We start from the raw sequence: 278,162 nt of genomic DNA on the forward strand, positions 1-278,162 counted from the left end.
GATATTAATTTGTTTAAACATTATTTTTATTGAGTGGTATAAAATATTAAAGTTGACTAATGGTTTCAGGGATAAATAGACAAATTAATAGAAAAATGATATTAGAGGATAAAGTACAAAATGGCTATGCCTTAAAGGGATTTATTGTAATTAACCCTTAGGGGTATCAATAGTTTTTTGACATTTTTGTATGCAATATTAGAGTTGACTAATGATTCAGGGGGTAAAGTGAAAAAAATAATATTAATAATGTTACGAAGTAAAGTGCAAAACTAGTTAAACTTTAACGGGAGTTTTTATGATTAACCCTTATGCTTAGGCACAAATAAATTTACACTACTGTCTTATGAGAACATTGGTACGCTTCAAATGGTCTAGGAAACCATAAACAAGACATGCATATTAATAAGCACAAAATTTAAGCGTCATATACTTAGGAATAGGTGACAATTAGCTTATAGAAGCAAATACACCCCTTGTTTCTTTTTGGATTCATTTCATTTATCTTCCCTAAAGTTTGATCAAAATGCAAATAGAACCTTGAGGGTTGACCATATAACAGTCACCCCCTTGTCATTAACACTGCGTAAGCGTATGAAACAGAATCAATAAAATAACATAACTACCAATATATGAAATTCTAAACTAGCATTGCAAATGAGAGTCAAGTGGAATATTCCTAAGTACTGAAATTCAAAAAAGAAGCAATCAATTGGTATCATCCAAATATTTTAGGGGAGATTAGCAAAACTTATACAAGAATAAGAAAACAAAATAAGGAAACAAAATCAACAACTACAAGCCAAAGAATTAAATCTACAAGATGGCTCTAGAATAACCAATCAATAATTTTTGAAGAAAATTTTCCAAAATAACAAAAGACAACATGTCTTGCCAGAAAAATGGAAAGAAAATTTCCACTAAACCACCATTAATGTTTCCCAAACAGGGCCTAAGACATAAATTGTTGAACATGTTATCTAATGAAGGAATAAGATGAAGAAGGCCGATTTGGGCTTGCGGGTAATATAAGGCTTTTGAAATCGAAATAAAAGGACCTTACTGTAATATGGTCAAACCTTGAGATTTAATATGTAATTTGGTCAAGCCTTAAGGAAGGTAAATGCAATTAAACCCCCCCCCCCCCCCTCTTTTTTTTTTTTTTTCTGTTTTAGCTAAGTAGATTTAGTTGAACTGGACAATCAGCGGCAAGGAGTTTGCTGTGGGAGTAGAACTATACCTCCTAGCTTGAGAGTTTAGGCAAGTTATGTGGAAATATGAAAGGGCACAAAATATATCAAATAATATTTCACTTGTATCATAAACACATTTCCCAACTCACCTTTTTATATTCCCAATTATCTTTTATCTCATATACATCACATCACAAAAAGTGCTGCAGTAATTATTCCAAATAATATTTCAATTTAATTTTGTTTGGATAGAGTTGTATTATTTGAAATATTATTTGGAATAATTACTGTAACACTTTTTGTGATGTGATGTATGTGAGATAAAAAGGTAATTAGAAATATAAAAAGGTGAGTTGGGAAATGTGTTTATGATGCAAGCGAAATATTATTTGACATATTTGTGCTATCCAAACACTCAGACTCTATCCAAACAAACCCATGGTAGTTTGTCTCTTTTTATTGAAGAGTTCGACAAAGGAATATGGTGTGTTTTGGATTATTTGTGTGGACATCTTTCTCTTCAACATTAATGTATAGGTCAAATTGGCATTTTGATTTTTTTTTTATTTTTATAAATGAGATGTTTTGAACCCAAAACCTCTTGCTTACAAGTTGCAACCTCTCTCTCTTACCATTCAATCCAATCCTCCTTACATTTTGGAAGTTTAATACTTCCTCCGTCCTACTTTAATAGTCCGGTTTTCCTTTTCGTTTGTCCTAAACTATAGCCCACATTCCAATTGAAAAATGTAGTTATTTTTTAATTTATCTAAATTACCCTTATTCAATGTAGGTTGTTATTAGTATAAACTATCTTATTCAATATGGATTTTTAACCTACTCCATTTAATACATTTAGATTTTTCAAAACATATTGATATATGAAAAGCCAACTTTGTTATTCTTTCAAGCTTATATCAGTAGGGAAACAAACGATGTCATCATTGTCTACAAAGCTTGAGTGAAAATTTGAAAAACTATCCATTCTTTCTTTCTTTCTTGACCATCAATTCAAGTTCCCATAAAACCATCAATTCAAGTTTTCATGAATAATTAATATAAAGTTGTACTCTATTTAATGTAAGCGTATTTTAGAATTATAGTAATTTAAATTTGTTTTTCCAACAAAGTTAACTATTTTTTTTTAAAATCGTGTGAAAAAAAACTAGGACTATCAAAATTGGACGGAGGGAGTAACCTTTAATTTGATAACTTTTTTATCTTTGTCCACAATTAGATAAAACATATTGCAACATTTTCAATTCTCTAATCTCTTTGTCTCCGCTCAAAATTCCCAATTTGAAGAAAAGATCCACACTTTTTTTTTAACTATCTATAAACATCTCCCTGCATAATAGATAGGCCAACCTGCGGATGAACAATGCAAAAGCACGAAGAGTGGCATAGGCCATGAAGGTTGATGCTGGAAAAGTTATATAAAGTTTCAATATTAAATACTACTCCCTCCCTTTTTTTTATAATTGACGTTTAAGAAATTTGCTCTAGTGTACTTTTATCTGTCGTTTTATTATCCCCATACAGTATTAATTATTTTTTCATAATTTTACCCTTTTATCTCTCTTTTCCAATACAGGGTTCTTAATTACTACTCCTAGTTTGGTGGGAGTTAGTTTGCATTACTTTTGGCCTAGTAAAACAACACCATTTAGTACTCTAGTGAGAGAAAACATGGGTGAATTGGACAATTAATGAGGGTACAAAAGGAAAGTAGTGTACAGATTTAAGCAATGAAATTTTTTTTTTTAATTGGTGTACAAAATCTTAAACGTCAGTTATAAAAAAAAGGAAAGGAGTACTACATTGTATGGAAATGCATGTGATGGTTACTTGCAGGGTCCCTCCTTTTTTAGTACTCCCCAAATAAAAAGCTCCCATTATTTATTTATTTATTTTACAGTTCAACTACAAGTGCTAGTTACAGTTCAACTACAAGTGCTAGTTTCAAAATGCACAGATTTAGGTTCAAGCTAGAGGATGGACCGAGGCAGGAGGGCAAGAGATGGGAGGAGGCATGTTAGATGGTGCACGTGCCGTGTTGGAATTTGGGAACGCACTTATTCCCTCCCTCTAATTATTACTAATATACGCCTGACTTCCATGTGCTTTGGATCCGATGCCCAAAGTTTTATAAGCACAAGAGAAAGGAAGCGGGGAAAGGAAGAGAGAATAATAATATGTTGGTAATGGAGGTAGTAGTTAATTCATTCATTGTACGGGCAGTTTATAGTCGTAACTCGCAAGGAAGGTTGGTATTTTTTTTTTTTATCGGTAACGATACATTTGTATAAATTATTCTATCATAATCTAGGGACGGACAGTTTATAGTCGTAACTCGTAAGGAAGGTTGGTAATTTTTTTTTTTATCGGCAACGATAAATTTATATAACCTATTCTATCATAATTTAGGGGGAGGGGGAGTCTAAGGAGACTGTAGAATGGGCTAGTGGATATATAAATTCAACTAGATCAAGAGAATGTTATGACATGATTCTTAAATTTTTTTCGCTGCAGGTGGGATTCGAACCCTCACCTACAGTTCAAGGAATGTAGGTGAGGGCAGTGGCCAGTGGTTGTAAGGAATGTTGGTCCGCTTTTGACAGTTTTTTTTTTTTTTTTTGGTGTCCTGCACTAAGCCCTCTGTTTTGCTCTTTTCACGAAACCGATTGTGACGGAAAGGTAAGAAGAATTACAGTACTGCTATGCTCTGTGGATTGACTTCTGTGTTTTTTTTTTTGGGTTTTACCAACACAGCAGTTCTATTCAACTCAACAGATAAATGGTTGAGACTTGGGATCCGAGAGCATTTTTATTCTCTAACCCGACCCTACCTAGCTAAACGGTCAATTCACTACAAACAAGAATGCTATGGTGTTCAAATTAGAAACAAAGTGCAAGAATTAGTCTGTTTTGGAATTGCAAAGGTTATACGAGGATTGAAGTTTTGGAAATTTGGAGATGTCGTTTTTCTTAATTTTTTTAGCATAAAAAGAGATGATTTCTCCCATTGACTAAATTTAATGTATGTAATTGCTAACATAAGTGCAGATCTTTTTTGAAATCGATGAAATAATTCTTGTTATTTAAATTAATGAAATGATTATTGCTGTTTTTTAAAAAGGTAATTAATTAGTTAAGCAGCAATATCTACTTCAAAGTTAAGCAATAGCTATTCGGTTGAGGAGAAGCCGTGGGTCTTATTTTTCTCCTTTTGTTTTTCTTTTCTATTTTCAGCTTTTCTATTTTTTATTTTGATTGAGGAGAAGCTTTTTGGCTTTTCGTTTTCTAAGACGCTGTTTGATAATTTAATTTTATACGTAAATTTAATGGATTCATATATTAACATATTTAGACAAGTAATACTGAATTTTCTAAACAAAATCTACTCAAAAAAATAAGTGATAAGTTATTCACTTATCACTTAATATGATGTACATTCAAATGTATTAAATTTAGTACTTAGCAATTCACTAACTTAAATGAATTTAGATTTCAAATATCAGGCTTTAGATTTTAGTTTTTGAAGTTCATATCAAACGCATCCTAAATTTAATTATCCAATCGAGATAATGGTTCTTTCAGGCAATTTGATCCACGGTCCTTGCGATCATGGGTTTAGCTAGGCTGAGCACTGCTCGTCTGACACATTCGAGTTGTTGCTGGGCCGCGTGTATCAAAAAAGTGTCAAGGCTGACTCTAGACCCAATGCTTAGGCCTAGCATTTAAAGCTTCCCGTACACTAGCCATGTCTTAGCTGAGCCCGTTTTTAAACTACTCAAGCTGAATGATTTCTCTGTAGGTTAATACGTGGTAAATAAGTTAAAAGAGTATACGTGCTTTTGTATATAACGCACAAGCATAAGCAAAGGGTTTGATGTTAAAAAATCTATCATTATTTGCTATTTCCATTTTATCCTCGCATGATGGAGTAATACGTCTTTCTATATATAATGCACGAGTAGTGGATTTGGTGTTTAAAAAAATTTTGTCATTATTTGTTATTCTAATTTTATCCTTGCATAGTGAAATAGTAATATATAACTATCTTATGTTCCGTGCTCTAATATTTACACAAGTGTTGCTTTTATACTTATTTGCTACTCTTTTTTTTTTTTTTTCGGAGACGACAACTGTTGTATAACCTAATCAATTCTACACTAAGGGGGTGGGGGCGGACCTAAGGAGGCCCAGGGATAATCCGAAAGGGACTGAACCACCACCGGACCAAACGGGTGCACAATACACCAGCCTGAATTTTTTGAAACAAACCACTTAAATGTGGCATTTTGAACCCTTGCCTCCCACCCCACCAAGCTAGGTGGTGGGCTGGTGGTTTTATACTTATTTGCTACTCATGCTCCATACTTCGACGTTTACGTGATTGCTGGTATAATATTTAAATATCATTACCCACCTTTACACAGCTACTGTTACAGTACTATTTTTATCCATATCACTATATTCATTCCAAGTCTCTCTACCAATTTTAATAAAGAAATAGAAAATTCCATTACCATATAATTAATTTCTTTGCTATAACTAATTTGTTATTTTATATTTTTGCATTTTTATTTTTTCCTAAAATATGCGTACAGATCGAGTGTGCCTTACCTACTAGTTCTTTTTTTTTTTTTTTGTTGGTGCTTTTGTGCATCTTAACTTTGAGTGTCACAATTGTAAGTGTTTATTGTTTTCGTTAGAAAGAGAATGCCAAAAGTCGTCTAGTCCTTATTATTTAAGTACTTTTTTTTATAGGACTATTTAAGTATTTCAAGTCTTTTAGTTACAATGATGTGTATTATATATAGGAGACGGATGGGTTGGATGATCAGAAGAGAAAGTGTAAATGAAAGATATCGAGTTGGAATCCTCCAATTTACATTTAAAAAAACTAAAAAAAAAAATGTATCATACATAAGTCATGTACTTATACACGCCTGAACTTTTGGAGAAATAGCCTATTATAATTCATTTATTTTCTCATTCCATGAATTTTCTTGCTAATTAATAAAAAAAGAGAATGGAATACACCATAGGTCTTAATTATAAGTCAAGTTTTTATACTATTTTTCTTTCTTTCTTTTTTTTTTTTTTTTTTGAGAAACACTCAATGGTCAAGCGTATATTGGTGTTTTTTTTTTTTTTTGCTTTCCTTCATCTTGGATTAAAGGAGCGTCAATTGACCGCATTCCTCCTGCCAAGGATGGCAAGTCATCAGATAAGACTAAACACGCGACGGGAATGACGAAACGACACCATCAGAGTCAAAATTCTGAAATTTATCATCGGATAAAACTAAATACGCGACGGTAATGACGATTACGACGCTGTGAGAGTCAAAATTCTGAAATTTATTTTTTATTTTTTACTTTTTTGGGCACCGCGGGCCCGGGGTTCCCAGTGCGTGGAAGGCAGGATAAAGGATTTGCTTAAAAGGAGCACGTGGTGGATATGGTCTGAGCTGGCAAATGGCCATCCGCCCCACACGGCCAATCCAATCCTCCGCCACCACCAACCACCAACTCAGAGAAGGAGAAGAGGCCCTTAGGCGCCGCGTCCTGGCCTGCCAACAAATCCACCCAACACTCTATTGTTCTCTCTCATCAACTTAATCATCTTATTTTGTTGATTTTCTGCTGGTTCGGATTTCGACTGGGACTTAGGGTTTGGGAAGCTCCGAAAGAAATGTTAAGCAAGCAGGGGGAAGAAGGAGGAGCAGGGGGAAGGTTTTACTGGGTAAAAGGTGAACAAGAGTCCGGCTGTGTTAAAAAGAGCAGAGGAATTGTGGTTGTGTTTGCGTGGTGGGGCTCAATTCAGGAAACCCAATTGAAGGATTTCACTGATCTCTACTCCTCGCTGGGTTGGAATTCTCTCGTTTGCCTCGCCCATTTTCTTAATCCGTAAGCTCAACCTTTTTTTCAACTCTCTTTCAACTTTACCATTTAGTTTTGAATTACTAGTTACTGCTACCGTACTATATATATCTATAGGAAAAAGTTACTACTGCAGTTTCAATATTACCACTATATCATCATTACTTTATGGGTCATCTCTATTAATTGTATTTTCTTCTCTCTCTGGTTTACAGATTCACCCCTGAGAGGGCCACATCGCTAGCATTTTGTATTGTTAGTCAGCTTGTTGAGGTCAGCTTCTCGTCCCTTCTTTTAACTTAGTTCATCTTTGTTCCTCCACTTGGATTGTATGCCATCAACTGGGTTATTTGTGGTTTGTTTAATGTGTGAAACATGTGTGTACTGAATGATTAGATGAGATTCATGCTGTTATTTAATCATTTAAAATAAGGTTTCATGTTATCTAAATTCAATAGTTTGTATGAATTTGGTGGAGCACTCTTTTTTTTAGGTGAAACTTGATGCTTTCCATAAGTATTTGCTCAACCCGTTATTTTCTTCTTGTTGTTGTTACTAACTCAATATATGGTGCTATTATGGAAACTGATAATTTAAGTTTGTTTTGAATGCAAGATAGTGTGAACTTGTTTCATTTCTGCATACTTTGTTCACCGGGAGAATATATTTCTGCTCAAATGTAGGAGCTAAGGTCAAAGCCATGTCCTATAGTCCTTGCTTCTCTTTCTGGTGGTTCACAAGCTTGCTTGTATAAGGTCTTTCAGGTATACATACTGAGGTTAACTTTGCTGTATAATGCGGTCCTGGTGCTAAGATTTTCTCCTCTACTTTTGCCACTTCTGTATAACTTATTTAAACATAACGCAGATTATTGATGGAGGATGTGAAGTCCAGCTCAATTTGGTATAGTTCTTATCTGTATCTGCTTTATACTGTACATCATGGATTTTGTGTATCTTGAAAGGTCAGCGTCTGTTCGGCTTACTGAGTAATTGCTTATAATCTGAAGAATGACAGTAGATTGGTTAGAAGTTGCATCTCGGGTCAAATCTACGACTCTGGTCCTGTTGATGTTACCAGTGACTTAGGTGCAAGATTTTCTGTACACCCCACTGTCCTGAAGATGCCTGGTTCTGCTAAGCTTGTGTCCTTAGTTGCAAAAGGTGTCACTTCTGGACTGGATGCTCTATTCATCACAAAATTTGGATCCCAGCAGACAGATTACTGGCAGAGTCTTTATTCCTCAGTTGTATGTTTCTTGTTTAACTTTGATGTCTGCAAGTTGTGAATTCATGGGTTTTTACTTACTTGACATTGTTAATGGGTTATTGTTCACAGAGCTTGGGTGCCCCTTTTCTCGTTCTATGCTCAGACTGTGATGATCTTGCTCCATACCCCATTATATGCAACTTCTCTCAGCGTTTACGAGATGCTGGAGGTGCTGTAGAAATCGTGAAGTGGAAAAATTCCCCTCATGTTGGTTGGTCTTAAACTATCTACTGAGATGTAATTTTTTAGTTTCAGACTAGAGCACTTAATATGTTTATTTCCATTGTTTTGCACTAGCTTCCTGCCTTCATCAAGCTTGTTACTATAAAAAGTATAGATTTTATGTGCTGTATGCTGTCTTGCAGTTACACATGTTTGACATTTTTGCTTATCATTGACATGCACTGTGTTTGCTGGCAAATATTACCTTGTAGAGTTTCTTTACCTGCTCCTAGTTCCAGTTAACCTCTAGATTTGAGCGCTTTTAATGGTAGTATATTTAAACTGTGCTGACCTTGTTAATCTCATTACAGGTCATTACAGTAGCTATCCAATTCAGTACAGAGCTGCTGTAGCAGAGTTGCTTGAGAGATCAAATTCAATATTCTTTCATAAAATCCAGAGACTTGGAGAGCAAATTGGCACCGACTTGGGCGGTATGCCTGGTGAAATATCTGATTTGATATGTGATCTCCAAAATGCAGCTGTTAATTCAAATCAAAGCCTTAGAAGAGTTGCAGTTGGACCGGAAGACCACTTCTTCTTACCAAGTTCAATGGAACATGACAATTTTAGAGACTCGCGCTCTTCTCAAGAGGATAGGAAGGAAAAATTACCATCTGATACAAACCCTAGGATGGATGCACATGGTGTTCTTGGCCAAATCCTCTTTGATGCGTGTGTCCCGAAAAACATTGAAGGTTGGGATATCAAATTTTCTGGTTCTTTGAACGGCCAGCCATTTGCTTCTGCTTCTAGGCGTTCACCCTTGAAGGCTATCAAATTTATAGGTCGTTCGAGATTGTGACCAGGTCTGATATGAGTTGACATATTTGAGGTAAATTTTCTAATTATGTTTAGTAAACTGCATTCTTTAGATAAGAATGGCATGTCTCTGAGAAATAAAGTTGCATAAGAGGTGATTTTGCCAAGGATTGAGCAACAAATCCGTTTGTCGGGTACTTTGTAGCGTGAGGGGTATATTATATATGCCTGTGATACTGTCAACTATATATTGGTGATTAAAAATGACAAATCTTTGAGTAGCTGCTGAAAGCATATGGCTCTGAGCGAAGGAAGGGTAGAAGGGGGTGTCCTTTCATCTTTCTGTGACACGCTTAAAAAGCCATTGTAACCTGTATTGCTATGGCATGTTCAATAGGAGTTCGAAGCTATGGGTGCCTGCAGAGCACGTGATGGAAGACAACGAGCCTACTTTTGTAAATAGTGTTAATATATGAGGTTTTTTTTTGGAAGGAGTGTTAATATGTGAGTTGAAAGACGGAATTACTTAACTGTTACAAGCGTATTAACCCTGGTTTTTTGTTTAATATGTTATTAGCATGTTATTAAGTCCTGCTTTTCCTTTTTTATTCCTTCTTGTCCAACATGCAACACAAGAAAGAAAGTCCCTTTTCACATTGTTCGACTTTGTGGTCCATGTTTTCTTCATTTGGAAATTGTGTTCGATTTCATAGTCAATATCTTTTGCAGAACTATTGTCAAGGAAAATAATGTGCTTGGAAAAAATGTAAATACTCATCTGTAGTAATAATCATTTCCTTGTATTTTCCGTTGGACAAAAAAAAAAAAAAACAGATGACCTTTGGTCATTAATTCACTCACTCAATAGAATGCAATACAACCTTGACATTTAGATTAGGAATATCCCTTGATCTTCTACGAAATTGTAGCCGTGGGCCATCAATTTAAACATTACCTTGTTGTATCTCTCTTCTTTTCGTGTGTAAAAATATATAGTTTGAAATAATAGTTTTTTCTTTTTTCATTTTAAACAGCTATTCCATTTGAATAATAAGAACCATACGAAGGACCAGGTTGTTTGGATTCCATTTTTTGGAGAGTTTTTTTATTTTTTTTTCCTTTAAAATTATTGTAGCATTTTTTAGAATGTGACGTATGTGGGGTAAAGAAGTGACCGAGAACTGTGTAAGAAAGATATTCATGAAAAATGAAAAAATTGTCCCTTAAAACTAGCAATTCAAACAAAAAACTTCTAATGCAATTGTGGGGCATAGAACATAACTTTGTGGGGAAATTCCAAAATTACCGTGGCTTATTATTTTGAGAAAAAGCGATTTACAGCTACAATTCTTATTGAAAATTGAATTTTGACAAGTAGATTGTCAATCATTAGATTTTCTTTTTCTTTTCTGAAAAATCTTAATAATTAGTTGGATAGGCCTCGAACGCCTAATGAGATCATTATTCAAGTGATCATTAACTCGATATGGATCATTTACTAAAACTTACATGACTAAATTATTCATCGCTTAATTCGTGGACCATCGTAAGCTATTTTCAATAATAGATATATGGTAGCTTCGGTTTGCCTAATAATAAGTTAGTAAGAAATATTTCTAAACTCATCTGTTGACTATAAAGTAGACTTTTTTTACCAAGCGCCCAATGTATTTAATTTACACCATATGAATGTAGAGACACACACTTATTGCACCCGTGTAGTTAGACACTTTCCCAATTTAATATTACTCTTATAAAAAAAACTAATTTTTAAAGCCCATCATAATGATGTCTTGTTAGAAATTTTATTTTGGTTCAGACTAGTGAATAAGATTTGTGTCGCTTACTAAATATATATTTAGTACAATCCAAATAATTTCTCGCAGTCCTTATTTGGTCCATTAGGCAGTATTATATTGGTCAAAAATCAATTATTTGGCTTTCCAAGTAATTAGTCGTGATTGATATATATATATTTTTTAAAAAATCGTTTAAAACGTCTCTCACATTTCATTAAAATGAAAATTTTCATCTTTATTTTTAAATATTTACATTACATCTCCTACAAATTAAAGTTTACAAACTTTGGTCTCAACATAATTTTTAAACAACTTTTTAGCCTGGAACTATCACGTAACCCACATGCAATAATTTTTATATATAGAAATATCAGATCCCAGTTATTTCGTGGCAAAAATGAATATGAATTTGGTCAGATCTCAATTTTTTTGAAGGGAAAAATGAATATGATTCAGATCAAATCTAACTTTTTAGGGACAAAAATGAATATGAATCTAGTTATTTATTTAATTGCAAATGGGATCTAGTCTTTTTATCCCTCAAAAAACTAGTCATGTATGATTTCAAGATAAAAAGTGATCGAAAACCTAAATTGATATCAAATTTTATCAACTTAATTTTGTAAAAAATGTAAAAAAATGTAAAGTTACTATTTTAAAATTGAAAGGATGAAAAAAAATTCATTTGACAAAATATAAGAGATGTTTTGAACGATTTTTCCAAATTTTTACACGTAACCAATAAATAAATAAACAAACTCTTGATCTGCCCAAAAACAAACTCAAGGCAAAAGGCAAAAGAACTGAACGCATTAATTGGAGAAATAAAAGGTTCAGAAGAACGTTTGGATGGTGAGAATCTTTCATGTCCTAAAATTTGCGAGATGTCCACATCCAGACCTTATAATTTCTTCATGAAGTGGTTTGCCCCAAATAAGTAGTGCACCAGCTCTTGTACTTTTACAGCAAACGCAACGCTTTGTTGGTTACGTGATTTTTTTTTTGCACGGACTTGTCTTGGCACTCCGCCAGAGACCGCGTCCTTGTTGCTTGGTTTTCGTCTGGGATAATCTCAAAAAGTTCCCCTCAGATTTTTGACAGTATTACTGAGCTCCTCTGAATTTTCAAAAATTTACTTACCTCCCTCCCTTGACTCCAACCTTTTTTTTTTTTGTAAACAAACCGGCCCATGTTAGGAGAAGTAATATATAAATAAATGATTTCAAAAAGAGAGAAGAGAACTTCATATCAAAAATGCAATTTTATGGTCTTAGTTATTAACTTATTATAAAACTGCATACAAATAAAATTTTATGATACGAAGACCAAAAAAAAAAATAAAATGTAGGAGTGTATCACAAATGGTTTTGAAAACATTTTTTAGTAGTGTACCAAATTGCAGATTTATTCTATTTCATTGGGTTCATTTTTCATCTGTGTCACATATATGCTACAAAATACCTCAAATTTATTATTTCTAATTCTATGGAAAAAAATAATGATTTGAAGGAAAAATAATTTCCAAAAAATTTCACTCTTTCAACTACACAATCTTTTTAAAGAAATAATGAAAATTCTCAAGAACTCCGGATTGGAAGTCATAACATTACAAGGAGAACATAAAGTTCATTGCATATTTAAATGCACAATAAACACAAAAGTGTGCCTAAAATGGCTCCAAATTTGTGATGATAATATTTTTAATAGTGATTCTAAACTTATTTGTTTTATTTCTAATTGTAAAAATAAATGCCATTTCTTTTTTAGTCAAAGCACTTTAATAATAATAATAATAATAATGAGGGAAGGTAGCTAATGTTGGATCCTACTTGGTCGAAAAGGAAAGTAAGTGATATTTATGAAAGTGTTGGGTGAGCTCAATAATATGTACAGTAGATATATGAAATTACCACTTTCCTTTTCTGTTCTCACCCCCTTGCTCTCCAGACTCCACGGTTATCAACATAAGTAGATAACATGGCAACTCCATTCAGCCAGAATTTTCGTCGTCCTCTCACGTGCCCGGCATGTGGATTGGAATCATCATGTTGTTCGCGCATCACGCGTTAGTTTTCCCATCTGGCATCGCCTGCCAGTGTCCCATGTGCCCGTGCTTCCGTCTTTCTGATCTTCTGCTGCATTTGCTCTCTTCCCGCTGCATTCTCTCTCCCACTACATTCTCTTTCTTTCTTTTTTTGGTTTTTTTTGGGATAATGTTGCTCTATCACTTATCCGCATCCTCTGGAACCTGGTACAAAATTTTGTTGACCTCCTCCTTTGTTGTAATAGGCTTTCTTCTTCATCTCTTTTTTGGGATAATGTTGCTCTATCACTTATCCGCATCCTCTGGAACCTGGTACAAAATTTTGTTGACCTCCTCCTTTGTTGTAATAGGCTTTCTTCTTCATCTCCGGTGAGGTCAGATCTTCTCTTCAGGTTGCCTCTTTTTTTTTTTTTTTTTGCTAAAGTTCGTATTTCTTTTTGTCCCTTGTCCACTGACGTGCAGTTTTCTGCTTTTTTTCTCATCCACGGGCTTGTTACCGCCCAAGGACGTGCCATCTTCAGTGTTGGTTGCAGATCTTGTGCTTTCTTCTTTCTCTCCAGTGAGGTCGGGTCTTCTCTTCAGGTTGCTCTGTATTCATGTTTTTCTCCTCCTCTGTAAAAACTTGTTTGATGCTAATGGTTCTTGTGTTTTGTTGTGCAAGCATTTTTTTCATTGCTTTTAGGAGACTGGTTTGTGATTTCTTTGGTAGCTGGGATTTGGACTCTGGAAGCCGTTTGTTTGGCTGCCCCTCTTTACTTGTCTTTCCCTCTCCTCCCCATCATCAAATTCCAGCCACATCTTCTAATGTAGCTCTCTACTACTTACAGACGGAATCCGCAGTAGAAGTTTCTGAACTGAAAAAGGAAAGCTAATCTCAGGGAGATAGATAGAAGAGAAGGTACGACGGCGTCCAAGATGCAGAGTATCGCGGTTCTTCAGACCGAGAATAACCTTGCAACCGGAGGTATATTTTCTTCAACTTTCTTCCTTCTCTCAATATCTCAATCTCTCTCTTTCGCGCTCTTTTTTCTTTTGTTTCAATTAATCTGAATTTCTATCTACATTTCAACGGAGTAGTAGTATATCGTCCTTAATTGGTGCACAACATTAGGAAATCTTGTTCTCTTTCGTTGTTTCCCCTCTTTAATAATCGAACCACTTCAAGAAAAAAACCGACCTTGGGAATTATTTTGCCCTAATACCCATTGTGGGTTTCGTAAATTTTGGTAATTTATTATATTTAGCTAAGAGAATTGGAGGTTTTGGTATAATTTGTGTAAAATTCCACGATTTTTCGGCTAGCAGTTTGGGCTTTAGAATTGTTGGCTTTGTCTGAATTTTTATCTCTTCTATATTTAATGGATATCTGAGGATCATTTAGTATCTGAAACTAATAAATCTACCAACGCTTACAGTCATGAGTGTAGAGTTAACTAAATATGTTAACCTCTTTATGAATAACTTTTTAAGGACTTTTATGCTAATTCTTCGCATTCAAAAAGGAGATAAATGGAAGAAACATTATTTTCTGATATTAGAGACACCTGCGGGAAAGAAGATGATAGCAAGTTACTGACCCCAGGTAGTATGAGATGAGATTGTATTGTAATTGAGCAGGGTTCACTTATCATAATAGATTGAATTTTGTAGTTTTGAACTGATACATTGTTCTTTTGATTGACTGAATGGCAATTTGGGAGCCATGCAGTTTGTTTTTCTTGTTTTTATTTTCTTATAATCCAAACCTGAAAAGGATTTGTTTTTTTCTCTTCCGAGTGATTGTTTGGTTTTCCAAAGATTTAAATTTTCCAGAGATTGATTGTTTGGTTTTCCGAAGGTCAATCTCTTTAACCCAAGAAAATAATAATATTAAACTGAAAAACAACAAAAATGTTGTCTTGGGAAACTATTGTTTATTTACATGGCTTGGAAGTTGAAATTGCCAGAAACAAGAAGCTCACTTTCTCTGATGGTCATATTTCTTCATCAGGTTGACCATTGCCAAAAAGAAGAGCTTAGCCACAAGACATCTCATAGCAATATCACGTCTTATTGTTGAAAATTTTGATTTTATGGTAGTGTTTGTAGGTTGAGTTATGACCCATGATTTATGCTCAGGCCCTTAAAATGGAGATATATAGTTAAGAAAAGTATAAAGGATTGGGGTGGCTTCAACATTTACCTTCAACTAATTTTCCTTGTGTTTTTCCTTTTTGAATTCAGCTTTGTGGAAATTGTGGCTCCTGTTTTCTCGCGGGATGCTTGGCGATGTGTTTGGCATATGATTCAGGTTCCCTTCTCTAACTTTGTCATTTGTATACGTATGTTTTAAGCCTTGTTGTACCTCCAACTATTTTTGCTTTTAGCTGCTCTCATTAGCCTTGGTTCTTTCCAGCTTAGAGCTCACGCTGATTTTTTACTTTCAATAACATTTCTAGAATGATTTGGTGCATGGTTGGGGATTGGATTTTGCGCTAAGGAGATGTGTGGAGGTCAGTGGTTTTATTTGTTTCTTATCACTGTATTATTTGAAAGATTTAGAAAAGAAGGCTTGTCTACCTGCTTTTCATATTCCTGTTGGAAGGAGAGATCTGCGGGACAGTGGCATGTAAAACAGATAAAATTGGAAAACATGTATGTATTTCAAATGGATGTCTGCGTATTATCAGTTTCATTGTAAGTGTATTTTGCCTGTGTAGCCTGCACATGAGAAAATTGATGTGGTTGACTCTCAGTGGATAGTTCATCAAGTTATTCCTTCTCTGGGAAGTCAGGTCAGTTAACTACTTTATTACAACCATCGGGACTTGCTTTTCCTTTTCCTAGAGGTGATTAAAATAATGAAGTTTAGTTGTTTGCAAATGTTGTTCTGTTCAACTTTAATTTCCATTTTTGAGCAAATGGTTCTTCATTGATAATATACGCAACTTTTTAGCAGCAACCCCCTTATTTACATTTTTTTCTTCCACGTCAATTATCCTACTTGTCCCTTGATCTGGTTTCCCCTCATTTAGATTTGTTTTGTTGATAATGATGCTAACAGCTTCAGCTTCGTTGATTCCAGGGTCAATCTGAAAATGGAAAAGCTCCTTGGCAAGGGGTATGTAAGCTGTTACTTGTTCGGTTTCCATTTCAACCTTTCTGTATATTTTTTTATTGAGGCCTTTTCTTTGTCCTTCGTTTTTTTTGCAAAAGTCAACTCTGAAAGCTTCTTCATCCAATTTTATGGTAATCTGAGTTATTCTATATCACCTACATTCTAACAATCATGTTTAAATTAGGATTCATAGGTCTTATATCTGCACTCTGTTTGAATTGCATGATTTTGCATTGAACTGAATTTCATTAGATTTGTCCAAACATCAAGTAACTAGCTTGAATTCTTTTCTATCTAATTTGGTAGGTAAGAGAGAGGTGCAGAAGTGAGTGGGTGCAGTTTCAAGATCGCCTAGCCAATGCAGATAAGAAATATATTGAACAGTTTGGGAGGACTTTGAATTAGCTAATTTCTGGTTATTACCTGTAACTTTCTTCATTTTCTTTTGTCCTTTTTCCATCTTTGTATCATTGTACGGAAGGGTGTTTTGGAGCCCAATTCTCTCACTCGATGTCTTTAAATTTTTTTTTTTTTTAGCTTCTAGCGGGCGGTAGCTGAACTTCCTGTAGTAGTGAAAACTAACGATCTGAAACTGGAAGAGAGTGATCCTTTTTTGTGTATAAATAGATTAGACTTTGCTTCATTTGACTCCCATATTGCCAATATTCATTTCCTTTTCTTTCTTTTTTCTTTTCCTTTTGTTTTTTTCGCCCTTTTTTCCCTTTTCTATTTTCTTGAGGCGGGGAGGTGTGGGTGGGAATCCGTTGGTTGCCTCATACTGAACTCACCCGCTTACAGTTGTTATTTGGAGAACCATCCCCTGTTACCACTTTATTGAGCTTATTACCATCAGCAGTGGGATTATATGAGTTGGAGTACTTACCTACTTTCTGTTTAATATTTCACTATTAAGTTGCGAATTTGGAGACGGAATTTCTGTTATATGCCAAATTTCTAATATTCTGGGTATCTCTTTTGCAGGAACGAGGTATTTGAACAACAGAAAGTTTTGTATCCTTTTAAGTTTTCTTGCATTTGGGTATTGATACTACTCACCTTTATTGCTCTGACTCCTACTTCTTTGCACAAGTTCCCTTTGACCTGCAATGCTTCTTTACTTTTTTTTTCTCTTAACTTCTTGTAGCTCTGATTGGAAAAGAAATATAGAGACATTGGAGAAAAATAGTGTAACCAGTCTGAGGACATTGATCAATCTTGGTTCTGAAGTGTACATGCAAGCTGATGTTTATGTCTCTTCATACCATATCAATGTCATTTTACTTGGTTGTACATAGGATTAGTATACATTTGAAGTGTTTATCAAGATATGAAAGAATTCATTTCTCTTTTGTTTGAGGTGTGTGTGATTTATTATAACTCTATATGTTTGTGTCTGCCTATGCACTGAAAAAAAAAGAAAGTATATGGTACCTTAGTTGTTCCAAGTATGTCTTCAGCTATGGTGAACAAAGTGTTGTAGGTTCTTTGGGCTACGAGCTTGGGTTTTGGTAGTCTCAGTACCAGATGGAATCATGTCAGATTGATATAGGGTGCAAGAGAAGTGTTCTTTACTTGATGTGATGGTGCTTACTGTAAACAAATATGAGAGATAATTGCAGAAACAAGGCAAAAACAATCAATTATGGGGACAGTTCAAAACTTTAACAGCTTACGAATAAGCGATCGAACCTGAATTTATCTTTCCTGATTTCCAATTTTCAACTCTAGATATTCCCCAGGCAATCATGACCTTCAAGCTTCTCATCATAACTATGCGTCTTTAGGAAACATCTGTTTTTTTGAACTTGATAAGTGGAGCCGATCCATGTATTCTTAAGGTAGCTATGTCAATGATTGAGTTGGAATGGAACAAACAAAAGAGAATGATTTATAATGTCAATGTATCTATGAATGATTTATAAGCCTATGTGCTTGATTTATCAACTCTAGATATATTGAGTGATTGAGTTGGATCTATTACAATTATCTATTGATTGAATACCTTGAGCTTTTTGCCAAAATCTGTCTCAAAACTGATTTTGATTTGTAGCTATGGTACATTTGATACTTGAGGTTGTGATGGTTATGTTGATGTGTGGGATGGAAACAATAAAAAAAGGTTGTATCAGTTATTTTTCCTTAACTGAATTTGAAATGTCTTCCGCTCCATGACGACATTTGTCAGTTTTTTATCATACTTGTTATATTTGTCAAAACAAGGGTTCTTTTTTTTTTTTTGTTTTTTGCCTCTGAATTTGAGATTATGATTTCTTTGTTATACTAACTTATTCTATTGTTCGTGGAAATTTATTACTTTAGCTCATTTTTCTGAAAGTGATCAATTGGAATGCTAAAGCAAGATGAATTGTATTAGAGATTTCTTTTTTGTTTCAGACTTTGACAAATGCTGTTTTATATCCTGTAAATGATGTTCTTCTGTGTTTGGTTCTTTCTGCGAGATGTTACTTTTGCTTCGGTGCGTTGTGTATAAAGGCATCTTCATAAGTTACTTGTGTGAGTGCTGTTTTGAATGATTACACTTATTCTTCTTGAATGATTTTGAATGCTTTTGACTGAATAAATAGTGTGTGCAGACTAGGAATTCATTGGTTATTTTGAATGATTTTGAATGCTTCTGATTTTTTGCTGCAGAATGCTGAACTGACTGCTCATGTGGCTAAGCAGTAAAGAGGAAGGAATCTGCTGTCCTATGTTAGGCATTGTCGTTTGATTATGAGTGCAGTTTCATTGGATGTTTTTTAGTTAATGTGTATTATGTAGTTATAGTTGTTAGAGGACTCAAGCACAGAAATTCTGTAATAGCTAGGTTGTTGCCATTTCAGTTTGTTGCCATTCTGTAATAGCTAGGTATGTATTGATCATATAATTTCTGAAGCATTCTTGATGGGAGAAAAAGACTTTGGGGTAAAGAATCAAGAAATCATATAGAGAACAAAGTTGAAATTAATGTAAGACGAGACCATACAGCTTTCCTAAGATTGATTCTTTATTTGGTTCATTATTTCTGAAATAAGTTCAATTCTTTGACCACCTTTTTTTTGCACATTACTTTTTCATTTTTTTGTGTTCATCCTAGATTAGATTAATAGTTTAAATATACTTTCCACAGTAATTAATTTATAATCAGTTCCACAATTTAGGTCTTGATTTTCTTTTTATGGCGTTTGTATAATAACCTATAAAAATGTTGGGTATATCATAATTGTTAATGTGTCTAAAACAAAATGACTTCTTATATACAAAACAATTAATGTCATTCTTATATACAAAACAAGTAATGTCATTCTTATATACAAAACAAGTAATGTCATTTTTAGTGTGAAGTGTCTTGTTGAATTTCACTTTGTGTATTTCAAGCTTCTCTGGCCTCCAAAGACGAAAATTCGCTGAGAAGACGAGAGCAACAACCATGATGAAAGGATTGTTTTACTACCATTACTTCCTTACAAGGACAAAGGACAATTCATGAGGTCCTAGAATCCGGTATTTATTACTACCATTATATATTTTTTTTTTGCTTAGACGGTATTTATTATGGTTGATATGGTTTCTTTTGTTACTTTATAAACAGATCATGAAATCTCAGAATCAGTTCTCCATCGTATTGTCTCATCTATGAATCCATTCCTAAAACATGACTGGACTACATTCAATTGCTTCTATCAATTTTATCTATCAAAGTACAAGTACAAGCTGGTATAGTTTTGCATTCTCTAACCTTATTAACTCTCTTTCTTTTGTACATATGTGTATTTACTTATCACAATTTTTTTTCATACATTTATAGAATCTGCCAGAATTTGCGAATCTAAGGCTAAATGAAGATAGTACGACGACTATAACTCTTACAAATAGTCATAAATATTATCATGTTGGTATGACCGGCAGATGTTTTGATCAAAACTGGAACCGTTTTGTTATTAATCATGATCTAAAAAATGGCCAGATATTGCTTTTTGTTCCACAATCCAAGACTCCCTTTGCTGTGCTGGTGTTTGACCGCAAAGGAATAGAGAAGTTGTTTCTATGGCAGTTTGCATTTTCCATTTGATGGCACATCTGATTTACGCTGATTCTGCTTCAACGCAATGCACGGCATTTGTTGTATTTATGTTCTTAATGGAAAAAAGTTCTGGTTAGAAAAATGCTTCCAAAGCACTGCAAATTTAATGTTTAGCAAGTTCCTACTGTTGTAAACAACAATTGAAGCTTTCATAATGGATGTTCCAACGGCATTACTTATTAAACTTTGATGTTTAGCAATAAAGTTGATCCTACCTTTGGTTACAAAAAACAAATGGCTGGTATATATTAAATTTAGAAAAATGCTCCATTAAATTTGCATTAACAAAACTTCAGAGTTTGGAAGTTCCTATTAAAAATTTAGAAATTTAAATTTGCATTTCAGACTTTGGAAGTTTAGCAAAGTTTAGCAAATTTAGAAATTCAGGCTTTGGAAGTTCCAAAGCACTTCCATTAAATTTAGAAATTTAGCAACTTCCATGAAAGTTCGTAGCGAAGAAATATCAACAAACCTTCAGACTCATGGTATATATATACTAAAAAATGTACATTTCTAAATAAAATGTTATTTTTCTTACTTCAGAAATGGAATGGGCATTTTACATTACTATCGCGCGAAGCGCGTTATTGCCTCCTAGTATATAATAAGAACCAAGGAGATCTTTTCGCGGGCAACTTTTCAGCAATCAGATCCAATTTTTCCCTTCAATTAAATCAACTATCCACAAACAACAAAATCAAGAAAACTTGGGATCTTTTTTCGTGCATGCAGAAGAACGTTAGTTTCATCAATCGCCATGTGAATCTCTTCGCCCCTTTTGTTTATCAGTGTTTGACATATATAGTAACGTACGTATTTGTATGCGTGTCCTTTGGTGAAGACTGCGGTAGTTTTTTTTTTTTCCCCCTCTTTTGATTGGATTTTCTGAAATGAACAGATGATGAAAAGGAAGAAAAGATTTGAGACCATGAGAAAGTTGTTGGAGATTGATGAAATGCCATGGGGCATCCGATTCAAGCCAAAGCAACAAGAAGTAAGATATCTTTTTTTTTTTTTTCTTTTTCTTTTCGTATAGAATTTTCTTTTGTTATGCCTTCTTTCAAGAGAGCCTAAAATCATCTAAAACCCCCCACTATCAAAATCTTATGGTACTTTTTTTGTGAGCTCTGGAAGATTTCTACCTCAAAAATTTGCTTTTGCTGCATCTAAAGTCTAAAGACTCTAAGCCCCGTTCTTTGCAATTTTGGGTATAAAACTTTGATATCTAAGTTCCTCATACTTTACAAAGGTGGCAAGATGGGCTTGCAAATGAAATTAGGAATTAAGTTTCATTGTATCTAAGTACATCCTAATATGTCCCCCGTTATTCCTTAGACAAGTACAATGGGATATTTTATTGTGGACTTATTTACTGAATTTAATGATTTTTCTGAAAGGAAATTTGCTTGGAGGAACAAAGATATGAAGAAGAGCAACAGGCGCCTTCTCCTAGCTCAAAATTCTCCGAGCACAAACTGTTTCATCCAACCCTCAGGGTCTGATCTCTCACTTCTCCCTTACATAATTATTCGCATCACTGTTGCAGTCTAACGGGATCGTGGGTGCTTGAATTGTTTTCTTCCACAAAGTGCAAGAGTTTCTTCCACAAAGTGCATCACTGGCTTAGAGTGCTTGAGTGTTCAAGTTTACTCGAGTTTGCTGTCATGCATGATTTTTTTTTTTCTTATAATCTGAAAAGAAATATGCCATTTTTTTTATGTACTTATGCTGCAGAAATTTTTTTTTTTCCCTCCTCATCTTTCAGTGCAGTTCTTCATTCTCTTTTCTCAATTAATCTCATTTAATATTTGAAACAGGTGGGTGCAAAGAAGCCCAGTCAATCACGAAGGTCGGTTTTGAATGGCTTATAGTTGTTTCACAGTTTCCTCTCAGTTTTTTTTTTTTTTTTAAGCGTTACTTTAAGCATCCAAGTTTTGGAGATTCACCAAGATTTGTTTCTTTTTTTGTTTTTAAAGCTGTAAACGAAGAATGGTAGGGATGCATGATCTTTGTGGTCAAATTAAGGTTACATCATCAGTTATGCAGCGAGCTGAAGCAGTCCAAGAAACTCTTGATGCCAAGTTTCCTAGTTTTGTCAAGCCAATGATCCGATCTAATGTTAAAAAAGGTTTCTGGCTGGTAAATTTCATACCCGTTCAAATAAAATTTTATGCATCAGACAGACAACGTTTGGCAAGCTTGGGGAATTTTTATGGTAAATTGTTCCCTTTTACAGTCTCTTCCAAGGCTATTCTGCAAGCTTCATTTGCCTGATCATGACACAACAATTGTTTTGGAGGATGAGAATCGTAAAGAGTACATCACGAAATATCTTGCTCAAAGAAGGGGCCTTAGTGCTGGATGGATGGGCTTTTCAATTGCACACAAGTTAGTTGAGGGAGATGTTCTGGTATTTCATATGGTTAATGCCAACAAACTAAAGGTAGTCATTTCATTTATTGTTAGACATAGGTTGTCTATGGACATCTTAACTTGTTCTCATTGAGGTGAATTCCTGTTTGAGAGCTTAGCAATTTTTTTTCTCTAGATGAGGCCTTCTAGTTGCAAGCTGCAATTTCTCAAATCAAGTATAAAAATACGCATGTAAATACAGAGAAATTTTGCACTGTGTTTTCACTGGTTAGACCAAAACCGGCAAAAAACATTTGCATGCTGTTTGTGTTAATAGTTGGATTCTGCTGTGATTATATGACTGAAAACTCAGACATGCATAATAATCATGTAACATTTCTGTTTTGTCCTGCCACCTTTTCTGGACCTCTAAACAATTATTGGATGCTCTTGACTAGTGAATTACTGGAGGCAATCATTTTTTTTCCCCTTCGCTTTTTAAGGTATACGTAATAAGATCCAGTCGTTTGGCCGAAGTTGATGCAGCTCTTTGTCTTTTGCAATTAGAGGGCCCTGCAACGGGAAACGAATCTGGTCAGCTGGTTTTTTCCCCTGTATAGCTCTTCAAAGAAGTAAAAGTTCTAGAATGCATGCCGCCTTCATCATTCTTTTGATCTCAATGTCTGGTAAACAGGACATAGAGGCGATGATTGCGGAGATCCCCAACCTACTGGAGAAAAGAGTAAAAGTTGTTCACAACCAGAGTGCGAGAACATTTCTGACAAGGATATGCTAGATAACAATTTGGGGCTGGTGATGGGTCGTCCTGAGAGCATTGACGAGCACCTTCAGCTAGCTCTGGAAGGAAGAAGAGGCTCCTTTTCTGGTCTTCACTATCGAGATTGAATTCAAAATCCAAGCGGTGCATTTACATTGAAAATAGATCATAAAGTAAGTCAGCAAATACCAGTTGAAGGTAGTCAATTATAATTTCAACCCATATTTAGCTGACTGTTCCTCGCCCAATAGACAGCATGCATCATGATTTCTCGAGTCTATCCCTCTTGAGTCCAGATAAAAAGATATTTTAAGGGACGAGGAATGAGAGGAGCTGCATCTCACTATTGCTCCCTTTTGCTTCTGTTTGCCTTACCTGATCGGACACTTCGGAAACTGTACCAAGCCTCCCATAATTACTGACTCAGACTTTCCAAGCATTTACCAACCTTATGAGGTGTGGATTTGGTGCAGGTTTGATCGCTGAAACTTACATCATTGCCACAATGCTGTTAAAGCTACCGAGCACAACGCCCATCCAAGGGATTTTGCAATATGGAGCAAACGCATGACGTTGTATGAGCAGATGGGGTACCATCTTGGTCACGTACTTTGCTGGACCAGCTTGGATGCCTTGTTCTTGAATCCAAAGTACCTTTTTACTGTTAGAGACATAGAAGAATAGCAATCATGCAAAATCAAGGTAGAGATGCTAACCTAGTTGAACTAAACATGTTAGAGCTGAAGGAGGCAATGGAGAGGTTGTATGCTGAAATTGAGGTTCCCAAGACAAATAAATAATAGCTCAAGGATTTCTAAGGAGCTGCCGCTGCACAGGATGGTGTGATGATGACTGATAGGCAGCTTATAAGCTTTTGCTACTATAACTTTTTTTTTGTAAAATATATATTATTTTACTATTCTAGATACAAAGTAACTCAATACAATCTTTAGCCTGGCAGGGCAAGGATTTTAATACACTTAGGAAAATGGAGTGGACTGTAGACATAAGAAGAAGATAGTATAAGATATTTTTGGGGTGTTTTTGAAAAATTGTACTCAGAAAATTTCTACTGTAAATGGGTCCATATGTATTAAGTATTTCTGGCATGTTTTAAAAATTAAAATTTTATTGAGATATTTTTAAAAATTTGTTAATTTTTCACCATCATTTCAATATTAAGAAAATATTGATATATTTAAGCATAAAAGAGAATTGTTAATAAGAACAAACGAGGACAAAATGAAAGTGAGATATTTTTTATGAGTATTAGTTTCCATTTTTTGTGACAAGAAATTATTGCCATGTTAATAGAAAAAAAAAAAAGCACCACTTTACAGTGTGTTAACCTTATCCAATCTTTGAAAAGTTTATCGAATATATACGTGCAAGGATGTATGTATGCGTATTCACACTACTGTAAGGAGAGGATGAGGAAATCCATAGAATGAAGATAATAATGGTTTTCAGTCTTTTATGTCTTGTGTGAGTTTAGGATAACTAACCTATGAACTTATCCTCTTTCTCATTGTTGTCCTTTTTGTGAGATTGTTTCATGGTTTATTCCATCTGACCCATACGCCTAGTTTGGATATGAAAAATTAAAGAACAAAAAGAAAGGAAAGGATGAGATTCTCTTCATATTTGAAAAAGAAAGGAAGAAAAGCTTCCAAACTTTTTAAAGTGCCCCTATTTTTTTTTTTTTTTTATCGTTACTTTATCTATATCTTATTCTATCCTAATCTATTCAGGGGAGGTCCAATCGGACCTACGGGGTGATAGGAATTGAACCACCACCGGATTAGACGGTTACACACCGTACATTGTGCACCCATATGGATTTTTTTTTAGAAGAGTCACTTATTGTGGCAATTAGTGTGAGACAATGTTTGAAATTTTAACTTTTCACCTTGACTCAGGGCTGGTGGTTTTAAAAGTGCCCCTATTGATTTGCACTTTTTATGAGTTTTTATCTAATAGGATTTAAATAAGATAAAAAGTAATTAAAAATATATTAAAAATAATTTTCAAAAACTCATGAAATTAGTAATACAAGCAAATATTATTTTACTTACATCAAAAAATATTTTTAATTATATTATTTTATTCTCATACACATCACATCATAAAATAACTCGTATGTTTATCCACAGAGCAAATGATGGATAAATTATTGGTATCCGACGTGTACAAATGTCGTTCCATTTAATTTTTAAGCTCCTAGACATTCGAAAATTCTCATCTTATTTCTCTTGTTTTCTTTTATGACAACTCAAAATCTCCATCTTATTTTTTTTTCTCTCCAAAACATCCAAACCAAGCCTACAATGCTCTTTATTTGCTGGTAGTATTTTGCGAGTAAAAATTGAAACCGCCCGAGTTGATTGTCCCATACCGCAGCGAAATCACAAAATACAAAACCAATGCAATACAAGTGCGGAAGTGCTAGTACTTAGCAGAGTACACTGGATAACATTTTCCTTTTGAAGGAAGGGATTGGACAACCATAAACACGAATGAAAATGGAAACCGGAAACCCGCGTACTTTGTCTTGGAAAAAGGAAAGAAATCATAGAATTATGCTTCATAGTACTCTTGTAAATGCCTTTATTCTGCAAAGAAATTTGAAATTTGGCTCCATTTCGGTGTTCCCTTCTCCGAGATGTAGTCTGACAAGTCTTGTCAAATCGCACTTCATGCTGGCAACCCACTCAAACAAAAAAAGAAAAATCTTGTATTAGCAGGTATTTATTTGAACCAACGGTAAAAATCTCCCCCCATCCCAAAATCCTTCCCCACCAAACGATTGATTCATCTCTTTCTTTCTGTAAGAGAAAGAGTTTGATCAAAGGAAATACGGTAGAAGTACGAAAAATGGCCATCTCTCAGTTTTCTCCTTCTAAGAGAAGCCAATACGATCCGTCCACCAAGGTTCTATCTGTTTTTACCATCTGTTATTCGAATACTGAATCATGGTTTTGGTCAACTGAAGGCTCTAAGTCTGTTATCTTGTTCATTTTGACAGCTGAAACAGAGGAAGGCCTCGGAGTTCAAGAAGAAGCTGGTGAAGAAAAACCCTTGTGGCACTCAACATGACAAAATCAACAAAGTACGAGATGAGAACCCAATATGATGAATGATGAGTGTCTGTAGTGTTTATTCATTAGTTTATTCTTTACTTTTATTGCATTTCTTTGTGGTCAGCTTTTTCAGATCCATGTCAATTGGTGGACTCTGGGGGCTTCATCTCGTTGCTCTGCGTCTCTTAGAAAGAAATAAGTACTGTTTAACAAATTGACTCGTGTGCAGGGGGAAACTCACAACATCGAGAAGCCGTTAATAAGGTCAGCGGAGGATGTTTGATCATGTCGGCGCATGCATATTATTTATTAGTACTGTCATTATCATTTCTATGATTGAACGATAAATTACTTGCTATTAGAAGTGATGAAGGTTTGTTTGAAATATTTCTGAAAAATGCTTGCTGTAAATATATTTTCCAGCTATAAAAAGATCGGGGACAAAACCGCTGATCATTCGGCTTATGGAAAACCCAAATCCTCTGCCCTTCACAGAGCACACGAGGTTCAAGCTAAGCTGCCATCTAATTTTCCTTCTTGTGTGAAGCACATGCTCCGATCTCATGTTACCGGTGGATTTTGGTTGGTAAAGCTCTAAAAGCCCCTATTCTAATCGCCCTTTTGAGGTGTGAATAATGTCCTTAATATATTCTGTCATTCAATTTCAGAGTTTGCCTAAGCAATTCTGCGATATCCATTTGCCCAAGAAAAATGATATCGTTGTTTTGGTGGACGAAAATGGAGAAGAATACAAAACAAAATACCTGGTGGAGAAGAACGGATTGAGTGGTGGATGGAGAGGTTTCTCTATTGCACACAACTTGCTTGAGGGGGATGTCCTAGTTTTCCAATTGATTAAACCTTGTGTACTTAAGGTAACTCTATGAGCTTGATTCAGAAAGTATGGCTTCAGTGGATTTGATTATTAAAACAAAGGTAGTTAATCACAAGCCTGTTTGGACTTGATTTGTGAATTTATTGTTGCAATTGCTCTCCTACACCAAACAAACAAGCATGCTACGCCCCTTCTAATACGCTGTCAAAGCGTACAGAATTCTGTCCAGCTATCTCAACCACCCAGTGTAAAGTCATGCACATTTTGGGTTTATTCCACCAACATGCCAAGGTGCATGTTTTAACTTTTAAGCGTACAAGTGTATTGATTGCTCTTATCTCTGAGAATTCGAGTTTTCAGATGATGTGGTTAATAGGAAAACATGCATGTTGGCGAGTACTCTAAAACTGCGTGTAAATTCATGAACATATCAACTACAAACAATGGTGGTGCCTACCACTATTTTAGAAGGGAAGTACTCGTATTTCCAGTCGAACAAACAATTCATTTAGATGTTTTTAACTACATTACAGCATTTGCCAGTAAATCTTACCTGAATCACCAGCATCAACAAAGAAATGGGAGGTCATTTGTGATCTTGCAGGCAGTTTTTAGCATATCATTTGACATTTCCACTACAGACATCTTTGGATTTTATTCATCAATTTCTGGTACTGAATTTTTTGTTTCTTTGAATAGGTTTACATTGTTAGAGCAAATGGCTTGACAGAACTCGATGGAGCCATCTGCCTTCTGAATTTGGATTTTCAAGATAAATCAATTGATAATGGTATTGTTGTATTGGCCCAACCCTCGTTGTTTTCTCAAAAATGTTGGCTGCTATTCTCTTTTCACTTGTACAATCAACAAATTACTACTGACTCATGTTTTATTTTTGTCATTGATAACTTAAGCGAACCTTAAAGAAGAAAATGAAGATGTGAAGAACTGTAAGACAGCAGAGCTAGACTACTCGGGACCTCTCGCTAATGTTCTTGAGAGAGGCATAGTTGCAGTAAGTTCAGGCCACATGCCGGAATCAGCCCGATCAGCTAACGATAACAACGAATTAAGTCTGGAGGTTTTGGATGGCGTTAGATTTTCAGAATCGGATATGCAGTTCAAAGATGTGAAGGATTTCAATGGTTTCAGCATTCTTGTGGATGGCCTAGTCATAGACTCAGAGATACCTCTGCACCTACGAGCCAAGTATTATCAGCTCTGCTGCAGTCAAAATTCATTCCTTCATGATCATCTCATCAAGGGGCTGAACTGCAAGCTGGCTGCTGGAATAATTTCTGAAACAGTTAACATTGCAGATGCAATTAGAGCAGCCAAGCTGAAGACTTCTTGCGAGTACCTCCAAACATGGGACAAAACTCTCAAGGCTTTCGAGGATATGGGCATGGCGGTTGAATTTTTGCGTGCACGAATAAAGGCACTTATTTCTCTTCCAACCGAACAAGAAGAGAGCATGAAATCAAAGACAGCTGAGAGAGCTCAATTACAAGAGGAGATGAGAAATCTTGAAACCAAGCTTTTGAACGTGAAAGAGGTAATCAGGACTCTTGATGCTGATATAAAGGCTCTCGAGGTCCAAGAGGAAAATCTCGAGGAAATATTCAAGGAAAAAGTAACTGCACCTTGGTAATGCTCCTTATGTCTGTGGTCAATCATTCATTACTCCCTGCCGGTGATATTTTGAAGGCAATTGAATCACCTACCTGCTGGTGATATTTTGAAGGCAATATGTATTACCTCTTTGTTTCATCCTGGAGATGTCTATAAATGGTTAAAAAATTGTGGTAGTGCAAATCGCCACTTCTCTCTTCCAGTTTGTGGTGCATCTTACCGCGTATTAGACATTTATTCAGGACTCCAACTTAAGTTGCTCGTCTTATCCAAAGTTTAAACTTTAATGTTAGCCATTTTATCTGCAAGTCTTGCCTGCTTGGTTTTTCGGGATTCTGCAAGGTGTTAGTTAACCTCTGAACTTAACAGGCTACAAACATGCTGTAGTCTGAGGTCCGTGGACACAAGTACTAAAGGGAGATTCTCCGTGACGGTGAAAGTGTGAGCGTTGTGAAGCAAATGATAAGGCAAAGCTGGCTTTTGACGCAAGATTAACGAGTGGACGGCTGGGATTCTCCTGTTTTCCCTCCCTTTGTATTCAGTTTTGGCGCGCGCACACACGGTACAGGGGACTTGACGTCCACCGGATACCGCCAGCACTATTTACTTGGGCTGCTTTCTTTTTTTTTTCAAAAATAATAATAATTGTATAATCTATTCTATTTTAAATTACAGAACTGCAAGTGTACAAATCTTAATAGACTGAATGGATGTTGAAACACTATCTTTGAATTTTTTTTATGGTAAATAGGAGTTGAATCCTCCACCTACAGCTCAAGCCGGGCCAAGCTCAGTGGTTTGATTACTTGGACCTACTGCTCAGAAATGATAAAATGGGCACACCCCATTTGTGATGTTTATACCGTACTTCCTAGGACATTATGCAATCCAGTTGTGCTCTGCATATCCAGAGTTGTTAATTTATACGTTTGATCCGCTTGTATGGTGCTGATGTCGGCCGAATATATTTTTTAATTATTTTTTTTTATATATATCAAATTGCTATGATAATTTATTTATAAAAAATTCAAAAAAATGTAATCCAAATAAAGGTGTTGATTTCGTATTTGTAATTTATAATTGTTTTAATTTACTGTCTCCCAAAAAAAAAAAAAGGCAGAACTGCTTGTGCAGTTTAGGTTTTTCTCGCCAACGAACATATCCTTTTTTCTATACGTAAATGGCCATATCTTTTTTTTTTTTTTTTCTGTATATAAAGCAAGAAGCAGGCGTTCGGTGTCAAAACTTTTTTTTGTCATTTTCTCTATTATCCCATTTTGACTACTAGTATCTTATAAATAAGCATTTGTATTGCACAACAGCAAACAAACTGTAAACTATAGATAATTATTGAATTTTAATAACTTTCTAATAACTTATGCTATATTATCTTCTGATAAATTTTCTTTTTTATTTTATTTTAATTGACTTCTGCTTATATATACATATATATAATATTTCTCTCTTAATTTACACATTCCCAGTGTGTGCTTATTCCGCTAGTTAAATTAAATTGCAAAAGTGAATGCTCTAAGATTACACATTGGATGCATGACACATAATTCAAATTTAAATTTAAAATTCAAAATTTATAAATATTTCATGCATTTGATCGTGATAATATACGCATTGTGAGTATAACCCAATACAGTGCCTCTTGCCTTTAAAAACTAACATTCCTAAGTCACTTGAATTAAGTATGCATCATTCATACATTCCTGTACTTCCTTATGCAGAGCACATGATTTGATTTGAGAAATTGGATTAACCTGAAAATACTTTTGCAGTCCAGAGGCATGAACCATATTGCTCGTATTGAAAATAGATAAATTCGAAATGCGCGTAAATTTACTCGAAAGCCACTTGATTGACTACATTAAAATAAATAAATATATACATGTTTATAAACAAAAGTAATGCTAGTATAAAAAAGCTGGCTCCGGCCTGGAAACCACCTAAAGCAAAACCATGCACAAAAAGTAAAATCAGCAGTAAATATTTGACAAGTGACGACGTTAATACAGCAGAGCGAAGCGCAGGGTCTTGTGTCTGACTCCTTAGTTGCACCTGTCCTTGTCTACTCCTCTGGGTTGCTTCTCCAAACGGACCAAACCCCAACCCCCTGCTTTCTCTCTCACTCTCTCTCCAGCATTTTTACTTTTATTTTTATTTGGTCCGTTCTCAAATCTCCGTACGTCCCTGCTGCTAGATTTTTTGGAGTAGAAGGATACTGAAGCATTAAGATTTAGTGCAATGGAGGCTGAGAAATTGATTGGCGAACAACAAAATCAGAAAGAGCATAGGACCCAAAACTGTATTGAAAATGAGCAAACATCTGTTAAACGAAGGGTAAGTTTGACGAAGTTCTCAGTTTTATCTTGATTAGTGGGACTCCATACCAAGTTCTTCTTTCACATTTCTTTCATTTTTGCTTTTTTTTTTTTTTCAATGTGCTCCTATTTGACTTGTTTTTGAAAAAGATTTTGGTTTCTTCTTCTTGTTGCATTATTTTTTCCCGGTTGAGCAACAGAAGAGGAAGAAGAAGGACGAGATGCCCATGGAAAAGAAGAAAAAGGTGATTGCAGGAAACCCAAAAGCTCCTAAATCGAAATCGAAGAAAGTACGAAAGCTTATTTCAGTTTCACCCTTCCTTTTTAGTTTATTCGGTCGCTATAGCTCATGGATCTGTGCCATCTCTTTCTACCATGTCTTTAAGATTGCCTCGATGTTTCTTCTTTCACTTTTGTTTGCTGTGGATGCATGTTTTAACGAGTTGGATTTCAGGGTTTTCCCCTTTACTATTAGCTAGTTTGTTATTGGGAGATTTTAAGAGAATTTCAAAAATTCAAACCCTAGTCTTGTTTCCACATGATGCTGTGCTCGTTTGCTTATGAATAATGTAATTGTCGTGCTAATTATGCTTCTTCAATGTGGATTTTTACTTTATGTTGTTGTCTTTTACTGTCTTCATTCTTCTTGGTTCAGTTAGATCTAATCTCAATATATTGGGTCACCCCCAGCAAATTTGGGTACAACTGTCTACTTGATTAACTTTTTTAGTGGTGAAATATATTTATATACGAAAAGCTGCATGATCCATCAAAGACCAAGTGGAAGGAAACTTCCCTGTTACAAGCATTGATAAACTAATATGGTGCACATTATTTGTTTCAAGAAAAAGAAAGGAGAACACTTACAATTTGTAAAACGATTGATCTGCTCATGGGGAATCAAAATGTGTCTTGGGATTCATTTGGCAAAAATCTAGAGAAGACTATGAGGAGTTTGGGATGGTGAGCAATGGGAAGACTTAGTTTAAGGGAACGCAGGCTCACTTACATATTGCAGGCTTTCTTGTTCTTTTGCAGTCGCCATTTTGATATGTTTATTAACAGTTACTAACACTTGGTGAGTTTTATTATATGCCAACTGTTGCTTAAATTTGTAACATAAGCTATGTACGTACCACAGTTATATGTTTTACTTAAGCTATGTATGCACTGTGGTTTTATGTTTTTGCCTGCAAGTATGCTAGTAGATTGAGGTCTTAGGATGAAGAGAATCCCCCTTCTCCCCTCCTTGTTTCTTAAATCCCACCGCTTTCTGCTGGAAAAAGAACTAAAAAAAAGGTATTATGCAAGTGATTGACTTATTTCAACTTTGGGACATCTAGAACACACAATGCTGGGAGCCAGCTGTTCCTTTCAAATCAATTAGTGGGGTATCCATGCTAGTAGCAAGCTTTATGTTGCATCTTCTTGGGCCTCTACATTGTGTATTTTGTCTTTTATTGGTCTATCGCATACATACTTGATCAGATGGATCTTTCATATTACTTGTACTAAATGTTTGTGCCTATGTGCTTTCAATCATGATTTTGTTGCCTTCTGATGAAGAGATTCTAAGAAGATCATTGTGTCCAAGCTCTTGCTCTCATTTTGAACTCTGCCAAGAGGATTGCATTTGTCATATAGCCTCAGTGACGGGAAAGGCTCACTTATTTCATTCTGTGCAATTGTGAAACGTCCCTTACTCTGTAGCTTTCTACCATATTCTCTCGTTATCCTCTTGATATTGGAACAAGAGAAAAAGGAAAAAGAAATAGTTGATAAAATCTGCATTTTAGTTGTGATCAACGGAGCAAGTGTTGCCTGCCATTACCTAATACTTTAATGGCCTTATTTATATTGGTGAACATGCTCTTCTTGTAATAAATTGATAATTTAGCAAGTTCACCAGTATGTATGTGATGCTTGAAGTCATACAAGTTGATTGCTGTATTATCTTTATTTACCAACTTATGATGTGGTACTTTGCATTTTGATCAGGTTGACTCAGATACTGGAAAGAACTCACGATGGTTGGCATCTGTACTGTGATGGCTTTTGATATGTTCCCTTTTATCTTTGAATTTGTTGTCTTTTTCCCTTTTTAAACCTTGGAATGCAAATCTTGTGAAGAATCTTAGATTGTGTTCTAAGAGTATGAATTGTTTGTAGCATTAAACGAAAGCGAACTGGGATGAACGAAATATATGATGATGTTGAATCTAAGTTTACCGTTATGGAGCGAGCAGCAAAAGTTCTGGCAAGTATGGAGGATGGAGCCCCTTACTTTTTAAAGTGTATGCTCCCTTCAAATGTCACTTACAGCTTTTGGTTGGTAAGGCTCCAAGTTTGCCCTGTATTAAGATTCAAGAGATTGATTAGTTAAAAGTGAACCTTTTCTATTTCTTGCTTCGTTGTTTTTTCTTTTTGTCCTTTTTTCATTTCTATATTTATCTTTCACAGATTATTCCTAGGAAATTCGGCAGCTTACATCTGCCGAGTCAGGATTCCACTGTTATTTTGGTCGATGAATGGGGAAAAGAATATAAGACAACATATCTTATTGATAGGAATGGACTAAGTGCTGGTTGGAGGGGGTTCTCCATGTCTCACAGATTACTGAAGGGAGACATTCTGATCTTCCGTTTGATTGGACATTGCAAGTTGAAGGTAACTGTTTGAAACTTGCTGATTCTTATTGCAATTGGGGATGAGCAGCAATGCTTGCACTTCTAACTTTGTGATGATTCACAGCTGACAACCTACGGAAATCACTTTAAGGAAAGTCATCAACAGTTGGTGTGAGAAAATATGTGTTGCTGCTTTTTAGTTGTTGCTAAGATAAGGGACATTAAATTATAGCAGAGATGTTAGCGTGATGCATCAAAGATTGTGGACTTTAATCTGTTAGATCTGATAGAAATTCAGAATTCAGATTTGACTTGCCTTTAGGAATACTGGACTAGATCTGTATGGCGAAGGTTTCAAATATCCAGATAGGAGAGAACATAGCTTATGCAATTAAATAAGCTTTTAAAACCAGAATACCTCATTAAAACAAAGAGCACAAGTATACTCTTCCATTTCTGGAAACTCAAGCCCTACTTTGGCACTAAGTTAATAATGAAGTTTAGGATATTTATGTTAGTGGTTTACTTTTTCACAGGACTAATTAGGTAAACTGTCTTTTGCCTTTTGAACTGCTTGGTGGTTGTATTTCTAACCGAGCTATCTATTAACGAGATTCAAACCTTTTGATTGTTTGTCTTTGTGCCTATAGGTGCACATAGTAAGAGTACATGGTTTGGATGTAGTAAATGCAGCTGCTTGCCTCATGAACTTGGATGCTTTTGGAACAATGGATTCTGGTACATCTTTGCCCTTGCATTACCCGCCTGGTTTGATCAATAAATGTTCCAGCTATGGGCTCATTAACCTTTTGTTTCATCAATTTTTGAACTGGATAAGATCCTGTGAAGCAGGATTATAGGAAGCGGAAAAGAACAAAGAAGTATGCAGACTGTTCTGTGTTTGATGCCCCTAGAATACCAGACAAAGTTCAAGAAAAGGGCAAGATGGTGCTGAAATCTGACCTTGTGCCTGTGGAAGATCAATCTGAAAACACCAGTGATGGTTTTGGGTCTGAAGTACTAGAAGGTATGAGATTTCAAATCTTGTTGCTTGACAATTATGATCTATAGAATGTTGTTCATTCCTGTTAGAATTTGATCTCTTAGGTTCTGGAATGACTGACCACCTTTTATCCGGTGACCACCATCACACTGAAGCATCATTTTTGCATGAGCATCCCTGTGAAGGTGTCGTGTGTCGGTAATCTGCAGAAGTAGTGTTGCTTACATGGAAAAAGATGGAACTTCTGAGTTCAGCATGTTGCAACTTATTTTGAACATATTCGCTTGGTACAAAAGTTATTAATCTGAGAGGAAATATAGAAGAATTTAGATACAAGTGGGAATACCTGGTCAAAGCAATGATAAGCTTTTGTTTGAATCATAAACAACTCCACATATGCATTTATGACCGTTCATAGTTACCTCCTGTGACAAAGAAGAAGAAACCTGGAAGAAAGCCTCAAGCAGTTGGAAAGTGCTATATTGAGGGAACGTGGCTTCATTGATGCTGATTCTGACCCTCCAAGGATCTGCTGACAGAGCATGAGCTTTTGTTACATGGACTTGTGCTCTGTGCGTTATGTACGCATGTAGATGTCTATATTCCCTACATTTCATAGGTGATGTACTAAAAGAAATTGATGTACTAAAAGAAATAGTTATGTCGACCCATAGCTGTAAACAGGTACACCACATCTCTTGTGATTAAAAAAAAGTTAATATTTTTGAGGATTTGAAGTACTTGATTTGTATATGATGCAGTAAATGTACACAATTAACACATGTAAACCTGATTGAAAATTGGAGAATTTTTGTTCTATGAGCAAAGGTTCAACCACATGTATCATACTTTTCCTCAATGGTTTTGTCAGTTAGCAAAATTGACCTCTTTGCTGTTCTTTTCAACAAACCTATTATGCTTCTTGCGTGCACTGTATGTGCCCGTGGCTTGGTGCATTAGCTCGCTAGGAGAATCCTGAGTGGCTCGGATTGGCCCGTGAAGTGGAAGTTCAATCCAATTGACTGGCTAAGTCGGGTCAATTTTCATCTTAGATTTTGTTGTACTGCCTTTTCTTTTTCTTTTTTTTTTGGGTAAGCTCAAAAGAGACTCTGAAGCGTGCATGGAAAGAAAGGGAAAAGATTAAGATTCAATGACTCAAATTAGGAATTTTAACGATCACATAACTAAAATTAGCTGAATTGGATCTTTTCAAGCTGGATCCTTTTCGACTACCAGAATCCGGCATTACTGATGGATTGGGAAAAATACTCCGTTAGACTTGACCATCCAGATCACATGCTTTAAGGGAATCGTACAATTGGCATCATTATTCGTACTTTTTAGAAAAGTGTAAACATTTAAGGTATGTTAATGTACTTAAGTATTTGCCTTTAAATTGAACTGATTTGAGCTCGATTTTGAAATTAGTTGAGCTATAAATCTCGTTCGGCTGGCTGGATTTGTTGCTTTAGAATCGACTTCAGCGTTTGGACAGATCAAGTCGGACTTCAATTCTGAAACAAATTTACGAATGTGGGTGCAATCAAAAACTGGTTCATGCATTTATCATTCATGGATGCCTTAGCGGTGGCACTCCGCCCTCCGCCCCCTTCCGGGGTCCGAAAACTGCTCGCTTGGTAGCATAAGAGTAAGGGTGCATTTGATAAAATTGAACTTTGAAACTGAAATATGAAATCTGAATATATTAAGTTATTGAATTGTTAAGTACTAAATTTGATACATTTTGAATATATATCACATTAAGTGATAAGTGAATAGTTTATCATTTATTTTTTTGAATGCTATTTTATTAATTCAGATGCCCAATTTTTCGTTATTAAACGTGTTTAAACATATTAAAATCTGAATCTATTAAGTTTAAGTGTCAAAATTAGGTTATAAATAAGGTCTAAACAAAAATTTTTAGATCCTACGTGCCTCGTAGATAGGCGATCTGGGCAAAGCTTGCTGTGCTTGTGTTATTTATTTGTTTTGGTTAATGTACTTATTTGCCTTTTCATTGCTCCAAAAAGCAAGTCCTATAACACGCACGCACGCACACACGCACATGCACACGCCCACACCCACACCCACACCCACACACACACACAGACATATATATATATATTTTAAGTGAGAGATCTTAAATTCAAAATCTCATACTTATAAAGGTCTTTATATTAAGATATGAAAAGGTCTTTATTTTTAGGGATAATTTCAAAAACTTCCCCTTAAATTTTTGATAGTTTCATTTAACACACTCGAATTTTAAAAAATCTCTTTTGCCTCCCTTACTTTAGATCTTTTGTATTATTTACAACCCATTTTAAAATATAATATTAAAAAATTCATTTTTGGAGAGTAAATATAATTTCATTCCAAATTTTCCCTATTGTTGTCTTACTTTTTATTACCAAAATGGTGAGTATATTAATAATAAATGAAAAAACAAAAACAAAAAGTATGAATGTTTATTCTAACGAGGCAAAATATAGTGTGTTTTTAAATATCAAAAGTTAATATTTGAAATTTTTTCAAGTTACAAAGATAATATTATCTTTACTGTAAAGTGTTTTGAATTAATTTAAAAAGTTTTATAAATCTTTTACATATTTTTGAGTTTTCTAATTTTTTTTTCAAATTGATGGCTTGAAAAGTAAAAAGATACAACATGCTAAAAACTATATATAAACTTGTTTGTATTGTTTTTAAGCTCACGAAAAGAGGTATTCTTATGGTTGTAAATTATTACAAGTTATTTTTAAGAAGTACTGTAAGTCATTCATAATTTTAAGTAATTTAACATTTCTTGTTTGAACTAATGATACAAAAACTGTTAAAAATATTTCAATCTTGTTATCAACTTTTAAATTTTCATTAAAAACTATATTGATCAATTAACAAAAATTAAGAGATAATTTTAGGGTGTTATGATAATTGAACAAGAAAAGGGCAAATTTGGAATGAAACTATAATCTCCCTCTCTCATAATGAATTTTTTCAATATTATATTGTGAAAGGTGTTTCAAATGTTACAAAAAGTTTAAAGTAGGAGAGCCAAGCGAGATTTTTCAAACTTTGAAAGTGCCAAGTGAAATTATTACAAATTTTAGGGGAGGCTTCTAAAATTACCCCTTATTTTTATTAGTATACGTTTTGCAATTCAAATAGTGGAAAAAGCAATAAGGCGTTCCCCAAGGGAGGGGGGAAAAACCCACAAAATCGCATTTATGTCCAACTCCAGCATGAACTAAGATACCTGGACCTCTAAAACGAGTTAGACGACCACTCGTTGAGAATGTCTGAATGCACAAGGATACAAGGCCACCACCTTTTTATGCAAACCTCCTACGCATTGCAAAAGCGGTCCATTCTCTTCCGGTTCTGTGAACAAGGCATGTATTGCCATTCTTCTGTCCCCGTCCCTGTCTCTGAATCTGGGATACCCATAACCATAAGCTTAAAGCAATCATCGATTTGGCCCGCAGAACAGACTCAAATGCTATATCTTCTTTGCAAACTCAATTAGTATCTCGTAACATAATAATGCCAAGCACGCCGTAAAATTGCATCGCGTACTGCAAATTGACGAGGTTGTACAGGCTCTTTCCAGGAAGGTGTACCTACACCCAAAAAAATTTGTCCCAAATTGGTTGCTCTGTGTCCCCGCAAGCAAGAAATCATGTCCCTTGACAATTTTGCAGGGCTACCTGCAGGTCTCGGGACGTGCTGTAGAATGCCCAACTAATTCACGAAGCTTCCCAAATATGCCACTCAACGCGCATGCGTAATTTTCCATTTCTACAGCCATGTGTTGCACTTGCACGCAAATAATAATAATGACAACAGACTGTTAATGACTGCTATTTTGATATGAAGCAAATAACTTGTAACTATTTCTATGAACTAGGCCTGTCAATGGGCTGGGCTCGACCGAATTCATTATTCTGAACTCGGACCCGGCATAATATATCGGATCCGGATTCGACCCGTTACCCGGCGGGTCTTCTACACTATGTTCCAAATCCGGATCCAACGGGTCTCGGTTCCGGGTCGGGTCCACCTGAAAAAAAATCTTTCAAAACTTTCAATTTCTAACAAAAATGAGAAAAAAATATATTTGTAAAATAATTTCTAACTAATACAAAAAAAAAAACCAAATAAGAAAAGAAATCAAACTGATCTTATTCAAATATATCACCCTAATCAAATTATATTGATAAATATGTAAATTTTAAATTATTAATCCATTTATATCCGGATCCGGGTCGGAATACTATATTTCGTATCCGACTATTTTTTTATTTGGTAAAACTGATCCCGATCCAGATAGCGGAATTAAATCCCTATCCGTACCTAGAATTAAATCCCTACCCCAAGCATGATGAACGTTGTACTTGTAAGACTTCAGAAGTAATGTTAATTTGCAAGTAAAACCATTTCTGCAAATTGTATGTTCGTGTTATTGTGTGGTTCAAAATTTCTCTTCGACTTTGCATCTACTGCATTTAAAGGAAGGCATTGGATGGCATAACATAAGCAATTCATGCATACTCATATGTACTTAAGTTTTATTGAGCACGATATGCTGCAGTTATCCAGATGATTTGGGACATTAAACTATGTGCCATATTGATAGTTCGTGCATCCCTGTTTCATATTATACTGTTAATAACTTGGATCCGATCTATATTTTTAATTTATCAAACAATAGCTTATTAAGAGGGAATTCTACTTATTCTGCTGCAGGTAATTGGCGATAGGCACAAGAGAAGCAGAGAGTAAGTGAATTTACTGAAATGACTTCATATCAGGGAAAAAAAAACAGTGGAAACCAACTAGAAATTGCTTGATTTCATTTATTGATGAGTCGAACTTGTGATGATCCTTGATTTAATTGGTTTTACATAAACTAAATAGACAATTGTTGGTTTGATTATTGATGAATAGAGATTGCCATGGTCCTTTATTTCATTAATTTTCTTAGTAGAATAAAGTCCAAGTCATGGATGGTAATCAAACATTTCAGAGTTCCATCTTCTTCTGTTCTGAGTCGAGCAGAAGAGGTTCGAGCTAACCTAGATCCTTGGTCCCCAGCTTTCTCAAGTTGATGCAACGTTCCCATGTTACACAAGGGTTTTGGTTGGTAAGTCCCTGTCTAAGTAGGTTGAAAGAGCTAACAGGATACCAGCTTTTATGTTTGACTTTATATATCCAAGTGCAGGGGCTTCCAGTAGATTTTTGCAGAAAGCATATGCCAAAGCATGATAAATTAGTCATTTTGGAAGATGAGAATGGCAAAGAATATGAAGCAAGGTTCCTTGCAGCTAAAGTTGGACTTAGTGGGGGCTGGAAACCTTTTTCCATTGCGCAAAAATTGGTCGAGGGCGATGTTGTCGTTTACCATTTGGTGGGGGATTGTAGATTCAAGGTAACCATTTTAAGTAGGTAAATCTATGGTCACATTTTCTTCAATGCTTGGAACCTTTTATCCTGATTTATCATGTAGTAGTTTAACTACCTTTTGAACTTCAAAAGGAACCAAATATTATCTTAGAAAGCAATCCAGCGTTTATTGCATAGAAGTTTTCTGGTGCAAGTCATACAGCTCTATCATGGAGCAGAAGGACAACCTGTTGATGCTTTAGAAACAAATTTCCTGGATCTCTTCAACTTGCTGTTTTCATAGATTCCATGCATTAGCAATACACCAACTACTAGGCCTGAAGTTCCAGTAGAGGTCTCTCATATACAAGCTTATTATGTTGTAAATTCAGGCAAAAAAAAATCTAGTTAAGACAAAAGGATTCCAGGCACATTTTTGTTGGGAGATGGACTGATAAACAGCAGTTGGGTATCTTAGTTCCAAGTTTGATGTTCGTTAAAATAGATCTCCAGGAGAGAAGTATACTAGAGCTCAAGCGACTATTAAGGTCTTTTCATGAATGACACCATATTTTATGAGATGGTCTGTAAACTGGAACCGCATTATCCTTGTACTTGCAGGGTTTTGAAAGATTGTGATCAGGATACGCTGGATATGCGTGCAATTTGTGAGTTGGGCCTGCTTTATAAACTAAACTACTGATCAGTTACCCCTATAATATACCGTTGGGCTTGTGTTGTTAAAAGAAGTAGGAATACTTGAGATTTCACATGCTGCACAGATAACTACATTCAGTGGAATGAGCTTGCTTTAACATTCCCGTGAGTTGAGAACTACTAGATTGGGGACCAAAATGTGTGTGTGTGAGTGTGAGAGAGAGAGAGAGAGAGAGAGAGAGAGGGGATGAGGAGGCAGAAGAAGGAGAAAGCATTTTAGATGTCTAAATATAATGATCTGCTAAACAAGTTGAAATAATCCAGCAAAATTGCGTGACTGTATATTCAGAATGAGAAAATTGCAACTAATTGTTATCGTCCTGTTTGGACAACTCTACTGTTCTTTTGCTACAAATGTGGTAAGAAACAAAAATAAGGTGAAGAAAGATGTTTTATTCAGTTAAAAAGTCCAACATTGTGAGACACAGAATTGAGAAGTTAATCATGACCCTATGGCATTATATGGCAAAATTAATCTGGTGCTTACAAGTTCCAATTCAAATTTCTTACTTCCCCAAAATGTTGGACTGAATTTCATTGGTTCCTGTTTCTAGTTCTATTGGATTTTCTGTTCAAATTAGAACTTTATATTTATTGTGCAGGTTTACATTGTGAGAGCAACTAGTTTGGGTGAAGTGGATGGAGCTCTTGGCCTCTTAAACTTAGAAAATCATCCCAGTGGAAGACACTCTGGTTAGTTATACCTTTTATTTTGCTTGCTTTCAGTCCTTGTGTTTTATATTTTGCATGCATCTGTCGTTACTCTCTGTACTTTATCCCTTGATAAAGGTGGAGGAGGAGAAGGGACCAAAGGGACTGATATGAAAGGAGACGGTGCTATCATCTTGAATGATGCGGAGGGTTCTGGAAAATCAATATCATTTGTTAATTTTCAAAGCTTCAACATAATTGCCAACAACCTCATTTTGGACTCTGAGCTCCCCAAATACGTTCGGTTGAAGTATTATGACCTCTGTTGTGCTCAAAAATCATATCTGCATGTTGGTCTCCTTAAGAGCATTAGCTGCGCACTGGCCTCTGGAATTATATCAGAGACGGTTAAAATTGCAGATGCAATCAAATCTTGCAAGATTTTGACTCCTCAGGAAGATTTTGCTCTCTGGGACAAGACATTAGAAGGCTTTGAGCTACTAGGCATGGAAGTTGGATTTTTACGTGCTCGGCTTAACAAACTTGTAAAGCTTGCAATGCGGTCAAGAAAGATTCAGGAATCAAAGAGGTACAAACAAGCCAGGATTGAGCATTATTTTGTAACAGAAGAGGTCGAGACTCTTGAAAAGAAGCTTAAAGAGAAGCATCAGGTAAGAATGAGGCTTAATATTTAGATGAAGGCTCTAAACATGCACATGCACAGGCATGAGTTGAGGTTCCAAGAAGAAGCTCATGTTCCTTGGTGAGCAACAACTTGGTTAATTAACATATTAGAAGATTTTTAGTGGATATTTCTGCGTCCACAAATTTATAACTTTGAGGAGAAATCATACACATGCACATGTGAAAGACACGTTTCTTTATACCGTCTCTTTGGTAAATCAGCACACATAGTATGCTTTATACATTGCATTCCTTTTTTGGGGTTTTACAGTTTTAATCGCATTGCAACTTAAATAAATGAGTATTTATTCTCTAGTTTGCATTCTGGTAATCTTTAGGAATAAGGTAAAAGTTTTACACTTTAGAGAATGTACTTGTATTTCCCTCAGGGTCATTTCTTCGTGCGACTTAGTTGGTAATGCGCTTATGCCTTAGAATAGTAGCAGACTCAATGCTTCTGATCAATTTCTGGTCTCCTTAAATTTTCTGCTGATTAATAATCTTGTAGCATTTGTATCGGAAGCCAGTATGCTACCTTAAATTGCACTTCTGATATTCGCAGTGTAGTATAACACAAGGACTGTGCATGTCAATCATGATTTAGGAGTTAGTAGCTAAAGGGCATGATTGGCACACCTCCTACCTAACAAAATTGAAGACAAGTAACTAATATTCCCAAAGGGTATTGAAGTTAGAATTTGGTATCTACTGAGTCACTCAAACCAATTAAGGTGAGGAGAAAAGATAAGGTGAGGGGGGGGGGGGGGGGGGGGGTGCTAATTGTCCAAGATAAACAATTGCCAGTAAAGCTAGTCTTTTTCTCCTGGCTGAAATCTATATCATCTACGAAGTAACTACCTGTTCATAGGTCTTGTATTCTAGAAAAGGAAAAAAAATTAGATTCCTGGAAAAAAAAAAATCTCTTACATGTCCAACTGTTGAAAAGCATCTTAAAAGTGCATTCAAGCAAGCAAATTGTAGGTAACAAGGTGAGCATTATTAATTTTAACTAATACATAACAGATCACCTAAATAATTGACAATAAACCACACAGACATAATCACTGAGTAAGTCTTAACCAGTTGATCATAAATGACTGAAACCTGAGCCACCCAAAAACTAATTGGGTTGTAAGGAACTGGAATATATGCATGATTGGGTGGGTAAATCTTGGGTTGGATCCACAAATACGGAGCCTGTGCAGAATAAGAACTTACCATATTTCTTTTGGGGGCAGCTGGGCTAGTGTGAATCATCTGCCTTTCCTGGCTTCTTGATCATGTCTTAATCCCGAGAACATACCTTCCCCCTTGTAGGCTTGTACAACTCTTCATCTTCCTCTCCCCCATATTTTATGCTACCACTATCAATCTCTTTCTAATAATGGCGGTGCCAAGCAGGGCATTAGCATATGAGGAATGGCGGTTTGAAATGTTTGAGCAAAACAAGAAGAAACTTTCTCCCCTCTCTCACTCTTTGGTCAATCATCAATTCCTACTCCTACTATAACCTATCCTAGGGGAATGCCCAATTGGATCAAGGGGAGTTGGAGGGAGAGGAACCCACCTCTAGACCGAAGGGGTGCACTGCTACACACCCGTTGGATTTTACTAGATGCAGAGATTTGAATGACTGACCTGCAACCAAGCTTGCAACTTATGCTTTGTTCATTCTCTCTTTTATTAGTATATACCGTCTACTTAATTCTTTCTCTGTCTACACCCTTTTATTCTCTGTCATCTTATTAATGGACTCATTTTTATCATATTTTGGTGGCTGAAAAAAGCTCAGGTTACTTCAGCAGGTTTTCCCTGCTGCTGTGAGAAGGTCCAGTCGAGTCACAGATAAGCCTCCCCCTAGTTACAAGGAAGCAAGTTTTCTCATCATTGATTCAACCACCAATTTGACACCAGCCATTTGACATGAAGAAGGTCACATTTCAGAAGTCTGCACGAGGTCCTCTTTTTTTCCTTTTCCCATTTTGGCGTTGTACAAGACCTGTGATGTCAGTTGTATCTATTGTTTGAGGGTCCAGCATCCTCTTCTGTCTCCACCCTCTGTCTGTCTATTTTTAACATTCTGCTTCACCTATTCGCGGATTTGCCCAATTATGATGACAATGTGAAGTTTAATATATATACTTTGGCAGGCAAAAAGAGGGCTCTTGGAACCGTACTGATGCTCCGATTCAGAGGCTACTTTTTGGCGCACAAAATGAAACTTTTTTTTTTTTGCATATTTTGTACATAAACCCTGAATCTGAATGTAACAAAAATAGTTCAACCGTTATGCTTTCGGAAGAGAAGTATATATACGTTGAGCCCTCTAAATGGTGCTTTTCTTGTGAACCTTGATGCTGCTGCACTTTGTAGCCTCTCTTTTATAATTCCTGAAGATGTCGTTTACTTGAAACGTCATTCACTTGTGTGCATGAAATGCTCGAGAACGCATCATCTCTCCCTCACTGTATATATATATATATATATTCTTCATCATTGAGAAAAACAAAGAAACGCTTCTTTGTACAACCCAACCAGATACATGTGATACAATATCAATAGGACGGAAGAGAGGACGGAGTATAAAAATGATTAACAAAGGAACGTGGTGCTTGTTTAACAGATAACTGTGGGCAAGAGTCAATCACACTTAGTTTATATTATTATAGGGGCACTTACTAGTTGAATCGCATCCAATTATTTAATTTTTTTTCACAAAGGTCTACAAGACTTGCTCCCTCTGGATGCTTGCCCTCATAATTTTGACACTTGTTCGCAGTATTTCGGGTCGACGCAAACCACCACCTGCAAGTTTTTTCAGATTTGAAACTTCTCATATATATATATATATATATAAGACTAAGAGAAATTGGTTGATGAGAGTCGTACCTTGCCAGTACTTTTGCCAGAATGGAGATACTCCACAGCATCAGCAACTGATTGAAGGCCTAGGAATCTTTTTGGGTCTATAGCAACCTGTCATGAAAATGAAGAAAGGAATCATTTAAAACACAGTGCATAAAGATCCTTGGAACTAAGATCGTTCCTCCTATGTAAACTCAGGTAAAATACCGGTTGGTTATTGACTTCAGGTCTAGGAAGTTTGAAGACGTTTCACTCCAGAAAAAGGGCAGAGCAACACACGTATTTTATGTTTCAGTAATGGGTCAGATGAAAGTAACTTACCTTGAGCTTTCCCACAGAGAAGAGATGGAACAGCCTGTCGAGATGCTCTTGCCAAAAATGAGCATATTGTACCAAGAAAAATCCAGCCTGAAAACATCATATGAGCAAATCGAAGCACAACAAAACCGGGCTCTTAAGCTCCATTCAGAAACCGAATACAGTAAATTCAAAAAATTTACAAAAAAAAAAAGGTCGAAAAATTGATGGCATGAAAAAATTAACAAAAAGCATCACATGTATCAAACAATTACTAGCTTACTTACCACAGTTTGACTTTTTGCTAGAAGCTTTTCGCATAACCCAGTGTAATTTAATGGCTTCCATCCATCTTCCCCTTGATACTGGAATCACAAGTCATCAGTTAATGTTAGGAGTGCGCCTGCGTTGAGGGAGAGAATGGTAGAACCCCTAAGGAGCAGAAACGTTAAAGCAAGTCCCATTATAGGTCCAAACCTGGGAGATCATTCCAATCACTACAAGTTTTCCGTAGATTGCCAATGCATTCAAGCATAGATCGAACATTTGACCACCAACAGACTCGTATACAATGTCAACACCCTTAGGGAATTCATTCTTCAAGACCTGCATAAAGCATTCCAACAGTAAGCACTAAAAACTGCTAAACTGGAGAATACTAGTTTTTCATCCAGTGAATCAGTTCTGAAGAATTTAGATTAGAAAGAATGTAGTTGATATGGAACGCAGAATTAAAAAACTCCCTGTTTTTCATAACTTGCACGGATGTAACTGCTCCTGAACACCTTTACTATGGTATTAAGGTACTTTAGGAAAGCCCAACTAGGACAGAACAGGATTAAAATACTTCATAAATTGATTTCCAATCTGAGAAAACATACTGTTTTTATATCTTCTTTTTTGTAGTCGATGACTCGATCAACTCCCAATTCCCTCAAAAGTGTAGCCTTTTCTTTACCTCCACAAGTTGCAACAACAGTATTTCCAGCTAATTTTGCAAGCTGCATTAATAAGTGTTCAGTATTAATTACCTAACTTCAGACTTGGAAAAGACAGTTAAGAAGAAGATAAAAGTTGATGCTAACATGTATTGATACAAGTTAAGAAGGCATTTTATCACAGAAAAAAATAAACATAGTAAAAACATTAAAGTATCATGTGATCCTTGATAGGCTCCACACCAGTCGACCAACAAAACTATACTTCAAATTGTTTTGTTAAATAATAGTTTGGGGTCCAAATGTACTGCCCATGAAAAGTCAACCTAAAAGAAATAGAAACTATCTAGTTTGACAGTGCACCTGAACTGCAAACTGCCCAGTCCCTCCAGCAGCAGCAGTCACGAGAACTACTTTTCCCGAGTCCATTTGTGCAGCCTTCACATCCAAGGAAAAACAGTGGAGAAGCTAGTTTAGCCATTAACTAAACACCTGTCTAGTGTTTTTCATGTGGTCTAAAATAAATAAAGAATTACAGAAGATCAGAAGCTAGATTGTGGGATACTGAGTGATAAAATCTTGCAAGGGCGGTGTGTTATAGGATATTGAGGGAAATAAATAATTGAAAACGATTGCCACAGAAACCTTTTCCAAAGCAATCGAGGCTGTCAGTCCTGATGTAAGCATGGCAACAACTTCAGGATCTGGTCTTGGAACAGGAAGAATGTGCTTCGAATGTACCTATATTGTTGATGTGAAAATTCATAAAGGTCATAACCATGATCTAAAGCAGAGATCATTTCAGCCATAGAAGAATAGTATGACCTATATATTAAAGTAGTTACCATCGTATATTCAGCATAGCTTCCGAAAGTCATAATAGCAGCAGGAGTTCCAACTTTCAGATTTTTCACAGAGTCACCAACTGCAGCAACTATCCCAACAGCCTTCAACGTAATGATATTAAATTTTAGACGTGAGCCCATCCACGAGAACAATCTATACCAAATGGGTAGACTGATCCTCCCATAGCAAAGTCTTTAAATAGAATCATAAATCAAGAAGCTTTGAAACTTCTCATCTGTTGTCAAAGATGCACATATAGACAATGGAAAACTTATGCACTCTTTTAACTTCAACGGCAACGAGGACAGTGAAAGGTGGTCCTAATCTTTGACCAATACAAACAATTTAAGCTCCAATAGTTCATAATTAACTACTGCATCCTGAGAGGATGCAACAAAGTAACACATGCACGTCTTGCATATATATATATAGAGTATGTAGAAATACGTGTGTGTGTGTGTAGAGAGCGAGAGAGGAATGAAACTAATATAAAAATTCTAAAACCCTGAAAACTGCAATTCTGCATAAAGTCAGAATCCAGCATATAATGGATTTAAAACAAAAAGTAAATTAAATGCAGCCAAGGTTCTAAATTGTAGAGTAATAAAGCCATCAAAGTCACGGACAGCAAAAATCAGATCATTGCTCATCTCATCAAAACTACTAAATGGTTGATCAATCTGATTTTTCATTGAGATTAAACAAACTTCAATTATAAACTTATAGAATTGCTAGTACACCTCAAATCCAGCATCAAATGGGAGACGAGAGGCAATGTCCTTCTTGCTGCCGCTGAAATAACTACCTGAACTAAAATTCACCTGTAACAAAACGTATTGTTAAAGAAAATATGTCAAGCCAGGAGGAGTTCAGATATATATATGATCCCACATGTACTAACACACTGATTTATAGGAACACCTTACAGGGAACAACAGTAAGTAGCACTGCAGATTTACAAGCAAACTTCCATCGAAAAAGTTCTTTCAAATTATGTAGAAGGCTTATACCACTTTGTTCAATTGCCAATTCTTCATCAATACTTGTTTAAGCAAGAAAGGCATTGTGAGAGGATGCATTAAGAAAGTGGTCGTCAATTCCATGAATGGATCGATGATAAAGAGATAGAACCACATTTACAGGTCCTGGTATCTAAAGGCAGAAGCAATACAAAGGCAACAGTAAATTCCCATATCAGCCTATAACTTATCCAACAAGCTTACAGACTTATTGACACAGAATATGGTACGCGAACAGCGTAACAATAAGTTCCAAATAGAAGAGAAGAAAACTTCCTAATACATATTTCATTATTCAGGAAGAACATCCAATTATACGATACATACTTTGCATTTTAACTGAAACTGGACAATTTCAAAATGAAACTACAGAGAAAGGAACTTACATCACTAGCATTAACGCCAGCATAAATGACTTTTAAAAGCACATGGTCCGATTTGATTGGTAAAGACAGCGAGGTCCGCACTATACTTGTTGCAGTACGAAATTTGTGACTGAGTGTGTGAACCACTCTAGAAACCAAGGACCAGAAGGAAAATTGTCAAAAGAAAGTCAAACGAGCAAACACTGTTGAGAGAAATGTAAATATGCTTACATACATTCATGATAAGAACACCATGGAATGAAGAATAGTAAAAATATAAAACTATAAAAGTTTCATAGAGAAATGACAGAAATATCAACCAAATCCACTCAAATCTACAGCTTAACAAGAGCAATGAAAAAATCAGATCTAGCAATGACTAGCATACCACAAAAGATGAGCTTTTACCACCCATAACTACCAAGTGGTAATAACGCACTGCATTATCCAAGCCAAGAAGAAACCGGTGCCTGACTTTTTTATTACAACATATTAGTGTCTGAATAAGAGGTAAAAGGTTTAACAGTCATCAATCAGCGAATTCTCAGATCTTAAGGAATTTGCAGAACTATCATTTTTTCCATAAAGAGATGTAACTGAGTAGCCGAGCAAGAGAGGAGTAAATGCTTAGGCATAACTCAAAAGTCCCATATCAGACTGCAATAGCTAAATGGATGATGATACCCACTTAGTTAATTGTTTGATGATCAAAGATAGAAACAGGATAAATTAACTTTTATTCCTACGCCCAATAGCATCTGATGTTCTCATTCCTGTAATTAATGCCAAGAGAGCTCAACCCTTTGTACTCACATATAAATTTGTTTTCATAATATCAACACCGTCCAGCCTGAGAAAAACAAAAAAGTACGCTGATACAGATTGACAGAATTTGAGCACTGAGACTTACATCTTCTCAAAATTTTGTGGAACTTGAACATTTGATAGTACCACAGATGAAGATGATCTTCTTGATTTTGAAGAAGACACAAGGAACTTTGCTTCCTCTTGAGGAGATGGCCAGTACTCCATTCCTCTCCGATTAGTGATCCATAAACATGCCCCAGATTTACTCTCATCATTAATAAGCTCAAAAACACCTGCCGAATTCATAATTTTGGTTTGAAGAACATTGTTTATCATAGCAGAAGAACGAATTATGAACCCTATCCACCATACTGCTTAACAGGATTAGCAGAACTCGGAATTTGTACTGAAGGAAGTAATTCCTACTTCCATTGCTTGGGAATAAAACTGAATCTTTTTTTTTTTCAAAACTAAAAAAGTTAATCCTAGCTCTTCATTTAACTTTTGAAAATGATAAGGAAAAAGAAAAAACTTGATTCCAGGCTGCAGCAAATAATCGAGAGTTTCATTGTTTAAAGGATAACAGACTATAAAAATAACTAGATGAAATGCACAGGTCAGCTTTTTGAGTGAATATGTCTATAATTGCTGCAGCAGGGATAATTAATCACTTGATCTAAGACCCTACTATTGCCACACATTGAGATACATGTCTATGTCTGTATACTTGAAGATAAACTATCACACCCGATTGCAACCAATCAAATTCACCTTGTAATGAAATTCAATCACCATATCGTTGAGACAGTCTTACCATATACAGACATATAATTTACATGTTAACACCAAAGCGGATAATCGTATATAATCAACTACATACCTTTGACTACCATTTGCATTGGCACATAGCCTCCCACTAGATCAATAAATTTAGGATCCACCTTGGCAGCCAAGTCAGTTAGCACAAACTGTCAGCAAGGCAAGATTAACATCAGAGATAACAGAAATAATTAAATGATTCAATGTTTTATCCGGCCATAGTGTTCCAAATAGGATGCAGCAGTAACCACTTTAAAATGCTTATCAGCTTTGCACTATTCAGCAGATCATTATCTCTTGTTCCTAATAAAGAAGCCAACTGTAATAAGTAGATTGAAATAATTTTTTGGCACATATAATGATAATTAGGAACAGCGGTTGGTTATTTATATTCCAGAGATTAGCAAAATATTAGGCAAAAATTAAGTATCAGAACACAATTGGCTCCAACCATTGAGGAATATAGTTGGCAAATGTTAATGGTTTTAACACCTGGCCATAAGCATAACCCATTGGTTTCCCTTGTTCTGTGGTAACTACCATTGCAATAAAGGAAGAAAATGCTAAACTGGGTCCAAGTCTCATATGGAACAGCTCTTTCTACTAAAGGAGTACTAACTCAATTCATCAATTCAAACCTGACGTCCTTTTGAAATTTGCAAAATATTTAAGGTGAAAAATAGAAATGTAGTTAGTTGTACAATTTAAAACAAAAGTCAAAAACATGTTGGAATGAAGAAACTTGTTGAATATTAGTGCTGAGCTTGTGGAGTCCACTAAGCTTGTTTGTGTCCTTTTCTTAAGAAAACTTTTCATTGAATGAGAGTGGATATTTCAGGACAAATCAAGAAGGGACAAGCTACATTCAAATGTTCAATTTTGTAGAAAGGAAGTACAGTGATATCATAACCAGGCCAAAGACAACTTGAATCCAATAGGAGTTACCTCAGGGCAAAGCACATTAACACGGATTCCTTCACGCTTATATGGAGCCAGTGATCTACTAAATAGAACCACACCACCTACAAAATTATCTCAGTCAGACAAAAATAATGGTTGGGAGACTCTAAAATCTTCCTATCCAAGCAAGTGTACAAATCAAACATCCATAACAATTACATAGACGAAAAAAGTGTACAGATGCTTCAGAATATATCATTTTGGAAGCAGAACAACAATGTAGAAACCACATACCTTTTGAGGCAGAGTAGATAGGGTCATGGTACGCTGGATAAAGCCCTGAAGCAGAGCCTATATTTATGATGACACCCGGCTTTCGTGCAGCTCGCATAATTTTAATCTAAGAATCACATGTAAATCATCATACCACTATCACCAAATTGAATTTCCTCATTTGAAGAAAGTGCAGGATTCAGGAATAAGAAAAGGTAGAAAATTCTAGCAGATGGTCAATAACAACACACAGCTGATAAGTATGGAGGGAAACAAGAAACAAAGCTATATTAAACTCCTCCACATTTACGGCAAAATTTAGACAAAACACTGATACTCTCAGGTCACTGCTTGCATAAGATTATGAATGCCACTACATCTCTATCATTGAAGAATAAGAAATATATTGAATAAGAAGCTAGCCTTACTTCTTGTTAAATTTTGAGTGCTTACAGGCGTAACTGTGTTATTATCCTCTTCGAGACTTAGCCTTTGGATAAGATTGGGGAGGGTCACTTGGAGTATAAGATCTCTCCTCCATTTCCCTTGGCGGACCCCTTACTAAACACTACAACCGTATGCAAGCACACAAAATGTACATTCAGAAAGGAGAACAAGATGCATTGTTCTTTTTTGATCTCTCCTATATACCCTTTGTGAAAAAACTAGAGTTCCCAAGTAGTTCCTTTCAGTATAAAATATTGTGCTATTGGCTACATAGAAGGTTCCATGGGGAAAAAAAAGAAGAAGTGAAATTCACAAAATTCTAAAATTCAATCAATTGACTAGCAGTGGATAGTAATGCATCCAAACCTACCGCAAAGTGGGTGCAGTCAATGACAGCAGCAAGGTTGACGTTAATAGTCAGCTTCCAAGATTTGGAACCATCAGTTTGGTCCTTATTGAACGGCACAGGATTAGCTATACCGGCACTATTTATGCAGACATCCAATCCTCCATAAGTTGTCACATGCTTCTCAAATGCAGCAGCCAAATCCCCTTATAAACATTGGCAACCATATTTAGATCAGAAAATCCTATTTTCATGAAAGATAAATATCGACGCATACTATGCTCCCTCCCTTCCACCCCACCCCACCCCAGACAAAAGTAAATGAATAAACACTTATCTGCAGCAAAAACCGAACCAAAAAGGTGAAACCAAATTCTTTACCTCTTCCATTTATTTGTAGTCTTACGGGTAATATTTGCCATTTGCCGGGGAAACTCTCATTTTCATAATTAAGGTCTTATGCTGCTAACTATTCAAAAAGAAGAACTTTTATTTTGCTTCCCAATTTAATTCTAAAGTCTGAGCTACAAACAAAGTTAGAGGTACAATTTAACACACACTTGTACTCACCGGAATTAGTGACGTCGCATTTGATAAACGTGGCTAATGGAAAATCCAAATTGGCGTGAAACTTGGCAGACTCTTTTTCAGCCAGGGATGCAACCTCTTTTCCCTTGTCTTCGGAAAAGTCAATGATCGTGACGAACATTCCTTTCTGAGCCAGTGCCAAGCTCAGAGCTTTACCTATTTGATTGGGCCAAAAAGTTATACCAGTTATCATCGCGGTTCAAGAATTAACCAAAAAGGGACTCAAAATATTCATAGAGAGAGACTCACCAATTCCAGAGGCGCCGCCAGTGATGATGGCAGAAAGTCGCGGCTTGAGCTCCATGTTTGCTTTGTTTCTCCCAAGGACTGATTGATGGTTGGGCGGTGGCGGAGAGATAAATGAAGCGGGGGAAATGGCCAATACCCGATGACTATTGACTAGTATAACGATGGAATAAATATAATATACTACACCAAACCGAAGTTTCAAAAATGTTATCAACGTGTTTCTTGATTCTGTTTATCAAACGTTTTCGATAAGAGCAACCAAAAGCAAATCAAACATAAGATAAGGCAGTGGATCGTATTGTTGTCTATGTCTGAACACGAAACACACAAACCGGCCGACCTTTTTTGGTTCTTGTTTTTGTTTTGTGCTTTTCCCCCCTTCTCCTTCTCCGGCGAAGACACTCCTACTAATTTGGAGGCAAATAATGGCCATCCAAACACACTAACTAGTAGCGGTGTTTCGACAAAAGATTATTTGAAATAATTACTATAACATATGTAATGTATATAAGATAAAATATGTAAGGTAAAATGGTGACTACAAAAATTAAAAGGCACATTAAAAATTATATTTATGATACAAATAAATAATTTAAAACTAAATAATGGCTATCCAAATAATTTATTAGTTTCTTCTTTTCGTTTGCTGTCTGCGTTTTATGTATTTTTCTTATTTCTGTTGTAAATTTGTCATATTGCTAGTGTGTTCTTTATTGTTCTTGGCCCCTCACAGATCGTAGCATAATGCAAACCACGTACTAGTCCATACTAGGGTGCTATCGAGCCGAATCGAGCTCGAGCTCGATCAAAATTTGTGCTACTCGAGTTCGAGATTGAGCTCGATCGAGTAAAAAAATTTGGACTCGAGCTCGACTTGATAAAATAAAACTAAACTGGAGTTTGACTCGTTTGAGCTCAAGTAAATATCAAGCCCGAGCTATTCGAGCTCGAGTTCGAATTTTGAAATAAATCTATAATTTTTTTAAAAAATATATAATATATAATATAATATAATATAAATATATAATATAAATAAAATATGAAAACTCGATTAAACTTGACGAGCACTCGAGTATTTATTTCTTGAGCTCGAACTCGACTCGTTAAATTTAACGAGTAGTTCAAGCTCGAACTCGAGCTTGATTTTACCGAACTCGAGTCAAGCTTTTGATCGAGCTGCTCGAGAGGAGCTCGCAACCAGCTACTCCCGAGCAGCTTGACTTGCTAGCACCCCTAGTCCATACTAGTAATAATAATAATAGGCTTTAATAATATGTTAGTCATTTTGTTAATTTGGTATCTGCAACTCTTTGATCTAACAAGACAAGAAGACAGGAAGGCCAAGGTGAAATTCAGAAGCACGAGGAACAACGCAACAACGGGTTTTCTTGTTTCCTTAACATTTTCCTTAACAACGGGTTTTCTGACTTTTGAGTTTTTGTTCTGCTTTCGTATACCCTTTTGCTAATCGCCGGTTGCTGTCCCATCATCCACAGCTAAGCTACTAAATTCCAGCTTCACCATCACCACTCAAGCAAAGCAAGATCAACCCAGTGGCAATTTAACGGGCGACTCCTGTCTGAACTGAAGCAAGTTGCTTCAGCAATCAATTATGAGATTCCGCCCAATCACGCGATCCAATTACTACTAGATACAAGTATTATGCAAATATATATTAGGGATAATTTCAGAAACCTCCCTAAGGTTTCTAATAATTTCACTGAGCTCCCTTGAAATTTAAAAAATTACATATACCTCCCTTGTCATTTAAAATGACAATACTATCCTTAAATATTTTAATAAAATTCTTTTGTTTGGTATGCTTAGATTTAGAATGATTTTAAAATTATTTTTTCATTATTTTTCCTTCTTATTCCTTTTTTTTAAAAATTTTTTGCCACTAAAATTGTAAAATTACCATTATTATTTCTAGTTTCTATTGTGACCAAATATCGAACTAATGATTTTTTTTATGAGTTAACTTTATACGTAACCCGATATTTTTTGCTAATCTTTATTTTCTATATTTTTGGTATTAAAATTAATAATAAATCAAAAAGAAATTGCCCAAAATCACAACTAAATTATGATAATCTCACTACTTAAAAAATTCATAAACTTTGAATCAATTATTTCAATATTTTATTTTCTATCTTATAAATCTAAATTTATAATAAAATACCATAAAAAATATCCTATTATAGTGAAAAAATTATTATTATAGTTGTTTATCAAATACTATGTATGGACATGAAAATTAAGTACCTTTTCTTCATAATTACGGCCCCTGTTTGGCACTTGAGTTTTTTGCCAAATTTGTCTGCTACAAGTTTTTTAAAAACTTTTTAACTACAGTAAACTCAAATAACTTCTTAAAGTTTTTAAAGTATACAATTCAAAATATTCAACAATTTACACACTCAAAATTTTTTTAAAAAACTTCTACAGTAAGTTACAGTAATTTTTTAGACAAACATCCAAAAAACTCACTTACTAAACAGGGCCTACATTAGATAATCTTATAATTCTATAGGAAAATAAATTAAAACTCATTACACAAAGGTATTTTTGGGTATTCATTTAAAATTTTGACCAAATCAATATTATTTTAAGGTTTTGTTACTAAAACTATCAAATCAGCGAGGCATATATAATTTTTTAAACTTTAGGGGAGCTCGGTGAAATTATCAAAAACCTTAGGGGATGTTTCTGAAATTATCCCTATATATTAATATATTGCCCGCCAGACCAAACCTTAATAAAAAGCATAGAACCGTTTTTCTGAGATTTCAAGAAAACAGTACATGTTATTCTTTAGGTGGTGATTATAGATGTTAATTTTTTTTATCATTAAGAAAATGTGTAATCAGAATATATAAGACAATTGAAAACACACCACAGAAACCGATTATTTACAATCAAGCTAAAATAATTAATTTAGAACAAACCCGATATATCATTAATACGTAATAATAATCGCTTGAGCCCGATCGAACGCCTAACTAGTCTCCCATGGTACAAATCCTCAGGCTAAGAGTACAACATATAATAGCTTAGCCGCCAAGCTATATTAAATTACTCCTATTTAATCGTTTAAAACTAAAGAAACACATAAATCCCAGCAGAAGGATTCCAATATTGAGTACTGGTGCTTAATCCAATGCAATTCCATTCCCCAGCAGGACACACAAACACAGAAAGCATACGAAATCACTTGTACCCAAACACGACTCTTCCTCCTCCGACCCCAGCCCAAACAAATTTATCACATCCTTCTTCATTACTGATTTTTAACCTCCCCAGTCTCTCCCTCCTTACTTTTTCTTCTTCTTCTTCTTGTGTTTTTTTTTTTTTGCCCCTTGAGATTTTGTACCTCTAATGGATGGAGGTGGGTGATGAGCCTCCATCAGAATTTATGTAAAATAAGAAATTTTTTTTCCCTTGCTGTAAATACCTCCTGCTAGTCAATTAAGCGGGAAAAATAAAAAGAAAAACTAAAAATTCAAGCAAAATTGAGCCTAATTTTTTAGAATTAAGAGGGGAAGAAGATGTTTTCGTGGAACATCGCCAAGTCGGCGGAGGCGATGTTCTCGCGGTGGGCGATAAAGAGATTATGCAAGTTTTTGTTGAAGAAGAAGTTGGGGAAAATCATACTTGGTGACGTTGATCTTAAGCAGCTCGATGTTCAGCTCTCCGCCGGCACTGTTAAGCTCACTGATCTTGCTCTTAACGTTGATTATCTCAATCACAAGGTACCTAAGCAGTTATATGTTCATTATTTCTGCCTGCTGTGGCTTTTCTAGTCACTCTTGTAAAAATTCCAGCTTTTTTTTTCAATTATCCTTTTTAGCTATATGGATGGCTATTCTATTTGTTTTAAAAGTTAAAGCTTGTTGATTTTGTGGATAAAATGGGTACGGCTTATTTAATTGCTTGCGTACTGGTAGAATTTTGGCTACGGATATTAGTTTTTGAATGTTGAAAAGTTTCACTAAGCAGTAGGATATAAAACCGGAGTTATAACTATCATATTTTGCTCTACCGGGGTTTAGTTGAGTGCCAACAAACTGAATAACAATAAAGCAGCAGTAGAGACGAGGTAAAAAAGAAAGTTGCAGTTGAGAGTGGAAGTGACTATGCGGTGATTATCCTTCAAAATGGTGACGTGACATCTCCTACCCCACCCCCCCCCTCTCCCCCAAAAAAAACTGAAAACCAAAGGGAAAGAAAAAGGGAAATGCTTTTTGTTATAGATGTTACCAATTTTAATCGCTCCATGATTGGCTGTAAAGCAATCTTTTCCTGTTTAAGTTTTCCACTTATACAACTTTTGAGTTGATGGCATTGAATTGCTTGTACTTTCCATAGTTTAATCTGTTCCCTTCTCCAACTCATGACTTTCTTGTTCATAACGAAAAAAAATCAGACTAGAAAGGGAATTAAAAGAATATTTTGATCATCATGTGCTTCTTGTTCTTTCAGTTTGGTGCTGCTGCAGCAGTTATGGTGAAAGAAGGTTCAATCGGTTCTCTGTTATTAACATTACCTTGGAGCGGCGATGGCTGTCGAATTGAGGTTGATGAACTTGAGCTCATCATTGCTCCTGGTGGAGCAAGTGTTTTGCATGATGGTTCGGAAACTCGCAATTTTGGTCAAAACAACAATCATCCTGCCAATCATGACTCGAGAAAGCTGGAGAATGATTCAGGATCAAGTGGTGGTGTTACGCTTACCTCAGTATATGTTCACGAAGGAGTTAAAACCGTTGCCAAGATGGTAAAATGGTTGCTTAGTAGCTTTCATGTGAAAATAAAAAGATTGATTGTGGCATTTGATCCCTGTATAGTGGAGGAAACGAATAAAAGATTTAGTAGAAATTTGGTACTTCGAATTTCTGAAGCAGAATGTGGAACATGTATATCTGAAGATCCAGATCCTCATTTGATGGAAGAAGCCAAAGATAATTTTCTTGGTTTAAGTCGACTGACCAATTTCTTTAAATTTCAAGGAGCAGTTCTTGAATTGCTACAAATAGATGATGTGGAACACCAGAGTACATGTGCATGTGCTTCAGGAATCAATTTTGGAGAATGGTTTTCAGACCGCTGCCAATCAACTGCTATGACTCCAATTATTACTGGACAAAATGGTGGTTTTTCTGGGCACCTAAAATTGAGTATACCTTGGAAGAATGGTTCCTTAGACATACGCAAGGTGGATGTAGATGCTTACATTGAACCTCTGGAATTAAGATTTCAGCCAAGTACTATTGCATGGTTTATATGTTTGTGGGACATGTTTAAAGACATGGGTTCGACAAGTGGGAGTGAGATGCTTTGCAAAGCAACAGATACTGTTTATGATAATGCTGCATTAAATTATACGTCTTCAATGCCAGATGTTCGTTCACTTAATGCAGATAAGGTGCTAGAAGAAAATGATAATTCTTTGGCTAACTGCAGCTCTTTGCTTGAGGAAGAATGCCAACTGGAAGCCCTATTATCAGAATCTCATCTTATATCAGATTGGGTAGGTAGAAGCCAGAAAGACGAACCTGATTTTGGGGAGAGGTCGGTATCATGTTGGTTCTGTTTTGCTCATCTTAAATGTGCTCAAGATGTATACTTTCAGCTCTTGCATCAAACATGCCTAAGTTTAGTTGTGTTAGAATTATTTTCTACAGGCTAATGCTAAACAAACCCGGAAAATCTACTTGTGGAACCGACTAAGTGAATGCAGAATTGTTGTACAGGATATGTAGAAATTTAAACAAAAAGATGATCAAAATTTAACTGAACTCTATGTCTCCAACAAAAGGTGCCTAATCAGTTAGCTGAATTATCAATCCATTTTGGATATGATGCATTAGATCTGATGCTCATATTCTCAGACATTCTTTTTCGAGCAAACTATTAGAGCTTTCATTATTCAGAAAAGAATCAGCTTGAAACAGATGTTTGGACCTCAGTCCTCAGAAATGGTTGTTTGCCTGTTCCATTTTGGTTCTCCATTCCCCTTGCTATGCTTTATGAGTTATGTGATTTGTTGTTTGCAGTGTGTACCAGTTTTTTGAATGTTTTGATGAGTTGAGAAGTTCACAATCAGCTTTGGGCCAAAGTGGGATGTGGAACTGGACCTGTTCTGTTTTCAGTGCTATAACTGCCGTATCCAATCTTGCTTCCGGATCTTTGCCTAGTGCACCTGGTATGTGATTGACTCTGCGCGCATGGTATGTGTAAGAAATGCCATAATAGAATAATGGCCCACCACAGATCTGAGCACAACTTTGTAGTTGTAGGCTTATGCATTTCACAGTTGTACTACTCATCTGCCCCTTTTCTATACAAATTGGGTTGATTTTCTCACACAACAAATACTTATGTTCCTTATGCCATATCATTGAGGTGTGCAACATCTGGTTGCCCTATAGCAATTTTTTCGTAATATTTTTTAGCGGCATGCTTGCATGCTTGTCATTTTCTTCTTCTTTTCATTATTTGGTGGGGTTTTCTCTCCACAAGGGAGTTGGGGTAGGGATTTATTTGAAATGACTGTGGTGTGGTATAGTTAATTTTTGTGATATTTTTTGTTACCAATTAGCATGGGTGGAACGGGGAACTATGGAATATGGCATATTTGTTCCAATTTGTAAAATGTTGTGAATTTTGCAATAGTTCTGCTGGTACTACCAATTAGTTTTGTTGCTATCAAGATATGCTTGCAAGAGAGACGTTGTTTATCAGTTATTGATAGTCTTTTATGCCCTTGTGCAGTACAGCAGCATGTCGAAACTAATCTCAAGGTGACTGTTGCAAGAATATCTATCCTTTTTTCCTTCTTTGACAAAAAGCCTGAATATTCCTGTTACGAGAGGGAAAATCAAGCCAAGGCTGCTCAGTATGTTCATTATCTGGATATGAAGTTCCTAGACCTGCTACTTGTCTTGCAGGTAATTTTACAGTCGCCAACCCGCAACCAGAAGGAAAAATTTTCTTGTTGAGCTTTAGTTTTTACAAACATTTTATGTCTTCCTTTCATTACTTTATATTAACTGTCGGAATTTGATAAGCTCAACAGGTATGTCCTGAAGAGATGAATTTTGAGGCAACAGTCCAGCATATAGAACTGGATGATCATTTTTCTTCTGAGAATGACAAAATAGACCCTAAGTTGCAAAATGAAAGTGTAACAGCGAGCAGTCTGACTGATTTAATTCAAGCAATGCAAGATGCTGTTCAAGATGCTCTAATTCCCTTTAGCTCATCAGGTGAATATGCTGGAATGGTTAGTAGGAGAGGTTTTGATGTGGATGTTCAACCTAGTATGGTTGCATCGAATGCTTGTAGCTGTATTACCAGTTGTGAGTGCATTGACATGGATAATGTTGTGAAGGTGGCTTTATTTAAAACTTCGGGCATCAGCCGGTGCCAAGTCACTGTCAGTACTGGTACATCTGCTAATTTTGTTTTGGGGCCAGTCTCTTTTACATTAAGTTTGCCACCATGTGTTTTATGGGCAAACTTTGGTCTGGTTGATAAGGTGTCAGATCTTCTAAAAGAAGTTGGAGCTTGTAAAATGAGTCATGGAAGGAATAATTTTGCATCTAAGACGATTTTTAGTGAGAAAGAATTATATTCTCAGGAGAATGAAGAAAAGAATTCCCATGGTCGTGTCTCGTCTATTCCATCAGATGAAAGTCTAAGGGGTAATATATGCCTTTCAAATGCAAGGATAATACTCATGGCAGGTTACTATTCCTTCAATCAGTTTCTAGCTCTTGATTTCTCTTATCCCCAAAAGTTTGGGGACAAAAATCCCAAGGCCTCTGAGCCTGCATCTGGCACTAGTTTGAGTAAAGGAGGCTTGCTAGAGAATTCTAAATCCTTGCAATTGAGTTGGAAGGATCTTGCTGTCTACCTGATTACCTCTGATCCTGGTGAGAATGGTGGAATTGAGTTATCCAATGTGTTGAAGTGGAAGTTGTCTGCTCACATGATTATGTCCATTGCCAATGAAACTAGCCAATTATCCGCCATTAGTATGTTCTGGCAGGATGGTACTACTGGTCCATGGATAACTAGGAGAGCTAAGCTTCTGGCTACTTCAGGGAACTTGAAAAACAGACAGAGATTTACGGGAAAAGATTATGAGTTTGCTTCTGTAACTACTGCCAAGGACATGGAAGAATCTGACAATCGTGCTAAACAGGAGATGGTTTTGAGCTCTGGATTTTTCATACACGTGCTGCTGTCTCCTGTTATGGTCAATCTTGGTAAGGCTCACTACGATAGCCTAATATGCCTGCTGCATCAGCTGGTTAATTGTTTGTCATGTATGGCCTCTGATACACTGAAGGAAGAATCTAGTATATCTCAGACATCTATCTTGGTTGATTGTGATTCAGTTGGAATTGCTGTCTGTATGGAAGAAAAAGTAGATACTAAAAGTTCAACCCAGAGTGAGCTTCCTGGTTCTTGGCATGGTTTTAGACTCAAAATTCAGAAATTTGAGTTGCTTTCTGTTTCAAATATTGGTCGAGTGAGGGGTGCTAAATTTGTTTGGATGTCGCACGGGGAAGGCAGTTTGTCTGGTTTTGTTACTGGAGTTCCTCATGAAGAGCTGCTTCTCATCTCATGCAGCAACTCAACCATGGGCCGTGGTGATGGAGAAGGTTCAAATGTTTTAACCCCAAGGTTTGCTGGGTCTGATATTGTACACTTGTGGAATCCAGATGAGCTTCATAGCTATATGTCCATTGCCGTGAGATGCGGTACTATTGTTGCAATTGGTGGTCGTGTGGATTGGTGGGAAGCAATATCTTCCTTTTTCAGTGTGCCCTGTCGAGAAATTGAACAAACGGGTGAAAATAGTCTGCAGGAGGGGGGTTCTGAGAGCAGTGCACCTTTTCAAACATCCTTTATTCTTAATCTGGTAGATATTGGTGTGAATTATGAACCAAACATGTATCCGTGTGCCAGCACGGATGGTTTAGATGTTGAATCTTCTTCTGGCATGGTCAGCAAAGCTGCTGATGATCAGTATATTGCTTGTTTATTAGCAGCATCTTCTTTCACACTTTCTAGTAATAGCATATCTGATTCCTCTGTTGGTGTATATAATATTAGGCTGCAAGATCTGGGTCTGCTTCTTTGTCCTGTATCTGGACCTAAAACTTCTGGCAGTAATTACAGCGTAGAGCATCTCAGCAGGGCTGGCTATGTTAAAGTTGCTCATGTGGCACATGTTAAAGCTCTTTTGAAAACTTATTCTAAAGGGTACCCCAGGTGGGAAGTAGAATCATCAGATCTACGTATTGTTGTAGGTACCTGTTCTGACACTGCATGTGGTTTGATTCGTCTGGGAGCCCAACTCCAGCAGCTGTTCGCACCTAACTTGGAGGATACACTTGTGCACTTGCAGACTAGGTGGAATGATGTTCAAGGGACAACTGAGGATGCTCAGATTGGGACACACCTTGGTGATGCTGCTCTATCAGATATTGAGGGGCAAAATTTAGGGGCAAATAGTAGCTCATGTAGAAGCAATCTGATGGATGAAATTTGTGAAGATGCATTTCAGCTGGTTGGAAATGCTGATGGCCAGAGAGATTATGATGATAGAGAGTTTAATATGTCAATCAATGATAATGTTCTTGGTGAACCAAGTGAACTGAGTGCCAGCAATGGTGAACATTTTGCTGGTTGTTTCTCCTTTTCTGAATCAAATCCAGTTGTTGGACTGGAAAATAATGGGGCATCATTTCAAGATGAAAATGTTCCAGAGTTTATAGAAGAATATTTCTTGTCAGATCTACGCCCTCTGTCAGGAGTTTCCTTTACTTCCCAGTTACCAAACGAACTTCACTGTAAAGCTGGTATTACAGGCAGCGGGGAACTGCCATACAGAAACAATGGTTGGTATGGGAACACTTCTTTAAGAATTGTAGAAAACCATGTTTCAGAGGTCAATGATCAAGCTAATCCCGGGCAACTAGAGAATAGTGAGTCTTCCAGTGGTTGCACTGAACTTGATGATCATGGCAGAATAAAGGGGTGCATACTTCTCAAGAACATGAATATAGTTTGGAGATTATATGCTGGTTCTGACTGGAGTAATTTTCAGAAAAGTCAGGAGCATTCTACTTCTGGACGGGATGCAACAGTTTGTTTAGAGATCTCACTGTCAAGGATGCAGATCCAGTATGATATTTTCCCTGATGGTGGATTACATGCATCTCTGCTGTCTCTTGCCATTCAGTATTTCCGCGTGAATGATAACAGCAAAAATGCACCATGGAAACTGGTCAGTCTTCGATGTGATTTAACTTTTACCTGGTTCAAGTTTGCCGTTTTATCATGCGGCCCAGTGTCTGACTCCTTATTTTATTCTTTTGAAGGTGCTTGGATATTATCAATCAAAAGATCATCCTAGAAAATCTTCTTCAAAAGCTCTTAAGATGGATTTAGAGTCTGTCAGACCAGACCCTTCAACTCCTTTGGAGGAATATCGGTATGCATTTTGTTTCTCTGAAGTTTTTTGCTTCACTGTTTCGTAAAAAGGCATTATTACTCACTTGTTTCAGCTGAATTTAGGATCTGGCAGACCCTTGTTTGCTTTTGGGGGGACATTAATATGCATTTCTTTCTATAATTATTTTTCTTCATCTTTCTAATATGAAGGAAATAGTAGTTAGTTCATTTGTTTTTTCTCAGTAACATAATTACGTGCTCTTTTCATGTTGTGCTTCTGTATGTTCCTGATGGAGTTGCAGTATAGTAACTCATATATCACACCACTTTTATATCTATGCTTATGGCAAACATATATTGAGGAAATTAGATAATCATTTACGCCATCCACATATGTGCTAGAAACTGCTTGAAGGTTTTGTGTTTTTCTTTAGGATTAATCTTTCCTACACTGACAGTGTATACACTATCAGCGTTGGATGATTGACAACTATGCATAATTTGAATTTGAAATTCAACTTTTGCACACATGTCATGAATCTAACGATGATAGTGTATACACCGTCAGTGTAGGAAAGATTTACTCTTTTCTTTAACGTAATCTTTCTGTGGTGCTATTTTTTTCTTTAATCTAATATATGACCATTAATCCAGCTCTGTGCTTTTCCATCTTTTTTAGGATAACTAGGGACTAGGGTGAAAATTCTAAAGTTTGTATTTGCCTCTCCCTTTTGCTCATGCAGCGTACAGTCTTTGAATATAAGCAACCCCACAGCGAAAACTTGAGTTGTGAGGGTCTCCTCACCTCAAAATTTAAAGTATTGAATATGTCGCTGGGAAAAAGGACAGGAATTGTTGAGGATATGAGAGTGGATTGATCTTAGACTGTTTCCTAATAAATGCATGTTTCTCTTATAGGTTGCGTGTTGCTTTTCTTCCAATGCGTTTGCATCTTCATCAAAGTCAGCTCGATTTTCTCATCAACTTCTTTGGTGGGCAAAGAACATCTATTAACTCATCCAAGAATGGCACTCATGATATTCTTGAAGCAGGAAAGGGATCACACAAGGCTGCAAGTCTCAGTGGACATACAATTGTTCAGGAGGCATTGCTTCCCTTTTTTCAGGTGAGTATTTTGAAATTGCTCTATTCTCAGGATATAATAAATTGTTTCATTCTGGTTAATGATTAGCATGTTAGATCTTAAATGCAAATTATAAACATTCAAATGCTCACGGGGTAAGCAGGAAGTCTGGAAAACACTAAACTTTGCTGTAATTATATGTCCTTCAGCTATTTGGTTTTTATAGGAAAGAACTGAAACTCTCCATATCATGGATTTGTATTTGGTAACATCTGTAAACGTTTGTGATTTTTCAGAATTGGATTTGTTCATTTTTCAGGCATTCACTGAATTTTTTCCTTCTCTTGCAGAAATTTGACATTTGGCCTGTCCTTATACGAGTTGATTATGTTCCTTCTCACTTTGATTTAGCTGCACTAAGGAGTGGGAAGTACGTGGAACTGGTGAACCTATTAACTTGGAAGGTAAAGTTTTCATCTTTCTTGCTTTTACCTTTCCTTGCTGTGATTACTGAATTAAATGGCGCACCTAAGTAAAAATAGCAATTGAATAACAGCCAGCATTTCATGTTAGTGTGTGTTTAGATCTCAGGTTTTCTGATGGAAAAAGTTTGAATTTGTAGTGTCCTTCACCTGCCTGTGGAGAAAACTCTTGATGCATAACTAGCTACATCATTTACTTGTTGAAACTAGAGTCCATTATTCGAATTCCTTATTCCAACACATCTTACTGACGGTTGGACACACTGACATGCAAATTTTTCTTTACACATCATACTGACTTCACATCATTCAAATTCCTTGTTTCAACAAATCTTACTCATGATCGGACACATTGATATGCAAATTTTGCTTTTCCACTGGCCTTTTAAGAGAGGACCATCTAGGCATGTAAATACTTGATCTTTTGTCAGAATAGTTTAGGTTCCAATTGTAATTTTAATACCTCAAATTGAAAAGTTGTCATTTTTATGGTAAAGTGCTTCAAAGGGTCAACTTCCTAACAACAAAGTAGAATAATGTAGATTATATGAGTAGTGGGATATGTTGTCGTGGTAGTACCATTTTTCACTAATTCTTTCCCTTATCTGCTGGGATTGCTAATACGGATTACCATATGGACGATCAGAGTTAAGCTTTAGCTTTTGGTGTTTTACATGTTCTATTTGGTGGAATGCAATTGGATTCTTTGGTACATTTGGTACTTATATCCTCAACTTTTCACTTTGCACCAGCATTCAGAGTTATGGTGCATCTGTCAAGCAAAGATTTCATAAACCATTGGTGTATTTATTAGATGCATTTGTAACCGCCATTCAAGTTGTCTTCTCCCAGTGTCTGTGTTCTACATTTTTTCCTTCTCTTAATTGCTCTTTTAGGCTGATTACAGCATTCGTATGCCCTTTTTGGTATTCTTTGAATGAGGATAATTTATATAGCCCATGGTCAATGTAATTCTCTTGTTCAACAATTTACTATTTCTCCATCTTTGGTTATTACCTGGTAGGAACACTTAACTTGCGAGAATCTTAGTTCTCTTTTGGAACCATTTTGGCTTGAAAACTGAGTGTTCAACTTTCAAATGATTTCTAATGCCAGGGGGTGGAGCTACAACTTAAGCATGTTCATTCAGTTGGAGTCTATGGCTGGAGCTCTGTGGGTGAAATGGTACTTGGGGAGTGGTTAGAAGACATCTCTCAAAACCAGGTTACTGCCATAGCTTCAAAGTGAACAAGCTTGTATACAACTTGTGGCCTCATTGTGCTTCCATGATAATGATTATATTTTTGTAGGTTCATAAATTGTTGAAAGGCCTACCTCCTATTCGATCACTGGTTGCCGTTGGTTCTGGTGCTACAAAGCTGGTGACTTTGCCCGTAAATGGCTACAGGAAGGATAGGAGATTGCTCAAGGGTGTTCAGAGGGGTAAATAGTTACCTGGAAACAGATCTTATATATTTGAATCTTCCCTTTTAAATGGAGTAATATATGCATTGGATTGAGTTACCTTGACTCAACTTCCCCCTGGCCTATGCAAAATACTATCTGCATTTTGAGCTTACTTGGTTATGCATCGGTCAGGAATCATTTCTGTTATGCATGGGTCTAATATAGCTACCCTGGAAAATTAGATTCTGGTATTGTTAAGGCTAGTTTTTAGGAATTTCTCTCCGCTATCTGACTACTGCACTTGTGACATTTTCTGCATTGCCTTTTCTGCTATTTACTAGATGATGGAAATAAACAGTAAGCTTTGTGTTTGTACCAGGTACAATAGCATTTCTTCGGAGTATTTCACTTGAAGCAATTGGTCTAGGAGTACATTTAGCAGCAGGAGCTCATGACATCCTCCTCCAGGCAGAATACATACTTACAACCATTCCACCCTCTGTATCATGTCCTTTGCAAAGCAGAGCGAATACTTCTGTTAGGTCAAATCAACCAGAGGATGCCCGGCAAGGAATCAAACAGGTGAATCTAGGAACCATTTTGAACTGTACTAAGGCATCCTATTTGTTTGTTTGAGATATGATTTTGGGGTGAAAGATGTATCCATTTTTATAAACACTAGTAAGCACGTGGATATATTTTTTTCAAAATATAAAACTTTTAATGTATTAAATTTTGTACAAAACTTTGATTATTGGCATAATATAAACTAAGAAACTAGATAATGAACAAAATTAAGCAATTGGTAATTGTACAAATGTTTATTGTGTACAAATTAATTAAAAGTTTATTGTGCATTTTACAGTTATAAAAACTCTGAAGATGGAAGATTATCATATTTAAACTAAGTTGTTGGTATAATATTGACTAAGAAACCATATAATAAACAAAATTAAGCAATTGCTAGTTGTAGAAAACGTTTTTAATATATAAAGCAATTAAAAGTTTATTGAACTCTAAAGATGAAAGATTATCATATCTAAACTAAGTTGTTGCATATCTTACTTGGATTGTGACAGTAAGAGGAGGAAATATTCTATGTTCTGTCAAACCTGTGTATACAACAAAACCTGGAAATATTCTATGTTCTGTCAAACCTGTGTATACAACAAAACCTGAGCAAAATACATACTAAAACGTCATGATTTGGATACAACAAGTTTTTATCAATTTTAGTAGTTGTAAACCTTTTCTGTTATATTTTTTATAATTATTGATAATTTTTTTGAAGTTTTCTTAGTCAATTTGTCATAATATAGTGAATTTAATCATCAATTTAACCTTTTGTTTTCTCATTAAGTGTTTATAACCTTTTGTCTTCTCATTAATTGTGATTTTCTTCTGAACCAATATGTGTATAAAATATAGTTAGCTTTAGGCCCCGTTTGGCGAGTTTTTGGGTGTTTATTTAAAACTTTACTGTAGCTTACTGTAAAAGTTGTAGAAAAATTTTTTGGAGTATGTAAATTTTTGGATATTTTGAAGTATATAATTTAAAAATTTTGAGAAGTTTTTTGATATTACTATAGTTAAAGTTGTTAAAAAACTTGTAGCAGACAAACTTGGTAAAAAACTTGCTTGCCAAACAAGGCCTTAATTATCACGTATAAGAATATAATAATTGGAGATAATTTTAACACACAATAATTGGAGATGAAAATGATTGGTGAATATAATTGTAAGTGGGCAGTTTTTAATTTTAATTACCAACATTTTTGAGATGTAATCTATTGAAACTTTTCATTTTTCTTATTAGTTTCATGATTGAAATGCAATAAAAGTCATGAGGTTAATTTAGGCATAACAAAAACTAAGATCAAATTATGCTTACACTCCTATTGCTGAAACTCATCATACTTTTTATATAGTAATGATAATGATGATAGGAAATGATAGCTCCCGTTGCAAATGTGAGTTATAACGTGCTCTCTATCATTAGAGGCAAGTTTATTATCCACTTAAAGTTGACCATGCTGCAAGGCTGTTTCTGTTTGATATAACTGAAATTGGTATAAGCATGAAAGTAACTTTTCCCGTGACTGTAAGACCACTTGAAAGACTGTATGTTCAGGCTCTCTTATAGTGAGCCCCCCCCCCCCCCCCCTCAAAAAAAAAAACTACCCAACCCATCGCTCCCTCCTCTTTGTTTTATCCCTTATTTACTCATTCTTTTCCTGATTAATCCACGGTTTGGGTACTTCAAAGGCTAAAGATATAAAGCGGATGTTTATACTTAGAGTTGTATACTCTGTTGCAATTAATTAACCTAATTGTGATGTGCATTGCAGTTGACATTTAGTGAATTTAAAATTTATTTTGCCTCTTGAAGCAATATGTGATAATAACTCTCCTAAATAAATCTATCTTGGATTCTGATGTTTGTAATTTTTTAGGCTTATCATAGTATCAGTGATGGCCTTGGTAAATCTGCTTCTGCTTTAGTACGAACTCCATTGAAAAAATATCAACGGGGAGATGGTGTGGGTTCTGCTTTGGCAGCTGTTGTTCAAGCTACTCCTGTGGCAGCGGTAGCTCCAGCTTCTGCTGCTGCACGAGCTATGCATTATGCTCTTCTTGGTGTGAGGAACAGGTAATCCCTACCTGATCCCAGCTGTAAAACGCATAATCTGTTTGTCGTCCAGAATTAGTAATGAGCTGTACCTTTAAGTTTTAGAACTAATGTCGTTTTCATATGTTCTCCTGCAGCCTTGATCCAGAGCACAAGAAAGAGTCGTTGGATAAATACTTGGGTTCATCTCAGCAAAGGGAATTCATGTAATAGGTATACACTGTATATAAGACAAACACATGATCTGTTAGTGATTGATACATTCACACTGTTTGAGGTGTCCTATTCTTGAAGTAAATTTCATGCTATGCGTCTAACGTCAATGAGTGATAGACGTGAACCAAATAGACCATACAGCAGAAGACGAGAAATATTGCTAAAATGTGCTTTGGAGAAAACATCACATGTGATTAGGATATCAGACATAACAAAGATGTCATTGTACATTATTCCTTTGAAGAAATGTTTACAGAGAAAGGAATGATGTATAAGTTTGCACAAGTCTGTTAATAGTTGCGTATGATGTTTACAGACAAAATAATAAAAATGTATGGCATACGCTTGGGACCTCTTTCTGGGAATGTACTTGGGACCTTAATATGCTTAATCTCACTATTCATACTGTCTGTTTTCATTTTACTCTCTATTCTTTGCTCTGTTATCGTATCTGTTGACTCATGGAACTGATTTCCTTTTTACCATATGCAGGTGTACAGATAGTGAAACTGCAGAAATTCTTTACTGTCAGAAGACAGAACCTGTAAATAAATGTAAATACCAGGTGATTTGAAGTAGTTTTGCCAACAAGCCAAGCCTTGCAATTGAGGTCATTGGTAATTGATGTTTGTTGTACCATAGTCCTTTTTGTATTTGGTTAAACTTACCTAGTGTTTCACAGGACATAGTTTTCCTTGTAAATAGCTCATCAGTTTTTTGAAGCAATTTATTGGATTTTCATTTTCTCTTATCCATTTTGTCAGTGTAATTGAATTTTATGAAGATATAACCAGGTGGATGATTTAATGATCAAGGGTGCACACGTGAGCCTGAAGTTCACGAGATGATCACCCCTGCCGCACAATCCCTTGCGGAATTACAAAATGTCATTAACTGGATTATGTGAGGATTAGCCGCAGGGAGATTCGGCTTTGTTTCCCTCTCTTGGCAAGTGATTTGGTGCTTGTGAACTTCTATTGGCAAGGTCGACTTGCCATTGCAGGTTATATTTTTAGTTCTTATGACCAGTTCATAGCTGGCACCTTAAACTGGGACATCACTTAACTGGCATCGGATGCGCTAATATAAGAGGGAGGGAGGTACTCCCAAAGCTATTGGCAAGGTCTTCGTTGGGGAATTGGAACTCTACCGCCTTGTGTGTCTGGAATGGATTAACATTTCATTTCTGTAGCAAACCTTGGTCCATGCTGCTCTGTCACTTGGGACGCATGCAAGTTGCGGAGTCCTTTTCTAGCCTTTCACAATTGAAATGGCAGCATCTTCTGAACTGGCAAGGAATTTTTCTTGTCAACTCTTCTCGTCCGTTTGGTAAGGAATTTTTGTCCCGCTCCATTAAGCTGCATATGAAAGCATTGACAACAAAATGCTGCAAAATCTTCCTCAGGTTCCGAAGTCGTCTTGAGCAGTATCTGGTAATAATTGTAAATCCTCGCCGCTGGATTTCGAAATTTCCGATTTTTGGCTGGCATGTCACAAAATTTGAAAATCCTGCTCGTTGAAATGGCAGGGTGAACTTTGGACGCCATTACAAATTCTCGCCTGAAAGATTTCTAATATTCTGTGTCACTAACCTCCGAGGCATTTTAATTATTTTGTTGTATTGTCGATTGCTTAAAAGAAAAATCTTCCAGTTCTTACCTGTCCTCAGCCTGCCTATTCTGTGATTGCTGTTTCAATTTTGGTTCTTTCTTTAGCCTTCACGATTGAATCCAACCTTACATCGGTGTGCTCTCAAGGCTCTTTTGGAACCAATTTCACACTTAAAAACTCTGGACATTTCGCTCTCTCTCTTTACTATAGCCTTCGTGTATAGAATTTCTATCCACCAGAGTTTCTGATTTCCTAACCATTTTAAAAATCTGGCTGAAAAGAAGAGGAGGATGGGGGTGGGCAGTGTTAGTGTCATTCAAAGATGATAGATAGTATTAGTACATAACTAACCGACCTGGATTATGAATTTACTCACTGTTGAAATGTGGGTTGGGAGGTTTCTGGTCAGTCTGGCGCTTTTGCATGCATGGCATTAAAGCGAAAAGAATAAAAATCACGTCCTATTGGTACAACTACAAGCAATAACAAACGTGATCTGATCTTTATAGCAAAGAAATAAGCCCAGCAGAAGAGCATTGTCGAATCAGAGGCATGAACAATCTACATGAAATGAAACTGAAAAACCCTGACAGCAAAGATATTTGTACAATACGTGAAGAATGGAAGAGCGGATCTATGCACGCTGCACATGTAGTAATTCATACGGGAAAAGTTGACAGACAGAAACAAAAATTCTTGACCATCCCAGTTCTCTTCTCCACACGGGTCAGCGACAGAGAGGAAACTTTAGCAAGCTCTGCGAATAATTCCTTTGCCACCTTCCTTTAAAGTATTCCATCCAAGATCTGCCAGTAAGCACCTGTGACCAGAAAATCAATTCAGAATTATTTTGAAGAGACTTATCATTTTCTGGGTCTGGGTCTCAAGTAGCGCATCTAGTTTTCACCCTTGAGGTTAGCAGCAAACATATTCTCGTGGAATGCCAAAGTTGTGGAGGTCGTCTCATCAATTCTTTCAAGGACTTGATCAGAAACAGTCCTATCAGCAGATTTCCTACGTAGATGATGGATGCTAGATCTCTTGAGGCCTAAACGCTCTTTCCATCGGCTCATACCCTTGTGTAGTCGCGGTGACGACACATCCATGTCGTCATCCTCCACAAGGAGTTCATCTCTGAGAGTGGTCTTGGTGGGTACAATTTTGCCCTTGAAGAAGACCTCATCCGCAGAAATCATGTTGTAACCAGACACCGAAAACTCGAAATCTGAGGAAACTGGTGCTTCTCTATAGCTGTGATCGTGCTTGGTGGGTTGTTGGGTGTCGGCAAAGTCATTAGAGAAGGAGATTCTTGGGCCCATTGCAGCGTGGAGACCTTGTTGGTCATTGTTGAACATGTTTAAGCATGCCATGGACACTGAAACTAAGTGATCACTTTCGAGGTTTCTTCTCACTACTTACCATGTAACTTGCAACAACCCCGCTATTTATACAGGGGGTTTCTTGCTTCCTCATTTTATGTAGATTGGATTTTAGTTTTCCTCATTAGTCTAAGTTCCTATTATTGCCTTTTGGTTAAAAAAATTGCATGAAAGTTGTGCAGAATCCATATCCATTGAAGTAACTTAGCTACTCCCATGACAATTATATCACGAAGAGGACAAGATGACCGCAATTACTGCAAAAAAAGTTTATAATTATGGAGTAGTTTAAGTTACTCCAGCAAGTGCGTGGGGTGGTGGAACCGTGGAAGGGGTTGGCATCTAGACTTTCTAGTTGTATTAGTAGCTACATTTTCATTTCTAGTTTTTTCTATATTTGGTGAGCCAATTTAATGACTTGATTGCATCTGCATGCATGAGAACCCACTTTCAGCAATGGATTATGCCACATCTAAAATCATGGGCTAGCTCAAGAGATGACTCCTCCTTTTCTTGTTGTTCATCTTTGAAGAAGATGGAATAGCATTGTCAACTAGTCGTTTCTAGAAATACGATAAGTCGATTGGTCGAACTAAAAATCGACTATTAGTGAGTATCATTGAATCCTCTTTGTTCACCCTTCACATCATCTTTTTTTTTTTTTGGGCTTTTCATCCTTTATGCTGGGTTGGATTAGTAAATATTTATCAGGACGGAGAGTCAACAATGGCTGCTGTTTGCTTAAAGTAACAGATATATACTTTGTTGTACTATGCAATAGTTGCCTCGTCCTCAACTGGAATCAGATTTTTCTCCTTCAATTTAATAACTACGTAGGCCCTTCGCCGGCCGGATACTTCAGTCTCTCTCTCTTATAGCTTGCTTGTTTTGTTCAGCTCTGAAATGGATCCAGTTCTAGCCAATCAAATTACGGCCTAGACTTGCAGATTACTCCAATTTAGTCCTGCTCGCTAAAGCGGTCAAACAAAGTCGGTAATGCAGAACATGGGAAGCAAAAGGGATAAATTCTTTTTGCATATTCTAAGGCCTGACACTTTGCTATTTGACTTGTGCGTTCTTTTTGAAGTGATGATTCATTGAACAGCTGTCCTAATTGTTTCCAGTGTAGAATACGCCTTGAATTTCAGACGCATTGCAATATCTTGTTGAAGCAGCTATAGTTTCTCAGCTCCTACTGAAGAGCATTGGGCTCACTTGATTAGGGGGAAAAATATTAAGCTCGCACTTCATGCACATAATGGGAATAAGCTCTAACTCCAGTCCTACTCCCACTCCTTTCTGCTGTCACATTATTTCACTTCTTTGAGATCTGATCACTGCTTAAAGTTTAAACCCAAGTGCCTTCATATTTAAGTTGGAATCTGGTGACTTCAATCTTAGGAGGTTACTGTTTTCCTTTTAGCTTTTGAAGTATTCTTGGAGGTTACTCAGGGGCCACCTGGAGACGTCCTAACTCGAGATCAGTTGCCTGATTATCATCACAATCAGCGAGATTGATTCGAACATCAGTCTAGTTTTCCTGCCTTAATGATGAAAAATTAAGATCAAACGTGAGCGTAGTAATATGCTAGTAACTCCATGCCATTGAGTAAACTGCAAAATTCGTTTTTGAGCCCTTATAGTATTAAGTAAGTTTTATGAGATAAGCCACTCATTCTAGATGGTGGTCTTTTTTCTTGGACTTGCCTGCATGGTTCAAAGTCACGGTTACGGCTGGAACCGTTCCACATCGATCTCAGCATATCAATCACGGTCTTGATGAGACGCAAATTTTGAAGCATTTAATATTCTAAAAATTATGAATAATATTAAAAAATATGCTAAATAAAAATAATAGAAAAAATTAGTAAAAGAAAATCTGTAAAATATAAATTTGTAATTTGATTCGAGATGACTCGTTCCGACTCGACTGAGACTATTTATATCCGAGACTTCTCGGCCGAGTTCTCAGTGACACGGTCGATTTATCGGCGATCCATATGTCTCAGTCATCTAATTCCGGTATCGAAACGGAGAGATCTATTCCTGTGATGACTCAATCGAGTCGTCTCGGTTTCAGCCGAGCCTCGGTTTCAGCCGAGCCTTTGAACCATGCTTATCTGGCAATGGTGACATACGCACTATTCCCCAGTACATGTGCGTTTGAACCACTTCGAAGTCTTTCAACCGACAAATCCAAAAACCAAGACTAGTTTAGGCTTTGGAGTCAGGCTTTTTACTAATAACCATTACATGGTGAAAGAGATTCCAGTTCACATGTTATCCATTGCTCAGTAGGAACTTACAGAAGATCATCCAATAACTATGCAACAGATTGCCGATTCCCGTTGCCAAAGCTATTAATACTTTTAAAAAGGTCCCAAAAAACAACTGGATAAACCTCATGAAGAAGTGGAGGAACGCTTGGCCCGTGGGTAACCTGTCTCTTCTGGTCTCCCTTATGGTGAACAGACTTTGTTTCTTGCCTATTATAATAAATAAAAGAAAAATACCTCCATTTTCTCCTATACCTCGAGTATGTTGGTTTTTCAGGCCCATTTTGCAGCGTCAGATCGAGAGACAGATCCAACATTTTCTTAATTTGGTGCTTTGCATGTTGCCCCTATTCTGAGAAGTACAAACAAACCAATCGATCTGAAGTTAAAAAACCGATAATCTTCCCAACATTCTGCGTAGTTAGAGATTAAGAATGACTCTCTCCGTAGTCAAAACTGAAGAATTGATACAAGATGATGGGCCAACCCATTTGACAATCACGAAATCAGTCCTATCCTCAATTACAGGCAAAGGATGGGGCACTCTAGCTCTTAACCTAAGTTAGCTCTTTCATGAGTGAAAATAAAACTTGGTAGTTTTCGTAACAGCATAAAGATTCTCTTTCTAACAACAGGTGACCAATGAACGATCGATCCAGTCAAGTAAGACAGTGGGTCAAAAGAAGAGGGGGCTCAAAAATGACACGTGCTCTTCACCATAGAGATGCTAGTGAAGAGTAAATGCAAAGTCATAATCCAAAACCATGGCAAATACGAGATGCTCTCAGTTTTTGCTTATTCTTGGAACCTGGAGCAAGATCATAATCCAAAAGGAAGATTTCTGAATTCAGTCAAGTCTAATTACTGCTTGACTTGACAATCTTGTTCTACATTCTCTAAGTTACTTCTGCAAAACTGAGTGAATCATGGTTGGAGCATTATGCAATGCACAACAACTTGCTTATTCTTCTGCTGGAGAAATAAATAAATAAACCAGAGAGTAGCATATATATATATATATATATATATATATATATATATATATATTAAGAACCCACGCTGAGAGAGAGAGCATCTTCATAGGATTTTAAATGCAGCCAATTAGATGTGACAACTGCTATTTTACCCAAGTAGAAATTGTAAAACGATGTGCAGGATCTTATGAACAGATGGCCAAGTCACACATCAGAACTTCACATACGGGAATGATAACTACAAATTAATATGGAAACTATGCTGGAAGCCCTAACTGCTGCTACTCTCTAGTAGGCTAGTATCAACATGCATCAGAGAGATACAAAGGATCATCATTTATTCTACCAACTTAGCAAACATGTGGAGTCAGAGAAATTGCTCAAGGAATTCTATCAAAAAATTGAATTAACATAATTGACGGCATTCATATTAGAAAAAAGAGATCCAGTTGTTTCTGCTTCTTACTCTTAATAAACAAATAAGCAAGTGCTACATGCTATTTCAAATGTTTCTGAAAACACATTCATTCTCCACACATAGAACAATGCGATATCTGCAAAATAAAACTGTCTACGTTAATGGGATTGCACTGGTTAAACTTGAACAGATTTTTTCCTCTTTAAATGACATGATCAGTTGATCACAAATACAACTTCACAAGTTCTGCTCATCTTGAACCATGCCAGTCTCGCTTGATTACAGCAAAGATGAAAAGAAGGGGGGGAAAAGAACAAAAATGAAACAAAAATCATTCATGTGGCTGATCTGCATCAAGAAAAAACTGAGGAAGTTTCTGCATTAAAGTCTTTAACTAAAGGAGATGTTGAAACATAAATGGCAGCAACAGTTGGATGCTAATCAGTGCAACTGTTAATGAGTATATGAACCAGTCAAAGAAAAGTTCTAATCAGAATCTTATGAAATGATAGTGATGAGAATTTGCATTGTTCAGTAGATGACTGGGAAATTTTTCAGGAATTAATAAAAACGGAAACTGCCAAAGAGAACATACCAAGAAGCTAAAGTTTAGTCAAAATCATTGTCAATTTTATCATCAGTAAATATTCTCTTTTGAGGTAATTGATTTTGAGGGCTGATTTTGTGCTCCAATGCTACAACTGTCACGCCTTCAGAAGGTCTTACTACTTTTGCCGGGGGCTTCTGCAGACGCTTGAAAGGATTAGATAATCTGCTCCTGTACTGAACCACATTGGTAGAAAGTAAAGGAAATGGTGCTTGATTTTGAGATGACAAGGTTGATTTGTGAAAAAAAAATTCTTTTGAGTTCAGCAGGTTCTTGGGGCGTCCTTCTTCTGTGTTTGACCTTACTGCTGATTCAAGTGGAACAAGTTTCCCGCCTACTTGGTTAGTGAAAACAAATGAAACCTGCAAAAGCAAACCACACAAATTTATGGGCTTCTATCTCATGTGCTACATACAGGGAAAGAAATAACAGGACCTCCAATGACAAATTGATATCATTCGTGTTTCATGATCAGGGTAAAATTTCCATTTTTTCCACTTGGGTTAATAGTCACACAAGGCATTTGTACCTGTACAGATTCAAAAAGCAGACTTAATAGGATTTTGAAATATAAAGCATTAGACGTCTTCATTCAAAGAAAGCAGAAATTGAACCGGGAACTAGAAGAATATTGCTTTCTCATAGAGTTAGAAAGCCTTCTTATATCTGTTTAAGTGAAAAATACCCCCTTTTGTAACATTAGGGCCTGAGATGCTGAGATGCATAGGTTAATAGTTTTATTTATTATTTTATCAAGCCATATTAGATGACCAATGTATATGCCTAACCCTTATAGATGAGAAAAACAAAGGTATAGTACATGAAGACCAATAGTTAAATAGAACATAATCTATAATAGGGTAAACAATGCGAAAAAGGAGCAAAAGGCAAGAGAAAGTTATTAGTTAACCGAGTCTTCTTGTTTTTCACCAATCTGCAAAACTAGGACATGCTTTTTCAATATCTACATAGAAGTTACCGTAAGAAAGAGGAAAAGCCATGAATTAGGAAATTAGCACTCTTCACTGACCTCATCCCCTGCTGAAGACTGAAGAATAGTATCAGGTATTGACTGTGGAAATAGATGGTGACCCCAATTAGCTAAATCTTCTTCTTTGGGCGTCCCCACCTTGAAAAAGGTTTCAAATTTTTGAGTCCTCAAAATATATCATGTTAATACAGATTCTCATTGAAGAATTTTCCAACCTGTTTCTCCGAGCTTTTTAATCTATGTAAGCACCCAGAAACTCTAGCAAATCCCCCTATATCTTCTTCCTCAGATTGAGATGATGGACTTCCATAGCTTGTTTCAAGTTTGGCATCCACTTGCATCACATAGTTTTGGCAACGATTGCAGCTCATCTTCTCATGAATTTCAGATCTGCATTGGTATTACAACTGGGAAAAATAAACCGCAATGAAACTTAAGATCAAATGTCCAAATAAAACAAAACCACCACATTTAAGAAGCAAGGAAGAATTTATTAGGTGATACATAGCTCATCTCACTATTGTCAATTAAGTCGAATAGATCACGCACTTAGACAACTAAATCTGATAAGGTACAATTTTCCTACTTCAGAAAATGGTTAAGAGTGTACTTTTTGGTTTCAAGAATTAATAAAGCAGTATCTGATAGGTGGAGCTTCTAAAACAAGCACATCATGAACAGATAATCTGACACTAATGGGCAAGGAATTTTCCATGCTTTATAACTTTCCTTTTCTGTTTTTCTCAGGACCATTGGCAAAGAATAAATGAACTGCTGTTGACTTTTCAGGAAACAAGCCTCATCCAAACCACAATTATCTGTCCATCTTTTTATCCAATGATGTACATGATTTCTCCGTAAAACATTCATGTGAAAGTTTCGTGATAAGTACACACCTCACATTCTCATGAAAAGTGAACAGGTCTCTTAGATCTTCAGTAGAAAGAAGGTTCCCCTGCAATTACAGATTTTTCATGAGAAACTGGGACTAAGATGAACAGAGAGAGCAGCTAAATGAGAATCTGAACCTCAGACTCCGATTGCTCCTGCTGAATAACTTTCTGAAGCCCTTCCTTTGACATCTGACGCTGGTATACCTGTAGAAATATTAAGGATAGCTTTCAACCCTGCTTTAAAAACCAATTCATATTCAATAAGCAACCGAGGAAAGAGGTAAATACTTTTTCTTCAATGGTTCCTGTACTCAAAAACCTATAGATGTAAACTCTCTTCTTTTGTCCATCCCTCCAGACTCTTGCTGCAGCCTGAAAATGGCTTGAAAATGGAAAACTTAATGACCATGCTACAGATTCCTGAATATAGTCAACTTCCGATTATTTTATTTGCATGCAGTCTGGCATATAAATCAATGCTGGTGCAGCTGAAGAAGTTTACTTGTTTGTCATTGGCAGGGTTCCAATCAGGATCAAACAACACAAGTCGATTTCCACCTATCAAATTTAGGCCACAACCCCCAGCCTTGCTACTCAAGAGAAATGCAAACTCATCCTACATTTAAAAATAAGAATAAAAACAAATTTATCTGTAATAAAGGTAGTCTTCTAGAGCATAAACCAGAAGTCCAGGGATAAAACAGTTACCTTAGATGGATCATTAAAACGATTAACCAATTTTTGTCTTTTACTGATAGATGTAGTTCCATCAAGCCTTAAGAAGGGATATCTTCGTTCACGACACAATTGCGCAAAAAGGTCCAATGTCTGATAAACCAGAGACAATTATCACAAGAGGAAGAAAAACTGCAGTGTGCTACGGGATAAGTGCCTAGTAATTTCTTGAAATGGGTTCAGTTACAATTAGAACCAAATATTCATCATCAACCAAGACTGTATAGCAACCTGCAAGCTCTAATCTACTTACAATAACTAATTGAAGTGATACATGAACATAAGGTTTTGATAAAAGGTGATACCCATATATACGTGAACAAAGAGAAGAAACAGGTGATACCACCAAACATATGTTCATCTACACTTAAAAGGGAATAATGAGACATTAACTGATTACCATGTAGATTATTGTGACAGGTTCTCAAGGATTTGTTATTAATAGCAAATCTAAATCTAGTTTCAAAACCAAGCTATGCAGACGAGGACGCCATTCAAATTTGGGATATTTAATGATGCGACCAACAAATAGAAGAATTAAACCTTGTGGTTCTTTTGACTGATTAAATCAACTGTCTGCTCTTTGTTAAGTTCTTTCCCTGTTTACTTATCTACCACTTAGATTTTAATTAGAAAGAGTTGAAGACAGCATGCATAACAATACCTACCACAAATAGAAGTCCTGTAGTTCATAAAGAACCCAATGAAAAGGAGTCTGATATACTCATTTATATCCTGCTGGTATGACCAAATGGTAATTATAAGAACTTGACAATCTACTGCAGTACAAGTTCAGGCATGATATGCAATCAATTACAGCAAAAAAATAGTAAGTAATCACAGTTCCCTCAGCAACAAAAAATGTAAGCCAAGACCTGATGACACGAGATTAAATTGAAAGCTAAGTAGAACAACAACCAATGACACAGAATAATTGAGTGAACCAAGTGATATCATGTGAGATATCAACCACAAGATCTTAATCAACAGAACAAGTAAATACTTTATCCACCAACTTCATAAGCCAGTTATCCCAACATTTGATACCTGTGTGTAGTTTGAGACTAGAACAATTCGGTCGTTAGTTCTCTGATGGAGATGAGCCAGTAAACGAGCAAGCACATGCATTTTTCCTGACAGTTCAATCCATGTGCCATCACCACCAGTCCATGATCCAGATCTAACAATAAGGCAGAAGATGCCTTTAGGACTCAGATCAACATGAAAGTATTCAAGTGAACAAAACAAATAAATACACTTACCTTCCTGAAAACATCTCTGGAGGGAAAAAGCGCAAGCAGTCCTCAAATCCAGATGTTCCCGGACTCCCACTTCTTATTGTATCGTATATCAACTAAATAGAGAAATAGTCATTTTAGCCAAACATAAAGATTACATAATGGAGTTATCATTTGACAAAACTAATATGTAAAAAGAGAAACTATGTATATCAAGAGCACCACGTGTACTTTACAGTTGATGCTTTTTGGTCAAACAGGATAATTTGGACAAACATCCTAAAATATAAGATATAAACTTTTCTTTTATGATAAAATGTTATACCTTTGGATGATTACAGAGCTTCTTAAGAGCTGTTATGTAAGCTAAGATTTTTGATTGTTTCGTATCTTCAGTAATTGCTCGTTTGACCTGCACTTTACAGTTACAGAAAGAGAATGGATTTGTGTTACAATGAAGAAAAGAACTCATTATGTGCATGTCAACTTGTATCAAAAAGAAACGTGAACTTGTACATTTTTTGAATGTATGAAGTGATTATAGAGCTCTGATTGGAGAGATGTCAACTTGCAACAAACAACTTCAATTATCTGCAAAAGCAATTAGTAGGACCAATAAGAAAGAATCAAATCAGAAATAACAAAAAGTATATAAGAATCTCTTTCAACTTTATTATTAGTACAGTCATACCAGCAGGATATAGCTTTATTATAACTTTAACTTTATCATACCCTTTGACTATACTACTTATCCTGAAAAACAATTTGCACTATACTTATAAGTTTATTATAAAGGGTCTTTAGGGTTATAGCTTTATCAGAAAATAGGAAGTAGAACAGGGACTAGTTATGGGGTTTATGAAGTTAACTTTCAATTGTTATAATTTCTCTGGTAAAGAACGGCCACTATCAGCTTTCTGGTTTCACTGCTATAGAAAATTGACTCATGGTTTGTAGTTAGTTTACTATTCTCATTGGAATTCCTAGATAGCATGATCAATACCAAAGGCAAACTTAACAAGATTAGCCATACCTTTGGCGGCAGATGATTCGACAACAATGCATTAGTCCTCCTCAATATAAACTGGAACAAGAAAACACTATTGTGTCAGAGAATACCGAGGTCAATTTGCTTCTTCTATGTTTTCAGGAAAGTATTCAAAGATATAATCAGTATTTAATGGCACAAACATGTATTGTCTTCCTTTTGAAGGAAGTCCTGTTGGGAGATCTGTATCTGAAGAACCAATTAAAAAAGGCCAGATTTACGATATTTGCATCAGCAACGAAATTTTACCTGGTTTACTCTGGCACTCAACTCAGCAGACCGCTCAGAACCTAGCTTCTTCTCTTCTTCGGTAGCCGTGGGTTCTCTACCACAAATGATTGGCATCTTCAAATAGACATGGTACAACAAATTGAAATACATGCTTGAGACAGCACAGAAACAATTTTAATACAACTATGAATATCATGTATCCATGTACAGGATCTCTATGATTTCTTCATTTTTGTCACAAGCAAAAGCACAGTCAGTGCATCAGTCAATTTGTTTACACTGTTAGCAACCATATGAGGCTAATCTAGTACATAAGCTCCAAATAGTTGGAACTCAGCAAGGAACCTTTTTACTCAGAGTTGGCCAGGACAGGTCAATTTCCATAAGTTTCTAGCAATCAGCTCACCTCATAGTAACGACGAAAATATGCAGCATCACCCAAGACTCCTGGATTAGTAAAATTGACCATGGCATAGAACTCCTCCAAATCATTCTGATGGTTAAATAGCATCAACAAAGGGAAGAATAAATTTGATTTAAATGAAGAAAAAATTTAAAATATATATATAGGTAAATATCTGAAGGTCAATTTGTGCTGACTTGCATTGGAGTCCCAGACAATAGAATGCGCCGCCTGCATGATAAAGCTGCCAATGCCTGAAGCGGAAATTCAGATCTGTAACTAAGAGTTATTCATCATAACAGCTCCCTCAGAAATGCATGAACACAAATAGGAGGACATATTCACTATGACTCACTCTATTAGTCAGTGTTTGGTCATTTTTCAGCCTGTGGGCTTCATCACATATGAGGAGGTCACAGGATTCACTCTGACTAAACTTTGAAGAATGCATCCGAAAGGTCTCGTACGAAACAATTAATACCTGCGAGAACACCATATATACATAAAACATAATCCGATTTCAGATAACTCAGATTGTTTTAGAAATTCTACCTGTAAAGTGCTTTGCAGACTGACAAAACTGTCAATGCCAGAGACAACGTCATCACGAGTGCTTTCACATAGGGCAACAAGCTTAACTCTCTCGCCGACCCACTTCTTAATTTCAGCCTCCCAATTACTCACAAGACTGGTCGGTGTCACAATAATTGCCTTCTTTACCATTGGTTTCCCATCAAACCCCTGACGAAGGAGAGTATACAGCAGCGTGATTGACTGCAATGTTTTCCCCAAACTGCAGGAAAACAGCTAGGTGAGATAGCCATCTTTAAAGGGTTTGTGGAAAGTGCTAAATATATTAGCGGAAATTTTTAAATAGGCATGCATTAGTATTTACCCCATATCATCTGCCAAAATGCATCCATTGATGTTAGCAGAACTTAATGATCCTGAAACACATTCGAACATGAATTGGACCCCTTCCCTGCATTATGGAATTAAGCAAGTTCCCAAAATGATTTCAGAATTTCAAACCTTCCCATACGTATACATGTTACTGTGATTTGGGTTTTTGCTGTATAAGAATCTTGAAACAGAGATGCTCTAGAATAACAGTGGTATTCACCAGTAACCCTACCACAATTACATACACCTGAACGTTTTTATCATTTCCAGTACCTTTGATGGGGCCGAAGGAACTTTACAAGCAAGGGATCCACTATAATTGTTGTCGAGTTACAGTCCACCTCCTCAGGCTGCCATAACACCAAAGGTTCAAGTCCGGGTGGTAATTCCACACTCTCTTCCACCACATCTGTCTCAGCAGTCTCAGAGACGTTTAGCCTATTTGTAATACCAAGCAAAGCCGGTCTCGAGGAACCCCAGGGCACAAACCTTTTCCGAGCCCACAGGCGTCGTGCTAGCTGTTCATTGTTATCACAGTAGCCATTTGAGCAAGGAGGTTTAAATGGCTTCCTAACACTAGCTGCTGCATCCGTCACAGAATAAACTCGTGGAAGTAATGACTGCCTTTTCACTACTAGATTTCCCCTGGTAATTACACATTTCGAGCTAAGTCGAGGTGTACATTCAACTGCTGTATGTAACAATATATACATAGCAACTACTGAACAAAGGAATCCTAACCCTAATTATTAATTTATGTAATATAGTATAGAACTAAAATAATCAAGTGTTCCTACCAGGAAAAAAAAAGGTAATTAAGTCCCAACACGTGAATCAGAATAGTGAAGTGGATGAGAAATTTAATCGAACGACTAACCTGACAAGAGCGTCGACGTTTTGCAACTTTCTGTCTTGGTTTGCCGGAGCTGGATAAATGTTGGATGTTTCGGCGTCGATATCGTGACCATCGTTGTCGCTAGTGGATGATTTGTAGTCTGGATCGTCTTCGGATTCACAGGTGAAGTCGTCGCCGGTATCGCTGGAGTCTGGATCGGTCAGCGCATCGTCTTCGTCTTCCATTTCTTATCTGTGGCTTCTCTCGGACGCTGTCGTACTCGGTCCGTCCTAGTTGCTCTGCTTCTTTTAAACCTGCTACAACTTATTTTGGCGCTAAAAATGGATCATGGGGAGGCGGCTACAGAACATATGTATATTATAAGTTTTTTTTTTTTTTTTTTTTGGGCCCAAAAGAATGTTTAGAAGTATGAATCACACTTGGATAAATCCGATTTTCAAAAACTCAATAGTTCAGATTGTGTCACATCATTATCCAGTTTATCCAAGTTTTGGTTTCAAAGTTTTATACTAAAACAAATTTTAAAAAGATGTTTTATTATAATTAATTAATTACACGTTAAAATCATCGTATCCATTAGTATATATATTTTCCCTTTTTTTTTTTTGTCTACGAGAGGGATGTTACTTAGTATTTCAAAGCCATATGAGTACTAGCTTGTTACTACAAGGATGGAGCACTATTACGGTTTCTCATGGTAAAAGAGCGAACTTCTCTCATAACTACTCCTATTTCTTTCTTTTTGATACTAGACTCTGTCAATCAATTACGTGAATTAATTATGGAGTAGTATCTAATGAATTTACTAAGAGTAGTACATGATTTGATGAGAAAGCTATAACAAAAGACCTTCATGATTGAAATTTGTTTACACAACTACTCAACGCTAATTAATCAACATATTTTACTCGCCATAATGCTCCAACTTCATGCACGATATTTCAAAGTACATGACATTTTTTCGCAGTTGGTATTATTATGTCACGCAATTGTCTAAATTGCCAGAGACAGCATATATCTTTTCCCCACCCAAATTTGAGCAGAAGCAGGATTAGAACAACCACAGGAACTAGCTGGAGTCGAACCTTTTATTGCGGTCCTGCGACCAAACTTGTGTTTGTTCTGAATAATGGTGAAGGAGGAGAAACATTGAGAAAACGAGTTTCAGATAAAACATAGATACATATGTTTGGATTGCACATACACTGACTGGGGAATTTCCAGACAGGAAGATGTACAGACAATACATCCAGGCAGCTCCCTGTTCGTCTAGTAACTAGTAAGTTTGAGGGTGCGAGTCATCATGGTCATGAATTCATCCATGTCAATCACACCGTCCCCATTGGCATCAACAGCTCGGACCATTCTTCTACAATCCTTCATGCTGCACCTCTCTCCAAGTTTCTGCAACAACTCGAAAACTTCCTCCACAGTTATCTTTCCATCGCCATCCATGTCGAATGTCCGAAAAGCGTTCTGTAAGTCCGCCGTCTTTAACCCGCCTTCTTTCTTCTGCACTTCCACGAACTCTTTGAAATCAATGAATCCATCACCATCCAAATCTGCCACCTCGAATATCTTTTTCACTTCTACTGTAATCGGATTTCCCTTTCCCAGGGCTTTCAATATGGCCTTGTACTCCTCAGGTGAAATCTTCCCATCTTTGTTTGCGTCATATTTGTCGAAAACCTGCTTCGTCTCCTCTAAGCTTTGCTGATAAGCGGGTAACTTACTAGAATTTTGCCCATCTTTGGAAAACAGACGAGATGGCTTCCGTAAAAAATTTCTTTTCGAGAGGCCATACTGGAAATCCAGAAAACTAACTTTTGGCATATTTCAGCTGCTGTTAGGAGCGACCACAACACCGGGCTTCTCAAATTCCAAGCACTATGAGGTCTCGAGTCTTCACATCAAATATTATAACGAAACAGTTATACGAATTTGATATCACCAAGCAAAAAGGCATATATACCTTATGCACCTTAAGTACGGAGGAGATAAGGCAGAATAACTTTATTCCTCACCAACTTGCCCATGACGGCCGGATTCTCAAGTAAATGGACATGAAGAGAGGAATACAGATGGTAATTTTATGTTAATAGGGAAAGAATAAATTCTTGATTTCTTCTGACGCTGGAAAAAAGAATCCCAAAAAGAGCACTTTTCTGGACAAGGCATCCTTATCTATGGGCCATCGAATCTCTCATTTGAATATCTACACAACGCCAAATGACTATCAAAAGCTTGGAATACATAAAACTTTCTAAGAATCCTGAAGTAATGAGGAATTGAACTCCTTCAAATAATGAGCAATGTAATATGGGTCTAGACTATATTGATGCGCCGTGTCAGAGGGCTCCATTGTCCAAGTCCTCCATCACATCAATGTCCTTGCGTGCAGTTATCTTTCGTACATATCCTGCAGTTATCAAGGAGTTAGGCTTGTGTTTGAGGACCAAAACATAAAAGATCACCCGCCTACAACTGATAGCCTAAACTCAGTAGGTTTGTTAGGGATAGAATTAGCTAAAGTAGGCTACTCCACAACCAGAAAGAGTTGTTTGACATTCTGTTTCTAGACGACAACATTTCAAGCATCCACCAAAAAAAACTTAACAAGAATGCACATTTACTTGGACTTGAAAGGTTACAATTGGCTCTGAAGCACATCACTAACTTCCTGCTTCGACATGTTTAATGTAATAAGCTCATTAAGAATACGTTGAGAGACTATATTCTCAAGCAACTTCTCGTAAGACAGCAGAAGTTTTTGGTTAATTAAAACAGTCAAAGAGATTGGGGCAAATTAAAATCAAAAGCACGAATTTGGAGATATATGCAGCTTCAAGCTGGTTGAAATAGAGGATTCCCCCAAATTAACCTTGCAATTGAAAATCCTAGTTTAAAGTTCAAAGGATAATGCATATCATTGATATCATGGATACAAATAAAGGAGGTTTGAGTTCACAACTGAACCAGAAAGAAGCATATATAGAACAAATAATTATTGGACTGATGCTATGCCACAAAAAATGGAAGACTAAATAAACAATAACCTATCTCCTCGCTGGATAATAAATTTAGAACAACCAATTGATAAAGACTGATTTTGGACCAAACACTAAATGCAATATATCTATGAAAAAAGTTAAGTAAGAGGGGACTAAATAAACTGATGCTGACAATAGAGCAAAAAGAAGATGTTGAGCAACAGCAGGATGATCTGGAGACTGTGTAAAACTGTAAAACACAAAAACAAACACACCTACACAGAGATGTGAAAGGAGGAAGAGGACGGGTTGCATAATCTTTAAAAGAGGTGAGGCAAGGTTGATCCACGATCTGTTTTGAGGCTTTACCAAGGGTCCAACAGGGACTAAAAAGTGAAGTCCAAAGGCTTGGAAGGTAACAAGTCAACAAAATGTTTGATTAAAACAGATGGACAAACGCATAGGTTGTCTGAAGTTGGAAATATAGCATGTCCTGATCCTAAGCACTTCGTGCAATGGAGGTAAAGTGGTAAAGGCACACACTTTACTAAAAGCAATTAATTCCACACAGTTGAAAAGTTTAAATTCTTGCCCTCTGAGCTTCAGATTTGAAATGAAATGGGAGAAATAATAAAAAGAATGAGATTGCTAAAGCATGCTATCCATGTTGCAATCATGGCATAAGTGCAAAACCACTAGCATTGTGAAATGAAAGGATATCTCATTCAGTAAATGTTCTAGAAGCAAAAGAAACGTAAATGAATTTGCAGCATAAGATGGAGAAGGCCAATAAAATCCCTTGCGTAAATGACAAGATATTGTATTGGCACGTTTTTCCGGGGTCATGCAAAACTCCATTTGCATTTTATCAAATAATAATAGCAATAAAGAAACCATCTAAGTACATACAAGACAGGATACTTTCTGACAATGAAAAAATGATATACAGTGCTAGAGCAATACCAATTCCAATGCAGGGTATGCATTTGCAAAGAGTCTCCTTCCCTCTCTTGTTATAGTAGCTAACATATCCAGTTCCGTGGCAATTTCGACACTTTCCAGTCCATTCATAAACAACTTCTTTACAATCCTACAACTCCATTGCATCAAAGTTGGAAACAAATCAAAAGAACATTTAGGAATAACCGTACGGTTATCTAACAGAATTTCTTACGCGTACATAACATGAAGATAAAACTCTAAGAGAAAATTCAGCACATTAGGATAGTTTTTGCACAAGATATTATGACCCACACAGTTATACTCGAAGATTTCGGACACCAAATTCAGAACATTGCTGAATGGTTGATAATATGCTAACCTTAGCAACAAAGGTTCCACCACCAACTAATAAGCCCAGAAAAGTGCCTCAATTGATGTAAAACGCCAAAAATGAAAATCATTTAAATGAGTCATCCCAAAGTCAAAACACAAGCCACAAAGACTTACCTTTTGTAAGATTCACTAGAAAACCAAAATAGAATTAAAACAAAGACAAAAACCTGAACTTCGGGGTCGCATCGGAGTCGGCGGTCAATTTCTTCCGGCGTAACGGGAGTGCTGTCAGGATAGGTCATTGGAAGAGGAAGAGCATCGTCATCATCAGCTAAGTAACTATCTCGGTTGCCCGACCAACGCTTCTCCTTGGCATTCACCTTGGGGCTCTTGTTGCTGTTAGCTGCACTTCCCACTCCGCCAACGGCGCCGCCGCCGGTGTTGCCATTGGAGCTGCGTCCAAAGCCAGGGACGGCTGCGTCTGCTGCAGCAAGGACATTCAACCACCAAGGCGGAAACGAAGGGCCAGGAGCGGGGTGGTCGGCGATGGCCCGAAACCGGAAATTGGTGGTGGAAGACGGTGGATAAGAAAGTGTAGGGGGGGCCGAAATGCAATTTAAGGGTGGCTTTGCAACGGTGAAGAATGAACTGCGATTTGATGTTGGCAACATTCGAAAAATATGAGCCCAGAGAAACAAAAAGAAAAGATTATCACATAATTATAGTATCCTTTGTGCGTTGGCAGATGAGGAGAGAGCTATGGAGATTTTGAGAGAGAGTGATGGAGAGCTGTGCCAGTCCAACAACAGTCGATTGGTTGGCCGGTGTCTATTTATTACGCACGCTTGGTAACCCCTGATGATGCCAAGTTCATGGGCAGATTTCGAATTAGGCGCTTTTTTCTTCTTTTTTTTTTTTTTGTATTCTTTGTGGGAAAGAAGCAAATAGTCAAGTCAGTTACTCAAGTAGCAGTGCAGCGTATTTTCTACATCTATTCGTCTGTTGGATAAGAGCTACGCTTCTATTAGCGGCAGCAGCAATTTTTGAAGATGAAGGAGATGACCTAAAATTAATATATTCCCGTGCAGTGTAAACTTCCTATATTTTGATTTTAATGAGATACACGTTTAACATTTTATTGGCAGCCCACCCAACGCAAATGCCTGTGCTGTTGGTGGTCAAGTCTCCACGAAGACTATCTTCTTTTCTTTTTTTTTTGTCAAAAGACTATCTTGGTGGTGTGATTGTTATACTTTTTCGTGTTTGATGTATATATAATCACACGAGTAGCTGTGCTCGTGTATTAAATTGGTGTGCATGAACAAAATTGATTGATATCATAAGGCTATGTGAGTGTACACTATATCTATCTATCTATCTATCTATTACTAGTATATTAATATTAAAACTATGATAGGTATGGTATTGTAAATTGCAAAGTGCTTTTTTATCATCGTTTTTGTTGTACCCATGTTATCCTCATTTTTCAATTAGGGTTATTACATTTTAATTATTGTAGTAATTAAAAATATGAAACATTCCACATGATTAATCAATAATAATGGTAATTAAAATAAAAACTCCCTATTAAAACTATTTAGTGACCCTTATGCTCTATCCTCAATTCTTATGTGCACCAAAATTTCTTATTCGAAAGAGTGTGATCAATTGCATTATCCACAATTTTAAGATTACAAAAAAATATTAGTATAAAAAAAATAGAAGCTCTTAGAACAAAAAGAAAAAAAAAATATATATATATATAAGAACAAAAAAGCCCATATTCATTTGGATAAGTATCACAAGACAGATGTATAATTATGCGCTTTTTATCAAAATCAAGAAATACTAAAAGAAAAGCAAAAATAAAAGAATCCAACTATTTCTATCAATTGAATGTCAATTGACAACGAAATAGCTAATCTTACATAATTAAACAGTTTAAATCATTTATATTCTTTACTAACCTCAATAACACTATCAAAAAATGTAAATAATCCAAATTCAATAATGCACCTCACATTATTCAATTCAAATTCACAAAAAAAAAAATTCAATTGGAAAGATATAAAGTAGAATAATTAAATGTTCATGTGAAGTTGGATATGAGCACGGTTCACATATTTTATTCTTAAATAATTTATTCATTCTAATTGTACAGTTGCATTTCGTTTGTCTCAACAAGGAAAAAATAACATTCAAAGTTGATACAATTTTTTTCATTTGTTAAAATTTGTTTATTTCATCAGAAACTTAACCATGGGTTTTATTTTTATTTTTTAAAAAAAAAAAAAAAAGAAAGCACAAGCATATCGAGACTCTAGCCAATAAAGGAGCTTTCCAAGAGGTAAAGAAAGGGGTGAGTGTGGTCTAAATAATTAGAATTATAACATCTAACAAGCCAATTTATTTACTCTAATACTCCTCTAGAAATTGATTTTACAGTTGAAGCCTTTACTTTGCTATTAATTATGAATTCTATTTACTAGGCTCACATTTGACATGAATTTCCTGTTTAACAACATCTTTTACTCAATATTAAAAAAACAATATTATGATTTAATGGTAAAAATATTGTGAGTATACAACAACTTTGATGAAATATAATTGTATTAAGAATTGTTTATCAAAGTTGAATCCATAATTTATCAAAAAGTTCAAAATAAATTCAAAAAAAAAAGGAAAGCTCAAAATAAATTAAAAATCAATAGATCAAAGAGTTGGTATTTAGATAGTTTTTGTAATAACAATTGATTAAATAAACTAAAAATGTAAAATATTCTATTATTAGGTAAATAATCAAATTTCACAAAAAAAAAACTTTATATCAAAGAGATGTTATATTTAGGTTAACATAATCCCATGCAAAGTACGGGAACTATCACTAGTAATTAAAAAATACAACAATTGTGCAATTGTACGAAATTTCTAACTGTATTCGCCCCATATCTGTACTACATATTCTATTGTTCTATAGTCTAGATGCAGCTATAACTATTAGAGAGGATAGGGTATGTTACTTGGTGTACAATCACATTTATAGATTACATTATTGTATTCATGAAAAGAAATTGATATACATGAATAAAATAAAAATATCTCACATATATGATATATCCGGTACCACAGTGTAATGCTAGTAGTGTGCATCATAAATTTTGACGCGTATAAAAACCGGATACGACCCAATCGTCCCTACCCTTAGTCCCTATTGGAGATACCATAGAGGTTCGAGATATCACAAGTTACGAGCAAAATCGTAACAGGAAAAGTTTCACATAGGAACGCCAAGAACTGGATATATACTCTTGTTCCTTTGTCTTTCCACAGAAAGTTTTTTGCGTTCTTGCCTAATTAATAAGAGATTAATCACGAGTTGCCGATAAATAGTTGACAATTTCATCATGCAGGAAAGGATGAATGCTTCTACTACGATTCAAACTGTTCGGTGAAACTTCTTTTGGGATTAAGCTTTTTTTTTTTTATCATAGCTAATTCACAACCTCAGACAACCATATAAAAGCTCAGGAAAAGTCGCATAAGCTGAAACTGAATGGAAGAGCAATATCCTTTTTCAAAAAAAAAAAATAGAAGAGCTATCGATATCATATGGATTAATTAGCTATATTTGGATTCTTTTTGGTCTAGATATGTTAATAGTACGTGCTACTTGCTTCCCTGCCCAAGCCACTCTCAATCCCTTGGCAAAAGATGCATTTGCCTGGCGAGCCACTCTCCTTTCTTGCTAGGCCATTCTGATGCGCATGTCGTTGCTCATTCACACCACCAAAATTACACAATGACGATGTACAAGGAGAAAGCAAAAGCCTATCCGAGTTTAATCTCTTCAATCTTTTAATTACGGTATCACAACCTCATGTAAATATTTACTAATTACGGAAAGCAAAAGCCTTCTACGAGAGTACTTGAAAAAAAACAATGCAAATCAACCTCTTTCCCGCAGGCAGTATTAGATCCCCATGCTGTCCTATAATTCTGCATATTTGCAGGATCCAGCACTCTTTATAAATTCTTCTGGCATCTTCTTCATCGTATGCACCCATCATCTCCATCTTCTGATCTTTGTGTATCGTCTCATTCATGGTCCATAAGTTCTCTAAGCTATGTCAGTTGAAAATTTGGTATCTTTGACAAATGAATTCCACGAGTTCAGAACCTAAGGCAGAAAAATCAGAGAATATATATATATTATATAGTAGGGAACTATGGGTCAGTGCAGATGATCCCAATGGTGTTTCTGATCAAAACATTAAAGTATAAGATATCCTTTTGCATTGGAATGATCAATATGTTCAGTAACTTGAAATATTCAATTAATATACTGAAATGCTTCAAGAGAAGCAATTGGAAGTCTACATCACTCACTTCAGCAATATGTCGCGCCTGTTTTTCAGTGATGCAGGGATGTCGCCAGTGAACTTGTTGTTCTGGAGGAATCTATTTATTAAAAGGAATCATTGAACAGATAATCAAAATTTTAGCAAAATTCATAAGCTTAGTTTCCTTGATGCTAGTACAGGATACATACACTTCTCTCAGCTTTGGGAGATGTCCAAGTGATTCAGGGATAGGACCCTCAAATTGGTTGTTTTCCAAGTGCCTTTTCTTGCCAGGAAGAGAAATAAAATAAGTCGAGTTATTCCTGTAACTAATTAACTGGTCATTCAAAAATCTGAACTCAAAAAAAAAAAAAAAGGTACAGGAGCTTACAAAGTTTCCAGGGCCATCAATGGGCTCAAATCAGGTATTGAACCTGTGAGTGAGTTACCCCCAAGCCAACTGCAGATGAGCAGTCGTATGATTGAAAGGTCACAAGTAGATGAAGAGACTGTGTGTTGCATCAAACAAAAATCGAGAAAAATACAAGAAGCCGAGAGCGTGATAGAGTGGAAGATTGACAGCACTTACAGATGATGAAGAGCAGATAAATTGGATAAACTCTTTGGTAGTGTTCCGGTTAATACTCCAAGACCAGTCAGGTTTCTTCATTCATACAAAGAATGTGCAGCAAAAGAATTAACATGGGTTAATATAAAAAGTTGGAGCTTTTGCTCGGCCTAATATTGGATGTACTTACAACGAGACAATGTGAGTAGTTAGTCTGTGCCTGCAGGTGACTCCTGTCCAAGCATTTCCTCTAGGCACGCAAGGATCACCTTCCCAGTCCAGGGGTAGGTGTTGAATGCTTCTTGCGATGTCATCCATTACAATCACTGATACAATACCAAGAATCTGACAGTAAGTTTTGGAAAAAAGTAAAAGTATCAAGAGTATTATTGGTAGGAATTATTCTACTAGTATTAACTAAATGAAAAAAAAAAGTTTTTAAATCACCATCTCTAGCTGCAGTCTTTTCTTCAAGAGCTAAAAGCTGAAAAGCCTCGGCAGCATTGATCAGAGGCCCGACAGGAATGTCACTCCTGGGAGTCAGGGTAATTGTAGTTGTCCCGTTCAGGGGCCAAAATGTGCTGAATACCATTGCACCACTAGTGGTGACATTCAGTTGGCGATAGAAAGTTTCGCCATTGATTTGAATATCAAAAACTCCCCAGCTATATGGACTAGGGGCCCTAGAGTCTTGAAGGTATAGTGCAATGTAATAGCGGCTGGCAGGAACTGAATATGGTGGCCACATGACTTGGAGACTCTTTCCTCTGTCGGTTGTGATTGCCGTTTGAAATATCTTCGCCGGTGGATTGTTGAAAAATACTGAAGGAGTCACGTTGGAGTGACTTGATACAACAGGATTATTGTCGATAAATGGATACCAGTACCGCCCAAATTTATCATCTGGAAAACTAGTTCGAAATGTTCAATATTCATAATCAGAAGTGTAGAAAACATTCAATATCAGATATCAAGGTGGAAGAAAAGAAAAGAACTCATATGAGCATAGAATGATAGCGCAAAGGACATTTGGTCAACACAACCTTCTCACCCTTTGCATTTTCAATTGGCTCACGATATCTTCTATTTTTGTCATCAAAAAATGCAGTTTGTGCTATGTTACAGCTGAAGTTTCATTCATTTATAGACCTGAAAAACTTGTGTGTACCATTTCGAAGGCAGAAATATCCACATATATACCAACATCATATATCAAAAAACGAAACTTAGCTGCAAGAAACCAATCGACTTATGCCAAAGCTTCTTAATTACTTACCCAATTGTTTCCCCATGAGCTGCAAAGCTATGTCGAGCAACAGTCATCAGTGCATACTTATCGAAATTAGTACCATCATACATCAAATCATTCAAAGAGTGGACTTGAAGAGCTGAGATAAACGGACTTGACACTGTGTGATCGTTCCATGCAAGACAGACACTCAATTTTTCATCACGAGCCATGACAATGATCTCATAGAACGAAGCAAGCCCGTTTAGATAATCCTGCGTGGTATTCACAGTGCTCCATTTAGTGCCCTCAATGATCAGATCAAAGACTGGTGGATTAGTCCCTCCATCAAAATTTCCATAATAGAATATTGATTTCACCAGATACTTTCCTCCTTTTAACGCTTGAAACTTGTAACATTTCTTCTTGGTTGTCTTGTCTGGAATATACCTTAATGTAGATAATATAGGCAATACATCGGTTTGATTTATGGTTGCTGTTTTTGTGCCTTGAGGTGATATGAAGGCATCGTCCGCGAGGTATTTAAGCTCCCAACTATCCACATCTTCATTTGACCCACAGTTTACAAAGTAATCTGCATTAGAAAATAGAGGTCGATTAACTGCATAATTCACAAGCAAACTTTGTCTTATCTACAATGTCAAAACCTTTAAGCTGCAAAATTAAAGGGTAACCGAAAAAAAATTAAAAACGGAGACCCAATAATAGGGAAAGAATTATGAATGGGGACAATGTCCTCCTTTACCTTTAACCTGAGGTTTGGGTTGTGCGTGTCTTCCAGCCACTGATCTAATGATGGCATTTCCCTGGACTAAGAGAGGGACGCTAACAAGCCAAAGGAGGAAGACGGAGATGGACATTGTGGAGCACTGGTGGATCGGATTGGAATCTCCGGGAACAGAACTCCCAGAGAATGAATTCCAAAGTCGGAAGGAAATGCTGGAAAGGGTCCGAAAATGGACATGGAGTATCAATGGCTCTGCATGAAAATAGACGGATCGGCTTTCTGTAATAGTAGTATTTGTTTCTTATGATTTTAATATACCACTTACGTAGTGATTATAATATTATAAACTATAAAATATCTTATATATTAAATTTTATTTGTGAAATTTTTTAACAAATTTAATATTTACATTTTTTCTTTTTTCTTTTTTATTCAATATTTCATCTTCTTTAATTAATTGTTCTAAAATCCATTATTTTAAAAGCAAAAAAAAAGGTTCACAAATTGTATCCATAAATTCATATAAAATCTTCAGAGAATTTTTAACAAATGAGAATGCATTCAGTCTCTTTCAATTTAAAATAAAAGTTTTAAGAACAATTAATTAAAGAATTATTAAAAATTAACATTAAAAAAATAAAGATTTGACCAAATGTGCAATAATTTTACAAAAGTACCAAATATTTTGAATGGTATATACAATATCGGTACTTCTAATTACTTATTTTGTTTTTTTCTTTTTTTCAAGACAAACAAATTATGATAATATCACTAGAATTGTTTGATTTTTAATTAGATATATGAACAATTTTTTATTTTTCTTTTGGAGTTAAATGACTTGAATACACATTAAGCAAAATTTAAGTGTTTGCTAACTTTGGAGTTGATCCGGTAGTTAGAAGAGGGCTCTTAGAGTTCTCTCTCATATCAAATTCAGAATTCAAATCCTATGTCTAATGGTCTTTTGTACGAAGGATAGGAAGGTAAAAATAAACAAATAAATAATAATTGTTCACATAAACATTGGTTACATGCTTTACCATTATTAATTTTCATGTTACGTAAGTTGACTTCGTCAATTGCTTGATGAAATTCATCAATATGAAATTAAATTCACCGTCTTTTGAAAAATGAAGAATATATATTCTTTGAAATGAACTCTTTGTATTATTTTGTGTGTTATTTCTGATAATAATGGAGTACTCATGATACTTTTCACGACGAGATTGCTCGACACTTGGACCCCAAGGAGTGAGTAACATATCCTTAAATTACAATAGGGATGGTACCCTCCTTATTATTTCTTAGCATATTTCCAACGTACAAGTGAATGTGATTTCCAAATTGATTCCTAAAGTAACTAATATCAAATATGAATTCCATTGGAGCATTACCTAATTTCTCAAATTCATGCAGAAAGTTATGCACAAAAGTTGAAAATAGGAGTATCAAATTAGCCAAGCCCTGCCCCTCGGGGTCAGCTCAGCCGGTGAATCCTCGGGGGTATTCCTCGTAGGGCACGGTTCGAGTCTGACTTCACATATCGCCTGAGCGCTCTTGGGGGCGGGGTACTCCAGGTCCAGAGAAATTAGTCTGACAAAGCTGGAATACTCCCTGAGTTGACAAAAAATAAATAAAATTAGCCGAGCCCTACCTCAATTCAACTCAATAAGCCAATTAAACTGGTCGAGAGAACATTTCATGTTAGTCAACGCTATGACTCAACCCAATAGCATGTCGAGAGAACTTTTTAACTGAACCAAGGTGATAAAATAAAACCATTTAGGGCAGAAACCATTTGGGAATTTGACAAACTAATAATTAAAGAAAGAAGTTCCATCCATATCCAACAAGCGCCTGTAGCTCAGTGGATAGAGCGTCTGTTTCCTAAGCAGAAAGTCGTAGGTTCGACCCCTACCTGGCGCGCGTCTGTTTACTTTTCGTCTTAACCCTTTTTGTTGTCTTCCTTCCAAGCCAAAGGCTAAACTCTAAAGCCCTAAGAGTCCTTTCTGCCAAATCCCAGAAAACTTAAACCTAACCTTTTCTCCTTTAAGAAACCAACAATTCTGCTCTTTATTTTAGCCAACGATGAAGGTGTTCGAGGTTAATGGATCCACCCTCTGTCTTGCCCTCTTCGTCGACGTCACCAACTCCAAGTAATTACTATTTCTCTGCTTCTCCCTTTTAGGGAATGAATTGAATTTATTTCTGGGAGATTTCCTGAGTCTCTCCTTTTACTTTTTCCTTTTGTTTGGGAAGAAAAAAATACTACTAAAAGTTGTTTCTTTTCAACAATTAAAAGTGAATAGAACTAGCCTTTGGATATGAAAGTTATGGCAATTTCAAATTCTGTGCAGCTATCATTGTTGAAGGCCAACTAGGTTAGAAGCTAATTTACCACACAAAATTCGTTATCTATAATAGGTTTATGATCATAGTGTGAAGAGTCAAATGCATGTATACTGTGAAAATTCGAGGACGTTTATTTAAGAGAGAGAGAGAGAGACTTGGACTGAATCTAGATGAAGAAGTATTATGTTTACATTTTCCGGGTAATTGGCAATGCCGTGTAAAAGTTTAATTGGAAAACAAATTGCTTCTGAACGAAGTAAAATGATTTTATAAAATGCACTATCGACCCTAAAGTGGTTCTACATCTCCCTGGTAAAGGTCTTATTGATCTTTCTGTTTTCCTGGAATTGCTTTTTATCAATTGTGCTGCTCTAGTTATTTCTTTGGTGCGTGTGCATTGTATTTTACGGTGTACCACGAGCTAAATTTTGTTAAGGGAGTTCCGCTGTCTAGAAACTGGAACGCTTATAAAAGGTTTCATTGTGCAATTATGGGCTATAGCTGCCATGGGGTGAGACGAGGAAGTTAAAGGTGCATTATCTGATTGTCAAAGTATTCCACATGTTGCGGGAAAGAAAAAGATTAGCCTTATTCAGATGAAGAGCAATGTCAGTTATTTCTAGAATATGGTCCTCAAGTCCTGTTATGTTTCCTTGTTATGTTTCCCATTTATCAGTTATTTCACTGTTGTCGATATTGCTATTTCTAGAATATTGTCCTCATGTCCTGGTTGTGTATTTGACGAATCTAGTTACTTAGATACTTAACGCATGGTGAAATTTACTGAGGAGGTATTTGATTTGAATATTCACATTGGCAGTGGAATCCCAGGCTAGCAGCTATCCTGCCCTGTGCTAGTGTGCGTTTGTGTGTGCGGGTGTGTGTACTTCTAACTTGTGCAGTCCTGGTTATCTTCTTTCATCAACAGCCAAATAAACTTCTAAATATTACTTTCCATCATGAAAAATTCAAAATAACATATAGTCATTGAGGATATAAGTGCATTAACATGCTTTATTTGTTTTACAGGGAACTCCTGGATTCAATGCAAGGTGGAACTTTGGAACCAGAAGTAGCATTGCTGAATGCATTACTTGTCAGCATCTGCTACCTACCTTATTAATTAGTCCCTTCCTATTTTCTTCTCTATTTTGAAGTGGTAATAATTTTTTCTTATTCGACTATGAAACAGATCCCAGATGTTTTCCCTGTTCTGGCTGCTGCACACAAGACGCTTGTAGCTAAATCAAGGCAGTCATTAACAACACGGACCCTGCATTCTGAGCTTGTCTATAATTATTCAGGTTCTAAGCATGTAAGAAGGTTTTTAGTTTAACCGATCCTTCCCTGTATTTTGTTCCTTCTTTTCTGGTTGACGACATTCTACTCTGACCAGATCTCAGAATCCTTAAAGAGATGTGGCATCTCTGAAAGTTCAACCTACATCCTTGTGGCTCGGTTCAGTGCTTCTGCTGATGAGGTAAGTGGTGTGTGTTATGAGCGATTGGAAAAGGCTGCATTGCATGACCTTTTGGTATGTTTTTACTCTTCGGGGGGTGGTGCTCGTAAAATAAACGTGAACTCTCATGTTGTCTACCAGATGACAGCCATAGAGAAACTGATAGAAGGAAGAGAGATCGATTTAGATGATTTGGAAGGAAAAGCAAATCAATCCCAAATACAGAAGGTTTTTGCTTTTTCTTTATTTTCTAATTGATTTACCAGTTGAATGGCTTGTTGAAGCATTTTATATCATCTGACTTTGTACTACATCTTTGGCTTGATATGCCTTGCTCAGCACTACAAAATATCAAGCTTGGAGTTGGAGATATCTTCGCTTGCAGATGCCATAACTTGCAGGATCGCTGCCCGAGACGCATTGTGAAGCAGGAATTTGCTGCCAACTTCAAAGGACTTCTCCTCTTTACTTTTTCGCTCCTTGTCGCCACACTTCAGAGGACTTCTGACTTTCCTTAACCATCACTCGTACAACTTTTTACAATATTAAGACCCAATTTCTGATTCAGTTCCTGATTGGTGTAACTTGGCCTGTGTAGCGAATTCTCGGACGAGTTTGTCGCTGAAGATCCAAAACCGCCCCATATCATGTCTACTTATGCTGCTTTGTTTGGTTGTGAAAACGGGGTACTATAAAGTGTAAATGGCGATACATTGGCTTTTGATTGCGATGTCTAGTCTCTACTCGATATTTTTGACTGCTACCTGCTCAACATTTGATCTCAAGAAAGTGAGAGGGGGGAGGGGGGGGCCAGGTGGAGAGATTGAATATTCAAAAGCTGTAGGAAAGATGAATCACCGCTGAAGACCAATATCAATAACCTGGTGTTTAAAATTTTCATTCCACTTCCATAACTAGTGCCTTAAAGACTTGCACCGAAGACAAGCATTGCTTAAAAATAAAAAATAAACAGGTAATTAACCTGGCTTCAAAGCACTACAATGGCAACATAGCCAAAAAGTTTCACCTGCCACTAATATTCACAAGAGGAAAAAAAAAGGAAAAACCTCTACACGAGGAAGAAAAAAAACGGTGACTTCAAATAAAAATAACGCACTAAAAAAATCAGAGTGTTACAAGAATAAACAGAAATTGAGCTAGCAGATCTTCATTTACACAGGACTCTCCAAATCCATGAGGTCACCGCTTGCCAGACATGCTGAAGGAAGTAACCTTCATTGGAGTTGCCACGACAAGTGGAGCCTCTGGAGAGTTGCTAACAGCAAATTTGTCATGCATAAATCGGCTTTCGACAATGGATTCATCCTTCAGTACTATCTTGTAGCAGTAACAGCTCTTAAGCCCTTGCTGATTCTGGTAGCAGTGATGTGCACTATTCTTCACCTGCTGGAAATTCCATATGACACTGAATTTTCCAACTGTAGCAACCAAATGGCGTTCCTGCTTGCCACTTTCAGTAACCTGATAGGAAAATAATCAACATAAGGTTATCCATAATTATATCCATAAAAATATTTCAATATATTAATGCCCCCAACAGATTCAAATAAATGTAAAACCTAATTAACAATCAACTAAACTTGTATCTTTATGTCCAAGTCCTACTATCAAATAATGTGCTTCAACTAATCATGCTTGTATTAATACACAACTGGGTAAGTCTACAACGCTGATCACATTCCAAGCAGGAAGTGCAAAAGCTACAAAAAGGAACAATTTAAGCATGTATTGCAAAAGATGTTCAAGACCAAAAATTCTAATTAAAGTTAATAATGACAAATGATATCTCCAACAAAATCTGTTATTAGAGTGACAACAGGACAAGAAAAGGGAAACAGGAGCTGGAAATCTGCATAATGTGCAGATGAGTCTTGATAATCACATCACAATTCATGAGTAGCCTATTAGAAAAGAAACAGCTTGCACGGAAGAAAAGCCTACATTTACAGCTGTAAAGAAACAATGAGAGACTGAATGCCAAAGTAACACACAAAGCCCAGGTTGACAAACAAGCTCTTCACCCCCAGATTACATCACAAGGATTATTTCAGCAGCCAATTAGAAAACAAGCAAGCTGCAAGTCACTAATTTCAGCTCTCAATCAATCACAGCACTTTAGTCCAGAAAAACTTATGATAGTGTTCGTTTCAATGAAATCACATGCCTAAAAATATCATCATCTTCCTCAATTGAGCTTGAACATCAAGAATTATGCTATTCTCCAACAAAATAAAGGAAAAGAAGAAGTTCAAAAATCCACTATGACAGCTATAAGAGACAAGGCCGCCTTAGAAAAAAGTGATGTACCTCCAATTCTAACCATTATTCTGATCTCCGTCCACAACAGCTCAACCATTTTCTGTTAAGAAACTAGTTTATATTTCCTCAAGTATTTTCCACCTCAATGTTAAGACAGAGAACATTCCAGTGAACATTCAGCAAGCTATCTACCAACAAGCTATATTTACAAAAGCTAGCTGACCAATACACCAGGTATATAAAAGCTTGAGTAAGAAGTCATGAGGTGGCGGCATTCAAACAAACCCAAAAACATAGGCCATAGAAGATCATTAGGTTGTGGTAAGCCTGTCTAGGCAAGACTTCCCCTCGTAGCAAGCTAGATTTGGAGTGGCTACAGTTTCTGCCATCTCAATACCTAATATAACTAAATTCAGATTTCTGCATCCACCAATTAAATACTTGAGATAACTGAATTTACATTTTTGCATAAAGAAAACATGATGATTCAATATTCTCATGCTATCTTCTGTATAAAAAAGAGGTACAAAAGCTGATTAAACTCCTTCATACAACAGAAGATTCATTTGTCCAACACCAGCGAAGTAAAGAAGCAATTCATATCAATCAGTTAAACCTACAAAAGTACATAAGTAGCAAAACTGGACCACCATATCAACAAAGTAAGTCAACAAATAAAATGACCTAAGCAACATTAACAAAACATGAAGAACAGCCAAGTAGCATACCCATGAGAAATGGCCACCATGAAACTTATTATCTGCTCCAGCCATATGCGAATCCACAGGAGTCAGCTTCAATAATCTTGGCGCAGGGATTTTATTTCCAGCTCGACCACTAAAAGCTGTTTTGGTCTTGCCATCCTTATCCGTAAACAAAGTGCATATCAAAATCAAATAGGTATCAGTTGTGCCCAATATCCACTTTCCATCATAAGTAACATCAACATGGGTTATAGGTGAACCAAGCCCAGGAAAGGCAGTCTTCGCCTGCCTCATTGATGTTCTAGAATATAAACGAATCTTCCCATCAAGTGAACCAACTACAATTGAACCATCACCAGCAGTTGCAAAGCACTGAAAGTTTGTCCCTCTAGAAAACTGATGCCCCTGAGACCAATTCAAGACGGGTGAATCAGCACTGGCTATGTTCTGAACCATCCCCCTCCTATCACGCATATCCCATTGACACAACCTATTATCGTCCAATCCCAAGAATGTTGACTCAGAAGGATCCAACTGTGAGCCTTTTGTATCATTAGTAATGTCCCTCATGGTAATATCAGCACCATCCTTTGCAAACTTCCACTCTGTAACAATTTTTCCAGTCTCAATATCCAATTGATGAAGCCCGGTCGAACGAGGCTTCCCATCCTTCAAGGGACTCATGAGCAACATATTTGTCTCACCTCTCATTAAAAGTGATTTTTTAGGAGTTGAATGCCCCATACTCGAACTCCCCCTCTTTCCACCGTTATCAAACTTGACATAAACACCTTTACCATGAATCCCATGGCTAAAATTCTTAACCACCTGAACACCCGAATCACCCACCAGAAAACTATTATCAAGAGCCCCCAAGGACAAGCTCTGTATCCCACCATCGGAAGCAGCCTCCTCAAATTCCTCCAGCAAGTCCTGACTCTCCCTAACCACTGCAGGGCTGTCCTTTGGACTCTTCCAGACGCCCTCATCAGCAGCCTCCCACATTGCATCGTCCGATTCTTCTGGCTTAACCCACCCAATGAACTCCTTTCCATACACCTTCAGTTTATTGTCTTCCGTCGCCCTCAATCCATACACATTTTCAAACAGGCAGTCCTGAAACTTAGTGACAAAAGCTCTATACTCCTCATCAGCCAAAAATTTCAAAGCCCAAACCCCATGATCCACAAAATCAACCCTCCTCTGCTCGCCGAAAAACTTCAATTGCATATCGGTAGAAACCCTAGCCCTCACTTTCTTCCCCACCTTCAAAACCCAAAACCCCTCACCCTCAGATTCCTCCTCCCAATCCTCCTCATGGTCACCACCACTCTTGTCAATTTTCGATGTCTTAATAAACTTATAGAAAGTAAGCTTATCAGAGACTACCCATTTGGCTTTGGGCGTGTTTCCTCCGATGTGGAGGTAAAGCTTTACGGCGTTTTCAGAAACCGGGGAAGGGGCTGAAGCTGGATACCTGAGTTTCAGGGACTTAAGCCTCGAATCAACTTCGTCTAGTGTTATTGATCCGCTGCGGGACGATGAGGTCTTAGTCGGAGTTCGATCCCCTGCAGCAGCGTCTTCGTATTGGTCTTCGCTTTCTTCTTCCCCCTTATCATCGTCGTCGTACTCCGACTCGGAGTCGGAGAGTTCGAGACCTTCTCTACTCTGCGAAGCGCCCATTGCTAAAATGTAAAAACTCGAACGAAATGAAGAGAAATTTTACAGCAGAGCGTTCTTCCTAAGAATTGATGCGGAGAAAGCGAGAGGAATATGAATTGTTATGTTACGTCAAATGAACAATTTGGAAGGAAGCAAATGAGATCCGGCAATTCGAAATTTGAAATTGGGGATGGGAAGATCGGGGCCCAGGCGTGGGCTGATGGGGTTTATGCTTTATATATGGGCAGCCGGCGCCGGGAAATGGGTTAATTATGGGCGGTTACCAGGTGGCGTAGATCCAAGTACAGTGGGATGCGCTGTGGGGGCCGCGTGGATGAAGCGTCTCAAGGAACTTTTTCTTCAACTGCTTGCTTGTGAATTAAGCAGACTAGCACTCTTTTGACCCAATAGAAGCAGGCAGCAGGCTAGCGCCCAGTCTGGGTTGGCCTAAAGCTGTTACGAGACGCAAAAGAATGGGCCTAACTTGGGCCATGAAAAGTTCCCAATTTTGGACTCCATGTTTTCTTTCTTCTGGCCGTAGCCTCTACCCTGTCTAGCTATAATTATTTTAGAATTCATTTTGTATATAATTATTTTAGAAGTCTCCATATCATAGGTACTTAAAATTTAAAAGAGTTTGTGATGAATGTTTCATACTGACGGAAAAATTTGTGTGTCAATGCAATATGACTTGATATCTTTTCGTTAAAATATCATGCGTTCTTTCACAAACAAAATATTTTTCAAGACTGGAAAAATAGAACTATAAAAATTCAGGCCAGTTTGAATGTGACCTGGGACAAATATAGGAAAAATTCATAATTTGCTGGAACATGGGTCAGATTGGGCTTATTCGGGCTAGTTCAGCCCAACACTGTTCTCAGAAATACCAGGATTTGTTTAAGTTCCCCTGTTGCATACTTATTAGTAGAACATTTCAAATTTTTGAATTCCTAAACCTGCGAGAGGACATTAACACCCTTCCAAACATTTCAAACGGAATGAAGTATGCTGTAAATTGCGCTACAAGTGATGGGTCTTAATTTAATAATAATAATATACTATTAAATTGCTAAATAGGCTTGAATAGCCTTCGAGCCTAACTAAATTGGATTTGAACTCGACTCGTTAATCCTATCGATTAGCTCGATTTCAACTCAAACCTGTCAATCATAACTCACAAGCAGTTCGATTCGATTACACTCCTAATACTTGTAACGAGGATTTGAGAGCGAAATCAAGAATCTCATGGTCACCTGGACAAAAAGCTTATTAATTAATGGTTGTGACTTGTGAGTTTTAAAGTTGATTTTAATAAATACTCTACGAAGTTGAAAAAAAATAAAAGAATTTTGTGTAACAGGTGTGTCAGACTTAGAGTACTCGTTAGTATGTTTAAATTATACCTAATTTACTATGCGAGTTATTCTAGACCATACATTCACATTGATTGCACCTTGCATTTCGACACTTTTCAAAATTATTTTTATTTTTATCGAAAAAAATTAGGAACACCTAAGGGTCCCCAAAAAGGGCAAAAAAAAAAAAAAAAGAAGAATTATAGCATACATAATGGGTAGAAAAGAAACATATGGAGTAATAATTAGAGATATCCCTTTTTGTTTTTGGCATCTCTTACAGGACGTTCTATCAACGAATCATGGGCCGTACTGCGCGTTTCCTGATAAGTAGCGATGCGGGTATCAGGTGATTCTTTCTTAAAAGAGAACCCCCCTCCCAAAAAAAGAAAAAAAAAAAGAGACAAATCATTAACTTATAATCGCACGTGATTAATCGAGGGAAAGTAAACACTTGAAAAGACAGCCGGTCCTTCCGCCACACAACAAACGTGAGTAAGCACGAACTAATATTGAGCCATAAAAGCATTTTTACCAATGCCGCTTTTGGTGTTCGTCTATAATATGGAGCCATAAATCTTGTGCGCGTCAAATGTCAAGTGTTGCTGGAAATTTTCATTAAAAAAAGAAATTGGTTTTAAGTTAAACTCCGCATTTTACATTAAATCAGCATGGCACAATGAGTAATGGTGGTGCAAAGAGAACTGACCAGACTTGTCACAATACGTTTCCATGCTACGCATTTTTACTCTTTGATTAAACACGTTTGTCACAATAACTTATCTGATTTTGCACTGTTGATCAATTTATTAAGCTAGTTTTACGTGAAAGTGAGGCTAAAAGTCAACACTAGGCTTGTTTTGATGCAAGTCAAACGGATCATCTTTGAATGCAATAGAAGAGAGGGAAATAAACTGTGTACTAAAAGAAATAAATTAGTTTGATGTGTAATAAATTAGCAGCAAGGTACAAAAGTGTGAGAGAATTTAGCAGGAATGAATCAAACAATTCAATAATAGCATTAAATTTCATGAAGAAGGTTGAGAGGATTGATTGTTTTCTTCTTTAAAGGGAGTGAAACAGGGTTCAGATGATGTGAAGAAAGATAGTACTAGCAGTAATTAGCAAAGGTACGGCTTGACCAATCATCATTTGATTGCATTTATTAGACGGTTTGTTGTTTTCTTTTGGAAAAATGGCTTAAAAAATGATGCGTTTGGATTGCCATTTTTCAAAGAAAAATTGGTACGTTTTCCGTCAACATATTTTTCAATCACCTTTTTTATCTCACATATATCAAATCACTACAGTAATTTTTTTACAAAAAAATCCAAAGAAATGCAATCCAAACACAGGGCAATAATAGTCGCCTTTAAATACATACATACCATCATACTATATGCGAAAATTTTAAAATTTAAATTTAATTTTTATAAGTCATTTGACCTTCAAGTATATATACTAGTATTACTGTCCATTCGTGTAAGACATATTCATATTAAAATAATAATTAAAAAAAAAAGACCAGAAGAAATTTTATTTTAAAAGGGGAGATCAGAACACTGAACAGGAGGAGACAGCTGTATTAGTAGCGCTACTTAAGTAATCATGGACCGCGTTAGGACTTCCATTGAAGGATGTCAACGGTACCGAGTAAGAAGAGTCAGTCAGAATTGGCCCAACATCCAGTCCTTTCACGGGCCCCCATATGTTATTCTTAATCACGTTGTACTACAGCTGCTGGCTGCTGCCTGCCAGGGAGGCCCCCCTCATTTCCCTCTATGCACTTTTCTTCTTCAGGTGTTTTTCCCAATAAGAAAAAGTGAATGACGACAACATCCAATTCCCCTCGTGCCCCATTTCCTCCAAGTTTCTTACTCTTTTCAGCACATGCTAAATGTGACTCATGCTTCCCAGTTCTTTCCAGCCACATGCCATATTCTCTATTTAACTAATTTTTATTTTGATTGATCCAGTTTAGTACCATGAGACGGTACTTTTATTTTCTATTAACCCACACTAATAATCAAGGAACCTGTCTCCAGTGCTGTCCTAACTATCAAAATCACAAACCTCACCTGACTCAGTCTCCCCTGCGGCCCTGCCCAACTGTTCTACAAAAAAAATTTTTATTTTGACAATAACTCGATAGTAGTAAAACTTTTATTCAATTGGATCAATTGAAACAAATAATTATTCACCATTTTAAACAATTTCGATTTCTGGAATGAACCTTGCGTCGGGCGCAAAGTACAGGGCAGAGATCTAGGAACATTCTCTCATTGTAAGTCCGTTATAGTCAGGGACATAAAAAGGGCCGACATCAAGAAACTGTTAAGGTAACCAATCCATGGCTAGGAATGGACAAAAACTGAACGAAGTTACAAAAAAGAAGTTCTAACTTTTGCTGTAATTGAAGAATGCACAACAGATTATGGTTTATGAAACATAAAATGGCAAAAAAAAAAAAAAAGAAGTAACTACTGTACTTCTTCTTCAATTTTTTTTTTTTTTTTTTGGGGTGTCCCTCTCCGTCCAACAGAAACCCAAAAGTAGTAAAAATTATATGGGCATCCGCAAGAGTGATTGATCGATCAAAGGCCGCGACTTCATCTTATTTGAAAATTTGAAAGTTTGTGTTTAAGCGCTATGAACGTTTCCACTCCCAGATGATGAAGAATGGCCCTGGAAATCCATCATCATCATCCATTGTTGAATCTCTTCTTCTCCGATCGCTTCCCAGAATTCCATAGCGTTGCTGGTCCCAAGCTCCATCCCGGAAGTATCAACAATCTCATTTTTAGCTTTAATTTCTGGCTGCAATTGCTTGTGAGGCAGATGATGATGATGTTGATCGCGTTCTGGAACCTGTTGGGATGAGCCCGAACTCTGGTGGCCGTCCAACGTATAATCGGAGAATGGGAAATTCAGCTTTGCTCTGGGACCCCTGAACTCAATGGCCGCGCGGTCATAAGCCCGGGCAGCATCCTCGGCAGTCTCAAAAGTTCCAAGCCAAACCCGAGCTGCCTTGCGAGGATCCCTTATCTCTGCAGCCCATTTCCCCCACGGCCTCTGTCTCACTCCTCTGTAGTTCTTCTTCTTTCTCTTGACCCCATTTTTCTTGTTATTATCCTCGACTGGGGCGACTGAGGGCGAGAAGTAGTTGCATCCCAAGCAGCCTTCGTATCCGCACAACTGACAAGTCTGGACTGCAGCAGCAGGCACGACTAGATTATTTGCATTGAAAAAAGCAGAGGAGGAGGAGGAGGAGGCTGTGGCGCATTCGAATAATGATGGCGGAAAGAGTCTTAAGTCGTGGAGTGTATTTGCGTCTGCATAAGGGGTGGCGGTAGTCGTGGTGGTGGTGGTGGTGGCAGTGGAGGCGCCAGCAATGACATTCTTCAGAGCGGCCACCATGACGGAGACTTCTTGCTCGCTGGTGATCATACGCGGAGGAGGAGGAGGAGGCAGTGGCGGCGGGAGGATGGAGGTGGCATGGGAGCTGGTCAAAGGGATTCCCTCTTGTTTGAGCCTCTTGTTTGACCTCTGCATGCTGAAGAAATAGCAGTAACAACTAAGTAATAATCAGTAGGGAGCAGCAAGCAGCAGTTTTCTTGAAACTGGGAACTTGGGGGTGGGGCGTCTGTTATTCGTCCTGAGATAATTGCTTTGTGATTGTTGGGTAAGATTTGAGACAAGAAGGAAAGAGGTCAAAGTGGTCGGGGGGGTTATATACGGAGAGAGTGCCAGCTCATACGCCGTTCACACACGGGGTTATTTGAGGAGCTTGTTTTGATGGGCTGGCACGTGGGGCAATTTTGAGATGGTCTTAGGATATCCTGGTGATGTTTGGGATGATGGGGGCGACATGCGTTGCGACGCTGGGCTGGGATCTACTGAAACTTCATTCTTGGATGGTGAGCTGGCAGGACCACGTCAACATTCGAGAAAGGTGAATGTACACTTCAAACCTTGAAAGCTACTGACGTGTCAGCTGCATCTTATATTAGTATCGTCTACTCACGGAACTGCCACTGCTACGGACGTTTTGGTACCCATCGGGAAGTCCGTATCATAGTTGTCCTTTTTTTTCCCCCTTTTTTTTTTTTCGGTTCCAGTTATCCTCAGTTCGAGTACCTCAATATTTTTGGAGTTAATTATACTCAAACCCCTGAGGTTCGACCATCTTGTGAGTTAAACCTACATGATTGACAATATTATGAAAAGCTCCTCCATCATGATAAACTTATAATTGACACCTCATACCGTTGCCGTACTAATGCTGACAGTTAATTTTCTAGTAATGGCAACTGTTATGTTTTATGAAAGTCCCATATCACCCGCCGTCATGCCCAAGTTCTCATTCTTTCCTTTCCATTCAAAATCAATAAATCACTTACGACTATCGTTAAAATTTTCATTTTCGTTTAAAGACAAAAATTTAAACTCATATTCCATCAATACTTTCTATTTGTTGGGCTAAGAAATGCTTACTCGTAAGAGTATGATTGTAATACGACCAAACCTCACAGTTGGTTCTATATTTTAGTTAAACTCAATGGATGTAATTATAATTAACTCATATTTCTAAGATAAGGTTAATTAAAAAATAATTAATTCATATTTCTCGTATTTTTAACAATACATAGTCATGCACTACTCTTGAATACTGAAAAATTACCCAGCCTTAATTCTAAATTTTTTGTAAAATCCTAAACCCAGGTCAAAAGATAAGTTTAATAAATTCAGTTGGAAAAAGAATATAATTTCATTCTAAAATTATTTTCTTTTTGTGGCCCATTAATTGCCATAGCAAATCAATTTGATAAGGCTTTTCTTCTCCAGTATTTCTTTTAACTTTACCTTATCTAAATGGTGCAAGAGCTACCATAATAACTAAAAGGAAGAAAATAAAGAAGGCATTAGCCTTTCCTTTAACTTTTAGAAATTTTGGCTAATTTTGTTTTTAATAAAAAAATTAATAATTGTTAATTAGGCTAAGAGATCCTTTAGTAGTTTTATGTACATTGGTCCAAACAATAAATGTTAAAATTTTAAAATTATAAATAATTCCCAAAACTCGTAAAAATTACCTGAAAAAACTTTACGATGGAGAAAATCACTTTTTGTCAATTAAGTGTTTTAAGTCATAATTTTGAGGCTAAAAGTTGGAAAATTAAAAATTTCATAAAAAAATTATTAAGCATCTTAAACTTACCTAAAACACTATGTAATAAAGATTTTTCTTTTGTTTTGTATTTTGAATGCACCTCAAATAATTTTTTTAACATATAGTGATTGTACCTTTAATACACTTACTACTAATGATTTTGGCACATCAAATTTACATCTTTAGGTACTTTATTTCGCCCTTTGTTAACAATCTTTTATTAATAAATTTGTCAAATTGTACAAAAATTAAGATAACATAAGGTAATTTTGAAATGAAATTATCTTCTTTCTCCTAAAATGAGTTTTTTTAATATTATATTTTGAAGATTCTGACAATGTTATAAAAAGTCAAAATTAAGAGAGATTTGTGATATTTTTGAAAGTTTAAGCATGAGAAGTAAAACTATGAGAAACTTAAGGGGTGGTTTTAGAAATTATCCCAAAATGAAAACCATGTCAGCGTGTTCTTAGCTTTTGGTCTGGACGGTTAAGGACCGTGACATAATCGCTGACGAAGGCAACTTACATGATGTAAGAATATTGGGGACATTGACACTGTCCGCTCGAGTATTGACCTTTTCTGGTGACAGAAGTTTCCTGCGCTTCTAGATTCGTTAACGCGAAACAAGAAGATTAGCATCTAAGTCATTTACATTGAACTGCATTAAGTAAAAATTTTTTTTTTTTGGGATAAAAATTAACCCTTGGTTGGAAAGCCATTTTTACCAAAAAAATTTTACCTTTTTTGTAAACACATTTGTTTTTCAATCACCTTCTTACTTTAAATATATCAAATTTGTATATATATATATATATATATATATATATATATATATATATTTAACAAAAATTTCAAAAAATTGCAATTCAAAACAAAGCCTAAATTCTTTAGAGATACAAAGTAATGCTTGTCAATTTTCCTCTATAACGTGGATTTAGTTATTTGGTTGCTTGCCTTATGATTATAGCGATGCGAATATCACCTTTTCTGAGGTAGAACTACTAAAATAACAAAATTAATTGGGAAAAAAAAAACTGAAAAGTCCTTTTTACACTACTATGTCACTATCTGTTTATTGTATTTGAGACATTCATTGTTCTCATCAATAAATGATCACAGGAATGCTGACTCGAAATGTATATCTTGAAATCCGGAATCCCATTCTTGTTCTTTAACATCTTTTTTGTTTCTTTTTTCTTTGTTGAGGGTTTCAATGTTGGTTAGTATTAGTAGTAAGCAAGTAGGACACTTGGATGCGATTCTGAAAGGAATACCAAATACTAACACTGTATTTCAAACCAAACGAACAATGACCTTACCAAACCCATTGAGGAAAAAGAAATCAATAAAGAAGCCTTATTAGCCATGAACCTCAGCAATCACAGAGTATTTATGGTGGTCGGTGGAATGGTTTAGAAATCGGATAATTTGAAATTGAATATGTGGACATAAATTTTAACAAGTGATAAAAGTATTATGTTTTCGCATGTCGTTGTCTTTGTGTCAACATTAATTAATTTAATATCTATATTTATTGTATTAAGATCTATGAATCTCTGGATAGACATTCTACCATAAATTATAATTTTTGACTTAGCAGCTAAAAATGAATAAAAGGCACGCCAGATACGTTCCAAAATCCAAGACACTGATGATCCAAAGTTTGGGCAAACGGGCATGACAATTGCGAGGTTTGAGTGCCAAAAACTACAAATAGTAGTATAGTCACATGTGCCAACGATGGCTACTGTTGAAGTTACAAGAGCTAGAGTCCCGAGTTTTAATATATATATATATATATATATATTTTTTTTTTTCCGTTTTTCAAATTCCATCCATCTCATGCAATAAAAAAAAAATCCAACTAATTATCAGTGAAAAGTTATGTTGAATCTGTTCATAGCTTCCAAGATGAAGAATTACATTGGCGCATAATCATGGCATATGAATCTAGAAACCCAAAATAATCTCTACCAGACAGATAATGGTAATGGTGCTAACGGGACGTCAAAATTTTGAACCCCATCAAGCTGTTGAAATGTGCAAAAGGCGTTGGAACTTGGGGATTCCGGTGAAGTGAAAGAAGAAAATTTATTTCTAAAGCTCAATTATCGGTGCCGTCAATGGCGTACTTAACGTGGTAAAAATTCCATTGATAACATTAAAAATTTACGAGAGCTAATGAGTTGGTTCATAAGGGAAAGGAAAATGCACAAGAGCCTTCAAACTTAGCACAAAACACTAACGATAGGCGAGGAGGAGGTAAACCGTTGCTCAGTCATTTTCAACACTAACTGTGGAAAGAAAAAGTACAACTGGGGAAGATCCTGCTATCTATGCTTTTATACACCAAAAATGCGGTTCTGAATCTAAACCGCGCGGCACTACATCTTTCTTTGCTGTTCTTCTTTAATCACAAGAAAGAGTACACTTGAGTCCCTGCAAGCTGGAGAACCAACAGTCAGTGGATTTAGAGCAAGGAAACAGATGATTCTACCAACCAGATGCAGCCCTATGCTCATATGGCAGTCTGCTCAAAACGGATTCTTCATACAGCAAATTTGAGCAAATTCTTCCAGTTAGTCATCATCCTCTGAGTCTGCGTTGAGATGGATATATGTTAGCAACTCCTTGATGTATTATACATTCTAGTGGGAAAGTCACAAGGCATGTGTGGATTTTCAAAAGATTGATAACCAAAAACTTCTGAAACGTTATAGGTCAGTATTAGTAGTAAATTGATATTGTATTAAATCAGTAATTTTAACATTATTAATGCATGATGAGGGTAGAAAATAGAAATTCAAAATGTACACGAAAGAGTCACAACCAACACCTGGTGTGAAAGGAAAAAAGACTACAGCAATTGTTCCAGGTAACACAATATATCAAATTGAAGCAGGTCATCACTTTATGGAGATGCAAAAGATAATCCAAATGAAATTAATAAGGCATCTTAATCACTGTGGATAAATTATCCTATACTGTAATCACAAAGGAAAAGTCAACGCCTAGGAACGGAAAAATTAAGACAGGCACTTCCCATAATTTGGAAAGTGTGGGAACTTCAATATAACCATGTAACTCCCAAGTATAAGATTATTATGTGGAAAAAAAATTCAGTCATACTTCAAATCGAAATCCAACTTCAACTCTTCTGATGTATGTTTCTCATGCTGATCTTAATTATTCCATATGCTACCAGATTTTTACCTAAAATGCCCATTGATCCACCAAGGCCTGAGAAAAGGATGCTAAAAAAACTGAGCAGCATCAAAAGACTCTCGCAAAGTGTAGGTCACTAAAATGGTAAAGGTCGAAAAGCTAACTTTCCCTTTTTTCCTAATGTCGAAGGAAAAAGAAAAGAAAAAGGTATTAATACTTCATCCCCTAGTTTAGATTGTATTTTCTTTACTATCTTCTTAAATGATTAACCAAAAAAAAAATTCTCCTGATAACTTGCATGTAAACGATCATAAACAAGTAAAAAACAGAAACACAACAAGGTGAGAGCACAAGAGTTCAGTTCCAGAAAAACATTTTCTTCCTGTCAAATAAAACATATTTGGCAATTTCAACAATACTTACCAGAACGTATATCTTCTCCAACTTTTCCCCTGTTTTTTAGCTGTCTCATGATCATTGCACATATGAGAAACCACCAGTAAATGTGGAAAACAAGCAGCGTCAATAGCATTGTGTTGAACACATAGTACAAGGAGGCATCATAAGTGTCTGATAAATTGAGGCACAAAAGTATGTAATAGCTGGGGGAATGACAATGACAAATTATTAGCAGAAAACAATCAGATTATGAGAATGAAAACTAAAACAAAATACCTGTTTGAGAAGCAAACCTTGAAGATCTTATGACCCAAAATGGAAAGTATATAAGCCTCAGCACGAGCCATGAGAGAGCAAATAACCCAAAGCATACACTAGCTCCAAATTCCTTCTCAGAATATTTAAAAACTTTAGCAGCTTCCATGAAGACATCGCTTGCATCATGCAAAGCAAGAATAATAGAGCCAATTCGGAAAAACCTACATGGATCAAAAGTTAAATATTTCAAATTAACATATCCATGACTTAACATGATATCTATAACCACCAACTGAAGTGAAAATAATGCAAATATGATCCTTTTTTTTACTTTGAAGTGATTAATAAAGTTCTGCAGCCTTTTCGAGTAAAGAGGATATGCTCTCTGTTGTCATGTTCAAAGGACATACTCCAAAGTGTCAGATGAAAAAAACATTGCTAGAGGCACAAATGTACCTTGTAATATATGAATAGCTAATCAAGATAACAGTGACAACATGATGGGACATCATCACTGCAAAATCTTTCCTGCGTGTTTCCCAAGTAAGTAGAGCAGAAATGCTGTAGATGTAGAAGCCACATTGACACATGTAGATGAGCTTTATAGAGGGCCTGCAATGTGAGACACAATCGAGTGATTTGAGATAGCAAGATTTCGAACAAGTAAGAACCCAGGCTAAGAGCAAACAACAAGAAATTTCTTAAATCACAGAATTACTATTCCTCAGATAGAAATGAAGCATAAACCAGAGACTGTTCCCAACAAACTAGTGTTAGAAAATATTTAAGTATAAAATAAAATTATCCCAAAAAATTTAATGCCACTTCCAAGAATCAGGTTTCTGTTTCAAAGTTGCAGTGATCTGTGGTAGTCTCCCAGGACATTGGCAAGGTCTTGTTGGTAACCTCCCACAAGACGAGAAAAAGAAAAACCCAAACTACAACAGTAAAGCTATTCCATGAGATAAGAACAAAATATACTTGGAAATTGTGCTAGAAAACATATGTAGCCATTTGAATTTTAAACGTACCAAGTATGTTAGGATCTTCTATTAAACTTAACTTTAGAATAGCAGTTAGACCTTTCCAGCTGGTTTAATTTGAAGTAACTACATTAGAAATTGCAGCCAAGAACAAGAAGCTTCATTAAAGGAGATTAAAGTAAAACCAAAAACGTTTCTTAGTATTAGAAGGTCAATTTTAACAACATCTATTCCACACTACTTCACAGACAAGTTAGCAACATATTAAATGACAAGCATGGACCCACCTGAAATAAAAGATACGCTCTCTGTTCCATTGTTAATGTCCTGTTTCTATTTTTTTGATATCCCAAAATATTAGTTGCTTTCCAATTTTGCCATTTGAAAAACTTTTCAAATCTCAATACACATTTACCAAGCAGATATTTAGAATTTAAAGGTTACATATGTAAATTGATGCAATGTCACCCAGTCTAGACACAACAATTACATGTCTCCATAAAAAGTTGGGTTCCACCAAAAAATGACTCTAATTATGGGTCTGAGAGAATATATTATACTAACAAAACATTTAATACATTTCAGTTAAAGTAAATTTACCTTTTGGACCTCATGTAAAGAGCTATAGAAAATTGTTACACCAGAAGTATGCATGCCCAACAATGAGTTAAAATTTCAGTGAGACCCTACAATATTTGTATTTATTGATCCAACAGATATAAAGCACAGCATCATTTATTTCCCCAAAAAATAGAGGAGATTTTTATCAAAAAATATACGAAAATAGAAGGTAAAAGATCTGAGGTAGTTGAGCATAATTTAATCAGACCAACCATGCAAGAAGAAGCAAACTTTGCTTGTGAATTAACTCTCCTGTTAACTGCTATAGCATTGAGCATAATATGTCACTTCAATTACTCTAAAAATCCAAAATCAGCCCCGCATGTTTAGTGCTTGAACAATATCAATCAATGACTTACTTGAGGTGTTGGTTTGGCCACCCTCTGAAGTACTCCTGTATATCTGTGAACCACGGCTCACCATAGATGACCAATAGGACAGACAATTCAACAGTGGCATAATATGTTAGCTTCCACAAAGACTCAGAACATTTTGCAATCTTCATCCTTCTAGCCTTGTTAATTTTCAGTGGAATAGATCCATTGCTCAATAACCATGTTGCTACCCTCTGTAGACAGAAAATTAAGAAAATGATGTATCTGGATATGCTCAATAGGTTCACAAGTTCAACCACTAGCCAAAGAAAGATAAAAGTGATTATTCTGTTGATATTGCAATGCATTCTTTATACTATTGGAACTGTTCTTGGGAGGAAAACTCTGACATCTAATTATTCAGGATGTTCTAACATGTCAAACTAGCAAGCCAAAAGAAAGGGGAAAAACACTCTAAAACAAACAAACTCCGTGTCTGCTTGAGGGATTTATAGAAGGCTTTCATTTCTTCTATGAGACATTAAAGTGCTTATGAATGGCTCTCACTAGGCTGAGCGTAAAGACTGCAGAGAACTCTGGTCAACCCGTATAATGCTCAATCTCACCAGGAATAAAATACACTGGTACCATCTAAAATTAGCTGCTTCAGAAGGAAGGGAAACTCTCAAACAAGGCTAAAAATATATGCGGTGGACAAAGATAGCATCATCTTTTTATATTTTGTGAATGTAATGATCATGTATTTTTCTAGTTCCTAGCAAACTAAAAACATTTTAAAACCTGGGCCAAGCAACAATAAGAAATCATTCACCTGCACAGTCATCTCCTCTCCCACTTCCTGCAATCCGTAAAAGAGGACTTAAAATGGCCAATGAAAGGAACTACAGTGCCGAATGTTCCAGCAGCAATAAATGAGATGATAAAAAGTAAAAGAAGATTCAGGTTCAACGTGTCAATGATATAACTGCTGCTGCAGCCAAGGTGGAAAAAGTTTTCTTTTGTTTGTTATATGGAACTTACTTTAGAAAACTGTAATTCCATCAGAAGAGGTAAGTTTAGTTGGACTGCTTGCTGCACTAAAATTCATAATTTGCAGCACCTACGCAATCTTTGGAAGCAACTTGACTCCAATCTTACAGCTCTTGATAGACTTAAATGTGAAAAGACAATTTCACGGTAAATGGAAAAAGTGATACCCAATTTTCCCCCAAAGGTAGAAAGCAATACTTTTTCATCTCTACCTGTACCATTATTAAACATTGATTACTTAGAGACTCCCATTTCAGTATCTTCCAAACAAGCCAAACAATGCATCAAGCTAATCAGGACTTTCTCTTAAGAGGTCACTTAATCTACCAGCCAACTACAGTAGGATACGTCTAGAGCATAAAGTTCGTGAACCATACAATAAGGCAGTGCAAAAGGGAATCAATCAAATTGACAAACAAGAGATATGCAAATTTCCACAATATGCCAAGTCTTCAATAAAGGTGCTACTTTCACCCAGACAAACAAAGTGCTCCATCTTGCAGGCAGATGTATGCACAAAATAAGAATTTCAAACTTCTCCAACATATATAGATTAATTTGACCTTTCTCAGTTTGAATTAGTTTGGGTTCCTTTGTTTATACCCTCTACTTTATCAGTATCTCCATGTGCTTGGTTTCTTATTTACAAAACTCTAATGCATCCGGACAACCAGATTACATTAGATTGAAAAATCATACTGTCTTTTGCTGTAAATTTTGCAAAATGCTAATTAATCAGAATTGGACAAAGCTACTCTTGGGCAGATTCTTGATTATAGCTTCATAGCCCTGTAATCGCTTCTTATTGGTTCCCTGCCCCCCACCAAAATAAATGAATCCATAGACTAATTGGCTACTGAAAAATCTAAATTTTAGATGCAAAATCAAACGATAAAATCAAAGGACTGATTTTGTCACAATCCAAATCTATAATCAGGTGAAGCAATCAAACGCAAACACCCCCAAGATATACATTACGATAATGCATGTTTCCAATGTCCATGACCAAATGTATTTGCACTGTTCGAAAACTGATAGTTAAGAACAATAGGCCGAAATTCAACAACTCTTACACTACCAACTGTTGTCAATCCGTCCATCCTAATTAACTTACTGCTTCGCATCAAGCGCATCGGAAATTTCAATCAAATTATCATAAAGAAAGGAATAATTTTGCTATCCGCAGAGCGCTCGTCTTGGTTTCCTGGAAAAGGATGGAGTCGATAAGGTGCAAACGTTTAATATGGTTGAACTTTAACACTTCGAGTATCAATAGAAACAAATGGGGAAAAGTATACCCCCAATTCTACCGTTTCAAGATCCAATATAAAACATTAGTGCAGAATTCAGGCTGAAGAAGTCCAATTCCAGTCAAGATGCAAGAACATCAAAAAAAATCTTCAAACAATAAACACAAATGAATCAAATGAGACAAAAACCAATCATTGACAAATTCGCAAATTAAGATAGCGCGAGCATATTTACATACAGAACAACAAGAACGGGAAGCTTACCTGAAGGAGGTGCTTATCAAACAAAAACCTGGCGACGGCAAAACCGACTGCGAAATATACCGCCAACAGAAAATGCCAGGCGCTGGGGACGACATCGGCTTTCCACATCGAATCCAGAGCAGCAGATTGGATCATCTTCAACTTCACGTCCACTCCACCCCTAGTTAATCCTCATACGTACTTTAGAAAAAAGAAATCCCTAATTATACCCGAACTTGCAATCTTTTTATAGACAAATCTACCATCGCTGCAGAGGCTGTTGGAGTGGTGTGGGCGGTGAGTTGTATTAATTGTGTATTGAAGCAATGGAAAGTAAGGGAAGGACGCAGGGAGGAGGGAAAAAGGAGGCGGTTAAAGGTTAACAGGTTTTAAGGCTGGAAGGAATGGTAATGAGCAAAGATGTGAAGGAAGGAAGGAAAGGGAAGGGGGAGGGAGATCTTGCGAGTTGCGAGGAGAGAGGCGACTGGGTGCATGCGGATGCGGGTACACTACACTACATAACTGCTAATGAGTGGGCCCTCACCCCTCTCAGTACTTTACAACTTTCTTAAATATATATTATTAGCACGGCTAATTGATCAGAATATTGGTGTATAAAAAAAAAGTCAGACACTTGTGGGTCTGACAGGTTCGACGTATAAATCTATGGTGTCAGCCCGGCACCTGACACCAAAAATTTTTTTTTTTTTTTTTAGTTGACACATGGCCCGGCACCTGACAAAAACTGCAAAAGCTGGCTGCCGGGCACTCTCTGCCCGGCAGCCAGTGAAATTGTTTAAAAAAAAAAAATTCGGCCAGGCTGAAATTTTACACCTGAGTAGCTCCCGTGAATTTTAGCCAGTGTTTTGCTTCAGATTTGCCCCTTTTGGCAGGCTTGTGGACAAAACTAGCTGGGGCTTGCAGCTGCCCGTGAAGCAAAAAAGCTGAATCAGGCTAATAACTGGACAATACCGACTATGCTCCACTAGACTTTAGCAGGTCGTGAAACAATAATGTGTGAAACAACAATTGTGTGCTACCGGTGGTTCTTTTTTTTTTAATGGAAACTTTGTAATCTAGCCGTCCAAACGGACGGCTAGATTTGACCTAATGCTCTATATATGCATTAGACGAAACTTCCTCATCGTCCGCACCTCTCACTTTCTCAATTTACCTCTCACTTTCTCAGTTTATATTTCTAACTTTTCTCTCAGTCGGAGTCTCTCTCTCTTTCTCAGTGTCTCACACTTTCACACGAGCACTTCACTTTACATTTTGCAGAGACACTTTCACACGAGCACCTGACTTTACATTTTGCAGAGTTGGGCGTAGGCAAAGAACTGTCCTGTGGTCCAAAGCGTGAGTGTTTGTTGGCTTAGTCCTCCTTATTTAACAAATGATTATTACCTTGTTTGGCAGTAGAATTGGCTTGTGGTCCTGTTGGTGTTTCTAATAATTACTTTATTCTTATGCAGAATTGGCATCAAGCGCTTGGTGCCGTGTTTTTGTTAATCGCCGTGCTGATTAATTGCGGTGCTTCTGTTAAGGTGGCCGGACTCATTATTCACGGTGCTTCCGAGGCAATCGGTTTTTTGGATTCAAAAAAGGTTAGTGATTTGTATTATATAAAAGTTGTTATAATTTGTCACTTTATGTTAGTGAATTGTTGATAAATATTTTATGTTATTGTTATAATATGTTATTAATTAAATATTTAATTTATTGTTGAAGCAATTGTAAACAGATAATGTAATTTACGTATGTTTGCTAATATTAGTTAGTGAAGCACGGTACACGCTTAGTTGAATTAGTTTAGTGATTGAATTAGTTTAAGTAGATTAATTAGTTGTTTAAATTTGTTTAATAAATGTATTTAAAGTGATTGATTAAATGAATGTAAATCTATAATAAATGCAGTACATAAAATTGGAATCATTAGCATAGTTTAATATCGAAATTAGTATTATTGGTTCAATGCAATTCACTTTATTATGCAAGTTAGTTGATAATTAGTCCACGGTATTTAGTATGTGATTAGTTTAATTAGTTTTGTGATTTAATTAGATTAATTAGTTGCTTTTTAATTAGTTGAATGAATTAAATTTAATAGGTTCGATTAAATGAATTTAGATGTATTTGTCGAGGCATGTATTGAGTTTTGCTTATGATAGCTATTTAGTGGGGATAATTTAAGTATTTGAAATAATTGCTACATTTAATACATTAAATGCATAAATATAATGTAATTAGGTTAGCTTTATTTCAAAATTAGGGGTATTAGTTTAATGCAATTCACTTTGTTCCGCAAGTTAGTTGATAATTAGCTTGTGCTATTTAGTATCTGATTAGATTAAGTAGTTTTGTGGTTTAATTAGTTAAATTAGGAACTCTCACTCTTTTGTAATTAATTAATTTTAAGAGGTCGATTAAATGAACTTAGATTTATTTGTCAAGGCATGTATTGAGTTTTGATTATGATAGCTATTTAGTGGGGATAATTTAAGTATTTGAAATAATTGCTACATTTAATACATTAAATGCATAAACATAATGTAATTAGCATAAAATCATTTTAAAATAGGGTTTTTAATATTAGTAAGATATTTGATTAGAATGGTTATTTAATTGACCCAATATGAAATGTAGGTGCATGATAGACTTAGCATAAGGTAAAATTTTTATAACTAAATGTAGTAATTAAGGTGGTTAATTAGGTTTACTTTGTTATTTATTAAATGATACGTTTATTTGTTATAAATGGTTGAATTATTTAATTATAATGCATTTTTTGTTGTTATTTGTTATATTACTGGTTATTATTTGTTACAATTGTGGACTCATAATTATTTATTTATTTGTTATAAATTATACATATTTGATTCGATCAATTAATTGATTATTCAAATAAGCTTAGCAATGCGATTTTACAATGTTATCAACACTCGTCCGTAATAGGTATAACATGTCAAGTGATAATTGCCTGGTGATACAATTATATTGGGGAGGAAAAATTATATACAAAAAGGGGTCAATTTCATATGATCCTCCTATACCGAAAGATGCGTTGTTCCTGACAGAGGTGGTGGGTTATGATGAATTGGTAGACAGAATATACACTAGTATGGGTTTAGATCGGAACAGCTATAAGATTAGTTTGATATATCGGAGTTGTCTCCAAAATGGCAAGTTTGGTGCAATGCCTTTGGTAAATGACAATGGAGTTGCTGGTCTGTACTACTTACAATCTGGTAGTAGACTTGCAACCGAAATATATGTGGAGGTCGAGAAGCTATTGGGTTTAGAAGAACATGGTACCGATGGTTTACAAATTATAAGTGGTAATCTTGAGCGAGGCGGTAGCAGTTCCGAACATATATCTTTATTCCAGCCAGTCGGCCATTTTGAGAGTCAAATGACCCAACTAGCTGGAGCAGATGTCGAACAAAGGCATAGAGGGCGAAGAAGGGGTACTGGTCGGCGGACGAATAATGATCCTCCATGTACAGGTGCTCGACCGATAATTCACACCTCAACCATTCATTCTCGAGGTGCGGATATTGAATCGGCACCAATGTTTGATGCACAGCCATCTACTGACGATCAGTTTGTAGATGTTGACATGGACTCCGAACCGGAGCCCAATCTTAGTGGTTCCGATGATGAGAACCACGAACATGGTACTGACAGTCAAGCAGGGCATCTAGAGGGCACATCTATGGCCCATGATGACATGGATCATGGTGCTCCTTGGATAAATAGTGAGGGTCCACAACTGCGTTATGAAGCTGGTGTTGACGCTGCATTGAATTTTGACCCCCTTGATGCTGGGACGAGTGGAGAAGTTAAGAATGTGGAACGAACACACCAGAGATTTAGAATTGGGCCTCCTTTTTGAATCAAAGGAGCATGTCCAACGAGCTGTGAAGTTGTGGTCCATCAAGGAGAACAGGGAGTTCAGAGTTCGTGAGAGCACGCCAACGACTTGGTATGTCCGTTGTCGGGCTCGTAACTCCGTCCCCCCTTGTAATTGGCAGCTTCGTGCAACCTTACGGAGCTCGCACAACATGTGGATGATTGTCACACTTGCTGACGCACATACTTGCGTCCGTGTTTGCTATAGTAACGATCACCGTGGATTGAGTAGTGACATAATTGCCGAGCACATTATTCCCCATATTATGAATGGTCCGGTGTACAAAATCAAGGAAATTCAGGCATCGGTGAAACAAGAGTTTCATTGCGATGTGTCATATAAGAAGGCTTGGTACGCTAGACGCCGTGCCATTGATATATTATATGGGGACTGGCCGACATCCATATCGCAACTGCCGACATATATTGAGGAGTTACAACAGTCGAATCCAGGGACGGTAGTTGTGTGGGATCATCATCCATTAAGTACCCCCTCTGCAATAATTTTTGATTATATATTTTGGGCATTTGCTCCAGCCATCCAAGCTTTCCGCTATCTAAAACCGGTGATATGCGTGGATGGTACCTTTTTAAAAGGGCCTTATCGGGGAAAACTTCTTGTCGCCATAGGGTTTGATGCTAACAATTCAATGTTTCCCTTGGCATATGCCCTAGTTGATGAGGAGAATAATCGGAGTTGGTCTTGGTTCATGAGACTGTTACGCATTCACGTGTGTGGTGATGTGCAAAATATATGTATTATTTCTGATCGTCACCACGGCATTATAAACGCAATGCGTACACTCGAAGAGTGGCAGGAGCCATTAGGGGTGCACCGATTCTGTTTGATTCATATTCGGAGCAATTTCACACAAAAATTCAAGAATGAGAGGTAAATTGTCTCCGAACCCTTAAATATTTTTTCACCGCACCCTAACATATTAAACATATATTAAACTTATTCTGACGATATTTTATGCTGCCTGGTAGACTTAAAAAGCCTGATGTACGCTGCTGGTGTGGCAAATCAGCCGCGCAAGTATGAGGACATCATGAATGTGATTTACTCCATGAATACGGAGGCGTACACATGGCTAACGGGTGGATCAGTTCGACCCGAGCAATGGGCTCTGTGCAAAGATGGGGGATATCGTTGGGGGCACATATCCACAAATATGGCGAATGTTTCAACAATTTATTGAGGGACGCTCGATTGCTTCCAATTACTGCATGTATACGGTTCACATTCAACCAAACAGTTGACCTGTTTGTCAAAAATCACAAGGTGGCATGGAATCAAGTATACGCGCTCCCAAAAAAATGTTGGGTCAATATGTAAAAAATGAAAAAAAAGGGAGGGCACATGCAGTTCAAGTGTTCGATCACCAGAGAGGCATTTACTGTATCACAACTGCTAGGAGGCAAGAGACACACAACTGCACTTGTGGAGCGTTGGAGGCAAGAGACACACACTTTTCACCTTCCAGTTATGGGAGAGGCGACTGTGACTCTGCAGGATGTGGAGGTTTTGTGGGGTTTAAGCGTTGATGGTCTACCCGTCACATTAGTACAGACGAAACGTAGTCCATTAGACCGCAAACAATTGGTTAACGACCTTTTGGGATATTGGCCAGAAGATAACATGCTCAACCACGGTCGTCTGAAGTTATCATCCATATCCCGACGGTTGAGTACGCCACTGCCTGCAGATGCTTCTGATGAGATGGTTCGCCAGTATGCCCGGATGAACATCCTAATTCTATTGGGTGGATTGCTATTTGCAGATTCGTGTCAGAACGTCGTCAGTTTAAGTTGGCTAGACTATGTTCGTGATTTGGATGCCATGAGCCAGTATAGCTGGGGATCTGCGACGTTGGCGTGTTTATACCGACGATTGTGCCACGCATCACGTGTTTCTGCAATCACATCTGGAGGTCCGTACTTGTTAGTACAGCTTTGGGCGTGGGAGCGGATTCCCGTGATTCGTCCTGATGTACTCCCATATTCTGGGATTGGGGATTTTCCTAGAGGTGGTAGATGGGCCGCTGAACGAACAGGGGTTGACCCTTATAGCCGATCCACTACATCTTATCGGGAGCAGCTAGCCTTATTGCGGTTGGATCAGGTATAACGTCCTACATATCAATAAATTATATTTTATAGTCCCTCGTTTTTAATTTTGGATCGTATCTAAATTATGGTTATGGTAGCAGTTTATTTGGATGCCGTATAGCGATGGCGTACTGGCTAGTCTACCTGATTATTGCAGAAGAGGGGAGCGCATATGGCGGGCAAGAGTCCCTCTAATTTTCTGGCACATCGTCGAAATACATTGTCCAGATCGTGTCATGCGCCAATTTGGGATGAGGCAGGAAATTCCGGAAGAAGTTGACACTAATCGAGGTTTACACCAATTGGAGATTTCCGGTTATCCTGGAAGAAATTGGGCTCATTTTCATCGGAATTGGATAGGATACTGGAATGCGCGTGGAGAAGCACAAGTACCTGGTGTGCCTACAACCACGTTCAGGCCTTTCAATAATTATCTGGAGTGGTATCACAATCACACCGTTCTGTACATTACGCCGCCTATCCAGCAGCAGGCACAAGTTGGACAAATGTTGCATGGAGTTTCGGGCCAGTTTGAGTATTCAGTAAATTACTACTATTTCCCAAATTTAATTTATTTACTTTTGGACAATGGATGATAATGTTTTCTCCTATTTTGTATATGTCAGATGAATACTATGCAGCGCATTGGTCGGCAACGCACATTGATGCACTTGAACTTGATGACCCTGAAAGTCGATTTCATCCACGTCTTGCAACAATTGTTGATGGAGCATATGGATCAATGCAATATCTCCAGCGCTTTGATCGCATGGTTGGTGGTGATTATGATTCTTTCAATCATAATCCTCATGTGACACCAGAAATTCCTATCCAACCTCGCGTGCGACGTGTCCCTACACAAGGTGGACCATCATCTAGTAGAAGTCGACGCCATAGGCATGGGTTGCAGGACGAAGTCATTGAGGAGACAGGCATTCAAATGACCGAGGGGGGCACTCAGTCGCATTACAACCCGACTAGTAATCAATTCACCACATCTGTGCCTTTGTCGATGACAGACATCCACGGTGTGTCACCTGGACAGAATATATCGGCCTTTACCCCTCAGGTGACATCGTTCCCGCACTCACAGCATATTGCTCTAGATGCCACGCCTTTGCCACAGTTTCCACCTTTTGGTGTATATTCCAGGCCCTCTCCATATTTGCCTGTATTTGGGGGACATTTTCCATCCTCGTCAAACGAGCCTCCATTTGGATACGTTGCCACTGCAGCGGACTCATCTTCTACTGCTAAGCTACATCCAATATTCAATTTTCTGAACGAAACGGGTGGTGTCCCTTCCATTTCAGACCTTCCCGATTATTACACCCTTGGACAGACTACGACCGTACCTGCGTCGATCCAGCCGATATCTACTACTACATACGGTCAGACGGGGGATTTTGCCACGTATCGTTCTCAACACGATGGTGATAGCAGTACGACAGTTGAGTCGGATGAGGAGGATGACGTAGGACCCTATGCTCTTTGTGATCGTTGCAGACGAAAGCCTAAAAGATTTTGTTGTCCGTCTACAACACCAGGTGATAAAGGCAAGGGCAAAAGGCGTACCAACCGTTGATATGATCATTTCAATTGCATGTTTTACAATTTCAAATATTTGAATATGAGGATTTAGCGTTAATTTAATCTTTTATTATTATAATGCTTATCGCTATTTTTAAATTCACGATTGTACAATGTCATGTTATTCATTTTTTCTTCTTATGTTGATTTTTTATTGCATAATCTCAAATAATTATAAAATCTTTATTTCAAGTGAAACTTAATAGACAACTACTTGAAATGTCCAAAAAAATAACTGCTTACATATTATTCAATCGACTTAACGCTATATAGTTACTTATATTATAATAGAATATTTAATTAACTATTTAAATTTACCAAATATAAGTATTGAACATTAGATAATGAATAAATTTTTAAGAGGACTTTTATTGTAATTTTCAAATATATACTATTTTTCATATATACATAATCAGCTTTTTTCCAGTGCCCAATATACTTCTCTGTGCGTCTCCACATTTGCATTGCTCCTGCTTATTGTGCGCAGAAAAGTGAACTTTCCACCATACAAATGTAACCTATGTTTAATTTTTCTCTCCGCTTTAATTCCGTGGATGTTTTTAGGGTTTTAGGGTTTAGGTTTTAGAAATGCATTCTTCTTTAGGGTTTAGGGTTCCTTCTTTAAGGTTACATTATTTTGTACTTCTACGCTGTGTATAGTCTAGGGTTTAGGGTTCAGGGTTTAGGGTTTACGGTTTACGGTTTAGGCTTTTAGGGTTTAGGGTTATAGGGTTTAGGTTTCAGAAATGCATTCTTCTTTAGGGTTTGGGGTTTGGGGTTTAGGTTTCAGAAAATATTTATTTGTTAAAATTTATCATTTGTTTGTCATTTGTTTTATCATTTAATTTGTTTTAACAAATGATGAAACGTGCATCATATATAAAAGAAAATTTAGTGAAATAGAAAATTTTAGTTTGCATATGTAGTAACTTTAGTTGTAAATAGTATTAGGTATTATAATCGGTTATAATCAGGTATTATGATTAAAATAACAAATAAAGGTGATTACCAATATAAAGAACTCACATTAATTTTTAAAAAACTTCTTGCCATTTCTTCTTGTCTTTTTTGCATATTAAATCAAATATTTGAATCATACAATTTGTTTATCTTACATTTTTTTTTCATCTTACATTTATGTTTATCTTACAGTGATTTTTTATTGCATAATTTCAAATAATTATAAAATCTTTATTTCAATTAAAACTTAATAGACAACTACTTCAAATGCCAAAAAAAATAATTGCTTACATATTATTCAATCGACTTAACGATATATAGTTACTTATAATATAATAGAATATTTAATTAATTATTTTAATTTACCAAATATAAGTATTGAACATTAAATAATGAATAAATTTTTAAACGGCCTTTTATTATAATTTTAATATACATAATATTTTTCATCCATGCATAATTTGATTTTTTGAGTGTCCAATATACTTCTTTATGCATCTCCACATCTGCTTTGCTTCTGCTTATTGTGCGCAGGAAAGTGAACTTTCCACCATAGAAATGTAACCAATGTTTAATTTTTACCTCTACTTTAATTCCGTGGATTGAAGAATATTGTCAGAAATGCATTCTTCTGCCGCATTTTTTTTTTTAAAACAAGCCGGCAGCCAGCTTTTCACACAGGTAGAAGCCAAACGCATGGCTAATCTAACCACTTCTTCTTCATAAAGCGCTATAGCTTTGAAGGTCGTTTCATAGCTTGCCAAATGTCCTAGTGCTCTAACAGCTACCCTTTGCTCTAACCTGGGTCATCTTTCCTCTAAGAAGCTCCAATAATGGTGGTATAATTCCCCAGCATCAACAGCTTTGACAGCATACTTGGCATTGTTTATCGTGTAGGAACCAATAATATGGCTAATCTACTCGGCATTCATCTTATAAACAGTATGTGGCCGAATTTTTTTTTTTTTTAACAATTTAACTGGCTGCCGGGCAGAGAGTGCCCGGCAGCCAACTTTTTCAGACTTTGTCAGGTGCCGGGCCATGTGTCTTTAAAAAAAAAAAAAAATTTTTTTGGTGTCAGGTGCCAGGCTGACACAGCCCGGCACCCATATATTTATACCGGACCCCTGTCAGATCCACAAGTGTCTGACTTTTCTTTTTAATACCTATATTCTAATCAATTAGCCCATTAGCACTCTCTCATTTTTATTAATAATCACATTGTCACTATTATTTTAATTATACAATAATTTTCATTTATTGAACTATATAATAAAATAAATGATCGAAGTGTAAATCAAGTGCAAAATATATTTCCTTTACTAAAATAGATCAAATATAGAAAAATATATTAGCATTTTATTTTGGTCTCTGCCACACAATAAATGTATCATTAGAGCTTGACTGTTTTACCAAAAAAAAAAAAAAACTCTATTGTTTAAAATAAATCGTGCTAATGTTTACATTTGTTATGTTAATACTTAATTAGTACATTGATTCAGTCGTCGCATAGATTATTGTACATGCGAACATCATTGTTTTCCATCTGGTTGATCCAACAAATAAAATTGAAACAAAGCTTTTTAGTGAATCCAGTTAGTTTTTTTGGGAGCGTATTTAGTTGGCATTCATAACACATTTAAATTTGGGAAAAACACAAAAATTTAACATAGGACTGGTTTAATAAATATGTTGAAGTCAAACATATCATTAATGGACGTTCAAATGAATATGTGTATAACTACATCATAAAGATTAATTAAATGTTCCTTGATAAGTCAAGTCCACTAAATTTAGAGTGATATGGACACTTCGGTTGATAAAAAAAAATTAGGATTTGAGCCTTTAGTATGAGTAGCATGTTTGGCCCGCCCCTAAAAAAAGGGTACGCGTAGATTAAATTAGATGACAAAATAGAAAGGATTTGGACAGTAGTATAACCACATCCGCTTTCCTCCAAATCAACATAAAAACATGTACGTGTACGTGCACCCTGCCCCCCATTCTTTGCTGTTTCGAAACCACTAAAGAGTCGTGAATTCAATGATTTTGTCTACTGACATTTGTCAGCTTCTCATCTTTGATTAAGAGAAATGCCCATGGAGACATACACCTAAGTTAACCATTGGGCCTTGGTCCGTTTACTCCGTCGGAGGTCCAAAACCTGTCTAGTGCTTCATAATATGCTTCCTTGTTCTTCAAAAATTTAGAAAGTACAATAATGTACTTGTTTAGATTGAGAATATAATGTAAGAAGATAAGTGTCGTTCATGTTCATCTTCTAAGAGGACATAGGGTACAAACTTTTTCTTCAATTTTATCGTAGGATTAAGTTGGACGGTAAAATAGAAGAAATTAAAAGTAAGAGGTCTTGAATTCAAAATCTTTCACTTTTAAATTTTTTTTTTTTAAAAAATTCAATTTCCTCATCTGTAAAGCTCATGCGATACTAGCGTTTCTGTTGTAATTCTTTCTGTCGTAATTCCAAGCAGTTAAGCAAGTGTTCTTGTTTCAGAATTGTACTGACCTTTTTGCTTGTGTTTCATCTTGCTCGGCCATTTGTCTTTGTTGACAATGATAAGGAGGTTTGATGTCTAAACAAAAACATTATCCCTTGAAAATATGATTGGGTTGATCAGCAGTTAGGTTCTCTGAAGATTGGGCTCGAAAGCTTTTTGAGACGAGGATTGTACCGCACATAATGGACTTTCCATCTAAGGCTTTGTGATAATAACTCCACTTCACATGGCTAGGCCCATTGGTGCAATACGCCCACACACACTCATATACTGTTACCTGTATATGAGGTTTGCTTGTGTATTGCTTGTGTTACCTGCAGAAACAGACAGAAAAGTGTATTGCTTGTGAGGTTTCGGGTCCAATTCTGTTACCTGTACGTTCATATACTGCAATTTTCACTTCTAGTGCTCAATTTAAACTGCGCTCAAATAAGTTCCTTGACATGCCTTCAAGCACATAACTTGCCATTTCATCATTTCCATTGTTGTCGTACCAGTCTTCTATTAGAGTATTTTGAATTGGTTTTTACTACTTAGCAAAAGGCTTTTACCAAAATAATGAGAATGAGAGAAAAATATATTTTTTTTTGGGTTTCTAAATCTAAAAATGATTGTGGATACATTATAGCTAGAATAATCTCTTTTACCCTATTGAAGTGCTTCAAACCTTATTTGTAGGATTGTTGCTCTTGCTGTCTTAATGCCTGTTTGCTTCCCTAGGTTGGTGACATAGATTATTGTTGTTAGGCAGAAAATAAGATGAGATCGAGTTCTTCCCAGTTCCATCATATACACACAAACTACGAAAGAGAAGGGCAGAAAACATGGCGATTGCTGAGCTTGTGAGCAACTATAGTCAGGCGTTCAGATCATCAAGGGTTTATAGCACGTCATGTTTTTGACGCGCATCCCCTGAAGTTTGGAGGTGTGATGGAGAACTTGTACGAATGACCTTGGCATATTATCTCGGTCTTCAATGTATTACTCTTGCAAAGAAAGTAGTGACTTTGACAGCTACGGAAAAGCAAATGTTTTGGCAATGGAAGGAAATAATGACGCTAACGGATTAAAAGTTGGTTGAGAAGAGATGTCTGTCATAGAAGTCAGAAGAAAAAGTTAAATTGATCAGGATGGTTCATGCCAAACTAACCAGCAGGTGAAGTGTGGGATTTCTGACTTTGATTGTTCATGAAATTATACACCAATAGGGGCTGGAGTATTTCCTTTAATCACTTCCACTACGAACCACGCCTTGTTATCATCGCAGATGTTAGTTTTCACCATAAATTGGGCATGAAATTCGACTTCACAGTTGACATATCTGTGCTATGCATTGTCGCATCAGTTATTTATTATTGCGCATTACCGACCTTAAATGATGCTACAATTATTTGAAACTGGTTGTTGTGGGCCTATTTATTGCCCTTGGGAGATTTTTATTTTTCCAAAATCTGTATTGCAGAATTGCTTTAGAGCAATGAATCTTGATGAATTCACTTCACAGGTAGAGCGAGGGGTATATTGGTAGAAGTATATAGTTCATCGATTCAGCTGGTATGGATTTCTTTTTGATGGTGGAAACTGGAAACCTTTTTAAACGGAGAATCTATATATGTTTTATAATTTTCAATAGTTAATCTTTGCTAAAAAGGGCTGGTGTTGCTTTTGCTGTTCAGAAGAACAATTGGTGTAATGATGATCAATCCATTTTAAATGGAGAATCTAAGTCAAAATTTTAACCTTGCAAAAGAAGCTGATCTTGGTAGCCTAAAGAATGTGTCTGTTCTAGCTGTCAGATAACTAATTCCAGAACTCCTATCTTAAAAATCCGGCTGCCAAAGTCTTATTCTCTTTGAGGTCTAGTTTCATGAAGTAATATATGTTTGTTTCAGCAATTAAAGTTTGCAAGATTAAAAAAATCTCAGAAAAAGTTGTATATTTAGTTGAGTTTATATGTTCTGGAAGCTATTTATTTCATATTATTTGTAGTTTGCCCGCCATTGTTGACAAACTTCGTGTACTTTCCTGGTGGGATTTTCCTTCCGAACCCCACCTCCTCTTTCCCTGTCCTTTCTATTCTTTTGCGTTTTGGAGCCTGCCATTTATATATTAGGTGGAGGCTGACCAATAATTGAGTTGGGAGGAAGGACGAGATTTTCTCCATGCATGAGACATAACATTGGTGCCACCGGCCAAACTATATTAGCTTCAGAATAGAAAATTGGGATTATATTTATAGAATGGCATATGTGCCTGCTCTCCATTTGAATGCCCTGCAGTTGAGGGCAGTCTCTTCCTTTCGTAGCCAGTAAGGTGAACATGTGGATCATCTTTGCGCCGCTGATGCAAGAAACCAAGCCGTCTTCTTCTTGGCTCCAACAGTTTAGCTGCAGCATTCATTGAGAATTTGATTTCTTGGTCCCTGGTCAGTGGTTTGTTTGAAGACTTGCCGCGTTTACCTTCTTCTGCTACATTGGCGGCACTGCTTTTAACATTTATTCATTTTGGTTGGAGTATGGTGACTTGAACCCAACATATTGATATTATGCCAAGAAGATAATGAGACCGCATCTTTGAGATTAATTGAATAGGGAGAATGTTCCCCTTTGGTACTCTTTCACTTTTGGGTTTTACATTTGTGCAAACATAATGATACTGCAACTTGTTTAGCAGAATTCCGGACAAAAGAAGCCAATACCAACCTGGCCTCCTAGGTAAAAAATTTCAGGGTGGTTATTTGCTGGAAAAGTTGAGCCATATTTTCAGGCCATCCTTTTTCTTTTCTTCGCTAAATAATTTGTGAAGAAACTCCATCTGTAAATGCAATCCTACTGATTGGTCGTCGGCTCTTTGTAGAATTTAGCAGGGAGTCCATTCAGAGGAACTGGAAATGGACTATACTGTACTTTGCCGCCCTTGGATCCCACTAGTTCCCATCTGCGAAGGACAATGATAAAATTAAAATTAAGAGCTAAATCCCAAAATATAACATTAAAAAGATTAACAAAAGGGTGCAGCATTAATTAATATATACTACTATTTCATATTGATTGATAGCATAGATGAGCATATTTTTGTTACTGGATGACGTGGCGACCTTGGTGAAGCAAATTGGAGAACCACGAAAAGATGAGTCTAGAGCCTAGACTCGCAAAATGAAAAAAAAAAAAAAAACCCATTACTTTTTTCAAGTTTGTAAATTCAAATACCTTAGAAATTAGTACCATAAATATTATTAAAAAAAAAAAAGAAATTCATTCCACAATTTAAATGAAAACAAAAATTGATCCGTATATATATATTTTTAAAGTGTACGAGGTCGCCATCGTACCTATGCTTGGTCACCAGATGGTGGATCAAAATCAACATCTCCAGTTTGGCGAGGTCATTTCCCGGACAGGCGTGGGCTCCACTGCCAAATGGCATGAAGGTGTTGGGCTTGGGGGCCACCTGAATCAAAGGCCACCGCAAACACAATAAACAAAGTACTGTAGAAGAACAATAATAATAATCTCGAAAAACGAGAACCATCAGTAAAATTTGGTACTCATTAGAAAGAAGAAACAAAAGTAGTGTGATATCTCCAAAATCGGATACCTCAAATCTTGCAGGATCAAAACTTTTGGGGTCCACGAAATGGTCGGGATTGTGATGAATATTTCTGAACAGCGGCATCACCTTCCACCCTTTTGGTATAAGAAATCCTGTTTCAATATGAATCATGCACGAGTTAAGATTTACTATACGTACATCCATATACATGAAAAATTGAAAATACTAGCACTATAATATGATCATTGAGACGAGGAAATAAATCGAGAAGTTTGTATATAACTATATCTATAAATGTATATCACATGGTAAAAAGGTGTGAGTTTGGAACCTCACCATCATATTCTACGTCAGTCACAGCTTCCCTGAAGGTGAATGATATGATGCTAGCCATCCTTAAGCTTTCTAATATTACCTGCCATTCCAATTAGGAGGGTGAATTTTGCTTATCAGAGGATCAGTTCATTAATCTTTCTCTCGAATTGTCACCATGGAGGATAAAGTAATGGGGAGTAGTAATTACCTTGTGTGTCAGCGGCATATTTCTCGTTTGAGCCCATGTCAAGGGTTGCTTTCCTTCTTGATTTAAGGTCCAGACAGCCCTTTGCTCTATCTGCAGCAAGATTTTGGACGAAAAATGAGACCACTGGTATAAAAATAATTGGTCCGCGGCTTTACTGTTTTATTTTACTAGCTAGAGTACTTCTTTTCTTGCCTAGCTAGAAGAGAGGATCAAAATGGTCAGGTATTAATTCACCTTGACAGCTTCTAAAAGTTTCTGGTTATCGTGGAGGTACTTGAGAATCCAGGTTAGGACACTAGCGGTTGTGTCTTGAGCAGCAAACAGCACTCCTATGATGTTGTCAGCGATTTGATCCTCTGTCAAAGTTTGCCCTCTCTCATCTTTGAAGTTGAGCAGGTAACCCAACAGATCTTTATCCAATAGCTTTTTCTGCTTCCTCTCACTGATTATTTCCCTTATGATCTGATTCAACCTTTTCCTTGCCTTGCCATAATTCACCGTGAAAAAGACAAGACGAGTCAGCAAGAAAGCTCCTTTCCAATTAAGGCAGCAACCTGATCTCGAAGAGCTTATCACCACTTACCAATAGAGATTTATGATACGCTGTTCCTGGCAAGTTTGTGGGAAAAGAATTGTACCCTTTATCTACAATGGAATAGTTCTCCTTTAGTGCGTTCTTATACTTGATTTCTAGGTGACCGAAGATAGCAAGGATGCCGACCTCAAAAGATAACTGCGCAAGTTAGATCCACGAAATCGTCATGTCATGTGCGAGGAAAATAATGAAACATATGACAAATTGGAGGTCCCGGAAACCATAAGGTTTGAAGGACCCATCAAGAAAAAACAAATTTCTAAGAGACCCCGTATGAAAATAGTCAAATACTCTAGCTATACTACAATGAACAAGACAACAAAGTCGTCAGGGCACTCTCCAAAAATACCTTCTTCATCTCATGGAATGTGTTGGTGATCAGACCGGACTCCCAAGTTTGCATGCAAGAAATGATTATAGCTTCAATATCAGGAACCAGCTTTCGAAGGGCCTCTGGAGATAACGAGTTATGAACCAGCTTCTTCAAGTGAGTGTGGTAGTTTCCTTCGTGGAAAAACAATGCCCAGGGGCCGATCATCGTCTCTTTACTCCTGGGATAGGTTGGTTTGAACAAGTGAGAATGAGTAACCAACACGAACCGAGAGGCTTCAGGGCTAGCCAACATGATACAAGGGCAGCCAAGTATCTTGGTCTTGAACATATCTCCATATCTGTGCGTAAGAACAAGAAAATCATCAGCTCGTGATCTCTGCAGTTTCTGGCAGCGGGACATAAATTTAAAGGAGGATGTGAAAATCAACTAGTGTTAATAGCTAGCTGAGTCATGCAAACCGTTTTTGCTTCTGAGCAAAGAAAACATTCGGATCTTGGGAGTACAATTGAAGAGTCTCTCCTATGTAAGGCCATCCCATAGAGCCAGGAGGCAACTTTGCTCTTCCTTTGTTTGTTCTCTCCTTGTTCTTCGATAGGCAATAATAAAGAGCAGTAGAGAAAAGGATGAGGATGTATATAAGCGTAGAAACAATATTATCCATACGAGTTCTTTCTCCCTTTGCTCTCCCTTCTGTTCCTCTCCCGTTCTCCAAGCTGCAGTATTCTATGACCAAGCTTTGTTAATTGTGTTTTTCTATCGGAGCTTCAGGGGGTGGATAATGGATGTACTGAGCAACGAAGGTAGTTGCCAAATGATGGCTTAGTCAATGAGAAGGATAGCGAAGGTTTATGGTTTATATAGAAATTGAGGGGCGAGGAGCAGGGGGAAAAGGACGGAGATGGATCTGAATTTAAATAAAGGGGCTTTGCCAAATTTGGGTGAAAAGTCCTCCTAGCTGTTAATATGGCACTGTTGCATTCACAAATAACCCAATGATAAAGAAAGTTTTGGACCACTTTTAAGTTTTACCCTGAGATAAACATGAGCTAACTCCGGAGTTCGGATAGAAAATTTGAGGATGAAAAGCGATCGAGAAAGGAAAGCATAAGCTTTTTTTTTTTTTTTTTGACCTCCTTCTCTAGCTCAACGGATTTTACATTTTTACTTCAGATTCCTTGCAACTATGGTATGTTATTGGAATTTACATATAGAACCATGTAAATAGTATCATTTTAACAGAAATTACACGGTATTATCCTTCATCGAAATTTTGCTAAATACTCTCTTCCAGCAATTAAATGATAAGCAAATTTAGCTCACGAGTAACCGAAAAGTCTAGCACTGGCAGGAGCGGTATTGCCATTGTGGGGGATGACTTCTACTTGCTGTACCATTTACGCCAACGAAAATGTTGTAACCTAGAGCGTGTTTGAATTGAGTAATATTTAAAATAATTATCATAACACTTTTTATATTTGATATATATGAAATAAAATGTGATTGAAAATATACAAATATATGTTAAAAAAACGTGTTTATGATACAAGCAAAATAATATTTTGACAAAAAAAAAATTTGTATCAAAACGCACCAATGTTTGGATGAAAGACTATTTGAAAAGTTTTTTGAAATAACATTCTAGCATTTTTTAATTAAAAAACGTGACATAAAAACTTAAGTAGACAACAAGTTAAAGATGCAAGCAAAAAAATTTATAGATGCTAAGACGTATTATCAATTGAATGTCTCTCTTCAAATCAGAATTAACTTTCCCATTCCCAAAGGGATATGACTAAGGTCATTTGGATTGTGAGTTTTTGAAAATTTTGTAAGAAAAATACACTGTAATGATATTATATATGTGAGATAAAAAATAAATTAAAAAATGTGCAGAGAGAATTTTTTTTATGAAAACTCGCAACCCAAACAAGGTCGTTTATATTTTTCCTCTCATTTATATATCTTATTTGATTGATGATACCAACCGTGGTGAATAAGCTAATAATGTATACTCTTTTATAAGTTGTAACAGCATTAAATTGTTGATGCGAAAAATTACTTGATTTGTGAAGCAAATTTGAAGTCGTTTGACAGTAATTTGGGTACGCTGATGGCAGAAGTGATCCAAAGATGAGTATAATTTTAAACCAGAGCCAACACATTTACAAGTTTAAGTGTTTGAATGCTCAATCCTAACATTAATTTGTTGCTAAAACTAACGTTGATGAATACATAGGGTTTACGCCAAATTGTAGAATACGGAGAGGAGTAAAATGTGAGGTTCCAGCTGATGGGTATTTTGTCTTTTGGCCCCACATTCTCAATGCTTCAGAGTCGGACGACTGGATTTGGTTGATACTTATATGATATGGGGAAATTAAAAAGTTGCGTCTTCGATAAGTTGATTTGAAGTTTCAATGAAACGGTTTAGACCCAAACTGCCTCAATTTCACCATGTCTGTCCCAAGTAATAAAGGTCTGATTTTCACCAATTAAGCATATTTTGCTCAAAACAAATGCTTGACAAGCTGTGACCAAAAGAAGTTAGGGGCTAACATCACGAAAAAATAGGTCTTACTAAAGGCTTATTGTGAACTTATTTAGTTAGAAAAATAGTTAACATGACTATAGTTAAACAATGAATCGAGCTTCCTAGCAAATGAATAACCAGTCGAGCTTTAAGCAAAATCGTAGATTAGCTGTAATACTTGTTTGAAATGTGATAAATGTAAAATAAAAATGATAATTAAATACAAAGTGAAATATTTTTGCAAAAAAAAAAAAAAAACAATACAATCGAGGTCTAAAAATACTGTCAGTGAGAGTTTTAGTGATAATAGAAGAAATTGTAAATAGAAGGTTTTGAATTTAAAACCTCTTACTAGAAAAAATACTTACAGTCAGTTAAACTGATTGTTATTAGGTTTAAATTAATTATGAAGATAGATTGAGAATGGCACGCGTACTTCAAACTATATCAATAAAACCATGATATGGGTAAGCTGAATTAATGTTAAGCCTCTAAAAATAAGTGGTCTGGAGTTTCAATCTCAATCCTACCAACAATATTGTTTGGATAGAGTATTATTTAAAATATTATTTGAAATAATTACTGTAACACTTTTTGTGATGTGATGTATGTGAGGTGGTTGGAAATATAAAAAGATAGATTGAAAAATGTATTTATGATGCAATCGAAATATTATTTGGGATAATTTGCTACCCAATTATAATTGATAGTTTATATCTCGTGAAATTTAGATTCTTGCATTTTCTACCTCTGTCTTGTTAACAAAAATAAAGGGATAATATCAGATACCTCCCCAAATGGTTTCTTATAATATCATACAGTACCTCTTAGGTTTTTAAAATCTTACCTACTTTCTTTGGATTGACATTTCTTATAACATTTTAACCCCTTTTGGGGGAAATGCAAGAAAGTTAAATTTTTTGTTTCAATACTACCCTTATATTATCCTACTTATGAAGCTTACAACAACAATAAAAAATAAAATAAGGTTAAAAAAAAGATGAAAATGTGAGAGGTTATAAATGCAATAATGAGTAATTTTGTACATATACAACAACTATTGCTTAATATAATGCACAATATTTAACAAAAAAAAGCGATATTCCTAGATATATATTTGGTCATTAGATCAATTTTTATTTTTTAAAATTTTGACTTACTTATAAAGTTTTTTTCTATAAGTAGAATTTATATTACGAATCCTATGCATATAGAGATTATTTTAGTTTTTAGCACAACTCAAACTATATCATGTATTTTGACATATTTTCAAAAAAAAATTTATTGACTTCCTTATAACTATCCACGAAATTTTTAAAGGTGTTAATTACTCACCAAATCCTCCTAAGTAGCTAACTTTGACTAGATTTAATTTATCTGAGTCATTTGCGATCCTCCCACAATTTTGATATAGATAAATATGGACTATTATTAGATAACAATTTGCAATCTACATATTTTTGTTTAAAATTTTATTTTATTTGGCTTTTTGGCTAAATAGTTATTAAGGACAAGGGTAATATTGTCAATTTATGACCTTTGATATGAATATTTAGTCTTGTCAAGTTGACAGAGAAGATATGTGAGATTTTAAAAATCTCAAGAGAACTGAGTGATATTATGAAAAACCTTAGATGATGTTATTGAAATGATCTCAAAAATAAAACTACAGCAAAAGGTGAACAAGAGGAAACGTGTTTACTGTATTTTAAAAATAAAATAAAATTTTTGTTCTACCCGATGAGAATGATTCAATTTTACTAATGAAATATGGAGTTAGCATGACATATATAATTGAATAGTGAGTTTCTAATTTAATCTTGTACTATTATTTTGGAGGGAAAAAATATCAAGTTTGATAAAATACTAGATGAAACTTGATAATATTGTGAATATTTAATATCTTTCCCACCGGGTCAGGTAATGGTGATTGGCAATGGCGATGCAATATCATCAAATATGCCTCCCTCATCTCTCGAATCGATCATAAAACTCGTCTTTTAGCAAATGAGGAAGCGATCCTCCGGTTATTCTGGATTCCCGTAAAAATTATCAAGTCGAAGCGGGCAATTAACCAGAAATTTTCTTGCGCCTATTGAATTATAGCAATATCTTTCCGCAAAACCTTTTGCACTTTCATTCTAAGAACCGGTGGACGTATAAATATATACACTGACAGCATATATGTTATCACTTTAAAATTAAAATTATGTGTTATAAATCTATCAGTATTAATGTACACTACAAAATTAATCCAATTTTCAAAAGGCTCTATGTTTTGAATAAGCTCCTTAATTGCACGTGGTATTACACACGCATATTAATACTCCCTCCGTCCCATTTTGTTAGTCTTGTTTTCCTTTTTTGTCTGTACCAAATTGTAGTCCACTTTCCCATTAAGAAATGTAGTAATCTTTCAAATTGTCTAAAATACCCTTATTAAATATCTTGTTATTAATACATTGTTATTAAATACTAACCCACTATATTGAATACATTGAGCTTTTCCAATACATAGATAAATGAAAAGTCTATCTTTGTTATTTATTGGCACTATTGGCGGTAATTGAAACAATCAGGGTGCACTATTGGCGGTAACTGATATTTATTGGCACCATTAGCTGTAACTGATATTAATTGACACTCTTCGTGATTAGCATAAGGGTATTTTAGGAAATTATTAATCTAAATTTATGTTTCCAACCAAATTAATTACACATTCTTAATCTGTGTGAAAAAAAAATCAAGACTAACAAAACTGGACGGAGGGAGTAACTATTACTGTCTCTCGCATTTATATATTTTTCTTAAAATTTAATAATTGAACTACATTATTGGGCAAGACAACAGTCTAGAGTGTCGCAACGCCTTTAATGACGTATCAGAAAGACGGCGCTATAGCGTGGTCATTCATGTGGGAGTGATGGGGACCAGATTGCATCGGCGGTGTAGGAGTAGAGCCCGTAGGATCTCATACGTTCTAGATCAGATGGCGATTACGTGACGTCCTAACTCGTAACTCCCCAGGGACACGAACCTTCGGGAGAATGGGACCGGAGCGGAGAAGCTCTAATAAGCGAGGAGTGGTAATGCGAAGTCCGCTTCAGGTATCAGGTGGTAGGTAGTCGCAATCAGAGAAAGCTGAACACGACACGTGTTGAAATCTCTGTGTTTGATTGCCGCCTCACCAGAATGCACTGGTACTATCGATCCTGTGCGGGCGGGTCTTGACTAGTACATTTATAAATTTTAGGGCAAATTATCCATTTGGCCCTTGAACTTTTAGTTTAAGTAAAATTAAGCCCTCTAACTATTTATAGTCAACTTTTAGCCCTTAAACTTGTAAAATTGGAAACCCGTGGCCCTTTTACCTGGTTTATCCGGTTTTGCAACCGGAAAGAAGGGCATTTTTGTCCGCATCTTTTAAACAAAAATGAACAACTCCATCTTCTTTCCTTTCCCTAACCCAACCAAATAGGCACAGATTTCTAGAGTTCTTAAGCTTCTGCAAATTGGGGAGAACTGAGTCCGACTCTAAGCAAAATTTTTAAAACTGCCCACTCTATTCTCTCCTGGTTTCCTCATATACTCCTTTCCCCCACTAAAAATCGCATCAATTAACCACTCTTCCTTTCCCCTTTCGTCTTGATTTCTCGATCTTCTCCACGAAATCCAACAAAAATTATGTCCAAGATTGTGAAGAAAACCCCAACAAAGTCCATAAAAAATTCGCGCCACCATCACCACAGCCACCAACACCGAAAAAATCCCCCGTAAAGAATGCCTCCGCCGCTGCTTTAGTGGTGCTTGCGTCGATTAACAAGTCCATTTACACTTGCCACCACCGCCTCATCAAGATTTTTTCCAAATTAGCGCGCATTTCAACTCCAATTAAGAAGAAGAGCCCAAGAAAATAGGGGTATCAGTTACTTCAAAAGGGTTCTGAAGATCCCAAAAGTAGCATCAGAAGAGCTCTGTTTGATGACGAAAAAAGTTCTGCACTTCCACCACTGGTTTCGCCAGAGAAAAACACTGTCTTTCTTGATTTGGACAAGACTCTAGTGCATTCCCAGCCGGGCCCTGCTCTAGAAAAGTATGATTTCATAGTTAGGCTGGTGATAGATGGAGAAAGAGTGAATTTCTTCGTGTTAAAGAGGCCATTTATGGAAGAATTTTTGGAGTTCCTGAGTAATAAATTTGAGATTGTGGTGTTCACAGCTGGAATTGAGGAGTATGCTTCCTCCTTGAATTTAGCAGATTTGGTGGCGGAGGAGGAGGAGGAGGAGTCCTTGCTGTCATTGTGGGAGAGTTGTTGGGGGGCAGCGGCAGCTTTATTAGAAGAGGAAGAAGAAGAAAAGGGAGAGTAATTAATCAAACCCCAGACCTGCAAGAAATCAAAAACCCCCGCGAATGGAGCCGACGTCTCCAACGATGGTCTTGCGGACTTCAGAAAAAGTGATTTTTTTTGTTGGGGGAGGGGGGGAAGGAGGGGTTGTCCCTGAATCTTTGAATGATGGCATTACTGTAGTATTTGTAAGTCTTGGGGTTCTTGGAGGCTGATCTTCCGTCGATGGCAGGTTGGGTTAGGGAAAGGGAAGAAGATAGAGCTGTTCACTTTTTGCTTAGAATATACGGACAAAAATGCCCTCCTTTAAAGCATATTGCCATTCGTGTGATTTAATTTTTCAGTTGCAAAACCGGATAAACCAGGTAAAAGGGCCACGGGTTTCCAATTTTACAAGTTTAAGGGCTAAAAGTTGACTATAAATAGTTAGAGGGCTTAATTTTACTTAAACTAAAAGTTCAAGGGTCAAATGGATAATTTGCCCTAAATTTTAAGGCACAGGCGTGATGGCACAGGAGTCTTCTGTTTTGGCAAGTCGTCGGCTCCTCGTTTCACTATTCTTGCCCTGTTCGAAGGGCGCCAAAACATCCCTCTGCCTGCATTTGTCTAAATCTTTTTGCTACTTCAAGTAGTTTTTTTCTTTTTCTTTTTCTTTTCTGGTCGGCTTTCTCTTTTCTCTTTCTTTCTTCCACTTTTGGGTCGATGTCGGTGTTTCAGGTAAATAAAGAGAGATTTTCTGATTGTGTTTTTTTACGCAAATGACAGAATATCATAACAAGTACAGGATTAAATTATCAAATCAGGATGACGCTGGATTGTGTTAAATGTAGTATCTGTGGAAGATCACACAATTATTTGTTTAGGCATAAAATGCATTACTTACAATCAATCTACGATATATATAATTTAATAACATTATAATTGGGCTTGTTCTCAGTTGTTCTAGATTTTGCAAAATTGATTATCAAAAGTGATTATAGAATATAATCAGAATCAGCAAATTCTAGTTTGTTTGGATACAGTAGTATTATTTGAAATAATTACTGTATCACTTTTTGATCACTTTTTGTGATATGATATATGTGAGATCAAAAAGTGATTTGGAATATAAAAAGGTGGATTGGAAAATATGTTTATGATGCAAACAAAATATTATTTGACATAATTTGCTATCCAAACACTTATTCTGTTTTTTGAATGATTATACGAATGCTAACTTTTTTGGCTGTTAAAAATCTGTAATCTGAATATAAGAGCAAATGAGAACATCTCAATTACTAATTATTCATAACCAAAATCTATATTTAGTTAAAATAATCAACCGAGAACAAGCTTAGAGAGAATAATCAAAATCAATAAAAGTTACTCTTTGGTTGATTATGAATTTTAGTTTTTCTAGTTATTAAAAAGCTATAATCTGAACAACAAAAGTAAAAGAGATGTGGGGTTGCACCTTACAAGCTGACTTGCTAATAAATGAATTCACCACTGCCGTTGGCTTTTTCATGGGATGTTTGTGGGGTTGCAGGCCATCAGATGCAGTGCCTTAGAAACCGCTAACGTACGAAGGCAAATAAAATCTTTCGCCCATGATTAGAAGCGGTATCGCATCTAAAACTCAGTTTTACGGTGGTATTTGTGAATGACTGTTCCTACATGAGATAAGAATTACATGTTTCAGTTTTAATGCAATTGAGAAAGTGTAACGAAAAAAAAAAGAACCAAAATCAACCTGGCGCCTCTAGGAAATATTTTGTAGATTCTTTTCTTTATAACTCAACAACTGAAACTGAAGGGGTAGTTGAATGACAGTGCATTGTACTTATGGCCGTAGAGTTTTGTCAGTCCATCACCGTGCACTGGATCTCAACTCAAGGATGTTCAGCTTTAAAGGTTGCTGATTTTTGCTGGTGCCCCTCCCAAAAATTCGCAAGCTTTAGGTTTTCTTTTCTATTCACATATGATTGGATTTTTGACACAAAGATTTGCAGGAAAGTACCACATGTTGTAAATTTAACAATGTTCAAGACGATAGGACATTAACATTCACTGAAGAATAACATTTCTGGGTCGTATTGCTTTTCTGAAATTATTGTCATTGTTACTAGGTGATATTATTGGCTCTCTCTCCCACTACGTGAACTAAAAAGTCTAATAACACCCAACACTAGTATCAAAGTTCGATGTACAACGCCGTCTTCCAATAAGTTATTAGGTGACATTGGTTCTCTCTCGCACTCCATGAACTAGAGAGTTCAACAACACCCAACACTACTATAAACGTTTGGTTACAACTAGCGCTGCAAACGAGCCGAGTCGAGTCGAGTTTTGAGCTAATCGAGCCGAGTCTCGACTAAATTTTACTAAACTCGAGCTCGACGAGCCGGCAATTTTCAAGCTCGAGCTCGACTCGAATCAAGTCGAGCCGAGCTCGAGCTCGAAAAAAATAAAAAATAATTATTTTATTTTTTAAAAAATAAATAAAATAATTTTTTTTCTTAATAAATAATAAAATATTAAGGATATATACGTAATTTTACTATGAAAATAAAAAATAAAAAAATATATATATAATATACGTAATTTTATTATTAAATAAAAAATATATATATATATATATATATACTCAAGCTCGTGAGCCGGCTCGCGAGCTAACGAGCTTAATATTCTGAGCTCGAGTTTGGCTCGAGCTCGACTCGAGCCGTTCGCGAGCGGCTCGATTCGTTTGCAGCCCTAGTTACAACACCTTCTTCCAATAAATACTCGGATGGAAAATTGATGATTTTATCCAACCTAGGACTTGATGTGTGAGTTGGAGGGAGGGGGGATTGTTGAATTTATTTCCCATCAATTCCAGGTAGTAACAATGTGCTACTTATTAATAAGTACGAGGGAAAGTCTGTTTGGAAAGTCATTTTCCGTCAAAAAATTGCTACGTTTTCCGTGAATACATTTCTCTATCACTTTTTTACCTCACATACATCAAATCGCTACAGTAATTTTTTTACAAAAAATCCAGAAAAATGCAATCCAAACACAACTATAATAGTTCTTTGAGCCATTTTTTTACAGTGAGAAAACTTAATAGCACCCAATAGTTGTCCAAAATTTTACTAACATCAAGTTGTCTAAAAAATCTTACTAACATCACGAACCGACTGATGGTGGTGATACATTTTTTTGCACTTCTACTTTACAAGTTAACAAGAGGTTCTTTTGTTTATCCCACTCAGAATTCTTCTAACGATTTCTTCTTTCTTGTTTCAAAGTTGGTATCACTAATGTGTAGAGGTGATATATGACAGCATTTTCATCACAAATTTGAACTAATTTTAAATTTTGATATAATAAATCAATGTAATAATACTCCAAATATGAAAGATAGAACTCGAGTTGAAGCCTGCATTGGAGATTGAAACCATGAAAGCTCGACTTGGAATGTCCATCCATATGGAGCCAAGCTTGAAGAAAACTAGAAGTCTATAATATGTATGCTCAGCTCAGGCAACAAACTTAGCCAACATTCTTTTTTCTATCAGGTTACAATTTTCGGCAAACATCCTCCATTTATATTTATTTCTTTCCCTCGTATAAGTTTCATAGACCATAATGTTACGCATGTCAACAGTAAGATCCCAATTTAAACCTCCCTTAAGGTATGAATTTGGCATCTTCATTTTGGGTACACATTTCGCAATTCTCTTGCAAGTCTCACTTGGAATAATACCACATGTTTTTTCTCCATTAGTCAGAGGAAAAAAAAAAAAGAAAAAAGATGTCGGATCTCCATCAGCATCTTCTATTCTTTATACAATCATGCATGGACAAGAAAGTTTTCCGATGAGCACATACAACTTGTAACCATGTGGCTACTTCAGTCCCAACGATCGAGGGTCTTACTCATGTCATTCAACCCCAGTGTCTTGTAAGACATAGGAGATGGAAAAGAAACAGGAAAAATGTAAAAGGTCCAGATAAGGTCAACCAACTTATCACTAACTTTATAAGCATCAAATTGATATAGTCCAACTGGGCTCTTGTGATGGGAACACCTGCATAACGAGTCCTTCTGGTGGAAAATTCTCAACTATCTCGCGGTGACGAGGCATATCCAAAATCTGTTGTCATTATTGTCTCGCTTGAACTGCTTTGTTGCTTGATGGATATGACCACTAAAAGAAAACAAAAATGTACACGTAACTTGCTTCCCAATATTCTGCAATGCAACTTTTCAAAGAAAAACTGAAAAAGTTTAGTCCATCATAGAGAAGATGATGCCCACTTTGTAGTTCTTGGCACTATAGCCACTGTCAATTCTAGGCGACTGTGTTCTTCACGTTGCTGCGTTGCACCAATCTTCCACGGTTTTCCGAATCTTGTTTTCGTTTTCTCTTGCTTGCAGTTATATGTACTTTTCATGTTTATTTATTTATAAAAAATCATATAATTTCATTCATGAGATCAGCAGTAATGATAGAAAATACATTATCAGACATGTTAGAAAAACAACAACAAAATTTCTATGACTTACATACACACCAGATTTGAGAAATATTAATTACATAATGAATCTCCAATCTATTTCAGATGATATCAATCTCTTTGAACCCAATAGAGAAACATCTGTGCATGTCTTCTCTTACTTGATTTACCGTTTAACTGTTTCAAATCCATACATCAAGTTGAGATCTCAGAAATTTCAAATTTAGTAAACAACTTTGAAAGATTGAAACTTGACAAAGAAAAAAAAAACGTAAACTACAAGTAAATTCTCGCTAAAAATCCTAAAAGAGAAGATTCTCTCACTTTAAAAAAATGACCCTTAAAAAACTCTAGGAGTAAGAAGTCTCTTATTAAGAAACCCTAAATACCGGAAACTCTCATTAGAAAAACTTTAGCAGATTCTCTCACTAGAAAGTCCTAGAAAAGTATACGAGAAATCTTAGGAGAGAAGGATTTGGTGCTTTAGAATATTGAATGGCTAGAAAGTCATGAATTCTGCTTTTGTAGGAGCAACACTCTTCATGTTCTTAAGGTGTCGGGATTTTATCGTCCGTTTCGAAATTCAGTTTCGGGGTTTTATCTGTTATCCTTATCCAAAATGAGCAATTGAATGTCAATTTGTTGGTAGGAAGCTACGTGTGCACATTTTTTACGGTTTAAAAAAAAAAAAAAAGGGAAAATCCTATTCTGAGCCACAATTTATAAAATAGAAATAAATTAAATGATATATAGTTCAACTCTCCTTGATTTTTAGACATCTCATATTTGCATCTATCTATCGCATAGGCATATCATCTTTTAAAATCATTTTTCCTAAGTAGACTCTAAAAGCAAGCGTGACACAAAGTTAAAAACTAGTGATGCAACATGAATAATGATATTTCTATATATACCACATCACATCTATTTAGTTGCCACCAAAATTCTTTTTTAACACAAAATGTACCAAGTAAATTGAACAAGTGTTCGTGGGCAAAGTCGCAGCAATGATGATCCGGAATGTTTTCCCACGAAACAAAAAAAGGGAGTGTTGCTCCGAGTTCCAGATACCCAGAATTGTACTCGTAACCCTATCGGCCTATATTAGCCAAACAAAAGTGGAGTGAGTATAAAATAAAATAAACTTTGAGACTCCTTGGGATTCCCGAAAATACGGCAGACAGTTTGGGGCTCTGACTCCCTCCAATCATGCTGTACACCCTGCAGCTTTTTTTGAGGCTTTGGCAATCATTGAGATGGACAACGTTTGTGAAGCAAAAAATGTCCATTACGTAGACAAATTCATCGGGACATCCATTCTAGAAATGATTTAGACAAAAAAGAATCCAGTTGGAAACGTACAAACACTAAACTCTTTTGTCTAGCAAGAAGCCGACGACGTTAGAAATCATGCAAATCAATTTTGATTGCACTGAACCACTCAGCTTAGATTCCTCTGCGGATTAAGATTCTTCTTTTTGGATAGTAGATTAGAGGTTCGAACTCTATCACTGCAGTGAAAAAAATTCATTCAAAATAGGTGTCAAAACACCCCTTCGATCTAATAAGTTCTTATACCTATTAGTCCCTTGTGTACAGTGTTTTTAGCCTCTTCTCTCCCTGGATTAGGATTAGATTATTAAGTTATAAAAATGTTATCAGTACCGTAAAAAAAAAGAACTTTAATTGCGCGCTGCACCAACGTAAAGTAGCCAGCAATTTGGATTAAAGAATTCTAATTTGGCTTCGTAACGTCTCATTTCCTATTCATGTCAATGAATTACAGCAGCCCCCTTTTTTTAAAAAAAATAAAAATAAAAATAAGCTGCTTCTGCTCAAGAAGTGTAAACATGGAGTATCGTAACCAAAAATAGTATGTGCAAGTATATCATGTGGTGTACGTGTACTGTATTTGTCCATAAATGGATTTGCAATTTAAGGACAAGTCCACAGTGAAATTCAAATACAGGCTTAAACATTTAAGAATTGGTATATAGTAGTAATTCTTTTCAACCTTTGAATGTGATACATATATATATATATATAGACACACACACACATAACCTTTATTCACATTTGCAAAAAAATTCCTTTTACCACACACCAGATGTGTGTATCTATTTGTTGGTATTAACAAAAAAAAAAGTCACAATTATATTATCCACGTGAGAAAATTTCAACTAAAATTTTGAGCTCTTTTTTTTTTCCCCCTTTTAAGGAGGGGAAGAGTTGAATTTAAGAAGCTGGTAATGAAACTAGAAATCGGAATCCAGGGCCTCTGAGTGTTAGTAACTTAACCTCAACTGCAAGAGCTGGAAATGCATAATGTATCCATTTCCGGGAAGAAAAAGGCTGCGAGTCTCTAAATTTTGGTAGCCCTTTTGGGGCTGAAAAGGAAAAGTTTGTCGGCCGTCGACGAATTGTACGCACAACCGTTTATCGAACTGCACAACGGTTCATGAGCAGTTCAGCAATTAATGTCATTTTATGTATGTACTCCTCGTACGGACTCCTACCATCCTAACAGCTAGCAGTTACTCTAAACCAGCTTCATATTGTAGTTTCATTTAATATAACCCCTTAGACCCCCTGGTGGGTACACATATTTCTGGTAGATTCAGGATCATATTCTGTTTAAATGAAGCTTCAACATTTTCATTAAATCTGGCCTCTTCTTGTACATAAATTATAAAGTGAGGTACTCCAGCTTCCATTGTAAGAGCAACCCTGCTTTGCGACAATAAATAGTCGACATGTTCTATCAAACTAATGAAAAAGACTACAAATAGTAGTGTCTCGGCTACTACTCCGCTTGTTTCTCCAACTAAGAATGAACATGACATATATCATCATCAGTCAAATACACTGAATTGCTATATTAAAATGTGGAGACTAAGCAGCAGCCCAATACGAAATAGCTGCTGGAGATCTTAATATCTTAAACATACTTGCCTCTATATTTTGGCTTTGATTCCTTGCTGAATTTTGTGCCCCCTGCAGCATTAAGCTGCATGTCAAGCGGACTAAAGACGGCTGAATGAAGATTGCCATCTTCCAACCACTTGAGATGGTTTTCCCTGAACTCCAAATGTTTGATTCTAGCTGCCTCTGCAATGTCATCTGTATATGGCGCAATCTTCACCATGGTTAACAACACGCGACTGTACCTGAAGCTTAGGATCTGCTCACAGCTTGCAACCATTTTCAAACATGGGTGCTCAGGAAAACTGGTATCAATTGTGTCTTCCTCTCTCAGTACAGGATAGAAGTACACAAGCCTTCCACCCATTACAAGCATCCTAGCAGCAAGGTCAAGCAAGTCGTGTACACACTCCACTAAGCTGTAAGGAGCAGTGGAAGGTATGTGGTCATTCCTTTTGTCATCAGGAACTGTATACGGGCCCACTACCCCTTTCAAAAGCTTTCTGCCACCAGATTTACGGCCCCCAGCACGAACTCCATAAGGAGGATCACATATTATACAATCAAACACCTAAAAGAAGCACAACGAAATTCATAAACCATGCAGGCAAAGAACATGCCCAAACACAATCACGGGCATACAAGTCTAACGAATGAAAAATGCTGTGCATAAACGTACAGGCAGGAGCTTCTTTGTTTTTTTCTTTTTTAATGCCAAACTCCAAGGCGACCAGCTACTAGGTTCTATTACTAGGACCACCCTACTACACAGGGAAACCCTATTCCATTTAGCTCAGACATAGGATATAATACAATTCCATTGTCCCTGCCAAATAAAGCTATCTTACTTCTTGTATTCATAAATCTTGACTAAAAGCAAGAGAATGCATTCACAAGTTAATACAACTCCTCTGCTTCAAAATAGCAGTGGATGGCAGATATTTTAACTCTACATCTGAGACTTTACCACCAAGAGAAAAATGTTTTGTTCATTGTCTGCTATCCAGGTAATGATGGAAGAGAATTTAGTCTTCTCTATAATGCTGGAGGGATAGAAGGACATGAGAAGTTTAGCCATGACAAAGACTACCAGCCTTAGCATGTTCTTAGGACTTGTGGGTCAAGAGGAAAACAAAAGATTTTAAGGATAAAATGTCACATGAAAGTCCTTGCTTAATCTATTCCAGGAGTAAGCAGTTCATCCCACACAGTTATTGATATGCTGGTGGACTACAGTGGTACATTTTAAGCTAATCCTTGTACCAGATTTGTTTCAAGCTTTTTTTAACTGGAGAAGGGGGAAAAACTGTCATTTATTGTCCTTGACCAGGATTACTTACCTCCTTTAGTCCAGGACGCCAAGGCGGGAGGTTGTTGTCTGCCCTCAACAGAGAAATTGGCATGGGCAATCCATACTGCCACGAAAGCCATATAGATGAGCACTACTTTGTAAGTATTCACAAAAAAAATGTTGAAGTATAAAGTTTCACTGCATAAAACAAGATAAAAATAATAATCATAATAATAGAAAGTCAATTTCCGTATCTTAACCTGTTTGAAATTGGTCCAGACATTACAATCAGGACCACGACCATCACGAACTACGCGAATATCGATATCTGCACCCTGAGAAATTCACATTAATGGCACGCAAAAGCAAAAGAAATCTTAATGTTTTCAACCAAATGTAAGGTATCCAACCAGAAATGTTATGTGAAACAAAGCCTAGTAACAGAAGTTTTAGTGCACATAAAATCACACACCATTGTCATTGCTCCAAAATGAGCTGCAGCAATCAGGATGCTTCCAGTACCAACAAAAGGATCATAGACAAGTTTCCCAGTTTTGGCCTGTGCTTGATTGGCCATCAGGAAAGCCATCTCTGCATCCATGGCTGTGGGACCAAGGTAAGTGCGGCTTTTTAATTGGTAAGTTGGCAGAAGCTTCCTATCTGCAGCCCCAATCTCTCGACCAAAAAAAATTCTTCTGCAGACAATGGGAGGAAGCCCATTGTTAGATCCGTAATTATCAGTTTCCATGAGCCAGAACTTGTGATCAGGGTGGCTTAGATTGACCTGGCCCTGTAAGAACCAAGGTCACTTAGCATCTGCTAACAACAGGAACTATCACCAAAAAAAAAAAAAGAGGAACAAAGTTGGCAACTTCTATGAACAATGATCCTTTCACCACATTAAGAGGGACTATGCAAAGATCTGTACGTATGTCCAAAGATGACAGTTACCTTTACAGGTCTCACAATTACCACCATAGCTTAATGCAGAAAAAGAAACACAAAAGTAATGCTAGACCAAGAAAATTTTATGTACTTGCTGGTACCCACTATCATACCCTTCTTTCCCAAAACATTAGAGAAACAAGATAGGAAAGTTATCAGTACATCGAGATTCTTAAAGGCAAAACAGAGCAATTTATCCAAGATTGGTGTATCAACGAAACAGAAGAGAAAGTAAGACCATGGAGCAGATGAAACACCTGAAACTCAATTTCAGACACAAGACTGCATGAGACTTTTCCTTTTAACCTGAAACTGCAATAGTCAAAAAGTAGCACCCAGCACCACTTTGCAAGATATTAGAACACCTACCCACTTTTAAATACTAAAATTTACTTTGCAATTCCAATCAATCAGGAATACACTTTGTGAAACCAAAATTCCTAAAATAACTTTGACATCATACTCATGATGGGGGGAAATGCATTATGTTGTGCCCCTAATAATGAGACAATCAGAAAGGGATACACAGATACAGCTTCACAACTGTTTGGCATATGGGGAGGCAACCTTGCGGACTTATCAATGTTGGAGATTTTATAATGTCTGAGTTCCTTTCACATTGTTCTTACAAGTTACGATTTTCAGACAAGGAAGGCAAAAAGGAAAAAGGAATTTTAAGAAAACAAAAAAGATATCATAAATAGCTATAATCTTATCTTCCAACAGGAAGCATGCAGAAGTAAGGCTAGTTCAGAGAACCAAAAAAAATTCGTAGCATAGTCTACCATCTATCAAAATAATCCAAATTAAAAGCCATGCAAGGTATCATCTGACATGAACAACAGATAATCTAAGCAACAGAAAAAGGAGAGGATCAGATCTTTATACAAATAGAAAAAGGAGATAACCAAACCTTAAATGGAATGTAAGAGAGCTGTTGAATACGATCATTCTGCTCTTGAAAGCTAACAACTTTCCCAAAACTGTCCACAGTAATCTTGAATGTGCTTCCAGATGTAAGGTATGGCAACTTCTGCTCATCTGGACAACTTTTTATAGCCTCTTCCAGCTCCTCAAAGCTACTTCCTTCACCCCAGAGCTCATAAATCCCTTTTACAAGAATGCCTAAACATCCAAGACTTCAATTCGTCATATACTCATTCACGCTTCAAGGTGACTATTGACAATAAGGAAATAATTGTGTTGAATCAGAGGAAAATCTAAATTGAGCTCCAACCAAAAGGAAAAATGGATATTTATGGAAAATTCTGATCTGAGTAAATGTCTAGTTAAACAATCCCAAGATATAACATGATTTTCAACTTCCTTAACAATCACGGTTAACTCCTTCAAATGGAGTAAATATTCTCTGCTTTTACGCAAGAAATGAGAAGCATGCAAGGATACGGATATTAAATTGCATATATGACAAGAATGATGAGGCGCATATAACAATCCAGAACAAAGATTATCAACGAATTAGCTGTAGGGGCTGTTGTCAACTAGCATATTAACATTTGTCTGGACACCGTGCTTCTCTACAACCTAAATGAAGATCTATAAAAACTCGGCAGTACCCATAACCAATTGAAAAGAAAAATTTTAGTCTAATTTTCTTTAGCTATAAAACTTACTCTTCTTCTTAAAAGCAAGCTAACAAAAACATACCCTCCACTGCAAACAACATATTATGAGGAGAATATATTCAAGCGCAACAGCTATTACAGCCACTTCAGTTTAAGCAGCAAGATTCAGTATTCTTTTCCCCTTCTACTACGAGAAGGCCCCAAAGAAAAAACACAATAAATTATCAAAATAACAAAAATAATTGGAGGTAAATATAGTAAATAATAAACAAAAGAATGTATTAGACAAACAAAAGGAGATCCCTTGTTGCTTACTTCTATTGGCTATATTGCAGGCGATTTGTTCAGATGGAAGATTAACAAAATGGAAGGGAGAATCAGGGTGGTGGTCCTCTGGAAGCCTCCACTCAAGCGACTTCGATTGTGGGTCGGTTTCTTTATCAAAGGCCCCAAAGAGGTCTGCTAGAGATTCCACCTCCGGCCTTCTGTAGTCCAGCAACCTGTGGTAAAATACGCATAGATACCACATTATTTTGTGCTTCCTTTTCTTTTGCTAACTTTTATTTTTCGCAGAGATAGTAGGACAGAGTGGTGGTCGCCCAAGTTGTTAACAGCGGACGGCGGCTGCCGGATGGCGGCGGAGGAGCTGTACTACTCCTCCAGAAGTGAGGTGTTCCGATACCAAAATCCAAAACCCAAAACGCCAAAGCCCTGCCACCGCGCAAGGATGTTCCGCTAATAAGTTTAGTCACACGTTCTTTTCTAAGTTAAATTAAAAATATGTGGGGGACTCCAATTTTTGGCATCAAAATATAACTGGTTTTTATTAATCGAAAGTGTTGCGACGTTAAAAATTCAAATTAAGTTATACTACATAAATATTTTTTATTGAATTTGACCTTCAAAATGTCAATTCAGTTGGAATTAAGAATTTATATTGAATGCAGCAACGTTCAAGAAATCTCATTCAAGTTAAAATTAAGAACTTGTACGGACTGTGAATCTCAAAAAATTAAATTCAGTTAAATTTGAAATTTTGTTTTGAATGCAAATTCAAAAAATTAAATTAAATCAAACATAAAAACTTTTTACTGGATGTGGTGTTCAAAATAACTACGTTGGTTAAGTTAAGATTTTGTAATCAGTGTGGTGTCCAAGAAATTATATTCAGTTAATAAAAAATTTTGTCGTAAACATGACTTTTAACGGATCAAATTAAGTTAAATTCAAAATTTTGTATTGAATTCAAGTTTAAAAGATCAGGTTAAACCTAAAAATTTTTGTCGAATGTGACCTTCACAATATCAAATTTATTTAACATCAAGAATTTCGTAGTAAGTGTGACTTTCAACAAATCAAATTCAATTAAATTCAAAGTTTTGTACTAAATCTCTTTTGCTTTTTTGCAGGTGTTTGCATCCATATGCTTATTATTGTACACACGCATTCAAAAATCTGTACGTATATATATATATATATATATATGCAAGTGTATGTCTCTTGACCTTTTCTAAACTGAAGTTTAGAAATTCGGCTTTTATAAACCTAATCCCAGAAGAAACCTCAAAAGCCGGCAACTCTTGAGGTCGTCCCAGGGACTTATAAACCAAACCCAAACCCCCCCCCCCCAGAACCGATGTATGCAAGTGTATGTAGTAGTATGCAATTTAAATATTTGACTGATTACATATAGTAGTAACTCTTTAAGTTAATTGGATATTAAGTACCATTCATTCCAACAGTTGACTATATTTTGAATCGAAATAATTGTCAATCAATTATGTTTTGATAATACTTTGATGAATTGGCCTCCATCCTGTTTAAAAACTGGCAAAACCTTCGTGCAAAATATCCTTTTTGAAGTTGTGTGATTTTGTCCTCCCAATCGACGGTTAATAAGGCAGAAGATAAGCAACAACTGGCTATTTCTTTCATATCACATACATATATATATATGTCCTAATATGCAGTGGTACATCAAAGTCACGAAAGTCTTTCAAATACATATGCTGATATGCAACTAGGCAAGTAAATCTTAAGCTATTGATTTCTTCTTGATCCTTTTTTTCTCCCCACTCTCTCCCTTCCCACTTTACGTCTGGGGATACGTCTGGGGAATAAAAATTTGCAGCACAGATGCAGAGTCAAACATGCCTTTTTCCCCTCTTTCCAAGTTAATTTGTGAATTGTGCGGAACAATCTTAACAGTTGAGCAGAATTCTCGAATTGCCATCTACACGAATATGACCTCAAATTTAGCACAAGGATTGCTTTCTATGTGATTTCTAAACTCACTGTCCCCCTTAAATGTAAAGGTATACAATGCCTGTCTCTGTGTCATGCCAAGAGGATATATTCTGTGAACTTTTAGCCCATCATCTCCTCTTATCTTTTCTGGTCTTTCTTGTTTCCAAACTGGCACATGTTTCGCAGACTTGAACTTTGACAGCACCGCGGACTGCAATGCCTTCAAGGTTAAATTGGATGACCTGCCCAAAAAGGTCCAAGAATGAGAATGCAGGAAGGGTTGGATCGGTGTCAAACTACAAAATAAACATATGCATTCGGGGTAAAGTAAGAAAGAAAATCCAAATTCATCGACTTGTTCATCTAAGACGACAAACACATTCCTGATCCACCCACAAAGTCAGGTACAGTGGACTGACAATCTTCAGTCTCTATGACGAAAACTCAATAGGTCAAAAAGAATACCTTAGAAAAATCGACACCATCTCAAACCTCCCTCTTTCGCGAACATATACATGATAGACAGTTTCTAAGCCTCTGGTGCATTTGCATGGCCGTTTTTGAAACTCTACTTTTTTCTCCTCTCTCTCCTGAACTTTTGTTGCCAAGAAAATGCATAGACGACAAGAAGAATGAACTGCAGCCATATCAACAAGGGCCTTGAAAGAATCTGATGGGCCCTCAAGCTTCCACCTACAAAGTAGACTCAAATTTTCCTCAAACTGCAGAGTGGGTAGAAAATTAAATTTCCACATGTAATACAAGCAGCAAAAGAGTAAATTTTGATATCAATCGACAATGACATGAGCAGAAAAAAGTAATAGAGGAAACTGACTGCGAGCCCATTAGAGAAGTTGTACCATAATCTTTAACTAGAACAGGCAACATAACACTAACCAAGATGATGTATACGAAAGTCTACTAAAAGACTGGCCTATATACAAATGATACTCACCTTAATGATTCATTATATGCACCAGGATTTTCAGCAAGATATGTCATATTCTTGGCAACCGAATCAACATCATTTAGCTCCTTAATGTGTAACACAGAACTAGGAGAAGGGGCAAAATCTTGGATATTTGGTGCACCCACAACGACAGGAACAGTTCCTACAAGTTCATGTTAAAGCTCCTTCATTAGCAAAACAATGAGATATGAACCCATTCCCAACATATAGGCTCTTTTCACACATCCACAGCAATTACTTGGACTACATTGTTCTTTAAAAGCTATAACAAATGAGACACAAGACATTACTTCAGATTTCCATCTGAAATCATCCGAGAAATAACATTTCTCAATGCCACAAAAGTATAAGAAAACCTAGTTAATTTCCATCAGAAAGTGCTATCTCGAAGCTTCAAAAAGGAAGAATTTTGAAGGAAGGAATCGAAAAACAACATATTTCATACCGGCCACAAGAGATTGGAAGAACTTCTCAGTAACATAATCCTCCTCATTTGAATTCTCAAAAGCCAAGCTGAACTTGTAACGCATCAGCGTTTTTACCTTGTCCACTGCACAAAATTATAACTGAAGTTTAAACAATAAGATGTGCCAGCCAGCAGCATATTTCCACAAAAACACTACCTTATCAAATACGTAACAATTTAGCATCAACATTTATACAATCTATTCAAATGAAAGCATTAACATCCACTACAAAGATTTTCTGCAAACTTCTTAGATGCAAAATAGTAACCAGATATCAATTGAAAGCAATGGCTCGTTCTTCTCCTGTAATTCTAAAGTGCAGAAATAACTCCAACAAGGAAATTTTAATAGCTTAAATAATTAGAAGGCCATTAATTCCACAGTATCTAAGAACCAGACTTCAGCTTAAAGACAATAAGAAGACAAAAACATTAACAGTGCAATATGCTCACCATTTCCACCACGATTTCGATGACAACTTCCATAAGAATCAATTTTGATGTTAGCCCTCTCAAGTGCTTCAAGAGCTTGAAGTCGGAAGTTTCGAGCACCACAATTAGAAATAAAAGCTGCTGCCAAAGCACTCTCAGTTTTTGGTTGCAAAGGTGCCATTATATCATACTCAGCCCAAGAGAAATACCCAACCGGAACATCTGAAGAGAGACTTGTTGTCATAACAATATCATATCCCCTCCTGATGCATGATGACAAAACCACATATTATCAGTCCGTTAATAATTGAAAACTAGAAAAGTTCACAAGAAATGGAGGGAATTTATATCATAATCAATACAAACTAAAGTTGTATACCAGGATAAGCCACACGTCAGTAAGGTACAACTTTTCCAAGTATATATCATTAGTTCCATTATTTGTTTCTTTCACAGATTTCTACCGCAAATACAAGAAAGAGACTTAGAATAGTAGCAGTATTTCCATATTATGATGCATGGCAGCTCTAGGCTAATAGCACAATAGCATTTCCAATGTCTTCTCAAATAGTTTGTGCCGTGCATTTACCTCAGTTGCCATATTCCAGAATGGCAAAAATAAAAAAAATGAAGGGGGGGGGGGGGCCGGCAGAGGGGACGGTGAAATAATTAGCAGCTACAAACTGTCAATTCCACCAAGCTCCCAATCCAAAATAGAAAGATTAGAGTTAACAAGATATTTCATGACACATTAAAAAACTACAGATGGGGAAAGAATATACCCTTGCATTCCATCTTTCTCATGCAATCAAGCAACAAGAATGTGCCATTCTTTTACAAAAGACCACTTTTAATGATCCTACCAGCAAGAACAAGCATGTGTTTATATTCTCATCAAGTATCAAGACAGTCACATTCTTAGTTGCTCTATGATGTTGGGTGACAAGTCCTTTGACAAATTACAACTAAAAAGGTATATTTAATTAACAATTGGCTCCAGCCTTCAGCATCTTATTCTACAAGTATGATAATCAAGAAAGTCAAATTGTTCTTGCATTTTCCCATAGCAAAAGCCTGCTATGCATTGAGTTCATCAGGACCATAAATACAAAACTGAGAGAGAGAGAGAGAGCAACAACATCAAGTGAGAGACACCTAGTAGTTTTATGTGCCAATCTAAATATGCAAAGCAACTTGTTCAAATTAAACAATGGATACAGCTTACAGCAAAAATACTTTAGTGCGAAAACTGTTTCAACTCGAGGCAACGTTTAACAAGAATTAGGTTTTCAACAACATGAAAGAGACAAGGTCAATGAAATGTGAACATGCTATAGTCAGTTCTTACCCACCGTCGTGCCATAGCAACATTGTTCTCTGCATAATATTGAGCTGACTCCATTGATCGAAGCACGCTCGCGGCACCATCTTGTTGAGGTAAACCAAATGCAGCATCAGGCTTTCTATTGCTATCAAATCCAAATTTACATCCCACAGAACAGGACTTCCACTCCTAAATTGAAGCAAGTAACATTAATAAATACATGACCCACATAATAAATTATTACCCAACAAGCAAAACCAAAAGGAAAGATATTTTAATTGTATTAGGATGCTAGAATCCACATAACCCAATACAAATTTCAGAATTTATGTTCCATCAAGTAAAGAAAATTGTCATTTCTTCAAATTATTAATAAGCTTTAAAAACAGGATAGCGATTAAAGGCACGTGTGATGGTGCAAAACACAACATCACCCACCTTTACATTAATACGGTTTGTTTACATTTTTCTAAAATCAATTTGGACATTATCATTATAGGACACCTACCAGGAAAACTACTCAGTGCTCTAAATAAAATCAACAACTAACGAATTATTGAAATTAATCTACTGTAACTTTAATTTAGCAAAAATTATGGTATAGCACATCTGTTAAACCTACTTCACAATTACTCTTCTTTAAATTTCTCATCATAGAATAGGTTGTGTCACTACACTATCCGACCCTACCCTACCCTATAAACAAACAAAAATTTGGACTTTACACAAAGATTATCCACCAGTTCATCAATACTATTAAGCAGCAGCCTTACAATTCTGAACATAAAGTAGAAAATTCCAAATTAACTACTAGTATCAAATAACAAAAATTTAATGAAAGAAAGGGAAAAAATGGAAAACCTGTTCAGCACCAGTTACAAAGATGGGATCTTTCTGAAAATCCCTAGAGTAAGCCACCGAGTCCTCTTTCTCCAACCACTCCTCACAGGTATTTTCCACTTCGGAGCCGCTCTTCCGATCAAAATCGTGGCCGGTCACACTGGTCAACCCGGCGTCTGCCTCATCTTCACCGTCGCCCATATGAATATGCGTTGTGGTGGTGGTGGATGAGGTAGACAACCAAGACGACGACGTCGTATACTGGTAAAAGGAGTCAGCCCAGGAGTTGACTAAGTCAACGTTCTTGTCCACGTCCAGTCGGCCCAGAAAGGCGATCTCTGCAATCACCACTAAACTCACAATCAGAGGCATCAGATTCCACCATTTCTTCTTGGAGGTATTACTGTTACTGGTGGTGGAGGAGTAGGATGACCCGCTTGACTCTTCGAATCTGGGATGCCTCTGATTCGGAATTGTGGAACCCATTCAGATAATGGTAGAATTTTTCAGAATTTTGAAATTGGGGAAAAGCATGCACCGTCTTAGGATGAAAGGGTCCTTTGTGACGAATAAGAATCCGCCGCCTTCATCCTCAGGGGATTTCAACACATTCGAGTACGAGGGACATTAATAAGTACAACATTTTCTCGCTTTGGTTCTGGTTTTTGTAGGAATGGGTTGACCAAATGGAACCTTTGGTGTAGAGTCTAAAAAATGCTACTACTAGGACCAATGTTCCGGTTGGGATCCTCTGTGCCACTACTAGATGCTAAATTCAATATCAATCCCACTTATCACGTAATGATAGAAGAAATTTAAATAAAGAATACATAACAAATTAAATAAACAGGATACTTGACATAAATATAGAAGTGGCACTAAGGATCCCGTGTGCTAATGATCTATATCTATATCTATTGCAGAGTGGATTTTTAGGAGACGGCCTCTCAATGGCTTCCAAACTTCTCATTCTTTTTTTTAGATTTTTTGTATTTATTTTAATACATAAAAAGTAGTGGGTTATAACCAATCCTATTACCAGTTAAATTTAAAATTTAAAACTTTCCCACTATCTACTTCATAAACCGTTTATAGTTTGTTATTTATACTTTAAATCTTTTTTACTCCTTAATTAAAGACAAATGCTCATTTGTATACTATTTTAATACAATTTTACATTTTTATAATTAAGAAATATTTATCACTAAACTAATCCTATAACCACTCCTATAAATGAGCTTTGCAAATTACAATCACGTTTCAAAAAAATCACAAATGTGCAACTAAATGTAAAGTGGATGGGATAAAGTGCAACTAAATGTAAAGTTAAGGGGTTTACTATATTTAACCCAAAAAAAAATCGCAAGAACGGAACAATTGTTTTTTTCCCCTTTTAGGATGGCCGGACATCCATGTGCAGTGACCAAAAAATGTTTCCCTTCTTAATGAACGTAAGATGGCCAATTTATTTATTTTTAAAAAATGAATAGGGTTGTTTCATATCCCAAAAAAAAAAGAAACAAACCCAGGTTCCTCCATTGTTATGATTCTTTTCACCATTATTCTAAGAAATTTGCTAAATTGAGTTCCTTAGGGCAAATAATGAGATGTGTAACCAGTCCGTTTTTTTTATTTGTGTGACCAGCCTATTATTGACAAAAGTTTAAATTTTTAAAAAGTATACAAAAATTAGGGGAGATAATATTAAGAGTTTATAGTAAATTTATCACACTTCTGGTGTGATTTTCGCCTGTCAATACCACGAAAAAATAGAATAAATCATTATCAATTATTACACGCTAAATAGAATTCGAAAACATACAACATGATCAAGAAACAACAGAACCAGTTACGACTAGATTTTGACCTCAAAAAAAATTAGAACTAGATGCCATTGGCACGTTGCTGTAATTTGCAATGCCAATTAAGACTATTTAGCGCTTTTTTTTTTTTTTGCAAGAAATTCGGACACTATAAAACTTATTTAGGCAAACTTTACCTCAGCGAGGATTTGAGTATACTATCAAGTTATTGAGTATACTACAAATCATATGATCATGCTCACATTTCCCCCACGTTTCCACTCCAATTAAGAGTTCTCCAATTTAAGAAATGTTTATCTTTTAACTAATCCTATAACTGCTTCTAAAAATCCTATAATAATACTCACGTTTTTCCTACATTTCTCCCACTTTTTCACTCCAATTAAGAGTCCTTCAATTTAAGAATTTCACTCCAATTAAAAGTTCTCCAAAACATAGCATCCTCATTCAACTTTCTTGCGTGCTCACTCCAATTAAGAGAACTTTCTTGCATTTTTCCCAAAAATTTATTATCTCCTTCAACTTTTTTATGGTATCCATCTTAGCTCTTAACATAATTTCACTATGGAACATGCTTGCCTACAAGCATTTCAACGACAGCTAAATTTCAAACTCGCAATATTGCAAAAGGAGGAAACATTTGTTTAGAAAACGAAACGTACACCGCAACGATTCTATACAGCAGTTCGAAAAGTTTCAACAATTTTGCTTTGACGAAAGAGAAATCTCACATCAAATTCGAAGGACAAAATCCCAACTACACCAATTAAAATGTCGTTCGCATCAAATTAGAAATCCCGATACTGTTTATTCTTTAAACATTTGCATTTTCATTGTTTTATTAAATATTATTTCCAATAATGTAATATTTTCGATTGATTATTGTTGTTATTGTCTTTCGTCTTTAAATAGAAGTGAAATGTTAGGTAATAGGTCATCGTTTTAGACGCATTTTCTCATGATTCAATAACAACTTATTACGCAACAGTAAGTATAAAATTTTATTTTATGATCAAAATAATAGATGTCCATCACTATTTTTATGTCATCTTTTTCCCTATGGCATAAGTGTTGGTATTTGATTTTTTATGGAATCAAGTTCCCTCCAGATAAAAAAATTATGGAATTGGATATGAGAAATTTCTTACGATAAAAAATTTAAATCTTCAAATTGTTGGCGACTTAGTTTGGATTCTTGGAATTCGATAACTATGTATAGTATTTGATATTATCATAATGACAGATTCCGTACCTTTAGGCCAAAAGAGTTAATGTTTCTTATCACAAAAAGATTGTCATTATCTGATTCTTTGTCACTCTGGTCTAAATTATAATGACGTGGTCGACATTGTTGTTAGGTAATTAATTTCATGTACTTTTAATTTTAACATATTTTCTGTATTGTATATAATATTTTATTTGTCAAACAGGTACAATGTTAACATATAAATCAGAGATTCCAGTGGTAACATGCATATTAATCTACAAGACAGACATGCACGATTCGTATTTAGTTGTGATGCTTATTATCTCAGAGAATTACAAAGAAAGGTAGAATTTCTTGATATATATTTATGTTTTATAATGCTATTTATAGACTATGTAAAAAAAATACACTAATTTTGAATTTCATACGTACTTAATTCTCAGAAAAATGGTGATAGGTTGTTCAACCAACGAATCAATTCATGCAAAAATCGTGTATTTTCATTTATAGTACGCACTCCACAAAATTCAACAGAATTAATTAAATCACCAATTTTGATTTTCGTACTAAAAGTTGAATGGTGTGAAAAGTGTTCGCACTTTCATGCAAGATTATCAAATCAAATACATAATATTTGTAAGTATTTCATTTTAACAACATTCAATTACATTCATTTTTATTCATATATCATTCATTTTCTAATATAAATTTATATTATTTTTTCAGAATCTATCTTTCGAAAAAAGGCAGTTCTTGAATGATATACACATTGTATCATATTTCAAACTATTGTTAGACAGATATTACATTTTAATTGTGTTGGTACAATTTTTTAACCTTTTTTTATTCTCCATTTTATTTTCATTTTTTTCAATAATGTCAGCAGCGTGCGTAGCACGGGTATTCACACTAGTTTTCAGAGTAAAAGTACTAGATAACTATTAAGTGCGCCAAAATTAACTTACACTCGACATGATAATAGATGACTTGCACAGCTCATTAATTTTCTTTCAATTAAGTACGAGTATTATTTAATATTCTGTGTTCGGTGTTTGTGGTTAAATAATTGACTGTAACTGTATTTTGGAAGTTTTTTAAAATTTAAAATTTTATTATAACAATCTATCTCTATATACATTTGAGAAGGAATTTTTAGTAACAAGCCTCCACGCATTTTTCCACTACCAATTTCATTTTTCTAGCATTTCACATTTAATTTAATTTAATTTATAAAATATATTTCTTTCAACTTCCACATCTACTTTTCACATTTGAAATTATTGGTTATTTTTTAAAATCATTTCATTTCAAATTATTGGTTAATGTGCATGTTATCCTATTTAAACTTCAACCCATCACGTTTCCGATTACCTTGCGTTATTTATGATTTTATAACAATTAAAACTTCTATAAGACCATAAGAAGAGATAACAAATATAACATCCTTTCATGCTTTTTTATTAATTTAAATAAGTATGATTATTTACACTCCATTTTTGTTATTCACATTTCAATAATCATTTTGGTCATATAATTTTAATTAATTAGACTATATAATAAAACAAATGGTGGAATTGCAAATAATAAAAAAAATGGGGTGCAAATAACATTTTCTTAAGTAAGAAGTGACTTCCATGCTTTTCTAATTTAAAAAAGTAGTGACTCCACTTATATAGAATTTTGGTTTGAAGTTTATTAGTGGAAGGTAAATAAAAAGAAAACGTTGCCAAACTTAGTAAAAGTAAAAAAGTAAATGACAATATTTTATTTTTTAACTTAGTAATACTAAGTAAAAAGGCAAAATTAAATAGAAAACAAAAACGAAATAATGTCGTGGATTTAAAAAATCAAGAATGGTACTATTCATGAAATCCAAATTATGAATTCACTAAATAAAAAACAAAGTACTACTAGCCTTTTAACGTGGACTTTTTTTTTTGAAATATTCATTTTTGATAAAAAATAATCATAATAACAACACCAATTTTACCAAAAAATTTTTAAAAAAATAACATTATAGTTTAAGAGAAAGATATAGAACATTCAACTCTAAAATACTACTTAATTTGTATATATTTGGCCCAAATTTGACATTAGATTTGAATAAGAGTGCAAAACCCAAACACTAAGGATAACTTTTGGTATCATTAATTATTTTATGTATTCTTATTGCTGTTTTCATATGTAAATATGTATTTGCTATGTTAAATATATATATATATATTGATTGTAGTACTTGAGGATATTATAGATATTATTAGTTTTTCATTTCCATTTTTAGATACTAATAATTGCAACCATTGTAATCATTTTTCAATTTTATATTTTTCATTATGATAAGTAAAGTTAAATATATTAGGTCACAGGATATGAATTTAAAGGTTAGGTATAGAGGGGGAGGGAGGGAAGAAAATGGTGAGGAGTTGAAAAGTAGTAGGAAAGATTGAAGAAAAAATATGAGTTACAAGAATAGACGGAGAAGGAAGAGAAGAAGAAAAGGGATTGTAGGAAAGAAAGTTGTACGAGGCATCACTTTTTTGACCCATCACAAAAAATTAAGTCATAAGGTATTAGATTTAACACCAAGGTTAGATAATAGTTGATATCTCAAAGGGTTATTGTTACGCATTCTAACAATAAAAAATCATAAATTAACAAAATAGATCTCTAAATTTTTTCAATTTATCTGTATGGCAATTCATCATACATATGGCAAAAAAAATTTTCAGTTGCTATGACAATGTAAGAAATTTCCAAATGTATTAAGAATTTCCTCAAGGTAAACAATGAACAATATATAGAGAAGAAGTAGCAAATTTTGAACTATTGAAAAATAATGAAGTATTCGTCTAATGTGAATTTTAATTAAGCTCTTAAGAGTAATTATTGACATTATAATGGGATTTGCCTTTCAAGATGAAAGAAGATTAGAGCGAAAGCTTAAGGGTAATTAGTTTTATGAATGGCAACGGGGTCAAGTTGGGGCGGGGCGGGGTGCCCCGCCCTACTCCCCCCTCTCCTGTGGAATTAATAAAAATTTGTCATATAATTTTATTATAGTTAAATTTTAGCAAATAATCAAGTACTAAAATATCAGGGGGAGAGATGGGTTGGGTGGTACGGGGAGAGGGAGTGTAAGCAAGAGGTCTCGAGTTCGAGTCTCTTGCTTACACAAAAAAAAAAAAAGTACTAAAATATCAATATATCATCAAATTATTATCTATTGTGATTTCACAATTGAAATTCATAAAAATAATAAAACAAAAATTATTTGAATACAATCCAACATGATCCAACAAAAACAGCTAAAGTAGTCAATTATTAATTGCTTGTGTTTGGATTGTAAATTATTTGAAATATTTTTACTGTAGCACTTTTTATGATGTGATGTATGTGAGATAAAAAGGTGTATTAAAAATTATAATGGTGATGTAAACAAATAAATTTGGACAAATAATCTCCTGTCCAAACACAAAAGTTTTCACTTTTAACACAAAGACAATTACTAAGTCATTATTATATTTTTTTTTGAAAAAAAAAGTGTTGTTGTGCTCAGTGTAATTAGAAATTTAGTATAAATTTATTAGTAAATTTAGTATAACTAATCAATAATTCCTATTAGTAGACATATATAATTATTAGTATAATTAATAATATTAATATCCATTATATAACACATATAACTAAAAATATCATTATTATAAGTTCATAACTAATTAAATTAAATATTATATATATATATATATTTTGAAACTGCATTAGTTTGGAAGTAATTTTTAAGAGAAAGATTATTGTGACAATAAACTCCGATTTCCCCTCGAAGCATCTTAAGCATAAGACCCGTGGTTATATCTCCAGAAACGATTCAAGAACTTCTCACCTAATATATATATATATATATATACACACACACACACACACATTTGCTCAAGTTGGTGATCCACAAACTTTCACAAAACTTCCACCCTGAGATAGAGAGATGCATCAACATTTTATCTACAACCTCATAGCTACACCGTCGTGCAAGGAGGTTACATGGATCTAAAATCTACTTTTGATGATCAACAAACCTGTCGAAAAATTTCAAAACCTTCTTCCTAGTCCGTAAAACATTACCGTCATATAAAGTATTCAATGAAATAGCATCCTTTACTCCAAATGGGGTGTAAACTAAATGCTTGTCATCTTTCTTGTTGGTGGTCATAACTCAAACATCAAGCCATGCCTCAGATTTCACGTCAAATTGAGAAGGGACCAGTTCTCAAAATCTTTTGATGAATCTTCATTAATCGCTTGTCCTCCCAACGTCTTATTATTGATGATTGACTTTCCTAATGCAAATAATTTCCCAGATGGCACAATCTGAAACATGTGGCAGAAATAACGTTAAGATATCTATGACACCAGTCATATATTAAATGAAAGCAGCTAAGGAACTAAATTCAGGTATTACTTGATCTTCACTTGAAGTATCATCTGCAACTGTTTTCAACCTTTTTGCCAGAGAAATAGTGTGCGGATCATGTTCACAGTCTTCATCAGCAAAATTCTGGCCCGAACCTTCTGCAGAATCTATCGTTGAATAATTGACATTAAAAAAAAAAAAATTAGGATAAGACCATCAAAGTGATGCTCAACATTATCTATAGAACCATGGCACCTAAAGTTTCACTAATATCTAGTGTACTTCAGCGGCTAAACAAACAACATATTGTAACTACAAAAATGCTAATTATTCCCTGAGCTCAAATTATTGGTCTCAGCTGCTACATTAACAACACAAGAAAATGCATGCTGAACAAATGCAACCAGCCTGTTAATCCATCATTTCAGAGAATACATGGTACTTGCCTCAAGTTCTTTTGTTCAACAGAGATGGGTTGGGTGTACAATGGGAGGAGGGAGGTATATATTTCAGCACAATGTTAAGCTTAAGATGTAACCATGATACTTGACCAAATAAGTTGCTAACTTGAAGAACCATTAAACCAAGAGTGTATTCATGACAGAGGAAAAGAACAAATTACTAGTATTAACTCCTAAATGGAATTTTAACAATGACCTAAACAAGAAACTGGGTCAACATGTACACCTAAACCTATGTTAATGGTAAACTTTGGAAAGGCCCGTCTCACTATCCTCCATGTTCATAAGCCACGGAACAACCACATTGAAGTGGTACTAGAGGTATCAAAAATTGAAAACTCCTTGTTATCTACATCTTTTCCTACCTTGATTTGGAACACCCAGTACCAGGTGGTTCTGGAATGACATGAACAACAACGAAAAAGAGGAATGTCAATCAAGTAAAATGCAATAAATAACCTATAAACATCCCTAAATAATAACCATCATATCTGTCAAGGAACCACAAGTGCCAAAACTGCAAAGAACGTGAAGCAGAAGAAGATGCATAGATGCTTCGATCAGCAAAGTCAAAGAAAAATTTTGAAACTTGTGCATTGTCGTGGCTACAGTATACAAATTTTGACAAGTATATGGAAAATCAACTATCACAATGGCAAATAAAAGCACATATTCAAGCAAACTGACCAGCTAGTAAAGGTAATTAAAGTAATCAAGAATCCCACAGTATACGATGAGGTGAAAAATGGCCTAAAGGCTACAAAGGAAATGGAAAGCACTGCCCTAGCTGCCAGAAAATATTCAATTAGCGAGCTTTCAAAATATTCCCTACAAGCTTCCTTGAATGAAGGCAGTGTGTGTTCAAGATTTGCTTATAGCGTTTATGATTATATCTTGCAAAGACTACTTTATGCACAGTTTTACATATTCTTAATGAAATAACTAAATCTTCTTTTCAAAGAACATGTTGCCCGAGTTAATCATGTTCATGCCCCATGTTGCACATTCTCAACCCCGTAACAGGGAATTTCAAGGTCCAAGTTGTAAGGCAAGAAATGATATTGATGCATATACACAACGCATCTATTATTAAATTTTAAGAATTGACAGATTGTCTTGCATTCCTTAGCCAAACTATGCAGGAAAAAGCAAACCAAGGTCGTCCATATGTATCCCTAGATATCTCTAACAGTTACCCCAAATCAAATAGGAATACTCACAGAATAGAAATATAGGTCTAAATGTACATATATACATTTACTATACATGTATGTCAGCATTCAGGTAAAAGGGAAGGGAATGAAGTCATATATTACACAGGAATAAGTGCATAGGTCAGATCGAAGATTACCTTTAATAAATGAATTACTGTAGCATGTCTTTATATGGTTTTGTTCTGAATTTGATGCTGATCCACTAGAAAAAGGTCTCTTGCCTTCCAAATGCTCCTCCTCATAGCGTAACTTAATGTGGTCTTTAGGATCAGACGATACATGGGAAGAGTCCTTACCTGCACGTCTTTCACAATGTATTCTTGGAATCTTAACAGTAGAAATATAAGAAAGAGGCTGGTCCATATCAAAGATTATCTTCTGCCATTGGCCATCTTGTAAAACTGAGAACTGGAGGGATACCCCCAAAAAAAAAGGAAGAAGAAGAAGAATTCAAAACTACAACCATCTTTTTGGCCAGATGGGAAACCAAACAAAAGGAAGCCCATGTAATGAGAAAAATACTATGTACAGACACCAAAGAATATTGAGAGTTACCTGCTCAGAAGCTTTGCTGACACAGACAGGCAGCCTTTTAGATGAATCTTTACCACTTCTGTTTTGTTCAGTGCACCATGCTGTGAATCCTCTTGATCGTTGTAGTTGTTGAGCGAATGATGCTTCCAAATAATCAAGATATTTGTTGTGCTGCTCATTTGTCCATGCCTCACACTTATCCTGGGGTAACATGTGAATGGTTAATGAGAAAAGCATTTAATGCAATCAGCATAATACAGTTTTGCATTGATCCCTAGAAACAAATTTAACATCCTCAAAACTCCAATTCTTAGTGTCCCTCATCCCAAGGTTGTGCCATACAGTAGGATAAAGTGAAATCATTTTGGCCACCAGTAGTATTATACTGTCTAATGCAACTAGACAGTCTGCCAAAACATTGCATTTCATTGTACCTCAAACAAAAACATCCCTAAAAGTATGGATGAAGCATAAAAGACAATAACCAAAAGAAAATTCTGTAGAATTCAATAAACAAAAGAACTGTAAAACAACTGCATTTCCACCTTTCCCCATCTAAAACATGGTGACTGCATCTCTCATTGTTAACTAGGACATGAACTCATCATTTTGTCAGATCCATATCCACATAAATGTCATGCTAACACTTTGACATATTTTATCTCATCAGAGCAAATTGTAATGTCACAATAGCATGCATCAGAAGATGGTAGCACAAGAGCAACAAGTGCTTCTATAAGAACTTTAACCATTATGCATTCAATATCCTCCAAATAATGCAGACAGCACTTTTCCATGAATGCAAAGTTCATATTAAGCTGTTCTCCCAAAATGAGTCCCACATGCTAATCAAAAAATTCATATGCCTGTCTCTTCTGGTTTTCCTCAAGTCAGGTCCATAGAGATGAGGAAAAGAAAAAAATCTCACTTGAGTTACAATAAATGGTCAACATACTTAATGGATGCAAAAGTTTTGGATTCCTTAAATGTCATGAAAAACTTAATAATGAGTTGTTAGAGGTGATAAGTGGATTCAACTTTGAAGAGGAGCAAGTACATTTAACGAACTACTATTTCTCCAATCATCAGACCCAAGACAAGCTTGTTCAACCACTCATTTCTGTCACTTGAACGAGAAAGCAAGATCCCATTAAGTCTGTCTTCTTTAAGACCTCACAGTCGTCATCCATTTAAGATGCATTATACTTAAAAGTTTTCCAAAAATGCCTTTTCCAACACAGCGTCACGGTTAACGACTATCTGTCTTACAGCAACAACTTACTACTTGATTGTCAAGTTTTTAAAACTCAAACCACCCTGATATCAAATCAACATGAGTCAAGAATCAACTAAATTGTATATGCTCCGGTTCCAAAAATGCAGTGCTGAAATTTCTAAAAAAGCAATAGCTCTGTTGTTGCGTCCTGGTGGACAAGTTACCCCGCCATGCCCATTTTCAAGTCCTGCTATGGTATTACAAAAAATATATATATAACTTTTAGTACAACTAAGCAGATATCTAGCTAACACCGCCCCCCCCCCCCCCTTTTTTTCTCAATCCAAAAAAAAGAAAAAGAAAAAGAAAAGGAATGGTATAATCACCTATGAAACTAGTGAAACCAACAGTTTTAACTATCTTGTTGCCTTCAAGAACTTTGCTTGTCTTCCTTTCTCACTCTTTCATCCGGCACTGATCATACTAAATCTATTCATTCTCTTAAACTACAACAATAATTACGATATTAAAAAAAAATAATAATTTGCTTATGGAATTCACACAGCAATAAATAATAAACATCAAATTCCAAAAGCAAACCGTGTCATTGTAACTTTTATGATCCGGACCAGATTTCGTCAGACAACCAAATTTCCACATAATACAAAGGAGGAAGGTAGAAAGAAAGAAGACACACATACATTTCGGGAAAAAGCAGTTGAAAAAATGCCAGAATTACCGGTCTTGCATTAGCAGAAGGAAACAAGATATCTCCGGAACTTTCAACAGTCAAAGAAGAAGCAGCCTCGGAGTTCGATCGAGTCAACTCACAGCTGCAAAACTCTTCCATCACCAGATTCGCCGACGCCGGCGCAGTCTCCGACCGGTTACTCTCTACCATTCTCCGACCCTAACAATGCAGATTTGCACCGAAATACCTCCCTGATTTATCGGATAAAACGAATGCAAAAGGAAAAGGACAGACGAAACCCTCTCGAGAGAGATTGAGGAGAAAAGTGCGGGATGGGGGGGGTGAAGCGGTGGAGGTGAAGGAAGAAATGCGATGTTGGGTGCCAATAAAGGCTCCACATGGCGACGCTTTTTACACGTGTCAATAACATCAGACTGCTGCCACGTAGGCAAAGGGCTGATAATATCTTCGTTCCAATGTCAGCCAGATATTTTCTTCGGGGGTGCAGCATCAGACGGATCGTTTTCGTAGCAGATGAGGTGACCTTGGCATAGAGGTTGTTCTCACGCGCCTTGTTATTATGACGCTTTTTAAAGTCGTCACCTTCTAACTGTGCCGGAGGATAGGTGTGAGACGATATTTTGCACTTTACTCTTTCTCTGTTTATTAGTATCACCCCGAGGATATTTTTGTGTTACGTGGCTTTACGGATTCATCACGTGCATGTCATATTTGTAAAATTTAACATTTAAATTTAGATAATGTAATGTGTATTTACACTCGTCAATGTATAATTAATTTTAAAAAAATTAAGCACTCGCACGTACACATAAAAAGTGTAGCTGCAATAAAAACTCTACTATTATCAGACACTTCCTAAATTCATAATATTTTAACGGACAAATATTGAATTATTGCACTCAAACTTAAATTGGGCCAACTTCTCACCCAGACACAATAGAAAATCTTTATCATGTACCTTCAAGGTATAAAATAGACAATGCCTCTTTTTTTTTTTTTTTCTTCCTTTTTCTTTTGAGTTAGTAGAGTTCAATCGGCTCAGCCTACAGCAGCTGTTGAGTTGAACGACCATAACCAATTCATCATCATAAATGAGATAATCTATGTGCGAATGGGTGAATTTGAACCCTTTTGTTAAATTTCTATGATAATGGAACTTTGGTAAAATAGTTGAGGAAAAGTCGAAATATAACACCTCCATTTTAATATGCACATTTTAGAAAATCTTTGGTGCTATCATTTTGAAAAAAGAAAAAATTTTGAAAAAAAGAAAAAACCAGCCTGGTGCTATCATTTTTAATCAAACAATTAAACAGAATCCAGGAGGGCAGGGATGGAATATCCCAAATACCATGCATGTAGATGTTTCATTGTCAAGAAGAAAGGTGGCCCGTTGTCTTAAAAAACTGGGTACTATATATAATGATAGCTTATTTCGTCATCCTTTTTTTTTTGATGATAGGCATGAGCTTGGTCCGCCCTGTCAAACCTTTTAATTTATAATTTTATATCTAAGATTTTTTCTTCCATCTTCGAGAAACTGCGTGGCTAGATATTTTTGTTGGAGTCTTGTGATCTGGTTTTCTTTCGATATAAGTATGCTTACTGGTCATTCCTACGAGGTGTACTGTAGATTAAGGTTTATCAAAGTCAATAGTCAAGTTTCTTACCGTTTGACAAAAAAGAAAAAAAAGGTCATTCCTACGAAGACCTACATACTGTTTATGAAATATACACAAGCAGCAAGCTTTTTTGTAATGCTTTTCCTCAGAAATATTAATGAGTTTTATTCCATCCAAAATGTTACATGCATCCAATATTAGTCCATGTTCCTGTTTATGGCTATATTGATTGTTGCCCAATTTTTATTTTTTTTTTATTGGCCAAATAACTTGATTATTTTTGGAAAATAATCATCCAAAATATACAAAAGAAGATTTAAAAAATAAATAAATAACTTCAACATAAGTCAAAAGCATGAGAAGTAGTTTATTATGAGTCTAAAATTGGAGTTCTTAACATGAATTTTGTTTTTTAGTCCATTTTGTTGTTTTAAGAGTTTGTAAAAAGGAAAAAAAAAACAATTTATATATTTATTACTTTTGTACTGTAGAAAAGGTGCTTCGATTTTGAACTTTCTATGTAAACAAAATGATGAATCTGACCAAAAAAAAGGCCGAGTAGACACTTTTCTTTTCTTTTTTTGACGTCAAAAAAGGAAGAAAATTTCCTTTACACCCTATCATAGCATTATGATAATACTGGTAATATTCTTGTCTTCTCCCGTAGGTTCGTATTGTACTTCAAAAATGTATGCAACACATGCAATTCTCAATTATCTTGGGTCGGCATTGAGGGTCTAAAAGTATAACAATAACTCAAGTCTCGAAGTGGAATTTCTCTGTTTTTCATTCTGCCATTAAGACAACAACTGATAGCATCATTACACGGGTGGTATTACTATTCAGATGAATAACTAGTTAGACAGTAACGAACATTTAAGAATGTTCTCGTTTATGTTAGAATAATTATCAAATTTTTTAATGTACTATCACGACGAATATATCACTAGTTTATCGTGTTTAATAACGCTATCATTAAAAACATACTATCATTATAACGGTAACTAACTAATTTGTTAATAACTAATAGCATCATTAATAATATAATACGGGTATAACGGTAAATAACTAATTCATTAATAACTATCGCTCTCATTAAAAACATTCTACCATTAAAAAATACACTACTATTATCTTCGTTATTAACTAACGCCATCATTAAATAATATACTACCGCTATAATCGTAAATGACCAATTCGTTATTAACTAACGCCATCATCAAAAACATTATGTAAATAATATTTCACTTACATCATAAACACATTTCCCAATTACTTTTTTATCTCACATACATCACATCACAAAAAGTGCTACAGTAATTATTCCAAATAATATTTCAAATAATACTCTATACAAACAAACCCATTATTACCTCTATAACACTAAATAACTAATGCCGCCAAAATAAATATACTATCATTATATCAATAATTAACTAGGTCCTTAGCAATTAATGTTGCCATCATTAAAAAAAACGACCAATTTAGAAGCAATGAAGTATGTCATTTATGTAAAAATTAGAAGAAAAAAAAAAAAAGCTGTTCATTAGTTTAAAAAAATTGGACATTGCTAATTTGAAATTAGCGAGGATTAGCTAATAATGCCGACGTATATAGTTATATTTGTCAATAATTCATCCATTAACCTTGGTCACGTTTTGTGGTGGCATTGATTCACGTCCCTTGTTGAGAATTAACACGGCAGCAGTGCTTATCAATTGAGGCCTCTTTTCTTTTTCCTTTTTTTTTAAAAGGTTTGGAAAATATAGCTGTAGTTGTTTATTAGCAAGGTTCTAATCTCAAGAAGCAAATTAAGGAAAATCAAATATTGGAGTAGAAGAAATTGGAATCAATGACTGCTGTCGCAAACATTTAACAGTTGGATCATTGTCTATTGGAATCAACCAACCTAAACCATTTCTTTCTTCTAAATCTATGACAGCAAGATTACTTGACGTTGCCAATTATTTCATTCTTTCTTAGTCTCCAGTTAATCATGGATAAAACAACATTCATCTGGGCGAACATTGTCGAACTGTGCATGCCACCACCTGCACCCACTGCCTCAATCTCGTTTTCTTCACCTCCGGATCATCACCTAGGCAAAACATGAACAAGAAAAAAAAAAGTTATATATATATATATATATATCAATCAATAATTAATTTCAAGAACAACCCTCAAAAATTAATTTGGACAAAAGGAAAAGGGGATTCAAAAACTTTTGTTTCTGTGTAGATTTTAAATCTCAGTTTTTACCAGGCTCGAAAAGAGAACTGGAGGAACTTCCAGCAGACGACCGCGACGTGTCAGAGTCAGAGCTAGCAACAGTCACCGACGAAGAAGACCTGGACAAGCTATCACTCCTGGACCTGGAGTGGAACTGTTTATTCACGGCGCAGTAAAAGTCCAAAGCTGGAAAAGCACTCGACAACTTGGGGTCCAAATCGGCGGAATCAAATTCGAACCCGAATCCGAGTTCAATGCAAGCTCGGAGTTCATCCAAGTCGGAGTCCGTAAAACTCTTGCAGCGGCGGCGTTGCCAGCGACGAAATTCCTTTTTGCGCTTCAGCCACGCCGCTTCGCGTTGCGTGTCCGGGGGCCCCGACTTGGTTTCGGAGAGCGGTTTTGTTGAAAGTGCGCTGACATGGTCCATGCAGCAGCAGCCGCCGTTTGTTGGCTTGTCGGCGTGTTTTTCCCCCTTTTTTTTTTTCCTGGCGGAGAGATTAAGGATGTGTTTAGGACGGCGGGCAGGGACTCAGGAGGGAGGTCTTTTATAGAAGAGACTAAGAAAAAGTGGGGGTTTTCAAAGATGTGTTTGCCATATGATGTCATGTGGGACCGAACTCAAATGATTCATTCCAGACTAGCTCTGGTTCTCGCGGCGGATCATGTGAACTGCTGAGAAGGAAACGGTGACTGTTGTTCCCACTGGGAAATCATCGAATTACTACAAAGTGGAAGAAATTCATGCTAAGTCCTCAGACGGTTCCTACTTTACCACAAATCGAAATCAAGTCCCCCTTCCAAGTGCTACTGGTTTGTTAGGTTGAGGCCTAAATGCTGATTTAAACTTGTATGGTTTCACTTTGGTAATGCGGACTGTGCGGGGCAAGAAGAAAACGGAGGCGAGCTTCTTACTTGCAAATTCAACAGACAAAAAATGGCACAGAGTCGAGGCTTAGTACCCCAAAAAAATGACTCCGATACCTAAATCAGACTGAGTTTAAGGAGTTACCTTAGTACGTTAGAATCCCAGACATGTAGCGTCTGTCAAATACTCAAATGTCAGATGCGCGCATAAGTTACAGTATCAGTATCAGTATCAGCAGGCATGGCTTGACAAGGCTGAGATCCAGGCAGGTTTCGGCAATAGGCTCAAAAAGCTTAGACACCGACAAATTCTATTATACAACCGCATAATAGTTTCAATTCCTTCATTTATTACGAAAGATGGATACGCGAGGTAGTCTCGATACATGGTTGTGCACGACCTAATTGCTACGTACATATCACGAGATGAATTTCATGACAGGGTTAACCCTATTGAATCCAGCTTCCAAAACATCGAGTTCTTTCGCCGTTTGCTTTTCCGTGTCGAAGTACATGAACATAGCCTAAGTTGCATGCAAGGGGTTTTAATCTCTGCGTTGCATTTTGTTGGAGCCTATAACCGCAGGAGGCCACTACTCAGAAATGAAATATCGCGTTCTTATTTTCTCTGCATGTTACAGAAGGATTCGCTGATTGAAAGCACATCTATCATTTGTTAAGACTTAAGAGACACCATGCCTCTGATTCTATCAGTTTTGTCAAGTATAATCATGGAAAAGTCAGGCTGTTAAAACTCACGTTCTATAATCACTACAGCGAAAACCCAGAAATACACATTGAAGTTACGAGAGGTCAGGAAAGTAAAAAAGGAACCCCTTTGTCGAGTAGGTGGACAGGACTTATTCATGTTTACTGTTGATTCATATATCAATTGGTTAAAATAATGTTTTGGGAGGAGGGATAGGTTGGGTGGTAGGAAGAGGAAACGTAAGTGATAGGTTCCAGATTAATGATCTCCCACTTACACTAAAAAAGAAAAGGAGTTAAAAATAATGCATTTACTCATTTATTGCCAAGTCATTCGGATTAACTACCATGGTTTACGTTTTTATTAATTAACTTTCTATGTGCTTGATGCTCGTTTAATCTGAAATAGAACAATTTGGCCTTTTGAGTGGTGTTGTGAGACATTAGATTTGTGCTACCATTTGTTTAATGGTTTTTCTAACAAATTTCCAATGGGAACTTGTTAATATATCTTAAATTTATCTAAATACCATATATATACACACATATTAATGATTATTACCCAATTTTGCATTTATATACTTTCCATAATCTAACCTACCCTCCCTTATTTATTTACTTTTCCTAATTAATCTTACATTTTAAAAAAATGACATTTAAAATATATTTTAGCAAGTGCCTAATGAGAACCCCTTGTTTATTAGTTTGGTCAATGGGTGTCACCAATCATTCCTTAAGATGATTTCAAGTACTAATTTTGCTAATAAGAGTCAAGCTAAATTAAAAAAATGTATAAATGAAGGGGGTATAATGAACGATTTTGTAAGTTAAGTGTAATTTAAATGTCTTAATGTTTGCTTCCATAACACTTCCATTAAAATAATTCCTTTTTTTTTTGTTTGCATTGACGACTATCTAATTTAGTCCTACTCTTTGCAATGCCAACTATCTAGCTTACTCCTACTTCTCCTTTCTAAAATTTTTTAAGAACAAAAAATTCTAAACTTCTTGTATGACGTATTAGGCGAGATTTGAATCCCACTGACTTAATGCATAGGAAAGCTTTAAAGAGGCTTTTCCTGGCCATTGGACCAAGGCCCAATGGTCATAGCTTGAATTATGAATTTTTGAAATGCAAGTGTTCCTTCAACATCTGCGGCGTTCAAGGGAGGTTCATTAAGCCCATTGAGTCATTCTCACTCACAGCATTTTAGTCTCTCTTCGTCACGAGTTATGGGCCAATGGACTTGTTTCAGCCATGCGCCAATCTCCCAGACAATTAGCCGAACAACTCTGTTCTCGAACACATGAAAATGTAACCGGCATGGGCCTTGTTCACCATTATCTGCTTGCATGAAATGACCGTCGTGTCTAAGGATATCTTATGGGGTTAATATTTATGATCACATGAAATTTCTTTAAAAATTAATTTTACTTTAACCACTCGTGACTACTCATGACTATTTTTACTTTTAACTATTTAAATATAAGTTTTCAACATAATTACTCCTAAACATTATAACTACCAATTATTTTTTGATTGCACATACATTGAGTGAATATAGAGCACTAGTAAAGGAAATAAGGGTCATCGATATCCTGATCAGGGGTTTGGTATTAAAAATAATGTTAACATCTATCTTTTTTAAAATGGATTAATCTGACAGTATATACAGTATCACCATTGAATACATGACAACTCATCTAAATTTAAATTTAAAATTCAAAATTTGCTCCTGAAAAATACCCTTTCAATATTTACCATAATCTATCCACATCTTATTTAAAAATCCTCCCACTCCTACATAATTACCATTACATAACTGTTACTATGCTCCCCAGTTAACTAATTAACTAATTTACTAATGAATCCCAAAAATCTCACAAACTAATTTTTTATTTAATATATCTTTTTTATTTTTTGGAAACACGTTTACATTACATTTTTCTAAAAATACCGAGTGTGTTTGGATGGCCAAATAATGGTAAAAAATTATTTGCTTACATCACAAATACAATTTTTAACACACCTTTTAATCTTTCCAATTATCTTTTTATCTCATAGATATCGCATCACAAAAAGTGCTACAGTAATTATTCCAAACACACTTACTATTTGTTTGGATTCCCATTGTTCTCAAAATTTTTTTTTATATCTTTTGTGAACACATTTTTAAATCACATACATTAAATCGTAACCGTGTATATATATATACACACACAAAAATTTTACAAAATCGCAATTCGAACGGATCAAGACAAGAAAAAAATGTACTGCTCAAAATAGTCTACTTTAATCGTCAGACAGGGAAAGACGCAATGTTCAAAAATAGTACTACTACAATAATCAATTAAAAACGAAAAAACACAAAAAGGGTAGACTACTCATAATTGATAGATAACACTGCTTCGGGAAATTAAAAAAAGGGAAAACCCGAAGGTGGCAATAGACCGCCGCTCTCCGGCATATGCGTTTAGAAACAGAAGCCGACAAAACAATCAATCGCCATCCGCCATCTATTAACTGTGTCGGAAAGCATCAATCGACGGCTCAGGCCGTCCCACTTTCCCTTCTGCCATTGGTGAAGAATCACATCGAAGGGCCCGCCAGGAGTTATTGGGCCACGTTGCGATATCTGGAGAGATCCACGTAATTAAATAAGCAAACAAAAAGCAATTAAGAAAATGGGGGACAGGGTTGGGCTTTAAATGAAGGACTGGTGCGGACGGAGTAGTAAGAAGACACTTGTCGACTGCAGCAAGGCTTAACCCATCCGGCGAAGAAGAAGGAATCGACACGCCTCCTCACGCCTCCTCTTCCCAACTCTCTTTCTTCTCTCTTTCTTTCCCAGTAAGGGTAAAATCGTCTTAATATGTCAGCTTTCCCTGTAATAGTACGCTAATTTTTCTCCTGATTTCCACTGCTGCAATGCTCCCAGTAAATAATCTCAACACCAATGAAAATTATGAAAATGATTAATGATTGCCAGTCTGATTCTTCTTCTCGTATCCGTTGATTGATGGTGTTTGCTTAATTTTTTTCTTCAGTGATGAAATGTGTGTTTTTGGTTTTTATTTTTTAATTTTAATTTTGGCATTTGTTAGTAGAATTTCCTCCTGCTCGAGAGTATTGTCATGGTGCATACTATTTTTTTTTAAATCTTTTTTTTGGTAGTAAATCTGTTATTCTTTTGTGGGAATTGGATTGAATAAGGATCTGAATTTAGTGGAACTAGATTTGTAGTAAGTGGGGTCAGTTTTTGATCTGCATAATCCAATTCAGCGGGACAAGATTTCGTTCTTTCTAATCTGATCTCTTTACTCCTTTGATCGTGTTATTTTCCCTTTAGGTGATGGTTATAGTGTTCATTTGCATACGTTGTACTGAGTTGATGCTAATTTAGTACATCAACAGACTCTTAATATTGTAAGTTGGCAGTAGATAATCCTGCTATATTTTATTATTGTTTGAAGGCTAGATAAGTTGATACAATCTGACACACGGTTCGAAATCTTCATTACAGTGATTCAGATGGGGTTTGGTAGATTTATTGGTGATTTCTAGAGAGTATATACTGATTTATGTTCGTCGAAATTGAGAGGATGTATAGCAGTACTTACGTATACTTGAGCTCTGAAGTATGATTTGTATGGCTTTATGCATTTGCTATTTTGGTTTGATAGAGTAGGTTGACAAGAAAAGAAAAGACGTTAAGCATTTTAGCAAGTTCACTTGCATGGAAATATCGATAGATTAGAGGTACTGGGTTCTTAGATCTACTTAATTTGCTTTCGCTGCTAACAAGTTACAACCATTATTCTTTGACCAGCTCTTGGCAGTGGCACTTCTTAGTGTTCTTATGACATGGGGTCTTGTTTGAACTTCGACAACACGGGGAACATAACACAGCCGGAAGGTAATGTTGGGAGGCCTGGTGGAAACTTTCCGTTAGCACGGCAATCTTCTGTTTATTCAATGACCTTTGGTGAGCTTCAGACTTTTGGCAGCTTGGGAAAGGACTTTGGTTCTATGAATATGGAGGACCTGTTAAAGAATATCTGGACAGCCGAAGAGACTCAAGTTAATGCTACTGTTGAGAGAAATGGGACCACCCCGGCCGGAAACTTGCAGAGGCAAGGCTCTTTAACATTGCCACGGACCCTAAGCCAGAGGACCGTTGATGAGGTCTGGAAAGATTTGTTTAAAGAAAATGGAGGCGCAAAAGATGGAAGTGGCGGTGGGTCTTCAAACTTGGTGCCAAGAGAACCCACTTTGGGTGAGATGACGCTGGAGGACTTTTTGGTCAGGGCAGGTGTTGTTAGAGAAGATGCTCAACCTACTGGAAAGGCAAGCAATGGTGGTTTTTATGCTGGTTTGGTTCAATCTGGTGGTATTGACAATGGTTTGAATATTGGATTTCACCAACCTGCTCGAGATCAAGGAGTTTTGGGTAACCAAATGGCAAAGAGTAAGAATGCACTTTCTAACCCGTCTAATCTGATTCTGAATGGAGATGGGGTTAGATTTTCCCAGCAACAACAGAATCAGCAGCCGCCGCTGCAGCCTCTATTTCCCAAGCAAGCAACTGTGGCTTTTGCCTCTCCTTTGCCATTAGGAAACAGTGTTCAGCAGATAGGGAACAACGCTCAGCTGGCTAGCCCGGGGCCGAATGCTTCTGTCGTTGGAATGACAACTGCAACTTCTACTGTAGCTCAAGGTGGTGTCGCACCAACTGGAGTGATGGGTATTGCAGGGTTACGTCGTGTGACAACAGCAGCTGCAGGAGGGTCTCCAGGAAATCATTTGCATTCTGATGTGATTTCTAAAAGTAGTTTGGATTCTCCATCATTATCACCATCTCCTTATGCTTTCAATGAAGTGGGTCGAGGAAGGAGATCATCTAGTACTCTAGAGAAACAAGTTGAGCGCAGGCGTAGGAGAATGATTAAAAACAGAGAGTCTGCTGCACGGTCACGAGCCCGGAAGCAGGTGAATTTATTAGAAAAACCATTGTTCCTTTTTAGGTCAACGTTGCTATTTTTTCGAGCGATTTGATTGAATCTCCTTTAATTTTTATGTTTTTGTTTGTGGATCATTCTTTTCCATGTCTAATGCAGCACTTTTGGGTGTGAGGATATGATAAACATGTCACATTTGGATTACCATGATACTGGAATACCGAGCTCTACCAGTTTTGCATCTTTGTCCTTTTCCAGTTTCTACTGGGACGTAGATTGTTATAGTGTGTTAGTGGTTGTGACTAAGAGATTCTATTGATAAGCGAATTACTCGTTATATCTAAGATAAACAATATGCTGACTGTAAAGAGACTGTTATGAGAAGAATGAAAAATTGGTGGCATATGTTTAGATAATTTGCTTGCTGACACACAACAAACTCAGGTGTCATCTTGAAGTTTTAGACGTTCTTACATCTTACTTTACATTTGATTGATTTATCTTACAGTAACTTCTTGTAATTTAATAACTTTCCTTATTAGATCGTTGGTTGACACTTGGTATTCTTTTCTCAATTTCTGACATTGGGTTATGCAGGCGTATACTTTAGAATTGGAAGCAGAAGTGGCAAAGCTTAAGGAACTGAATGAAGAGTTGCAGAAAAAACAGGTAATGTAGTTGGAAGTTAAAATGATAATAATCTTTTTAAAATACTCTAAAAACATGTGGAGAGTGATGGAGCTTTTTAATGTTTCGAATTTCATTGCAGGTTGAACTCATGGAGATGCAGAAAAATCAGGTACAGCCTCTTCTATTTCTGGTCCGGCAGTGGTAACTCCCGTACTGAATGAAACACTTAAAAGAGGAGGAAGTGATAAGGAATAAGACAATGACTGTTTAATTGAAGGACAATTGTTGGAGTTGCAAGGCAGTATTGTCGCTGAATAATATCTGGCACTGAAATTTCACAGCATACAATTTTTTGAATACCGTGCTTCTGTTTTACTATTGAAAGTAATTTGCAGTTTCTTAGTAGTGATTTGACTAGCCAAGTTTAGTTGTTGACAATCTTAATTATTTTTTTCCCAGATGTTGGAGACAATGAAGATGCCGTGGGGAGGTAAAAGAAGATGCTTGAGAAGAACGCTGACAGGGCCTTGGTAGAACGGGAAGATAAAATCTTGACAAGAAGTACTAATTCTAGGGCAGTACGAACTCAAGCATTGTTTAGATAAGTGGATTGGAGTAGCTAGCTTGTTATGATCTTTTTTCTGTCTCCTGTAAACATGTTAGGTAGCTTTGTGAACAGAAGCAGGGAGTGTCGTGCAGTGAATAAGGGAACCTATTTGTAGCATAAGATTTTCCTATTTGGGGTTCTGTTTGCTTCTCCCTTGACACGATAGTAATAGCTAGCAGGATCTTAAATTTTGTTGTTGTTCTTGCTGACATTTTGTAGCTTAATCTTCTGTCATCTAAACAAGAAAAAAATGTAGTGGATACGTCACCTGTATCTGAATAATCCTTTGTAGGAAAAGGATAAAGCTAGTATTTGACTAGCAGTCCTTTGCCTGTCATTTTTTCACGTAACTTCTGTTAGGACAGATAAATCAAGTCAAATTTGAATACTAGTTTGTGTCGGAAAACTTTAAATTGGGCCCAATTGGATTTTGGTTTGATTAATATAAGATTGAAATTTATTAGTAACAAATTCAAACTATTCGTACTTAGGCTTGATAATTTTTTTTTTTTTGAAAATAACTCGATCAAAAAACAAATCAAGTTTAAAACGTAATTTCAGATTTGCTAAAACAATCAAATAAAGTTTTTGAACAACAGGGATGTTTTGTTCTATTAAATTCATTTATATTTCTAGTTTCTGTTTGAGGGTGAGATTCAAAGAGTGGCGAGAAAACAATAGAATTAGAACTCAAAACCTCTAAATTTTGCAATCTCAACTTTAGTTATTAAACCATAGCTACTTCAGCCATCACACGGTAGCCACCGAACCAAAGCTTTCTCAGCCATCACAATTCTAATTTATAGAGGCAAATGTTTGATTTTACTCCCACTTTTATGCTTTTTCTTCCGCGAAATTTAACGTTCCCCTGTAAAGTCGATGACGCGCGGTCGTCTAAACGCTTCCAACGTTTCATAATTCTATTTCGTACATATATATATATTTTTCCTGGTGTCATGTGGAAAGGAAAGGGACTCAATGGTTTGTATTCAGTTGCAAGATTTTGGTCGTCCACGGATGAACCTCTGGGAACTTGCGGAGCTGGTAATAATGGCTGCATGCTTATGAGCATTCATCGTCGTCTCAGGGAAGGAAAGAAATCAGCAGTGGCATTCCTGGATTGTGCAAGTTCAATCTTGGTAGTGGTCCTATTTATTTTAAGTAAAGCATCAGAGCATTCGTTTAAGCATGTATTCTATTTTTTTTTTTACTGTAATAATTATTTTTATAATCTAATCTATATTCTATTTTACAGAGAAAAAGAAAGGTTAAAAAGTCTAACAGATAAGGATACTTTTTAACTGCAAGTAAGGTTGGAATTCCGACCTACCGTCCAGAGAGAGAGAGGAAGTCAAGCATGTATTGCATGCTAGCACGTGAAAAGGCACAGACACGTGAAAAGGCACAGACATTTATAGCGTTTTGACCAGGGCAGTTTAATGTCGAACCGTCCTTTTGACCTCCTTGCCAAGGAGTCCCTGGTCGTCATTGATCACAATTCACAGCAATAGCGTCACATTTGGGTGTAGACATCTCGCATCATGATAGGTATCTCTGATCATAACGAGTTGGACTAACTCCAAATATAATTTATTGTTCTCAAAAAAAAAAAAAAAGTAAAGATTAAAAAGAAAGGACTGTGTGCATCAAACAGGGAGTATAATCACAATATCCAGATTTATGAGCCAAAAGAAACTCCCCAATCGGCAAAGGAATGCAGATTATATGTCTTTGCAGCTCTTATCACATGTCAAACATTATTATGATCTCTTGGCAGTAGGCCGGATTCAGGAAATTCCCAAAATTTATCCACCACTGCAGCTGCAAAAGTGCGTACAGCAGAAGCCCATCTGAGGACTGCAGCAAAGTAGTTTACAGCATTTGATTACTTGCAAAGGCATAAAAAAAGAACTTCTCAAAAAAAACTGACAATATTTAAATTCGGAATGAAAATGTGTACCTCATGGTTTTCGCCACTTAAACATTTCATGGAACCACTACAAATTTACCAGAAACACCTCGTTGCCGAGCAAAAGATATCAGTTCATCCCAACCACTTTTTCCACATGAACAAACTTGTTAATACTTCTTAAAGCTAAGTCCCAAGCATCCACTTGTTTCCAATTGGGGTGGGTAGGCCACCCATTTCAGGATGAACCTAGAGAGGTAGTAGTCCCTTTTTTAGGCCCTTGGGTACTCAAAGACAAGACCTTCTGCAACACTCCTTGCCCTTGAATGCCCAAACAGCTTACCCACGATAGCCAGTCCAAAATCTGTTGCACTAGCAAGGCCCTTGTTTGCGATCACCTTACCATCAATGACTACTTGTGCACCATCAACCACATTACTTTCCTTGCTTAGAACTGATTCAGGTGCAGTGGCTTTCTTATCCTGTTAGACAGGGGAAGCATATGAGTTCGATATTATAAAGTCAAAAAGCCCAGACTATGGCAATATTAGAATGCTGATTTCTACCTTGAGTAACCCCCGTCTTTGAAGTATTGCACTTGAAGAGCACATTGCACCAAAAATTCTTCCACCAATTTGCTGTTCTTTCAGTAACTTCCTGAGAACCCTGGATTTGTGCAACCTTTCGGCTCCACCAACTCCTCCCTAAAGTTCAGTACCAGCCAACTACTCAAAAAATGAAAAAGTATCATGCTATTACAAATTAACTTTGTATTGAAGTACTTCTATCATTCACTCTAGATACCCCACGCACCCCGGCAACCCCCCCCCCCCCCCAAAAAAAAAGACTCATTATTTCAAGAAGAGTACTGTTGACAACGAGAAACAGGAGTTTCTAATATCTGAAGTAGGGCTTGATGTACAAGCACAAAATCCAGCAAGTTCATTCAGCAGGATAAGAGATTAAAACCACCAATTCTGTGCATGAATATACATGCAAGAACAACCATGTTTAATGTGGATTGCTGCAGGTATTCCTGCCACACAAGCTCCTGATTGTAATTTGACTAAACCAAGACCAAATTCTGAAGCAAACTAGCCCAACTCTAGGGGAAAGACAGATGCAATTGAAAGATGAGAAGAAACAGAATCTCACTGGCAAAATTATCAGATCATAAGTGATCTCGGCAGCTGCATTAATCAGTTTGTCTGCAACAAGTATTATCCCTTGTGATGCCAAAATCTGGGTAGATTTTTCCACTGAAGCAACCACAACACTGGCCTTTGCTCTCCTTAGGATATCTATAGTGGTAACTATGTCAATTCCTTCACAACCATTTGCAACTGGAAGGAGGACCTACAATGTTACAAGTGAAAAAAAGTTGTTACATCTGTAACCCATCTAAATAGTTCAAAAATTTCTTATGAATAGATTAAATTCCAAGATAACTCCTCAAGATAAACACTAGTTCTACACACGTCTCAAGATCACTCCTCCAGATATAGATGCTACTGGAAAATTGCGCTCATTCAAGACAACCGTACAGAGGATGATAATTTTATCACTAGCATGCTGATGGTAAGAATGAAAATAAAGAAAACTGGACATTTCTATTTGTAAAGAAATGAAGAAAGCAAAAATATTTCATGACCAAGTAAATTTAAGATGCTATCCATTTTACAAAATAATGCAGAACCAATCAAAATAAAGTTCAAAAAGAAACAATTCTAAGAACCTTGGGCCAACTTAAAAAATGTAGAATGACACCTTGGACAAGATAAACAGTGCTGACTTACTTGAGGGGTATGATCAAGAGACCACTGGACTTCATTGAATTCTTCTTTCTTATGACTGCCACTGTCATTCACTAGCTATACAGGAAGAAGTAGGAAACGTTACTTAAAGCCAATAAAACAGAAAATAAGTTGCCCAGAGCTAATTGCAATTAAATTTATGCCTTGAGACAGGCTAAATGGAATAGAAAAACAAGGTTTGTTTTAAATTTAGAAACTCTTAACTTCAAAAGGAAGCACATCTGCTTGGTTCAGATATTTCCTGGCTAAGGTGTTCATTATGAAAAAGAAAGGAGTTTACTTAGAAATATGTTTCTCTATCTAATCAAAAATTTTGATACACAGAACATTCAATTGAGTAAGAGTTGCAACTCAAGTAGTTAGCCAAAAATGGAAATTGAGGAAAAATACTGCCAACCATGATGTAGAAGGAAAGGATCTTTTGCATTTCTAACAAAGAACAACATGCAAATTGATTTTCCAGCTAAATCTTGGTGTTAGAATAAGGTAAGAAACGATATAGTTCAACAATGTTCCTTTAGCTTAATAGCTTCGTAAGTGAAAATTTAGCCTAGGAAAATTTGTCATACTAACCAACGAATCCTTGATTTCCTTGGCAGCAGTCTCACCATAAAGCTGGCTCACTAATGATATAGCAAATTCAAAAGAAGTGCCAGGGCCACGACTTGTTGTCAGCTCTCCAGAGACCTGGTTATTAGACTTAACAGCCCAGAAGGTAGGGAGCTTGTCTATAAATGCAGGGTGGCAAGTCGTCTTGCAGGACAAAGCAACATGTTAACTAGATAAACAAAAGTGCAAGTACAAAGAGTATATACATTTATCAAACATTAATAAACTTGTTGAAAGTTACCTTCTTCTTCCTAAGAAGGCCCCAAGGCAAAAGTGTGACAGCTGGAGCAGCACATATTGCACCATACAACCGTTTCTCCTCAGCTTGTTTGCTAGTCATCTTCTGGAGAATTTTACAGTCTCTTAAACGTGCAGACCCTGGCATTCCACCCTAAACAGTAATCCACAACCAGTCTCTCACAATTCACGAATCTATAATTGCTAGCTTCAACGCTAAAAGAAACGAGAAAAAAGTTCAGTGGTCAAAGTGGTACTTGGTCAAAACGTGATGAAATATTGGTGTAGCTAACCACTCAAAAGAGACAGAGCAAAAAAACACAAGATGACAGAAGCAGCTGAATACTGAATTATGGAGCAGAAAGAAAAACCAACCGGAAGGGCAATTAGATCAAAGATTTGATCGGAACAAGCAGAGACAAATGCATCAGCAACCAGCCTAGTGCCTCCAGAAAATTCCACCTCTAGTCGTTGCTCCACAGAAGCCAGAGTCACCTCCGCGCCCGCCCGCCGCAGAACATCAACTAATATCACAGCCTCCATTTCTTCTGAGCCAAACCCAATTGGCACCAAAACCTATCAGCCGTAAAAGAAGAGGAGCAAAAGCTTAAAATGAGTTCCCCAATAATCGCACCAATTCCAACGTTAACTAAACACGGCACGAAGAACCCAGCCCCAAAAGAGTAAATAAATAATAAATAAATTCCAAAATTAAGAGAAAAAAAAAAGAATAAACCTTCTTGGTCTTAGGAGGGTTTTCATTTGCTGCAGGAGAAGGGGTGGGTATGGAAGCCGTTGGGCTTGGAAAAGGGGTTTTAGGAGGTTTTGAAATGCTTGGGGTTTTACGCTGTTCGGAGACTGCAGCAGCAAACACACGAAAGCCTAAGGCCCGGAATGATCTTGTGGAGAGGGACGCCAAACAATGGTGGTCGGACTTGGGAAGAGTTGTAGGGATGAAATACAGAGGAGTTATTGAAGTCCTCATTTTGTTTTCCTTTTTAATTCTCCAAATTTTAAGTTAGCTGAGAATCAAAGGAATTATTTGCTGTTGCTGGGGGGAATGCTGGAGTTCGTGTTTCCCAATAGAATCTGTGTAATAATCCGGAGACTTGAATCCGGGATGCCTCAATCGTTAGGCAAGCTAAAGAGTTTCAGGGTCCTTTCTTATCCTCTGCAAGTTTATTTGGCCATGGTCAAGAACGAGTTGACTAGGCAGTAGTGAGTAAACTGTTCATTTCTCATACTTATTTTGTGACTTCTTTTCTTCCTTATCGTAATTTTGGCCCCTGTTGTCCCTTCAATTGCAATACAGCATCATCAAACTTCTAACTATTACAAGTTTCCGAGTCAGTTTTCCAATTTGATTTACTAGCACAAGTGGCCGTTTCTTCTACAATGCAAAAAAGTTCTATTTCTATGAGTGATTGGGAGTGAAATTTATTTATTTAAAGCATCCTTCAAACCATAGCTTGGTCGTTTATGAGTGTGTTTGGATTGCTAAATTATTTTAAATAATATTTTACTTGTATTATAAACATATTTTTTAATTCACATCTTTATATTTCTAATTAACTTTTAACTCACATATATCACATTACAAAAAGTTCTAAAATAATTATTTTAAATAATATTCAATCCAAACACTTTTCACATTCTCATTTAAAAATGTAGTCAAATAAAAGGTCTTTGTTTCCATAACGAGACACGTTCCATTCTATTTTACTATTTGATTTTTTCCAATATTTTCTTTTTTTTCTCACAAAAAAAATACACTGCTTGAAAGCTAAAATAGTACAAGATCATAATGTTTTGATAATCATGTATTTTGGCAATCAATAATTCCTTATACTATATAAATATTGAGTTTTGGTCGAAGAATATGTTGAATTTCAACCGCATAGGTGGGGATTTTTTTGAAAATGTGAAATATTGTGTATTAATTTAAAAGCTTTAGGTACAACTTAACAAGGCATGTATTTTGGTATGTTTACTGAAATGACCCCATTTTAATATCTTTAAAGTTGTCATTGTTGAGCCATCTAGATATTGATGGAATGTGTAATGAGTGTGCAACCGTTTTTGCATTTTGTACAACCCATATATGCTTGTGTGCTAGTGTAATTACCAGAATATCTCTTAACTACCAATAATTTCCCATTTTAATACATTTAAGATTGTCATTGATGAGCCATGTGGGTATTGATAGAATGTGTAATTAGTGTGCAACTGTTTTTGCATTTTATACAACCCATATATGCTTATGTGTTGGTGTAATTACCGGAATATCCCTTAACTACCAATTATTCCCCTTTTCAGCCGCAGGTAACCGTTTGAGATGTTGCTTTGTCTGAAACATTTCAATGGTTGCCGAACTGTTATGAATGTTAATGGTCTGGTCAGCACCCATTTCTCTATCATTTATAATTTGCATTTATGAGCCACAAACGTTGATCAGTTTATCCCTTTTCAGCTTCAAGGATTAAGTTTTCCCTTTTTGCCTTTGTTTACAACGATCTGGCTCATCGTTTTCTCTTCCATCCGAGCTCAACTCTGAAATTATCTATTATTTCGTAATTAATTACACCCCAATTCAATTGCCGAACCGTTTGTATGTTTATGCCCAGACGTTTGATTATCAGTTTCTCCCTGTTCGCATTTTGGGATTGGGATAATTCTTCCTGATTTCATACTAATCAACTCAGAATGCTCTTCAGTCTCAGCTACTCCTGGTGGTTCATCTTGAGGTCCACCCCCTCCCCAATTTTTCAGTTTCTCCCTTAATTTTGTCGGTATGTTCTTAGTACCTGCAATTAGCGACTTTTATCGCATTGCTAGCTGCAAGATAGCAATTTTTTCATAGATTCGGTTGCCCTCTATAATTTGACTTTATTGGTTATAATCTTATAGGTTTGGAGCAACAGCAAGAAAGAGCTCTCGGTGGGGATTCTGGAATAAGGTTAACTTTCTGTATTGCTCTGCCTTTCTGTATTATCACCGACCTTCAATTTGACACCGTTTTATTATAACGCTGTGTGAATTGATTTGTTATATCGTTTATTGTTGATTCGGGTGTGAAGTGTTCACTTCACTTACTGCTAAATGTGTTCTTTATTTTATATTGTATGAGAACAAATTTGTATGCTGTATTCCATGCCCGAAATTGCTATAAAGTTAATAACAAGTTAATCTATAATGAGAAGAAGCAATATGGGACTTGCATTCACTAATCTGTCAAATGCAAGTTCGTCAAAGGTACCAGTTAAACATGGGATCACATCAAAATGGATTAGCAGTGCTACAAGTGTACATAATAACGGAGCACTTGAGAGATCTCTAGGAACTCAACTCCCGAAGAGCTCACTGTCATATCAAAGTACACAACCAACTATGCAACCACATCAACATCCTAGAATTCTGGCAGTGCAATAAGCGTAGCTGAAGTAGTAGAAAAACCCGACTTTATCTCTCAAGGAACGGCAATATATGTCGCAATGACAGAAATGGAGACAAGGAAAAGAGTCGGCCCAACCAATTTGGACACCTCATCTTCTACAAAGTCCAGTGAAGGAACCAGTGGTGCAACACCTGCACAACAAAATGATGGAACCACCAATAAGCAACACAGCTGAGTACTTAAGGTTGCCTATTAAAGTATCTAAATTAGTCTACTACTATTACTATCACTAAATAAGGAACTGTATGGTGCCAGGATTATAGCTATTACTCTCTTTGTTTTCAACAATTTTTGCTTTATGGACTATTACTACTGTTTTCGTTCGATTACTTTATGGACTATTTTTTTTTGCAATAGTAACTGCTTCTCAGTATTTGATAACTATTTCTTCTCACAATATACTATTGTTTGTTCAACAAAAAAACCTTTTTCCCCACAAGCACCAAACACCCGTGCGATACACGGGCATTCCCCCTAATTTATTCTTATTATGTCCACATATTGTAGTATCAGCAGATCATGACCATTTGAATAATCAATATATAAAACAAAGGCTCATAACTAAAGCCATCTAACTTATATCTTACAGCTCTAAATAATGAAAGATCACTACTTGACATACATTGTGCAACAGCATTAGTACTATTATCTTTCATAAGCACATTATGCAATAACAAATAGTAAATACAAACATGCACACGTGAACGCGCGCGCACATATATGTATATATGTATGTATATATTAAAAAAAGATAATGTTATTAGACAAAGTAATTGTAAAATTAAGTTAATATAGTCACTATAAAATTGAATGTGACAATAGGATCAGGGGAGGAACATAATTACCCTTTTATAAAAGAAAATAATAAAATAAGGAAGCGAGTGCAATGAAATGCTAACATAATATTGACACCCATTCCATATAATTTAAAGTTGTTGAAATCCTAGCAAGTAGGTAACAATTGCTCGATTTCAAGGTTCATTTTGAAAGAAGATTTTAGTAAATTATTTAGGATTTTTTAAATTTCTGAAAATTGTGTATTTAATTTGATAATTGTTTTTTAAAAAATTGTTTTGTATTATTGTTTGATCATATTTTTACATAAACAGAAGTTAGGTAAAAAATAAAACAATTCTTTTACATATAATCTTCAATTGAAACGCAAACATTAACATTTGTAGGCGAAGAAAAAAGAAAACTTTACCTATTTAAACCCTTTTGAAATTGGAAGCAATTCAAAAGCAAACAAAAACATAAAAACAAAAAGACAAGGAGGGGAATTGAAAGGTAGAGCTGCAAATTTTATTTTATTTAAAAAAAAAATGGGGCAAATCTTTGAATAATGCACTGTATCTCAAGAGTGATGCTACCACGGCGGAGAGAAATCCTTGGAAGAGTGGATATGTATTGATGACATTGTGGACAATCCTTGCAAGCAATAATAGAACAACCCCAACCGCAATATAACAAGTGGAAACTCCAATCCGGGACACAGCCCCACCGCCACCGCCACCGCCTGAGTAAAAGCACGAGAGTAAAAAATGGCTGGAATCTTAGCCAGACGAATTAGTACTGGTAGATTTAGTTCGTTATTGGGGGTGCGATGCAGTCCAGTTCAGCGGCAGTTGAACAACCCGGGCACCTACATTTTCCCCCGGAGCTTCTGCTGCTTAGGGGTCTTACCCGACACCATTAATCGGAGCTCCGAATCATTCCTCAAGAACTCCCAGGTCATGGAAGGCATTATATCCCAACTTCACTCCAATATTCAGAGGGTCCGAGCTAACAACTTTGTTTCTGTTGGGTTGATTTGTCGATTGAACAATATTGTCCTTGGGTTTCACTCAATACTTGCTAGTCATGATTGATTACAGGTTATGGAGGGAGGAGGAGCGGAAGCCGTGAAGAGGAACCAGAGTAGAAATAAGCTTCTTCCTAGAGACAGAATTGATCGCCTCATCGATCCTGGTTCTTCGTTTCTTGAGCTTTCTCAGGTATAAAAAGCCATTTTGTTACAAACTAGAGCGAATGCTGTGTTCTCGATCTTGTGAGAAATACCGGTAATTATACTGCTAAATTAGCTCGAGTAGTTCAGAGTTTACCAATTGGAGGTTGTATTTGATGATGCTCTGTCACACAAGTTGAATTAGCGTTGATCTTATGTTACTATTAAAAACAAGAATGTAGGAGCTGAGAATAAGTTCTATATTTTCATTAGATAGTTGCAAAGTCTGAGGTGTCCTTATTTTTCTTGCTGGCCTTAAATTGTTTCCTTAGCATGTAATGCTTTGTTTCCTATGCCCTGCAAAATATTCGAAATGCTGAAAGTTTCAATCTAGAGATTTGTTTCCATTTCTCGCTCTTCGGAGGTTCATTTGAAAAATAAATTGCAAGTTATAGTTTCTCTCACATATTTTCTTACCTTTCATCCTGGATGTCATGTTCAATAATTTCAGCTTGCTGGCCATGAATTGTATGATGAGCCATTACCTTCTGGTGGGATAATTACCGGAATTGGTGCGGTACATGGTAAACTATGCTTGTTTGTGGCAAATGACCCCACTGTGAAGGGTGGAACTTATTATCCCATCACAGTCAAGAAACATCTCAGGGCACAAGAAATTGCCTCACAATGTAAACTACCATGCATATATCTTGTTGATAGTGGAGGTGCTTTCCTTCCGAAGCAGGCTGAGGTTTTTCCTGACAAGGAAAACTTTGGTAGGATATTCTACAATCAAGCTTTGATGTCTGCAGAAGGTATTCCCCAGATCGCTTTGGTGTTGGGTTCTTGCACTGCTGGTGGGGCCTATATTCCTGCAATGGCAGATGAAAGTGTAATGGTTAAAGGAAATGGTACCATATTTCTGGCTGGACCACCTCTTGTAAAGGTTAGTAAGACGACTTTGTTGGGTAATGCCTCTTGATCTTTGATGATTAATTTGGTTAAGCAGTGGTAATGAAGATTGAGGAGCTTGACTGAAAATTTTTATGCCGTTTTATGTAGATTTATATGAGTTAGCATCTTATCCATGCACTATGTATGTCTCTATTAGCACAAAGACAGATTGATTAGTATTATTTCTAAAATAGAAATTTTTATAGGCTGCCACTGGAGAGGAAGTGTCGGCGGAGGACCTGGGAGGTGCTACTGTACACTGTAAGACATCTGGCGTTTCAGACTACTTTGCCCAAGGTGAATAATCACTGCTTCTGGTCTCTTTCTTGTTTTTGTTTTTTAGAAAAGTAATTTGGCCATTAAATAATTACAGGATTCCTCTATGCTCCAAAAAAATGTGTCCAGTCTTGTTGCTTCCTATTATACATGATGTCATATGAATTCTGCATCTATTTTGCAGACGAACTGCATGCTCTTGCTATAGGAAGGAATATCGTAAGAAACTTGCACATGGCTGGAAACCATAATGTATCTCAACACAGGACATTTGATTACAAAGAGCCACTGTATGATATAAAGGAACTTCGGTCCGTTGCACCAGCAGACTTTAAGCAGTCCTTAGACATTCGATCTATTATTGCCCGTATATGTGATGGAAGCGAATTTGATGAATTCAAGAAACTGTATGGCCCTGTGAGGCTTTTCTCTTCCTGAAACTCATTATTCTTTATTTTGAAATGTTGATTTTTTTTTTCTTTTAAATCTTGTGGTTTGATAATTCTCTATTGTTTATAAAGACACTTGTAACAGGTTTTGCAAGAATATATGGGCAGCCTGTGGGAATAATTGGGAACAATGGTATATTATTCAATGAATCTGCCTTAAAGGGGGCCCATTTCATTGAATTGTGTACTCAGCGTAACATTCCATTGGTCTTCCTTCAGAATATTACAGGATTCATGGTATGTCTGGACTGATGTGTGATACTGTTTTAAGTACTCATAAATTGTGTTTTCAATCCAATAGTGAAGTTTGGAAAGGAATCATATCTACCGAGGCATTCTTGTGTTGTATAGCAAATCAGTTCCACAAAAAGAGTCGGTAGGATTAAAAGCCTGTTTCTTGATGGTACCACAAGTTTGAACCTAGAAGTTAAAATTCACAAGTCCAACTGCACAAATTCAATGTTTACACTTAAGTTTTAGATAAGGTAGGTGATGTTCCAAGTCCTTGAGTTGTAAAATTGAAACTATTGCTTGTTTATTTCTTCAGTTATCCACTGAATGCTTGCAGTTATTATGGTAGTCTTGTAACTCCCTTCTGTGAAATTCCCCACAGTTCCTTTACTTTCAACTCTCTCTGTTTTGCCTGTGAAACCTGTCATCCTGTTTTCGGGGACCTTTCCTTGTATCCCAGCATAATTTTGGAGAGTATATTTGTGGCAAGAGAAAGCAGTTGACGATATGCTGGCTGACATAAAGTTCAATCATTGTCTCTAGTGTGTAGCCTTAAAGTCTCAATTTTGCTTCAAGTAATCTTAATGTCTAATTGTAGCTGATATTTGTAAGTCTGGTATTTGGCTGGAGTTAACTCTAGGAAATTTAGGTGGTTGTTGGGCATTGACATCTTGGATGGCATTCCTTGTCGACTTTCATTGTCTATCTAAAGTGTGGACATATCTTACTGGAGTTTCTGTAATGGATCTTTTTGCACATAAGAATTGTTTCTATTTCATATTGCAGGTTGGGTCTAAATCTGAGGCAAATGGTATAGCTAAATCTGGTGCCAAAATGGTGATGGCAGTTTCTTGTGCAAAGGTTAGCCATTTATTCTTATGTGACAGTTTTTAGTTTCGTATTGTGTCTTGGCTTTCTGATTTCAAAGTCCAGGACCTAACATGCTTTTCAATGTGTTGCAGCATTAAGAGTTTCTGAAACAACAATTTCCTATAATAGATTTTGAACATAAAATCCTCTTTAAATTGCTTCAATAGGATCAGTTATTGTTGTGTTTGAAGTTTTTCCCCTTGGTAATTACATTACTAAAAAGAAGGAATGTGTGAAAAGAAATGATATATTCTACTCTCTCATCTTGGAATTGTATGTCATGTAGGTTCCCAAAATCACTGTTGTTGTGGGTGGAAGCTTTGGAGCTGGAAACTATGCTATGTGTGGACGAGCATATAACCCTAACTTCATGTTCTTCTGGCCAAATGCTAGAATATCTGTGATGGGAGGTGCTCAGGTAGTTTCCTTCCAATATGCTGCAATATTACAGGTTCTTTAAGAACTTTATTTATAAAGAGAGTTGTGTTTTTTGTATTTCAACTGTTGATGTGACTCGTTTCATCTCTCCAGTAGCCTTCTAAACTCAACCTTCTCAAGTTGTTTTCAACCTGCGGAATTTTTTGTAGGTCTAGTATGTTTTTGTGTGTGCCCACCTGTGCTCTGTGTGTGTGCGTGTTTTTTTTTTGGGGCGGGGGGGTGGGTGGGTGTAGTATAGTTCAATCTGAATTATAACCTAAAGGTACGCAAATCGTTGCCATAAACTCAGATATCATGAATTGGATCCCCAATTTGACCACTCCTAGGAAAAACACAAACTCCTTTTTCTCATGCTTGCTATAAGTAGTTGATTTCAGTTGAAAATTGGGAGACTGTGTAATTTCAGTGCTCCTTGGTTTTTGTTTCTCAATTTTATTGCATAATGTTCTTCTTCCTTGGCATCACAATGGTGAATTTCCTTCTTAAAACCAAGATAACATTGCTCCATTTCTAATTTTTTTTTTGTGTTGTTTTTTAGGCTGCTGGGGTTCTGACGCAGATAGAAAAGGCCAACAAGAAAAAAGCTGGGGTTCAGGTAGGAATGTGGTTTCGAAATCTTGCAATGATTTTTCCCAGAGTACCTACTGGCATGTTTTATGTATTACAGTGGACAAAGGAGGAAGAGGAAAAGTTCAAGGCTGATGTTGTGGAGGCGTATGAAAGAGAAGGCAGTGCTTACTATTCAACTGCTAGACTTTGGGATGATGGGATTATTGATCCAGCTGACACAAGAAAAGTCGTAGGCCTTTGTCTCTCTGCCTCCATGAACCGTGGCCGAGAAAATACCAAATATGGTGTATTTAGAATGTAAAATTAAGGCTCTTGTTTTTCCCAAAAAAAAAAAAAAAGAAAAAGAAAATAAAAAGAACATGCTATCCCAGGAGAGGACGTTTTTACCTCCAAGGATGCTGGTTTAGAGCTCTGAACCTGCATAAACCATACCGGACAGGATGCAAGATTACTTGAGATGGATGAATCTTTTGACAATTTGCCAAAAAATGAGCTTTCTGAGTGTCCGTTTGGCGGAATCCGGACTGTCAATATGCCTATATGCGACTAATGATCCTTCTATCCCACATCGATTGTGAGTGGTGTGTGTGTATTACTTAAGGTCCTCAGTGTGGTCTGAAAGTCAGCATGCTTTTTGGGTTGGGCTGTGGAATAGCCTTAGGTAGTGTGTGTGTGTTATCTGCATTTGTTGAAAGACTAATGATCCATTCATCTTCTTGATCAGAACAAGTCCAGATGATCTGGGACGGTGATGACAGTATCAACTATCAAAAAAAAAAAAAAAAAAGAATTGAGCCAAACAGTGTGCACATGGGAATGCTTGCTTCATCTCTGGTTTAAAGCTGGCCTTTTGTATTTGAAACCTCATGTGTCATCTCAAGGACCTTTGCTTATATTTTGATCCGTATCCGAAGGTGTTGTCTTTTTTTGGTATATAAGTAAATTTCTGGTACAATCACAAGGTGGTGTCTGAAATTCCTGTATTCCAATCCAGTTAGTTCAAACGACACTGGAGTGTCACTGAACAGCATCCACGTGGTAGTTCCCCCCGCCCCAAAAAAAAAGTGAAAAGCTCCTGGAAACGCGCCCGTGGCCTAATGGATAAAGTGTCTGACTTCTAATCAGGCGACTGTGGGTTCGAATCCCACCGGGCTTGTGTTTGTGCCAAACGATATATGGAGTAAATTGTCTCATCCTTTCCCCGTAAAGGATTGGAGAAATGATAAATGTAAACAAAATGGGAAATTCTCATCTGCTGCATAAAGCTCTCTACGACCCATCTCGTTTCGGTCGGTGATCTCATTATTGTCCGTCTGTGTGTTTATTCTCCTCCGCCGCGGACACAGAGCCATTCAACTAATTGGAGGACAATCTTCTGTCCCCAACTACAACACCTGAAAATCCCCTAAATACTACCCCATTTACCCACGTGATTTACCTATACATGCTAAGCCTGAGCCTGAGCCTGATTCTTTTCCCTCGGCAGCATCACCCTGTTTCTCTGCTACCGCTGCATCATTCATTTCCACTCTTCTAGTTCTAATTTCCTTCAAAGCTTTTGCATCTGCTCAAAAGCAGAATAATTGGAATCATACAAAAGTATGGCTTGGACATGTGCTGGCTGCCATTCAACTGCGACGTTCTCGTCCCTTTACCCTCCGGTTCTCCAAGACTGCGGCTTTTCTTCACTGAGACCGCAGACTCTACGGCTGCTCAATCACCCAACTCGGTTCTCATTTTCCCACCAAAAGGGCTATAGGCTTCCACAATCCCCTTCGCCTTTCACGATTCTCTGTCTCCGTGACCCCAAAGGTAAGGCTCCCAAATCCCTCATTTTGATGCTCTACGTAGTACGCCTACGATACTAGTATTAGTTATCATATCATTTTGGCTTCTGGGACCGTTCCTCCCCCACTTTTTTGGGTGGGGTTGGGGGAGTTCAGTGGAGTAATTGATTGGATGGAAGGACTTCTTGAATAGTTTTTATACTTCCTTTAGCAGATGGGCATGAAGGGTTGTTAGTGAATAGCTGATCAAATTTTTTCCCTGGTGTGGATCTATCTGAATACCCTTTCTTATACTTTATGGTTTGGTTTTGGGATTTAATTAGCAGGAGACTGATGAAAACGAAGAGAAGAGAGGGAAATGGGCAGTTTGAATTCAAAGTAATCTATAGACCATTTGTAATTACTATGCCTGATCCCTAATTCTGAGACAGATAGATTCATTTTCATGTCCGTGCTACCCATCCACTAATCAGTAGGATCTTCAGTAGTTTCAAAGTTTCGATTTAGACTGCAAAATGGACCTGTAACAGCAAAATTTGCTTTTGCTTGTCAAGTTTTGGACCTTCTTGTTGCTAATACGCGAAGTTATTAGTTATAGCATCATTTTTCAATGTTCATCACGGGCAAATCAATACATCGCATCCATTTATTATACAATATAAGCCTGGTTGATATCATCCAGAATGCCTTTACGTGGCCATGTTCCAAATCTCTACGAATTTATTGTTACTTCATGCTGGGCTCAGGAAAACCTTGCAAACAACTCTGGCCATGTATTTCAAATCTTCTTTATACACGGTTAGGATCCTCAGCCCCCTTACCCAGCCTCCCTATTGAGCCTCACAGACATTTTTTTGCCACATATCCAAATTTATCATCTAAACCTCACGTGAGATCATACCTCCTATCGCCTGCAACTCCATCACAGAAGCAACTTTTGCAAGATGCTGAAATGAATAAGACTCGTGCTTTTGCTTAGTTTCATTGTTCACGTAAGTCTCCTTTCTTCGCAACGTCATAAAAGATTCCATCTTTTCAGAAAAAAAAATAAAGCAAAAATTTGATAAAACACAGAAAAAAGGAGCATATTCCGAGAAATTAGAAATCAGATCTGTTCCCTACCTCCCCCAAGATTTCATGGAGTTCTTAAAGCCTTCACCCATTTGAAAAGATTGAGATCAAAGTAATTTTTGTTGGAAGTATTTGTCCTCGCCCATTAATTTCACGATCTCAATATGTTGGGTATACTTCATTCTTCATTCTCGTTGTTTTAAATCTATTATTTTTTAATCTGATTTTGGTGTCATAGAATACAAAGTAGATTCAGTTCCCTTGAAGAAAAGTTCTTTGTTTCAAACTCTGGAATAGAAAAGAGCATTGGGATGTCTAATTTATAGAAAGAGCAAAAATGCAAAATCACTTAATGCTTAGGTGACAAATCGGGACACATGGCAAAAATACGTCAGTGAGGCTCAATAGTGGGCTGGGTAAGGGGGTTGAGGATCTTAACCGCTTTATACAAAGTATTGTAGTTCTATGTTTTTCTTGGGAAGTTTTTATTCTATTTATTTTACCTGGGGAAGGGTGGAATTTAAGAAACAGAGGGGGAAGGGGGTTTTGAACCCAATACCTCTAACTCCTTTGTCTCAACCTCTTTATTGAAAGGTTGTAATTCTGTGTTCAATCAATTCTTCCTTGCACCTTCCTTTTCTCATTTTAAAGTTAGTCCATACCAATAGGTGTTGTATGTGAAACAGCCTCTTTCCCACCATTCAGCAATCATACTACCAATAAGGTTTTTTGCATAATTTCTGCAGCTGTGTATGCCAGTGTCTTCCTTGTGACTCTAGCTTACTTTATGGGTGTAAAGCTAGTTGGAAACACATTTTGAGGGGGTAAATGCATTTTACCTTTTTTTGTAAATGATTTTATGTAACTCAAATTTTGCTTTGATAAAAGAGAATTTTGTATGGCTTAGCCAATTCATTAGCTCCACTAGAGCAGTGTGTTTTTGTGGATGTCAAATCCTTTAGTTCTGACTGGGATTTCCCCATCTCTTATGTATGCCTTGTTCAGGTATCTGAAAATAAGTAGATAAGCAAAGAAAACCAGGCCTTCCAATTTCTGGTATGTGGTTGTTTTGGCAACTTATGAAATTGTATTCTAGGACTCCAAAGAAGTATAGATAGTTAATTATGCAGATTTAAAACTGAACATGTTTAAAAGGCTGGGTATTATGAAATAGCTCTTCTCCTGATCTGAATTGAAGATATTGGGTAAGAATGCAATTTTTTAACATCCAGCAAAGTTAAAGACCTAAATATGCATTTCTTCCCTACAGGAGGCCGTCGAGATGACTGTTGGACCTTCGAAAGGTCTCAGTACTAGGAAATGATATGCAGTTGTTAATGGAATGGCAACTAACAAATGAATTGTAAGCTGTGTTGAACAGTTTTGGTTCTTTTGCTTTTTAGAATAGGTCATGCTTCCTGTCATGTACTCACTTCAGAGGTATGGCACGCCTGTGTGGGAAATAGTTGGTTGTTCATGACCTTTACCTATAAGAATGCAATTCCAAGGTTGATTTATTGTTGGCCTTCAATACGCATTCTACGATTGTTGGACGGTTGTCATGTAAATATAGAAATGGATGCTTAAACTTGCTCTTTTCTTTTGTAACTTGCAGCTATGGTGGTCACTGGTAAGTCGTGGGACAAACTGATCTTAAACAGTGATGTACCAGTTCTTGTTGAGTTCTATGCCAGTTGGTGCGGGCCTTGTCGGATGGTGCACCGGGTGATTGATGAGATTGCAATGGACTATTCTGGCAGATTGAAATGCTTTGTGCTCAATGCGGATGATGACTTGGAAATTGCTGAGGACTATGAGATTAAGGCTGTACCAGTGGTCTTGTTGTTTAAGAATGGTGAGAAACGTGAATCTGTCATCGGTACCATGCCCAAGGAGTTCTATGTGGCTGCAATTGAAAGGGTCCTATCTACATAGTTGTAGATGTAGTCATGTTCAAAGCTTCCAGGATTATTGGTCAAATTTTATGTACCATTGGCTCAGCATCTTTTGTTTTATTGATTTACTCTCTCCAAAGGATCTGTAAATTATTGGTAGATTTGGTTCTCAGTTTCCTGGGGAACGCTGGCAGTCAGAGGACTGCCTTTTTTCTTTTTTCTTTTTTTTTTGTCCAGCCTTTTCAAGAAATACAGGAATACGTGTAATGTTAGTCATCAAGATTATGAACTTGCTTTTTAGTATGTTCCCTTGATGCGATTCATTTGTGGGAAAGTTTTGTGCACATCATTTCTTTTTGTTTTGTTTTCTATAAATATATAGATGGATTGAGATTCTTTATGGCTGCCAAACTGGATAGTTTGCACGGAAGGTTAGCTGAAAGTTCTGAATATGATAAAGGAAAACAGTCTTATACATGTGTCACACATGTATAGGTTTCTTGACAATGTATCGAGAATACCTTGCCAATGCTGTCTTTGGATATTAAAGAGGAAGGAGAAAAGGACAAACTCCAGTTGTTGAGTGAATCATCAGAGCACATGCTGCTTTTTTCTTTTTCTTCTTTTTTTTTTTTGGCAAGATAAAACCGAAGAAGTTACCCGGTGTGCAACTTGATGTGCCGTCGCTCTGCCCCGGAAAAGAACCAGAAAGTGGTGCGTAGTTTATTTAGTGAAAAGGCCAAAGAAATAATAATAAATAATAGATTGCCTATTATAATTAGATTATTTAGTTTTAGATTAATTACAAGTTGGCCCCTATAATATGGGTGAAGTAGCAAATTACCTTTATAATCTAAAAACCCACAAAATGTCTCCTGTAATCAACTGATCAAACATGTAGGTTAAATTTTTGTGTATATGAGGTGTAGAGGTGGCAAAATGGGCGGGATGGGCGGGATTTGCTTGGGTTTGAGATGGAACCGAGTCATATGGGTTTGGGCCCAACCTTACCCATATGTGTTTTGGGACTAATTTGGGCGGGATCATTTTGGGATGGGTTTAGATTGATCCCGCCCAATACCCAAATCCATTTTCTACATATTTTTTTTCCTTTAATTCATTTTTTTTTAATATAATTTTAATATTTTTGATTTATTAAATTTCTTTTAGTTTTATTAAATAAACATGCAAGTGCTTTATACTCAAGATTCCCACCAAAAATTGATTAAAAAATAAAGGAAAAGATAGATATACAGCCATATTCCAACATATATCAAGATGGCCAAGATCCTTAGGATGTTGAATATTTATCCTTATCATTGTCCAAGGATGACAGGTCTAAACTAACTGAAATGCTGGAAATTCTTGTGGATAATGACTAGGAAGACTACTAGATTATATTCGCTGGTATGACTATAAAAATTGTTAAAGATTATTTTTGAATCTAAGATTCCGTTTGGATTGACTTTTTTTTCAAAAAATAAGTTTTTCAAATACAATGTTACAGTAATATACAATAACTCAAGAAACATCCCATCCATATTAATATATCAAATATTTCAAAAAAATTTTATAGTAAAAATTTTTCATATACACTGCTACAATAAAATATTTCAAAAACACCTACCAAAAACAGCTAATCCAAACGGAGCCCTTGCCATTTGAGCCCAATGGGTACCCAAGTATTTCCCATCCTTTCCCATTCATTAATGGGTATAGTTGGGATGTGTCCCAACTTAAACCCAATACCAAATTATAATACCCATCCCGCCCAAAGTTCCTTTGGGCATGGGTAGCCCATTGGGACTTGGGACAAATTGCCAGCTCTAATGAGGTGTGAAATGACAGTCATCATGCTCTCATGTACATAACACTTTGATAGTTTTGTCCTCAAGAAGCTATGTTCCTATATTTTGTCTACAAAGAATTTTTTAGTGTTCGGGAAATGATGATACAATGTAGATGTAAATAATTATAGAAATTACTACAAAACTATTTTTACTGGATCATTTTTAGTTGCTTATGATAATTTATGCTATTTGAATATGTTTAATAAATAAATACCAATATATATTTGAACATTAAAAAGAATTATTATTAAGAAAAAAGAAATAAAAATAAAAGCGAAATCCCTCTTATGAATGTGTAATTTTCATTTTTTGTGATAGTGGAAATATTTGTGAAAAAGGAAAATATATGTAAAGTGTCGGTGTTATTCAATAGCCCCTACTCGAAAGACTCGATCTAACCTCCATCTACCTCTCGTCCGACTAAAACTACAATTAAAACCACTAACACCTCTATAAATATCACATTAATGCGAATTAAACTCCAATCCAATTTAAAAAATCTGCAAGGTATGTCAATTAGAAACCACTATTGTACTGAAACCACTATTGGAGTTGCTCTTGTATTACACGAGCACTTCGCCACTCATCCCCCATTGCACGCCTGGTCATCCCAAGCCTTCTTAGACTTGGTGGTGCAGGAGGTCAGGGGTTCGAACTTTGCCTCCTACAAAATTTGTCACAATATATGACGATCTTCATTGACCAGTTTCGATGGAGTTTCTACTCACATCGAGTCCCCTCCCCCTCCTCCTAAAATAGGTTAGTTTAAGTTATAAGAATTCTATTGTGTCGAAAAAAAAAAAAAAAAAAAAAAAAAAAAAAAAAACTCATCCCACATTGCATGGGACAACTTGCAATTAAGTCTTTAGTTTTTGACTAAAATAACCCTATAACATTCGTAAGTACTACTCCACATTAATTGTTTCCCAAAAATGTCAAGGTCGGTGGACAAACTTCCGTTCGTAGATTATTTTAATCGGCCGGCGTCTGGCAAGACTGACATATAAAAAAAAAAAAAGCTTTTCCGCGTAAAAGCCCTTTGCACCATCTTATTCATCTAGTTTGCTTGGGCTCGGGGCAAAAGGAGGAAGAAGCCCATTAAAGTTATTGTAATACTTCTCCAGAGTGTGATCGGTTGGCTCTACAGTTGTTCAGTTGAAGTAGTAACTTAAGAAGTAAAATCAGGATCTTCCTTTCTTCAACCTTTCCTGCTACTTCGGGAAATCCTCAGTTGTCACTAATCAAATTCAACGACTTTTCTTCATCATCCAGGTTATCTCTATTTTCCTCCCTTTTAGATGAATTTAGGGTTTGAATTCGGGAGACTTTATATGTTGCAATCCTTATTTGTGTGTTTTTTTTTTTGTTTAATGGATAAGCGCAATGAAGTTATCTTTTTCTTTTTGTGCTTAATTTTTTGTTCAAGAGCAGAAAAGTGACTTTCTTGATGCTTATTTGTTTCTTGATCGTTTCTTTCATTCTTCAGTTTTCTCAGGCCAACAGTTTCTTTACTTTATAATTTTTTATTTTTGGGCCTGAATGCATTTATAGACTGGATAATTGTTTGAAATTTCTTAAAGAAAAAGATAATTGATTGGAATTATTTAAAGAAAGGGGGGATGCAAATTGTGTGTGTGGAATCTTTCGTCTTTTACTGAATTAGATTGCTCTGATTTAGAATCCAATTATTTTTTGATCTGCTGTTGGTTTCTAGTTTCAGCGCTTGTCTCAAAGTTGTTTCTTGATGATTTTTGACTAAAAAAAAAATGGTTTTCCTGGATATGAACTTTATTTCCAATGAAACGCGTTGGAGAAATTTGCTTGATGTTGGGTAATTAACTGCAGAAATCCTGTAAAGCAATTACATTGCAATTAAGTGCTTTATGGATGGACACGCTGAATTTGTCTCCTTGAAAGATTGGTGTCTGGCAATTTCATGCGTCAGAGATCAAAGAAATGTATTAGTATTTACACAATTGGTCGACATAAGGAGGCAGGTATAGGTGGGAGTTGGAGTATTTTAGTTTTTAAACAGAGAGTTTATCTTTATGGATAATAACATGGTGAATATCTTTTGTTTGAACTACAATGGCATTGATTCTGAAGATGTATTTGAGATAAATAATGCTGATTGAGGTACGCGTACTTGGCATAATTTTGTCAATCTGGAAGCTGTATTGCTATAAATATTCTTCTTCTTCCTACCAATTTAAACTGCATTCTTTTCTAGTTAAGGGCTTTACAAAGCAGGCCCTTACAAAGCAGAGGCATACAAAACGTTATGATTAGTCTGTTCCAGTCTACCCAGAGCCTCTGGACGTTGAGGTACTTGGGTGTCTTCCAAGTTTGGGATATATTTTCTGGGGGAAAGGGGGAGATGGAGCAATTTCTTAGTGCAATTGTTAATTTTCTAGAATTATTGAAGTGCCTATGAGGAATTGGAGCTTTGGGTGAATAGATGGGCTTGCTGTCTATCTCTTTATATGGACAACTTTTCACTACTTGTCAACATTCCTGTTATCCTTTTTAGCCAATTAAGAGGGAATTTAGGGGTTTATATTGAAGTTGGCATCATTCCACTGCTTCTGTCGATCAAAGTATACAGTATTCTCAAGGAGATTTGTATAAACTATTTACATGCGTATTTTTTTGTGTTTACTTATTGCTTTAGTGCTTGAATTCTGACTTTGAGCACTAACGCTTCTCCTCATCATTTTCTTAACCTGTTGCAGGGTTCTGTGAACCTCATAATTCATGATTGAGTGATGGAAAATCCAAGTACGTCTACCATGGTAATATCTTCAGAATCCTTAGAGCAAACTGGGAAATTAGTGGCAAATGCATACACGAGCGCGCCACAGCTTCCTCTGCAGCAAAGCCGGAACTCATCCCAGGGTCCTGTGGCCATACTTTGGGATATTGAGAACTGTCCCGTTCCTAGTGATGTACGCCCGGAAGATGTAGCTATCAACATAAGAATGGCGCTGCGAGTCCATCCTGTAATTAGGGGAGCTGTGACACTGTTCTCTGCATATGGAGATTTTAATGCCTTTCCCAGGAGGTTAAGGGAAGGGTGCCAGAGAACTGGTGTAAAACTCACAGATGTCCCTAACGGGAGGAAGGATGCAGCAGACAAAGCCATCTTAGTTGACATGTTTCTTTTTGCTCTTGATAACCCTCCACCGTCTTCCATCATGTTGATCTCAGGAGATGTTGACTTTGCTCCTGCACTTCACATTCTTGGGCAACGTGGCTACACAGTGATTCTTGTCATTCCTTCTGGGGTAGGTGTTTCGTCTGCTCTATCTAATGCAGGTAGCTTTGTTTGGGACTGGCCTAGTGTTGCTCGAGGGGAAGGGTTTTTGCCTTCTGCTAAGACTTTTACTCCTCCTCGTGGGAATCCCGCAGATGTTGCTGCATTTCTGGTGGGATGTCATAGAAATGACAATGCAGATTGTCAAAATGAAGAAGAAGCTATAGTATATAGAGGAATTTCACAAAGGTTTTATAATACTTGGGATTTCTCAATGGTATCACAGTCTTTAGGTGAATATAACAGTAATTCAATTTCCATTCCTGGTTTTCCCACAACATTGAGGTCACACAGTCTGCCATCTGGTTTCAATGAAGTTTTGGCTGGAAATCTTGCTCCTTGTAACCAAAATGACTTGGTTTGGGTACAGCCTGGAGATTTAAATGGTTTAAAGGGACAGTTGGTGAAGTTGCTTCAATTGTCTGGAGGCTGTTTACCTCTTCCTCGTGTTCCTGCAGAATACCAAAAGATTTATGGAAGGCCTCTTTATGTTTCACAGTATGGGTCGTGCAAGCTTGTGAATCTTCTCAAGAAAATGGCTGATACACTTGTTATTGAGGGGAAAGGGCAAAAGAAACTTGTCTGTCTCCGTAACTCAAGAGGTGGACAATGTGCACCTCCGGTGGTTTTGGCAAAGAAGGAAAGAAACGGAAAAGGTGCTCAGGAGGATAATGCTGATGTAGTAGCTGTAGCTGGATCTTCAGATGAGTGTTCAGAAGAGGAAAGGGTTGTCATAGAACAAGATGAAAGGACAGGAGATAAGTGCAGTTCAGGAATGGCAGCTCATTCTCAAATGAATAATCAAAGCCTTGAAAAATTCAAATATGAGCTTCAAGAAATTCTTGTGAGCTATTCTTGTAGGGTTTTCCTGGGTTGTTTTGAGGCAATATATGAGCAAAGATACAAGAGACAACTGGAATATCAGAACTTTGGTGTGAGTGAGCTGGGGGAGCTTCTAGAGAAGGTGAAAGATGTAGTTGTGCTGCAAGAGGAACCAGTAAGCAAAAGAAAGTTTCTGGTTGCTATTGGTGGCTAAAATGGTTCTGCCTTCCTGCAGTTGATGTTTTGCTGTCATTTATTTAACTATAATTCACGCCTAAGGTGGTATGCATTTGGCAATATCTTTTTTTTTTTCCATTCTTACTGCGCTGCATAAAATAGAAAGAGGGAGGAAGCGGTGTTATTTTCTAATGGACTTGGCATTCATAGAATATTCCAAATTGTTTGATGTGATTCTCAGGCCTGAGATCGATTAGTTTAAAAACTTCACATTTTCCTGTATCAACTAAATATGCAACTCTTAATTTTGATTTTCATTCCCTTTTTTTTTTGGTGGGGGGGGGGGGTGTAGACATTTTGTACACTTCACAGCGTGCACAACTAAGAAATAGAAAATTATTATTTTATTCACTTTGTTCATAAAGCCTGGAACTCTAAGTTGGACCATTGTTGTCTTTGATAAATTTTGCTTCTTCTTGTAAAAGCTAGTGCCCTATACTATCTGTTCTAAATCTATTTAGTTAGTTGAGCTTTTGGATTTTGAGTTTTTAAATGTTCATTTCTTAGAAATTTGTTGATGTACCAGTTTTATTCCTTCAAAACTTTGAACTAAAGTTACCTCCATCTTCTGAATGTGATCAATGAATTACTGGGTCACAATGATATTTTGGTTCCTGTAAGTGTCATTGATTTTCCTCCGTTTGCTTGCTTAAATCATTGGATTGTGTGTTTGAATTCCTAATCAAAGCACTCTGCTTTCAGATAATGTTGCTTTTGAAGAGGTCCTGTTCCTGGAGATAGCTCCAGTAAGCAAATGTTTGAGATGCAACTGCTTTCCCGTTGACGTTGTTGATAATTCCACAATCAAAATTCTGTTGCAATGGTTAAAATCCAATGAAGATTTGCATTCTTTCATCTTAATAGTCCAATCTGAGTGTAGGAAAAGGAAGAAGCCAGTAACTTATCCTTGCAGGTTGTGTTGAAAAGGACACTCTTTTAAGTGAACCTTCAGCATTCATGTCAGATAAGTAAAAGATGCAAGGATTTTTGTCTAGATCTCTATCTGTTTCTCTTCAGCCAAATATTGGAGAAGTGCTAGAACGGCTATAAAGTCTGGTTAAGTGGTGCAGCTCTCAGAATCAGTCTCCAATTTTGAGTTTCCACTTCTAGGTCTGTCCCGGTGGGGCCAGTATACAGGGAGGTGCTGGATAGAGATCTGAGGCTGATAGTTTTGGCTTTGAAACAATGGCTACAACGAACTTTTTCCTTTCCAGCTGTATACCAGGTGAACTGCCACATGCACTTGGAAATCTTATAATCTGGTTCATGTCTAGGCCATGTATACTGGAGAACAGCCAGTCATCTGTCATCAGGATATGCAGTTGCTGCATATTTTGTAGCATTATGTGCTTTTGCTGATCATGTGGAGATATATGTGTACTGGTTTTGCCAAGAATGTGTCGTTTCTTGAGTATCCACTGATATACCGGTACATGCTGGCCCTTGAGAAGTTAGTTGAGGCAGTTTCAGTGAGCATTGAGTGGAGCAGTTCGTAGTGCTTTGGTTATTCTTCATTAAGCCCCCTCCTTCAGCCTTTGTTCCTTTTTGCATCTGCCTGCCTTTTCCCATGTTTGGTGTGTTGGCTGGTTGTATTATGGTTTTTTCTTTGTTTATTCATCAATGAAGCCTGGATCATGAATAAGTGATTGGTCACATGCATAATTATACATTTTTATTAGTTGCTGTAGATAGATGTGATCGTCTCACTTGTCCTGTTCAATTCTGGATGAAGCATGGACTCTTTGCTGAACATCCTGTTTTATTCTATCGGATTTTTGGAGCTTTATCAAAATGGCAGTCTGTAATCTTTGCTCTTTGATCTAATTCTTCTGTTGGTTACAATAGCTCAAGGTGCAAAAGCAGATACTATAGTTCTCCTTACAACATGTGTTGCTTTGTCCTCATAGCAGGCTAAGTAGCCATAGTTAACAATGTAATAGCTAGTTGGGTAAAGTCCCAAATCGATCTCTACGGTCAAGTTGAACGTTGACGTGCTGTATTTTCGTGGGAAATGGATTGTTGTTTGCACAGAGGCCTTTATGCCTGACGGGGCTTCAACTGTTGCATGACATGTGCATTTTGCATCGACCACATTAGTCGACACCCTCTTGAAGGTGTAACTGGTAGTATTTGTATTGTTTAATATGACAATGAAAGAAGGGTATTGAGATCACATTGGATCTTCTTGTGATGGTCCGGAGCTGTTTTGTCGTGGAATTCAGTGCGCACACGCAGTTGATGTAGTCTTGAACCCCTATATCATATACAAGGCCAGGATCCATGGCCTTGTTAGGATTAACATGTCCTCCACCGAAGTCCAGAGGGGTGCCAGCAACTCCAGTGATGATGTCCATGATTGGATTATTTGCATTGTCAAGAATATCGGCAGTCGTCATCATTACGGAGCGGATTGCAGCAGGACTGCAGTCCTTGTGTGCAGCTTTCAGCAATTCAGCTATGCCTACTATGTGAGGGGATGTGCCGGAAACAAGTGCATAATCTGTAAGCAAAAAGTCATCTCCAATTGATGCACTAGCCCTGTTGGGCGCCCATGCACCCCATACATCAACACCAGGAGACAAGATATCAGGTTTTAGGATCCATGGTGCATGGGGAACAGGCCCTCGTGAAGAAAAATCTGCTACCTGAGGAGCTGGTTTTGTTCCAAGCAAGGTTACCTGGAACTTAATGCTGACGGTAGGATTTCTAGATTTTATGATGTAATTTTTCACCAAATCTCCATCCCTCGGGTTTAGTGTTACAAATGGCTTGTCAAAGTCTTTTTAACTCGTAGAAACTGCCCAGAATCAGAACTGAAGATGGCTCCGGCAGCTCCAATCCTATACATCTCGAACAATTGTTGGAACACTGATATTTCATCATTGAAGTCACAGAAGATGTATTTTCCTTTAACATCATCTGGATTCAGGGTATAAGAGTCGCAAATTTCCTTGCTTATATTACCGTGACAATAATAAATAGGAACCCTGTCTGCTAGCAGATTTTGTGGATAGACTGATTTTCCAACTACTAGAATTTTTCCATGTCTATGGTGCCTGCTCCCACCGTGGTGATCCAAGGAGCTCCATTGAGGATAGTGTAGGCATGCGGGCCTCTGTTTCCTGCAGAACATGCTACAAATATGCCTCTCTCAATTTCCGAGGAATTTCTGATACAAGTATTCAATTAGTTCGGACTTGTTTAGTATTGAATTGGGACCAAGACAAACAAAGTTGTTCTAGCGAAGAAGCCCATGCTTCTTTTGTTGAAATAAGGACAAATGGTTTGATTCGACATTTCCTAAGAATTGACTTGGTGAAATCTCCCATTTCATATATCGTAAAAAGGAATGATCCATCGGGTTCGGGATTGCTCTCTGATAATGGATCAGATTGCACCAATATCAATCCGTTTTCTTCCATTTATGCAAAAGTTCCCACCGCAATTGGGTCTTCATAAAAGGGAGTACTGAAGAATCCTAGAGACAATGACAAAAGATCAACTCCATCTTCAATGGCTTGATCTATGCCAGCAAGGGTGTCTATGGCTGCTGCATCACTGGTGTCGTTAAAAAACTGGACTTTATACATGGCCAGTCTGGCCTTGGGGACCATGCCTGTTGCTGTTTCATTGGCACACCCAAAATGATTAGCAAATGGCGCTGCACTGCCAGCAACCGGGGATGACGTGTGGGTTCCATGGCCTAAGAAATCCCTGGGAGAATTGTAGTCATCAATTGTCGATATGTTGAGCCCTGCTTGTCTTATCCCCTTGCTAAATGAACGAGCTCCAATGAGTTTCTTGTTGCAGTTTGAAGGGTTAAACGAAGTTCCAGTTTCACAAGTACCTCGCCAGCAGCCTGGCAATGGGGGCATCCCAGCATCACGGAAGCTAGCACTTTCTGGCCATATACCGGTGTCCACAATGCCTATTATCATATCATCGCCATCGCCAAGGTCAGAAACAGGCCACAGTCCCGTTTGTAGGCTCAGTCCTAGAACCCAGGCATTTTCATGCTAATACAAGTTTGAGCGTTATGGATAATGACGGAATTGGCAACATAGATTTACCAAAAGTTAAGCCCATTCTAAAGAAATAGTGCAAAAAATATATTAATTTTGGGGTGGGGAGGGGAGCGGGATTGGAAACTGGGTGCGTTTTCTGTCATGGTTCCGGGCAGATTAGTGCTGCTCAGAGAGGTTTATCTCTTTGATCTATGATGTTAGAACTCGGAAGATGACATGCTCATACGACATTTGGTTTGAAGTTCGAGTGCAGTCAATGACTGTTAAGTACGAAAAACAGGCGGTACGAATTTCGCTGCTGGTCAGAATTGCTGCATTTTGCAGGATGATGTGTTATTCAAATTCATCGATAGAGAAACTGTTTAAATATGATCAAGGATGTTTGTTGCTCAAGAGTCAAAGTAGGAAAAAGGAGTTCATTACGACTTTACTAGTGACGGCGGAAGCATTATGCTTCCATAACACGAGAGAAGGTGCATTCTACCTCCCAAAAGAATCACATATAATGATGCTTCTTTTTAACCTACAAGTACCATGCCATTGCCATTTGACATACCAAGAAGGAAAACTCAAACAAAGCTTCTCAACAATCTCATTGTTCCCCAAAATTGCAAGGGCGTAGCATTCTGAATTACCATTTGCATCAGAGGTAGCCCTAGAAATCAATATAGCAATGGGGAATAAAAAAAAACAATTGCAAGCTTCTCCATTGTCCGCGACGTCGCTAGCCGGTTTAGAACAGGATAATGCTCGCACTCGTATGAAACCAAGATGTCCTTCCAGCTAAATGAATCACTGCATTTACCACCAGCTCACAACTTTGTGAATACACAGTGCTGTCTCTTGCCAAGGAGCTGAATAAAAAGTCTCAAATAGATGGTAAGTTGGAAGGAGACTGTGGAGAGTTGAGTAGAAAGCTTCTGCTACAATGAGACCTAGATGTGCTTGAAGAAGAAGCCAGGCACCTTCCATCCCCACTATGAAAGATTCCCTCACCCCTATGCAGTTTACTGCTGCTCATCCTTCCGCTTCCATTATACTCTCCATCTTCAACTGCTTCAACAAAGCTGCTGTGCAATGGATCTGCACACTCATATAAAACCCTCAGGACCTGCTTGATTGAAGGCCTTGCTTGCCCTTCCCTCCGAGTGCACCATCTAACAATTCCTACGACAGTTTGAAGTTGATCAAAGTCGAAAGCATCCCCAATTCTGGGGTCAACAAGCTCAGTTATCGGTGACTCTGATGTCATATATGCTTGAGACCATTCTACCAAATTTTTGTTGTCCTGTATTGCTCGTCTTGCAGTCAGCAACTCTAGTAATACAACCCCATAACTATATACATCACTTTTTTCTGTAAGCTCTTGGGACACTACATACTCAGGATCCATATAACCTATAAATTGTGCAATATTTATGCACATTAGAAGTCACATAATTCATTGCTTAATGAGGGAAAACAGCATCCTTCCATTTTTTTGTCTTTTTCAAAAACTTTGTAGACAGAGAGTACTTTCTGACCTGGAGTCCCCCTAATATCTGTATTTACAGGTTCAAAGCAAATGGAACCATCTTTTGAAGCATGCGCAAGACCAAAATCTGCAACCTGAAAGACAATGATAATTAGCCTTAAGGTCAGAGATGTTTTTCTGAAAAGATAATTGAAAGGATTGTATACGCATATTCCTTCAGTTGAATATATTCATATAGTAAAACTCTATGGAAGAGAAACCTGAGAATAAAGAAAAAAATTATAAATTACATCTAAGCAACATAAAAGAGATCAATTTTGTATTTGTAGTTGACAAAATACCAAAAAAGAAAATATTAGTCATTGCGTCTTTCAGTTTTTTCTTCCTACTCTTTTTTCTTTTGGTTTGTAGGTCTGGCATTGTGTTGCACAATAAAAGATGTAAATCTGAAGGAAAAGATTTTGGGCCCAAAGAACAAGGACTTGAGAGAGACAGACAGCAGAAAGGATAATTTCTTTTCTGAAAATGAAAAATTCGGCATTGAACTTCGGCAGCCTTTAAAACGTAACAAACTAAACATAGAACCAGAGACTGAGCTCACATATTTACCTTTGCCACAAAGTTCTCGTCAAGTAATATATTGCTTGACTTGATGTCCCTGTGGCACAGAGGGGGATCACAATAGAAGTGAAGGTAATCCTGCAAGCAGAGATGGAACCATAAGCTTTGAACAGAAAATATGTCAAAAATAAACGCTCTTAAAACTTCTAGTAACTTAATTGACTTGTTCACTATATCAGCACTTGATAGAAATTACCAAAGCATTTGCAACATCAATGGCAATCTGAATTCTTGAACGCCAGCTAAGGGGAGTTTTATCAGGACCTGAACACAACAAATTCAGAATGGACAACAAATGAGGAATAGCTCAATTAGGTTTATGTTTTCAGTTAACATTGATCAAACTCTCAAGATGGTGTTTCCTTTCTTGCTTAACGATTAAACTTCAGCAAAATACATTTTCAGGAAATAAGGCCATACAGTGAAGATGATCTTTCAAGCTTCCGTTTGCCATATATTCATATACAAGAAACCTGCATAAAGTTCATGGACTTCCAGGTAAGCTGGCACATCTGACTCAACTACAGCCTAAAAACTAAAACCATAAACATGTCCTTATGACCATAAAATTCAAGAGAAAAAAGGGAAAGATAGGGAACACGTATACATATTTATGTGAATGAGTAAACCTCTCTTGTTTCTCAATGCAGAAGCCTTTCAAAGCAACAAGATGACGATGATGTAGCCGAGCAAGGAGCTCTATTTCTCTGCAGAACTCATCCTCTGCTTGTTCTGAGATTTTATTCATCCTTTTTACTGCTGCCACAAGACCACCCTCAAACTCAGCTTTGTACACTGTGCCAAATCCTCCTTCCCCAATTTTGGTGCTAAAATAATTTGTTGCCTTCTTTGTATCCTTGTAGCTGAATTTTCTGAATGTACAGGGAGGACCTGCATATAGTTCAGCCCATCCAACAAAAGAGGCAAAAACCCGGGAAGCTGAAATTACACCTTCTTATGCCACATTTTGGAGAATATGCAAAGGAAAAAATGATAAATGTACCTTCCTGAAGCTTCCTTGTAGGATGGTGAAAAACTTTTGGACAGGTCCTATCAAATGTATCAGAAGAGTCTAGCTCTTCGTTTTTTGTACGGATAAGAAAGATTAAGACAGCTAGCATCACCAAGGCCATTACGGTAATGGCAATGCCAATACCTGGGACCAATGTCAGGTGGTAGGGGTGGCCTTTGTCCTTAAGGGGTGCACTCAAGGAAAGCTGACTTGGGCTGCTAGCAGGAACGGGTGGACTTGGTGAGGTTTGTGGAGACAGCAAAGGAGACAACACTGAAAATCCAAAATGCAATAGAAACCAAATTTGATTTTGCATCAAATGTAAATTGAAAGTACAATATGTGATCTTCAGATGAATATGCGATGTAATTAATAGGAATAGATATCCAGCATTTAGAAAGTATTTCAGTGATTAAGAATAACTTAATCCAGCATTTAGAAAGTATTTCGGTGATTCAGAATAAACTTAGTGAATTAATGGAATCTAAGCCCATAGATGATGAAGCAACAAAAATCTCAGACAAATAATTCAGACTACAAAATTCACATTCAACTGGCAACTTATACATCTGAGATTAACAAGTCTAGATTAATTATATGCCACAATGATCCAGGTGGAGGTTATTTTCAACGATCTGAAGAATATTCTGAAAAATGAAAGCAAATTTGAAGAAATAGACTGGACATGGTGGCGAAAATGGAAGCATGGTGAATTGCATCATCTCATGACAAATTCCCAAAGGTAAAAGTGGGGAAGGAAAGGTTTAGCTGCTGAAAGGAGGAGGATTAGCATATAGTTGGATTTTTGCAATACCAAACATGCTCTTAATGAGAAAAAACAATATTGTCATTTGCATAGAAATCCTATTGTCAAGAAATGTGGCTTTAACTCCATTTGCTCTTCCGTATTCCAAGAAAGGGCAATCTGTCTGGAGTAAAATCACCTCAGATACACCTCCAAACAAAAACAATGTTTAAACATTGCACACCATCTGCCACTGCTATAAGTAAATTAGACACCAAAAAGCCTTACAGGTTGAACATTAGAAACCATTATTGACACGAGATGCAGATATTGAAATATAGGTTATGCCAATAGCACCATCAGCAACCCAAAAACCATCAGATATGGAAACTCTCCATTCAACTCATTGTTACAGAATTCTTGACACAAAGAGACAGTTTTGAAAATCAATAATAAGAAAATAAGATGGAATAAGTTTTCATTAGATACAGTATAGACAACTACATAATTTATAATTGGCCCATACCTGGAGGGATAAGAATTCCTTGGACCCCAAAAAAACAGCTTGCAATATTAATACTTGTCACATTATCAACTTTGCTTGCAAGAGCCACAAAGGTTGCATCCCTGCAAGTGCTCAAGGTCATATTATCTGCTGCCAGACCAATAAGATTTCGAAGATACAGAATGCCAGAATTTAAACACTTCCTGCAGTCACTTTCCAATCTCAATGGCACTCTGCAATTTTCTTCAACATCTGTAAACTTTGGAGATTGTAGCATCTGATTAACAGTTGTTCGACCTTGGCAATCATAATTAACAGGAATTTTAGTCCCAAAGCCACAAAAGACAGTTGCATTTCTTGTTACTCCATACAAATCCAATGTTGCTGATATTGTACGGAGGCAGATCTCAACTGAGTCCAGACTAACCCCTAGATTACTTGTCAGATTTGCATATCGAGCAACAGAAACAGCAATTAAGGCATTAATGTAGCGGCAACAGTTCCCTCTTTCTTCCTTGGTGGAGCAAATTGAGGCCGCCGGTGTAAAGTTAGACTGACTTAGATCTAATGGGCAATCTGCAAAAATATCAGGACAAAGGACTATATGAATTCTTGCAAATCAAAATTCTTGTCAGAAGTTGTCTCAACTTTTAAGATTCAGGTTCCTGATTGTATTGACTGGGGAACATAATTAGAGCAACAACCAGAACCAATTTTGAGAATCAGATGAGGTCTAGAAGAAGTATAGCAAGTCAAAATAAAATCCCAAAAATATTATATCTTTAACATAATTCTTAACTGTCAAAAAGGTCATTGATGCAGAGTGCTTCCATCAGAAACTCCTACCTTCCTCTCTCCTAGAGGATTGAAAATGCCCTGACCTTCTCCTAATCAACTAGGGAGCTACCCTTTGATGTTCCTAAACTGCTCAGTTTTCTTGAAGATGTTTGGTTGGCAGGCTCCAGCCAAAGAGATTTATTCGGATCCAGTAATGGAAAATCCAACGTCCTTTATCCAAGGCCATCTTTTTCCAAGTTGGAAACATAGTATGTTAAAGAAAATTTTGAAGGCTTCTTTCTTACCAAAATGGCATTTTAAGAAGAAAAATTCATCTCAAATACCAGGCTTTCCAGGAATTAAGCATCAGCATAATGTTTTTAGTTCACAGCATTGCAAAGTCGATCAAATATACAACCACAGTGCTAATCCAAATAAAAGAAACCTAAAGTCTTAACGGAGACAAGATACAGAATACAAAAGAGTCATTTTCTAAAATGACAAAATCGGCCAAAGTTTCAGCTTACTCTTAGTATTAGAGCTATAAATTCACCCAAAACCCTCCAGCTAACTACCTGACCAAACATGCAGAACACCATTACTGTTTCACCTTTGACAAGGACAAACAGTTTTTTTTTTTTTTGGAAACACGGCCAAGTTCAAGCCACCCTCTTCAATGTATTGAGGGACTGTGGCTCACCATAAACGAATGAGAACAGAAACAGAAAACACTAATTACCACAAATTCCAAAACACAAATTCGCAAGATATAAAATTGACAGCTTGCTATAATTTAAAGTTCACAGTAGCTCCCAAATAGAAAGTCTGTCAATCTAACCCATAAAAGACCAAAGAAGGCCCAGCTAAGCAGCATACAAGAGCAAAGCAGAGAGAAACAGAGGAACAAACTACTAACAAAATTTTGCCCCACAAGACCAAAACACTAGTACAGAAAACGCTCTTTTGAGTAAAAATAAACCGAAGAAAGTTCTCCAAGGAAAGGAGATCAGTGACATACCCACAAAGGGAAAGAGTGAAGATTGGAGAAATGGATTAGCACTTAACACTTACCAGAATTGACCATTGTTAAAGAACACGGCATCTCAAGAAAAAGCAGCAGACCGAGAAAGATGACCAGCCCGTGTAATGCCATAGTGTAGAAAACTGGAAACTGGGAGTGGACCCAAAAGACTTGGGAGGATGAAGAATGGTGCTGCTGAGGAAGAGTGTGATTGAATGCGATGTGAGCAGTGACGTGGTTTAGCACATATTTGGACAAATACAACAACACTCCTTGGATTGCTCCAAAAATATTGCAATGCAAATTGGCAAAGGCACTCAAGTCTTCAGAACCCTGAGAGGTGTCAATACCAGTGTGTGCAACTTTTGACTTGTTTTAGACTTGGTTAAGACTGAGCTGAGCAGCAACCCCACCAACGTCTCTCGAGTCCCTGAGCGTTATTGGCATGTTTTCCCCTAGTTCTGGTTGTTTAAGCATAAAAAAAAAACCACACCAACAATTTATAAGACATTTGGTTGGAATCCATGTTTGGATTGCTGTTTTCTAAGTAAAAAATTTTACATCTTTCGTAAACACATTTTTCAATATCATTTTCATCTTACGTATATCAGATCGATACAGTAGATTTTTCTATAAAAATTTCAAGAAAAAAATAATCCAATGCAATAAGTGAAAGGATTTAATTTCTGTATATAAGATCGATACAGTATATTTTTCTATAAAAATTTCAAAAAAAATTAATCCAATGCAATAAGTGAAAGGATATAATTCCTGATAATCCCACCCGCCATTATTAAAAAGAAGAATAGTAATAAAGTACTAATAATAATGAAATGTACGTGGATAGGTTTAGGTTATGGTTTGTTTGGATTGCCCTTTATTTCCCCAAATATATTTGCTTACATCATCATTACAATTTCCAATACACCTTTTTACCTTTCCAATTACCTTTTCATCTCACATACATCGAAATCACAAAAAATGCTACAGTAAAAATATCTCAAATAACTTACAATCCAAACAAATTGTTATTCCTTCTCATGGCCAAAAACTATTATAGAACTAATTTTGTGGTGGTACCACCCCATCTTTTTTTTTTTTTTTTTTTACATGCTTGGAAAGTGAACACCCTAATAGTATCCATGAATTTCTTCGATTGAATGAACTTTGATATCAAACTGAAATTATTACTATCAATTGCTTAGGAAAAATCAGCTAGAATCTCTTAAGAATACGACACGAGGCCAACTTGGAGTATGGAAAATGGGCTATATGACGATTACGATTTTTTTTTTCTGCGTTTAATTTAAGAGAAGGCTTCATACTTTACAAAAAAAAAAGTGAATCTATCGTGGTGGCCAATTAATTTATGTCCCTGCTAACAAAACGGAATCTTGGACACCTTTATCAAATAGCCACTTTATATCATAAAATAATACTCCTAACGAACAGTTTCTAGGAATTGCAATATATTTTTAAATTCGGGCCTATTGAGAATTCGTTCGATTACGCAAGGCTAAATAGTAAATACATGAACATGATGAGGAGAACCCTCGAAGGGGATAAAGGAAGCGGGGTCCACACAAAGGAAGCAGCAGCAAGATGCTTTGGGCCGCAAAGATCCAAATGAGGTTGTTGGAGCGTGTCTCTTTAGGCACGGTCTTTTGGACCTTCTGTCCGCGACAGTTCACAAACAGCACGGAAACACACACACAAACAAGATTGAAAGGCCCACCGCAGTCCCCACATTTACTATTAAGTAGGGATAATCATCCTGTAACAACCAATGTTCCATTCTCAATCTTACGTGCAATTATCCAATGTGGATGCTCTGTCTCCAAGTACAGTACCAAATGTGTTTTTAGACAGTAGCGTATTTGAGATAATTTTTTGAAAAAAAGGTATTGTAACAATTTTTTGATATGATGTATTTGGGATAATTAATGTCTCGATTATGTATGACAAACACTTCACGATTCAAATGCATTAGATTGCATGGCTTATTTGTACTGCGAGTAGATAGGGATTTTGGATTGTGATGCATATGCTGTTATTACAAGCGATAAGAAACATCATGTTCTTGATGGATGCGCTATCACCAGAAAAAGCACAAAAGGTGCGAACAATTCTACTCCGTATACGTAAAAATCTATTCTACTGAATTCCGAATGCAGGGCTGTAACGTAGTCATCCAACGAATTCAGTTCTAAAGTGGCCAGCCCAGAAATACAGATGAGAAGGGGTTTATAGCCCCTGAGAAATGGACAGTATCAGCCCAGATTCCTGAATCAAAAGCCTTATCGCGCATTGTTCATCCGCTCCCCAATCTAGTAGGGGCAAAAGAAAACGAGCGCCAATCGGGCTAATTGAACTACTAGTTTGGAGTCCAGCTTTGTGCGTCCATTTAAAAACGATCTGTCATCATATCTGTCCGTTCTCCTGTCTAATGCAAAACAATGTAATTTCACTTACAAATATTGCTGATATGTCACATAACAAACTTCAGACGTTCGGCTGCCATACGCTTCTTCTTCTTCTTTGTTTTTTTTGTCCACAAACACCATTTAACTTAGATTACTACAACAACAGTTTTCTACTTTCATCTCTAGCAACCCGTTATCAATTGTAGCAATTGAAAGAGCGACTAGCATGTTTGCATGGAAAATCATGCTTTGGTCTATATATTTTTTCGGTAGGATATGTCCAATTCATCCGCAACTATATGGTTGTGTGATTGGATTCATACTGTGGGTCAATTTCAATATGTTATGGAAAAGAATTCTAAGTATTGGTGGACTCCAATGCAAAACAAGTACTTGGTGATCATTTTTTTAAGCCTTATCCATGCCTATACGTGGAATCATTTCATTAGGGATAGATGAGTGGATTTTATTCAAGTCCTTAACAGAGTTGAGCCCAGTCATCTCCTCAGTGTCATGTTTGTTGCATTCATTAACAATGTCAAAGTCCTACTCTTGCTCTTTAAATTCTTCAAAGTGTAATTGATGTCAAGGTGAAAGGTTGCTTCCCATATAATTTATTTTTTGTTAATATTTAAAAGTGCAAGAAAAATTTACATATCATCCAAATTTAATAGGCCAATGCTAATAAATAATTAATCTTATTTTATATTAAACAATATATTATCTACAATAGTAGGTTCATGGTCCAAATCATGTAATTAAATGTTCTTTAAGAACCATATTGTACCATTGAACTATTAGATGCACTAAAATTTCCAAACTATGTATCTAATGTCAAAAAAATGTTTAATGAATTTTCTCATATCTTATATTTGAGATTATAATGGCTAGTATCTCATGCATGAAAATCCATATTCAAAACCAAAAGAGGTAAATTAAGTATTCACTAACATGCATGACACCATTTGATATTTAGAATAAGTACCCGCATCATTTGTCTAAATTCTAGTACCACTGTTAATAAAAACCATGCATTATAACTTCCGACAAAATTGTACGCTGGTTTTCTGAACATACTTATAAAGAAATGTTCAATCTCAAGACAAAATAAAGACAATTGATATATTATCAAATCCCAGTTTATAGTTCATAATATAGCAACTAGTTTGACAAAGTCAGATTGAATATGAGCATTTGTTCAAACACTTATTATAAACAATAAAAAGAAAAATATTTAAGGGACAATAAGCAATTGTATAGATGAACATTATTATTATTTTTTTACCATCGACAAAAGAAGTCGCAAAACTTCTTGACACTCAAGTCTCTTGCTTAATAATAAGGTTCTCAAAATTGTTTGTTTTCAATTACACCAGGAAGAAAAAGAATTGTTTTGTTGAAGAACTTCCTTTGTCTTCTAGGCAGAAAACCGTAGCAATAGATTTTGGGAATTGTAACAGTAGCAATAGTGTTTTGGAAATTGTAACTAAATTGTGTAAATTGGGAAAAAAAAAAAAAAAGAAGAACAAGAACAAGAAGAAGAAGCATAAGGCAACCAAACGTTTGAAATTTTGTTATGTGTCACACTAGCAGTATTAGTAAGTGAAACTATATAATTTTGTATTAGACAGGAAAGTAGACAGAGGATGTCGTCTGATTTAAAAATGGTAGATGCATTATGAGGATCTTAAAGAGGACATAATAGCAGTAGTCGTTGTAAATTGGTAAATTGAGGGCAAATTCCTTCGTTTATTGCAAAAAAAAAAAAAACTGTGCAAGTATTGATCGATAGGAAGAAGCTATTGAACTATATATCTGCCGGGCTTAAAAACTCTTTTTTTTTTTTTTTTTTTTAATAAATTGCTGGGACTGCCGAGCTGGGAACCAACTAAATTTGTATAAAAAAATTTATAGCTGGGCATAGTTCAATGCCTTCTCCTTGTCAGATCAATACTTGAACCATTTTTTTTTTTTTTGGAGTAATAAATGAAATTAGCCTATTTGATGGCGACGCAAGTCAAAAAAGCTTCTGCTGCTTGTTGCAAAAAAACCAACCAACCAACCAACACACACCTTTGATTGCAAGCAAGAATCAACGTTCCATTCTAAGACAGACGGCATTGAGTCGTGCAAAAATTGGATAATTCATATTTGTTGGATCTATCTCAGTTTATAAAGAAATAAATTTATTGAAGCGGAGAAAGACAGATTTCACAGAATATGCTTTTTTTTTTTTTGGGTCCATTCAACTAACTCATCAATTGGCTCGAGGATTGGAGGCTAACGACTTCGCCATTTTAGACGTGATGCGATCAATTGCATCGAAGAGAAGCACGTGAAAAACGATTGTGGAAGATTTCTCCTTTATTATCATTATTATTATTACTTTTTTGGTAAATAATAGTAGTAATATATGCCGATGACGTTTTCCATTTTCATTTTCTTTTTTTTTTTCTCGGAGAAAACTAACAAACAAACCATTTCCATTAGTAACAAACAAGCGAAGCATACCACCAGCTATTAATGGTACAGAACGTGACAGAGGGGGAAAGAAAGACAGAGAGCGGCCGTCGCCTCCACACACACCACAATCTTCTGCAGCAGCAGCAACAACGGCATAACTGATAGTAACTTGGACTCCACAACTTACGTGTGATGGCATTTCTATGCATAAATATATTGCAGTAGCATTTTGTATGATTGATTTCTCCTTCTATGATATCCTACCTCTCTCCTAACTCACAACTCCCCCCCAACCCAATCTCATCATCATCTCTCAATTCCATCCATCTATCATACTATTATTATTATTATTATTATGCATTCAATCTAGAGGTATTACAGACTCTGATATTCAAATGGTTTTTCATTTTTCATAAATACTGCCACTATTCACTAGTTCCTTTCGCTTTTGGTTACTCCGTTTAGTAATCAGCAATAAAAGTACAGAGCATCCTTTCGTCGTTTTTTTTTTTTGTATTTTTTTGGTATTTTTTTTCTTTGGAAATCTTGAATATGAACTACATATGATATAACTGCAGGCGCACGTTTGTTTTGCAGAAACTCGAGCTGACGATGAATTTCTGTGTGGCGGCTCCGTTTCTGTTCTTCGCCACTCTTCTAGTAGTATTCAGCAACTCTTGTACGGCGCTCAAGGTCAGCACTCTGCTTCTTTTTACTACTCTTCTTTTTTTCCCCTATTTTCAGGACTCGTCCGCTGCTTGATTTGTGTTCTTACCGGTGTTTAAAAAATGCGAAGACAGTAGGCGTAAATGTTGTTACTCTGTTGCAAGTTTAGGTAGGGGAAACATGCCTTCTTTCCAAGAACTGCGACGATGCAGGTCTACATTGCGAGACTTGTCTCGCTGAAGGCCAAGGTCGGCCTCGCTGCACTCGGATTCAACCTATTAATCCTTTTTCAAAGGTATGGATTGGCTCTCAATTCTCTATTTATGTATGTGTTTTTTTTTGGTTAAATGTGGTGACATACTGCTATTCAAATGTGTCCTTCGCGAAAATTAAATGCAGGTGAAAGGACTGCCGTTTAATCGGTATTCGTGGCTAACCACGCACAACGCCTTTGCTAGATTGGGGGAGAAATCCTCCACCGGAGCTGTTATTCTATCCCCCACCAATCAGCAGGACTCTATTACTAGCCAGCTCAACGTAATTTTATTGCCTCCTCCTCCTCTTGTCTCTCACAAACACTGAAACACATGCACTGCCGAACGAACGCACACGGCATATATTATATGTAGAGCTGCAGAAACGATTATATATGTGTCTCTGTTGTTTAATGGAGAATTATGAGGATTCATATGCAATTAGTAGTATGTCTTTCTTATTACTTAATGCTAGGTCTGGTTTGGTGGTGTGGCAATTTGGGTTAGCGGAAAGTCATTGAATGTGACAAATATTAGTATACAAAACTTGTGTGACATTTACTTGATTAAAGAATTAATTAAGCTTTGGCATAACTAAGTTGACAAAGTATCGTTAAAGCTACTTTATGAGGCCGCTATTTCTCACTTTATATATTGTTATGCCCCAAGGCCGATGCAAACAGTTGATAAAATTATATAGTACTAACTAGTATCAAAACTTCTGCAGGATGTGAATCTAATTCAAAAGATAATTTTCTAACTCACCTGTTCCAAGCAGAACCAAACTAGTCCTAATAGTCTCAATCTAATTGTCTTTGTGCTCTTATGCTTTGTCAAGGTAGTTGTTAGTTGCGGATTGAACATGGCTCCCATATACACTGCATAAGCATAATATAATATGTTAGCCATAACGTCCCCTCGTTGATTCTTGTTGCTTGTATGCTTTTGGAGTTGTTCATGTGTTTGGATATTCATAGACTTGTTGCGGGGTGTTTTGGCGTGTGAGGTATGTTTTCTTTATATATTTGGCCTGCATACCATAAAAGAATCAATTCTGTTCCTTAGGAAAACATGAAATGTTTTGACTGCAGCAAATTTGAAAAGCCAAGCATCTTCAACTAATTGCTTAAGAGAATTCCCCATATTATACCAAACAAAACTCACGAGTTGACTACTAAGATTTTAGTTGACCCTCAGGTGTTTCTGTAAGTAACCGAACATGAATGCCAAGTTTTTGGTGCATTTAGAAGATTTCTTAAACAACAACTGATTAGCAACCTATGAGGGACGACCAGCTTACATCTTTTATACAATAAATTTCTATACTACATTAAGTATACATACAGTTGATATACAGTCATCAAACCTACACTCTTTATTTCTGGTCAATTAGGTGCTTTGTTCATGTAGATTTTCTGCCTATCCATTGATAAATTCCAGTAACTGTAGTTTAAGCCTGTTTCCTTTTTTCTTTTGTTCTTCTCTCTCTGGCAGAATGGTGTTCGGGGACTGATGCTTGATATGTATGACTTCGAGAATGACATTTGGTTGTGCCACTCCTTTGGAGGCAAATGCTACAATTTCACCGCCTTTGTAAGTACATATGCTACATCGTGACTTGTCATGATAAAATCATCTCTTAAACCAATTGCTTTTATAAAAATTTGGAGGTTTTGACAGTCTTTCTTTCTTAGTGTGTTACTTCCAATCCTTTCTCGTAAATGTCCTTCAGAGAAGCCAAATCTGATATATCTTTTGATGTATCCTTCCTTCAAGGCTGTTCTATATAAAACTTGTATAGAGACACCTGAAAGAATTCTCTTTTCCAAGTTACTTTCTCCTGGAACCATAGTTTATCACATCACTGTTTACATGGATTACTATATAAGTTGACTCTAACCTATAAAAATCTTATTCGCAGCAACCAGCCATTAATGTCTTGAAGGAGATTCAATTGTTTCTGGAAGCAAATCCATCTGAAATTGTCACCATCATAATTGAGGACTATGTTACATCTCCTAAGGGTCTAACTAAAGTATTTGATGCGGCTGGTCTGAGAAAATACTGGTTTCCAGTTTCACAAATGCCAAAAACTGGTGGGGAGTGGCCAACAGTTGATGATATGATCCAGCATAATCAGCGTTTGGTAGTTTTCACGTCCAAATCTTCTAAAGAATCTTCAGAAGACATTGCTTATGAGTGGAGATACTTGGTAGAAAACCAATGTATGTACTAAAATCAGTTCATCTCAGGTTGTGGGTGATTTGTTAAACATGCCTAGTGTTTTAATACGGTGTACTTGGAAAATTTTGAATGTCCAATTTAGTGCTGTATATGTGCAGATGGTAATGGTGGGATGAAGCCTGGATTATGTCCCAACCGTGCAGAATCACCTGCCATGAACACAACAACAAGATCATTGGTGCTAATGAACTATTTTCCAGATACACCAGATCTTACCCAAGCCTGCAAGCACAATTCTGCCCCACTGATTAGCATGATGAATACCTGTTATGCAGCAGCTGGCAAAAGGTGGCCCAATTTCATTGCTGTTGATTTTTATAAGGTACCAGGTTATTAATGAATAGCATTTATAAATCAATTCACAAAGAAACCTCTTGACAAACATGCTTGAGTTCTGTCTAATATTCTTATGCTGAGGACATTGTAGAGAAGTGATGGAGGGGGTGCACCTCAAGCTGTTGACACTGCTAACGGTCAATTGATGTGTGGGTGTCCAGATATCTCATCTTGCAAGGTTTACCCAAGTGCCAAGATATTGAAATTTCCTTCTTCCATTGCAATTTTGACATTGTAAAAGGCAGGAACTTTTGTGGACTTTGAATGCCTATTCTCACCGTGTGCAGGAGAACGTGACTTTTGGCTCATGTGATGTACCTGAAGCTGGTGCTACACCCAGTGCAACAATTAGAAACGGAACCAACTTTGCAATTCTAGAGACAAGACCAATTCAAGTCCACTGGTCGATTGGGGTATCTCTTGTGGCCATCCTTTTGTCATTTTAACCGTGAAATCCCAGCTTGCACTTGGTATCTTTTCGGGCTAACCATGGGTAATAAAGACATCTAACTGACTGACAGCCCGTGTTGAATTGTTGATACCATGTGATTCTTGACAAGAAGTTAACATTAGCAGAGTTATCTCTCTTAAGCTCGTCCCTTGCGCTTGGCTAGCAAAGAGGTTGGTGTATGCTTGTTAATTTGGATGGCTGCTTCTTGAGAGGTTTGCAGAATTCAGGAATTGGATGTAGTGTTTTAGTGGCTTCGCGAGTTCGCCTTTCCACAATGATTCAGAAAACCATGTGTATAATTTTTTTTTGGTTGACTGATTTGTTCAGAAGTAGTTCCAGCTTGTTGGGAATAATCCAATTGACTTTGGCAAAATCTTTCCCTTGTCTACCTTTTGTTGCAGAAATATTTCAATGTTTGTGGTAGAAGTATTCTGCTAGGTTTCAATGTGAAGATGGGTATTATGAGTTTCAATACCACTTAGGACAGCCTCTACGTGTGTATCATCTATCAAAAAGCCAGGAAGCTAGAGATGATCATAGTTCATTTCCGACCAAAGGCACGCAAATGATTATGCAAAATAAGAAACCATATGTATGGTGAAAAATTACCATGTTCACTTTGAAATACGACTGAAAACACACTGAGAGCAACAGAAATTGGAAGATGCATTTTGGATCCTGTTGCCGTCAAGGTCCAGTTTGAAAGGCTGAGGAATGAGAATGAAAAATGTCTGAACGAACGATCTGCTGCCTAAATCGAGCCGGATTTGAAATTTGGGCCGATAGTATGGGAGGTCTGCTCTCTGAAGGAAACGTGAAATCCGTAATTAGGCTGGATATTAGTGAAGCTTAACAGTCTGGGCCAACCTTGGGTCCCGTATTCTTGATTGAGACCATTCCGGATTAAACAGCCCAATCCTATTTTGAGTTTGCGTCTTAACCGCTAAATTTCCTGTTGGTTCCCACCTTGTGCCCAAAACATAAATGTGGGGAGGGAGAGAGAGTATGCTATCGATATTTAGCTATAATTAACTTAAGACTGATGTCAATCATCTTCATACCTGAACTCTAATACCGAAAGTCAATATAGTTAACTGGAATCATGCGCAAGGCTCAAGACACCGTCAGTTTCTTAGATTAGGTAGCTCGAGGCAAATTATTATTTTAAGATAACCTTTGTAAATCTGCTCGCCCATTGGCTTAACCTTTTTAAATTAAGTAACTGAGCTCATTGATTAAGGGGGCGTTTGGTAAGAGGGTATCGGAATGGGGTTATGGAATAAACCCCATAACTCATGTTTGGTTTACTGGTATTGGAATTGAAATATTGGAATGATATCTAAAAATATGTCATTTCTCCATTCCTGACTAAGTTCGTGGGTTTTGTCCAAAACCCAAATCTTATTCCCGGTCCCTCTTCTTCCTCTCTTTTTCATTATTTCCGTCGCCTTTCTCTCCCCAATTCTCTGCCCTAATTACCCCTTAAAAACACGACAAGCTGGAGCTTTTGCCGTGGGAAGAAGAAAAAAAACGAATGAAAACCACATCTGTGCTACTAGAGAGGTACGCAAGTTTTCTTCTGTTTGTTTTCTTGTTCCAAGTTCTCTATTCTCCAAGTCCATAAACAAGAATAATTTGTGCAATAGTGGATCTTCTTCTGCTGATTCTCAATCTTCCATTTCCCTTGTAGATTGCTCCTTAAAAGGTTTGTATCTCTAGTTTCTTTAGATTTTTTGCTCTTGGGAGCAGTACGTACTATGCTTTCTGTACGGTCCGGCAAATCTGCACACTTTTCTTATTTTGTTTTCTCTTCTGATATTAGCAGTTAGCAGATCTTCATGATTCTTGAGCTTTAGTGCTTCTTTTTTGTGGGTTCTGGCTCTTTTTTGTTTTGTCTTCCGCTATTGACTTTGTGGGGTCAAAATGAAAATCATAGTTTATTCCATCATCTTCTTGAATGCTGATCTCAAATGCAACCCAAAAAATGCAAAAGAATCCAAAACCAATAAGCATCAGATTTGTATCAATAGGATGAAGTACGGATCTGCATCATATCACCAAAGGTTCCCCACTCGCAAATCGAATTGGAATTTAGGCGTTACTCAAACCATTGATTTTGTGAGTTGAGTTATCACTTGAAACCCACCTACTTCATATTGGTGCAAGATTAGAAGTGCAGACCGTGGAATATTATAAATTTGTTAAATAGCCTGAAACCCGCTTGCGGGTTTCCCCCTTATGTAAAATGACTAAAAGCTGCGTTTCTGTTCTATTTATATCAAACACATACTCTCAAACCCTCACCTGAAGGGTGAGGATGAGAGGGGAGGTTTGCTGGGCATCCTAGGGCCCTCCGATGGGCATGTGCAACTCAACGCAGCTTGCATGTAAAATTTTTTTTTTTTTTAAGTAATTTGTTAAATAGCCTGCCTGAAACCCGCTTGCGGGTTTCCCCCTTATTTTCGTCTATTCACTCAGCTCCGTCTGTTTTGACGATTTTCGTCCACTTTTCAGGTTAATTCAAACCACGGGGTATCGACTGGTATGATATGAAACCACAGGGGGTTTTTATGTATGATTGCTTAATCACAGGGGGATTTTTTGTTGTTTACCCTTAAAAATACAAAAACCTGCATAACTCTCCCCAACATATGACAAGATTATTAATAAGATTTATGTAATTTTTCTTTTGAAACTCTAAGACAAGGTTTATTGTCAATTTTACAGGTAAGGTTAAAATTGGAAATTTATTAGATTCCATTCCGAAAGAACCAACGAACCAAACATCAAGTATAGTAATGATACCCATTTCAGATACTTGAACCAAACAGATGTATTGGAATGAAAGGTCTCATTCCAAACCCAGGATATCCGATTCCAAATCCGAATCCGATTCCAAGCTGCGAACCAAACGCCCCCTAAGATATTAAGCAAGTCAGAGTCAGACTCTTCACTTTGTAGGTTGGTAGGAAGAAACCGGCGGGGAGAATATTTTCTAGGTAAAGGACGCTATTAAGTTGAAAAAAAAATGGAATTAAAAATAGAAAAAGGGTTCAAAGATGGAATATTCTTCTTTCTTGTCCTAATTTTATCCATTTTGGCATCGCTGATCACTTTGTCACGGATCCCTTCAGTTCAAGTCCCAAACCAATCTGTCCGCTTAATATTGGATGAAAGCGTAGTCTAGCTAGCGTTTAGAATTAAGGGTGTAAGTTTTGGATTCAAATCTCGTCTCCCACGCTTTATATCAGTCAATTTGTAATGATATTAAGACGTAATTTTCACCATTTTATAGTTTAATATGAGTTATAAAAATTTATTTGTATTACTGTCACTATTGTTAACTTCTATAATCTTATACCACTAAAAATATAATATTGCAATTCTTATTTGATTATGGCGCATTTGCTGATTTTTTGCCTGGAAGTGGCTATTGAGTCAACAACAACTTCATTGCTAATTGCCAGTTGCTAAACCGATTTGAATGGTTCACGCGACGCATATATCCTTAATCATTACGCACAATGACGTAACAAAATCACCTAAATTGCAGTGATCTAGAGCTCCACAGAGAAATAAGATGTTTATTTATTATACGTTAGATTCTGATTATATCTGGTGGGTCAGGACGAGACCTGCTTCACTTGTGTGCAATCTTCACACACATTTGTTATTCTGCTTTTGGAGACACGAAAGCAGACGGAAGGTGGTTTTTTTTTCCTCCCTTGCCTTAGAGACAGTCTTCTAATTTAATAATTCACACTTGAGGCCCTACTTAATTAGTGTGCTAAAAGCATTCATTTGTGCTTCAAAAGTTTTAGTAAAAAATTTTTTAAAAAAAAAAATCACTCGTGATTTTTAGTGGAACTTAGATGTTTAAAGAAAGAAGAAGGAAAAGGGCCTAAAACATCTTCTTAATCCTACTGACATCATCATCATCTATAGCGTTATCATCATCTATAGGGTTGGGGCGCCGGGTCCGGGCTGTAGGGGATTAGTCGGGCCCCGTAAGGATTGACCCGGACACCCTTGTGTCGACCAAAAAAAAAAATTGTTCGGAGGCATATAATAATATCTCGAGAAATTGTTTGGGATATTATAGAAACAGTAAGTACTACTTATATGGCACGTATATACAAGGAAAACTAACCTAAATTTGTGAGGCTTGAAATGCTGCGCGTAACCAAGAAAGTAAGGACCGCCAAACAACACCCCCAGAACCAGAAGTAGAACCTTCTTCAAATTAAAGAAATCAATTAAATTTAAAGCAACTTTTCTTGAAATTGAATCAAAAGCATTGGTACTTTAGGAAACGTCGTGAGGCTACTCTAGAGCACAGCATTGGAGAGATTGCATGTAATATTATTGCTTTGTTTTTTCGAATTTGGGACGTCACAAATTTATACAATGGACCACCACCACCTAAGACGGGGATATAGATATAGTACTATTTTTATTTTTATTTTTTTATACATATACTAGCTTATATATCACACAATTAAGGGATGGACATCAGAGTTGCATGTCACGACTTCCCACGTCGAAAGTGGACTCAATTATGACCTTATTGGACCACAAAAGAAGAAGCTTAAAAACCACACACCCCCCCAAGTCACAAAGCCAACTAGCATTTGCCTTCTTTACACTCTGATATACTATATCGCAATATCAGTTGAAAAAATCGCTGGAACTCTTAAGAATTCTTTATACCCTGCAAAAGTAATTAGTATATAGTATATGAAAAGGCAGAGAACACAAGCATCCATAGCCGGATCGGATATACATATAGCAACTACGTCCTGTATTTCCTTATACTATATCAAAAGTACTGGACAGTGATAGAAAAGGGACTGTCTGCAAAATTAATCAATGGTTTCCTAGCTAATCGTCCATTTCTTTTTTCCCAAACTCAACAAGTATCTAGTAAGTACTATCTTTTTCTTTTTCTTTTCCATCTCCAATCAGCTTCTCTGATTTCGCTGGCTTGATGGGGTTTGTTTTAAAAGAGGCTTTGCATGATGCTCGAAATGTTCCGAAAAGCGGCTGATGAACCTTTTTTTGATAGGAAAAGTGGGATCGCTCAAGCAAGCATGACATGGTAGTGATGATACTAAGAAGTGACATTAGCAGCAGCAGCAGAAGCACATCTTTTTACCAAAAAAGGAAGCTTTAAGATGCAAAACAACAGAATGGTAAATCCTTCTGAATTTGTTTGATCATGCAGCGATTCATGCATGATCATTTCAACAACATTCATTACTCTGGGGAACAAATTGTAGTAAACGCGGGATCTGTTAATGACACAGACAGAATTTGTTCATTTGAAATTTAATGTAGGAAGCGTTAAATCTCCTAGGTATTGAAGCCGTCACTCACGCACGCCATGATTAGGTGAACAGTAGTACTCAACCATTTTCCTATCTGAGACACGAATCAGTGTAGTATATGGAATTTACCTGCAGGCCCAACAACAAAAATGGTAGTACGTGATTAAGAAAGATGGAGGGAAAAGTTGCAGTGAAAAAGTATAGAAGTGAAGTGCATGGTATCTGGTCGTCTTGTCTTGTTTTAACTTTTAAAGGCAGATAGAGCAGAGAGGTGCTATGCTAATCCTGGGACATCTATATATGTTGTTGGGAGCCACGTCAAAAATTTAGATTGATAATTTACTGCTCCGACGGAACATTCCGGCCTTTTTAGCCACTTTATTTATATATATATATTTGACCTATCAAAAGTGGTTAATTTGCGTTGTATATTTGAGAGGAATCGTCAGAAAAGAAAATAAAATTCCTTATTAATTGTGGGAAACAAAAGGTTTTTGTGGAAGATGCCGCCCCATTAGCAATTTGAAGCCATAGTGATGTGAATAAAAAGGAGATAATATAGCAGTCGCGGAACCCATGGCTTGTTTAATTCTCTTAGTTAGCAGACAATTAATACGATAAAGAGTTGTTCTACAAATTACTCTAAGCGTCGTCTTCTTCTTAATGAAAAATTGTATGAAAATAGAAGCAAGTTTTTTGAGATTTTATAATTAAGCTGCAACCTCAGTGTACATACTCCAATATGACGGCTTTCTTGATGCTTAATTCTCTATTTGTTCACAAACACATTTTACATTGGAGCAAAAGATACTACTGGCAATGATGGTTAGCATCTCGACTTTGTCTAACAACTCCTTTTCTCTGTGTTTCATAATTAAGAGCTGTAAAGAGTAAAAACACAACGAGAAGCGGGGAGGTGGGGGAGGGGTTTAACTACTTTTATCAAATGCATGTTTTCCAAATTTATTTTTTTTTTCTGAAAACGATAATTGATTATATTAACTTGCATAAGAAATATACACTCAATGAGCAAAGGTTCAAGTTGAACTGTACAAGTGTCTGCGACACTCAGAATTTAACCACTCCTCGTCAAAAAGATATATGCTTAGCGCATAAAAGACTGAGCATGTTTTCCAGATTACAATATGATTAAAAAATGGCAAACGAAACTTTGATCTTATAAGCATCATCACATGGCTAACATTTCATTGGCAAGTACGTTCAGAGAGTTGAGGAGCAGCAAGTCCCGTGTGCTTCGCATTATTTAATTCCTTGGAAATTCATTAGATATAGCACGTCACCACATAATGCAGTAAAAGAAAAAAAAACCAAATGCTATAAATTTAAGCTATAAAAAACATAATGCATAATACAACACCCCCTCCAAAGAATTTATTTGTATTGCATGTAATGTTGAAAACCCACGAAAGTGTCTAAAATTTTAAGGGTAGAAAAATATTTTAAAAAAATATATATATAAATAAAGAGATGAGATAGGATGAGTAATAGATTTCGAAATGTTAATGATTAAAAATATATACTGCTCCAGTATGTAATCTCATTTCACTAAAAATAAAATAAAACTACTGCTACTTACCATAATAAAAAAATTCTGAAGAGGAATTCCGTACTCGGTCAAGCAAGCAGTTCAGGGACCACGGGTAGGATCCTGACAGTTACGTACATTTTGCACGGCGCATAACTTTGTTTACACATGGTATAATTTACTTTAACGGTGTGTAATTTTAGAACAAAATTTTGTGAATCTCACATATGTTGTTAACATTGAGATACATATGTTGTTAACATTGAAATACAAGACGAAATCTGAATCGTATAAATTTTTTTGACTAAATCTTGACCGTAAACTGCTCATGACCGTCCGTGCCCCATTTCCAGCCGTTGAGAGCAGAGCTGCAGAAGCAGAACCAGCTGGGTAGTGTGGAGGCATGGGGTTATTTACCTTGTGAGTTAGGTCAATTGGAAAAACCTTTTAAGCAGTCAAAAGGTGAGGTGAAAAGAGGGGGGCATACTTAACTGGGAACACGTGCATGGGGGAAGCGATGCTGATGCAAATTGCAAAGGCCAAGGGGTGGGGACTGACCGGGGGGGCGACGGGGTTTGAAGCTGTACCGGCAAAATTGCCCGGTTGACTACAGACAAAGCAGGCAGGGTCCTCTTCCTCTTGGGCCCCGTGGACCAAACAAATGTCTTGCTCACTTACTCTTACCTTATATTTTACAGCAAAACATGTGAAGGATAAAATAGATTCTTTGTTGAGTGATGCAAAAATGAGATCCAAAGGAGGGCTCTGTGGGGCTTGGGGAACGTGTGCCTGTAGTAGGACCCATTTAATCAACATCGTTTCTTGCATGGGCCCCAATATTTTAGTCCAGAAAATCCCACCCCCATCTCCTCCACGGCCTCCGTGGGGGTTGTGGTGTGTGTCGGGGGGGGGGGGGGGCCCTGATTGGTCTTGGTGTTATCCATTAGATTAAAGAGGACGACTAATGAAAGCCAGCAAAGATGCACATACAGATACAGTACAGGTAGAAAAATATTTTTGGAAAGGAGGAGGAGGAGGGAGTTTTCAGTTTTGGAATAAAGAGGTTTGGAGAGACAACCCAGCATCCGCACATTCCTCTGCTTTATCTTTGACCTTTGACCTTTGACCTTTGACCACACCCCCACACACACTTCCAGCGTCCAGACTCCAGACACACACCTCCAGCCTCCAGCCACCAATCCACAAATTGCATAGCAACAAAGCAGCAGCAGCAGCAGCGGCAGTCTGGCTCAGTGCTGACTGCTGAGTCGGGAAACATATTTTTAAGTAGTAGTAGTACTAGACTGTATTACTTGCTTTTACTCTTTTTTCTTCTGAACACAGGAGAGAAGTGAAGAGAAGAGAAAGCTGCTGCTGCTTGCTGCTGCCATATTATTCCTTTGACGTACGTACGCATACAACAATTTTGGCCACCCATTCCTACTTCCATCAGACAATTTTTCTCTTTACAGTAAACTTATAATAGTAGCAGTAGCAGTACTTGTTTGGTTGGGGAGGGTGCAGTTGCTGGGAATGAGTTGTTGGTCTCACCACCGAACTTCCAGGGTTAAGGAGTTATTAGGACCACTAATGCCTCGTCAACTACATTTTATTGCTCTCCTCTTGCCCAAAAAAAAAAAAACACTCAAAAAAAAGGAGATAATATAATATTCCTAGCGGTGAATATTGACTAATATACCGTATTTTCTTTTTTCTTTTTTAATTTAAAAAGAGATTCCAAGCTTTACGAAGAAGAAGGGAGTAGAAGAGAGGATTTAAGAGTCAAACACAACATCTTAGCAATTATGAAATTAACTAAGAAATCATTTTATTTAAGACTTATCACTAAGAGAAAGAGAGACAGGAAAAGAACAAAGAATAAAAGGAAACAAGAATATCACAATGTGCAAGGCCAATTTGCAAAAAATCTAAAAACATGCACTGTATCTTCATAATACAAAATTCTATACGGAATCTGATGGCATATTTCAAGTTATATTACTCATGTAAGCCCCCTATATATTGGATTTACAACTCAACTAAGGGTGCATTTGATAAAATTGAAATCTAAAAATTGAAACTTGAAATCTAAAATATGAATTCATTAAGTTATTAAATTATTGAGTATTAAATCTAATATATTTGAGTGCATATCACATTCAGTGATAAGTGAATAACTTATCACTTAATTTTAAAAGCAAATTTTACCTAAGAAATTCAGTGCTATTTAATTAATTCAGATATTTAATTTTTCGTTATCAAATGGTCTGAATATACTAAAATCTAAATTCATTAAATTTAAGTACTGAATTGAATTATCAAGCAAGGTCTAAGATAGCAAAAGAATGATACAAACTGAAAAAGAAAAAAAAAAAGGAATTAAAGTAAAAGAAGGAAGGAAGTTGAAAGCCTAGAAGCACAGGGGATAGGGGACCCCAGAATCAAATCAATACAAGGCGGTTAAGGAGCACGATTGGACCATTGAGAAGCCAACGGATGTAAACAGGAGCTAGATATGAGCATAATTCATGGCCCCACTCGGTCTTCGCTGTCTCTTTGACCAGCCAAACCCCCCAAAGGCCCAAACCGCAACCATCCCCATCAACTCAACCCTGATCAAACCCCTCACCCCTCCCTAGTCCTTCCCCTGCCCTTGTTGGTTAGTTAACCTGGAGCAATCCAGTCAAGTCAGTAGCATTATTAAGTAGTAGCAGTAGAGTATTAACCCAAACAAAAAAAAAACCGAGCAGCAGTACCAGCATTATTAGCATCATACTACTACCACTACCAGGCCAGCAGCGGTAAAATCAAAAAAAGAATAAAAATAAACCACACGTGTGGGGCTGCAGGCTGCCTGCCACCTTAGTCAGAATAAAACCCACAAAAACACAGGCACAACAAGAGACACAAACAAACCCATAGCAGAGACCAGAGAGAGAGAGAGAGAGCAGAGAGCACCCTCCTGCTGTGCTCCTTCCCTCCCCACCGCCCCAAGAAGAAAGAAGGAAGTGCAAAGAAGCTGGCCCTCATTTCCTTGCCCGCCCGCCCCCTCCCCTGCGGCCCTAGCCCGTCCTCACAGCATTATCTTTAAGTCATGGTAACATTAACATTCCCTAAAGAGAATTTGCAGTGACCCCCCCCCGGCTTTATTTCTTGCCTTCCTCCTCATTCTTTCCTGCATCGCTGTCCACAATCCACATACATAAAATTGACAAAATATTTATACGAGAGATACTCCACAAAGACAAAGACAAGGACAAAGTAGGAACAGGAGGAACAGAAGGAATGCGGGGAAGCTTAGAGCCATTGGACGTGGGAGTTCAGATCCCTTACTACTTTCGATGTCCCATTTCTCTGGAGCTGATGCGGGACCCTGTCACTGTTTGTACTGGCCAAACCTACGATCGTGCCAGCATCGAGTCTTGGGTCGCCACCGGCAACACTACCTGCCCTGTTACCCGTGCCCCACTCACCGACTTCACTCTCATCCCCAACCACACCCTCCGCCGCCTCATCCAGGACTGGTGCGTCGCCAACCGCTCCTTCGGCATCGAGCGAATCCCCACTCCTAAACAACCCGCCGACCCCGCCCTCGTTCGCTCCTTGCTCCACCAGGCTTCCTCTGCTTCCGCCCTTCCCGCCTCCCGCCTCTCTGCTTTGAGGAGGCTCCGAGCGCTCGCCCGCGACTCCGATAAGAACCGCGCCTTGATTTCCGCCAACAACGTCTCTGAGCTCCTCCTCTCCGTCGTTTTCCATTCCGACTCCGCCGACCTCAGTCACGAGGCGCTCGCGCTTTTGGCTTTATTCCAGCTCTCCGAGCCTCAGTGCGCCCTCGTCGCCTCCGATCCCGACCGAGTCTCGTATCTCGTCTCCCTGCTCAGTCATTCTTCAGTTGACGTCCGAGTCAACTCGGCCGCAGTAATCGAGATGGCCGTCGCCGGGACCAGATCGCCGGAGCTCCGCTCTCAAGTCAGCAATGCCGAGGGAATATTCGAGGGGGTTATCGGAATCCTCAACTATCCCTTGGCATATCCGAGGGCGTCGAAGATCGGAGTCAAGGCTCTGTTCGCCCTGTGCTTGGTGAAGCAAAACCGGCAGAGGGCGGTGACCGCCGGAGCGGTGGACGCGCTGGTTGACAGGCTGGCGGACTTCGAGAAGTGCGATGCCGAGAGAGCGCTGGCTACGGTGGAGCTGCTCTGCCGAATTCCGTCGGGGTGCGAGGCGTTCTCGGCGCACGCGCTGACGGTGCCGCTGCTGGTGAAAATTATTCTAAAAATATCGGACCGCGCCACGGAGTACGCGGCCGGGGCATTAGTGTCGCTGTGCTCGGCTTCCGATCAGGCACAGCGGGACGCGGTGGTCGCCGGGGTGTTGACTCAGCTGTTGTTGCTGGTCCAGAGCGATTGCACGGATCGAGCGAAGAGAAAAGCGCAAATGCTGTTGAAGTTGCTACGGGATTCTTGGCCGGAGGACTCAATTGGAAATTCGGACGATTTTGGTTGCAGCGACGTCGTTGCGTTTTGACTCACATGATGGATGATTTCAACCTTCTCATTCTTTCCGTTTTTTGGGGGAGCTGTAGTAGAGTGTAATTTCCAGTAGTAGCGGTATTTTCTAGTACTAGTAGTAGTGTATTTTTTGGGAAAGCAAAAAAAAAAAAAAGCCCCCAAAAAGAAAAGGAAGAAGAACATAGAGACGAGCGAGTAAAAATTGAGTGAGAAAGAGAGAGAGTTTTATGTTGGGTACACGGTGGGGGAGGTGTTTTGCTTCTGTGTGTACTTTTTCCTTTCCTCTGTAAGTAAGTTTTTTTTTTTTTTGGCTGAAAATGTTTAAAGAAGTTAAAAAAGGCAAATTGGTCCAAGCAAATCATGGCGCATGAATGATCTTATTGCACTTGGCATCGCACGAAGTCTTGTTTTATAGTAGTAGTATTTATTATTGACTGCTACTGAAGATCATTTTACTCGCAGGCGTTAATTCTAAAATGGGCCACAATTTCAATTTGTTTTCTCAAACAGTTGATGAATTGTGCACTCATTATTATTATTATTAACCACTTGACTTGAACTCTTTGCTTGTAAGTTGTGTCAATGTTATAATTGAAATCGGGCGGGGGTGTGTTTGGATTGCCAATTTTTTAAAGAAAAATTGTTACGTTTTTCGTGAACACATTTTTCAATCATCTTTTTACCTCGTATATATCAAATCGTTACAGTAATTTTTCTACAAAAAAATTCAAAAAAATGCAATGTGTTTGGATTGCCAAATTTTTAAAGAAAAATTGTTACGTTTTTTTGTGAACATATTTTTCAATCATCTTTTTACCTCATATATATTAAATCGCTACAGTAGTTTTTCTACAAAAAATTCAAAAAAATACAATCCAAACGATTAATTTGAAGTCAGAACTTGTTAATTTAGCATCCCATTCTCATCCTCAGTCGCTGCTAGCATAAACAATTGTTTGACTTTATGATTTAGAATTAAAGGGAGCAGTAGTAGCAAATTGTCAAAAAGAATACTTGTGTGAAATACCTTGTTCTGCCTGCAACTGCAAGCAATTTCTTGCACAGAAAATTTCTTTCAAATCGTCAAAAGATGCTTGCTATCAAACTTTAAACAAAACGAAAAGGGGACTGGAAGAAGAACATGATGGGCTGGCCCATGGATTAGTCCTTGACATTGACATGTTTAGGAGTGATGTGAAAGGCACACAATCAAAATGTTGCCTTGTTTCGAAAGCATAATAACTTTTTAACTGTTTCACTTGCAGATTCATTCATTCATTAGCTGTGATTTTTGGCAACTTCTTCTGGGAGCTGGGGGCATCACCTCATTAGCTATCTCAACACCTCACACCTATGCGGCTACACCAAAAAAAGAGAGACATCTACTACGCCTACAGTTTTTAATCAATTGAGCTGAAAAGTTTCAAAAGAAAAAAAAAAAAAAAAAAAAAGACGAACCGTGATGCATACGATATTGAATGCATTTGATCCATTAATACGGACGAAAAAAGGGACGTCGGATCCGGCATTTCACACACACACACACACACACACACACACACACACACACACACAGAGGATATATCATATATATATGGGCAAATTATCCAATTGGCCCTTGAACTCTTTGTTTAAGTAAAAATAAGCCCCTCATCTATTTTTTGCTGACTTTAAGCTCTCGAACTTGTAAAATTGGGTATCCGTGACCCTTTTAGCCAATTTCTCCGGTTTTGCAACCGGAAGGGGAATTCACACGAATGGCAGTATGCTTTTAAGAAGGGCATTTTTGTCCGCATATTCTGAGCAAAAAAGGAACAACTCCTCTCTCTTCCTTTCATGGACTACTCCTACACCTACGACGACCTCATCTTCCTCCTCTACTTCATTGACTTCTCCACCGATGTCGTCTCCCTCTCCTCTCCTCTCTCCTGCAACCTCTCCCTCACCCTCCCATTCGTTTCCTCCCCCATGGACACCATCTCCAAGTCCTCCATGGCTTCAGCCATGGCCTCCCTCGGCGAAGTCACAGTGAAGCCCTCCATCTCTGAGATCAAAATCTCCTCGCTCAGCTTCGCCCTCAGCAGCCCATACAGCAGGCACGCGAAGTCACAGTGAAGCCCCTCGTCCCGCGAGATCAGCTCGTTGGAGAAGGTCAAGCCCGGCATCAGCCCCCAATTCTTCACCCAGAATATGGCGCAAAAGCTCCCTGAGAAGAATATCCCCTCCACGCAGGCGAAGGCCACCAGGCGCTCCGCGAAGGACTCGGAGTCGTCGATCCAGTGGAGGGCCCACTTGGTGCCATCAGGTTTTCGTCTAGTCTGCACGAGCTGAAGAATGAGAGGTCGGCGAGTACAAATATCCGAACCTCTGGGCAAGAAATCTCTTCTGACTAGTGCCTCCAGAACATTCGATTTTCCACTGCTCTGGCTTCCGACGACCGCCACTTGCGGCAATTCAATTGTAGACTAACTGGAGAGCTACGCGAATATGTCTTGGAGCTTGTTGACGATCGGAATGACCGAGCTCCCCAACGGCACAACTGGCTAAAATTGGATTGACTGGCCAGAGACGGAGAAGCAACGGTGTCGTTTACTGGTTCACTGTCGTCGGCTGAGAATTGAGACCAATCAAATCAACTGTGCATTAGCTACCGTGTTCTACTGTGTGTGGAAGAGATCGAAAGAGGGGAGTACTGAAACCCTAGTGTCGCGTGAGTTTTGAATCTTTTGACAAAAATGCCATTTTTCAAAGCATACTGTCATTCGTGTGAATTCCCCTTCCGATTGCAAAACCGGAGAAACTGGCTAAAAGGGTCACGGATACCCAATTTTACAAGTTTGAGGGCTTAAAGTCAGCAAAAAATAGATGAGGGGCTTATTTTTACTTAAACAAAGAGTTCAAGGGCCAATTGGATAATTTGCCCTATATATATATATATATATAGCGGTGCAAAAGGGGCAATCGATTGCTAAATAAAAGAAGAATAATGCTCGAGACTTATTAGAGAGTGGATTTATTTAAAGGCCCTGAAAAAGTGCTCAACGTACGTATGGGAAGGTCCACAGAAGCTTTCCAACCAAAGTACCCATCATCGCTTCGCTTCCATACCAATCATGATTTTGATGTTCTTTTTCCCATACCATCGGATCTAAATTAAAGACCAAAAAATCTTTTTTTAGTTGTCCCATGCCAAAGCCATTTCGATGAAAATATTTGGCACTTGGCCCCTTAGTCTAATAGTCCAGGGGAGGATTTCGAATGCCCTCTTTTTCTCTGTGTCACCTTCTCGTCAACTGGCCCTCTTTCTCTCTTTTTTTTTTTTTTTTTTTCTAAAACGATAAACCTAATCTATCCTACACTAAGAGGAAGGGGGCGGACCTAAGGAGGTCCAGAGATAAACCGGAGGGGACTGAACTACCACCGGACCAGACGGATGCACAGCACACCCGAACTGGCCCTCTTTCTCTGTTGTACAACTTTTATAATAAATAATACTTTTTTTGGATGTTGGAAAAGAAGAATGATATATTGGCAAAGACTTTTTTCACTTCTTGTTTGTTTTAATTTGATTAGAAACTTCGCTTGCTAAAAGTTTGATGAATAGACTATAGCTTAAATGGAACCATGAAATCTGTCGCCAGAATTACATTTCAACCACCCCCGGCTTTGCAGTGATCTGATGGGCTCTCGTACTAAGGTCCATTAATGAACACAAAGTCCAAACTGGAGCCCAACAATCACTGATGCCACCGTTGGGCCCCTGCGGCTTCTCTCGACTCACGGGTAGTACAATCAGAAAAGAAATTAAACGGCCAAAAAAAAAAAAAAAGGAGATATTTGATGGACATGAAGTATGATAACTTATCTCGGATTTAAATGCATTTCTTGAAGGTCAGGTCAGGTCAGGTGGGCTAAACACACTAGAAAAATATATATGTATTGCCATTACAGTACTATAATGTTTGCTTGCTGCAATCTGGAACAAACTTTTGTGGCTGATCATGAAGAAGTTTCTTCTTTATCATCATCATGATTATTATTACCAATTCAAGCACTCAATGCAGCACATAATTAATTATGGTTAAATGGAAACAAAATTCATATGCAAGAGATTAGAGATGACATGGAAGACGAAACGCTGAAAAATAAAAAAAAAAAAAGCTCAAAGAGATTAAAGGTAGTGGTGCAACTTGGATTCTGAGTGAGATATATCATATGCTGCAACTTTTGCTGATCAGGATATATACCTGACTGACTTCAACATTAAAATCCTAATTATGCTCTTCCTCCAGAGATAGACAGCACCCAAAATAAATAAATAAACATTTCGGCCTAAGAAATTAATCAATCATGATCTCATATCTTATTGCTTGAACTTGCGCTGGCGCTGGCGCTGGAGCTGTTACAAGGAAGACATGTACATCATCATCTCCCCCGTAGCTAAATGGAAAATATCATCAAATGAGAACGCCTCCGGGTACTGATGATCCAGAGCCTGAAACGCAAAATCATGTTCCCAAAAAAATGTTATCATGCATCAAGAAAGGTAAGACTACCAACATTTGCAGCAACCATCGACTAAAAGATACTCGCTAGATTATGAAATGAAACTCGTTTGATTATGTACTTGTTGTGTTGATGCAAGAATGGAACTTTTAATCAGTGGTCATTTTACTCTTTTTTTGAAAAAAATGAGGATAAAAGGCTAAGCACCTTCTTCTTCATAAATTTTAGTATGTCTATATTTGTTTCTTCTTGATCTTGATATTATTATTATTAATCAAAATGGCAATTGCATCTACTACGTCACAGCGACAGTGGCATGCAACAATCACAGCCGGCTAACTATCCTGTGGAGTGGCAATCATCGTAAGTAATTCAAAATTGAATGAGTAATCGAACAAGTTTCTTGAACTCGATCATGAATTTGTGGTTAAAGGGAAAAACAAAACGCCCACACACACACACACACACGGTCTAGCATCTTCCTTTTACCTCTATAAGATGTACTCCTATATGGTGCACCATCCAGGTCACTGATCACAAGCTTAATTCCTAATTTCGACAAGAAACATTTCTCGCGTAACTATTTATTCTTCTCCTGAGGTAGTGTTGAATTAAGTTCTATTGAATAAAATAAAGACTGACATTTGTTGGCAATCGAGAAGATTACTTACTTGGGCTTGAATCATGTACAAGCTCCTATAATTGTCAGATGAAACATGAGCAGATACAACCTCTAGCTTATGCTTTTCCAAGAAGTAGCAAATGGCACTGAAAAGTCCGAGCTTCTTGGGACAGCAAATATTGATGTGTGCTTTGTCACCGCATACATTGAGGACCATGTTTGGAGTAGCCCATGTTCGAAAACTAGTAGGAAATCGAGCAACCCCGAGTGGGTTCGGGTTGGAACTCAGTTGGCTCGAAGATCCCTGATCAGCTAAAAATGCCTCCCTCGAATCCATGGCTAATCTGTGTGGTGTAATCATAGAAGGGTCATAATTGATCGTTGTCAGGCCACGAATCATTTCTAGCTTTTGCTTCTGAAGCCGCTGAAGTGTTTGTTGCAGTGACCTGATGTAGTTTACTGCCTCATCAACAATAGTTGACTTGTCAGCCTGAAAAAAAATTCAGTGAGAATTACCACCCCAAGAAAAACATCATATACACGATGAACAATTCTTTGATTTCTAGTAATTTTTTAATCGCTAGAGGAGGATAAACGTCAATATTGATTTTATGGACTGAGAGAGAAGGCATCCAAGGAGATTTATGGCACTCCTAGGTACAGATTAGTGCCTTTCAACAGAGGCTGCTAGTTTCTCAAGCCGTCTATCCATGCAAAGCCATCCTGTGAGCTTCGGTTCCTTGTACAACCGTGACAAAAATGACTTGAGATGAAGCAAGTCATGAATTTTCCTATATGTTTCCAAAATTCGTTAATAGATAATCAATTTCTTCTTCAATTTTTTTTTTTTTTTGGTTTGTTGGCTTCGCAGAAAGAACTGAACTTGAAAAGCCGAACAAACTGCTTATATAGTAGTATGTCACGAAAGGTGCCTTTTGATATATCCTTCTTTCTTTTGAGAACATAACTGATTACAACTTTGTCCGATCAAAACTCGAAGAGAGAGGGTTATCCAAAAAGGAGGGAAATAGAGGACTCTAGTGTCCAAGGGAGAAAATTGATGGTTTAATCAAATTAAACATTTTAACATACATCGATGCATGAATTACCTTGGGAGGAAGTTGAGGAAGCAAAGACTGGAGATTAGAAAACATGCTTCTCATCTTCTTCCTCCTTTCTCGTTCTGTCCATATATGCAACTCATGATCTGCTCCAGCACTGCCTTTCCCTTCAGCAGCCTGATCATTCCCTTCAACACTAGGCTGCTTTCCATTTTTTCTCTTCCTCTTCCCCAAGGATGGCCCAACGCCGGGCTCAGCTTCCCTCGGAGTGGGACAGTTTGAGTTATTGGATTCGCTAAACTTCTTAGCAGGTTGGTTTTCATCACTTCTTCCCGAGTTATCCGAGTTTGATAACGCCCATACCTCATTATCCCAAAGGAAGTTATCGTGGCTACCCCCTTCAGACATGGATGAGAAGGAAGTTTTTAACAAAGAAAGAACAGAAGTTACAGAAATATAGACAATAGAGACTATATATATTCTTGCTTCTGATACGTGTGCAGATTGTAAAAGAGAACAAGGAAGAAAGGAGAAGAGGGACAAAATAAGAAGGAAAAGGGTGCAAGGGAAGAGGAAGATAGAGTTATGGTGAAGATAGAGGGGCGCAGGCCTTTAAAGGGTTGGCCGGGGTGGCAATCCAAGCAAATATATATATATATATATTCACAAGGTTGTAGAAAAATAAAATGCTGATTCGCTTGGCCGGTGCCTTAATTAGGAACAGACCAAAAAACAATCATATGCCAAAATGCCGTTACCGGCTTCAATATAAAAAATAAAAAAAATAAAAAAAAAAACGGCAGCTTGCTCAAGAAAGCAGTAAGCAGCATCCAGCAAGTACCCAAAATAAATTAATTAAAAATGAAAAGAGTGTTCTTCCTTCTCTATCTCTCAAGGGGGCCCCACTTTCCTACTCGGATACTCATGATGGACCCTACACATTATTTGCCTTGAAATTACACTGGGGGATGGGATGCCATTGCCAGTAAGAAACCTATTTAACCCATCTCATGCACCACTCATCTCTGCATCAGAAACCAGGTTACCTCTGATCAGTTCAAGTGTGAACTAAAAAGATGCTAATTGAATTTGCTCCCTTTACTGACCTTTTTATAACCCTTTCTCTTTTGTGAAGAGAGTAGGATAAGTTTTGTGCTTTGTTTGTTGTAATCTTGTGACTAGATATAATCATTATTAAGGGCCAAAATAACACGAGAGTTACATGTAAATCTCATGTTTTCACACTTACAGCAGCTGTCTTCAGCCTTTACCTCCTCACTTTCCATAAAAAAAGTGCGTGTTGTTTAACATGAGTTACCACTCCTCTCACCCTCCAAATCTGCATGAATTACCACTCCTATATCTCATTCTTCTCCTGATGTTTGGCCTAAATCATTTATAATTGGTTGGATGAATTTACTTTTACATGTTTTACTTCTTATAACGTACGATTACAAGAGTTGCGACCTTTTTCCCCCATTAGGTGATTTTAAGTGTGTTGTATATTGGAAAAAGCTCGCCTGCGTTGAGAAATATAATCGGCGAACAGGAGGTGGCATCGTGCATCTGAATATGGCTTGCATGCTTTAATTAAAGCCTTCAATTCTTGCAGCCATTCACCGGTTGGGCGTATTAATCCTGTTCTACCTCATCCCCTTGCTGGATTATGAGCTCACGTCTACATTCATGGCAAAACAAATGCAACCAGGATCATTACTGGTGAGGCTGTGAATCCCGCTCATTTGCACTGAATTATGTATCGTTTTTACTATGACTCGAATCATTGTATATGCAGAAAATTGGAACCGTAGAAAATGGTGGTGGCATGGAACCAGAAGTGCCTCGCATGTAAAATGGTTGCATAGGGGAAAAGGAAAAAAAAAAGGCGCAAACAAACAAACGAATGCTTCGCTTATATATTAAACAACGGATAAGAACGATGGTATATGCCTTTCTAGCATCCCTATTGCAGTTCAGACTAAATAGAATAAATAGCTTCCTTTTCCTGTTTAGTTTATGGGTCCATATTACGAATTTTGTAGCAATTGTACTGCATTAATTCACTCGTAGTTTACGTATACAAGAAGTCATTGCATCCGAATAAGGGTTTGCTCTTTTTTCTTTTTCATTTCTTTTTTTTGTTTCCTCTCTTGTAAAACTGGTTAAGGGGGGAAAAAAATTTGCAGAGAAGGTACTGTAATTTTCGTGTAAACTATTCATAGTTGGTCTTCTCAGAGGCAAAGAAATACTACTGTTGGCTGGGTGACATCAGTATCACTGATCACGCTCACAGAATACAGCAATCCAAGAAAAAGAATTGAGGATATTAGAAGGTGCATTAGGAGGATTAATTTTGTGGTGGGAACAAATACACACACACACACATACAATACTGTCAATTTGGCAATGAATTTTTGGCATAATTTTATTGGTTTTCTGTAGCGAAGAGCCGCAAGCTGCCATCCTGACGATAACGAACCGAAAAAGCAGTTGCAGCCCTTTTGATCCAAGTTCCACTTGGGCTTTGGTTGATTCTTTCGTTCTTCATATTTTTTTTTAGGATGGCGGATGTTCTTGTCCCTGATGTGATGTGCTGAATGAAGAACATCTCAAGCTGATCTACTTGCGCTGCCAAAAATAAATAAAGAGTGCTTTCCTCATTTTTTCCTGGGAATACGATTTTCTTGGCACCTTTTCGGAGATGATTATGTGTATGATTTAACCACGATCTTGAGCGGAAGCTTTATAAAGTGATCCAACTCCCTCAAACTCAATTTATTAAGAACTGGAGTTCAAGACAAGATTAATTGTGGAGCATATTATTACTGGCATTCAACCTGGCAAATTTACACTGACACACATATATATATATATATATATATATATAGCATATGAAGATAATATTCAGAGCTATTTTTTGAGGCAGAACTAACGTTGGTTCTAAAATAAAATCATCGAACAACTCGAAGTGTAATGAAGACATTAAATCCAATTTATTGTTCAACATCGTTTATGCCCTTAAGTTCATAGATCTTCTTTCAACTGAAAGTCTAAAAGGTTTCAAGTACGAGGAGGCAATCAAATGCCAAAAAGCCACAAGAACTTCAGCCCTGGACGAACGTTTACGTTGTCGGGAGCCTCGCGCGTAGCGCCTCGCAGTCCTAAAACCGGAAACAAAACTTAATACAGAGTTTCCCATCGATCTCCACGAAACCCCCCATAGCTTTTGATACTCTTGGCTCTGTCAAGGATGCCCAGATCGCACCTTTTCCCCTTTCTTTAACAGTTAAAATGCCACATGGGGAACCATGTTTTTTTTTTTTTTTTTTTTTATCTTCATTTTACTGTAAACTGTAGAGGCGTTACAAAAGTGAGTTAATGATTGAAAAAGTTAAAGAAAGTAGAAAAAATGATTGGAGATAGGGTTGTCTGTGACGTGACGTATGGGATGGTTGTTAGAAGAATCTGAGGGGGGTTTGGTTCCAAGTTTGAGTGTTTCCTGGGGAATGAATTATGAAACTACACAAAAAGGTCTGAGAATGCTTGCGTTTCTGGTAATCATGAAAATTCGTCGTCCTCCATCCATATGCGTATCTCTTCTCTCACCGGGTCACCACCCACAACAAAACCTCTGGCCCACTTTCTAGTACACAAGGTTCTAGTTTGGAATTTCAGAAATATATATTTATTTCTTTTTTTTAAAAAAAAAAAAAAGATACTACTGCTTCCTACGTGGCGTACATGCAACCAACGTCACCACCGTTCTGGACCCACTCGCTTATTTGTCACCGCCACATCAAATTGGTTTCAGACACAACTGGCAAACCTCCGCACTATATTAACAATGATGAAGATTGAAGGGCCGATCCATCCATCGATGTTATGCACCTTGTCAATCCGCAGAAGACGCGAATGCTGAGGCTTGGCTTTAAGACTGGCAATACAAAAAAGCTCGAGGGAAAGGACGGAACAAAGTAATCTTTCTGTCGGATTGCAAGTATTCGAATCCTATCATCGATCTAAGAGTTGTGTTGGCGAGCGATTTGTAAAACTTTATATAAACGACCTAATAGTTTTAGAGATCATGTTCTGACTCACAGTGGCGATCAAAGCCTAATACATCCAAACTTTTTTCTATAAAAAATGAATTTAAAAAAAAAAAAGAAAAAAGGATGGCAAGCAGCTGGCGGACAGAATCAATTCAGGGTATGTATAGATGGCAGTTATCTGAATGTATTCTTACATGACATAGTTAAGTTGAAGAATGGTTACCGTGCCTACAGTTTTTAGTCATTCAATGGTAAAATTTGACTCCTTGGGTTTGTCCCCTTCTCCTCTAATGTAAAATAGATTAAATTATACAACAGTTATCGTCTCTGAAAAAAAAAAAAAAAAGGCAAAATTTGCCTCAAATCCTAAGTATGATGTAAGGTGGAAACAGAGAGTTTCCCCCACTTGGCTTGACACACAAGCCAGGGCTGAGATCCTGGTACTGACCCGATAATTGTACACCTCTCGTATACCTTTTGTTATGGATATATACAAAACCGACGCTTCTGGGGCAAAAAAAAAAAAAATCCAGAGAAGATATATACAAGAAACAAGCCAACAGAAAGTGCAGAAACCATCAGAGAAGACAATGAATTGAATAATTCCAGGGGTCCATAATAAACATAGTTGTTGTCTCAAAAAACGCTTCCTTGGATTATGTTATGCTATTAGCTAATCCCACCGCCCTACGTTTCCGTTCTGGTTCCGCTAATCAACAATAAAGAAACCAATAGAAAACGCAAATTCTTGGCACAGGTTTCAATGCCTACAATTACAGACGAGATTGCGATGACTAATCGCCCGACATTCACCCACTTATCAGAGGACCCAGCAAAGAATTCCAACTAAACCGTTGTTCAATTTTAACAATCAACACAAATTCGATCTTCCTACCCTCAGGTAAAAGCCGAAAAATAGAGAGATATCCATATTAGTGTTCCCATACCCTCGGATAAAAACTGGGAGAGAGAGAGAGAGATCCATATTACTAATTGCTGTGAGGAAGTGGCATGACAAGGCTAGCATAATACACACTAAAATTTAAAAACTGTCCCAAGAATTTCATGTTAGAATGATACTCATCAGAATAGATGAAGTTTATCACATAAATGCAGTAAGACTTGTTTTATAATATACCAATCTCCTTTCCCCCTTTGAACCACCCGGTACAGTATTACACAGGTAACACAAAAAGGGATTTCTTATGGTATGACAACAAAATGTATCTTCAAGTTGAAGAACCAATAAATATCCAGGGGGGAAGCAGGGGTGAATTTGTGTTTCAAGTTTCCAAGGCCGTTGTTTTACAAATGGGACAGAGATTCTTCATTGTCAACCACTGTTTAATGCAGTTTGTGTGAAACTCGTGCCCGCAATTCAATGTCCCAGTATCGTCTCCAGCGATGTAGTCCTCCTGATAAAGATAAACCAAATATACAATTTATTTATATTGCTAACTGTAACCTTCCAACTCCCTGCTCTCATAATATTTCAAAGATGGATCTTACCTGACATATGCAGCATGGCTCAAGGTTTGGCGATTCATCTGTGATGAACTGATATCTCCGATGTTTCAGTGCATGAAATATGGCATTATCACTCAATCCCGTACTCACATTTCCGATGCGTTCCTCCAAGGCAAGCAACTCCTGGAAAATCGCTCAGGTGTGATGTGAACTAACCAGGAGGGAGTAAACCCAAGTACAGCAAAAGTTCTACCACATTACCTCATAGGACATATTATCAACATCCAGCCTCATGTCTCTGTGCCTATCATGCAACTCAGCAGCCCCATTGACAAATGGATCTAACATCATATAATCCTAAAATATAAACCAGGGAACAATGTGAGGCACGATTACATTTCTGCGCTGCAATAAAAGTGCCCAGGTATGGCAAATCAAGACACACCTAGAAAGCAGCATATGCATTTTTAAGTTGCACTTCCTCAAATTTTTTCTGACTCTTCACAGCTCAATTTCAATCAAGCAAACATCGAAGAAAGGGGTCGCAGATGTTTCAGTTTTATATGGAGCATGTTTAGATCCTTTTAGTGGACTTCCAATTAAAATTCAAATTACAATGTACACAAAACTTATGCTTGATTACCATAAAGGCACAAAACATGAGTATTGCATATGTTGCAGTCTATGTGCTTAAAATTCAGGTAGAAAACATGAGCTACTGGCAAAGAGGGCTTTACTTTTTCCCACTCCTATGGTAAATTGTTAGGACTAACAGCCATTCTTGTTTTAAAAAAAATGAAAATTTTCACGCTAGCTAGATAATTGCAAAGATGGTTCCCTGCAGCAGGAAGCTTGATGCAACAAGGTAAGGGGAGTGGCCAAACAAGTTTCAAGAGGTCTTCATGTATAATCTTCTTTCTGCATTATGTTCCAGTTGACTAAGCAGAAAGCTATACATATCAGTTGCAGTTATTCTTATACATTCCGATAGGCGCAAGAAGTACATCAATCAGCATATGTTATAATGTAAAGCACATGAAAAAAGCACCATTGGTCGAGTCTCCGCTAGTTAAGCTGCAAAAAAGCTACAGACTATTCATGATTGTATAAAAGATTAATTTCAAACCTCAGCTCGCAAGTACTCTGCCCGCCGCATCGCATTCAGCACTTGACGAATCTGTTGCACATGTTACAAAACAAAAAGATGAAAGAAATTTCAGGCAACAGATACAAGGAAAATAATCAGCTGAATCAATTATACAAAAAGCAGCACGAGTGCTGAATGAAATTTTAAACATGTAATTTTCAGTCATAGCTACCATACCAATTCAAACTTATGACCAGTAATTTTGGACTTGTATAAAAGAAACAAGAAGTTAGGGTGGGTAGTTTGGGGAGCCACCCCAATGTGTCTGTGATCATATGAGAAAACGGGGACATCAAAATGCATGGGAAAAAGTTTTTACACAATGACCAACTCGAATAGACACCAACTGCACATAGCTATCAGCTCACTGAAATGTTGAATAAGTATGCCTCATTATCAGCAAAAGCTTCAAATTTCTCCTAATTGCCTTGTAGACTCAAATTCCTAAAAGAATATATTTTCCACTCGCTTTAACAAACATAGTAGAAGAAGCATGAGGATGAGCCAAAAAACTTACTCTACCAGGCAAAGATTAACATGAATCAAGGACCTACTTTGCCCAATTTTAAGCTCATTTGGAAAGAATGCTGCACTACAATTGAATGCAAATATCTCATGCCGAACTTTCTTTACTCACTCATGTCCAAAGTTAAGAGGAATGTTAAAAAATTTACTAAAAAGAGTTACACTGTAAAACGACTGAAATCATCATGTTTCATTTCTTGGTTGTGAGTTAATAAATATTTGGGATAATTTCAGAAACCTTCCCTGAGGTTTCTGACACTTTCACTGGCACCCCCTGAGGTTCTCAAAATTTCACTGACCTCCCTTGATAGAAAATTGGGCCCCTTTGCTGACATCATGAAGGCCAAAATTACAAATATATCCTATGAAGTTGGATTTTATTACTGAAGATGGAGTATATTACTACCGTTTAGTTGAAGAAAAAGGCATCTAAAGTGATTAATCAAGCTTAATAACAATAACACAAACTTGATGGCTAATACATGAATTAAAGCTGGATTAGGGAGTAAGGCGCCATTTTTGTGCCTGCTGTGAATATATAAATGTTTTTAAGTAAAATTCAAAAAATGTTACAGTAACTTCTTACGAAAAAAAACTAGTAGGTTATCTATTTAACATAAATTAAATATTTTTTAAAAAAGAAATATCCCATAAAGTACCAACTCTTTATGGCTTTTCTCTATTACATGAACCAAGTACCAGGTTTTATGGACATTTTATTCTGAATCATTTAATTTATGTTAAGTTCATAAATATTTGCAAATAAAATTCAAAAGCCGTTACACAAGTATTTTTACGAAAGGAAAAGTAGCATGTTTTGTATTTAATATAAATGAAGTATTTGAAAGTAAAAAAAAATTTCCATAACATACAAGTTCTTTACGAGTTTCTTCCATTGTATGGAAAGTACTAGCTATTTATGAGCAATTTAATTTGCATCATTTAATTTATATTAAATACATAAATGTTTACAAGTGAAATTCAAAAATTGTTACACTAATATTATTACGAAAGGGAAACTACTAGGTTTTGTATTTAACATAAATTAAATACGTGAAAGTAAAAAAATAAATTACCCACTTTTTACTAGCTCTTTACGAGTTTCTTCTATTATATGAATAAAGTACTAGCTATTTATAGGCATTTTACTCTGAATCATTTAATTTATATTAAATATACAAATGGTTGTAAGTAAAATTCAAAAAGTATTACACTCATATTTTTACGAAAGGGAAACTGGTAGGTTCTGTATTTAACATAAATTAATTATGTGAAAGTAATACTCGCAGGTAATTTAATTAGTTTAATTAGTTACTTAAGTTATGTTACATAGATAACATACTAGTTGACTTAAGATTTATGAAAACCGGCATTTTCCCTGGCACATCTAGTGCTTACAATTTTTTGTATTGTACTTACACCCCCTCAACTTCAGTAATCATTCTAATAATTTATTATTCTTTCAATCTTCTACTAATACAAGGAGCAAAGGGGCAGCCATGGAATAAAAATTCCTTCTCACACATGAAAATAATATTTTAATCAGATTTGGACTGCATTGTTACCAAAAACTCAAAAGCAAGGGAGGTCAGTGAAATTTTGAGAACCTCAAGGGGTGCCAGTGAAAGTGTCAGAAACCTCAGGGGAGGTTTCTGAAATTATCCCTAAATATTTCTCCCTTTTTCCGGCTTTCCCATGCCCTCAAACTCCTAAGAGATATATTCTCCACTAATTTCAATCAATATAGAAATACAAGCAAGTGGAAGAAAAAAAATTGCTATGCTAAGGTAAACATAAATCCAGGTCCTACTTTTACCAATTTAAGCACATTCAAGGGGTATAGTGCATCAAAATCAAATGCAAATAAAAGATCTACAAATATGAAAAAAATTATTAAATCTACAGAAGTTAAAAATGGGAAGTCGTGATCATCAACCTTGTGATCCACGAGATGCACAATGTGCCACAATCTCTATGTGCTAGAGAGATAATACACTGTTAATGGAGAATTTGTAGGGTTCTCCAATCTAACCATCACCCAACCCAATCATGGAACACTATGATATCATGCAACAAATGAGTCACTTAAACAATTTTCCCAACCATGGAACACCATTACATCATGCTACAGAATGAGTCGCTTGATAATAATTTTCCTTAAGTCTGAAAAATATCAAGCTAAATATCCATCACAAAATCCAGCGAAAGTATCAATATAGATTACCCCTAGAAAACAGTACCAGACTACTGGCAGAAGGCTATGACTTAAAAAAATGTGAGACCAACCTAAATGAACTGCTTAATATTCCTTCAAAACTTTTTTTTAAAAAAAAAAGTAGTTTTACCAACTCTTTTATCTACTGTGTACCTCATTGGACCAACATGAACAGCTACCACATTTTTCAAGCAAGACAAGTATAAAGAACAGTGGAAAATTGCAACGTAGGTCATGAATTGATAAAATAAGAATGCTAAGAGCTCCTAAGCACACAAGTAGGGGCATTCTTTTCTTGCTAGTGGGATGTATCTTTCACAGATTAAACCAGGCCCGAAGAATGCTATCTTGTATAACCCATTTCTTTTAAGGCTTTCCCCTCTCCCCAAACCCTGGTTTGCCAGAGTGATCGTGTTTGATTTGGTTGCAGCTAGGAGGATCAATGTCAGCCAATACACTTTATCCTTTGGCAAAGCTTACTCTTAACTCTATCAAACTACGTGTAGCACCTTCTATTAGGCTCCCTCTACTGTCCTCAATTAAAAAAAAAGGAATGACATCAGAAACATTCAAATTGTTTGCATATAAATCCATACACAGGACCATAAACAAGAAGCGCTTAGGTGTAAAACTATAAAAGAACAAATACTCTAAATGTACTTTACAACATAAAATAAGACAGTCCAATATTCAATCACACATACTCAATTCACAATGAAATGATAATGCAATGCACAGATCTTGGATGTGCCAAACATGAATAGAAGAATAAAAGAAGGCAAACCTCAGACACGATCCTGTGCCTCCCCTCAATGCCAGCAGCTAAAGCACGCCAACCATTAATGTCCTCGCTGGAAACCTCCATCAACAATGACCTAGAATATGGCTGATTATGGTCCCCGCTACTAGATCCAGATGCCATCACAGCCTCCTCTGAGGAAGAAGAGGCTGAAGGCAAGAATGAAAAATTGCCTCTCTGGCCTCCAGGATCAGGTTCAACAGATGGGAAGAGGGTCCATGGAGGGAATTCGGACAACCTCTGCTGATTATGTGCTGTTACATTTTGATGAGGCATCCAGACAGTTGGGAGAGGTCCTGTACCAGAATTAGGAGTATATCGAGAACTAGAAGGAACATTTCTTGAAGAGCCAGTATTTCCAGGTGAAAAACTCCAAGCTGTTGGTTCTTGTACCATGTGCCTGCTCTCACGAGCAGCAACAAAACTAGGATGCTCTGGGTTGTTGCTTAGGGAGCCTCTGAAATTGGCTTCATCCCTTACTGCAGCACCTCTTTCCCCTGAAAACAAAATAGGACTGGATGAAGCACCACCTCTTGAGTTAAGAGATCCACTCCAAGAAATCGGAAGCATATTTCTTGCCAAACCATGCACATGCATGAAAGGAGACTGACTTGGGTTACTGTTTAAATTCAGTGGACGAGAAAACGGAGTTCTCAGTTCAGGCGATTCAGTTGCTGAGATAAGTCTTGATTGGTGGTTCGTAGAGTGAGCATTAGAATGCCTAACATCAGACGCTGCAGCAGATAAGTCAAATGGGGCTGGTTCCTGATGTCCAAGATCCACTCCGAAACTGAAATTTCTTTGTGAGCTTTCTGCAATGTCAGTAACCCTTGGAGGAAATCTATCGTAAGTCATTCCTCTCATCCCAGACACAATTCTTGCATTTACCTGTCCCTGATTGTTAGCGCTAGGTGAGTTTGTAGATGTTGCAGACACAGCTAAGCTGCTAGAAGCATTATGATGAGCAGGAATGTTGTGCCTTCCAATAGTTTCATCTTGTGGCTCCATGCTCAAACTTCCACTTGAACCAGATTGACCAGGATTACCTTCAAGGACCTTTCGCTTGCAGGACAAACCCCAGGAACTAGAAGAAGAACCCGAGCCATCATCATGCCGAACTAGATAGCCAGAATTACCAGAAGAAGTCCCAACATCATTAGAACCAGCATCAAAAGTAGCAAACTGGTCTATCTCTGACATGCCAGACCTGTAGAAACTTGGAGATATGCCTGATCCTCTACCTTGCCAGCTATCATGACTGCTACTTCGATAGCCCCCACTTACAGTAGCATTCGGAGAAGTACGAGTAGACACAGAGTTGTTTATACTCAGAGGTCTGTGAAAATAATTGCCACGATAGCTATTTGTACTACTTTCATGAAGAACATTAGGTTGTTCAAATTGCCAGTCTGCTGATCTTCCATCAGGTCCCACACAAGTATTTATTGAAGGAGACCAACCTTGTCCTACCTTTAAATCATGACCATTCAACTGGCTTTGCATATTAGCACTGGAACTCGACTCACCAGGATCCCAGCCACCAAATGTCCGACCATTGTGGCTTGCAGGATTTAAAAAATTAGGGCTCCCATGCCCTGAAGAAAGAACATAACTGGACAACCGGCTTTCCGCTGGATTTAGAACATTATTCCAAGCAACTGGCCTATCCGTAGAAGCATTATTGGAACCAGATACCTGGTTAAGATCAATGGTTTCAGGAAAGGGTTCCAAGATACTCCTTTCCCCCTGCATATCAGAAACTTCTCAAAAGAACAATGGCTCCAGAATATAACAAAGCCAAGCTGCAACAGAATTCAGGCAGCTCTAAGTTTCACACACCTATACATGGAAAAAATCAAATAAGGATAATCTGATTGCAGAAAACCAGATAGGAAACTTTCAAATTAAGAAAGAAACGGTTTTCTTCTAAAAAAGAGAAAACCAAAATAGCATTGCTAGTTTTATATGAGTTTAAGGTACAAAAAGCAGGAAGCAGGCAAAGATATTAAGACAAAAGGCATTTTCAAGTTAAGAATTCAGAAGTGTTCTAGCACCAGGTGCTAACGAACTTTGCAGCTTTACAACACAAACATTAACAACTTCACCAGAAACGTGACATGAACATACATCTCAACAGATCTTGACTCATCGTGATATGGAGCATATGGAAACAAATGAATATCATATGAGATTTTGGAACCAGGCCATGCTTAATGACACATAGCTTCAAACCACTTTTTTTTTTTAATTTCAGAGTACATTCCAAAACAATTTCATGCTTTCTGTGCGTAGTGCTCAATTTAGAAAGTCCAACACACAATAGCTACAACAAGACCTAAATGAACTGACAAATAAAGCAAGAAAAGGGAACCAAGACAGTAGCTTTTTTCCCAGACATATTAAGACCATCAAATTCACATAGACAACGAGATTTTGGCAAGAAATTCAGACCAAATCGTAGATAGAAAACCAGAAAACTAACTCACGGTTGTCAGCTGTTTCTACCTTCTTTTTATTGGTTTTTCGTTCGAGTGCAATGTTAATGGAATTAGAAAAGTGTGCATCGATCTTTCACTTTCATTTTTTTTGTACTTCAATTTAAAAACTTCAGTGTTTTTTTCACCTTGAATGACCAATGCAAGAAGACATAAATGCATGCACATCAAGCATTTTTTTCCCCTATATAGCTCATAAAAAAAGATAAGCAAGCTCTATTTACTCAAAAAATACATCAACAGAGATAATCTTTGGTAATATCTCACCAACAGCCATTTTCTTTGACCACTTGATTTTCGAGACGACCCAGAAAAGTCAAGCCTTGGATATCCCACAAGCACAGCCACGAAAATACACAAACTATACATCAATTAACGGGAAAAAGTAAAATAAAATCCAAGAGAAGTGAGATTGTAAAAATAAGCAGAATTTCGAAATTTCAATATCTGGCAAATAAAATCCCACTATGAATCCAGCAATTATTCACAACTGAACCTGGAAAAAGATCTAAAGGAAATAACAATTAAAACGATACTAAAATAGAAAAGTGCAACAAAAACAAAAAGAACATATGCGTTACGAGAAAAAACCTGTGAGAAAAAGGATCCGCGATCTTAAATTTGGTGTGGGAATTGAAAAAAAAAATTCAGTGGGTAGAGAGACTGAAGAGGCGCTTTATGATGGGTTCTACTCAAAGCTCCATTTTATATTATTTTATTTTATTTTTCCTCCCCATCTTTATCTATGATATTTGCATATATGCAGATGACGGTTTCAAATACGAGAGAACCAAGAAAAAGAGCAGAGGACAGAGGAGACAATCAGCCGAACCTTGGGTGAGAACTCGTGAGAGAGATGTGGATGTAGGAGAGAGACTACGATTATTATGTGTCCGCAAGAGGAGAAGGGGGCCTTTTTGTCTGTGTGATGACAGATTAAGCGGTGATAAACTCGTTTCTGCCAAGGACATGTTTGGCTTATCAGCTTCTGGTTTCTCTTTCCTTTTCTTTTTCTTTTTTCTTTTCCGTCTCTAATTTGGAAATAGGATTTTAAGGAAACTTCGTCAACGTAATTAGTGAAATTTGGCCCATTATAATTAGTTTAGGTTTTAAAATCAAAATTTTAATAAATTGGAAACAATATTAACAATTAGATCCATTCTTTATTTTTTTAGTGTCTAAATTTTTGCTCAAAGTGTATGACAAATACATCTTGCAAAAAAAAATTATATAATGACTTGTGGAATGATAAATATCTAAATTTGTGCCCTATTGATAAAACTTATATGTCTAGCCATTCAATTTTTAGAAATTTTAGCTTACAATAATGTCTTTTTTTCTATGGAAGATGAAAAGTGATTACATGGATATGGATTGATGATTAGCAGTTTTGTAAGCTAACAAAAATAGCTTCATTTCTTCTCGTATTATTGTCATTTTAGAATAACAGGGTCATAAGTTTTTATGAATAAAGTTCAATACTAAATACGACGTCACTAATAATTTGGAAGACTATATCACACATATACCCCTTGGGAATTGCTTACAATTTTTTATAAAAAAAAATAATAATTATGTAATATTGTTCAATGTTTAATTCTTGAAAACAAATTAAATTACGATAGTATAAATTAATCCAAACCTAAAATAGAAATAAAACCACTAGAAAGTTTTATCTATAATGTTGTTTTAAAATTCATAGAAAGAATATTGCAAGTAATGATGTATTTCGCACCAGTTTAGTGTGCACATTCATAGGATAGCATGAGTATTGTCTCCTAATATATTAATATTAACATGTGCGCTTCTATGTCCACACACATTTTCTCATCAAGATGAGAGTTAAAATAAAATGTGACACTAGAGGGTTAGCATCAACTGAATTTGGAAGGTTTTTTTTTTTTTTTTTGTCGACACAGGGGTGTCCGGATCAATTCTTACGGGCCCGACTAATCCTCTGCGGCCCGGACCCGGCGCCCCAACCCGGCTCAAACACGTTAAGTGCGCGGAGGAATCCAGCGTAGCGGAGACTCGAACTTGTGACCTCAAGAGTCACTGGTAAGAGGCGCTGCCGCTGGAAGGGTTTGTTTAGAGATGCAATAATTCCTATGGCACAAAAAACACCTATTGACACCATATCACTCGCAAGACTGCGTGTGACTATTATATATAGGCAAAAGTCAAAAGTATTTGAGCTCGAAATTGGTGACTTCAATGTTTTGCCAATAGCAGAAGTTGAGGATCCGGTGTTCTCTCTTTCTCATGCTATGAATCTCGGAGGAAAAGTTCCAAAATTTCGCAAAGTATAATTGAATAACGCACGAAATAGTTAGGTTCAAGATGTTTATCTCCTACTTAATATTCATTAGACTTGTGTATATGACTCGTGACTCTTGTAAAAAGTTAGAATTCTAATTCAGATTCATTTTAGTTGATGATGTTAAATATTACACGTTGAAAATTTAAAAAACCTTGAAAAAACTTTTAAGTTAAAAAAAGCATAAAAAACATAACATGTTACATGTAGAGGCACAATAGCTCGGTAATTCTTTAACAGGATTAAATCTAAAACAAACCGATTGAAACATATAATAAATAAGAAAGTTACAGAAGTTTGGGTTTTTTTTTTTTTTTTTATTACAGGGTAACAGTTAACCTAGTTTACTTCTACTCTTATTTCAACCTATACTAAGGAGGAGGTGAGAGGCCATAACGGACTCGTATAGATTTTTAAAAAATCACATATAGTGACACATTGATGGGAAGTAATATTTGAATTCTTGACCTTCTTCCATCTCATTAATTTTTAAAATCTTTAGTGATGGCCAACAACGTAAAGGACATTTATCTGGTTTTTTTTTTTTTTTTTTTGCCTGCAACGGTAAATCCTACATTTATCATATTTTATTCTATATTATAAGCGAGGGGGATCCGAAGAGGCTAAGAGGGATTGAACCACCTACTGTAGGTCCAGCCTTGGTGTTAGTGGGCAAAATAGAGAGACTTGTCCCAGATTAAGGTACATTGTCCTGCAGGACGCTGGTGAGAAAGTGACTGGACTAAGCAATAGCCAATAAGCACATCCCTACCCAACACCCTAATAAGTTAACGTAGAGTTAACTCGATCTGTTCAACGGGGACGACTTTAATTAATGGAGCAGAAGAAATGTACCTGTACTGCACTCCTACTACTGTTGATTTTGTGTAGTCCTCAGAACCATAGGCGTTGCCGATTCCAAGTGATACAGCTACGGACAGGTCAACCATTGTGCAGGATGACCAAATCTAATGCGTTTTTAGCAACTCTTTTTAACTTTTCCTGGATTTGGTACATTCTAACTCATCACTCGTTATCTATTGAGCTTGTATTTAAAGTAGTTTTAAAAAAAAATTAAAGGAAAAAGAAAAGTGGCCTGACCTCCTTGAGGTTTATCATATTTGCATTCACCTCCTCTTTATAAAATAATTAAGGGATGGCCCTTAATTTTGTCCATATTATTACATTATGGCCTTAAACTTTTCTATACAAGTCCATTTGCTTCTTTCTTTGTTTTGTCTATACCTCAAGTTCACACCAGATTTTTTTTTTTTTTTTTTCCGTTCATAACTTATAGTAGTATGTCATATAGTTTGGGATGGGAAATCAGTGGGGATTTGAATAATTTTGAAAAGAAGCTATGTGGGCCTGGGAATATTGGGCTGATGCCCAAGTACACGCATTCCACCATGGGATTAAATAGGACGGTTACTACGCGTGCATGGTTGATGTTAGAGCGGTTCCTCCAAAACGTTCCACCATGTGCTCGGCTTAAGTGGATCTTTAAATAATATGGGTCAAGTCCAGATAATCACCCAAATTCCTACCTGAGACCATTCAGGCCCAACCTTTGTTAAACTTGTTTCTTCTTTTTCAATTACCACTGAATTTTATTCAATTAATTAAACCAATTTCAGTTCTACGAAACGGTTGCTGGCTGGAATTCAAAGGCAATCGGTCAGTCAGTCAATCGTGGGATTTTGGCCAAGTTTCCGTTCGTTTGAGCAATTACCAAACTATGCTAACTTGCGAAGTTGGGCGGCGGCTTCAGTCGCCTTTTTATGCTCAAGTAACTGTTCTATTTTTTTTTTTATCAATTGTCATCATTTACACCTATTTTTATTCATATTCTAACTTATTTTAGGGAATGATCCAACAGAATCCGTTGAATCATATGAATGCATTATGCACCCATATGAATTTAAGAGAAGCCATACTAAGTAACAATTTTAATAGGATAAGTTTTGAATTATTGACTTTTTTTATGCTAAAGTAACTGTTCTATTTTCTTTTTTTTTTATTAATTGTCGTCATTTGCACATATTTTTATTCCTACTCTAACTTATTTTAGGGAATAATCCAAAAGAATCCGTCGAATGATATGGATGCATTATAAATCTAAAAAAAGTTACACTAAGTGACAATATTAATAAGAGACAAGATTTAAACCCTTAACATTTCACCCCAGAAGGGTAGTTAACCTAATAATTGTGTTTGACCATTCCCAGATAAAATGAAAATCATTTGATGTCTTGTTCATTTACCAGTGGTTTTCGATATTACTGTCAACTTCCTTCTCGATTTCCATTACACAAATCTATCTACCACGTCAAATTATTAGATGCATTTCTCTACCAAACCCAAATATAAGCTCCCTGTTGTTTTGTTTCTTGTTAATGCTATTCACATACCAACATCGTCCTGATATTTTTTGCAGCAGAGAAGGTTGCAACAAAAGTGCCGTCTTTATTTAGATGCTCGATTTGGCATACCGCCATATACGATTTTCATGATTGAGATATTAGAAAATTCAAAAGCACGATTTATGTCTGATATAGTGTTCTATATTTTCCAATCAATTTAAGAAAAATAAACTACATTAACATGAAACTTAGCAAGAGTTGTTTTAAACATTTTATGCTATAAATTGCTCTAAAAAGTAAAAACGATTTTTTCTAATAGATACTTAATAAGCAATGGTTGATGATGCGACGGCTGAGTGGACAATCCGAACTGAGCACCAGGGATGTGCTCGAACGGAAGAGAAACGAACTGAAACTAGCGAAGCGGTCTGAACTAACCTGTAAGGAGATGGACAACGGGACTAGCTCCCCGTCGTGACTCCGACGGTCAAGTTAGTTATGGTTACAAGTAAAGCAATAGTTTTGACTATTGTAGATGCGCGTACCTTGTTTTGTCTCGTTGTGTTATATTTATAGGATCTTTGATAGTTGTTTCCTTGTAGGATCATGAGTCCTACTAGAGATGGACTCCTTCTTGGATTTTGCCTCCAACCCAGCCCTGAAAGACCAGGGAGCCTCGCTCCACTTGGCCCACCAACGGGGGGCGGCGGCGGTCTTGCTCGAACTGGTATCGCACCAGTTCGAACTGATTCGTTCAATCTGACATCTCGTTTGTCCGGACTGACACGTGGTCTCGGCGGATTGGCTCCTCCACAGTTGACACTCAAATCACATCCAATCAAATGGGAGGAATAGGTTATGTAGTATTCCCGTCGAGGGGAGAGGGAGTGTAAGTGTTTCCCCTAATTAGTTTTTTTTTTCCCTTAAAATGTATTACATAAAATACATCTCAACGGTTGCCCAATTAGATAAACCTTAAAAAATTTAAACTTCTTCTAAAATTGTTGAAACATATCAATGCATTCTATATAACTGCTAAAATATTAATAATTGACAAATAAAGCACAAATGTAATTGTCTACGTGATTTTGATACTCCAAAACCATTTGGATTGGGATCCCAAAACAATTCAAAAACACTCCAAATACAATTTCAAATAACATCTAACAAAAATACAAAAAAAAAACTTGCCACTTATTTTTTTATCTACCATCATCTCGAGCCCCCCTCTTTCCTTTTTTTCTCCTCTTGCCTACTTTTGCACCACCAACTTTCGCCTCCTCTTCTCTTAGGAACTACAGTCAATGCATCCACTAGCCCCACCTCCATTGCCTATGCTACCACCTATAATTTTCTCTCTTCTCCTCTTTACCCTTCCCTCTATAGGTCTCATCCCTTTGCTAATTGCAGCTAGATTTGATTGCAATGACAAATATTTGGTTATGACCGGTCCAAGAAAAAGAGGGAGGAAGGAGATTGAGGGAAGCGGACGTGAGGATTGGTGCTAGTGCTTGCTGGTTGTGACTAGGGAAGGGAGTGAAAAGAAGGTGGTAGGAAATAAAAAAATGTAAACAATATACATCTACAATGAAATTTTTTTTGAAAATAAATTATAATATTAATACATATACAATGAAAGATTTTGAAACACAAACTTATAGTAATGCTTCCAAAAATATTTAATCCATACGAATCAAAAAAATTTTTTAAGTATTTTTGTTGTAAAGATTGGATTTATTCACGTGGAGAGAAGGCGGTAGGAAATAAAAAAATTAAAATATTTTAATAAAATTTTAAATTTTAAAACACCCCCAATATACATCTACAATGAAAGATTTTTTTTTTTGAAAAAAATTATAGTATTAATACATATACAATGAAAGATTTTAATATACAAACTTATAGTAACGTTTGAATATTTAATCCATACGGATCAAAAAAAGAAAAAAAAATTATAGTATTTTTGTTGTAAAGATTGGATTTATTCACGTGTCGAAATAGAAACTTCCAAATGAGTAGAAACGTGACCTGGCGCTGGGGTACTTGAAAGGTGTTGACCATTATTAGTTTTCAACCGTCTCGCTGACACAGAGGCGGAGAGAGCTCAGAGGAGCACAGAAATCGAAAAACCCATTTCCCGACAAAAAGCCAAAAAAAAGAAAGAAACCCGAAAAAGATCCATGCCGCCCCCGCCCAACAACGTCAACCGTTCTCGTGCTTTGGCTGCTTTACTTTCTTCTCTGGTTTCCCAGCTCCTCTTGCTTCTTCTCCTCTTTTGCCCTTCCTCAACCCCTTTCTCTCTTCTCAATTCCTTTTCCTCCACCCACCAATTCTTTTTCCCTCTCCTCCACCATTTTCTCTCCACCTCGGAAACTTCCGCCACTTTTTCCCTTTTGTCCTCTTTTTCCAGAAAACGCAAGCGGACCCATTCTCCAAACTCCGATGACCCGACCCATGCCAACGCGGTGTCAGGGTCCGCACCCGACTCTGTCATCCCGAAGAACCCAGATTCCTACAAGCAAACTTTCAAGATGAATTGCTCAACTTTCGAGTGGCTGTGTGGCCTCCTCGAACCCCTTCTCGAATGCCGGGACCCGGTTCAGTCCCCACTTAATCTCCCCGTTGAGACCCGACTGGGAATCGGACTTTTCCGACTCGCCACCGGATCGAGTTACCAGGAAATTTCCCGGCGGTTCCGCGTCTCGGAATTGATAGCCAAATTCTGCGTCAAACACTTGTGCCGCGTTCTCTGCACCAATTACCGATTCTGGGTCGGGTTTCCAGCTGAGAACGAGCTTTATTCCGTGTCAACTCAGTTTGAAAAGCTCGGTGGATTGCCCAACTGCTGCGGAATTATTAATTGCGCGAGGTTCAAGGTCAAAGGCTCTGATTCAGTTTTAAAGTATTCCCATCTGGAAGACACAGTAGCTGCTCAATTAGTGGTTGATGCATCATCCAGAATTCTGAGCATTACAGCCGGTTTTCGCGGTAACAAGAGTAATTTAACCGTCCTAAATTCATCAAGCTTGTATAAAGATACCGAAACAGGAGCTCTACTGCACACGCGGACGCTGTACATAAATAATGTAGCTGTACCCCAGTATTTGATCGGGGGTGGTGGTTACCCTTTACTTCCTTGGTTGTTAGTCCCCTTTGCTGACCCTTTAGGAGGGTCTAGTGAAGAAAATTTTAACAATGTGGTAAAGATCATGTGTGTTCCGATGCTTAAAACCATAGCGAGTTTGAGGGGATGGGGTGTTTTAAGCGGGCCAATTGATGCAGAGTTTAAGACAGCAGTAGCTAACATTGGTGCTTGCTCTATTCTTCACAATATGTTGCTTGCTAGGGAGGATTATTCAGCTTTTTGTGATGAAGTTAGTGAATTTAGGGTGGATGATCAGAGCTTTGATTATACTTTGGATGAAAATTTGAATGAGAAGGGGTCTGCTATAAGAACTGCACTCTCCACTATATCGAAGAGAGTTTAATCTTATTGGACTATGTAGGAAGACTGAAAGATTGATCACATTAAGGCAGCAACGAAGGGAGATCATATAGAAAAGGGCTGTTAATTGGACTGCGGTCAACAATTTTGTGGGACGTAGCTAAGCACAGTTTTTTGTTCCTTCTTCCTTTCTTATTAGAAAGTAGGGGGTACGCATAGTCTGTATAAAATGATCACATTTTTTGTCGCTCAACTTGGTTTAATTCAACAGATACTTTTTTTTAATGTAAATAAAATCTAATTTTTTCTGAATGTTATTTTTCTAAATATTGTTTTCATACCTAGGTCTCTTGCTGTTAAGGCTGTAATGATTTTTTTTTTTTTGTTTTTTCTTATCATCTCTGAATGTGAGTATCACCTATTAGGTGTTATTAATTACCAAGTTCAATTAGTTTACCTCCATGACCTTGACTATTATGAGAAGCATTGCGTATTCTTAGTTGCTTTTGGTGCTAATAAAATCCCCTTTCTTACCCTTGGTATGCATGAACAATGTTACCTTAGTAGGAGAAATCTGGGTGAATATGTGGCTGACTTTACTACAGTTCATATTCATTGCTAATTGAGGTGTATTAGAACACTGCTGTTCACTACTCCTTCCAGTCAGGAAACTATATGTGTCTTTATCCTTCCAAGCAGTTGCTTTAACCGTGATGTTTGGATTGAAATTAAATGAATGAGCGAGATGTTGTGAAGCTCAAGATTCAAGTGATGCATTTGTTTGGCTATTCCTTTTTGTTATAGTTGAGCTGCAAGTCTTCGTGTGGCCAATCTCCATTAAAATTTTTATCATCGAGCACTGACATCTAATTGAATTTTTTTTTTTTTAATGAAGTTAACGTGCTTTGCTAAAACTTGAGGAAGTGTAGTTTTGCAACTTTTCAAAGTGAAAGTTCCAACTTTTAGCTGAAATTAACTGCAATTGAAGGCAGATTCACTTGAGTGCCATCCGACTGATTGCATTTGAGAACTGGTTGTATAATTTCCTGCAATTTCAAGCTGAAGTGACGTAGCCCTGGGGAGGAATGAAACCTTTTTGCTATATCTGGATTACTTGCATTTGAACTGGCGCAAAATGGTTGAGCATGAGACATGTTGCAATGTTACTTGCATAGTTTACAGTTTGGACAGCATAGAATTCTCGGATCTCAGAGTTAACTTGCGTTGATATTTCAGCCTATTACTTCATTATGTGGAAAAATGCTACATTTCTGATCCTTATCTTGAACTAGTTTTGGCTCCGATACGGTCATCCCTGAACTGTCAGTCTGTTTAATGATGCTCCACATGACTTGTTTTAAGTAGAAGGTGTGCAGTTCGTTAGGTTAGGTTCCCCTCTGCAATGATCATGCATATATATCTTGCATTCAGTGGATCAATCTGAGTGGTAAATGAAAACAAAAAAAAGGAAGGGGCAAATTCTCAGATTGTTGCATCTACCAAATATACATTGTGTCTACTGTGCTTGTTATCTTTTAGGTACCGAGCAACTTACTTACCGCAACTACTGAAGCATCACCTACAACAGAAGTCGTCTATAGAGCCTTGGTGCTGAGCAGAATTATGGCCTGTTGATGGGGTGATCCTACTGTCTGAGAGGAGTTATGGTTACTCATATCATTCTTGGTAAGCTTTCTGGACATTTTTCATTCAACCATTTCTTACACGTTGGAAATTCTGTCTTCCAGAGTAAAGCGCCAGAATCACTCAAAGCATCTAACGTACAACAGATTTTGGATTCCAACTTTTCCAAGCATTTATTGTGCAATTGTTAGAATAAGACTTAGGGGAACCTGTTTTTGCGCCTGCTATTATTATTGCCTAGCGTCGGTATGTAATTTACCACTGTAGTATTTGATTTTACTTCCAATTTCAAATGACAGCAAATCAGCTGCTTCAACTGCAGATTCTCTTTACTTATTATTCTCTTGAAAGGGAGAGAATCTTTAAATGATGGACCAGCTCCTTCGGCACTCTTTCTTCTTGTGATATCACATTGAAGAGAGATGTTTACTGCGGCAGCTAAAAGGAAAGCTAGGTTTCTTGGTGTGTATCCACTCCTGTTTTGTGCAAGGAACTTAAATAAATCCTCAGATCAATGTTCTTAATACAACCTTCTTGACCCAGATTGCTGCAAGAGTTTATCCGCTGCTTGGGTTACATTAGTTGATCCTGACCATTGGTGGCAGGAGGAAAAGGGAAAGCAATGAACTATCTTTCACAGGAAATTTGAGAAAATGAGATTAGACATGTTAGAGAACTTGCATTTGGTTCTGTGAATAAGCTGGTATAACATCGATTGCCATGAAAATTGGCTAATATATGATGAGATAGTAATTCATTCATAAGGGAATGATGAAATGTAAACATCTTGTTTAGAGAGTGAAGTTTTCGGAAATATCTCTGTGCTTCGCAAATGAAATGCGTGCAGTTCCAAAAATTAAATTTAAGAAAAGCATTTATAGAAGCATTTTCCTCCAAAAAATTTTTAAATTTTTTTGAACACATTTTTCAATCACATTTTATCTCATATATATTAATTAATTCACTACATTACATTTTCCTCCAAAAAGCGCCAAAAAATAGCAATTCAAATGAGTTAAGTTGTTGATTGAGGGTTCTGACTGTTACAATAGAACTAAGAAGTTAAAAGCACCTTTTATCATTTAACCATGTTGGGCAAACTCAAAAAGAACAAACCTCTTTTTTTCCCCCCTGGTTTTGCGATAGAATCTCATATTTTCTCCTGTAATTGATGGTAAAATGGAAAGAACAGAGTTACAGTGAGACCAAGAGTAAAGAGTTCAGGACTCAAAAACGTTTGCAAGATAAACAATAGTCAAAAAGCATAAACAAGTCAATTCATTGGCAGGTGATGTCCACCAATACCACCCCATTCGAACTGATGATTTTTGAGGTTGAAGTCGTTCTCGAATTTAGCCTCTAAAATCATAAAGCAGTACGTTGACGACAAAAAGTCGGCCATCCAAACCAACCTCGCCACGTCTTTCCTTCAACGAAAAAAAAAATGAATGAATGGCCCAAAAAATTAGTACTAAACTATTAATAATGGCATTGATCAATTATCAAACCATTTTTATGATCACAATGGTCATTAAACGGGAAAATACGGACCAATGAGGTCATTTTACTAAATTTTACTAATAAAACAATGGGTTATCAAAGGTCTTCTTGCCAAACAAGTCTTCGAGTTTCAATGATTTATCGATTGTTTTGTTGATAGAATTTGACAAAATGACCTTGATGACCTATTTTTGCCAATTTTGTGATTTTTGTGGCCATTAAAAAAGTTTAATGAGTAACAATACCATAATAATTTAGTGACATTTTTGGTCATTCACTCAACAAAAAACCTTGTCACATCTTTTCGATCTTTCTTGAGTTTTAATTTTGTTCTGTGCTTACTTGTAGGGTTTTTTTTTTTTTTTGGGGTGGGGGAGGGGGGGGGGAAGGGGAATGGGTGTTTCTAAACTTACTAAGAATTGGCGATGGGATAATTCATATTTCTTTCAATATAAGAGATGGCAAAATTTTACGACTCCGTTCCACTGCGAAGTAGCATAAAAGAGGAGGATCATAACCACGCCACTTCAATTTTAATTTGAATAGCTGATTTTCAAAAAGAAAAAGAAAAAGAAAAAAATTTGTGGTTGAATGATTAATCATGGATAAGGCTGCAAATAAGTCTAATCGAATTGAGTTTTATCCTAATCAAGTCGAGTCTTAATTCAATTTTATCAAACTCAAACTTGAGTTTGAGCTCGACGAGTTTTCAATGTAAAACTCGAATTCGAATTCAACCTAAAATTCGAGCCTACTCGAACTTAAAAAAATTTAAAAAAATTGTTTTAGTTTTAAAAACTGAATAAAATGTTCATTTTTCCTTAATAACTAATAAAATATTATGAATATATATGTAATTTCACTATTAAAATAAAAATAAAAATACATGTATATAATCGAGTTGGTTCACAAACTAATGAGTTGAGTTTTTCTATGTTCAACTCGAGTTCGATAGATCGAATTGATTGGTTCGACTTCGATGCTGATTGCTATTGAGTTGAGTTTTGATTGAATCGACTTATGAGTAGTTTGATTCGTTTGCAGTCCTAATCAAAATATTCATTTGTATCATAAATCGTGTGACACTCACTGGTGCTTACATATTATTACAAAAAAAAAAAAAAAAAAAGTGCCTATATATGTATTTTAATTTTTTTTTAATTAATTTTGTCAGAGCACTGGACGTTCTTGCGTTGAATAATTCGGACTTCCAGATGATTTTTTTGGTATAGTTACCGTCATTGACCCATTCAACGGTACCCGATGAAGCAATTACTCTGCGCTAATGCTTGATTTAGAGTTATACATGCAAACGTTGTTGGAAAATAAGCAGGTTCTAATCAATCAAGTCATCATCAGTCTTAGCATCTCAAGACAAATGTCTCGAGTTTTTTGCTTACGCAGGCGTGTCTGAAGGCATACGTGTCAAAGCCTTATTAGGATAAGCCACATACCAATTTATAAAAATTTTTGAATGCAAATGATTAATGGACATTACCAGGTTCAGAATGGTGGTATTCATTTTCCTTTTTTCTTTCAAATAACTTTTCTCTTATTTTCTTAACGAATATTTTTCTTTTAGTTTTTTTTAAAAAAAAAGACTTTTTGGATTCTCGCTAATAAAAATATATGTTCTATTATTGTCGTAAGATAGAGAATGCTGTGTAGATCTAAACAAGGCTCTGTTAATATCGTATTATATTGCTTTAACACCACATAACAGTGGAAGAGTGGTTGAACTGGAGACACAGATTAAAGTTTGTTGGATCAAGTTTAAAGCCAATTATTATCTGTCACGACTCACACGCAAGGATGTGAAAATGATTATTTGATTTTTCCTTTATGGATCATAGTATGTGGTGGCGAGCCGGTGGCCACCAACTCCCACCCCTTTCGTGGAAGCAGTTTAGTTTCACCAACTTTTAAGAGGAAAAGGAAAAAAAAAAAAAAAGGACCAAAAAGGGAGATTAATTTCAGTTTTCACCAACTCCTCACCAACCGCCGTTGTCCTCCGGCTGTCGCATTCTCCTGCCACGTCCCATGCCCAAAGGCCCCAACCCTGAGCGTGGAATTTCTTAGCCGATCCACCCACCCCCAGCATTCTTCAAGTTGGGTTTGTTTGGACAAAGTATTATTTAAAATAATTACTGTAGTATTTTTTGTGATGTGATATATATGAGATAAAATATGATTGAAAATATAAAACGATGGATTAAAAAATGTGTTTATGATGACTTGATAATAATATATAACTTGACATGTGACTTGATAGTTTTATGATTGTTACCGCAACACCATCTAGTGAGGAGTTAGAACAATTAAAAAAGCGCCAAAGGAAAAAAAAGAAACAAGAAAAACCTGGTAGAATTCCTTGTCCTTGGGATGGGAAAGATAAATTTGAAGCTGTCCAATTCATCTTAGGGTTGGAAGCGAAATATACTGTCCCCGATCTATGGATTGTCGCCACTTCGTCAAATGCAGGGCCCGCCCAACAACTTTCGTAGTGATTAATTATCCTCTTTTTTTACGAAAAATAAGGAAATACTAAGAAAAACTGATCTCTTGCCCACCCCGTACAGAGAAAAGTCCAATAGTGGGCGTGGGGGTCCAGTCACACTCATTGGCCTACCTCACCAACCCCGCAAGGCCCCGACTCGGTTTGGCGTGCGCTACCACTCCTGAACCGAAACATCACCGGTCCGAACCGGACTTCTGGAGTTGTATATATTCTGCACCTCCTCCCTTTCCATTCTCAGCTTCGCGGATATCACCATTGTCTGTCCAAAGCTCCCTCAAACTAAAAGAGAAAGAAAGAAAAAAAGCCCCAGAATTCTCATCTCCAAACAACAATTATGGCCCAGAATGGAGAAGGAAAGGATAGCCAAAATCTCAGGCATCAAGAAGTAGGCCATAAAAGCCTTCTGCAAAGTGATGCACTCTACCAGGTAATTCTGCCTATGATTACTGCTCTATTGTTACATTTGCTTGCCAAAAGTTGAAGACCATTCATTTCTTTGAGTCAAAAGATGACATGCCCTGATTTGATTCGTTGGTTTTTTTATCCCCTCTTGCAGTACATCCTGGAAACCAGCGTGTATCCAAGAGAGCCAGAGCCCATGAAAGAGCTGAGAGAACTGACAGCAAAGCATCCATGGTGAGTCTTGACCGCTGATTCCTACAACATCAATGCATATACTAGTCCTCGTGCATTTTCTTGATGTCATGCTAATCCATTCATATTGGTATCACGGAAACAGGAATATTATGACTACATCTGCTGATGAAGGGCAGTTCTTGAACATGATTATCAAGTTGATCAATGCCAAGAAAACCATGGAGATTGGAGTTTACACTGGTTACTCACTTCTGGCTACAGCTCTCGCTCTTCCAGAAGATGGGAAGGTAGTCTTGCTTGCTAGTCTTGTCTCAGTTGCAAGTTGAATCTATTAATTCAATCTGATGGGCAGCCCTGTTCAGCCTGAGGCAAAGAATTCAAATATTCTCTTTTAGTCATCCAATTTTGTGCCAAATTTTGATAGGGCAGATGATCTTATCTCGAGCACCCTAATTTGAAAGGAATTTAAAAACATCTAACACTTTTAACGCTTCCATCGACTTTGAAGTACGATTTGGTATTCACCTGATTTACTTGATGTGATCCGAGAAATCTAATGAATGATTCGTTTTGACTTTTACTGCTGATTATTGCAGATATTGGCCATGGATATTAACAGAGAAAACTACGAATTGGGTCTGCCCGTGATCGAAAAGGCTGGTGTGTCCCATAAAATTGACTTCAGAGAAGGCCCTGCTTTGCCAGTGCTTGATGAGTTGATTGAAGATGTAAGGCCTATAACACCACCAAGGCACCAACCACTTTTTTTTTTTTTTTTTTTGGGGGGGGGGGGTGGTGTGTTTAATGTTCATAGTGCGGATCAATCAACTTTTCGTTTTTTAATTGATGCTTTTTAACCAACATGGAAGCAACCTGACCTGACATTTGCTTTTTATATTTTAACCTGTAATGCATGGGGCAGGACGAGAACCATGGAAGTTTTGATTTCATCTTCGTGGATGCTGACAAGGACAACTATCTCAACTACCACAAGAGGATAATCGAGTTGGTCAAGGTTGGGGGATTGATTGGGTACGACAACACCCTATGGAACGGCTCCGTGGTGGCTCCACCAGATGCTCCAATGAGGAAGTACGTGAGGTACTACAGGGACTTCGTCTTGGAGCTCAACAAAGCCCTGGCCGCTGATCCCAGGATCGAGATCTGCATGCTCCCCGTTGGCGACGGTATCACCCTGTGCCGCCGCGTCAGCTAATTAATTTCCCTACTAAACCCTGCGGAAAGTTGGGAATCAAATGCAAATGAAAAATAGCCCAACACCTACTTCTTTTGCTTCTTTTTTGTTTTTGGGACCCTTTGTATTTTACTACTGCTATTTGTTTATTCTGTGGGACGCTGTTATATTTGTAATTTTCTTTGTACTGAGAATAATTATTACTATATGAATCTCACTACTGTTTACGGCAACTGGCAAGGACTAGTTGCCTTTTCGTGGTATGGAATCTATAATAACCTTCTACCTTCTCTCAACCAACCCAACCGGGTAACAACTTGAAAACCTACCACACACGATCAATTGTAGGTACAATTCAATTTGGGTTGTTGGATTGTTGCTTGCTGGTTGTTTACCGGAATATTTTTGGAACTTGTACAAGAGAGAGGCTAACCGTGGACTACTAATAAAACTTTCACGAGCACGGCACAAAATGTTCGAATCCATGTTTTACTGCATCGGCCGCCGGAAGCCAATAAGTACATACGTCTACTACAACTGCAAGTCTCCAAAAATTTTACATGTGCAGATGAAAATTACCAACAGAACAAAAGCAAGTCATACAAACATAGCTCCCAATTGTTAAATGAAATATCAGCGAGAATTATTCAATAAAAAAAAAAATGATTGCCGGATTTACCAAGAAGGAATCAGAAGGCTTCGATCGCAGAAGTAGGTCGACCAATGCAATTCGTGAGAAGGGGATCGCGGAATCAGCCCATTTATTTCTCATATTGGCAAATCCATATTGAGAATGGAATAAGTTGAAAAATTCGACTACAAGAGTCAGTGTTTGAAAATCAATTCGACATAAGGTTGGTTGCAAACGAATCAAGATGCTTGCGCTTGCGAGCTGGTTCGGCCAACATCAAACTGGACTCGAATTCGAACCGATCAAATCAAGTTATTGGACTCGAGTCGAGCATTGAAAAACTCAACCCAACAACTTGTGAGCTGACTCAAATATTTATTTTTTATTTTAATTGTGAATATATATCACTAATTTTTATTATTTATTAAGGAAAAATGAATATTTTATTTATTTTTTAAAAAATAACATAATTATTTTTAAAAGTTGAGCAGGCTCGAGTTCGATGCCAACATAGTTTGAATTTGAGGTCAAGATCGAGTTCGAATTTTGATATTGAAAGCTCTCAAACTTGATAAAATTTAGTCGAGTGTTGGTTTGAGTAGGTCAAAACTCGACTTGATTCAACTTGTTTGTAGTTTTAGTTCAACCGGTCGAACCGCAAGGTATCATGGTGTCAATTTGATTTACTAGTAAGTCTAAACAATCAATTCAACTAGTTAAATTCGATCAAGAACCAATCAAAATAATGGAGTTTTAAATTGGTTCATACTAAATTTTCTTTTTTTAAAAAAAAATCAAAGTCATTCAAGTTACTTAATAATTAACATAATTTAAAAGGGTGAATGAATGAATTGGGTGGTTTGCGAAGAAGGAATATAAGTGATAGATTTCGAATTCAAACCCTTCGGTCTACAATATTAAAAAATTAAAAAAAAAACTTTGAACCATATATAATTGATTTAAACTGTGAAATGAAAGCTCATTCGATTCATTTGACCGTCCGAATTTGTAAACATTGAGGAGAGCCGTAAACACTGAGCAACAAGGCAAAGAAATCGCATTCAATCAAACGTGATACCATATGACTCTTTGCGTGTTAAACTTTTTCATGCTATGGTAGGGAAAGGATGATTTGAACCGGATGTTCCAACTAGACAAATTAATTTGGAACGCTCCTAACGTGCTAAAGTCCTTCAGCTAGTTTTATAGCCCAGCAGACATTAAGGAGAATTGCTTAAACTTTTTCCTGTTTTACCAGAGATGCATAATCTGACGTTGAGATCTGCATTGAAGAGAACAAGTACGAAAGTAATGGAGTATTTAACTTTCCTCCACGAATATCTTGCAAATATGGGCTCAGTTTTCCTAACTCTCGCGATGTTGACGTTTGATGTACTGTAGTTTATTTGCAAATTTTATTTACTTAAATTTTCAACACATATTTCAATTATCATTTTATTTCACATATATCATATTAAAAAAATGTTACGATATTTATAAAAAAAAAACTATTCCAAATAATCTACGATCCAAACACACTCGCGTATAAAGTGTCAAAAATCATGCAATCTTATTCTCCAACCAAGAATTTAACTAATAGTATTGTCATAAAAGGAAAAAAAAAATAGAACTGGTAGCATAGTCAATGACAACTTATTTAGTACGTATGTTTACTACTAGGATACAATACCATCTCTTTTCCTTTTTTAATCATATCATCCATTAAAAAAAAAAAATTCCCGCGCCATGGTTGAGCTTCCCTCTCAGTCACTCATAATCAGCACTGACATATCTGCTTACTAGCTGTCTAAGTTGAGCAGAAAAAGAAACGGAAACCAAAAAAAAAAAAGAAGAATGGCAGATTGCTCATGCGTTGAATAATAAGTGGTCCACTAATTAAGGTCTTGAACAGATGTAAAATGTAGTGGTAATCTCATCTGTCGGTTTAATCAAGAAGGGTTGGCATGGATTCGCTTTCAGAAAGGGAGTTGGTTAATTGGCAGTCACCATTGAAATTTGATGGCTGATGGGCTTTGCTAATTAATACTAATCTTTTTTTGATTGTCGGCTTGAAGCCGGCCCGGGACTCTAGACCAATCCATTGAGTTTCAGGGTGGTAACAAGAAAACTAATCTTGCAATTTTAATTTTCAACCCAGTATTGAGCTATTCGTATCGTCGTAACACGAAAAGATAAAAAAATATCAAAGTCAATCCCAAGTAATTTAATAAATATCATGTATGTTATATTAGGTGATCGTATTATCTCTTTTTCTTTTTCTTTTTTGTTTTTTTTATCGCATACTGGATAAAGCAAGGTGTCAATGTCAATCAACTTTCTTTCAACATTATTATTATTTTTTTTAACAAAGAAATTCGCAGCCGCTATCCGAGAGTGCACACTGAGTAAATTTCGTCCCGTGCAATAACCTGTCAACCACACAGTTCTGGATTTTGACAGTATAGTGTGGTGTTCTGTCAACACCATTGTTGATCTTTCATGTTCACTGTCTAATTAATTTCTGTACCACCACCGAATTCCTCACAATGAACGCTGATGTATACGTTTTATCAACTAGATTCCTCATTAGGTTGGGCACAATGCTGATGCTTTCATCATATGAACGGTCCATGAACTAATCTCCTGGAAAAAGGCAAAACCAGAGTTGGTATTTATGGACGGCTCGCACAAAAGAGAGTTGGTTAATTGGCATCAGCATGCTGTGACATTTGCCAACTGAGGTTTCTTATTGGAATCGGTTTTTCAGTAATTGTATGATTTAGGAATTTGTATTTTATTTGGTAATTTCTTATGCAAATGGTTTCTTTTCCAACAAGTCTGATAGTTTATAAATTGGACATTAGTTTAGACTATTTTCTTGAGAGAGAGAGAGAGAGAGTCTAGAAGAATTTGTCAAATTTTCTATTGTGGTGAGACTTTCTTCATTATTTGAGATTTTAATAATATTGTGAGTTGAGTTTATTATTTTCTTCTCTCCCATATTTATTTTCAATGTCTTTTTTATTCCTTCAATTCTGTAACCCTGCACGCACTGATTATTATTAGAACCCTAAAATTTGGATTCTACAATTTCTTATATATTAATGGATATGTCTAGCGATTGACTGGTTAAGATGTGATTAAAGTGTTAAATTAAAAAAAAACAGAAAATTTATATAAATGTAAGGAAAGTTAATAATCTTATGTGTGTGCATTCACATGACAGATTGAGCGTGATTTGAGTGTATGAACAAATAGCTATTGAGCACCTATTAGAAAAATACTACATTGGGAAAGAATTGGATTGGATGATAAAGTGGGAGAAACTATAAGTAAGACGTCATCAATGGTGGATTTAAGGTGGGGCCCCCACTGCCTCTTTAAATTCCTATAGTACTCATATAATTTAGATATAATCTCAAGTGTGCCCCCGGAGTTTTCTTGCGAAGAAAGTAAAAGTATTATGCGGTTCTCTAAGTTGATTAATGAACTAATATTCTAAAATGATAAGTGGATCACAAAGTTTCATTTGAAGTAAGCTAAAAAAAGTTTTTCATTTCAATTTGTTGGTGAATATTTTTTTGCTTAAAAAATTAGAAAAGAATAGGTAAAAAATTTTAGTATTACATTTGCCCTTAGTGAGAATTTTTTTGGGCTGCGCCACTGGACGTCATTATAAAAAAATGATGAAGAAGAAGAAGAAGAAAGCTATGTTAATTACTTTCACTTGGCAACCTCAGGTCCGTAGTTGCTGGGCCAAGATTAACGTTCAAGTAGAAGAATAGAATCTCTAACAGAAAATCAAACTCCGGAAATCTCGAGTTGGGCCAAAACAGAAATGCCGAAGAATAAATGAAAAACTTATTGGGCCTCATTTCGTATGCTAAAATTGCAGAATGAAGGCCGAAAATGGCAGCATCGTAATAAACAATTGTGTATAGGGTATTCTAAGGAATCTCACAAAACCCTAACCCCTTATATTCTCCACTTCGCCTCTGTTAGTATCTCATTTCATCTCGTCCTCCACAGTTAAATTGTCGCTCCCCACAAAAAGGCTTAGGGTTAGGGTTTCTCGCAGCCGCAGAGAAGAATCAAAGCACCATGGCGGCGCCGGTGGAGTCTGTTCAATGTTTCGGCCGTAAGAAGACGGCGGTGGCAGTTACACACTGCAAGCGTGGACGCGGCCTGATCAAGATTAACGGCGTTCCCATCGAGCTCGTTCAGCCAGAAATCCTCCGCTACAAGGCTTTCGAACCAATCCTCCTCCTCGGGCGTCACCGCTTCGCCGCAGTTGACATGCGCATCCGCGTCAAAGGAGGAGGTCACACTTCTCAGATCTACGCCATCCGCCAGTCCATCGCGAAAGCTTTAGTTGCGTACTATCAGAAATACGTTGACGAGCAGTCTAAGAAGGAGATCAAGGACATCCTCGTTCGCTATGATAGGACTTTGCTTGTGGCTGATCCCAGGCGCTGTGAGCCAAAGAAGTTCGGTGGTCGTGGTGCCCGTGCTAGGTTCCAGAAATCTTACCGTTAAGTGCGTTTATTACAGTTTTCATTATATGGAAAAAACTATGGTTTTGGTTTAAGGTTTCAGTTATCATTAATGTTTTGGATAATTGAGCTCTTGTTGTTTCGTATTAAGGACCAGTTGAGAGGACAGATTTTGTTTCTAAATAGTCGTTTAATTAAGCTGTCTTTTTTTTTGAGATAAGTATTAGGATGTGATAATTTTGAATTTAAATCTTCTACATTTAATATCAATGCTGTGGTTGGTTTACTTTGGTATGATGCCTTGAATTGCTTTTCCTTAGCATTTGTGATTAGTTATTTTCATCTCTCTTGCTCAGTCGTTTAGGTATAAATTGTTTTCGTGAATAAAATTTCTTAACTGTTTTGATGCTAAGTTCAGAATTTACGAATCTTTTTCTTGCTATCACTATTTTGAAAATAAATCTTCCCAGTTGAGCTGTTGAATTGCCAACCTGTTGCTTTCATGTGTTATCTTTTATTGTTGAATATAGCATAGTGCTGTAAGCTATTCAGCCTCTGTGCGGACCTTGATTTTGAAAACACAGTGAAATTCAATAAACTTATTTTCTCAAGGAATTTTTGTGTTGGTGAGATCAAGATAACGCTAATAGATATTCTTCTGTAGTGTAGAATGTTTTTTTCATGTTGCAGTTGTGGAGTATAAGGTAGATAGATCTTCCATGCAACCTGAATCATAAGTTTGGTAAATTAAATTGTTGCTAAGAGGAAGTTTAATATTTTTTGTTAATGCTACATTTGCGATTCATTATCTGTTAACCGATGAGCCGAACCTGAGTTTCGAATCGAATCTGCAACATGCATTAAACATGTGAAATTTTTGAGGACATAGGATTGCTTACAATGCAATTGGTTAAAGCTGTGTGCATTGGATGGCAGTGGATGCCGTAGTGATGGTTCTTGTGCTAAGCTTTACTGTAACACATCCAATATGTTTCTGGTGGCGATCAGAAGTGCATTTTCAAGTTGTATGATTGGAACCAAACTGAATTAAGATGTTTATCTGTTGAGAGAGTGGTACCAAACTGAATTAAGATGTGATTGAAAGTTTGAAACCAAACTGAATCAAGTGTTGAATGGTCGTCGGTTGAAGGAAATTGTACTATGCAGCGAAGGTAACTGTTGAGGGAGAAAATTGGCTTCCCACCATAGCTCGCTAACCGCTAGGTGGAGTTTGGTTACTTGAAACTGAACGAGTTAGCTGATGCTGCAAAAAATGAGGCAAAGACTTTTTTTTTGAGGGGATTGAGTGGCT

The 278,162-nt window shown here is 36.8% G+C and overlaps 37 protein-coding genes, 2 non-coding genes and 2 pseudogenes across 51 annotated transcripts; 21 read left to right on the forward strand and 20 right to left on the reverse strand.

The window, feature by feature from the left end:
* The first annotated feature begins 6,654 nt into the window (after positions 1-6,654).
* On the forward strand, positions 6,655-9,916 carry LOC113762543. 2 transcript variants are annotated; one of them, XM_027306036.1, is made up of 8 exons: positions 6,655-7,111; positions 7,300-7,357; positions 7,768-7,848; positions 7,952-7,987; positions 8,094-8,333; positions 8,423-8,564; positions 8,887-9,410; positions 9,735-9,916. In XM_027306036.1, exons 1-7 carry the CDS (start codon positions 6,897-6,899, stop codon positions 9,378-9,380), a joined length of 1,266 nt encoding a protein of 421 aa, XP_027161837.1. In that variant the 5' UTR covers positions 6,655-6,896; the 3' UTR covers positions 9,381-9,410; positions 9,735-9,916. The 2 variants fall into 2 exon arrangements, with proteins under 2 accessions (XP_027161837.1, XP_027161836.1); XM_027306035.1 differs by having other exon boundaries at positions 8,887-9,916.
* Positions 9,917-13,189: 3,273 nt separating this feature from the next.
* Positions 13,190-19,274, forward strand: LOC113762362. Of its 4 annotated transcripts, XM_027305779.1 has the most exons (11): positions 13,190-13,554; positions 13,714-13,739; positions 14,008-14,144; positions 15,404-15,470; positions 15,619-15,672; positions 15,880-15,954; positions 16,245-16,280; positions 16,584-16,668; positions 17,259-17,316; positions 17,422-17,523; positions 18,930-19,274. In XM_027305779.1, the coding sequence occupies exons 4-11, from the start codon at positions 15,462-15,464 to the stop codon at positions 18,940-18,942; spliced, it is 432 nt and encodes a 143-aa protein (XP_027161580.1). In that variant the 5' UTR covers positions 13,190-13,554; positions 13,714-13,739; positions 14,008-14,144; positions 15,404-15,461; the 3' UTR covers positions 18,943-19,274. The 4 variants fall into 4 exon arrangements, with proteins under 4 accessions (XP_027161580.1, XP_027161579.1, XP_027161582.1 ...); XM_027305778.1 differs by lacking the exons at positions 13,190-13,554; positions 13,714-13,739 and having other exon boundaries at positions 13,770-14,144; XM_027305781.1 differs by lacking the exons at positions 13,190-13,554; positions 13,714-13,739; positions 17,422-17,523 and having other exon boundaries at positions 13,770-14,144.
* A 3,076-nt stretch (positions 19,275-22,350) lies between these two features.
* Positions 22,351-23,619, forward strand: LOC113759073 (B3 domain-containing protein Os06g0194400-like). The gene is made up of 4 exons (XM_027301683.1): positions 22,351-22,500; positions 22,598-22,804; positions 23,217-23,307; positions 23,408-23,619. Exons 1-4 carry the CDS (start codon positions 22,351-22,353, stop codon positions 23,617-23,619), a joined length of 660 nt encoding a protein of 219 aa, XP_027157484.1.
* Positions 23,620-26,365: 2,746 nt separating this feature from the next.
* Positions 26,366-29,178, forward strand: LOC113759083 (B3 domain-containing protein Os01g0234100-like). The gene is made up of 7 exons (XM_027301691.1): positions 26,366-26,422; positions 26,517-26,600; positions 26,801-26,835; positions 26,995-27,157; positions 27,240-27,446; positions 28,106-28,196; positions 28,333-29,178. The coding sequence occupies exons 1-7, from the start codon at positions 26,366-26,368 to the stop codon at positions 29,055-29,057; spliced, it is 1,362 nt and encodes a 453-aa protein (XP_027157492.1). The 3' UTR covers positions 29,058-29,178.
* Positions 29,179-31,085: 1,907 nt separating this feature from the next.
* LOC113763882 (B3 domain-containing protein Os06g0194400-like) lies at positions 31,086-35,857 on the forward strand. Its single transcript, XM_027307865.1, has 8 exons — positions 31,086-31,387; positions 31,569-31,658; positions 33,367-33,398; positions 33,538-33,700; positions 33,829-34,035; positions 34,646-34,733; positions 34,834-35,022; positions 35,103-35,857. The coding sequence occupies exons 1-8, from the start codon at positions 31,292-31,294 to the stop codon at positions 35,198-35,200; spliced, it is 963 nt and encodes a 320-aa protein (XP_027163666.1). The 5' UTR covers positions 31,086-31,291; the 3' UTR covers positions 35,201-35,857.
* Positions 35,858-39,707: 3,850 nt separating this feature from the next.
* LOC113761677 (B3 domain-containing protein Os01g0234100-like) lies at positions 39,708-44,784 on the forward strand. Its single transcript, XM_027304764.1, has 7 exons — positions 39,708-39,779; positions 40,028-40,144; positions 40,223-40,429; positions 41,703-41,793; positions 41,890-42,422; positions 44,223-44,392; positions 44,586-44,784. The coding sequence occupies exons 2-6, from the start codon at positions 40,109-40,111 to the stop codon at positions 44,355-44,357; spliced, it is 1,002 nt and encodes a 333-aa protein (XP_027160565.1). The 5' UTR covers positions 39,708-39,779; positions 40,028-40,108; the 3' UTR covers positions 44,358-44,392; positions 44,586-44,784.
* A 147-nt stretch (positions 44,785-44,931) lies between these two features.
* On the reverse strand, positions 44,932-53,602 carry LOC113761676 (prostaglandin reductase-3). The gene is made up of 18 exons (XM_027304763.1): positions 53,195-53,602; positions 52,928-53,101; positions 52,382-52,563; positions 51,586-51,691; positions 51,337-51,413; positions 50,453-50,540; positions 49,676-49,865; positions 48,787-48,913; positions 48,122-48,202; positions 47,381-47,482; positions 47,181-47,276; positions 46,899-46,973; positions 46,479-46,598; positions 46,075-46,203; positions 45,885-45,962; positions 45,622-45,708; positions 45,325-45,411; positions 44,932-45,240 (listed from the first exon to the last, which is right to left on the reverse strand). The coding sequence occupies exons 1-18, from the start codon at positions 53,247-53,249 to the stop codon at positions 45,190-45,192; spliced, it is 1,905 nt and encodes a 634-aa protein (XP_027160564.1). The 5' UTR covers positions 53,250-53,602; the 3' UTR covers positions 44,932-45,189.
* Positions 53,603-56,388: 2,786 nt separating this feature from the next.
* Positions 56,389-70,236, forward strand: LOC113762355 (autophagy-related protein 2). Its single transcript, XM_027305765.1, has 14 exons — positions 56,389-56,946; positions 57,677-58,764; positions 59,250-59,398; positions 59,968-60,143; positions 60,272-63,496; positions 63,591-63,703; positions 64,582-64,789; positions 65,098-65,211; positions 66,346-66,453; positions 66,540-66,672; positions 67,016-67,218; positions 69,090-69,286; positions 69,403-69,478; positions 69,974-70,236. Exons 1-13 carry the CDS (start codon positions 56,743-56,745, stop codon positions 69,473-69,475), a joined length of 5,991 nt encoding a protein of 1,996 aa, XP_027161566.1. The 5' UTR covers positions 56,389-56,742; the 3' UTR covers positions 69,476-69,478; positions 69,974-70,236.
* Positions 70,237-71,853: 1,617 nt separating this feature from the next.
* LOC113759505 lies at positions 71,854-72,498 on the reverse strand. The gene has a single exon (XM_027302081.1). It carries the CDS (start codon positions 72,460-72,462, stop codon positions 71,989-71,991), a length of 474 nt encoding a protein of 157 aa, XP_027157882.1. The 5' UTR covers positions 72,463-72,498; the 3' UTR covers positions 71,854-71,988.
* A 3,996-nt stretch (positions 72,499-76,494) lies between these two features.
* On the reverse strand, positions 76,495-84,275 carry LOC113762928 (protein CHROMATIN REMODELING 25). The gene is made up of 21 exons (XM_027306570.1): positions 84,066-84,275; positions 83,462-83,833; positions 83,181-83,267; positions 82,838-83,078; positions 82,641-82,766; positions 82,483-82,539; positions 82,289-82,375; positions 81,901-81,996; positions 81,637-81,687; positions 81,120-81,194; positions 80,929-81,015; positions 80,628-80,719; positions 80,413-80,545; positions 79,339-79,458; positions 79,133-79,246; positions 78,919-79,002; positions 78,766-78,834; positions 78,634-78,692; positions 77,953-78,127; positions 77,777-77,875; positions 76,495-77,108 (listed from the first exon to the last, which is right to left on the reverse strand). Exons 1-21 carry the CDS (start codon positions 84,266-84,268, stop codon positions 76,749-76,751), a joined length of 2,787 nt encoding a protein of 928 aa, XP_027162371.1. The 5' UTR covers positions 84,269-84,275; the 3' UTR covers positions 76,495-76,748.
* A 649-nt stretch (positions 84,276-84,924) lies between these two features.
* On the reverse strand, positions 84,925-86,030 carry LOC113761622 (calmodulin-like protein 1). Its single transcript, XM_027304691.1, has one exon. The coding sequence runs from the start codon at positions 85,875-85,877 to the stop codon at positions 85,314-85,316; it is 564 nt and encodes a 187-aa protein (XP_027160492.1). The 5' UTR covers positions 85,878-86,030; the 3' UTR covers positions 84,925-85,313.
* Positions 86,031-86,116: 86 nt separating this feature from the next.
* LOC113761621 (protein disulfide-isomerase SCO2) lies at positions 86,117-89,359 on the reverse strand. The gene is made up of 3 exons (XM_027304690.1): positions 88,537-89,359; positions 87,998-88,124; positions 86,117-86,463 (listed from the first exon to the last, which is right to left on the reverse strand). The coding sequence occupies exons 1-3, from the start codon at positions 88,978-88,980 to the stop codon at positions 86,393-86,395; spliced, it is 642 nt and encodes a 213-aa protein (XP_027160491.1). The 5' UTR covers positions 88,981-89,359; the 3' UTR covers positions 86,117-86,392.
* Positions 89,360-91,805: 2,446 nt separating this feature from the next.
* LOC113759094 (probable LRR receptor-like serine/threonine-protein kinase At1g67720) lies at positions 91,806-95,326 on the reverse strand. The gene is made up of 10 exons (XM_027301698.1): positions 95,212-95,326; positions 94,494-95,040; positions 93,665-94,128; positions 93,408-93,543; positions 93,239-93,313; positions 93,041-93,109; positions 92,859-92,930; positions 92,696-92,767; positions 92,261-92,431; positions 91,806-91,878 (listed from the first exon to the last, which is right to left on the reverse strand). Exons 1-10 carry the CDS (start codon positions 95,324-95,326, stop codon positions 91,806-91,808), a joined length of 1,794 nt encoding a protein of 597 aa, XP_027157499.1.
* A 1,720-nt stretch (positions 95,327-97,046) lies between these two features.
* TRNAR-CCU lies at positions 97,047-97,119 on the forward strand. The gene has a single exon. It is a non-coding gene; the product is annotated as a tRNA-Arg (tRNA).
* Positions 97,120-97,185: 66 nt separating this feature from the next.
* LOC113761909 (EKC/KEOPS complex subunit Tprkb) lies at positions 97,186-99,740 on the forward strand. 2 transcript variants are annotated; one of them, XM_027305090.1, is made up of 7 exons: positions 97,210-97,349; positions 98,366-98,422; positions 98,575-98,641; positions 98,738-98,860; positions 98,942-99,025; positions 99,146-99,232; positions 99,344-99,740. In XM_027305090.1, the coding sequence occupies exons 3-7, from the start codon at positions 98,591-98,593 to the stop codon at positions 99,428-99,430; spliced, it is 432 nt and encodes a 143-aa protein (XP_027160891.1). In that variant the 5' UTR covers positions 97,210-97,349; positions 98,366-98,422; positions 98,575-98,590; the 3' UTR covers positions 99,431-99,740. The 2 variants fall into 2 exon arrangements, with proteins under 2 accessions (XP_027160890.1, XP_027160891.1); XM_027305089.1 differs by lacking the exon at positions 98,366-98,422 and having other exon boundaries at positions 97,186-97,349.
* A 137-nt stretch (positions 99,741-99,877) lies between these two features.
* On the reverse strand, positions 99,878-103,859 carry LOC113763569 (protein CYPRO4). The gene is made up of 2 exons (XM_027307406.1): positions 102,013-103,859; positions 99,878-100,486 (listed from the first exon to the last, which is right to left on the reverse strand). The coding sequence occupies exons 1-2, from the start codon at positions 103,669-103,671 to the stop codon at positions 100,205-100,207; spliced, it is 1,941 nt and encodes a 646-aa protein (XP_027163207.1). The 5' UTR covers positions 103,672-103,859; the 3' UTR covers positions 99,878-100,204.
* A 3,643-nt stretch (positions 103,860-107,502) lies between these two features.
* On the reverse strand, positions 107,503-108,685 carry LOC113763600 (ethylene-responsive transcription factor ERF109). The gene has a single exon (XM_027307451.1). The coding sequence runs from the start codon at positions 108,558-108,560 to the stop codon at positions 107,649-107,651; it is 912 nt and encodes a 303-aa protein (XP_027163252.1). The 5' UTR covers positions 108,561-108,685; the 3' UTR covers positions 107,503-107,648.
* Positions 108,686-112,402: 3,717 nt separating this feature from the next.
* On the reverse strand, positions 112,403-118,939 carry LOC113761911 (LAG1 longevity assurance homolog 2). 2 transcript variants are annotated; one of them, XM_027305092.1, is made up of 6 exons: positions 118,486-118,939; positions 115,967-116,175; positions 114,460-114,615; positions 114,039-114,224; positions 113,770-113,948; positions 112,403-112,780 (listed from the first exon to the last, which is right to left on the reverse strand). In XM_027305092.1, the coding sequence occupies exons 1-6, from the start codon at positions 118,618-118,620 to the stop codon at positions 112,761-112,763; spliced, it is 885 nt and encodes a 294-aa protein (XP_027160893.1). In that variant the 5' UTR covers positions 118,621-118,939; the 3' UTR covers positions 112,403-112,760. The 2 variants fall into 2 exon arrangements, with proteins under 2 accessions (XP_027160893.1, XP_027160894.1); XM_027305093.1 differs by having other exon boundaries at positions 113,770-113,916; positions 114,022-114,224.
* Positions 118,940-122,528: 3,589 nt separating this feature from the next.
* Positions 122,529-123,578, forward strand: LOC113759110. Its single transcript, XM_027301699.1, has 2 exons — positions 122,529-123,219; positions 123,367-123,578. Exons 1-2 carry the CDS (start codon positions 122,529-122,531, stop codon positions 123,576-123,578), a joined length of 903 nt encoding a protein of 300 aa, XP_027157500.1.
* Positions 123,579-132,094: 8,516 nt separating this feature from the next.
* LOC113762474 (abscisic acid 8'-hydroxylase 4) lies at positions 132,095-135,367 on the reverse strand. Its single transcript, XM_027305937.1, has 9 exons — positions 135,020-135,367; positions 134,577-134,898; positions 134,216-134,365; positions 133,867-134,115; positions 133,633-133,722; positions 133,446-133,524; positions 133,155-133,261; positions 132,889-133,007; positions 132,095-132,494 (listed from the first exon to the last, which is right to left on the reverse strand). The coding sequence occupies exons 1-9, from the start codon at positions 135,220-135,222 to the stop codon at positions 132,386-132,388; spliced, it is 1,428 nt and encodes a 475-aa protein (XP_027161738.1). The 5' UTR covers positions 135,223-135,367; the 3' UTR covers positions 132,095-132,385.
* A 5,341-nt stretch (positions 135,368-140,708) lies between these two features.
* Positions 140,709-141,458, forward strand: LOC113759126 (annotated as a pseudogene).
* Positions 141,459-148,633: 7,175 nt separating this feature from the next.
* LOC113763817 (tRNA (guanine(10)-N2)-methyltransferase homolog) lies at positions 148,634-153,383 on the reverse strand. The gene is made up of 6 exons (XM_027307764.1): positions 152,978-153,383; positions 151,990-152,201; positions 150,604-150,921; positions 150,392-150,466; positions 150,181-150,255; positions 148,634-149,411 (listed from the first exon to the last, which is right to left on the reverse strand). The coding sequence occupies exons 1-6, from the start codon at positions 153,189-153,191 to the stop codon at positions 148,857-148,859; spliced, it is 1,449 nt and encodes a 482-aa protein (XP_027163565.1). The 5' UTR covers positions 153,192-153,383; the 3' UTR covers positions 148,634-148,856.
* A 1,171-nt stretch (positions 153,384-154,554) lies between these two features.
* Positions 154,555-159,562, reverse strand: LOC113761745 (glycoprotein 3-alpha-L-fucosyltransferase A). Its single transcript, XM_027304858.1, has 7 exons — positions 158,963-159,562; positions 158,130-158,290; positions 156,799-157,040; positions 156,325-156,429; positions 155,865-156,021; positions 155,375-155,602; positions 154,555-155,151 (listed from the first exon to the last, which is right to left on the reverse strand). The coding sequence occupies exons 1-7, from the start codon at positions 159,425-159,427 to the stop codon at positions 154,896-154,898; spliced, it is 1,614 nt and encodes a 537-aa protein (XP_027160659.1). The 5' UTR covers positions 159,428-159,562; the 3' UTR covers positions 154,555-154,895.
* A 6,325-nt stretch (positions 159,563-165,887) lies between these two features.
* On the reverse strand, positions 165,888-170,833 carry LOC113763237. 2 transcript variants are annotated; one of them, XM_027306990.1, is made up of 5 exons: positions 170,541-170,833; positions 168,607-168,786; positions 168,189-168,459; positions 166,425-166,534; positions 165,888-166,333 (listed from the first exon to the last, which is right to left on the reverse strand). In XM_027306990.1, the coding sequence occupies exons 1-5, from the start codon at positions 170,700-170,702 to the stop codon at positions 166,205-166,207; spliced, it is 852 nt and encodes a 283-aa protein (XP_027162791.1). In that variant the 5' UTR covers positions 170,703-170,833; the 3' UTR covers positions 165,888-166,204. The 2 variants fall into 2 exon arrangements, with proteins under 2 accessions (XP_027162791.1, XP_027162790.1); XM_027306989.1 differs by having other exon boundaries at positions 166,425-166,543.
* A 3,253-nt stretch (positions 170,834-174,086) lies between these two features.
* Positions 174,087-174,791, reverse strand: LOC113760368 (zinc finger CCHC domain-containing protein 10). Its single transcript, XM_027302917.1, has 2 exons — positions 174,395-174,791; positions 174,087-174,233 (listed from the first exon to the last, which is right to left on the reverse strand). Exons 1-2 carry the CDS (start codon positions 174,789-174,791, stop codon positions 174,148-174,150), a joined length of 483 nt encoding a protein of 160 aa, XP_027158718.1. The 3' UTR covers positions 174,087-174,147.
* A 3,874-nt stretch (positions 174,792-178,665) lies between these two features.
* LOC113760606 (bZIP transcription factor 46-like) lies at positions 178,666-182,469 on the forward strand. Of its 3 annotated transcripts, none has more exons than XM_027303254.1 (5): positions 178,666-178,793; positions 179,767-180,926; positions 181,493-181,564; positions 181,665-181,694; positions 181,985-182,469. In XM_027303254.1, the coding sequence occupies exons 2-5, from the start codon at positions 179,802-179,804 to the stop codon at positions 182,057-182,059; spliced, it is 1,302 nt and encodes a 433-aa protein (XP_027159055.1). In that variant the 5' UTR covers positions 178,666-178,793; positions 179,767-179,801; the 3' UTR covers positions 182,060-182,469. The 3 variants fall into 3 exon arrangements, with proteins under 3 accessions (XP_027159055.1, XP_027159053.1, XP_027159056.1); XM_027303252.1 differs by having other exon boundaries at positions 178,666-178,787; XM_027303255.1 differs by lacking the exon at positions 178,666-178,793 and having other exon boundaries at positions 178,882-179,853; positions 179,934-180,926.
* A 1,202-nt stretch (positions 182,470-183,671) lies between these two features.
* LOC113762279 (protein DJ-1 homolog C) lies at positions 183,672-187,896 on the reverse strand. 2 transcript variants are annotated; one of them, XM_027305663.1, is made up of 9 exons: positions 187,438-187,896; positions 187,077-187,277; positions 186,706-186,855; positions 186,429-186,608; positions 185,838-185,912; positions 185,197-185,397; positions 184,608-184,745; positions 184,093-184,523; positions 183,672-183,953 (listed from the first exon to the last, which is right to left on the reverse strand). In XM_027305663.1, exons 1-8 carry the CDS (start codon positions 187,684-187,686, stop codon positions 184,314-184,316), a joined length of 1,404 nt encoding a protein of 467 aa, XP_027161464.1. In that variant the 5' UTR covers positions 187,687-187,896; the 3' UTR covers positions 183,672-183,953; positions 184,093-184,313. The 2 variants fall into 2 exon arrangements, with proteins under 2 accessions (XP_027161464.1, XP_027161463.1); XM_027305662.1 differs by having other exon boundaries at positions 183,672-183,989.
* A 3,562-nt stretch (positions 187,897-191,458) lies between these two features.
* Positions 191,459-196,656, forward strand: LOC113762278 (methylcrotonoyl-CoA carboxylase beta chain, mitochondrial). The gene is made up of 10 exons (XM_027305661.1): positions 191,459-191,930; positions 192,030-192,149; positions 192,612-193,046; positions 193,261-193,351; positions 193,515-193,747; positions 193,852-194,016; positions 194,797-194,871; positions 195,167-195,298; positions 195,857-195,913; positions 195,986-196,656. Exons 1-10 carry the CDS (start codon positions 191,697-191,699, stop codon positions 196,187-196,189), a joined length of 1,746 nt encoding a protein of 581 aa, XP_027161462.1. The 5' UTR covers positions 191,459-191,696; the 3' UTR covers positions 196,190-196,656.
* A 315-nt stretch (positions 196,657-196,971) lies between these two features.
* On the forward strand, positions 196,972-197,044 carry TRNAR-UCU. The gene has a single exon. It is a non-coding gene; the product is annotated as a tRNA-Arg (tRNA).
* A 16-nt stretch (positions 197,045-197,060) lies between these two features.
* Positions 197,061-200,998, forward strand: LOC113764067 (thioredoxin M3, chloroplastic). 2 transcript variants are annotated; one of them, XM_027308112.1, is made up of 2 exons: positions 197,061-197,700; positions 200,362-200,998. In XM_027308112.1, exons 1-2 carry the CDS (start codon positions 197,490-197,492, stop codon positions 200,679-200,681), a joined length of 531 nt encoding a protein of 176 aa, XP_027163913.1. In that variant the 5' UTR covers positions 197,061-197,489; the 3' UTR covers positions 200,682-200,998. The 2 variants fall into 2 exon arrangements, with proteins under 2 accessions (XP_027163913.1, XP_027163914.1); XM_027308113.1 differs by lacking the exon at positions 197,061-197,700 and adding an exon at positions 199,821-200,254.
* A 2,500-nt stretch (positions 200,999-203,498) lies between these two features.
* Positions 203,499-208,655, forward strand: LOC113762295. 2 transcript variants are annotated; one of them, XM_027305679.1, is made up of 3 exons: positions 203,499-203,763; positions 205,224-206,908; positions 207,566-208,655. In XM_027305679.1, the coding sequence occupies exon 2, from the start codon at positions 205,257-205,259 to the stop codon at positions 206,838-206,840; it is 1,584 nt and encodes a 527-aa protein (XP_027161480.1). In that variant the 5' UTR covers positions 203,499-203,763; positions 205,224-205,256; the 3' UTR covers positions 206,841-206,908; positions 207,566-208,655. The 2 variants fall into 2 exon arrangements, with proteins under 2 accessions (XP_027161480.1, XP_027161479.1); XM_027305678.1 differs by having other exon boundaries at positions 205,224-206,905.
* Positions 208,656-208,695: 40 nt separating this feature from the next.
* On the reverse strand, positions 208,696-211,442 carry LOC113759132 (annotated as a pseudogene).
* LOC113760307 (probable receptor-like protein kinase At1g49730) lies at positions 211,291-217,328 on the reverse strand. The gene is made up of 9 exons (XM_027302862.1): positions 217,094-217,328; positions 215,267-215,821; positions 213,987-214,268; positions 213,613-213,874; positions 213,404-213,456; positions 213,180-213,247; positions 212,972-213,061; positions 212,412-212,496; positions 211,291-212,286 (listed from the first exon to the last, which is right to left on the reverse strand). The coding sequence occupies exons 1-9, from the start codon at positions 217,173-217,175 to the stop codon at positions 211,757-211,759; spliced, it is 2,007 nt and encodes a 668-aa protein (XP_027158663.1). The 5' UTR covers positions 217,176-217,328; the 3' UTR covers positions 211,291-211,756.
* A 4,844-nt stretch (positions 217,329-222,172) lies between these two features.
* On the forward strand, positions 222,173-226,366 carry LOC113761539 (PI-PLC X domain-containing protein At5g67130). The gene is made up of 9 exons (XM_027304568.1): positions 222,173-222,301; positions 222,527-222,622; positions 222,765-222,890; positions 222,995-223,132; positions 224,344-224,442; positions 224,771-225,074; positions 225,192-225,415; positions 225,521-225,607; positions 225,717-226,366. The coding sequence occupies exons 1-9, from the start codon at positions 222,182-222,184 to the stop codon at positions 225,873-225,875; spliced, it is 1,353 nt and encodes a 450-aa protein (XP_027160369.1). The 5' UTR covers positions 222,173-222,181; the 3' UTR covers positions 225,876-226,366.
* Positions 226,367-235,441: 9,075 nt separating this feature from the next.
* On the forward strand, positions 235,442-237,438 carry LOC113759547 (U-box domain-containing protein 26). Its single transcript, XM_027302120.1, has one exon. The coding sequence runs from the start codon at positions 236,039-236,041 to the stop codon at positions 237,275-237,277; it is 1,239 nt and encodes a 412-aa protein (XP_027157921.1). The 5' UTR covers positions 235,442-236,038; the 3' UTR covers positions 237,278-237,438.
* A 1,700-nt stretch (positions 237,439-239,138) lies between these two features.
* On the reverse strand, positions 239,139-240,404 carry LOC113759141 (ribonucleoside-diphosphate reductase small chain B-like). The gene is made up of 2 exons (XM_027301712.1): positions 240,309-240,404; positions 239,139-239,579 (listed from the first exon to the last, which is right to left on the reverse strand). Exons 1-2 carry the CDS (start codon positions 240,402-240,404, stop codon positions 239,139-239,141), a joined length of 537 nt encoding a protein of 178 aa, XP_027157513.1.
* Positions 240,405-241,470: 1,066 nt separating this feature from the next.
* Positions 241,471-243,858, reverse strand: LOC113759150 (transcription factor bHLH95). Its single transcript, XM_027301721.1, has 3 exons — positions 243,499-243,858; positions 242,439-242,879; positions 241,471-241,756 (listed from the first exon to the last, which is right to left on the reverse strand). The coding sequence occupies exons 1-3, from the start codon at positions 243,856-243,858 to the stop codon at positions 241,664-241,666; spliced, it is 894 nt and encodes a 297-aa protein (XP_027157522.1). The 3' UTR covers positions 241,471-241,663.
* A 4,718-nt stretch (positions 243,859-248,576) lies between these two features.
* LOC113759158 (E3 ubiquitin-protein ligase MBR2-like) lies at positions 248,577-259,414 on the reverse strand. Its single transcript, XM_027301729.1, has 7 exons — positions 259,320-259,414; positions 259,171-259,232; positions 253,638-255,412; positions 250,093-250,143; positions 249,228-249,323; positions 249,009-249,149; positions 248,577-248,914 (listed from the first exon to the last, which is right to left on the reverse strand). Exons 1-7 carry the CDS (start codon positions 259,412-259,414, stop codon positions 248,783-248,785), a joined length of 2,352 nt encoding a protein of 783 aa, XP_027157530.1. The 3' UTR covers positions 248,577-248,782.
* Positions 259,415-262,957: 3,543 nt separating this feature from the next.
* LOC113763026 (protein ALP1-like) lies at positions 262,958-264,578 on the forward strand. The gene has a single exon (XM_027306708.1). The coding sequence runs from the start codon at positions 263,008-263,010 to the stop codon at positions 264,313-264,315; it is 1,308 nt and encodes a 435-aa protein (XP_027162509.1). The 5' UTR covers positions 262,958-263,007; the 3' UTR covers positions 264,316-264,578.
* A 5,580-nt stretch (positions 264,579-270,158) lies between these two features.
* On the forward strand, positions 270,159-271,989 carry LOC113760682 (caffeoyl-CoA O-methyltransferase 5). The gene is made up of 5 exons (XM_027303360.1): positions 270,159-270,361; positions 270,491-270,570; positions 270,674-270,818; positions 271,128-271,259; positions 271,454-271,989. The coding sequence occupies exons 1-5, from the start codon at positions 270,269-270,271 to the stop codon at positions 271,745-271,747; spliced, it is 744 nt and encodes a 247-aa protein (XP_027159161.1). The 5' UTR covers positions 270,159-270,268; the 3' UTR covers positions 271,748-271,989.
* A 4,375-nt stretch (positions 271,990-276,364) lies between these two features.
* On the forward strand, positions 276,365-277,079 carry LOC113760764 (40S ribosomal protein S16). Its single transcript, XM_027303481.1, has one exon. The coding sequence runs from the start codon at positions 276,459-276,461 to the stop codon at positions 276,891-276,893; it is 435 nt and encodes a 144-aa protein (XP_027159282.1). The 5' UTR covers positions 276,365-276,458; the 3' UTR covers positions 276,894-277,079.
* The last annotated feature ends 1,083 nt before the right edge of the window (positions 277,080-278,162 follow it).

This window comes from Coffea eugenioides, chromosome 2 (genome assembly GCF_003713205.1).
Source record: "Coffea eugenioides isolate CCC68of chromosome 2, Ceug_1.0, whole genome shotgun sequence".
NCBI classification, from domain to species: Eukaryota; Viridiplantae; Streptophyta; class Magnoliopsida; order Gentianales; family Rubiaceae; genus Coffea; species Coffea eugenioides.

Bases quoted from the DNA above. Each gene is read 5' to 3' on its own strand.
- LOC113759110 (XM_027301699.1), top strand. From the start codon at position 122,529: ATGTGGATGATTGTCACACTTGCTGACGCACATACTTGCGTCCGTGTT. The intron at 123,220-123,366 runs GTTTGATTCATA...GCTGCCTGGTAG, and splicing joins ATTAGGGGTGCACCGATTCT to ACTTAAAAAGCCTGATGTAC.
- LOC113760606 (XM_027303254.1), top strand. From the start codon at position 179,802: ATGGGGTCTTGTTTGAACTTCGACAACACGGGGAACATAACACAGCCG. The intron at 180,927-181,492 runs GTGAATTTATTA...TGGGTTATGCAG, and splicing joins GGTCACGAGCCCGGAAGCAG to GCGTATACTTTAGAATTGGA. The intron at 181,565-181,664 runs GTAATGTAGTTG...ATTTCATTGCAG, and splicing joins AAGAGTTGCAGAAAAAACAG to GTTGAACTCATGGAGATGCA.
- LOC113762474 (XM_027305937.1), bottom strand. From the start codon at position 135,222: ATGGATAATATTGTTTCTACGCTTATATACATCCTCATCCTTTTCTCT. The intron at 134,899-135,019 runs GTTTGCATGACT...TCTTACGCACAG, and splicing joins TTTGCTCAGAAGCAAAAACG to ATATGGAGATATGTTCAAGA. The intron at 133,525-133,632 runs GTAATTACTACT...TTGGAATGGCAG, and splicing joins ATATGCCGCTGACACACAAG to GTAATATTAGAAAGCTTAAG.
- LOC113763569 (XM_027307406.1), bottom strand. From the start codon at position 103,671: ATGGGCGCTTCGCAGAGTAGAGAAGGTCTCGAACTCTCCGACTCCGAG. The intron at 100,487-102,012 runs GTATGCTACTTG...TTTTCCTATCAG, and splicing joins ATGGTGGCCATTTCTCATGG to GTTACTGAAAGTGGCAAGCA.
- LOC113759083 (XM_027301691.1), top strand. From the start codon at position 26,366: ATGGCCATCTCTCAGTTTTCTCCTTCTAAGAGAAGCCAATACGATCCG. The intron at 27,158-27,239 runs GTAAAGCTCTAA...ATTCAATTTCAG, and splicing joins TTACCGGTGGATTTTGGTTG to AGTTTGCCTAAGCAATTCTG. The intron at 27,447-28,105 runs GTAACTCTATGA...TTCTTTGAATAG, and splicing joins TTAAACCTTGTGTACTTAAG to GTTTACATTGTTAGAGCAAA.
- LOC113762928 (XM_027306570.1), bottom strand. From the start codon at position 84,268: ATGGAAGACGAAGACGATGCGCTGACCGATCCAGACTCCAGCGATACC. The intron at 83,834-84,065 runs GTTAGTCGTTCG...TGTAATTACCAG, and splicing joins AACGTCGACGCTCTTGTCAG to GGGAAATCTAGTAGTGAAAA. The intron at 78,835-78,918 runs GTATTTACCTCT...ATATTTCTACAG, and splicing joins CAGGAACCATTGAAGAAAAA to GTATACCAGCGTCAGATGTC.
- LOC113763026 (XM_027306708.1), top strand. From the start codon at position 263,008: ATGCCGCCCCCGCCCAACAACGTCAACCGTTCTCGTGCTTTGGCTGCT.
- LOC113763882 (XM_027307865.1), top strand. From the start codon at position 31,292: ATGGAGGCTGAGAAATTGATTGGCGAACAACAAAATCAGAAAGAGCAT. The intron at 34,036-34,645 runs GTAACTGTTTGA...TTGTGCCTATAG, and splicing joins TTGGACATTGCAAGTTGAAG to GTGCACATAGTAAGAGTACA. The intron at 34,734-34,833 runs GTACATCTTTGC...GAACTGGATAAG, and splicing joins TTTTGGAACAATGGATTCTG to ATCCTGTGAAGCAGGATTAT.
- LOC113759547 (XM_027302120.1), top strand. From the start codon at position 236,039: ATGCGGGGAAGCTTAGAGCCATTGGACGTGGGAGTTCAGATCCCTTAC.
- LOC113759158 (XM_027301729.1), bottom strand. From the start codon at position 259,414: ATGGTTGACCTGTCCGTAGCTGTATCACTTGGAATCGGCAACGCCTAT. The intron at 259,233-259,319 runs GTACATTTCTTC...GGTGTTGGGTAG, and splicing joins GTAGTAGGAGTGCAGTACAG to GGATGTGCTTATTGGCTATT. The intron at 249,150-249,227 runs GTAATGTGGTAG...GCGATTTTCCAG, and splicing joins TTGATAATATGTCCTATGAG to GAGTTGCTTGCCTTGGAGGA.
- LOC113762279 (XM_027305663.1), bottom strand. From the start codon at position 187,686: ATGAGGACTTCAATAACTCCTCTGTATTTCATCCCTACAACTCTTCCC. The intron at 187,278-187,437 runs GTTTATTCTTTT...TACGGCTGATAG, and splicing joins ACCCTCCTAAGACCAAGAAG to GTTTTGGTGCCAATTGGGTT. The intron at 185,398-185,837 runs GTAAGTCAGCAC...GTAACATTGTAG, and splicing joins CTCTTGATCATACCCCTCAA to GTCCTCCTTCCAGTTGCAAA.
- LOC113759073 (XM_027301683.1), top strand. From the start codon at position 22,351: ATGGTAGGGATGCATGATCTTTGTGGTCAAATTAAGGTTACATCATCA. The intron at 22,501-22,597 runs GTAAATTTCATA...TCCCTTTTACAG, and splicing joins TTAAAAAAGGTTTCTGGCTG to TCTCTTCCAAGGCTATTCTG. The intron at 22,805-23,216 runs GTAGTCATTTCA...TCGCTTTTTAAG, and splicing joins TTAATGCCAACAAACTAAAG to GTATACGTAATAAGATCCAG.
- LOC113759505 (XM_027302081.1), bottom strand. From the start codon at position 72,462: ATGGCATGCTTAAACATGTTCAACAATGACCAACAAGGTCTCCACGCT.
- LOC113763600 (XM_027307451.1), bottom strand. From the start codon at position 108,560: ATGCAGAGGTCAAACAAGAGGCTCAAACAAGAGGGAATCCCTTTGACC.
- LOC113762295 (XM_027305679.1), top strand. From the start codon at position 205,257: ATGGAAAATCCAAGTACGTCTACCATGGTAATATCTTCAGAATCCTTA.
- LOC113760307 (XM_027302862.1), bottom strand. From the start codon at position 217,175: ATGGCATTACACGGGCTGGTCATCTTTCTCGGTCTGCTGCTTTTTCTT. The intron at 215,822-217,093 runs GTAAGTGTTAAG...ATATTTTTGCAG, and splicing joins TTTAACAATGGTCAATTCTG to ATTGCCCATTAGATCTAAGT. The intron at 213,457-213,612 runs GTTTACTCATTC...AACTTTATGCAG, and splicing joins TGCATTGAGAAACAAGAGAG to GTTTCTTGTATATGAATATA.
- LOC113760682 (XM_027303360.1), top strand. From the start codon at position 270,269: ATGGCCCAGAATGGAGAAGGAAAGGATAGCCAAAATCTCAGGCATCAA. The intron at 270,362-270,490 runs GTAATTCTGCCT...CCCCTCTTGCAG, and splicing joins AAAGTGATGCACTCTACCAG to TACATCCTGGAAACCAGCGT. The intron at 270,819-271,127 runs GTAGTCTTGCTT...TGATTATTGCAG, and splicing joins CTCTTCCAGAAGATGGGAAG to ATATTGGCCATGGATATTAA.
- LOC113760764 (XM_027303481.1), top strand. From the start codon at position 276,459: ATGGCGGCGCCGGTGGAGTCTGTTCAATGTTTCGGCCGTAAGAAGACG.
- LOC113761676 (XM_027304763.1), bottom strand. From the start codon at position 53,249: ATGGAGCTCAAGCCGCGACTTTCTGCCATCATCACTGGCGGCGCCTCT. The intron at 46,974-47,180 runs GTTTCTGTGGCA...TTGGATGTGAAG, and splicing joins CCTCGATTGCTTTGGAAAAG to GCTGCACAAATGGACTCGGG. The intron at 45,241-45,324 runs GTACGACTCTCA...AAAAACTTGCAG, and splicing joins CTGGCAAAAGTACTGGCAAG to GTGGTGGTTTGCGTCGACCC.
- LOC113759094 (XM_027301698.1), bottom strand. From the start codon at position 95,326: ATGTCCATCTCCGTCTTCCTCCTTTGGCTTGTTAGCGTCCCTCTCTTA. The intron at 93,314-93,407 runs GTAAGTACATCC...GTATGAATGAAG, and splicing joins ACTACTCACATTGTCTCGTT to AAACCTGACTGGTCTTGGAG. The intron at 93,110-93,238 runs GTAAGTGCTGTC...GCTCATCTGCAG, and splicing joins TTATCTGCTCTTCATCATCT to TTGGCTTGGGGGTAACTCAC.
- LOC113761911 (XM_027305092.1), bottom strand. From the start codon at position 118,620: ATGATCCAATCTGCTGCTCTGGATTCGATGTGGAAAGCCGATGTCGTC. The intron at 116,176-118,485 runs GTAAGCTTCCCG...TTCTGTCTACAG, and splicing joins TTGATAAGCACCTCCTTCAG to AGGGTAGCAACATGGTTATT. The intron at 114,616-115,966 runs GTAAGTCATTGA...CTCACATTGCAG, and splicing joins TGGCCAAACCAACACCTCAA to GCCCTCTATAAAGCTCATCT.
- LOC113761909 (XM_027305089.1), top strand. From the start codon at position 97,282: ATGAAGGTGTTCGAGGTTAATGGATCCACCCTCTGTCTTGCCCTCTTC. The intron at 98,642-98,737 runs GTCAGCATCTGC...ACTATGAAACAG, and splicing joins CATTGCTGAATGCATTACTT to ATCCCAGATGTTTTCCCTGT. The intron at 98,861-98,941 runs GTAAGAAGGTTT...TACTCTGACCAG, and splicing joins ATTATTCAGGTTCTAAGCAT to ATCTCAGAATCCTTAAAGAG.
- LOC113763817 (XM_027307764.1), bottom strand. From the start codon at position 153,191: ATGTGGTATCTATGCGTATTTTACCACAGGTTGCTGGACTACAGAAGG. The intron at 152,202-152,977 runs GTAAGCAACAAG...TTGGATGTTTAG, and splicing joins CTGCAATATAGCCAATAGAA to GCATTCTTGTAAAAGGGATT. The intron at 150,922-151,989 runs GTTTGGTTATCT...TGGTTCTTACAG, and splicing joins TCTCTTACATTCCATTTAAG to GGCCAGGTCAATCTAAGCCA.
- LOC113759141 (XM_027301712.1), bottom strand. From the start codon at position 240,404: ATGGTATGGGAAAAAGAACATCAAAATCATGATTGGTATGGAAGCGAA. The intron at 239,580-240,308 runs GTACGTTGAGCA...CAGCTCGTGCAG, and splicing joins TTCTGTGGACCTTCCCATAC to ACTAGACGAAAACCTGATGG.
- LOC113761539 (XM_027304568.1), top strand. From the start codon at position 222,182: ATGATATCCTACCTCTCTCCTAACTCACAACTCCCCCCCAACCCAATC. The intron at 225,075-225,191 runs GTATGTACTAAA...GTATATGTGCAG, and splicing joins ATACTTGGTAGAAAACCAAT to ATGGTAATGGTGGGATGAAG. The intron at 225,608-225,716 runs GTTTACCCAAGT...CACCGTGTGCAG, and splicing joins CAGATATCTCATCTTGCAAG to GAGAACGTGACTTTTGGCTC.
- LOC113761677 (XM_027304764.1), top strand. From the start codon at position 40,109: ATGCAACGTTCCCATGTTACACAAGGGTTTTGGTTG. The intron at 40,145-40,222 runs GTAAGTCCCTGT...ATCCAAGTGCAG, and splicing joins TTACACAAGGGTTTTGGTTG to GGGCTTCCAGTAGATTTTTG. The intron at 41,794-41,889 runs GTTAGTTATACC...CCCTTGATAAAG, and splicing joins TCCCAGTGGAAGACACTCTG to GTGGAGGAGGAGAAGGGACC.
- LOC113762355 (XM_027305765.1), top strand. From the start codon at position 56,743: ATGTTTTCGTGGAACATCGCCAAGTCGGCGGAGGCGATGTTCTCGCGG. The intron at 58,765-59,249 runs GTCGGTATCATG...TGTTGTTTGCAG, and splicing joins GAACCTGATTTTGGGGAGAG to TGTGTACCAGTTTTTTGAAT. The intron at 66,454-66,539 runs GTTACTGCCATA...ATATTTTTGTAG, and splicing joins AAGACATCTCTCAAAACCAG to GTTCATAAATTGTTGAAAGG.
- LOC113762543 (XM_027306035.1), top strand. From the start codon at position 6,897: ATGTTAAGCAAGCAGGGGGAAGAAGGAGGAGCAGGGGGAAGGTTTTAC. The intron at 7,358-7,767 runs GTCAGCTTCTCG...GCTCAAATGTAG, and splicing joins TTGTTAGTCAGCTTGTTGAG to GAGCTAAGGTCAAAGCCATG. The intron at 8,565-8,886 runs GTTGGTCTTAAA...ATCTCATTACAG, and splicing joins GAAAAATTCCCCTCATGTTG to GTCATTACAGTAGCTATCCA.
- LOC113760368 (XM_027302917.1), bottom strand. From the start codon at position 174,791: ATGGACCATGTCAGCGCACTTTCAACAAAACCGCTCTCCGAAACCAAG. The intron at 174,234-174,394 runs GTAAAAACTGAG...TGTTTTGCCTAG, and splicing joins CAGTTCTCTTTTCGAGCCTG to GTGATGATCCGGAGGTGAAG.
- LOC113764067 (XM_027308112.1), top strand. From the start codon at position 197,490: ATGGCTTGGACATGTGCTGGCTGCCATTCAACTGCGACGTTCTCGTCC. The intron at 197,701-200,361 runs GTAAGGCTCCCA...TGTAACTTGCAG, and splicing joins CTGTCTCCGTGACCCCAAAG to CTATGGTGGTCACTGGTAAG.
- LOC113759150 (XM_027301721.1), bottom strand. From the start codon at position 243,858: ATGTCTGAAGGGGGTAGCCACGATAACTTCCTTTGGGATAATGAGGTA. The intron at 242,880-243,498 runs GTAATTCATGCA...ATTTTTTTTCAG, and splicing joins TTCCTCAACTTCCTCCCAAG to GCTGACAAGTCAACTATTGT. The intron at 241,757-242,438 runs GTAAGTAATCTT...TTTGCGTTTCAG, and splicing joins TGTACATGATTCAAGCCCAA to GCTCTGGATCATCAGTACCC.
- LOC113761622 (XM_027304691.1), bottom strand. From the start codon at position 85,877: ATGCCAAAAGTTAGTTTTCTGGATTTCCAGTATGGCCTCTCGAAAAGA.
- LOC113761621 (XM_027304690.1), bottom strand. From the start codon at position 88,980: ATGTTGCCAACATCAAATCGCAGTTCATTCTTCACCGTTGCAAAGCCA. The intron at 88,125-88,536 runs GTTTTTGTCTTT...ATGGAGTTGTAG, and splicing joins GATGCGACCCCGAAGTTCAG to GATTGTAAAGAAGTTGTTTA. The intron at 86,464-87,997 runs GTATTGCTCTAG...TGATAACTGCAG, and splicing joins CATACCCTGCATTGGAATTG to GATATGTACGAAAGATAACT.
- LOC113761745 (XM_027304858.1), bottom strand. From the start codon at position 159,427: ATGGGTTCCACAATTCCGAATCAGAGGCATCCCAGATTCGAAGAGTCA. The intron at 157,041-158,129 runs GTGGGTAAGAAC...ATCATGCATCAG, and splicing joins AATGTTGCTATGGCACGACG to GAGGGGATATGATATTGTTA. The intron at 156,022-156,324 runs GTATGAAATATG...ATGAACTTGTAG, and splicing joins CTTCCAATCTCTTGTGGCCG to GAACTGTTCCTGTCGTTGTG.
- LOC113762362 (XM_027305779.1), top strand. The intron at 15,955-16,244 runs GTCAGTTAACTA...CGTTGATTCCAG, and splicing joins TTCCTTCTCTGGGAAGTCAG to GGTCAATCTGAAAATGGAAA. The intron at 16,281-16,583 runs GTATGTAAGCTG...CTAATTTGGTAG, and splicing joins GAAAAGCTCCTTGGCAAGGG to GTAAGAGAGAGGTGCAGAAG.
- LOC113763237 (XM_027306989.1), bottom strand. From the start codon at position 170,702: ATGGTAGAGAGTAACCGGTCGGAGACTGCGCCGGCGTCGGCGAATCTG. The intron at 168,787-170,540 runs GTAATTCTGGCA...ATGTTACCCCAG, and splicing joins CTTCTGCTAATGCAAGACCG to GATAAGTGTGAGGCATGGAC. The intron at 166,334-166,424 runs GTAATACCTGAA...CACATGTTTCAG, and splicing joins ATACTTCAAGTGAAGATCAA to ATTGTGCCATCTGGGAAATT.
- LOC113762278 (XM_027305661.1), top strand. From the start codon at position 191,697: ATGGCTGGAATCTTAGCCAGACGAATTAGTACTGGTAGATTTAGTTCG. The intron at 191,931-192,029 runs GTCCGAGCTAAC...GATTGATTACAG, and splicing joins TTCACTCCAATATTCAGAGG to GTTATGGAGGGAGGAGGAGC. The intron at 194,017-194,796 runs GTATGTCTGGAC...TTCATATTGCAG, and splicing joins AGAATATTACAGGATTCATG to GTTGGGTCTAAATCTGAGGC.